This window comes from Stenella coeruleoalba (genome assembly GCF_951394435.1).
Source record: "Stenella coeruleoalba genome assembly, chromosome: 4".
Classification (NCBI taxonomy): domain Eukaryota; kingdom Metazoa; phylum Chordata; class Mammalia; order Artiodactyla; family Delphinidae; genus Stenella; species Stenella coeruleoalba.
The window spans coordinates 109,527,932-109,816,289 of NC_137149.1; the positions used below are offsets into that span (position 1 = coordinate 109,527,932).

Genomic DNA, 288,358 nt, shown 5'->3' on the forward strand with positions numbered 1-288,358 from the left:
GGTATCTTATTAACTCGATTCTGATAGGTAGATATACCTGGAGATAGTGTTAGATCTCGCACGTTAAGGGTTTAGTCCCACAAAAAAGTCCCCTCCCCACTTCAGATGCCCACTTCAAGTCCAGGTTATTACCTGTGCTTCTGACCAATAAATTATAGATTGGAGATTCCAAAGACTCCCTCTTCAGGTTCAGTTACTTTGCTAGAGCTGCTCATAGAACTCAGGAAAAGAGATTACTTACTAGATTATTGGTTATCATAAATGGATATAATTCAAGAACAGCCATATGGAAGAGATGCATAGAGCAAGGTGTGTGGGAAGGGGAATGGAGCTTCTGAACCCTGTTCTTTAGGCTTCATTATATAGGCACGATTGATTAAATAATTGGCCATTGGTGACTGAATCAATTTTCTTCTTCCAATTTTCTTCTAATACCTTTATTGTTTTGTTTTTTATTTTTGGTTTTCCGATACATTTGGAATTTCTTATTTATGTTGCAAGGACCAGGGATCTAACTTGATCTCCTTCCAGTTTGATTGATAATTATGCCAATAGTTTTCATTAACTAAACCACCATAAAAATGCCACATTTGTAACGGACTAATTTTAAAATCAACTTGGATTTATTTTGGGGTTCTTTGTGTCAAAATCATTCTATTTTTCATCATTTTAATAAAGTAAAGCAAATTCTCCCTTGCCATTCTTCTTTTTCATAAATTCCTTCCTTATTCTTAGGCATTTATTCTGTCATATTGTAGTGAACATTGTTGGTTGCCTTCTCAGCTTTCCAAACATCACTCTCCTACTGGGAAGTAGTCATGCATTTTGGATGGATTGATCTACTCTTGGCCATGGGGGTGGCCTCAGTTGGCCTAAGCCATCAGTTTAATCCTATTTATCTGGCTCTGGCTCATGAATTTGTTCATGCGGGAACGAGACCTAAACTGGTCTAATCAGAGTGAAAGTTTGGACTTTTCAAACTTCAAACTTCAAACAATAGCAACTAGCCCTGTTGGCAGCAGTCTTGCAACCATGAGAGAAACAAGTCTGAGGATGATGCCAACACATGGAGGAGGACAAAGCTAAGATAATCATAGAGAAATGAAACCGGGGTCTTGATGAAATTGTGTCTGTAGTCTACCCTACATCTGGAATTTTCAGTTGTACAAACCACTGAATTCCTTTTTTTAACTTTGTTAGAGTCAGGTTTTCTGTTACTCTCAATGGAAAGCCCCCTAACTGATACACATATGGGCTTTACAAGAATTTTCTTTTTAAAAACTAATATGAAGATGATCTTTCATTGTCCCCTAACCCTTCAATCTCCCCATTGGATACAAAACTAGATTCCAGCTCTTTAGCATGGGCCTTAAGCCTCGCTATGAGCTGATTCTATCCTACTTCCCAGCCTTCTTTCCCATTACAGTTGTCCCTCTCCTCAACCCCACCACCTAAATCTCCCTCAGATTCATCACCTAATCCCCATCACTCTATTGGCACTCATGTAGGTTCAGCCCCATATTAAAGGTATACCCACATTTTGACATACACGTATTGAATGCCAAAATGCCCAAACACGTATTGAATGCCAAGTCCTATGGGAATGGCCTGTGCGAGGTGCTGGGGACACAGGCATGAGTGAGACATGAATACTGTTTTGTAGTGGGGGAGTCCAACTCATAAGCAGATGGCTTTGATATGACGTGATAAAGGCTTTCATAGACACCTGTATGACACCCCGTGTATAGTGGTGATGAATAAGTATTTGTTAAACAAAATGGGATTTGAGGCCATGTTAACTAATACAAACATGGATTCTAGATCCTTAAAGTTAGATGTATGACAAGATAAACCACTGCGTAGAAAAGCGAAATAAACATTGGAAATGAATATGACCTTTTAACAAAGTATGGTCATTTACAGCTCTTTTCTTGTGATGTTTTTGTCTGGTTTTGGTATCAGGGTAATCTGGTCTCAAAAAAGGAGAATTGAGCTAAGTTGTTTTTTAACAGCTTTATAATATTCTACAATTTGCCAGCACACCTCCATCTCTCCCTTTTGGGACTGCTGCTGAAGTCCCCAGGCTGCTGAAGATTGAAGTGGGATGAGTAGAACCAATTGGTACTAAGAAGAAAGTGAGCCCCAGACACATACACTCGAGTAGAGTGTGGGCCAGTGAAAGGGGGGGCCTCTGCTTTGTTCACCTTAGTAACGTCAGTCACCTTAGATACCCCAGTATCTAAGGCACTCAGTTATTGCTTACCAAATTGCAAAAGCACTCATATCTTCCCCCTCAAAAAGCTGCTAACAAAGTCCTATTTTATCTCCAGGCTATTTGTTTCCTTTTCCAAAATCTTTTCTTACCCTCTTCTCCTTAAAGGCTGTGTCTATCTTCATTTGAACCACAGTGACCTGTGAAAGAAGATGGACGGGGCCAGTCAGCACAGGGTCTGATCCATCCTGGATTCCAAACTCACCTGGGCCCCATCTCCTAGGACAAAGTTACTAACAAACCTGAGCTGTTCGTTTCTGAAGAACAGGTCCCTGAGAACCAGGCCGTGCTGTCTCAGGCCACAGCTGCCACTGTGTGAGTCTGTCAAGTTTTTATATGCAGCTCAACCCTGCAAATACACACTTAATTACCTCCCTCACCTTTTGCTCCTTCAAATGCACTAATTGAAAGGTAGGTATCCAATGTGACCATCTGGCAATCTTGGCCCCTGGCCTCTGCAAATCCTTTCTCCACAGTGCCAGCCCTCCAATATCCCCTCATGCACCCCTTTCGAGCCCAAAGAGCTCAGAGCCTTAGAGAGGCAGGCTGGCCCAATCCTTGCCCTGGGAGTGCTGGCTGGACCTGTCCTTGGCTGCCCTTTGTTAACGTTTCTGTCACTATAGATACAGTATTTGAAAGTAACAGAACTATCCTTGTTTTAAAGTCTTCTACAAATGCTTCCACTCGGCTCTCCCCCTAATTGTGAGTCAGTGAGACTAAGTTTAAGTTCAGGACTCCACGAGCACAATGTAGCAAGAGGCCATTTTGCATTATAAGCAAGCATGATAGGCTTTCCCTTACTGAGTGAGAAGGAGGTCCCTGCTGGGGTCAAGCCAATTCAATTAAACTCCACCCAACAAACTCCTGTCAGAGAACTGAGTTAGTCCAAGATGATTCTCAGGCCATCACCTGTTTGTGTCACCTTGGGCCAGCCAAATTCTCTGGGTCTCAGCTGTAAAATTAAACTCTTGTAGATTATGATTTTATTTTATTTATTTATTTATTTTTCATTTAAAAAAATTTTATTGAAGTATAGTTCATTTACTATGTTGTGTTAATTTTTGCTGTACAGCAAAGTGACTCAGTTATAGATGTATATATTCTTTTCCACTATGGTTTATCACAGGATATTGAATATAGTTCCCTGTGCTATACAGTAGGACCTTGTTGTTTATCCATCCTATATATACTAATTTGCATCTGCTAATCCCAAACTCCCAATCCTTCCCTCCCCAGCCCTCCTTCCCCTTCAGCAACCACAAGTCTGTTCTCTATTAGACTATGATTTTATAGATGTAGTGTCACCCATTCGGTATGGAGCAGAGGCAAGTCACTGTGGGATACCCTGTCCTTTCCCATTAACAGGTTTACACAGATGAAACTTGATTGGAAATAACATCAAGAGCAGCTTTGGGTGGTTAATTAAATCTTCTAATACTAAAAGGGGAGGGAGCATCATGGTTGCCAGATAACCATCGATTGTCCTTTTTGGCAGAGGGGTGGGGCCGGCTTGGGTCTTTTTTTAGTTGCAATTGGTGGGGCCATCCTGTGGCCTTCTTTCTGACCATTGCATCCTGTGGAGCTCCACCCATCCATCCTCATGGGAGTGTAGAGACACTCCTGCCTCCTTCCCAGTCCCAACACTTTCAGACTAGAGCAATGGAACCAATTTCTTGTTCTGTAAGAGCAGGTCTACCCATATTCCTATTGTACATATATGTATGTGTCTCCTTACTATTTGAAAATATTAATTAATGCAACCTTCCCCATCTTATGGAATTCTTCCCCATTTGCCCCTGAGAGCCTGACCCTGCCCTAGATAGATAGAGTCACCCACTTCACAAACAGAAAACCAAGATTGCAAATACTCAATTATTAAATCTACCTGTGAAACAGAGAGATTCAGGTGATTCAGGTACAGCAAGTTTCCCACCACTACTGTGGTCCTGGAGGAGAGGAGGAGGGGGTAAGGACAATGAGGAAGATTTTAAGTCTGAGAAATGTCATGCTTCTTCCAGAAGAAGCCTCACTTCTCACCTGCCCCAGTGACCTCCAAGTCAGTGTCCAGTTGTCTTCCCTGAGGTCCACTAGTTGCCAGTGATCGGCACACGCCTGTCCATCCTTCAGCCAGTGATGCTTGCCTCTCCTCTGACCCCTTCATGTGGGCAACTACCTGTTCAACAGCCCTGGACCCTTGTTGGCCACCCAGAAGCACTACCGAGAGGTGAAGGTGTGGTCTCTAGATACATCAAGGAGTGGTGGTGGAATGAGAGGGCAGCCAGTGCCCCCGACAAAGGTGAGAAGACATGGAACAGTTTGAAATCCTCCACTGAGCCAGCATGATGGCGGAACACATGGTCCTTATTACACACACACACACACACACACACACACACACACACACACACACAAATGGTTCCCTGGATTCCTCTCCATTTTCTTTGCCACCATCCTCATTCAATCTATCGTTGTTTACAACTGGTCTCCCAGCGTCTACTCCTGTCACCCTTCAATCCACAAAGCAGCCAGAGTGATTAAAAACAAACACATTATCACAGACATAGAAAACAAACTTGTGGTTACCAAAGGGGAAAGGGTGGGGGAAGGGATAAATTAGGAATTTGGGATACACACTACCATATATAAAATAGATAACCAACAAGGACCTACTGTATAGCACAGGGAACTATATTCAATATCTTTTTATAGCCTATAATAGAAAAGAATCTGAAAAAGAATATATATAACAGCTATATATATATGTATATATAAAAGTGAATCACTTTGCTGTACACCTGAAACATTGTAAATCAACTATACTTCAGTAAAAAGAAGTCTACAAAAGACATACACATTATACAGGCCATTTCTGTCTTTGGTGGCTTCTCACTTCACTAAGACTAAAGCCCAAGCACCTTCCCACTGCCTACAAGGCACTATGTGGTGTGGGGCCTGACTTTCTCTTCAGCCTCACCCAGGTCCCATCCCCCTCACTCACTCTGTTCCAGTGATATTGGCTTTGTGGACAGTCTAGAACAGGCCAAACTCTTTCCTTCCCCAGGACCTTTGCACTAACTGTTCTCACTAGCTGGAAAGTTCTTGCCTTGGTTGCTCCTATGACTACTCCACTGGGCAGATCTCAGCTTAATTGTTCCTTCCTGCATTAAGACAATTGCTCCTTCTATTCTCTATCTCCTTACCCTGTTTATTTCCTTCATAGTACTTATCACAATCTAAATTTTTATGTACTTGTTGACTTATTTATTATAGGTTTCTTCCCTCAGAATACAGGCTCAGCAAGGTCAAGAGGCACTCTGTCATGTTCATAGTTTTATCCAAGTGTCTAGCTCACTGCCTGGCACATATCAAATAGTCAATAAATATTTGTTGAATAAAAGATGTACCAAAATAACACATTTCACGCATTCTCACACATACATAATACCACTTATGCAGTGCTTACTATGTGTCAGGCATTGTTCTAAGCACTTTCCATGTGTTAACTCATTTAGTTCTCTCATAACTCCGAATAGGTGTTGTTATTATCTCCAGTTTACAATGAAGGCAACAAAGTCAACAGAGTGGTTGACTAACTCCCCTAAGTTCACCCAGTGAGCTAGGTGAGGCTGGGATTGAACCTTAGCAGTCTTTCTCCAGAGTCTGTGTTCTTAACTCTTATGCTCTAAAAGCTCTGAACAAAGAATAACGTATTTAACACATTTTGAGTTTCCTGGTGTGGGAGACACTCTGAGCTGCCCACTCAATAGCCATCTCAACACTCTGCACCCTCGATTCTTGCCAATAGAACCTCCCTTTAGTTCAGCGAGGCAATGTGGCCAGCCCAGCACTAAGCCAGTCTTGGTAACGCCGCTCCCGTTTGCTATTTACTCATAGTCTCAGCCTTTTTATGCATATGGAGGTGGCACGTGACCTGGTTCTGCCCAATGAGAGACCAGAAGAAGTCGATGGGGGGACGTCCTCTTATAAAGGAGACAGGCGGGAGCTGAGAACTCAAGGACACCATTTTTCTTCTTGCTATGTATGTGGACCTGATCCTGGAGCTGCAACAGCCGTCACAGGACCATGACAGGACTAGCGTGAGGATCAGAGACCAACATGTTCTGATAGTATGTTAGTACTAGACTAACATAGGATAGTAGACTTAACTAACTAGAATAGTAGACTTAAAACACAGTAAGAACATGAGTCTGATGGCATTGTGAAACTGCTGAACCAAGCTGGGAATCACCTACTTCAGACATCTTGCTATAAGAGATAATTTAATATCAATATGCAACTGTTTTTTTAAACAGTTCTATTGAGGTATAGTTTAATTTAGGCACCATAAAATTCACCCATGTTAAGCATACAATTTTAGTAAATTTACAGAGTTGTGCAATCACCACCACAATCCAGTTTTAGAACATTTCCTTCACCCCCTAGAGATTCCTTGTGCCAATTTGCAGTCAATCCCCATTCTTACCCACAGCTCCAGGCAACCACTGATTTTCTTTTTTTGGTCTCTATAGATTTGCCTTTTCTGGGCATTTCATAAAACATCTTTTTGGGGTTTTTTTTTGGTAACAAAGTATTCCTAACTGCTTTTCATGGCATATGGATATGCAAATTGTAATGAAACCCACACTCAGGTGACAGCAAAATGAAGGAAAAAGGATGACCACCAATATGGTGTGGCGGAAAGAGCCCTCAAGACCAGGACACCCAGTTCTGGTCTCAGCTCTTCTCCTAATCAGCGGTGTACCTCTGGTAAGTTTTAAAACTTCTCTGCGCTGATTTTTCTCATCCATGAAATGAGGGGATCCAAGTGAATGGCTTCTAAACTCCTTTCCAGATCTAAGATTCTAAACTATTTTCTTAAGAAACAAAGGCACTACTTGAGTTATTTCAGGTAAAACTATATCATTCAACTAAAACTGATTGACTTCTATAAATCTAAAGGGTTAATCATGTTAAGGTGGATAATTCTGCTAATGGGGAGAACTGAGGATGTTATAAAATATCTATCAGAGAAAGAGATCTGTGTTGGGCAGGAAGATAATTGTATGCAGAAGAATGAGTGAATTGTTACAAAAGGGTCATGTTTGGACCGCTTGTCAGAAAGAAGGGTGAAGGATGCTTAGAACACATTCTGTTTATGGTGTATCTGAATGCCTAGACATGAACATTTCTTTTGTAAAAGGGACTCTGTGAATTAGAGAGTTGTCTCATGATTGTAGATAAATAGGATCATATTTATCTTTAAAAGTCTGTTTGTTACGTCAGTTTTTAAGAGATGTAATAGTAGGATTGTGGTTATAGATAAAAAAAAGTCCTCTGGGGGATGGGACTACTCTGTATCATGATTGTAATAATGGTTACATGAATCTACACTTGTTAAAATTCATGGAATTATACATACTGCAAAAAGGCAGTTTTACTGCATGTTAATTTAAAAATTAAAAGTCCTTACCTTTTAGAGATACATATTGAAATTATACAATATCTAGTATTTGCTTCAAAAGAATGTGGGAGAGAGGGGAATGTTGGGGTACGGATGAAAGAAGATTGGCCATGAGTTGATAATTTTTGAAACTAGGTTCATTATACTCTCCAGGGGTTCTGTATGCTCTCTTCTCCCTTTCTGTGTCTGTTCAAAGATTTTCATTTTAAAAAGTTAAAAGTAAAAGCATTGGTGAGCAAGAATAAAGTTTCTTCCTGCTTGCATGTTGAAAAGAAGCTTATTTTTGACTTCCTGACTGATGGCTCTCTCTAAGAGAAGGAATACTTTACACGGGTAAAGTGACGGGAAAAATATATCATTTCTCTATATAATTTATGCACATTTCATGATGTGAAAAGGGATATTTTAATGTATTTGATCCAGCTGGGCTGAGTACATTTTAAAAATTATCTTTATATTAAATCAGAATTAATGGTTTACTGAGTTCCTGTTTATTATAGTCATCAAAATAATCCTTCAAATAAAATATCTTGAATTTTTACACCTCCCCCAGAAGATACTATTACCATTTCACAAAGGAGAGAACCAAGGCTTAGCCATACATGCTACATATCTAGCATAGTGGAGTCGGAATGCAAATCCAGATCTACTTCTAGAGACTGTGCTCTTACTTTCTGTGCAGTCAGATTTCTGGACTGGACTATATTCCAAGCAGGATGCTTTTTACAGGTTCTGTGTGTCCATCCTCCACTTCTGCCTGCTTCTGATCTAGCATCTCGTACCTGGGACCTTCTTCAGAGGACTCCCAAGGGCTACTGGTTTGCTTTGCCATAGCCCAGAGAGCCAAAAGTGTGCAGAGTTTACATCCCCATAAACTGGCCCAAAGCCAGTGATTCACTGCACAGGAGTACCGAAGTTCAACTCCCTTGCTTTGACTGAGACAAACTCCGAGGAATAATTAACACACCAGAGCTCCCCTGGGGATCAGGTGGAAGCAGAAACATCGTCTGAAATCGTCCCTTTGCTCAGCATCTCCCACGTCCCTGTCCTGCTTCCCCCACTCCCTCACTGGCTTCTCCTGGTAGTGTTTCCCCAATAAATCACTCGCTCATGAACTGCTGTCTCAGGGGCTGTTTCTTGGGAACCCAACCAAAGACAACTTCTTTATTCTATTTAGATGCAGGTTCCTTGCTAATAATTTCTCTCCTAGGAAACATTTATGAGAATATGTATGTGTTTTCAAAGAGGCAGTTTCATATATACATATATATTTCTGTATGCAATTCCCACAGTGATGGAAATAGACATGTCAAAGATGGAGAGACAGATATTACCTGCGATGAAGATCATACTGACTCATAATAAGAAGATGTGCTCTTCGTTGCCACGGCATCCATGAAAGTGATCTAGTAGCACAGCTAAATCAGAATGGGCTTCTAGATGGTGATCCAAATACCATCTGCTGAATCAACACTGCTTTAGTCCATAAAGTTGGGGTGAGGGTTGGGAAGAGGACCTGTTAGTGTGGGTTGAAGAGGAAAGAACCTGTTAGTGTGGGTTGAAGAGGAAAGAGAACACTTTGAGTAGACTCAAAACCCCATCTTCAAGGCCTCAAGCACGACAAACACAGTGCTTTCCAGTAAGCCCCTTGCTGGAAAGGAGGCATTATATTTATGGAAAACAGAGCCCAACTGAGCCGCATCCCCACTGAGAAGGGGATTTCGTTTGTAAAGGAATCTCATGTTGTGTTATCCACGGCAGAGTGTGGCGATTAAAAGTGTGATTCCGTATCTCACCTGTGTGAATCCACACACTGGCTCCATGACTTTCTAGCTATGTGACGCTGGCAAGTTACTTCACACTTTTGATCCTCTATTTCTTATTCTGTAAAATAGGACAATAATAATAAAGACCTCATATTGTTGTTGAGGGAATTGTATGAGGTCCATAAACCACTGGAACATGATAAGAGCTCAGTAAATGATTTTTACTATTAACTGAACTACAGATTTCCTTCTTTGAATATCTCTAGTAATGACATTGGGGCTGGAGAGATTGCACCCATGTGTGCTGGGGTAGAGAACATCTGCATCCTTTAGGAAGCAATGTGGTAAATCAAGCACCCCCCCAGACAAACTCCGTTTGGGCTTCCACAGCAATGGGTTCTTATCTATATCACAGTGCTCGACTGTGGTATATTCTGGCTTTTCTGTTAATGTGTTTCTCCATTGCCAGGAGGAGAGCTCTTTGAGGGCTAGGCATCATTTCCATCCTTGGGTCCCCAGCATTTAGCAACTAAAGCAGTAGGTGCTCAGTAAATATTTGTCGTCAAATGAAAGCAGAGCCTTATTCCAGTAACTGGGCTGTGGGAAGAATTATTCTGACTTAAGCTAAAGAAGAAAAGAATTTACACAAAGATGTCCAATGCGATTAGAGTTGTCATAGCAGAAAGAAAAAAGAAGGAAAGGAAGGAAGGGAGGGAAGGAGGAAGGAAGGAGGGAAGGAGGAAAAGGAGGAAGGAAGGGAAGAAATAAAGAAAAGAAAGAGGGTTTCCCTGGTGGCGCAGTGGTTGAGAGTCCGCTGCCGATGCAGGGGACACGGGTTCGTGCCCCGGTCTGGGAAGATCCCACATGCCGCGGAGCGGCTGGGCCCGTGAGCCATGGCCGCTGAGCCTGCGCGTCCGGAGCCTGTGCTCCGCAATGCGAGAGGCCACAGCACCGAGAGGCCCGCGTACCGAAAAAAAAAAGAAAAAAGAAAAAGGAAAAAAAAAAAAAGAAAGAAAGAAAAGAAAGAGAAAAAGAAACAATGTGATTGTCCATAGTAGGAGAATCTAAGTAATTTAAAGCATATCTAATCAATTAAGATATTATGTAGCTATTAAAACTTAGAAAGTCTTTGTAGCAACATGGAAAAATAATTATGATGAACTGTTAAGTGAAAAAGAGAACACATTTTTATCTTAATGATGACATCAACTCTGTAAAAGTTATATAAATGCATACAAACAAGGACTGGCAGGCATTGTGGGCTTAACCAAAACAGGTTATTTTATTGTAGTGATGACATCATGGGTGAAATTTTTTTAATTTTTAGTTTTTCATTAGTATTGCTACAATATTTGTGTGTGTGAAGTTAAACAGTGTTCTTAAATAAAAGAGAGTGGCTAATCTTTCACAGCAGAACTATCTCAGTTTTCATAGAACAACGGTCTCTCAAGGTCCCTTTCAGCCTGGGAGTCTGGTATTTCCCAGCTCCTAGCACCACACTCTGAGACTCCTAGGACAGCTCAGAAGCAATTGCTTGTATGCAATGTCTATGCTGTCAAAACCCAGTGGAAACCAGAGTTAGAATAAGGCAGAATCAATACAAGTTGTGAAAAGGATGACCCCTAACTCTAAAAGTACTTTCTAAACATTTGCTGAATATCTGCTAATATGCCAATCACTTCCCTAAGTGCTGGAGATACAAAGGATGAACAAGAACAGGACAAAGTTCTTGCCTCAAGGGAGTTCAAAGCCCAACAGGGAAGAGAGACAGCAAATAAACAGCGACAGTATAGTATGGTAGTTGCTAAGAGAATGGACTAAGAGCTGTGGGATGGTTAATTAGGGGCCAAGAATAGGAATTACTTCAAAATGGCTGAAACGAAGGAGGGCTCATTATAAGGATGTAGGGAAATGTCATGGAACCCAAGGAGGAAATGTGTCCTGGGTCCTCAAGATTCAGAAACCCCAGTTCCTAGATCTGAAATACCTTGAGGACCAGAGCAAGTAGTCCTCTGACCATTTCTCTCTTTCTCCATCTCTATCTCTTTCATTCCTTTTGAGGTAATGGGATCTTTTGTCTCCTCTTCCTTTGGCACATATATTCCTCTCTCCAGACTCATCCCATTGCTCTGTTTTCACATGGTTCACCTTGGCTTCCCTTAAATGGTGCCAAGCTCTAGACTCTACATGATCTTCAGATCCAACAACACTTAGAGCTAATTAGAGTTATCGGGTCCCAATTCCAAAGTCCTAAGGAAGGGAATGTGGTGGGTGAATCTTGAGTCAGGGCCAGATGCAGTTGAGGGCAGGGTCAGGTAGCCTACTGTCTGTCTACTCAGGAAGGGCCATGGGACTGCCTTGCTAGAAAGGGGTCATCTTGAAAGCAGACAAATTGACGAATGCATCCCCTTTGTTGGAAAGCAAGGGACCTAGGGATCTGACTAGAGATGTGGTGGTCAAGAAGGTGTTTTCGAGTTGAGTTTTGGGGTGACAGTGAGGGATTAGACGAGAATAAGGTATAGATTTCAAATATAATTAGGAAAAAGAATCATCTATCAATCATCTATCAATCTATCATCCATGACTGGATGATAGAAGGAGGGTTGTAAATTGAATCTCAGTTTATCACATAATTGCCTTAGCTCATCCTATTTATTAAGGGACCTTTTAAACTTCACTGTCCTTGGAACTATCAGAGTTTTTTCCATAGACAAAACCAGGGAACACCCGTCTACTTCAGCAATAGTACATTGTATTAATCACCAACTCCAACTACACTAAGAGCATAGTTATAGGAAACAGCCTGATTCCTCAGAGGAATTTGAGAACTCCATCTATAGTCCAAGCTTTTTGCAGCATTCCAAGTCCACATACATGCACCCCCACTAACACACACTCCGAGCACTTTCATGAAATGATGCAGAACATTTTTGCCTGGTTGTATTTGTTTTGCATAATGTATGGAATAAATTCACCATGCTATTAGTTGGAGAGAATTACAGCCAGCATATGAGGTGTATTATACTCTGTATATATGTAAATACAGCCCATTTATAAACACAGTGTGTGCATATGTGTGTTTAAAGTTAGTTTTTTTAAAATAAATTTTATGTATTTATTTATTTATTTTTGGCTGTGTTGGGTCTTCGTTGCTGCCCGCGGGCTTTCTCTAGTTGTGGCGAGCAGGGGCTACTCTTCATTGTGGTGTGTGGGCTTCTCATTGCGGTGACTTCTCTTGTTGTGGAGCACGGGCTCTAGTCACGCCAGCTTCAACAGTTGTGGCTCGCGGGCTCTAGAGTGCAGGGTCAGTAGTTGTGGCGCTCGGGCTTAGTTGCTCTGCGGCATGTGGGATCTTCCCGGACCAGGGCTTGAACCCGTGTCTCCTGCATTGGCAGGCAGATTCTTAACCACTGAGCCACCAGAGAGGCCCTAAAATTAGTTATTTTAAAACAGAGGAGCTGTCAGGTTACAAATTCTTATTTATATTTTGCACATTGGTCCTTTCCATTCCCACTGCCATCACCTAATTCAGGACATTACCGACTCATCCTAAGTTATTGCAGTAGCCTTAACTGACCATTCTGGCCATGGCCACCAGATTTAGCATCTTAAAGCAACACTTGCATGATGACACTCCCTGTTCACAAACCTTCCGTGTTTTCCTATTACGTACCAAATAAAATCCGAAGTCTATGTCCTAGCACGAAACGCCGGTAGAATTTTGAACCTACCAACCACCCAAGCTCCTTTGCTAGTCCTCCATGCTTCCGCTAAATTGAACTATTTACTTTACTACTAGATTCCTAAATATACATGGATCTTTTCAATCAGTATATACTTTTCCTTCTGCTTGGAATAACTACCCCTTTCTTTCCTTTTCTCCAATGATCAAGCTAATTCCATTTCTTCCACCGCATCTTTGCTAATAAACCCAGTAAAAAGTGATTGCGCCTTCCTCTGCACCTCCAGAATAGTTAGCAAGGATATTTTTCCCTACCATGGATATATTTGAGTACATCTTATCTCTCCTTCTAGATAGAACCACATGCACTCTTTCTTAGTCTTTGCACGTGCTGCGATTCTTTCACCTACCCCCTCCCTCCCCTACCCCCCAGCACCCCACTTGCCTAGCCCTCTCTTGCATCAGTCAGTTGCTTCAAACAACCGAACCCAAGCTTGACTCTCCTTAAGGAATTTGTTGGAAGGGTTTTGGGGACTCACAGAATAACAGGAAGCTGGAGGACCAAGATTAGAATACAGACACGAACAAGGAACCAAGGAGGGACAAGGGCCAATAATACAGCTGTTTTTTAACAGGGTTGTGCCATCGCTGCTGCAGGGCACTGTTGCCATTAGCCAGTACTCTCACCACCATCACACCCCTCCACACTGGCTACAGATGAGTTTTATCCATCCTGCCTTTGTTCCTCTAACACCAGATTCAATATCATGGGCAGGAAGTCTGACAGGCTGAACCCAGGGCTTGTGCTCATGCCCTGACTTCCGGGAAGGAAAGAAATATAAATGGGGCCTCTTACCTCACTGACTTCCCTTCAGGAGACAAAGTTCTAGAGACCCAGCAGTGCACACACAATAAAGAATTTCTCTCAGATAAGAGGTTTAGGCAAGGTTACACCCCCCAAATGACAAATGTCAATCACAACTTCTATTCCCCCTTCAAGCCATACTTTGATGTCACCTCCTCTAAGAAGTTGATAGAAACTTCTCTCTCCTCCTTCCAGGAGGAGCTAGGGACTCCCTCTCAGCTCCCTGAACATCCTGAAATGTCTCTATTACGACACCATCTTGCGCTTAATATATATAATTTTTTCTATCTTAAAAAATTCATTTTTGAAAACATTAAAGTATAAAGAAAAAACAAAAGTTCACCCATAATCTCATTATTAACATTTTGGATTGAGTATTTTCATTTTTTCTTCTATTATACACATACCTTACTTATCATTTACAGAGGTTGAGTCATACTTGTCACATGACATATTTATGCTCATCTCTCTCCTCTGCCTGTGAAGGTGGTGTTTCCTATCTTTGCATCCACTAGCTGGTAGCACCTAGATAGTGCTTGACACATGCTTGGCAAATGCTTGTTAAATCAAGTGAAAAGCTCCTCTAGGACAGAAACAATGTTCTGTAAAACTTTATACTTGTTATAAGACCTATTATACTATCTTGCACATACGAAATATTTTAACTTAATATTTTTGAATTAAATAATTTGTTATATGTCAGTCTTAAATTTTGCAGTTTTCAGCTATAGATATGTATGTTTTGTTCCCCTGGCTGCACAAATATAGGCGTAAACTAGGAGTGTAAATTATAGTAGCAAGGAAATGAAAATGGCCTTTGTCTCTTCTTCCTCCCCAGCAAATCATCAGGAATGTTGAACTGCCCAAATTTCTCTTCCCTTCCTCCTTGTAGGACCAGACAACTTTGAAATTCTACTTCAATGGCCATTCGTTCTGACATTTTATGGCTGATCTTTCCCATGGTCCATATAGCGTATTAAGGATGGCAGTAAATTTTTTGTCACTTTTGACACACAGAGGTAGGATCTATTTCTCTGCCGCTCTGCACTGGAGCTGGGACCGTGACGGCTTTGAATACAGCGAAAGTGATGCTGTCCCAGTTCTGAGCCTGTCAGCTTCCTCTTTGTCCCTCTTGGAACCCAGCCTCCATGTTGTAAGGGAGCCTAAGCAGCTGTTTGCCAGGGTCCGTGTGGAAGAGAATAGAGGCCCCTGGCTGCCTGCCCAGGCTGAGCTCTCAGCAGACAGCTAGCTATGAGACGAGGGTGACTTGAGAGTAATCCTCATCCCAGTCAAGCTGTCCCAGCAGATGCTACATAGAGCAAAGATGAATTGTCCCAGCTTTAATCGTGACCTGACATCAAAATTGTGAGCAAACAAATGGTTCTTGTTTTAAGTCACTAACTTTTGGAATACGTAGTGTGTTACACAGCAATGTATAACTGAAACAATCCCCAAAGTTGACCCTGCTTCTCTCCCAGAGATAGAGGAAAGATATCTTGCCTCTGGGGCAACAGCAAGAAATTTGCTCTTCCTGTTTCACATTCCTTCTTGAGTTGTATCAGAGAACTCAGGAGTTTAAGTGGCACTTTTAAATGTCTCATTGTAAAGTACTCCCTTTCTTCAACAACTGACCAGTGCTTCAAGAGAGACCTGAGGGCCCTCAGCTTTGCCCTCCCACAGAGTAGTTTCTCTAAACATCTAAGGCATTGCCCGAGAGCATGAGGGCAGCCTTGATAACCCCTTCTTGTTTAGAAGTCGTCATTATAGCTTCATGGAGCCCAACTAGCAGTCCTCCAAATCTTCTTTGATTTTTCCCCAAAAGATTCATCAGATTTCTGTGAAGTTAGGACTCCACTTAGCTGCTCTAGTAGACATGGCTGGCTCCCTCTGATACCCATACCTTAGTTTTAGTTGCATGATATCCAAAGTGCCTGACTAATCTCACTCAAGCTTCTGAAACTCTCATTAGCTCATAGTAAACAGACTCAATATCTTTCCTTTGGTTTTATGATCCCCCCTTTCAATTTCTTCTGCCTGATGCTTCAGCTGTCTGAGTTGGATATCACCCCAGCATCTTAAATCCAGAGCTCTCTTCTGCTTCAGCAGCTCCCACGGTGTAATTTCCTCTTTCAATTCTGAAAGGCTGCAGCAGAATATGCATTATGAGGGCATCCTAGGGTTGGGGAGAACCCAGGGGGATCATTTAGATCACTCCCCTGACTTCAGATGACACTACATGCACACCAGAGTGGTAACAAATAATTTAGCACATAAAAATAACAGGGAATACTTAACTCTCTACAAGACATCTGAGATTCTTTTGCGACCCACAATCTTCCACCCTAAAGCTAAAGCCTCCAGGGTTGGGACTGAAGCACTTATTAAAAACTCCAGCAAGTGGATTGGGTCCTCTGCAAACCTGGGCCTCCTACAAACACTTGGGTAGGCACACACTCATCTGAAATAGGGGAGAGATGGCATTCAGGGACTTGATTAAACTAGATCCACTGAGAGTCCTTTTAGGTAAGGCACCCAGTCATCCAAATGGGAACATTTTTAGGTGTAAAAGGATTTGCTATTGATAATTATGTCATGGCAACGGTTACAAACTGGGACTGTCCCAGGCAAACTCAGATGAATGGTCACCCTGTGTTTGGGAGGTGCTAAGAACCTGGGGGGTGGGAGGAGAGGTGAGGCAGGACAGAGGTAAGAAGGGAAAAGTGTCCCAAAATGTATCTTCCATGTCCTTTGGAGTTTTTAAACCAATGGCTCTCACATTCAAATTGCCCACGGAGCTTTAAAAAAATCAAGTCTCAGGCCCCAGCCTGAGGCCAACCTCTGTGTGTGAAGACCAGGCATGAACACATCTTGGACATCCCCAGGTGATTTTAATGCACAGGCAAGGTTGAGAACCGTGCTTGGGACATTTGGTGAGTATCTCAACTCATATGGGTGTAAGCTGAGTGGTCCCTTCGGAGCCAAAAGACTCAAACATTCCTGTAAAGTTTGACACAATAGGTTGTGTTCAGCTCCAAAGAACAGAAGACCTTAATAATCAATAAGGAGATTTATTACTTCATTTAGATGAAGGCCTAAGGTAGGGTGAAGTTAAGCTTTGTTAATTCGGTGGCTCAGTGACGTCCTCAAAGTCTTACATTTTTGAAACATTGTACATATTGTCACTTAGTGATGTCTGGGAAACAAGGGCAGGCTGACGTCACAGAGTTTTATGTTGACTAGTCACATGTTCTCTGTGTCCCGACCACCAGCAGTGTCTGGCCCTGGCAGGCACCCAGTGATTGTTGATTGAATAAATGTTAGCTCTTCCCATAAAAAAAAGTCTTACATTCTTCTGCCTTTTCCCTCTGTCATCCCAACTTGTTGGCTTTCTTCTTCTGGGCTAGTTCCCTGCATAGTCATGAGATGGCTTCCACAGTTCTAGGCATCAAATTCAGGCATGAGGGCTTCCCTGGTGGCGCAGTGGTTGAGAGTCCGCCTGCCGATGCAGGGGACACGGGTTCGTGCCCCGGTCCAGGAAGATCCCACATGCCGCAGAGCGGCTGGGCACATGAGCCATGGCCGCTGAGCCTGTGCGTCCGGAGCCTGTGCTCCGCAACGGGAGAGGCCACAGCAGTGAGAGGCCTAAGTGCCGCAAAAAAATAAAAAATAAAAATAAATAAAAATAAAAAAATTCAGGCATGAAGTCCCGAAGGACTGTCTCATCCCTGTGTCTTTCTAAGATCTAGAAGACTTTCCTAGAACCTCCCCAGCAGACGTTGTCTCCTGTTGCATTAGCCAGATCTGGGTCATTTGCCTGAAAACAATCACTGGCAAAGAGAATAAAGTCACCATGATTGGCCTGGGTAGTTCAGGGCTTTTACTGCTGAGCTGGCTGAGGGTCTTCTTCCCTGAGGGAGGGACACTTGGCAAATCAGAGTTCTGCTGGCAAGAAACGAAGAGAGTATAGGAACCAATAGAGTTTGCAGCACCTAACTGTGCCCCAAATCAGGAACATCTGCAGGAAACCCAGTCAGGTTGGTTTGTGGATAGAAATGCCCACCCTAATGGGGTTTTCTGTGGATCAGATGAGATGGTGTAAGCAAAAGGGCTATGCATTAAGTACTATTTTAAAATCATGTATTTTTAATTTTTATTATTATTTTTTAAATGGAAACATAGTTGATTTGCAGTGTTGTGTTAGTTTCAGATGTACAGCACAGTGATTCAGTTATTTATATATATGTATATATATATATTCTTTTTCAGATGCTTTTCCCTTATAAGTCATTACAAAGTATTGAGTATAGTTCCCTGAGCTACACCATAGGTCCCCGTTTGTTACCTATTTTATATATAGCAATGTGTAGCTGTTGATCCTGAACTCCTAATTTACGCCCCCCCCCCCACCTTCCCCTTTGGTAACCATAAGTTTGTTTTCTATGTCTGTGGGTCTAAATCTGTTTTGTAAATAAGTTCCTTTGTATCATTCTTTTAGATTCCACATGTAAGTGATATCATATGATTTTTTTTTTTTAGAATTTTATTTTACAAAGGGAAAACAAAGGCACAGGAAAATGGAACGCTGTTACCAAGTTTACCCACGCAGTCCTGGTCAGAGGCCATCTGAAGTGCTGGCCTGTGTACGTCACAGGTGACCCTTCTGCAAATACTTTCCACATCTAGTTTCCCAGCTCAGCCATGGGGTCTTACATGTGGGGCTTAAGAATGAGGTATAGTATAAATATGAAACAGAAATTGAATGGGATATTGCTGGAGGAATACTATTTATGATGTGTGGGGAGAGAATGGAGGAAGTATTTTCAGTGGTCAAGGAGAGGAAGAAACACTTAAATGAGGGTGAAATAAAAACCAAATGGAGACCCAGAAAAGATATACAGATGTCGAAAGAACCCCTGGCAGGAGACATTTGGGAAGTAGGACACTATTGCTTAATATCTGTCATGCTTGCAAAGGGTTCATTGCTTGTGATGTTACAAGATTTTTTTTTTTCCTGATTTCTAGAAGTTGATCTGTCAAAACACAGATGTTACATTAGGCTGCTTTGCTGTTTGTAGGACAGCTTGGCACCTTATGTTAAAGACTTCAACCACTTGGGGAGTCTTTGCAGAGGAGAGGATGGGGACTGAGATGTGCATGAAGCTGAGATTCTTTTTCTCAAATCATTTTGGAAATAATTAACTTAGTTCTTTGAAAATGTGTGTATTGCTTCTCTTTCCCCCACTCCATCCTTTCTTAAAAATCTTTGCTCCAGCCTATGTAGTTTCCTCATGTTCTTGGTGTGGGTATAATAATATGTTTGAGAATTTTGAAATCCAGACCATGAAACAAAATATTCTGTGGTTAACACACAGTGCCGGTGGGGTAGTGTCATTGAGAACACCACTGACCAAACAACCATATATACCAGTATTTACTTTCTGGTGGTACCTTATTCTGCCATCTCTAGATTCTAATTTACATTTGGAATAGTAAACCAGGCCCAACAATACACAGGAAAGAGCCAGAGTTACACAACTGATACATTCTTGGTTAATAGGTCCAAGTTAGCAAGGCTACTCTTGAGTGAAATTACAAAAATGATAATGTCTCTTTGGGAGGCCCATCTTACTTCTCTTCTGCATGTCTCTGTCCCCTACTGCCTTTCTCTCCTACTGATGAAATAATAAGAGTTCTCCAACTCCAGCATCCCAGAATCCTGCCCACTGCTGCACCCTTCCCACTGGTTTCTTCTCCCTGGTTATCACAAGCACCACCCCACTTCCCTGCAACCCTCAGTATAGTCCAGTTCAGCATGGCTGATCCACACTGAGTGTTAGGATAGGGTGACTGAGTAAATCAATTTACTTGAAGGCATGAATGACTGAAGATATTTACCTTTTAAATGAAGCACTTTTAACACAGATGGATCTGTAATTGGTGGAACTCTAGGCAGTGACAAAGAACAGTAAAAGTGAAGACTTTCAGGCAGTGACAAAGAAAAGAGTGGTAAAGGAAATCTGGGGCCATCTTTGATATCACCCACTTAGGCCACAGCAAACTTAAGCTACTTAGCATCAGCTTGAGAGCCACACCTCCTCATCTGGAAGAGAAGTAGAGAGGAAAACAAGGAGATGTTATTCTTCTAAAATCATGAGTTGCCTCCCTCTTTGCCTTGGATTTGCCTCCTCTTTTAATGTCAGCGGTCATGGTTGTCTCTGGGTTATGTGTTATGTCCTCAGTCAATCCAGCGTGGGCTTATAAGTGCACAAACTGTGATAAAAGAAACACATATCCCAGAGTACCTTTTCTGAGAAGAAGTTCTTCTAAGACATCAGACTTTGGACGAGTATGTTCACAAGGATCTCGTTTATAGGCAGAGTTTTAAAAGAAGCAAATCCAGAAAAGATTGGTAAAAGGTGACAATGATAATGATATATCCATGGGCTCTACCCTGGGGATTCCCTCATGAAAAGACTCCAAAAGAATGTATAGGTTCTTTAGTTAAGCTTGATGAACTTCTTGTGTTAAACGTCAAAAGCAGTTAAAGAATCATAACCCTGAACAAAACAGTGAACTACCAGGTTCTGCTACTGACTCCCTCTCATTATATATGCACGTAGGCACTCCGTACCTTGGTTTTCCCACAAAAATAAAACTCAGTGCTTGATTGTCTGTAATAGCAAAAGGTTGGAGATAAAAATCTAATGTTTATCAACAGGGAACTTGTTAAATAAACGATAGTATGTCTACATGATGAGGTAATTAGGCAGCGATCAAAAAGGACAAGGAAGCTCTTTTCTGGCATAGGACTAACTCCCACAGAGATTGAATGTATAAAGGTGTTTCCTGCTGTGTGAGAAGGGGCCACACAGTGACACCCTTATTCACATTTGCATAAATAAATAATAATTAGATGGTTACTTGTACAGAGAAAATGAGTAGGGGAGTGAAATAATGGAACAGGAGTGGCAGCCAGACTCTTCAGCATTTTCTATTGTTTGGATTTTTGAGCCATGAAAACGGATTACCTACTCAAAAGCTTTTGTGATTACAATTTGGAATATTTTCAAAGTGGTTTGTCGAGAGCATTTGTTATATTATTCTCCAGTAAAGTAGGTTGAAGTTGGATGATGTTCTCCATGGGATGGAGGAGGAAACAGCCTCCAAGTGATCTGGCTAAGATCCCACCTCTGCCACTCTTTGATCTTGGGCAAGCCGCTTACCTTTTCTAGCCCAATCTGTGAAATTGGAATAATAATAGAATTGAAAAGATGAATGTGGTGGCAGGTGAGGGCTCAGTGAAAGCTGCTATCACATGGCTGGTCAGTGGCTGAGATTCTAAAACCCAGTTCTCTTGATTCCAAGTCCAGTGTGTGCTTCACCAGAAGCTACATAGGAAAGTGGCTGTTCTTTGGTGTTCAAATAATTAGAGATTTCTTGGAAGGAAGGTATCTTCTAAGAGGTAAGAACAACTGGGTATTAATAAAAGAAAAGCCTCTGAAATGAATAGATTTTCCCTCTAAAAGTTGTTCTGTCTTCCGGGTACCATAACACTTTAAAAATTAGCATTGATGGATGAATTAATATGATGTCTGAAGTTTGATTTAAAACAATATAGGAGTCTAGGAAGTAGGTGGGAGGTATAGATGAAACAAATTTGCTGTGAGATGCAAACTGTTGAAGCTGGATGATGGAGACATGGAGTTTTATATAAATTTTGTCTACTTTTAAATATGTTTAACATTTTCCATAATAAAAGGTAAATGTATATATTGTAGCAGATTAAAGATGGCTACAAAATTCTCTGATACTCCCCTTATATGAGTGGTGGGGTCTATGTCACCTCCCCTTAATTGGGTGGGCTCTGTAGCTGTTTTGATCAATAGAATACAGTGGAAGTGACCCTGTGCTAGTTTGCTGACTTTGGCCTTAAGAGACTGGCAGCTTCTCTTGGGACACATGCCTGGAGCCCTGAGCTGCCATGTATGAAGTCTGTCTGATTGTCCTGCTGCAGAGACCATGAGGAAGGGCCTTGCGAGCATGTGGAGAGGGAAAGGGGTCCAGCTTTCCGGTCACCGCCACAAAGGAGCCCAGCATGTGAATGAAGCTACCTTCGTCCCCACCAGCTCAGCTCATTGACCAGCGGGATACCATTGAGTGACTTAGTTGTTGCTCCATAAAACATAAGAATTGCCCAGTCAAACTTTGCTCAAATTCCTGCCCCACAGGGAGTGAGCATTGTAAGATGATTGCTGTTTTAAGCACCAAGTTTTGGGGTTGTTTGTTACACAGTACTAGACTGATAATGAACACACACACACACTTACTTTAAAAATTAAGTGCAAGGCATTTAAACATCTGGCTACCTAAAATGTTGCAGCATGATTAAACTAAGGTATAAAATTATGAAGAGCTTGTTTCTCAGTGTAACAAAATTAAGTATTTGAAGTTCAGGACAGTATTGTAAAGGCAGACTGGGTCTTTTTAGTAAGTAAATGGTAATGATAGGTTGTGAAAGACTTTCAGAGTCTGAGAAGTTCTGCTAGTCTTCATTTGGTACCAATTTTGTTTGACAAAACTATCGATGGGCAAAAAACTGTCAAAGCTCTTAGGAAAAAAGAACACAAACACTTTACAGATAAATGCAGCCATGACTCAACTGAATGTGATTTGGTGGCCACTTTTCACAGTTTTCAATTTATCCCTTCATTTCGTAACATGCATGTTTCATGGAGTAGATATAATACTAATCATAGTTTTTTGAGCACCCATCGATTTTTTTTTTTTTTTTTTTTTTTTTTTTTTTTTGCGGTATACGGTCCTCTCACTGTTGTGGCCTCTCCCGTTGCAGAGCACAGGCTTTGGACGCACAGGCTCCGCGACCATGGCTCACGGGCCCAGCCACTCCGCGGCATGTGGGATCTTCCCGGACCAGGGCACGAACCCGTGTCCCCTGCATCAGCAGGCGGACTCTCAACCACTGCGCCACCAGGGAAGCGTGCACCCATCGATTTTTAAATCCAGTTTATTCATCATTTGCTTGTGCAAATTGCACTTAGGTTGATTTAAGTGGCAATTTCACTTAATGGAGAGAGCTCCATTTTATTCACATTCATATGTGACATAGTTAGCAAACAAAGAAACAGCAGAAACAAAAAAGACAAAACTTCCTGTGAGCGTCCTTGTGCTTTATATAGAACCTTCTCCAGTTCTCAGATTGGGCAGGTTATATCAAACGCCAGCTTTTTAGTAAGGCCCCTCCCACTTACCCTATTGCAGAACAGCAGCGCTTGTTACTCTGGCACCTGGTTCTGCTTTGTTTTCCTTTGTGGTAACTATGAAAGCATTATGTTTTACATTGGCTTGTTTGCTGTCCTCTGCTGTCACTAACATGAAAGACCCTTTGGACCTAAAACATTGACTAGCACATAGTAGATAAGTAATAAATATTCATTAAGTGAATATTTTTATCTCAGTTGATTTATGATGGGAAACCATCTAAATGTATCAAAATATGGGAACAGTTAAATAAGTTTTAGTGTAGCCATGTGATAGAATAGTATATGAATTATGATGCGGTACTAACTTCCGAAGAAGTACACGGTGGGAGGGACTTTAAAATTATTGCCAGACACATATATACAATGGAATATTACTCAGCCATAAAAGAAACGAAGCTAAGTCATTTGTAGTGAGGTGGATGGACATACAGAGTGAAGTATGTCAGAAAAAGAAAAACAAATACCATATGCTAACACATATGCATGGAATCTAAGAAAAAAATGGTTCTGACGAGCCTAGGGGCAGGACAGGAATAAAGACACAGACCTACCAGAGAATGGATTTGAGGATATGGGGAGGGGGAAGGGTAAGCTGGGACAAAGTGAGAGAGTGGCATGGACATATATACACTACCAAATGTAAAATAGATAGCCAGTGGGAAGCAGCTGCATAGCACAGGGAGATCAGCTCGGTGCTTTGTGACCACCTAGAGGGGTGGGATAGGGAGGGTGGGAGGGAGACGCAAGAGGGAGGAGATATGGGGACATATGTATATGTAGAGCTGATTCACTTTGTTATACAGCAGAAACTAACACACCACTGTAAAGCAATTATACTCCAATAAAGATGTTAAAAAAGAAAAGCTGAAAATGTGGATCCTGCAGCGATGCTGGGGGACTGATATAGATTTCATGTAAAAAGCTCCTCAAATGTTTGGTTCAGTGAGTTCTTTCGGAGCTCCTTTGTCCCAAGACAGAATTCTTAAGTGGAACCATGTAACCGTGTGTCAGAGAATAAAGCTGTTGTCACTCCCACACACCCCCAAAAAAGAAATATTGCCAGAGACCTCTAGGTCTGCAGGAGGAGACCACCAGCCTCCTGACACACACTTTCATTTCTGTGAGAAGAATTATTAATAGCCATTAACTTATTCTGAAATGTAAGAAGGCAGTTAGGTACCCGATGCCTGAGGGAAGGACAGTATACTTTCTGTGGTTGAGCCAATCTATCTGTACCGGTGCTTCTTCGTGCAAATCCTTCTTGGGAGAAGTGCTCTCATTTGCGTAAGGAGCCCAGGGGCCTTCTGAAGGGAAGTGACTGAGACTCTAATAACTTATCCCTGAAACTCAAAGTTAGACAACTCTGTTGGGGCAGATTGAGAGGGCCCTGCGTAAGGCAGAGGGTCTTTTGACATAAAATTACCTTGAGCATGGAAAAAGATAGGACTGCTGGTCTGCTGTATCCTGAGCTGACATGTGTCAGTGACCATTCTAGGCCCGTGAACATGAAAGCAGGAGTCTGTGCTAGGGCAGCACCTTGGGGTGCCGGCCTGTGCTGACCTTTTACCAAATGGTCCATCTGGTGGGTGGCTAATGCCTAGGCCACACTTAACACTGAGAAGTGGTCAAATCCAGGCCATAGTCTCTGTGACTCTAGGGAGATTGGACATTCTTATCTTCCCCGGGCCCCAGATGACATCAGAATCCCCCCACCCCCGACCCAAGCAAGTAAGCAGACATTCCTAGGGTGGTGCGCAGGGAGGTATGCAAGGGCGCTAGACTGGACTTCCTATGAGTTCTGGTAAGAGGAGATTCAGACACTTCTCTTTGGGATACCAGGGGATGGAGGGATAGTATTCTATCTTACATCATAAAATCAGATATCTTCACTACATGCTCTACTGGATTAAATGGTGTCCCCCAAATATTCATGTCCACTTGGAACCTCAGAATGTGACTTTATTTGGAAATAAGGTATTTGCAGAAGTAATTAGTTAGGATGAGGTCGTACTGGACTAGGTTGGGCCCTAAATCCAGCGACTGGTGCTCTTATTAGAAGGCCACATGAACATACAAGAGACATAGACACACAGGGAAAAAGGCTATGTGAGGACAGAGGCAGGGTTTGGAGTGATGCTGCCATAAGCCAAGGAGGCCAAGGATTGCTGGCGCCCACCAGAAGCTAGAAGAGGCAAGGAAGGACCCTCTCCTAGAGGGCTGAAAAGGAGCAGGGCCCCGCCAATATCTTGATTTTGAGGTTTTAGCCTCCGGAACTGTGAGAGAATATCTTTCTCTTTCTTGAAGACATCCAGTTTGTGGTATTTTGTTCTGTCCTAGGGCTGTCAGCCCTAGGAAACTAATGCACATGCATTTATAAGATGATCATAATTTTGAAAAAAATGATAGGTAGATCAATCATGCACATATATGTGAATGCACAGGGGAAAGCATACAGAAAAGTGGCGTATTACACAAAGAGCTTGTAGCAAAAATTAGTGGTGCGTATTTTTAGCGGTATGAAAATGAATGACTTTTATTTCCTTCTTTTTCCTTCTTCAATTTTTCTATCATCAACTGTTATTACTTTAATTAATTGGAGCTAACTTAACTACTCCTCTAATGGATGCTTCTGGCCCATTAACACCCATATCTGTAAATCAGATTGTTTTAAATCCCACTTTAAAAAGTACTTATATTGGTATTTAACCAGTATTGCCCACCAAATGTATTTGTCTTTCTAAGCACAGCCATGGTTTGCTTTTATATAGTTTTTTTATTTCTTTGTTTGTTTTCTGTCAAAAGATAATCCTCAAGTTACAAAACTCCACTTTCCCCTGGAGTTTTAAATATTTCTCAATTCTTCCTTCTAACCATGTTGATGTTTAAAATCAGTTGGTGATTCTAGTCTTCTTAGAAAGAAGTGAGGGCTCCAATGCAACCTCTGTCTTCCCCATTCCTCTGGATGGCCCTTATCCAACTTGCTCAATGCTGCATCCCCAGCATCAACACACAGGGAGTCATCTGGAAATATTTGTAAACTAAATTCCTGACTGCCACACAGACTAAAGGAAATAGAAGACTCCTCTCCACACACACATAAGCTTTGGACTTGAAAAGTTTACAGTTAATGAAAGCAATAAACAAGAATACATCAATCATAAGACTGCAAAATTAACAGAATGGAGTTAAGGCCACGGCTGAGGCTGTACTATTTAGTTACCCCTAAAGATGATGGTTAAATTCATCAGATAGGATTTTGAGAAGATATCTTGTCTGTATTAAATTAATTAACTGTAGAATGTTCGGATTTGCACATAAGAATTTACACTTCTGGGCTTCCCTGGTGGCACAGTGGTTGAGAGTCTGCCTGCCGATGCATGGGACACGGGTTCGTGCCCCGGTCCGGGAAGATCCCACATGCCGCGGCGCGGCTGGGCCCGTGACCCATGGCCGCTGAGCCTGCGCGTCCGGAGCCTGTGCTCCGCAACGGGAGACGCCACGACAGTGAGAGGCCCGCGTACCGCAACAACAACAACAACAAAAAAAAAGAATTTACACTTCTCACATCCCACTTGTACAGAAAGATCCAGCGTCCATCTGACACTAAGATATGCTCCACATCAGCAAGATATATAAGCAGATCTGGAGCTAACAAATGATTATCTTTCATAGGGGCTAATTGTTTTTCCCTTCTGGAGATATTAGTCATGACATATATAAATATCAATTATAGCTATTTATAAAGGGAGAGGTAATTAAAAAGCAAGAAAACTGATCTTTTAATGACAGTTACGAGTTATTTTATTAGTTTGTATAACTCAGAGATCAGCTGCCTGGGGACTTCCCAGATATTCTAGAGTTATGGGGGGCACTCTTTTAGATGATATTTAAATAAAAATCGTCAACTACATAGGGTATCAGATGGTGACGGGTTGCGTATGGTGATGGGTTGGTAAATGCTATGGAGAAAGTTAAACAGGACAGGGCTTCCCTGGTGGTGCAGTGGTTAAGAATCCGCCTGCCAATGCAGGAGACAAGCGTTCGAGCCCTGGTCCGGGAAGATCCCACATATCGTGGAGCAACTAAGTCCGTGTGCCACGACTACTGAGCCTGCGCTCTAGAGCCTGTGAGACACAATTATTGAAGCCCACGTGCCTAGAGCCCGTGCTCCGCAAAAAAGAGTAGCCCCCGCTCGCCACAACCAGAGAAAGCTTGCATGTAGCAGCGAAGACCCAACGTAGCTAAAAAGAAATAAATAAATTTATTTAAAAAAAAAGAAAGTTAAATAGGACAGAGGACTAGGAAGGGAGGGGACATTGTAATGTTAAATAGACTGGACAAAGAAAGCCTGACTGAGACTATGGCTTTTGAGAAATGACTTGAAGTTGGTGAAGGGCGGGTGGAGGTAGGACAGAGAGGGTGCAAGCTTTCCAGCAAATACAAAGGACCTGAGGCAGAAGCATGCCTGCTGGGTTCAGGAAGAGCACAGAGGCTAATCTGGCTGGAGTGGAGCCAGAAAAGTGGAGAGAAGCAGAAGATGAAGACTGAGGAACTTGGAGTAGGAAATAAAAGGCTCCTGTAAGGTCTTGGCTTTTATCCTGAAGAGATAGGAAGTCGTTGGAGGATGTGACACGAGGTGTAATATGATCTGACTGCTTGTTGAGTATAGACTGAAGGGTCAAAGGTGAAAGCACAGGGAACAATCTGGAGGCTTCTGTAGAAACGCTGACAAGAGATGATGGTGGCCTGGACCAGGGAGGTGGCAGTGGGAGACGAGAAAAGATCAGATTACAGATGTATTTTGAAGATGGAGCCACTTGTCTGATTACTTCCTTTTAAATGTTGATAACATAGCCACCTTTTCTTCCAGAAAGCTTGTGTCGATTAATACTTCCCGTAGACAATTTAGGCAGCAGCCATTTCTCCATACCTTCACCAACAGTGAATTAATGTATTGCCTAAAATTTTAGAAGTGAAAGTTAATTCACATTATTTCTCTTTGGAGGGAATCAGTCATTTCCTGAAATGACCAAACTACGAGGAACATCTTGGAGTTGAGAATCCCTCCCTTAGAAGGCAAGAATTGTGAGCTCTAATCTGTTACTATATAACATCCTCATATTGGGAAGGGGAGCTAGCACTCTCACTGAGATGGCTTAATAGCCAGCCTGACCTCGTGTTGCATGCAGACCCATCTCTGGTCTCTCAAACCACATTAAATGAGTGACAAGGTCAAATCACACAACTGAAGTGACTCACCACCTGGACATTCCACTTTGGCCTCCCACAATGAAAGGACTCTAACTTCTTGTGGATTTGCTGTCATTGTTGACATTGAGGAACAGTTGTTTGTTTTACTTAAGATCAAATAATTCAAAGTGCTTTTCTAAGGCTCAGTATTTCAAGGACTTGAATTTTCTGCATTATGGTCCACACAGGTGACTGGCAAAGCTTGCGCTTAGCAACTGTCCTTCAGCCCTCAATTTCTGTATCTGCCCTCATCCACTCTGGCGCATGGACACTGCAATTTCATTTCTTACTTCCTTCTGCTGAGATAATTGCACCTTTGGGGAAAGGCATCTAAAATATCACCGAGAAAACAAGAAAAGAAAAAGGTGACTTCTTAGGGTGCTTCTGTTAATTTAAGTCTTCATTCTGGCTTGCTTTCTCTCTGGCTTCTTATTTTATGTATTTACTCCTCCGGGTTGGAGTAATTGCATTTCTGGTCTTTCTTCTTTGGGTGGCCAGAGTTGGCTTAATAAGACTCTTACAACACCTTAAAGGTTTCTTTTGTTCCAACATATTGGGTTCCTTTGGATTGTTTATCCTAAGGTTGTTCATTACTTCTCTGTCCCCACCCCTTTTCAAATTTTCTATTGTGTGCACACAGGTTTCTTCTTGAACCTGAAATTGTTTGCTGACACATTTGATCTCCATTTGCAAGCAAATTGGAAAGAGGCTGGTTCAGTAGAACTGTCGCCTTCTTTTTTCTCAGCGTGTGCTTGCGTTTCTGTGACAGTTTGGGCTGTGAACTAATTTCCCAATGTTTGGCGGTACACCGTGATTGTTGAGGCATACATCACACCCACACACACAAGGAGATCTTTTAATTTATTTATTTAATTTATTTATTTTGGGCTATGTTGGATCCTCGTTGCTGCGCGCGGGCTTTCTCTAGTTGCGGTGTGTGGACTTTTCATTGCAGTGGCTTCTCTTTGTTGCAGAGCACACACGGGCTCTAGGAGCACGGGCTTCAGTAGTTGTGGCTCACGGGCTGTAGAGTGCAGGCTCAGTAGCTGTGGCTCATGGGCTTAGTTGCTCCGCGGCATGTGGGATCTTCCCGGACCAGGGCTCGAACCCTTGTCCCCTGCATTGGCAAGCGGATTCTTAACCATTACACCACCAGGGAGGTCCCAAGGAGATCTTTTAAATAGTGTGATTAAACCTCCCAGAACTCCCTCCCATTTGCCACTCACTTTTGCCTGGCTCTCCTGCTGCCCCTTTGGTGGGAGTTTTGGTTTTACATGAGAAAGAATTATTTTCTAGGTTAGATTTTCCAAGGTAGCAATTTAACTGTGATTGTTATCCTTTTTAAGAAGGGATGTCTTATTTTGGAACTGAGAAAGAAGCTGGGAGAATTCCACGAAAAAAATAACAGTGAAAGAAAAGAAGTGAGTTTTAAAATACACAGCCACCTACATTTCCATTTAAATTTAGAAATAGTTCTCAAGATACCATCAAATCGCGAGGCCCTCTTAGACGTGGGAGCCTGATCATCAGTTAGTCTTCCTCGTTGCTTGGTTGGAGTTTATCTTTGAACGCTGCTGGTTCTATGGGAGCGGTTGTCAAGGAAACCTGGGCTGTGAGGCACTTCCTGAGTTCCTTCCCCAGGAGCATGGGTGTGCAGTGGGGACTTCTGTCTGCAGCTTATTATAGTTTTATCTCAATTAATATGAACAATCACTTTGTGACAGGGAAATTTTTTTACATTTTGTGATGAGGCGTTGAAAAAAGATACCGTCATTTTGTTCACCAGCTGGATTTTAATTAATGTGCCACCTAACAGGTATTCACTAATATTGTTTACAATTCACCATCCCCAAAGACTTTCATATGTGGATTTAGAATGATGTCCTAATAAAAATATAAGTCATGAAAATTACCCAGTTTTTCAATTCTACAAAGATGAAAATTGTGATCTAAGTGTTATTCATAGTCTCCATTTTCCTACTGAGATGAATTTGCCTCACGGATTAAGAGAATCCTCACCCACTCAATATGAATCTTTAAATGTTTCTTTCAGCACAGCTTTTAGATTTTCCTTTGCTTAAGCCACTCTGTTCTAATGTGAGGGTTTTTAAACAGATAATCTTTCATTTGTTTAGTTGAGGGAAAATCCATAATATTCTATTATTTGGCTCTATGAAATGAGGAACTTGGAAAGATAATATTGTTTCCAATACAGTAAGAAATGAGCAGGTCATCTTTCTTAGCTGAGTCCCTTTGGGCTGCTATCACAAAAGAGCTTGTAAACAACAGAAATTTATTTCTCACAGTTCTGGAGGCTAGAGGTCCAAGGATCAGGGTGCGAGCAGGGTTGGGTGATAGGTCTCCTTGTATGGTGGAAGGGACGAGGGATCCCATTCAAGAGGGCTCCATCCTCATGACTTAAGCACCTTCTACCCACCTCCTAATACTAATACTCTCGTCTTTGGGGGGGGTCAAGATTTCAAAATATGAATTTCGTGGGTAGGACAGAAATATTCAGACCACAGCACTAGCTCAGCAACTTTGTACTAATACCTGTGAGCTATTAAGTTCAAGTCAAAATTAGATCGCTAATGTTCATTCATTCACTCATTCATTCATTCATTCGCCTATCCATCCACCATTTACTCTGAGGAAGCCTCTGTAACAAACAGTGTCACTTCAATGAAAGACCATGTGGTATTGCAGATTGATGACTTATCTGAGCTAAGGCTGAGTGTAAGTGTACACAGCCACATGGTGGAAGGTCTTATATACAATAATAAAGGGCTTGGGTTTTTTTCTTGTAGCAAATGAAAGCCATTGTAAGATTGCCATCAGAGGAAAAGCAAGTCACTGACAGCAACATCGAGGGTAAATTGGGGTGGAAGAGTGGCGGCAGGGGAGCGTCAAGGAGTATGCTGCAGTGGTCCAGGCAAGCCTGACCTGAGGAAGGGACACCCAGCGAGCAGGTGGGAGAAACACACTTTAGAGATGTTTGCTAGGTTGAATTGTAAAGACCTGCTTGATTACCCTGGAAGCACTAGGAGGGTGAATTTGACTTTGACTCCCAAGCAGGGGAGGACAGATGGAAGAGACTGGAAGATAAAATTGTGAGTCTGGGAGACATTGAGTGGGGGCTGCCTGAGGGGAAGTGCAAGAGAGCTCTGCAAAAGCCGAGCCCGGAGGTCAGGACACCTGAAACATATCCTACTGCCAACCAAACATCCTCAATTTTATTTCTGGGTCTCTTCGTTATAATCTTTATTCTCACTTTCCCAGGCAGACTGTGATATTCTGTTAACAGGTCTTCTCCCAGCCTCAGCTCGGGTCTCTGGTCCTTGAAATTCTCTCTTCTTGCTGCCCCCAGAGAGACCCAAATGAAATGCTAATCTGCCATTTCCTGATTAATTCCTTAAATGACATTTCCATGTCGTTTAGCTCTTTTCAGTGGCTCACTCCTCCCCATCGTGTGATAAAGTTCAGGCTCTTTGGCATAAGCCCATGAGCCCTCTCTAAGTGACCCTTGCTGACTGCATGAAGGATTCCCTATCTCACACATTTTGCTCCAGCCCTACCAGCCCCTTGCAGTCCCCTGGCCTCCCCCTGTGCTGTTTTACGATCCTGCTGTTACCTCTTGTTGGTAGGATTGAAGAAGCAGGAGCAAATGGACTAATTAATGAGGCAAAGACCTGGAGGATGTAGAAAGCAGGCGATCAAAGACACAGGAAGGCAGGCAGAGAGAGCCTCTGCTGGGATTTTAGGAGAGGCATAGGAATTTTAGGGGATATGATATAGATAAATGCGTGGGTGACCGAAAGGGCAGGAAGTTGAGTGCAGGGGAAACACTGGATCTGGGCTGTTTCTGCCAAACACAGGATCTCTCTAATGGACAATTTTGGCTCAGGGACTTTCCAATGACCTGATGGAGATTTTCTCAGAGCTCTGCTGCAGCCAGAGGCCCTTCCTACTCAATCCTGCCTTCCCTCTCTCCTTTCACAGGCGTCACACCAGCATCATGGCTCAAAGCCTCTCCCTGATGACTTCTGCTCCCTCCCCCTTTATCTTCATAGGCATTCCCCTCAATAAATCTCTTGACCATCTAATTACATCTTTGTGTCTGGCTCTTCAAGGACCCAAAATGATGTAACATTTTGTAAGTTACACAAATACGGGGGGCAGGGGCGGGGGATAAAAGGACCAAGGAACTTGATTTGATGCCTCCATGTGGTGGAAGAACAGAAGTGAGAGCACAGGAATTGCAAGGGTAGTCGGTGAGGGTCAGAGAGTAGGATATTAGAACTTAATTGATCAGGAGGTGAGGGGTTTAGGGGTAACAAAGGACCAAGAATGGTCATGGGGAATAAGTGGGTGAAGCAGAGTAGAAGTGAAGGTCAATGATATTGGACAAGAACTACAAGGCAAGAATGTTAGTTTTTACTGATTTTACTCAGAACAGCCTTGAGACCAGTTTAAAGACAGCAATTCTCAACTTTCTCTGCAGTTGGGGCGGCCAAAGAATAAATATAAGTAGAAGTCATTGGGTTGGGGAGGGAGATCTGGGAAAAATTTTGAAGTGAGCAATCACCTGGAAGGTGTACCCATTTGCCATTTCTTTTTCCCTTTTCTTCTTTAAGGCTTTCAGCCAGTTTGACCCCTGAGGCCACTTTAAAGACAGAAACCAAGGCTAGGATGGTGGAGCAGAACGACAGAGTCCTCAGTACCATGGGTTCACCATTCTCACCCCGATCCACCTAGTTTCTAGACCTGTTTTATGTGAGTGAACTCTGGATTATTTAAGCCACTTATTTGGGTATTTTATGTACAGCCAAACGGATCCTAACTAATACAGATACACTGTTCACACAGACACAACAATAGGAACTTCTCCTCGTAGTTGGTGTAGAGGGAAAGAAAGTACGTACACGAGATGGCAAAGCGCTTTGTGTATAAGGGGGGATGACTTGGAGGCTATCGTTGAAACAAGCAAGAGGGCGGTGGCAGTTATGTGAATGTGTTGGAAGATCAAAAGAGCAGATGTTTTTACACGAGAGTGGAGGAGTAATGGGTTGGAAACATCAGTGGAAGGCAGCCGGTAGGAGAATATTTACCTCTCCTGCCTGGCCCCAGTGATTGTGAGGTGACGGAGAGGAGCGGCTTCTCTGTTGGAATGCTGAAATGGAAGCGTTTGTTTCCAAGGAGAGTTTTGGAAAATAATTGAAATGGACAAGAGAGCTCTATCAAGTGAAGGGAAGAGTCAGAGGAAATAAAATCACAGAAGATTGAGGTAAGAGGAGAGGAGAGGACTGGGGGAAGCGTGGAGGCCTGCCTTTGGCGGTGGGGGCAGTGTCCAAAGATTACAGAGAATAGAAGCACAGAGAGAAGGGCTTGCACCAGTGTTTCTTCCACTGATCTATCTCCTGTCAGATCCAGGACTGATGGAAAGGGAGTGTGGTGGGAGGGCATCAGGGCCCTGTGGGCTAGGGCTGGAGCCTGAAGAAGTCCTGCACTTTTGCTGCTGTTCAGGGACAAATTTGTGCACGGCAGCAAGAATGATCCTAGTCACAAATGTTGATCCTGACTCCAGTATAGTACGTGTCTCAGCTCAATCCGAAGGTGGAAGCAAAATCCCAGGTGAAGAACCTCGGGATCGGAAAGCCGAGGTGCCTGAGAATTAGGGTTTGCACCGTGCTGCAGGGGACAGGCAAATTTTCTCCCTCGCTTGGTATTTCCCTAGGCACCCCCCGGCCAAAAGAAAATCAAGGAAAAAAATCACAAATCTATGGATTTGGGGGTGGGGGTCACTAGTGGAGGACTACTCCATTTATTACATAGAAGAACCAATGTGTGACGTGATAGGAATGAATCTTAGCATTTCTGAAGTTCAGGAGTATCGCAGCCATATTTCCTCTTTCTCCATCTCTTTTCCTCTCTTAAAAATGCTGCATGAACAACAGGAGCAAATTTTCTGAACCCCAAAGAAAATATAAGGGCTGATCATAAATGTATTTTTGTTAATAAGCCAGAATCCTTGAAATTAGACCTGCTCCTAAAATGTAGGCTCTTAATGACATAATCACTTTTTATAACTAAGTTGATTTTGTTCTTAAGGTTTTGCGACACTCACCACATCTTGAGAGAAATAGGAAATATGTGGAGTGTTGCAAAAATAGGACTAGGAATTACTAAACTAGGTATTTCCCCAAAGTGCATTAGACATCGCAGGTCCTAACCTAAGTGATGCAGAATCATCCTGCCTGAAGAGAACCCTGACTTCTTAATGTCCTCTCTTAACAGCACCCATCAGGCCCAGAAAGTCCAAATAGCCCAGCTCCCAGGAGGTAACAAGTTTGGACTCCAGGATTAATGAGTAGACTTTGGATCTTTCTGGTGCTATTTTTTTGCTTACGGCTTCAATGACTTTGGACATTTTCTTCCAATTGATTAGGATTAAATGTGCTTTTCTAAGGTTCTGTTGAGAAAAGCCAGAGACCTGCACTTCTTATTGCTGTCACTGCTGGCCTCCCACAGTACCAGCAGGTCCTCGCCGTCCCTCCAGCTCCCCCCTGTTATCTCGGGATCCTATTCCCAGGCCTGGATGAGCCAGGGTGGAAGCGCAGCTGTGGATGATGAGGAAACAAGATTGGGGAAGCCAGGAGATGACGGGAACTGGGGTCTCAGAGTGTCATTTCTCTCCGTCCACAGTCATGGGCAGGGCAGCCCGGGAGGGGCTCAAGGGCTTCTCCTCTCCCAAGTCAGTTTGTGATCCCATGTGAAACGCATTCAGTGAATACCAAGGGGTGTCCGTTAGGGGCCTAGGAGGGAAGGGGGGGTACAGTCAAATAGGGTTATCTGAAGAGAGTGTTAAAAAGGCATGGGTTAGCTGGATTCTCCAGGAAGCAGGTGCTGGGGCGGAGTTAGGATGTAACTGACTTGTTAGGGGTAAAGCCTGTGGAACATAAAAGGGGAAGGAAGCAGGAATGAACAGGGAAAGGCTTTGCTCTTTGGTGCTGGTCTGATTCCTGTGGAAGAATACAGAGGACAAAGCAGGATTGGGCAGGGGAGCCTCAGAACATGATTCAGATCTGACAAAGTCTTAGCCCACCTGACTGAGGCTGTGAGCAAAGACTGCCAGTTAGTGGAGTCCCTCTTGTTGGGCAGAAATGGCCAGCCTCTTGTACCCCCTATGCATAGTCACAGCAAGGGTCCTGTTCAGGAAGAGTGAAACAACAACAACAATAGATTGCGAAGTCTGAAGGCAGTCAGTTAGCCGCCACCTTGCAGTTCGATGGCAAGTTCTTTCTTGAAAGCAGATTTGAGAGGCGCACCTCCGTGGCTGTCATCCCCAGCATGGGGTGGGGAATTGTCAAACAACCAGAAGCAATGGAGCAGAGCTAGAGAGACAGGGGCACCACTAGCCCCCTTAACTCCAAGGACAGAGAGAGGATCGTGACTGTGGGCTGAAGGGTGCAGCCAGCATGGAGGGAATCGGGGACTAATACCCGGCCCTCACTCACCTCCCTCCATCCTGCTGGCGCTCCCATTCTCCATCCCCAGGCAGCTTGCTAATATCATGGGTGTCTGTCAGCCTCCCCAAGCGGAGAGTGGGGTGGAGGTGAGAACAAGTGCCTCCAGCATATGAGGGCAACCACAGAGGAGCAACAAAATCTGTAAGGGAGAGATAATCCAGCCTTGGAGAAGGCATGAGTCAGGCAAGGCTGTTGCCTTGCTGTGTTCTCCCCAGATGCCCTCATCCCATGGTCACTGGCCAGCTTCTAGACCATTGGTCTCCAAACCCTCAGCAGCTTCACTTACCAAAGCAAAGTCCTTAGGGACAAATGACATAGAGTGATTTCTTGGAAGTGGATGAACGAGGGGAAGAGTAATTACTTGGAAGTGGATGAACGAGGGGGAGAGAGAGAGATAGAGACAGAGATGATAGAGATAGATAGATAGAGACAGAGATGGGGAGAGAGAGAAGAACAAGGAGAAAGAGGATGGCGAAGGTGATGGTGATGGAGAGGAAGAGGAGGAGAAAAAGAGAGAGAGAGATTGAGAGCACTCCCTCACACCCCCAACACACACCTTATTCTACTTTCCTAGATCTTACATCTGAGTATGAGGCATTGAGGGAACCAGAATCTGAAATCAGTCACACTCTGTAGACCACTTGTAAACCTGTGTGTGTGATCCAAACTTCCCAGATGGGCCCATCTTTCAGAGGATTTGCTGCTTTGCAGAGTGGCCTGTGGCCATCTGCACACTTGGCCCCTTAGGTCTTTCTTATCACTTCCTACAGAGGGCTCCTTTCCATTATGGGCCCAGTCTCTCCAGCTGCCTGTAGGCATTTCTCTTGTGATGTTATTTCACAGACATTCACAACCACTGGAAACATTAGTTCTGCTTCTGACGAGTGGACAAGGCTAGGCAAATTACTTTTGGCAGTGAGCAGTTAAGATAATTTTTTAATGATTCAAACAGGCCTTAGCCAATGGTGTTCAAAACAGGCTTGCTGGAGCTGAACCCGGAGCCGACAGATGGTTTCTCTCCTAACTTAATTTGATTGAGTGAGACATTTGATTTGAGCTTCTATGAAAGGGAAATAATGTATTTAATTGTCTGATGATGCTTGGCCTATTTTCAGTGAAAGCATGTAACTCTTTTTGTCTATAATGCCGACCACCTCCCATTACCACCCCCCACTTAATTGTCCAGGGTCAAATCCATGAGTGAAGGCTCAGGACTTACTAAGTCACTTCTTTTTCTACACATTTAGAAAAGTAATTGTGAAAAATGTCCAAATGATGTGATCGTATTTGCATGATGGGATGGGAGATGGGGAAGGTTTGATTCCTTCCTTTCCACATGAATTTGTTTCCTTCTTAAGACTCAGAAATAATACCCACCTATCTCCCGGATGTGCTCAGTCCTATTTCTTTCCCCATAGTGGGAACTAAGTAAACTCCTGTTGAGTGTTGAAAAGAAAGGCAAAACATTTTTGGTGCAGTTTTCTGTTGGGAAGTTAATGGGATGTTGGTTCAAGAAGGCAGCCCTCTGGGTGGAATCACTGCCTCATACCTGGGGAGAATGCATATAGTGTGAAATGCAGAGAAAGACTTAATCACCTCTCTAAGGCCCTATCTCCATTTTTTAAATTTATTTATTATTTATTGGCTGTGCCTCCTGTTTTACAGGTTCTTAGTTCACCAACCAGGGATCGAACCTGGGCCCTCTGCAGTGGAAGCACAGAGTCATAACCACTGGACCGCCAGGAAATTCCCAGGTCCTATCTCCAGATATGGTCACATTCTGAGGGACTGGGGGTTAGGACTTCAACGTATGCTTTTGAGGGGACAAAACTCAGCCCATAAAACAGTCTTGACTTGTTTCACTTAGCATAATCTTATTCTCGTGGCTTAGTGTGAGACATCTCAGAGGGGAAGTACAGCTTTCTAATACTGACCCTCTCAAAGTGGCTCTGTGATTGGACAGTCTTCATAGATTTGGGTGTATCTTGTGTCCCCCAGCCTATGTGCTTCTTAAAAGTTGGTGAAGACTTTTATAAGTTGACACATATCCTAAGGCCTGCTTATGAAAGGAAACACTTCTGTAAAATTAAGAATTGTCTTCTAAGTTATTTTTTTTTAATAGGTTTGGATTGCTGGGTCCTACCTGTATTCACAAACAATGACAGCTCAACCAAAAATGTTGAGGTCCTGCTACATGGTAAGCTGTCTCCTGGGAGCTTAGGATACAACTGTGCACAAGACAGACTTGCGCCTGCCTGACTGGGGTTTCACCTTTAACAGGGCAAACAAAGGAATGAGTTACAAACCTAAGACACAGCAATACTAGTTTCTCTCTGCATTGCATTGCCTTGCATCCATTCATTCATGCATGCATCCATTCATTCATCCAATCATTCATCCAATCATTCAGTAACATTTATGCAGCACCTCCCACCTCAGGCTCAGTTCTGCCCATTGGGAAAGTACTGGTGATTAAGACTGGCATGGTCTGCATGTCTCTTAAACGGGAGTTGTGAATTCTTTGCCTATCATTTTATAGCTGCAGCTGTAATAGTTTCAGAAAATTGAGCCAAATGTGGTCAAAACTATGTGGAGTTTGGGAAAATACCTTTCTCATGAAGATTTTTTCTTCTTTTTCTTTTCTTCCTTCTTTGCCCATTATTTTTCTAAAGGTGGTGTGCTGAGCCAAATTTCGGTGATCTGAGGTGTCATTTGCAGACTGGTTTGCTAAGTTCCTATGGTACCACCAGTGGTCTTTCAAGCTTGATGTGCTTTCATTTGATTTCCTTCTTGATGCACAAGAAATTTTAAAAATGCACGATAATCATTGGCCTAGAAAATGTAATAAGGGATGTTCTTCTCAGAAGTAACACTTAAGTGCTGTATATCCACGAGACAGGAGCATTTGCCTATTTAGAGCTGAAAAGACAAATGAAAAGACAGTAGCAAAAAAAAAAAGGTAAATATGCATACTTTCAAAGAGTAGTTATATTTTTACACCTCTTCAAGCTGTTCTGTTTTCTCTTTCTCTCATATGTGGCAGTGCTGAAGTTAAAGGAAATGGAAAAACAACACACTGTTACAACAAAAGACAGTATATCAATCAGATTAACCAAGACAAGTTGGTTGGAAGGTTTAAATGATCTCTGAGCTTTATGCACACAGCCCGGTTCTGACATGGAGTGAGGAGCTTTGGCAGCCAAATCACTGCGGCATGTGATGGTTGGTGACCTTATTCTGAAGCATGTTACCGTTTCCAAGTATTATAAAGCTGCAATTTCCTGTACACAGCTATGATCATTTTAAGGACATCTCTTAGATGAAAACTTAAAAAACAAAACAATACAAAGCAAAAAAAAAACAAACAACCCCCCCCAAGATTGTTTAGAAATATCTAGCCATCGAAATGACGTCCCATGAATATCAACAAAACGATCTCCACCGACAGCTGTTTATATGGACTTCAACAGAGGGTCAGTTTTCTGAGTGATGCTCTGTCTTTGAGACTCTTCTCTTCTTTTCTAGGGATACATAGCTAGGATGGTTTCTGGCCACACCTTTTGCTTGGGTAAAGCAGAATCTAGCATTTCCTAAGCCTGCTTGCTATTGATTCCTGTAGTTTGTGATCTTAGAAGGGATGTAAGCAATCATTTGTTCTACCTCCTACATATCATGGATGAAGAAGCAGAACTTTTGCATATTTTCCTTAGGCTGTTTCTCTCCCAGCTAACAGTCTAACCACCTCTGGGTTGTATAAATGTGGGCCAAGGAGTCAAGCGATGTTTAAACAACCACATTGAAATGGCCTGTCCATTTCGGTGTCTTTAAACGGATCCGGGTCCCTGGCTTCAAACCGAACAAACAGGTGGTGGAAAAGCCTCCAATGTATCATTGCTTAAAAATTTCCCACCTCGGGGCAAAATCAAGGTTTTCACTTTTAAAATAATGTTTTGAAACCATCCAGCCCAAAGTATCCACTTGCAGATCATTTTTCCTGTTTTGCCTCCATTGGCTATGGTGCGACTGTGTATGGATTCTAACAAGCTGACTCTAAGAATTTGGATCCTGTGTGTTACAAACAGCTCAGCCTAGCAGGAGGTGTAGAGAACAGTGCGAATAGATGTGCTCGTTGCCTGGCACATCTGGAATGAGCACCTTACGATGCCAGGAGCTCTTAAGTGCTTTTGAGTCCCCAGAAGGGAGTCCTGCTGGCTCTCAAGGAGCTGTTTATGTGTTCACGGGCAGCACCTGCAGGGCCAGGAAGGAGCTGATGTGGGTCTTCCCATCCCCTCCCCATCAGGTGTGAGAAGCCTGTGTGCTGGAGCTGGAACGCCATCGCCCCCACTGCTCATTCGCTCTTGCTTTGAGACCTTGGATATCCCAGTTAGCAGTCCAGGTCATCACGAACCAATGATCACAATGATCACAACGCGTACCTGGTAGGGGCCTCACCCTCACATGCAGTGTCCTCATACAGCCCAGGAAAGGAGCACCTGTCTACACACAGCTCCTGTGTTTCCGCAATCCACATGCTGTCAGCACAGGCTTAAGTGAAATCTGGTAATAAAAACACAACCACACCCCATCCAGTGGGACCCAGTGGCTTTGTCTGTTCGTTCACTGCAGGGTGGGGAGGGATTGATGACTCTGCCCAGAAGTTGGCGCTTCTATTAGAAAAGCAACTTCGGAGATTTCTGTCAGTGACAGGAAGGGAGGAAAGGGGAAGTGGGGAGGGGAGGCTGATGTGGTGAACCCTGAGTTGTAGGGATCTGGAGAGATGGTGGAAGGCACAGTCACTTTTCCCCTAGTAACTGTAGGTCAGGAAGGGTACCTTCTCAGCGAGTGCTGTGAGGAAGGGCACCTTCTCAGGGCAAAGCCTTCACAACCCAGCCGGCTCGGGTGCTGTCAGCTGGTCTTTTCTTTCTGAATCCTGTGAGGAAGCTGACGGAAGCATAAAGGACATTGCAAGCCAGACCTGTCTTCTGATGGGGTTTTGAAGGTGCAGGAAGGAAGCCAGAGATGCAGAGGGACCCACACCAGGCTGGACGGAGGCTCTGCGGTCCTGTCCTCTGCTGTCTCTGCTGTCCACAGAGACAACAGACTTACTAAAACGGCAGAGCTGGACGGGATAACCCAGCCCAGTCGGTTCCTTTACAGAAGGGGACACTGAAGCTCTGAGAGGTTAGAGCCATTGTAGGGGAGGCAAAACTTTTCCTCTATCCTCTTAGCATCAGGCTGGGCCTGAGAATTAAGTTGACATAAGATGGATTTAGAGGAGATAAGCGTACAGGTTTTATTATTACATGGACATGGGAGCCTTCACAGAAAAATGAAGACCACCCCCCAAAGTGGTTGGGTCTAAATGCTCATATACTAGGTTGAACGAAGAGTAGTAATTGTGAACAAGTAACTAAAGTATATGGGGAAGCTCAAGCAAGATAAGGGCTGTTTAAACAAGGTTTGTTTGTACTGATTTCTCTTGGTACCTGTTCCCTGTCTATGGAGATAAGAACGTTTCTTTCCTCCTGGTACAGAGAGGGTATCTTTCACACGGGAGTTTCCTCTCCTGCTTTTAGGAAGGAAAAAGGAAGTCAGAGCACACTGCTTGCATCTGCTGTTTTTCAAGTGGCTTTAACTCAAAATAATCTTATGTCAAACTGGCAGATTTGGGCATATTCTGCTACATTTCACCATCCAGCTAGTTAGGAGCAAAACCAGAACTGGAAGTTGGTCCTCCTCATTTCTAGTCTGCAGTTATTTGGTTCCATCTCGGTTTTCATCTCGTGACTGGGACAGCCACGCACCCCCAGTGGATGTCACCTGGGGGTCTACGAGGCACCAGGTCCTGTGCTCAGGGCATCCAGGTTTCTCCGATGCATAAGTGTTACTGTTCCTATTTTGTGGATTAGGACACTGAGGTTCAGAGAGGCACAGTGGGTTAGTAAATGGCACTTCCATGTGGGTCAGCCTAAAAACACAGCAAGTTAGACCAAGAGTTAGAATTCAAAATTGCCATTTGTGACAACATAAATGGACCTTAAGGGCATTATGCTAAGTGAAATATGTCAGACAGAGAAAGACAATTACTGTATGATCTCATTTATATGTATAATAGAATCTAAAAAATTTTTTTTTAGAAAAAATTTTTCTAAAAAAATTTTTATCTTTTATCTATGAGTCTGTAGCCCCTACAGACTCATAGATAAAGAGAACAGATTGCTGAGGGGTGTGGTGGAAATGGGTGACGGTGGTCAAAAGGTATAAACTTCCGGTTATAAGCTAAATAAGTCCTGGAGATGTCATGTACAGCATGGTGACTAGAGTTAATAACACTGTATTGTATATTTGAAAGTTGGTAAGAGGGTAGATCTTAAAAGTTCTCATCACAAGAAAAAAGATTTGTAAATATGTGTGGTGATGGGTGTTAACTAGACTTACTGTGGTGATCATTCTGTAGTATATACAAATATCAAATCACAAAGTTCTACACCTGAACCTAATATAATGTTATATGTCAAGTTCATCTCAGTGGGAAAAAAAAGAGAATTCTAACTCAGGTCTCTGAGTCCAGTACTATTTCTACTACTTCACTAAGCTGGAGTACTTTCTTTCATTAAGTTATTTTTCATGGATTATATTTATTTTTATTGCTTCATCATAATTTGGGAATAAATGAGACACATGCACTATTTTTACCGAGAACATATCCTTTTGGCCTCACACAGTGGTCTCCCACTCAGACTCAATTATTTCCCCTCAATTTTGACCTCCCAGGTCCTAGAAAGGCAGTAACTTGAGAGGTGTTTGAAATCTGAATGCAGGTATATTCCCATCTCTGCTGTTGCCAGTGCATGTTAGGGCTGGGTGGCACCTGAGACAGTCTGGTTTCATCCCTTCCCTTTGCAGATGAGAAAACTGCACTCTTAGATGCTGCTGAGACATGAGGGGGATATGAATATGGAAGACTCTAGCATGCTCTAAACTTCATCCACTCCATCAACATCATCGCTGTCCTTATTCATGGGTACTGCCGATAAAGACGTGGCACTCAGGTTCAGAGGAGTGAGGTTCTGGATTTATTTGGATTAGCTGTGGAACAGCCTCCTTTTGTGAGAAGATTCCAAATAGCTGTTCCAAATGTAACCTTTTCTATTAATGGACAAGCAAATAAGTTTAGTACTTTTAGGGGTCAAATGTTCACAGAAACTTTCCCAGTCAGGGTCATTTTAGTTCAGGCTGACACAAACTCATCTTGGAATACATCTACACTCTACCAACACTTCATACAAGGTCTTAGCAATCTGTGACCGGAATACAAAAGCAGCTGAAAAATGCCTTGTAGGTGTCCTTACAAGTGAAGTCCGGTCCGGCACCCCCCGATGGCTGGACTCCCGCTCAACTGCAGACAGGCTAAGACGTCTATAGCTGATGGCAGGGGCACAGCTGCTTTGGGACAAAAGATGGGCAAAGAGTGAGGCAGCACATGGAGGGGCAAAGCTGAGAGAGGTGGGGTTGGAGTGGAAGTTGAGTCCATCTCCCCCTCCTCTGGTCACTGCTGGGGGGCCTGGCAGGGCTCTGGGGAGGAAAGTATTCTTCATGCTCTTTTGAGTGACATGTAGGTGTTGGGTTCTCATTGGTCAGCTGGAAGCAGTACAAGCGACAGTGTTGGTGAGTGAGAAATGATACCACTGGGGGTTCTGCATTCCACATAAAACTTGCTGACTTTCCTTCTGGTTATGCTGATGGGATAGGAAAGGTCTGGTCTTAGGGGCTGCCGTTAGCCCAGAGCCCAACTCAAATGTGAAGTATGTGATCATCATAAAGCATCAGGCACCCTTGAGGGACATTCCAACAAGATATAAGTATCTGGTCGGGGACTTCCCTGACAGTCCAGTGGTTAAGACTTCACACTTCCACTGCAGGGGGCGCGGGTTTGATCCCTGGTAGGGGAACTAAGATCCTACATGCCGTGCGGCACGGCCGAATTAAAAAAAGAAAAAAGATTTAAGTGTCTGGTCAAGAACACCAATGAATTCATAATCATTTATTGTAAATCACTCATAGTTTACACATTATAAATGGCAAAAACACCTGCTGGATGAAGTAGTTTATTATGACAATTTCTTATTGGCATCACTTCTTTTTCAAAAATTTAAAATTTAAATTTAAACCCTACATCTTCCCTATCTTTGAAGCACTATGTTCGAAGTGCTCTGATGCCAACACTATAAGGCTTTCTTTTGCTCTAACATCTAACACAAAGCGGAACGCTGTCCCATTAATTTGGCATGCTCTTTACAAGGCAACTTAACACACAAATTTTTCTTAAATCCAGAAGCTACATAATGGTCACTTTATGTCTTGCTGCAAGTTCAGTGAAGGCTGCATGCAGGTGAAACATTTGTAGACACTGAGTTCTAGATAACTATTGGTTATTAAGATCTGATTGCCTGGTGTAGAAAATTAATATGCTTATTTAGCAGAAGTAGGTAAAGTACATGCATCAGTGGCTGGGATCAATTAGAATATAAATTAGGTGTCTAAACATTTAAATGAGAGTTTCATTTGAGCTTAATTTGATGTCTGGCACTTCTGAGTTATACACCTTAAAATGACAATAGCAAAGAGAACAAAATCAAACACTTAAAACAGGCACTGACTTATAGGGTCAGCTGGGTGTACAGCGCAGGACACAAAACTAGCAGAGCAGTGAACAGATAGATCTCTTGAAGCAAAGACAGTGGAGCATTGACAAGCTGGAAACAGGGCAAAAAAATAAGAGAGCCATTTCCTGTGCTCTCATTTTTTTACGTTTTCAATTCTCTTCCTTAAAAATAACAACACACAAACACACAGTAATTACAAAACACAAACATTCTTTACGATTTAGACCCTCTCTTTTGTCTTCTACCCTGCCTCTCTGCTCCTTCAGATAGCCTGTTTAAAAATAACGTTGGGTTAACTGGTAGAAAAAGAAAACAAGGCTCTCCTGAATCGCACTGAAAGAATATTAAATTCCTTCATCCTGTCAGGGTTAACATCTTGTACAAGCACATGACGATGTATGTTTGACATATTGTAGCTACAGCGATTAAATCACATGTCTACGTTCTAGTGTTAAATCATAGTTACACTGACTTTTAAAAAATTATTTTCATTGAGAGTTGTATCTTGACATTAGTTTGAGACAAACAAAAAATTCCCAAACCGCGTAGACTCCGTTCCCTCCCCACCCTGTACCCCCTCCCACGATCCAATGAAGAAGAGAAGTGTAGTAACAAAGGCCATGAACCGAGGCGTTGACAGCGGATGTGGATAGCGCTTCCAGGGTCAGGCGCTGCCCTCTCCAGTTCTGGCTTTCCGGGCTTCGATCATCGGCTTGGTTGCCCGTTTGCGGTCAGTGGCCAGTCCCAGCCAACACATGAAGTCAATGAACCAGGTGGTTGGGTTGAAATTTAAGCCAAATTCACTCGCAGAGTAGTCAAAGGGAAAGGTGTGATGGTAGTTATGGAAGCCTTCACCTGGAAGACAAAGTGGGCTTGAAATAACCCAATCAGCATCTCTCTGTAGAGCTTTCTAAAAATCACTCATTTATTACAAGACACTGTGTCAGGCTCCAGTGGGGAGCAGAAGACTTGCTGTCTGCCCTAAGGAAGCATTCACTCAGTTGGCTAGACAAACTCAATAGGAACAGAAAAATAACAATAATCAGCACAAAGTATCAAGAGTAATTTTCCCTGTGGATTGGTGACATGCTCCCACGACTTCAGAGCTGTACTTCTTAAGCTAAATGCCAAATGGCTGATAACAGATCATCATTTTGCTGTATGTTCATAAAAGGAAAATAGCCTCTGTGGATTGAAGTAATTAAAGGAAGACTTCCTGGAAGAGCTTGGAAGAGATAAATGATAATCATTCTGATAGGTGAGTGAATTAAGGAGTTGGATCTTTAAATATCCAAAATCTGCCTATATATTATTCTACCCCTCACAGTGAATAGCTTTTCCTCCCTTACTTTTTCCCCCCACTAAGCTGTTTTCAGGAAAAGTCTCACAGCTTCTTTCTTTGTTTTCTTTTTAAAAAAGAGCTTTATTGAGATATAATTTACCATACAATTCACCCATGTAAAGAATACAATTTAATGGCTTTTGGTGTATTCACTGAGCTGTGCATGCAACACCACAATGAATTTTATAGCATTTTCATTACCTAAAAAGACACCCCACTCCCCTTAGCTGTTGGCCCTTAACCATCTCCCCTCCCTCCAGCCCCTCTTTCTTTCTCTGTGTTGGTTAATTTTACATTTTTTTTGTGTGTGTGTGTGGGATCTTCCCGGACCAGGGCACGAACCCATGTCCCCTGCACCGGCAGGCGGACTCTCAACCACTGCACCACCAGGGAAGCCCCTAATTTTACATGTTAACTTGACTGGCCAAGGAGTGCCCAGATTAAACTTTATTTCTGGGTGTGTCTGTGAGGGCGTTTCTGGATGAGATTAGCATTTGAAGCAGTGGACTCAGTAATGTAGATGGTCCTCCTCAATGTGAGTGGGCATCAGCCAGTCCCTTAAGGGCCTGAATAGAATCGGTGGAGGAAGGAGGAATTTGCTCCCATTTTCCTGACTCACTGATTGAACGTCTATCTCATCTTCTCCTGCCCACTGACTGGGATTTGCATCATCAGCTCCCCTGGTTCTCAGGCCTTCAGACTCAGACTTAATTATACCACTGGCTTTCCTGGGTCTCCCGCTTGCAGACAGCAGATGGTGGGACTTAGCCTCCATAATCACATGAACCAATTCCTCAAAATAAATCTCTCTCTCTCTCTCTTGCTCGCTCCCCGCCGCCCCCACCGCCGTACACACACACACACACACACACACACACACGCATGCACAAACAGAATACATCTACATTTATATAGATACAGATATCCTACTGTTTCTGTATATATGTATATATAGAGAGAGATTATGAGCAATATTATGTATATATTTATTTGCATATATTTATACATACACTGTTTCTGTTTCTCACTTTTACTAATACTAAGCCAATAAGATTGGCTTATTCTGAATATTTCATATAAATGAAAACATACAATATGTAATCCTTTGTGACTGGCTTCTTTCACATAGCATAATGTTTTCAAAGTTGTAGCAGATATCAGTACTTCATTTCTTTTTATTGCTGAAGAGTACTCCACTGTATGGATATACCACATTGTATTTATCCATTCATCAGTTGAGGGACACATTTTAGCTGTTATAAATAAATAATGTTGCTATGAACACTCATAAGCAAGTTTTTATGTGGACATACATTTTCATTTCTCTTGGGTATAAATCTAGGAGTGGAGTTGCTGCATCATGTAGTAACTATTTTTAACCATTCAAGGAACTGCCAGATTCCTCCTTTAATTCTTAAGTGGCTACTGGTCATCATACAGTTCTTCTATTGACCACATTTGAAAGATTCTGCTCTACAATGAGTATATCAGATGGATCAGTCTGTTGTCTGCAATTTTCTGTTTAATTTAGGTCTTTTCTAACCTGGCCCTCCACCCCATCATTCCTAGACTAGAGTGCTAGAGTTTTCCCCTATTTTCAGATACAGGCACTGTTCTAAGAACTCTGGATATATTCCCCCATCTATCATACAGTGGGTGTAATAAGAGTCTTCCAAGGACCTTTATCAAGAAAGCTGATTTGAGAGTCCAGTATTGACCTGGACAAGCTTCAAACCAACACCCAGTTCTTCAGGGCCTGTGTCATGGCCTCATTCTTTGGGTTCCCTGGCCCACCATCCCCTATGTAAGATGGTAACATTCCCAGAGTGCCCACTCTTCGTCTGCTCTCAGAGTTACCACTGGATATGGCTCCCCTCGTTACAGTTCTTATAGAAGATGAAGAGTGAGAGGAGGAGAAAACAATAGGAGGGATCAGGAAACTCACACTTTTCTCTCTGCTTATCCAGTTATTCCCATAGCTAAATTTGGTGTTTATTCCACCTTATATTGCTCTTGTCAACACAAGATCCCTGGGGTCTTAATAAATGGGTGACCCTAACACCATGATGGCAGAGACCCATGGCAGAGGGATGCAGAGACTGTTTCAACTTAACAGCAGGAACCTCCCTTCCTGGGTTTGATCTCTGTACTCAAGGCTCAGGTTACCCAGGAGACTGAGTTGCTTCTATCAAGATACAGCTATCATTTATTAATCACTTACTGTGTGCCAGCCACCATGCTAAATTCTTCAAAGGGTATTAATGCCTATAATCCTCACATAGCTAAGCTATCTGCTATGATTATCCCCATTTTTAAAATTTATTTATTTATTTATTTTTGCGGTACGCGGGCCTCTCACTGTTGTGGCCTCTCCTGTTGCGGGGTACAGGCTCCGGACGCGCAGGCTCAGCGGCCATGGCTCACGGGCCCAGCCGCTCCGCGCCATGTGGGATCTTCCTGGACCGGGGCACGAACCCGTGTCCCCTGCATCGGCAGGCAGACTCTCAACCACTGCGCCACCAGGGAAGCCCGATTATCCCCATTTTAAAATGAGGATGGAAATGCACAGAAGGGACAAGTAACCTGCCTAAGACCATACGGCTAGTAAGAAAAACAACATCCCCGAAGGCTTGTTTCCTGCTAAGCACTGCTGCAAACAGTATGTATTAACTCACCTAACCCTCCGGCGACCCCAGGCGGAGGTCAATGCTACTATATATTATCCCCACTTTACAGATGAGAACACACGGTATGGAGGAGCTAGATAACTTGCCCACGGTGGAGGAACCAAGACTCAACCAAACCTGTCAGACTCCAGAAGCCTTGCTCTTAACCATTCTGTGGTACCGCGAGATGACAAGGTCCTGATTCTCCCCATCCCTCTGTTTGCAGGCCTTTTAATTAATTAATTTATTTTTAAGGTCAGCCAAATGATGGACAGCTGAGGCTATAGCGGTCAGGGCAGTTTGAGAGAGACATCAACTGCTACTCCTCCTTTAGGAAAATTTATTTAGGTAAAAATAAATAGCTACTAATTATTGATCACCTACTATGTACCAGGCACTGTACTAAACAGTTTATGTATAGTATCTTAGTTAATTCTCATAACACCCCTATGAAGCAGACATTCCTGTTCCCATTTCACAGGTAAGAAAACTGTAAATCAGAGAGAGTAAGTGGCTCGGATTCTAACGCCAAAGCCCAAGTTCATCCCAGTTTACTCCACCCCATTGCCTCTCTTTACAGATTCCACAAAACCACTGAGAAGCCTAGAAGATCTGAACTGCCACTCCCCCCACTGGCTCCCACCCCATACTCACCGATGGCACCCAGGGTGACGAGCGGGTTCTGCCGAGGGCTGATGTTCTTGTCATAGGGCCGGTTTCCGTACATGTGGGCGACACTGTTGACCAGCCAGGTGACATTGAGTGAGATGGTGTAGCGGAGGATGGAGGCCAGGAAGTAGGAATTCCACAGACTCTCTCCCCAGATGCACCAGGGCACCAGTGTGGGGACCATGAAGCACATGAGCACCACGCTGATCTTGTAGTACCTGGAAGGCAGGATGTCATGCTATCATTGGGCACCTGTTGATGGTGGCAGGGATAGGTGAGCAAGCTGCAGGGAAAGTCAGCAGTGGCACTGCTCAACTCCTTCAGCTCTTGTGCCCTGTTGTGTCTCACTCTGTATGGGGGTCACAAACCCAGATACCTACAAGGGCTAGGCAGGTAACACAAATTTGAGAATTAGGACAGGCAGAAGCGATAGGAAGTGGAAGGCCCCGCAGCATACTTCAGAATTTCAATATAAAATCATGAAACCCATGCATCTTAAAGCTGCATTTGTCCTCCAAGCCGCAGAAGGACAGCTTTTTAACAGCTTTTCTTTCTTCCATCAGTCAGTCAACCTGACAATCAGGTTGTTTTCAATAATTTCAAGAAATATCCTGTATTCCTTGAATAATTTTCAGGCACATGATTCTGTACTAACTTAGCTTAGTAAAAGGTAAACAACCCCTTCCCTAAAATGTTCTCTGTCCCTTTGAGATTACATTCCAAACCAGCTAAAAATAAACTAAGTATAGGAACAGGCACAGCCACATAAAAAGTAAAAATTATAAAGAAACCATCAATAGTTGGATTCCTGGGTCTGTTCATACAGCAAACGTTCCCTGAGCACCTCCTGTAGGCCAGGCCCTGAGTACTAGAGGTACAGAGACAAATTTGACACAGTCTCTGCCCCAGGCCCCAGTCAGGTGAAACCTCCAGCTATGTAGGACCAGCTCTAAGCAGGGACAGGAAAGAAGCTCTGAAATGAAAATGTCCAAAGCTGCCCATTCATAGCTGATTCCTCCCTGACCTGCCTTCAACTGACCAAGCTTCTGGGAGGCCTCTGTTAAGATGCACATGTATGAACTTGGAGGGAGCACAGCGTGAGGAAATGAGACTAGGGAGGTGGAAGGCTTTGGCCTTGAGCCCAGATCTGATTCTGGATGCAAAACAAGCCTCTTTTTATTCTTTCACTCTCCTCTTGTTCACAGCTAGATGGTTCCCCAAAGCAGAGCATGAGGCAAGGGCTTGTATGTGGGTCGTTTATTGGGGAAAGTGAGCTCAAGTAACAGGAATAGGCAGCTGGGAAGTGGGAAACGAAAGGAGGGAAAGTCAAGATGGGTGTGCCCACTGCTACAGGCAACTGAACTTGGACCTTGATGGGACATATTATACCTCAGAAGTATTCTCTCAAGGATGAGAGAAGGCACTGTTTTCCCATTGGCTCCAACTCTTCCTTGGTCCAAGGGCCCCCATGGGATGTCAGCTCTCTCACACTTCCAAGTTTGCTTGGGTCAGAATGGCTGAGTGTGGTCCACGGGCATCTCAAGGGATGGTGGCAGAGAAGTCAGGGCAGGAAGTAAGAAATAAGCAGTACAGCTGAGCAAGGTGCCATTGGGTTACACCTGTGCCACCAGGTGGCTGCAGGAACAGCTGGAGTGAAAAGGTGGGCTGAGAGTACGAGGTGTGCGTGAGAGGTGACCAACACAGGCAGTAATTATAATACCTCCTGGGGTTCTTGTGAGGATCAAATACTAATAACTAATGCATACTATGTGCTTACTGTGTGTCACGGCTATTCCGAAACCTGTCCATGTACTGGCTCATTTAATTCTAACAAAAACTTTAGGAGCAGGGGACCATTAATATCCTCATTTTACAGACGGGGAAATTGAGCACTGCAAAGGTTATGTAGATGGGCCAAGGTTACAAGACGATTCAAGTCCAGGCAGAAGCACTTCGGAGACTATCATGCTATTCTGCTTTGCAAATAAAATCGTGTATGTAGGGGCTTCCCTGGTGGCGCAGTGGTTGAGAGTCCGCCTGCCAATGCAGGGGACACGGGTTCGTGCCCCGGTCCGGGAAGATCCCACATGCCGCGGAGCGGCTGGGCCCGTGAGCCATGGCTGCTGAACCTGAGCATCCGGAGCCTGTGCTCCGCAACGGGAGAGGCCACAACAGTGAGAGGCCCGCGTACCGCAAAAAAACAAAAAAACAAAAAACAAAAAATCATGTGTGTAAGTGTGCTTCGCAGATTGCTAGCTGCATGTGAAGGTTGGTTCCCATATAATTATCACTGTTTTTATTGGGCAACATATTAACCCCTCAACACCCATTTTCCAGTCGTTGGCATACAATATGACTGCATTTTAGTGGAAGGAGGGTGCCCAGGAGGTCAGAGGAGAGGGTGTGGTTGGAGGGGCAAAGACAACAGACAGTGGAGGGACTGGTGGTCTGAGGTTGGGCTCCTGGGAGCCCCGCGCAGAAGGCTTTTGGAGCGTGTTTTTGGGAGATGCTTACAAGGAAGGGAGGAAGGCAGGATGGGCCCAGGCAGAAGCTCACCCACAGTGAGCTCCAGCAGATCCAGTAGAGCCGGATGGCTCTTTTAGAGCTGTCCCAAATTGCAAGGTATCACCTCATCATCCGCCACTGGCCTCAGGGTGCCTCCTGGGCTGGGTGAACATGTGGGCAAGGGCAAGCCCTAGAAAGGACAGCAGCCAGGGTTGGGGGCATCAGCTGAAGAGGGCATCTGGGTGAAGCACACGGGCCCTGACCAAGGGCCCTGGGAACTGGTGTGAGTGCCTGTGAAGAGGCAGAGGCTCTGAAAGGAAGCCCAGAGGCGACGGCCTGCTGCGGCTGCTCCTCGAGGGCACCTCTAAGGAGCACAGGAAGCAGCTGAACGTTGCCCACAGAGGCATTCTGCAACTTAAGTGCTTCCTTCTCTCCCTCCACTCTCTGGGCTGCAACCCAGTACCTTTGCAAAGAGCCTCTGTTAGTCCTCATTTTGCCCCTGGAAAGGAGACAGAAATCACATGCTGACAGCTAGCTCGGTGCTGGATGCCAGGCTAAGCATGCCACAGGCTTTCTCTCACTTACTCTTCACCACAGACTCAGGATGGACGCACTCTGGCAATGAGGATGCTGTAGCTCAGAGGGGCCATGGTTCCCCCGGCCCTTGCTCTGACTCTGCTCTGCCCCGACCCTATGGAATCCGCCGCCTCTGGTTTGACTGCAGTCTGCAGGCTTCGGCTTCCACTCATGCCCTGCCGCTTCTTCCGCCTTCTGAACTGTTAGGGAAGCCTTCTGCCTGCCTGGGCTCTGGTTCTAGAAGCTCCACTTCCCAGAGGGGGCTGGGTCCCCGTGGAGGGAGAGGGCCAGCAATGGGGCTTCCCAAGTGGGAGGAGAAAAAGGCCTTGCCTGCTAACACAACCACTGTCCCACCAAATCCTCTCTTCCTCAAAACAAGATGTTCTTTAAAAATCACTGCCCTCATTCCAACAAAGCTTTAGCAGATCTAACTATAGGGTTGCTCTCTGACTGCTCGGCCTGTGTTCTGCTAGGGTTTCTCTTTGTGTGTTCAATGCAATGGATGGAAGAGGAAGGAATTTTTAGGCGGCACAGTGAGTCTGGGTGGCATTGCCAGTGAGACAGGGCTTGATGCTGATAACTGTGTAAAAAAATCTCCCCAACCATTTCAAATGGACTCAGCGTATCTTCCTGTGCAGCCGAGTGCCCCTTCCCCCTGGTCTTCGTTTAATTACAGTCACTGGCCTTCTTGCCTCAGAACAAGTGCTGAGATGGCTCCCCTGCTTCCTTGCTTAAGAACACTTAAATCTGGGCGCCCTAGCCAAGGGTCCACAGGGCAACACCACGAAGTCTCCACCCCTAATCCTTCCTCATTGAAATATTTTCTTTCTTTAGCTGGTGGTAGGGAGGAAGACTGGAGAGGGGCCACTGATACTGCTCTTTTTGCTAAATGGGCTTCTTATGTTGTAAAGCATCATAGAACCGTTAACTACCCAACTCTGCCACTGTCTTTCTGTGTGATCTTGAGTAAATTATTTAATCACAGTGAACCTCAGGTTTCTCTTTTGTAAAATGCGGTACTGACAAATTTATTGAGTGCCTACTATGTGCCAGGTACTGTCCTAACATTGGAGATATAAAGTGTATAAAACAAACAAAAATCCCTGCCCTTGGGGAGCAGGGGTATTTTGGTAGGGAGATAATATATATATATATATATATATATATCTCCTCATATGCATATATATATTCTGGTAGGAAAGAAAGCTAATAAACAATATAAATAAATAAAATATAGAGCATGCTATTGGTAAATACTACAGAAAATAATAAAGCAAAGAAGGAGAATATGACATCAAGGGCAGGTGTTGAAATTTTAAATAGGGTGTCTAGGGAAGGACTTCCTCACACTGTAGCTTTTAAGTAAAGACTTGATGGAAGTGAGAAGTTAGACATGTGGCTAAATAGGACAGAGGATTCCAGGCAGAGGAAACCACAAGTGCAAAGGCCCTGAGGCAGGAATGTTCCTGGCACATTCTGGGAAGAGCAGGAGCGTTGGGGCTGGAGCAGATGAACAAAGGGAAGAAGTGTAGGAGATAAGAGAATAATGATGGACCACATCATGGAAGGGCTTGTAGGTCATCATAGGGTTTCACCCTTCACTTTGACTGAGATGGAGCTCTGGTCAGGTTTTGATTAAAGGAGTGCTGTGATTGGACTTATCATTCTGAGTGTTGTGTTGAGAAGGGACTGCAGGGGAGGGCAGAAGCAAGGAGGCAATTAGGAGGCTGCTACAAAGCCTAGCCAAGAGAGGGCATTGGCTTGAACCAGGATAGTGGTGGCAGGTGTGAGAAACAGTCAAATTCTGGATATATTTTGAAAGTAGAGTGACAGGACTTGTTAACAGACTGGATGTTGGAGAGAAAGGAGTCAAGGGTGACACCAAGGATGGAGATGCCATTAGCTGATATGGGGAAGGATGGAGGAGCTCAGTCTTAGACATGTCAAGTGGCAGATGCCCATTAGACATTCAAGGGGCAATGTCAAATGGGCAGCTCAACAGACAGGTCTGGAGTTCAGAAGTTATCTAGAGATAGGTTTTGATGGGAAGAGATATTTGGAATGCATCAGTATATGAATGCATGCCACTCACATATATACATATATGTATTTTCTCGTTTGAGTTCCACAAGAGTCCTATGAGATACTTTTCATAACCTCACCTTTTTTTTTGTGTGTGTGTGTGGTACATGGGCCTCTCACTGTTGTGGCCTCTCCCATTGCTGAGCACAGGCTCCGGACGCACAGGCTCAGCGGCCATGGCTCACGGGCCCAGCTGCTCCGCGGCATGTGGGATCTTCCCGGACCAGGGCATGAACCCGTGTCCCCTGCATCGGCAGGTGGACTCTCAACCACTGCGCCACAAGGGAAGCCCAACACCTCACCTTTGTAGGACATTTACGGAGATCCAAAGAGGTCATGAGACTTCTCCAAGGCCACACTGGTTGTGCAGAACATAGGCAGGCTTCAAATTCAGTTCTTAAACCTAATTGTCTGTTCCCTCTAAGTATAACCTGCTACTTAGCTTACCAGGAGAAGGTCATAGGGGAGAGGTAAACTGGGTTGGAGTGTGTAATCTAGCTGTTGCCTCATGAATTGCACATCTTTAAGTAAAAATACTGTCTCCTCAAGGTCAGAAATAGACACGTTGTCCACTCCAGCGAGACTGAGCTTCTTCCCATTCCTTGGGCACCACCTTCTTTCTGTCTCTGTATCTATGACACTCTTCCCCCAGCCTGGCTGAGTTGACTTTTTCAGTTATCAGTCTAAATGTTCTTCCCTCTTGGGGGATTTCCATGGTCCCCTTGGACCAGGCAGGGTGCCTCAGCATGTTGTACTTCTCAACTCTCAGTATTCATAAATACTTGCTGGCTTAGCAGGCAGTCTCACCTGCTAGACCAGTGGCCTCAACCCTAACTGCACATTAAAATCAACTGGGTGAACATTTAAAAAAGACTGATGTTGGGAACTCACTGTAGACCAACAGAATCCAAATGAATCCAAATTTGTGGCCTGGGCACTGATAGTTTTAAAGCCTCTCCATTGCAAACATTGATCATGGCCTCCCTATAATCCACCCCACCCTCTCTTTCTTGCTGAAATGCCCTGATATTGTTCAGATACCCAACTGTCCTCCCTGCAGCCATGTCCTCTGGGGACATGGGTCCTGATTGGTTTCAGGCAGTCAACGTTGATCTCATTCACTTTGCCAATAATAAATTTGGGAATTGGGCAGTAGTGGCCAATAAGATATGAGGGAAAGGATGGCTGCAAGTTTTTGAAAGGGAGATAAGTGTTAGTGAAGATGTAGGGAAATCGGAAGCCTTAGCATCATTGGTGGGAATGTAAAGTGGCGCAGCTGCTGCATAAAGCAGTTTCGCAGAAGGTGAAACATCCAGCAATTCCACTCCTATGTATCTGTTCAGACGGTTGGAAGGCAGGGACTTGAACAGGTATCAGCACACCAATGTTCACAGAAACATTATTCACAATAGCTGAAATGTGGAAACAACCCAAGTGTCCCTTAATAGATGAATGGATAAACAAAATATTGTCTATCCATACTATGGAACATTATTCAGCCATAAAAAGGAACAATTTTTTGATATATGTTATAACATGGATGAAACTTGAAAAAATGCTTAATGAAATAAACCAGGCACAGAAGGGCAGATATTGTTATGATTCCACTCATATGAGGAACGTAGAATAGGCAAATTCATAGAAAGGGAAAGTAGACTAGAAGTCACAGGAACTGGAGGGAAGGGGAAAGGAGGAAGGAAGTTATTGCTTAATGGGTATAGAGTTTTTTGGGGAATGATGAAAAAGTTTGGGTATAGATAGTGGTGATAGTTATACAACATTGTGAATATACTTAATGCCACAGAAATGTACACTTATGAGTGGTTAAAACGATAAATACTATGTTGTGTATATTTTACGGCAATAAAAAAAGAGAGAGAGATGAAGGAATATTTTCCTTGATAACAGAAAGAGCTCAGAGGCAAAGATGGCATCTCTTTTTTCACAGTGACTCCTGGCCCTGCTCCAGCCATGCGTGACTATGACAGGAAGAAGGCTCAGAAAAAAGTAGACCCCTTAGGTTGACGGAGCAGAAAGATGGAAAGGCTCTTGAGCCACAAAACTAACCAACCCTAGAGTGGCTTTATCCCTGAGGTCTTAGTCTGAGACAAGCCAGTCGGGTCAAGAGGTCAAGATCTCCTGTGGGGTAGCTGAAAGCCTTCTGGTATAACGTAGTAGACACTGTGATGTCCCATCCAGATCTCCTCTCAGGATCAGAGGGCTTCATCTCCCAGTGGATGGCAGTGCTGCCTCTGCCTTGCCCTAGGTCACGTCCTCTCCCAACAACCCCATCCAGTGACTGACCTATAAGGGCAGTAGTCCATTACCCAGGCCAGGTCCCATGGCCCCAACTCACCATGACTCTGAAAGTCATCTCCACTTCAGAGCCCCTACAGGGTTGGCTGAAGCCTCCACTGAGATCAGTTGAGGCTCAGCTTCTTCCCTTGCTCAATCCTGTTTCGGTCCCTTCTTCCACAGGTGTTGATCCCAATGACCCTTCCAGTAATCTCCAATAAAGTTTCTACAATGTAACATCCATCTTGGAGGCAGCTTCTGGGTAACCTGTCTTGCCACATGGATCTACTGCAGGGCCTGCAGAGTCCAGCAGAAAGCCAGACTCTTCAGAGTCTAGCACAGAGACTCGCACATAGCAGGCACTCCTAAATATTTGTGGAATGATTACATGAATGATCCTTTTTTCTTTTTTCTGAATGGTTAGTCAATGATGAGTTCTCAGCTTCTCAGGAAAATAAAAACACTACAGTGACTTCAGTAGGGCTCAAAGTATAAGAGATAAGATGCCAAGGTTTCCCAAAACAAACAAACAAACAAACAAAACCCCCACAAACTGCACAATAAACGTTCCACCTGCTTTTAATTGTGTATATAAAAGTCAACACCTCGAAGAAAGACATTCGTGCTCATTGGGACCCAACCCCCAGCTTCCAACAGGTTTCACTGTGAGGCTACCTACCTCCAGTTTAAATGAATGATTTCTGAGCATGCGCTGCTAGGTTATTCTCTGGGCTGCCAAATATGGTAAATTTTTGGCAGTATTTAAGGTTAACAGCCAGTCTAACAGGTTTGGTCCTGGTTTGGAATGTGAGTGGCTTCTTCCTTTCTGTGAACACTCAGATGGGAGTTATCTGATAGGAAAGATAGGAGATAGAAGAAGCCTCCTAAAATTATCAAGCGAGAAAGAAAAAGAAAGGGGTAAAGAAAGAGAGAAGGGGCGGTATGAACCTGAGAACGACCCAGGGAAGTGTAGCTCTCCTTTACAGATTTGAAACCAGAGATCCACATGTTTAAGCCAAAATCACAAAAGCCAAAGCACTCAAGCTCACCTTACAGGTAACTCTGGAGCAGTTTCCTAGAGCTTTAAGGTGATAGCTTATAAGAATAGGGTGTTGGAAACCTTTCAATTCCCACCTCACAATTCCTCATGATACCAATACCACAGCGGGAAGATCGTTTTCAGCATTTAGATGAAGATAAGAAGTCCATTTTCACACAATCAAATACCATCACGCCATGCCCCCATCTAAGTAAGCTTTGATTAGAGGACACAGATATTGACATGGGCCCTAACCTTTCAGTGCTTTGAAGAATATGCTTATTCCAATAAACTGGATCACGTGAAACATTAAAGTCAGGCTTGAGACCAAAAGTTTGTTCTATGGAGAAGAAAGAATTTGGGATTTCATATATATATATATATTTCAAACCTGGGTGTGATAAGCATATTAAGACTCTCATTTTTCTTTAGATGAAAAAGAAATTGCTGTTCTCTGTCTGCAAGCATTTCCTGTTGCTTGACTAACTAACCCTAAGCACAGCAGTCCGGAGCTGCTGGTGTGTGAGATCTTGAGAGTGAAATCGATTAGAGTATGAAGGAAGGGGAAATGACCTGCTGACTTCCAAGCAGGGCTAGCCTCAGGAAGTGTGAAAAGAAGCAAATACAGTGGGTGAGAGGGAAATTATAGCCCACAAATGTGTCGTAATGATGAGCGATGAGCTGTCACTAGCATCTTGATTAAATATGTTTGGTTTTGTGATTTCACTTACAGCCGAGCCAGAAATTCATCTTCCCTACAGTTTTTGCATCTTGTAGGGGACCAGCCAAAATTATCTGGGTGCTTACCATAAACATTAATTTAGAGGACAGATGATCCGCCCTGGCAGCTTGTAAATGCATGGACCATTCTCTCCTTCTTTTGTCTCTTCTGTTATCACCCACAGGAGGTGGAATATGTGATTCGTTTGGATGCAGATCTGAAGATGGAAGCCCGCTGATAGGGAAGCTCTTTGGAGTTTTTCAGAAAATCTTCCAGATTCTTTGAATTGTTGCAGTTGAAAACAGGCTTTGCGGCTGTGTCCTTGAGTCTGCCTCTCCAGTGCTTCAGTGTCTTTAAGTGAAAGTGTTCATGATGGCCGCGTTTGAAGTACTCTCAGAAAATCTTAATCACTCCAGATTTGTCTTTGACCCTCAATTGGTCTTGACATCACTTCCCCTGTGCTACTTCATGATAAGCATTCCTGTAGAAGAAAATCTTTAATTAGACTATCTAGATGCATAATCCTCATCTTCTGGATAATTCCTTCCACGGAGGAACCAGAGATGGCAAACGGCTGCTCCATGAAAGCATCTCCTTTGGAAACTTGCAATGCATGGGAAAAAAAGACATATTTTTATTTTCTCTCCGACTTCAGCTTTATTTGCTTTTGAGGTCTGAATGTGGAGGTTAGCTGCATCCATCTACTTGAGTTTAATTTGTCTTTGTACAAACAGCTTGCATGAATTCACTAGGCAGCGGTTCAAAAGATAAACATAATCGTTTCAGAATTTTAGCATAAAAGAGCATTATTCCTACCTCATTAACAATGAAGTGCTTGAAGAAAAATGCCCAGGCATATATTGATTGCTAAGACCGTGTAAGGAAGGTTAAAAGGACTTTTCCTTTTTCAAAGCTTTGATTCCATCATAATATGCACAGGACAAGTTCTTTGAGGACAGGATTTGTCTTGATCTAATTCACATCATTCGTAGTTCCTTGGACACAAAATGTTGGTTAACTCAGCAGGTGCCCAGTAAGTAGCTGAATTGTTGACTTGCACGATGAGCATCCATCTGTCTTTGGCCAAAGCAATTGCATCAGTTCACCTTTGTAATTTTTTGATATTTAGAGCTTCTCTAGTCCTCTCCAGAAATTTAAGTTGATTTGACTGGATGTCATTCTGGGTCTCTCTTGAGAATTCTTTGTCTGCCCTTCCTCCCTCCCATTCTTCTCCCTCCCTTCCTGATTAGTTATCAATCGTTCTCAGTAAGTTATAGGAACGACAGACTAACTCCTGATGATATGCAGGATAGGATGACTAAAATGAATAACTACAATCATTTACAAAATAATTGTTAAACAAAGTCACTGCATGTCCACTTTCTCTCTTAAAACTTCACACTTAAAACTGCATTCCACTTTGACACTATCTGAGATAAATTGAGCATCACAGGAGAAAACATAACCATTTTCCCTAATCTGGGATCCATGAAGTTGTATGCAAACTCTTCTGTGTATTCCCATTTTTCTGGGGTTCAAAGTCCATAGCTTTCATCAGATTCTCAAAGAGATAGTCAATTCCCAAAGAATGAAAGCCCAATATATTAGTAAGGTAACTACTTTTTTGTTTGATGATGCTGTTGTTTAACTTTGATTTTCTGTTTCCTTTAGGATCTGGCCTAAGATTTAAGTAAGAAAAATTTAATTCAATTTAAAGGGTGGTCCTTCTATTTTTTTAGAGAGTGGTCCTTTTTATTTTTTTAAATTAATTAATTAATTTATTTTTGGCTGCGTTGGGTCTTTGTTGCTGTGCGCAGGCTTTCTCTGGTTGCGGCGAGCGGGGGCTACCCTTTGTTGCGGTGCGTGGGCTTCTCATTACAGTGGCTTCTCTTGTTGCGGAGCATGGGCTCTAGGTGCACAGACTTCAGTAGTTGTAGCATGTGGGCTCAGTAGTTGTGGCTCGCGGGTTCTAGAGCTCAGGTTCAGTAGTTGTGGCTCACAGGCTTAGTTGCTTCGCGGCACGTGGGATCTTCCCGGACAAGGGCTCAAACCTGTGTCTCCTGCATTGGCAGGCGGATTCTTAACCACTCTGCCACCAGGGAAGTCCCTGGAGTGGTCCTTTTTAAAATGAGATTGTCCTCCCTTTTTTTAGCAGTAAAAATTTTAAAAGAATTAGTGACAGTAGATAGCAGTGTGTGCATATGTAGATAGCAGTGTGTGTGTGCGCTCACATATGGATCCTGTGCTGAAAGGACAATCACCAAGTGACAGACTACAACCCTCCTCCCCTACCCAAGGGGGGACAAAATTAATTGGGTTGTTTTTTTTTTGTTAATTCCAAAACTCTATCAATGATAAGCTGCTCACCAGCAGCCAGTCTCTGTGCAGGAAAGGAGCCAGTGGAGTCATTTTGGTCACTTTCATGATAATTATGAACTGCTGCAGCTGAATTGATCGGGTACGCTGACCATTTTCCTTGTTGAGGGCAAAAATGAACAGGCTGATCTAACACAGTTTCTTCATTTCGCATGTAAGAGGAATGGCCCTTGTGCACAATGCATGTTTTGTAGCCCATGGGTTCCATTCCTAAATTCAAGCTGCACTGTCTTTTCAAAGCTCCCCAGACCTTCAAAACTCAGCTCAAGACTGATGTCCTTCAGAAAGCCTACCCTGATAAATCTCCTCTCACCTGTGCTTATTGCATTATTCAACATCCCTTCACTACAACTGTGCTGTCAAGACTCAAGAAGACAACCATTTTAGACAGCTGAGTTTTCCTGCTAGCTGGGAGGACAAATGTTCAATTACCCCAACTTTCTTTTAAATTGTATGTGGCAAAGGAAAAGATGGACACATTTCATGGAATCAAAATGGAAATTTCTGCATGAAAGGGGTCAAAAGGTACACATTTCCAGTTACAAAATGAATAAGTCCTGGGGAGGTAATATACCGAATGGTGATGATAGTTAATAATACTGTGTTGTGTACCTGTGTTGCATACTGGAGAGCACCTAGGAGAATGGATCTTGAAAGTTCTCATCACGAGAAAAAGATTCGTAACTATGTATGGTGATGCATGCTAACTGGACTTTTTGCAGTGATCATTTTGTAATATTTACAAATATTGAACCATTATGTTGTACACCTGAAACTAATATAATGTGTCAATTATACCCCATTAAAAACAATGGAAATTTCTGTGGGCCAAATAAAGAAATATTATGTGGAAATCATTATCCATTTTTGGTCCTTCTTAATGAGAGTTTATGGAAATAACTTGACTTTCCATGATGGTGATGAGTGTCTTAGCCTGGGTTTCTTGAAAGGAAGGCTTAAGGCAGAAGGTTCTACGATATTATTTTATAAAGATGGCTGAGTCCCCGGGAAACAGAATGTGGAAAGCAGGGAAGGTTGGGGGGCCGATAGGAGAGTGTGTTACTCAGCTGGCCCCGGCTTGATCCCTCACACTGGTGGGGCCATCTTCCAAGAGGCCATTTGGGTGATGGAGCCTCAGAACATTGCCTCTGGGAGGAGGAAAGGAAGAGTGCATCTACCAGCTCCCCTCTGCATTGCCCGCATCCCCACCACTACCACACACAAACTTCGGGATTGGGAGCGTGGGTGCTGAGAGGTGTCACAGGCTCCAGCACCAACAGAGACGCCCCAAGGCAGGAGGCACAGGCGTGAGAAGGGCGCTGTCGGGATGAACCTACCTGAAACCAGTTGGAGTGCAGAGAACTGCAGAGAATGAGTGGCCACAGCCCCAGGACAAAGAAGGTCCAGACAGTCTGCAATGTTGCCTAACGGGTGTCTGATACAAATAAGTGTGAGCTTTAGACTCTGTTCGGCCCACAGGGTCTGTTGAGGTATAAATAGCTCTTGGCCTTGACTAAGTGATTCACTGTATGACTCAGTCACTATAAGAACTGACTTCTTATGTTTACATATTAAATTTTGCTGATTCCACCTTTATTTTCAGACACACGGATAAGCTGCCACCTCTGTTAGTTTGCCCACCTTCAGTGGCTTCTCTGTCTCCTTCTAACTCGTTCCTCTTAATCTGCCAAGGGTTTGAAAACCAAAGAGCTGAACTTTTTTTTTCTTTGTTTTATAATGATTTGTTATTTTTAGTGTTTTTATTTATTGGAGTAAAATTGCTTTACAATGTTGTGTTAGTTTCTGCTGTACAATGAAATGAGTAAGCTATGTGTATACCTATATCCTCTCCCTCTTGGGCCTCCTTCCCATCCCCCACCCCATCCTGCCCATCTAGGTCATCACAGAGCACCAAGCTGAGCTCCCTTTGCTATATAGCAGGTTCCCACTAGCTATCTATTTTTACACATGGTAGTGTATTTATGTCAAATTTAATCTCCCAATTCATTCCACCCTCCCCTTCCCCCGCTGTGTCCACATTTCCGTTCTCAATGTCTATGTCTCTATTCCTGCCCTACAAATAGGTTTATCTGTACCATTTTTCTAGATTCCACATATATGCGTTAATAGGATATTTGTTTTTCTCTTTCTGGCTTACTTCACTCTGTATAACAGACTCTGGGTCCATCCACATCTCTATGTGAAATGACCCAATTTCATTCCTTTTTATGGCTGAGTAATATTCCATTGTATATATATGCCACATCTTCTTTATTCATTCATCTATCGATGGACATTTAGGTTATTTCCATGGCCTGGCTATTGTAAATAGTGCTGCAATGAACACTGGGGTACATGTATCCTTTTGAATTATGGTTTTCTCAGGGTATACACCCAGTAGTGGGATTGCTGGGTCATATGGTAGTTCTATTTTTAGTTTTTTAAGGAAAATCCATACTGGCTCCATAGTTGCTGTATCAATTTACATTCCCACGAACAGTGCAGAAGGGTTCCCTTTTCTCCACACGCTCTCCAGCATTTATTGTTTGTAGATTTTTTGGTGATGGCCATTCTGACCGGTGTGAGGTGATACCTCACTGTAGTTTTGATTTGCATTTCTCTATTAATTAGTGATGTTGAACATCTTTTCATGTGCCTCTTGGCCATCTGTTTGTCTTCTTTGGTGAAATGTCTATTTAGGTCTGCCGCCCACTTTTTAATTGGGTTTTTTGTTTTTTTGATATTGAGCTCCATGAGCTATTTGTATATTTTGGAGATTAATCCTTTGTCAGTTGCTTCATTTGCAAATATTTTCTCCCATTTTGAGGGTTGTCTTTTCATCTTGTTTATGGTTTCCTTTGTTGTGCAAAAGCTTTTAAGTTTAAGTCCCATTTGTTTACTTTTGTTTTTATTTCTGTTACTCTAGGAGGTGGGTCAAAAGAGATCTTGCTGTGGTTTATGTCAAAGAGTGTTTTTCCTATGTTTTCCTCTAAAAGTTTTACAATGTCAGGTCTTACATTTAAGTCTTTAATCCATTTTGAGTTTATTTTTGTGTATGGTGTTAGGGAGTGTTCTAATTTCATTCTTTTACATGTAGCTGTCCAGTTTTCCCAGCACCACTTATTGAAGAGACTGTATTTTCTCCATTGTATGTTCTTGCCTCCTTTGTCGTAAATTAGGTGTCCGTATGCGCGTGGGTTTATCTCTGGGCATTCTATCCTGTACCATTGATCTATATTTCTGTTTTTGTGCCAGTACCATACCGTCTTGATTACTGTAGCTTTGTGGTATAGTTTGAAGTTGGGGCGCCTAATTTCTCCAACTTTATTTTTCTTTCTCAAGATTGCTTTGGCTATTCGGGGTCTTTTGTGTTTCCATACGAAATGTAAGATTTTTTGTTCTAATTCTGTGAAGAATGTCATTGGTAGTTTGATAGGGATTGCATTGAATCTATAATAAAGGCCATATATGACAAACCCACAGCAAACATCATACTCAATGGTGAAAAACTGAAACCATTTCCACTAAGATCAGGAACAAGACAAGGTTGCCCACCCTCACCACTCTTATTCAACATAGTTTTGGAAGTCCTAGCCATGGCAATCAGAGAAGGAAAAGAAATAAAATGAATACAAATTGGAAGAGAAGAAGTAAAACTGTCACTGTTTGCAGATGACATGATACTATACATAGAATATCCTAAAGGTGCCACCAGATAACTACTAGATCTAATCAGTGAATTTGGTAAGGTTGCAGGATACAAAATTAATGCACAGAATTCTCTGGCATTCTTATACACCAACAACGAAAAATCAGAAAGAGAAATTAAGGAAACAATCCCATTTACCATCACAACAAAAAGAATAAAATACCTAGGAATAAACCTACCTAAGAAGGCAAAGGACTTGTACTTAGAAAACTATAAAACACTGATGAAGGAAATCAAAGATGACATGAACGGATGGAGAAATATACCATGTTCTTGGATTGGAAGAATCAATATTGTGAAAATGACTATACTACCTAGACAGCTGAACTTGAATTTGTGTGCAGATGAAGCACACACAGGCTCTGAGTGAAAGCTGAAGGGGGGCCTCTGGGCTGAGACTAAAAATGCAGAATTATTAGGAGTATGACATTTATTCAAAGATCTCTCTCTATGGAGGTAGAGGGGGAAACATGCACTTTGGAGGTTAGAGGATTCCATGCAGTAAGGTGAATCTGGAACTGAGCATCTACCATGATGATTCTCTTTGTTTATTCACAGGTTCTTGACTTTATTCCAGTTATATGAAATGATGGGATCTCTGAGTTTCAGGTAAGTGAGACTCTACCATATTTAATTTTCACTACACTCTGTGTATTTGAACTTAATGATATTGTTATGCTGCCTGTGATTTACTTGAAGATACTTCAGCATAAACAGTGTGAGATGGGGTGCATGTGTGTGTGTGTGTGTGTGTGTGTGTGTGTGTGTGTGTGTTTTCTTCTCCACCCAAGGGGAAGTCCATTAACATCTGAAGTACCCTCATCAGGAATCCACTCTTCAGGCATGCTTAGTTAGCGTTTGACAAACTCTAGTAGTTCATAAATCAGAGGTCTATTACAGGCTTCAGTTATTTTTATCTCCAAGCAGCCCTAAAGAGTTTGTAATTAGGATAAGGGAAATAAATTTTCACTGGTAAAATAAGTGGTCGAAATATGTGAATTGGCTAGAAATACTATACAGGTACCTCCCAGCAGGATAAATTCTTCTGAGTGGCATCGCCTGAGGCTTTGCTCCATCCTGTGTGCAGCCACTGACAGAATTCTGTTGCTGGATTCTGACAGGAAGGTGATACTACTGCTTCATGCCTTCCACGCAAGGGGCTTTTTGGGGTATCCAAAAGGGCAGGAGTCAGGGCTTCATCAAGCTTACATATGTGGTGCACGGCTATTTTTGTCCCTAATTGTGGTAGAATTTGGTCTGATGTGGGATTCTGTTGGAGGGAAGACCCATCGTTCTCCTCCTCCTCTCATGCTGGAGTTGGCCAAAGTCAGTTCCCAGCAGACACGGCAAAATGGGTCTCCTGTTGCACCATCTATGTTTTTGTAGTCCTCTCACTGTACCTTTGAGGGTCAGAGGCACCATGGGCACTGGAGAAGATTACTGTTGGTGTGATAAGGCTGTGCGTGAATGGGCAGTGCTGCTCATGGCACTTCCCTACCTCCCCCTGGGAGGTGGGACTCCAGGCTGCTGAATCATACTTTGAAGGAGTGTAGTGCCACCAGGGCTAGTGGTGGTGTCCATGTATCACTTACTTCAGCAACTGAGCGTTAGAGCATCATACAGAAATCATCACCCCTGAAGCTGGTTCTCAGCTGTAGGTTGTCCAGGACTCTCTATAAACCAGAGAGCAAACACAATCCTCAGTTCCAAAAGTATTTAGGGAGGATGTTAGATGTTTCTTTAGTCTCAATAAATAGAGAGATGAATAGGACATAGTTACAGTCCTCAAGGAGCTTATGGTCAAATGAGAGAGCTATACAAGTGGGTCATTTTAATATAACATGATAAGCAAAAAAGGGAAATAAACCCATGATTCTAAAGACTTGCTGAGGAGGGGCACTTAGCTCACCCTAGGACAACACTTTGGCCTCAGGACCCTATTACATTTTAAAAATATTATTGAGAACTCCGAAGAGCTTTTGTTTATGTGGTTTATATCTATTAACATTTACTATAAGGGAAATGAAAACTGAGAAATGTCTTCTTATTTCAGTAAATATTAAATATTAATATATGTCAATAATGTAAAATTACATATAAAATATATTAATGTATTTGTTAATGTCATAAAATAAATATTCAATTGATCAGTTCATTAAAATAACAATAATAAGCCTATTACATGCTAACATAAATAACATATTTTGATGAAAAGTAACTATTTTCCAAAACAGAAAAAAAGTTTTGGTGTGAAGAATGTCCTCATTATACATAATCGCAAATCTCTTTAATGTCTGGCTTAACAGAGGCAGCTGGATTGACACATCTGCTTCTGCAATCGGTCTGCTGCAATATATTGCTTTGGTTGACATCTCTGAAGAAAATCTGCCTCATACACCTGTGCACTTGGAAAGGGGGGAACCTCACAGACCCCCTAAAAAGTAAGAGCTTAGATGCTACGTATAAAACTTACATGCTTGGGGACCTCCCACCCAGAGGAACCTTGAACTGCTGACCTCAGCTCCCTGGAGGTAAGTTTTGAAGAATGAGTAAGAGTTGTTAAGGTGAAAAACATGACAAGACAAGGACATTCTAGGTCTGTGCTCCTCAAACAAACACTGTGCATCCAAATCACTTGGGATCTGGGGATGGGGCATTTCTAATCCTTCATTTCTAACAAGCTCCCAGGTTATATTGATGCTGCTTGTCCCAGAAACCACAGTTTGAGTAGCAAAGATCTAAGCCAGAGAAAAAGCAGGAGCAAAGGCAGAGTGTTAAGACTGGTTCAAGAGGGCGGAGTAGAAGGACGTGCGCTCACTCCCTCTTGAGAGAGCACAGGAATCACAACTAACTGCTGAACAATCATTGACAGGAAGACACTGGAACTCACAAAAAAAGATACCCCACATCCAAAGACAAAGGAGAAGCCACAATGTGACAGTAGGAGGGGCAGAATCACAATAAAATCAAATCCCATAACTGCTGGGTGGGTGACTCACAAACTGGAGAACACTTATACCACAGAAGTCCACCCACTGGAGTGAAGGTTCTGAGCCCCACAGCAGGCTTTCCAACCTGGGGGTCTGGCAACGGGAGGAGGAATTCCTAGAGAATCAGACTTTGAAGGCTAGTGGGACTTGATTGCAGAACTTCAACAGGACTGGGGAAACAAAGACTCCACTCTTGGAGGGCACACACAAAGCAGTGTGCTAATCGGGACCCAGGGGAAGGAGCAGTGACCCCATAGGAGACTGAACCAGACCTACCTGCTAGTGTTGGAGGGTCTCCTGCAGAGGCAGGGGTGGCTGTGGCTCGTGAGGACAAGGACACTGGCAGCAGAAGTTCTGGGAAGTACTTGGCGTGAGTCCTCCCAGAGTCCCTCATTAGCCCCACCAAAGAGCCGGGTAGGCTCCAGTGTTCAGTCGCCTCAGGCCAAACAACCAACAGGGAGGGAACCCAGCCCCACCCATCAGCAGACAAGAGGATTAAAGTTTTACTGAGATCTGCCCACCAGAGGAACAGCCAGCTCTACCCACCACCAGTCCCTCCCTTCAGGACACTTGCACAAACCTCTTAGATAGCCTCATCCACCAGAGGACAGACAGCAGAAGCAAGAAGAACTACAATCCTGCAGCTTGTGAAACAAAAACCACACTCACAGAAAGATAGACAAGATGAAAAGGCAGAGGGCTATGTACCAGATGAAGGAACAAGATAAAACCCCAGAAAAACAACTAAATGAAGTGGAGATAGACAACCTTCCAGAAAAAGAATTCAGAATAATGATAGTGAAGATGATCCAGGACCTTGGAAAAAGAATGGAGGCAAAGATCAAGAAGATGCAAGAAATGTTAACAAAGACCTAGAAGAATTAAAGAATAAACACCTAGAAGAATTAAAGAACAAGCAGAGATGAACAATACAGTAATTGAAATGAAAAATACACTAGAAGGAATCCATAGTAGAATAACTGAGGCAGAAGAACTGATAAGTGACTTGGAAGACACAATGGTGGAATTCACTGCCGTGGAATAGAATAAAGAGAAAAGAATGAAAAGAGGTGAAGACAGCCTAAGAGACCTCTGGGACAACACTGAACACAACAGCACTCACATTATAGGGGTCCCAGAGGAGAAGAGAGAGAGAGGACCCGAGAATATATTTGAAGAGATTATAGTCAAAAACTTCCCTAACATGGGAAAGAAAATAGCTACCCAAGTCCAGGAAGTGCAGAGACTCCCATACAGGATAAACCAAAGGAGAAACATGCCGAGACACATAGTAATCAAACTGACAAAAATTAAAGGCAAAGAAAAATCATTGAAAGCAGCAAGGGAAAAATGACAACATACAAGGGAACTCCAATAAGGTTAACAGCTGATTTCTCAGCAGAAACTCTACAGGCCAGAAGGGAGTGGCATGATATATTTAAAGTGATGAAAAGGAAGAGCCTACAACCAAGATTACTCTACCCAGCAAGGATCTCATTCAGATTCGAGGGAGAAATCAAAAGCTTTACAGACAAGCAAAAGCTAAGAGAATTCAGCACCACCAAACCAGCTCTACAACAAATGCTAAAGGAACTTCTCTAAGTGGGAAACACAGGAGAAGAAAAGGACCTACAAAAACAAACCCAAAACAATTAAGAAAATGGTCATAGGAACACACATATCGATAATTACCTTAAACGTGAATGGATTAGATGCTCCGACCAAAAGACACAGGCTTGCTGAATACATACAAAAACAAGACCCATATACGTGCTGTCTACAAGCGACCCACTTCAGACCTAGGAACACTTACAGACTGAAAGTGAGGGGATGGAAAAAGATATTCCATGCAAATGGAAATCAAAAGAAAGCTGGAACAGCAATACTCATATCAGATAAAATTGACTTTAAAATAAAGAATGTTACAAGAGACAAGGAAGGACACTATCTAATGATCAAGGGATCAATCCAAGAAGAAGATATAACAATTATAAATATATATGCACCTAACAAAGGAGAACCTCAATACATAAGGCAACTGCTAACAGCTATAAAAGGGGAAATCAACAGTAACACAATAATAGTGGGGGACTTTAACACCTCACTTACACCAATGGACAGATCATCGAAAATGAAAATAAATAAGGAAACAGAAGCTTTAAATGACACAAGAGACCAGATAGATTTAATTGATATTTATAGGACACTCCATTCAAAAACAGCAGATTACACTTTCTTCTCAAGTGCGCACGGAACATTCTCCAGGATAGATCACATCTTGAGTCACAAATCAAGCCTCAGTAAACTTACAAAAACTGAAATCATATAAAGCATCTTTTCTGACCACAACCCTATGACATTAGTAATAAATTACAGGGAAAAAAAACGTAAAAAACACAAACACATGGAGGTTAAACAATGCGTTACTAAATAACCAAGAGATCACTGAAGAAATCAAAGAGGAAAACAAAAAATACCTAGAGAGAAATTACAATGAAAACACAACAATCCAAAACTTATGGGAGGCAGCAAAAGCAGTTCTAAGAGGGAAGTTTATAGCAATATGCCTACCTCAAGAAGCAAGAAAAATCTCAAATAAACAATCTAACCTTACACCTAAAGGAACAAAACCCAAAGTTAGTAGAAGGAAAGAAATCAAAAAGATCAGAGCCGGAATAAATGAAATAGAAACATAGAAAACAATAGCAAAGATCAATAAAACTAAAAGCTGGTTCTTTGAGAAGATAAACAAAATTGATAAACCATTAGCCAGACTCATCAGGAAAAAGAGGGAGAGGACTCAAATCAATTAAATTAGAAATGAAAAAGGAAAAGTTACAACAGACGCTGCAGAAATATAAAGCATCCTAAGAGACTACTACAAGCAGCTCTATGACAATAAAATGGACAACCTGGAAGAAATGGACAAATTCTTAGAAAGGTATAACCTTCCAAGAGTGAACCAGGAAGAAATAGAAAATATGAACAGAAGAATCACAAGTAATGAAATTGAAACTGTGTTTAAAAATCTTCCAACAAACAAAAGTCCAGGACCAGATGGCTTCACAGGGGAATTCTATCAAACATTTAGAGAAGAGCTAACACTCATCCTTCTCTTCCAAAAAATTTCAGAGGAAGGAACACTCCCAAACTCATTTTATGAGGCCACCATCACCCTGATACCAAAACCAGACAAAGGTACTACAAAAAAAGAAAATTACAGACCGATATCACTGATGAATATAGATGCAAAATCCTCAGCAAAATACTAGCAAACAGAATCCAGCAAAACATTAAAAGGATCATACACCATGATCAAGTGGGATTTATCCCAGGGATCCAAGGATTCTTCAATATATGCAAATCAATGTGATACACCATATTAACAAATTGAAGAATAAAGACCATATCATCATCTGAATAGATGCAGAAAAACCTTTTGACAAAATTCAACACTCATTTATAATAAAAACTCTCCAGAAAGTGGAAATAGAGGGAACCTACCTCAACATAATAAAAGCCATATACAACAAACGCACAGCAAGCATCATTCTCAATGGTGAAAAACTGAAAGCATTTATTCTAAGATCAGGAACAAGACCAGGATGTCGACTCTTGACACTATTATTCAACATAGTTTTTTGGAAGTCCTAGCCATGGCAATCAGAGAAGAAAAAGAAATAAAAGAATACAAATTGGAAAAGAAGAAGTAAAACTGTCACTGTTTGCAGACGTCATGAGACTATACATAGAGATTCCTAAAGATGCCACCAGAAAACTACTAGAGCTAATCAATGAATTTGATAAGGTTGCAGGATACAAAATTAATGCACAGAAATCTCTTGCATTCCTATACACTAATGATGAAAAATCTGAAAGAGAAATTAAAGAAACACTCCCATCTACCATTGCAACAAAAGGAATAAAATACCTAGGAATAAACCTACCTAGGGAGACCTGTATGCAGAAAACTATAAGATACTGATGAAAGAAATTAAAGATGATACCAACAGATGGAGAGATATACCATGTTCTTGGATTGGAAGAATCAATATTGTGAAAATGACTATACTACCCAAAGCAATCTACAGATTCAATGCAATCCCTATCAAATTATCAATGGCATTTTTTTTATGGAACTAGAACAAAAAATCTTAAAATTTGTATGGAGATACAAAACACCCCGAATAGCCAAAGCAGTCTTGAGGGAAGAAAACGGAGCTGGAGGAATCAAGCTCCTGGACTTCAGACTATATTACAAAGCTGCAGTAATCAAGACAATATGGTACTGGCACAAAAACAGAAATACAGATCAATGGAACAGGATAGAAAGACCAGAGATAAACCAACGCACCTATGGTCCACTAATCTATGACAAAGGAGGCAAGGATTTACAATGGAGAAAAGACAGTCTCTTCAATAAGTGGTGCTGGGAAAAGTGGACAGAGACATGTAAAAGAATGAAATTAAAATACTTCCTAACACCATACACAAAAATAAAATGGATTAGAGACCTAAATGTAAGACCGGACACTATAAAAGTCTTAGAGGAAAACATAGGAAGAACACCCTATGACATAAATCACAGCAAGATCTTTTTTGATCCACCTCCTACAGTACTGGAAATAAAACCAAAAATAAACAAATGGGACCTAATGAAACTTAAAAACTTTTTCAAAGCAAAGGAAACTACAAACAAGATGAAAAGACAACCCTCAGAATGGGAGAAAATATTTGCAAATGAATCAACGGACAAAGGATCAATCTCCAAAATATATAAACAGCTCATGCAGTTCAATATTAAAAAAACAAACAACCGAATCCAAAAATGGGCAGAAGACCTAAATAGACATTTCTCCAAAGAAGATATACAGATCGCCAAGAAGCATCTGAAAAGCTGCTCAACATCACTAATTATTAGAGAAATGCAAATCAAAACTACAATGAGGTATCACCTCACACCAGTTAGAATGGGTATCATCAGAGAATCTACAAACAACAAATGCTGAAGAGAGTGTGGAGAAAAGGGAACCCTCTTGCATTGTTGGGGGGAATGTAAATTGGTACAGCCTCTATGGAGAACAGTATGGAGGTTCCTTAAAAAACTAAAAATAGAATTACCATATGAGCCAGCAATCCCACTACTGGGCATATACCTGGAGAAAACCATAATTCAAAAAGACACATGCACCCCAATGTTCATTGCAGCACTATTTACAATAGCCAGGTCATGGAAGCAACCTAAATGCCCATCAATAGACGAATGGATAAAGAAGATGTAGTACATATATACAATGGAATATTAGCCACAAAAAGGAACAAAATTGGTTCATTTGTAGAGACGCGGATAGATCTAGATACTGTCATACAGAGTGAAGTAAGTCAGAAAGAGAGAAACAAATATCGTATATTAACGCATATATGTGGAACCTAGAAAAATTGTACAGATGAACCAGTTTGCAGGGCAGAAACTGAGACACAGATGTAGAGAACAAATGTATGGACACCAAGTGGGAAAGTGGCGGGGGGTGGGAGGGGGGTGATGTGATGAATTGGGAGATTGGGATTGACATGTATATATTGATGTGTATAAAATGGATAACTAATAAGAACCTGCTGTATAAAAAAATAAATACAATTCAAAAATTCTAAAAATATATATATATAGTGACACCAAAAAAAAAAAAAAAAGGCACAGTGTCAGGGAACAGCCTGAAATGTGAGGGAACAGCATGATTGGAGAGCCTGGTACAAGGCAGGAAGTTCCAAGAGATACGGGAAGCAGTCTCGGTCACGGAGATGACAGTTGTAACTCTTCCCATGGGGAAGCCATGAAAAGGTTTTAAACAGGAGACAAGTCTGGCTCACATGGACACAATTTCTTTTTGTGAATAACTCAGAACTGCAATAAATAGAAAACATATGAGCAGAGTAAGCAGGCAATAGGATGAAGTGGAGGAGGAAGAAAGATAATATTCTCTGTGAATATCATTACAACAGAGTTTAGAGGAAAGAGCATGTGCTTTGGATTAGGACAGAGTTTGTCTAAATTCTAGCTTTGCCATTTTCAAAATGTTACTGAGTCAACTTCTCAGAGCTTCAGATCCCACCACATGTAAAGAGATATGAATTACATGCACAGATACCGAGTCTGGAGCATAGTAGGTACTCAATACACTGAAATCAATATGTTAAAGAATGTTATAGAGGGACTTCCCTGGTGGTCCAGTGGTTAAGACTCCACGCTCCCAATGCAGGGGGCCCAGGTTCAATCCCTGGTAGGGAACTAGATCCCACATGCTACAACTAAAGATCCCATGTGCTGCAACTAAGACCCGGTGCAGCCAAATATATTAAAAAAAAAAAAAAGAATGTTATAGAGATGATTTAAAAAATAACAACTGGAAGCTATTGTTGTTATTCTCAGATTAGATGTAAGCTTGAAAGAAGACGATTGAGCCTAAGAATTTTGTTTTTTCAAGAGCAAAATGATTCAGAATGAAGACCAGAGGGGAATCACCTAAAAGTTTTTTCTACTTACATGCCAAGCAGTGTCAGCCCACGTTTATCCTCAATAATGGAGGAGGAGGGACACGTTAGATGCTGATGAAAGTTGGAAGAAAAGGACCTCAGGCCCCATGTTAATTATTCAATACAACTTGGCACCCAAGCTTACAATACGAAATTTAAAGGTTTAAATCTTAGATTTTTCCCCCTTGTCGTTTCCTGGTGGTTATGCAGATAATAATGAGCAAAACACAAAGGGCACAGAGGAAAAAAATTATGCATATTAAATACAGCCATCACAGTTCTAAAAATCTCTCTGCCTGAGCACCCCGACTAGAAGGTCTTTCTAGTCCTTTTTCTCTGTAGACACTTGGCCTGCAGGATCCAGAAATTCCCTCCCCACCGCCTGGGATTCTGAGACTCTTAACGTCTCCTTCCGGTCTTGAAGTGTTAGCTACTGCAGTCACATATGATGTGATGCTTTCTCACCCCATTAGAGCAAGTATTGGCTCTCTGATTGTAAATGACAGTTTTCATCATCCTAAAAACACAGATTCTTAGTTGGGCAGAATTTGAAAGCCTATTTACTTACCTTGAAAAAAATACATATGCGGGGTTTGTCTAAATCTCCCGATAGTTGGGACATCTGAGTAATTGTTTTTCTCTACTTTGAAATGAAAGGCAAGATAAGAGTAGGTTTATGAGAGAAGACCAAATGTCAGAAGAGATAGCACACTTCAGCGGAGTCAATGAGCATGTTTGGACAAATCACATTATCTCAGGTAAGAGTCTTTGTAACTGTGTGACAGATTGGTTATTGTTTTATATGAAAATAAGCAGTGTGAGGAGAAATAAGTGACTTGGACAGGGAGACAGTTCAAAGCTGATCCCCGACAAGGGTTTCCTCGGCCAGTGGATGGGCTGACAGTGATTTCTTTGGTCTTTCTTTCCCCGGGAATTCATGCTTTTTGATCTTTGTGATTTCATATTTTACACGAAGAGTTTAGCTCTTAGGGACTTGCCTGGCTGTCCAGTGGTTAGGACTCTGTGCTTCCACTGCTGGGGGCCTGGGTTCCATCCCTGGTGGTCAGATCCCACAAGACACCCTTTACCATGAGGTATACTTCCCAGGCAGGGAGGATTAGCCTGTGTTCTCATTCGTTCATTCAACTCATTCATTCATTTAAAAATGTTCTGAATCCACAAAAGCCTTTCTTTAAGGAAAGCAAGGAGGGAAGGAGGGTGAATTTTTGATTTCTAAGGCTGAGGAAGCCAGCCATCCTGATGGTGGCTCTGGGCAGGAGCCCTCTGTCTCTGGCCAGCACGCCTTTGGGCAACAACCTTGACATCCTCTCCAGGTGTGGGCCCCAGAGGCGTTTTGCAAAAAAGGCCAGGCAACTTGACGGTTCCGTTGACCTGGGAGGTCTATAGGGAGGTAAGTTAAGGTCTGGGCATCCACTCCCTGTCCCTGGGATACAAATTCAGTGACGCTGTTAACAATAACAACAAAAATTATAGAATGTCTAGGAATGAACTGAACAAGAAACACACAAGATCTATATGTAGAAAACTATAAACACTCACTGAAGTAGGTGGTGACAAAGGGATAGACTCTGTTCCTGGAGAATGGGAGCATCAGCAGAAGGCCCTCACCCTGCCAGTTATAAAGAACCAACACTTCCATGCAGACTTCAAGCATCTCGTTCTTTCTGCCCTCCTTTATCGTGAATTCCCTCATCTCTTAATATAATCATCTACCACAGCGTTACTTTCATATATGGACTTGGAGGTCTCTGGCTATTTTATGAGTATGTATCTTCCCAGTTAAATGATAACATAAATAAAAGCAAGGACTATCTCTACAACTTTTCCATTTAATGAAGTTTGCGGGTATGAACAAAGCAGGGCAGGAAGGGCATCGAGTGCCCACCACCAGCAGCTGTATCAGCGGCCAGAGCAATCACTCTGCCACACATTGTTCATTAGTTGGGGGTATGTTGTTAGCTGGGCTCGTGCTCCGTTCTGTGATATTCTGTGAACATCAGTAACACCCTCAGTCTGAAAAGTGTAAAAGGAGTGAGTATCTTTAAAATGCTTCAAAAAAGAGACACACAATTATGATGGAAACAAAAGTAGAAATGATCTTTCAAAACTGAAAGTGGTGAGAGGAGGCCAAATGTTGCAGAGGGCTTGTGGCAGAGCAGGAAGAATTCTTGAAGCCAAAGACTGAACAGTGATCAAAAAGGAAAGAACAAGGATTGGTGAAATGGAAAAAGGCAACTATCAGAAGTTGGGCTAAATGTTAGCAGCAATAAACAGTGTTCTTTGGCCTAAGCTTTGTTAATTCTGGTGAAGGCCAGGAGTTTATGAGTGAACTTGAGCTTAAGCATGCTGAAAGCTGTGGATGAGTTTGCTGGAAGGCAAGGGGGGCTCCACAGGTCAGGGCCCATCCAAATCAGCAAAACATCAAATGGCTGGACAGGTGTGGCAAACGAAGGTACTATAGACATAGGAGCTCCACATTTGGGGGAAAATGTTGAATAGAATGTAAGGAAGAGAAGTATTCTGGTTTTAAAGCTTTGAGGGGCCCACATATGTTTTTATTTCTGGAGATGTAGCTAGAGACTGGCAGCTCAAACCTCACTTAGTCACTTTGGACTTATGAGAAAATGGGACATACGAATAGGCTTCTAGAACTTAAGGTCTTCATAAATGGAATGGCTTCACAGAGTGCTGTATGTGTAGTTAATTACACAAATATTTATTGCACATCTCCTCTGTGATGAACACTTTCACATAAATTAACTAATTTATTCACCCAATAACTTTGTCAGGTAGATATCACCACTATCACCAGTTTATGGGTGTGGAAACGGAATCTCAGAGAATGGCAAAGGTGGGATCTTTTGATTCCAAGACTGTATTTTACCTCTCTATTCCTGCCTCCTTGTGTTGACTGAATGAATGAATGAATAACCCAGTGCTAACATAGATCATAATTCTGCCTATGTTTCACACAGTTAAAAATGGCTTGGTTTCTCAATGCATGTCTGTTGTTTTATATAATGTCATCAATACATATAATACATATAATATCACCATTGTTACTTTATGTAATATCACAAGTCCCACTGCTGTGTGTCTCTCTTCTGACCTTCAAAATACCTCCAGGGACATAGGAGGGGCATGGGGCATCGAGAAGCACTGTTTGGAGTGGTTTCAATGAGTACATAACAAAGCCAAACAGCACACCACGCGAGGGTTACTTTTCAATACGCATCCTTGATGCAACTCACCCTGTAGTGCAGCGTTGTGGTTGAGAGCCCTTCCTTGTCTCTGGACATCCTTTGTACCGATAAAGAATAGAGAAAATGGCTGAGAGTTCAACTCAGGTTTGTTCAGCAGGGGTTTAATTTCTCCAGTGCTCCTGTGTAAATTGTGTCAATAGCATAACCTCATATCTCTCTACCTAATCATTCTATGACACATTTAATAGGATATAACATGGTGAGATGGGGACTTAGGAATTAGAATAAATTATGTCAAAGGAAAAGCTCCCTGGTAGCTCTGACATGACAGGCTCTATAATGACTAATCTAAATATTCATTTTGGGTAATGGAACAGCTACCAACAAATTCATTACTTAAGGCAATATTTTCACTTCAACTGTCAACAGATAAGGGGTCTCCATAATCCATTACCATCAGCAGTTTGTATCAGTAAGAGAGAAAATGTACTTGAATTTCACAAATATGTATGCATCACACTCTTTCGATCTTAAAAAGGGAGTCAGCCTCATTCAAAATTTTTACAAAATAGCTGTCACAAGAACATAAACTCTAAATCATTTCATGGCAAGGACTACCAGTTGGACAGTAAATAATGGATCTGTTTCCAGTTAACTAGTCTATTTCTTACCTCATAAATGTATTTATTTAATTTATTTATGTTTGGCTGCATTGGGTCTTCGTTGCTGCGAGCAGGCTTTCTCTAGTTGCAGCGAGCGGGGGCTACTCTTCGTTGCTGTGCACGGGCTTTCTCTAGTTGCGGCGAGCTGGGGCTACTATTCGTTGCGGTGCGCGGGCTTCTCATTGCGGTGGCTTTTCTTGTTGCGGAGCACTTTCAATATATGCACTGGTGGCTTCAGATGCCTCTTGTTTAAGGAACTTCTCCTTTGTTACTCTCTTTCTAGCTTAATATTATTCTCCAAATAAATATGGAAAGTAGCTGGAGTAATAACTAGAGAATCGTGCATGAAGCAAAACAGCACTAAAATGACTATTATTATCTATGTCATAATATATCCCAGCTCAGGCCACTGAGGAGAGTAAGAACAAGACGTATGTAACATGCCTCATGTATTAATTTGCCTGTCTAGACATCAGATTCATTTGTGACTGTACTACCTTCTTGTTCCATGAGAGGCAAGAGGGTTCTGGAAAGAAAAGTAGGCTTTGTCACCTCACTTTGTCAGATATCTCTCTTCAGCAACAAAAAAAGGAAGAGAGATGAAGAGATGGTATCTTTGTTATTTGGCCAATGGTAGATTTAGAGTTACGGGGAAAATAATTGTATGTCTCTCTTAAAGGGCAACTGGCCAAAAACAAATGAACACATGTATAGCCTCACTAGTAATCAAAGATTTGCAAATTCATTATGACAATGAGTATCAAAAGCTGAGAGTTTTACATATTTTTTGACTCAGCAATTCTGACTTTAGTCAAAGGAAAGTATCATAGTTATGGTCAAAGATTTATGCACTAAGTTGTTTATTCACAGCTTTGTTATAATAATTTTTATAGAGGTGGAAATCCTTCATTGTTCATCAGAAATAATTATGATACATCTTCACAATGAGATACTAAGCAGGCATTAAAACTGGAAAGACTTCACAGTATTCTCTTCAGTGAAAACTGCAGATTATAAAATAAGAGGCAGAGTTCTGCTTCTATTTAGGATGTAGAAAGTCCTAAGAGAATACTGTTTCCATCCGCATGATGAGAAAAAGCTGAGTATTTACAAAATAATTTTTCTTGAGCCCATCAGAGAGTGAGGTCACAAGGCAACCAGGTAAACTGAATTCCAAGGAGTGATAAGTCCATCCATGAGCTGCCTCACTTTTGGCAGAACACAAGCCAGAGAAGTGATCACCATATAAGTAGCTAAACATTTAACACATCCTTAAAGGCCAAGTGTGGGTTAGTGTGTCAATGTGGAATAGCTTAGAGCCTCAGACACAGAGAGTTTGCACCCACTCTCAAGCTCTTTTCTACAGACGTCCACTGGGTGTTCACAAAAAAGGTTAGAGGTAAAGTAACAGACTGGTGAGAGGCCCCATCCACTGCACAGACATGCAGGAGGTGACACAGACATGCAGCTGCTGCTGGGAGACAAGCCAGCCTCGCCTTCTTCCCCAGAGCCTCCTTTTGAAAAGCAAAAATCTTAAGCAGCTGGGGAAGGGCAGAAAACCCTCTGGCCTCCAGGACCAGACAAAAGTCCATTGCTTCTGGGAGAAGAATAGAAGCAAAACCTGCTTGTCTCTGAGGGAGGAGTAGGAAACTCTCTGAGCCCAGACATAAGCAAAGACTCATTGCTGATGAGGGAAAGGTGGAAGCAAAAAACTTCTGCCCACTGGCTTATGCCCAGGATCCTGCACTGCTCCAAAGCAAGTCTCCTACTGTTTGGAGAGGCAGGAATGCTCAGAAAGCCTTAACCCCAAGGTTCAGGCACTCAGGGCTTGCCTAAGACTGATACAAGGCCAGAACAACAAAGAAACCCCATACCCCTACAACAAGCCATGCCCAGAGAAACAAACAACAGAAGTGCTCTCCCCCCTTCCTCACGCCTTGGGGACATAGTGCAGAGAGAGATCTACTATGTGTGCAGGTATGCAGAGACAGCTGAAAGCTGAGGGTAAAGCATAAATGCTTAGAAAATTCCTCTGGCACCCCAGGCACTCCACACATGCAGTAACAGGTGCCATCCGCTGAAGTCTGTGGTGCACTGAAGGTAATCATAGCAACAACAAAACCCAAACCCAGCTCACCATCTTATTCACTGACTCTACCTCCAACCTCTGCCATCCCATCACAAACACTGATAGCCTGAAGAAGAGAGTGAGAAAAAAAGGTCAAAAATAATTTGAAGAGATAACAACTAAGAATTTTCAAAAATTAATGAAAGATAACTGACAGTTCCAAGAAACCCAAAGAATCTCAAGAAGGATAGCACTGTCCCTGCTCTACTCCAAATGAAAAGAACCAAACCTCGAGGAGACTGGTTCAAGATGGTGGAGTAGAAGGACATGGTCTAACTCCCTCTTGAGAGAGCACAGGAATCACAACTAACTGCTGAACAATCATTGACAGGAAGAAAATGGAACTCACCAAAGAAGATACCCCACATACAAAGACAAAGGAGACGCCACAATGAGACAGTAGGAGGGGCACAATCACAACAAAATCAAATCCCATAACTGCTGGGGGGGGTGACTCACAAACTGGAGAACAATTATACCACAGAAGTCCACCCACTGCAGTGACGGTTCTGAGCCCCATATCAGGCTTCCCAACCTGGGGGTAGGGCAATGGGAGGAGGAAATCGTAGAGAATCAGACGTTGAAAGCTAGTGGGATTGAACTGCAGGACTTCAACAGGACTGGGGGAAACAGAGACTCCACTTATGGAGGGCAAACACAAAGTAGTGTACACATCAGGACCCGGGGGGAGGAGCAGTGACCCTAGGGGAGACTGAACCAGACCTACCCGCTAGTGTTGGAGGGTCTCCTGCACAGGCAGGAGGTGGCTGTGGCTCACCGTGAGGACAAGGACACTGGCAGCAGAAGTTCTGGGAAGTACTTGGCGTGAGTCCTCCCAGAGTCCCTCATTAGCCCCACCAAAGAGCCGGGTAGGCTCCAGTGTTCAGTCGCCTCAGGCCAAACAACCAGCAGGGAGGGAACCCAGCCCCACCCATCAGCAGACAAGAGGATTAAAGTTTTACTGAGATCTGCCCACCAGAGGAACAGCCAGCTCTACCCCCCACCAGTCCCTCTCTTCAGGAAACTTGCACAAACCTCTTAGATAGCCTCATCCACCAGAGGACAGACAGCAGAAGCAAGAAGAACTACAATCCTGCAGCCTGTGGAACAAAAACCACACTCACAGAAAGACAGACAAGATGAAAAGGCAGAGGAATATGTACCAGATGAAGGAACAAGATAAAACCCCAGAAAAACAACTAAATGAAGTGGAGATAGACAACCTTCCAGAAAAAGAATTCAGAATAATGATAGTGAAGATGATCCAGGACCTCAGAAAAAGAATGGAGGCAAAGATCAAGAAGATGCAAAGAAATGTTTAACAAAGACCTAGAAGAATTAAAGAATAAACACCTAGAAGAATTAAAGAACAAACAGAGATGAACAATACAATAACTGAAATGAAAAATACACTAGAAGGAATCCATAGTAGAATAACTGAGGCAGAAGAACAGATAAGTTACCTGGAGGACAGAATGGTAGAATTCACTGCTGTGGAACGGAATAAAGAAAAAAGAATGAAAAGAAATGAAGACAGCGGAAGAGACCTCTGGGACAATATTAAATGCAGCAACATTCACATTATAGGGGTCCCAGAAGAAGAGAGAGAGAAAGGACCTGAGAAAATATCTAAAGAGATTATAGTCAAAAACTTCCCTAACATGGGAAAGGAAATAGCTACCCAAGTCTAGGAAGTGCAGAGAGTCCCAGGCAGGATAAACCAAAGGAGAAACATGCTGAGAAACACAGTAATCAAATTGGCAAAAATTAAAGGCAAAGAAAAATTATTGAAAGCAGCAAGGGAAAAAATGACAAATAACATACAGGGGAACTCCCATAAGGTTAACAGCTGATTTCTCAGAAGAAACTCTACAGGCCAGAAGGGAGAGGCATGACATATTTAAAGTAATGAAAGGGAAGAACCTACAACCAAGATTACTCTACCCAGCAGGGATCTCATTCAGATTTGATGGAGAAATCAAAAGCTTTATAGACAAGCAAAAGCTAAGAGAATTCAGCACCGCAAAACCAGCGCTACAGCAAATGCTAAAGGAACTTCTCTAAGTGGGAAACACAAGAGAAGAAAAAGACCTACAAAAACAAACGCAAAACAATTGAGGAAATGGTAATAGGAACATACATATCGATAATTACCTTAAATGTGAATGGATTAAATGTTCCAACCAAAAGACACAGGCTTGATAATTGGATACAAAAACAAGACCCATATATATGCTGTCTACAAGAGACCCACTACAGATCTAGGGACACATACAGACTGAAAGTGAGGGGGTGGAAAAAGATATTCTATGCAAATGGAAATCAAAAGAAAGCTGGAATAGCAATACTTAGATAAAATTTTATCAGATAAAATAGACTTTAAAATAAAGAATATTACAAGAGACAAAGAAGGACCCTACATAATGATCAAAGGATCCATCCAAGAAGAAGATATAACAATTATAAATATATATGCACCCAACATAGGAGTACCTCAATACATAAGGCAACTGCTAACATCTATAGAAGAGGAAATCAACAGTAACACAGTAATAGTGGGGGACTTTAACACCTCACTTACACCAATGGAAGGATCATCCAAACAGAAAATTTATAAGGAAACACAAGCTTTAAATGACACAATGCACCAGAAAGATTTAATTGGTATTTATAGGACATTCCATTCAAAGACAGCAGATTACACTTCGTTCTCCAGTGCACATGGAACATTCTCCAGGATAGATCACATCCTGGGTCACAAATCAAGCCTCAGTAAATTTAAGAAAGTTGAAATCATATCAAGCATCTTTTCTGACCACAACACTCTGAGATTAGAAATCAATTACAGGGAAAAAAACGTAAAAAACACAAACACATGGAGGCTAAACAATACGTTACTAAATAACCAAGAGATCACTGAAGAAATCAAAAAGGAAATCAAAAAATACATAGAGACAAATGACAATGAAAACACGACGATCCAAAACCTATGGGATGCAGCAAAAGCAGTTCTAAGAGGGAAGTTTATAGCAATACAATCCTACTTCAAGAAACAACAAACATCTCAAATAAACAATCTAAACTTACACCTAAAGGAACTAGGGAAAGAAGAACAAACAAAACCCAAAGTTAGCAGAAGGAAAGAAATCATAATGATCAGAGCAGAAATAAATGAAATAGAAACAAAAAAAACAATAGCAAAGGTCAATAAAACTAAAAGCTGGTTCTTTGAGAAGACAAACAAAATTGATAAACCATTAGCCAGACTCATCAGGAAAAAGAGGGAGAAGACTCAAATCAATAAAATTAGAAATGAAAAAGGAGAAGTTACAACAGACACCGCAGAAATACAAAGCATCCCAAGAGACTACTACAAGCAACTCTATGCCAGTAAAATGGAAAACCTGGAAGAAATGGACACATTCTTAGAAAGGTATAACCTTCCAAGAGTGAACCAGGAAGAAACAGAAAATATGAACAGAAGAATCACAAGTAATGAAATTGAAAATTTGTTTAATAATCTTCCAACAAACAAAAGTCCAGGACCAGATGGCTTCACAGGGGAATTCTATCAAACATTTAGAGAAGAGCTAACATTCATCCTTCTCCAACTCTTCCAAAAAATTTCAGAGGAAGGAACACTCCCAAACTCATTTTATGAGGCCACCATCACCCTGATACCAAAACCAGACAAAGGTACTACAAAAAAAGAAAATTACAGACCGATATCACTGATGAATATAGATGCAAAATCCTCAGCAAAATACTAGCAAACAGAATCCAGCAACACATAAAAAGGATCATACACCATGATCAAGTGGGATTTATCCCAGGGATCCAAGGATTCTTCAATATACGCAAATCAATCAATGTGATACACCATATTAACAAATTGAAGAATAAAGACCATATGATCATCTCAATAGATGCAGAAAAACGTTTTGACAAAATTCAACACCCATTTATGATAAAAACTCTACAGGAAGTGGGCATAGAGGGAACCTATGTCAACATAATAAAGGCCATATACGACAAACCCACAGCAAATATCATTCTCAATGGTGAAAAACTGAAAGCATTTACTCTAAGATCAGGAACAAGACAAGGATGTCAACTCTTGCCACTATTATCCAACATAGTTTTGGAAGTCTTAGCCATGGCAATCAGAGAAGAAAAAGAAATAAAAGAATACAAATTGGAAAAGAAGAAGTAAAACTGTCACTGTTTGCAGATGACATGATACTATACATACAGAATCCTAAAGATGCCACCAGAAAACTACTAGAGCTAATCAATGAATTTGGTAAAGTTGCAGGATACAAAATTAATGCACAGAAATCTCTTGCATTCCTATATACTAATGATGAAAAATCTGAAAGAGAAATTAAGGAAACACTCCCATTTACCATTGCAACAAAAAGAATAAAATACCTAGGAATAAACCTACCTAGGGAGACAAAAGACCTGTATGCAGAAAACTATAAGATACTGATGAAAGAAATTAAAGATGATACCAACAGATGGAGAGATATACCATGTTCTTGGATTGGAAGAATCAATATTGTGAAAATGAGTATACTACCCAAAGCAATCTACAGATTCAATGCAATCCCTATCAAATTACCAATGGCATTTTTGCAGAACTAGGACAAAAATCTTAAAATTTGTATGGAGACACAAAAGACCCCGAATAGCCAAAGCAGTCTTAAGGGGAAAATACGGAGCTGGAGGAATCAGACTCCCTGACTTCAGACTATACTACAAAGCTACAGTAATCAAGACAATATGGTACTGGCACAAAAATAGAAATATAGATCAATGGAACAGGATAGAAAGACCAGAGATAAACCCACGCACCTGTGGTCAACTAATATATGACAAAGGAGGCAAAGATATACAATGGAGAAAAGACAGTCTCTTCAATAAGTGGTGCTGAGAAAACTGGACAGCTACATGTAAAAGGATGAAATTAGAACACTCCCTAACACCATACACAAAAATAAATTCAAAATGGATTAGAGACCTAAATGTAAAACCAGACACTATAAAACTCTTAGAGGAAAACATAGGAAGAACACTCTTTGACATAAATCACAGCAAGATCTTTTTTGATCCACCTCCTACAGTAATGGAAATAAAAACAAAAATAAACAAATGGGACCTAATGAAACTTCAAAGCTTTTGCCCAGCAAAGGAAACCATAAACAAGACAAAAAGACAACCCTCAGAATGGGAGAAAATATTTGCAAATGAATCAACGGACAAAGGATTAATCTCCATAATATATAAACAGCTCATGCAGCGCAATATTAAAAAAGTAAACAACCCAATGCAAAAATGGGCGGAAGACATAAATAGACATTTTTCCAAAGAAGACATACAGATGGACAAGAAGCACATGAAAATCTGCTTAACATCACTAATTATTAGAGAAATGCAAATCAAAACTACAGTGAGGTATCACCTCGCACTAGTTAGAATGGGCATCATCAGAAAATCTACAAACAACAAATGCTGGAGAGGGTGTGGAGAAAAGCGAACTTTCTTGCACTGTTGGTGGGAATATAAATTGATACAGCCACTATGGAAACCAGTATGGAGGTTCCTTAAAAAGCTAAAAGTAGAATTACCATATGATCCAGCAATCCCACTACTGGGCATATACCTGGAGAAAACCATAACTCAAAAAGACACATGCACCCCAATGTTCATTGCAGCACTATTTACAATTGCCAGGACATGGAAGCAACCTAAATGCCCATCGACAGATGAATGGATAAAGAAGATGTGGTACATATATACAATGGAATATTACTCAGTTAGAAAAAAGGACAAAATTGGGTCATTTGTAGAGACCTGGGTGGGTCTAGATACTTTCATACAGAGTGAAGTAAGTCAGAAAGAGAAAAACAAATATCGTATATTAACACTTTTATATGGAACCTAGAAAAATGGTACCGATGAACCAGTTTTCAGGGCAGAAATAGAGACACAGATGTAGAGAGCAAACGTATGGACACCAGTGAGGGAAAGTGGCGGGGGTGGGTGGTGGTAGTGTGATGAGTGGGGGATTGGGATTGACATATATATGCTAATATGTATAAAATGGATAAGTAATAAGAACCTGCTGCATAAAAAAATAAATTAAATAAAATTCTAAAATTAAAAAACAACAACAACAACAACAAACAAACCTCAGAGTCAAAGTGCTGAAAATCAAAGATAAAGAAAAAATCTTGAACATAGTGAGAAAAAACAATACATGCAGAGGAATAATGCTAAGAATCCCAGCAGACTCCTCAGATCCTATGCAAGGCAAGATTGACATCTTATCATTCTGAAAGAAAAACACTGCTAATCCAGAATTTTATGTCCAGTAAAAATACCTTTCAAAGATGAAGATAAAATAAAGACCTTTAGACAAACAAAAGTTGAGAATTTATTGCCAAGAAACCTGTGCTACAAGAAATGGTAAAGGAAGTTCTTCAGGCAGGATGATATCAAATGGAAATTAGGATACGCGCACACACACACACACACACACACACACACACACATAATAAAGAGGCTGGAAAGGAAATAATTAAGGTAAATATTAAATATGTTTTTTCTTATTTTAATAGTATATAGAGTATGAATATATTTTTGTAGAAAGAAAACATAGCATGATTCATTTTAAAAAGTTTAGAAGGTTATACATCAAAAATTTAACTAATTTTCAAGAGCTCAGAGATTAGAGAAATTTTGTAAGGTAATTGTTAGAAAAAATAATAACTAGAAAATGAATTTTCTGTTATGAAAAACTTTTCCCACATTTTTTGCTCTATTATATGGTAAAGAAGAGACAAAGAAAAGGCAAAAGGAGTCTTTTTCTCTGATGCATAAGCCAATTGTAATAGATCTAACTTTTTTTTTTTTTTTTTTTTTTTTTTTTTTGCGGTACACGGGCCTCTCACTGCTGTGGCCTCTCCCGTTGCGGAGCACAGGCTCCGGACGCGCAGGCTCAGCAGCCATGGCTCATGGGCCCAGCTGCTCCGCGGCATGTGGGATCTTCCCGGACCGGGGCACGAACCCGTGTCCCCTGCATCGGCAGGCGGACTCTCAACCACTGCGCCACCAGGGAAGCCCCAATAGATCTAACTTTTTAGAGAATAGATAAGGATTAAACAGAAGTTTCTTATAAGGGTTGTTGTCTACTGGCTGAAGCTTTGGGGCTGGAACCTTATACATGACTTGAAGAACTGTTTATTCCGAGAAAATATTAAAACACTATTCTCTACGTGGTCTAGAAAGAGAGCCAGGAATTGATAATGTCTAAATATTAGTGAGACTGATATCTACTTGCACCAAAATGTCTTTCATTTTGTCAAACTAATCTTTCAAATGTCATTCGAATCTTGCTTTGACTTCTATGTAATTATTTAAAATTTACATGAAAACTAGCTAAGATTTCTTCTCAGTTTTGGTAGTAAAATAATATTTTACTAGGGAAAGAATAATTTAGTGCAAACACATACTATTTTTTTTTGACTTGGTTAATCAAGGCCATGCGGAGCCAGAATCTTTAGAATTCAAGTCCAGAATCCAGGTACCATCATCTACATGACAGAGTTATTGAAAGGATCAGAGAGAACGTGTGTAAAGACATAATATAAGTACATAGTGGGCAGTTAATAAATGGCAGCTATTATTGGCTACTGAAGTGACTCGAAGATACATGAAGATGCCTTTATTGCCATCAACAATGAAGCCAAGATAACACTTTACAAACAGCAGTTCAAGAATTCATTGACACCTATTGATTAATATGTCTAACATGCTCGTGTTTGAAGTATTCAGATTCCAGATATTTGAGAAACTGTCTCCTCATCTTGCCAGGGGAATTTCTCACATAGAAATGGATGGTCAATGTGGGGAAAGAAAAATGATACTAATGAAGTTGATGTATTTTCTGTCTCTCTCTCTCTCTCTCTCTCTCTCTCTCTCACACACACACACACACACACACACACACACACACAGGCAACTTCTCCCGAAGTCCTATTAGGAAAAGTACCTCCTACAGAAGCAAACAAATGACATTTTGACTTGGAAATTTTTAAAAAGTCAAGATGAGTTCTTGAATTATGTGCCATACTGGTTTCTCCCTTGCCCAAGTTTTTAGCCACTAAAATAGGGAAATTCTGGTGTTGGTGCTGCCACCTCAATATTGAATCATCTCTGTCCTATATCCCAGAGTATCATTCAGCTGTTTGGTTACAGCAGTCTCCTTGAAAAGGCCAAATTTTAGCTTGGAATATTTTTCCTCTTCCGTTGACTTTTAACAAAAGGGATCTAATTGAACACAGCTCACATCTATTCCGTTGATTTTTATCAAGTCCTTGGACCTCAGAAATTTAGAGCTTTAACTCCTGTCAACTACAGCTGGATGCAGAGAAAATTATTCAAAGAAAAAATTATTTCATTCTCAAAATTTTTAGAGCCAGGATAAGATGTGACAGTTTTAAGGTGAGGACAGAAGATTCCAGGGCTCAAGCTGTTAACCAAGCATAGGCTATCCCTCACAAATAAAAGAGAAGATTCAAGGAGAAGGAATGTTTACATATACAATGAATGTATGAAAAGAATAAACCAGAGCAAGATGATGGAGTGAGGGAGACTACAAGAGGAAAAAGAACACTCATCTCCCCATCAAGAAAACGCCTAAGCAATAGGCTGAATGGTTTTTGTTCTCTCAAGAAGCTGAGGGAGAGGAAGACATGGAGAACATCAAGGCTTGGAGAATACTGTATGACAGATGAGGGAAAATGTCCTCGTGCAGAGAAGGGTACAGGGAGGAACAAAGCACTCTGGCAGGTAAACAGACAAAGACAGCAGAGACAAGAGGCAAATCAACAAGAGGACGTGAACCAAAAACAGCTTCATGGGACAGGGACTGAATAACAGGACAGATGGAACAGGGAGCAGGAAAGCCATCCAGGAGAGACAGAACCAGTCAGGCTGGGGCAGATGCCTGGCGAGGCTTCCTCTCTCACATTCCCAAACCCAAATGGGGGCTCTAGAGAGAAAGAGAAAGCACCATCCAGAATCTGGTTCTCTTGTTCATTGTTCCATCCCCAGCACCTAGAGCCTGGTATGTAGTGGATGCTCAAAACACAGTTGTTGAATTAAAAGTGATACATGCAGGGCTTCCCTGGTGGCGCAGAGGTTGAGACTCCACCTGTGAATGCAGGGGAAACAGGTTCGTGCCCCGGTCCGGGAAGATCCCACATGCCGCGAAGCGGCTGGGCCCGTGAGCCATGGCCGCTGAGCCTGCACGTCTGGAGGCTGTGCTGCACAGCGGGAGAGGCCACAACAGTGAGAGGCCCGTGTACTGCCAAAAAAAAAAAAAGTGATACATGCAGAAAAGGAAAGAAAGCTGGATGCCCTGAGAAACGCCATGCACCTCATGGCTTCCATTATTGAGGTGTGAGTGGGCAGAGAGGATGCCAAAGAGCTGGGCTCTACGTACAGCATGGCTGAGTGATGCTCACCCTGAGGACAGTTTGGTTCAGCTGTTGCAGGACCATCAAGGACCCAAGCGAAACAGGAAGTGGTCAAACCAAGAGTAACTGATGAGCAAGGCAGTTGGCAGAGGGTGTTTGTGCTTGAAAGGCCCCACCTCCATGTCTGTCCCCAAATCTCCTCCATATGTTTAGATGTTTGAACGTCTCATTATCCAGAACCTCTCCTTTGGAGGTTATTTCTATAGAGTTTTCCACGAGATACAATTAGCCAACCAATGTGTTCAGCCATTCAAAGTCACTAAATTCTAGACAAGAATTGTTGTATTAACCTAGCAACAGTTAGGGTAGGGCCCCAAGGCAAATGAACTCAGAGTAGGGAGAGACTCCCCAAGACCCAACATGGAACCTGGATCAAAGAGCAATGGATTTGGTCAACAGAGATGGAGTCAGGTTGGTTGTAAGTCCCCAGATGACTCATCCCATCCCCCTAAGAGATCCCCCAAGTGGGAGATGAAGCTGCGAGGGTAGGGAAGTGAAGATGAGTCAGTTGTAGATTTGTCTGGATGCTCTATCCTGGCTATGTGATCGTCCCCAACAGAGAAATACGCTTAGGGTTTACACAGACAGGACTGACACAAAGTCATAAGGAGGAAGGTATCACTGAGAGATTTGGTGCTTGTCCTTGAAAATGGAGAAAAAAAAAGACAAATGATAACAGATCAGGTGACAAATTGAAGTGAAATCGGCCTCAAAAAGATTCTAGCCATTCAAGTGCCTTTCTTCCTGAAATGACAATATTTACACATTTTCATCTCTTCCAAGGGCACCAAAACAAGTGCTTCACTCTTCTGTATCATTCCATCCATTTTCTCTTAGCTTATCCCATCACCATGGTGATGAGGCAAGGACTTTATTTTCCTCTGTCTGGACTACACCGGCATCCTTGTCAGTTACTTCAAAAATGCACGTGTCTGCATGTTACTTCTAGAGGAATTTCTCATCTAAGATGGGAATCAATGGGATAAGCAAAGCATTAGGAGAAACAGCCTCTGGACTCTATCCACATTCTGCCATCTCAGAAAAATTATTTGAGATTCCAGTTTCTGCTCACTAAATGGAGACAGAAAGGCTACTCACTTGCTTAATAACAAAATGTTATAAGACTGAGTAACTTGTGACGGCCAATCATTTTGCTTAAGGCAGAACAATTAAATAACTATGGCAGAGACTAACTGCTTACTCCATATCAACTCACCCTTTTTTCCATAGAAACAAAACCAGGATTTTATTCAGGGGTGCAATACATCATCCAAGAGACTGCATCCTAATTTCCCTTGAGTGCAAATACAGTTAGGTGGATCAGCTGTGAGTGTCTTCTGGGAAAGCTCCTGATAGGAAACTGACTCAATTGAGCAGTGTTAACCCCACCCCACCTCCCACCTTCCTTTTGCATGGAGCTCTAGGGGTAACCTTGGACCTCAGAATGAAAGACTGAAAGTCACATGCTAAGGATGGTGGAGCAGAAAGATAAAAGAGGATAGCCTCATCCACCAGAGGGCAGACAGCAGAAGCAAGAAGAACTACAGTCCTGCAGCCTGTGGAACAAAAACCACATTCACAGAAAGACAGACAAGATGAAAAGGCAGAGGGCTATGTACCAGATAAAGGAACAAGATAAAACCCTAGAAAAACAACTAAATGAAGTGGAGATAAGCAACGTTCCAGAAAAAGAATTCAGAATAATGATAGTGAAGATGATCCAGGACCTCGGAAAAAGAATGGAGGCAAAGATTGAGAAGATGCAAGAAATGTTTAACAAAGACCTAGAGGAAATACAGAAAAAATACATAGAAGAATTAAAGAACAAACAAACAGAGATGAACAATACAATAACTGAAATGAAAACTACACTAGAAGGAATCAATATCAGAATAAATGAGGCAGAAGAATGGATAAGTGACCTGGAAAACAGAATGGTGGAATTGACTGCTGTGGAACAGAATAAAGAAAAAAGAAATGAAGACAGCCTAAGAGGCCTCTGGGACAACATTAAATGCAACAACATTTGCATTATAGGGGTCCCAGAAGGAGAAGAGAGAGAGAAAGGACCTGAGAAAATATTTGAAGAGATTATAGTTGAAAACCTCCCTAACATGGGAAAGAAAATAGCCACCCAAGTCCAGGAAGTGCAGAGAGTCCCATACAGGATAAACCCAAGGAGAAACACACCAAGACACATAGTAATCAAACTGACAAAAATTAAAGACAAAGAAAAATTATTGAAAGCAGCAAGGGAAAAATGACAAATAACATACAAGGGAACTCCCATGAGGTTAACAGCTGATTTCTCAGCAGAAGCTCTACAGGCCAGAAGGGAGCGGCATGATATAATTAAAGTGATGAAAGGGAAGAACCTACAACCAAGATTCCTCTACCCAGCAAGGATCTCATTCAGATTTGAGGGAGAAATCAAAAGCTTTACAGACAAGCAAAAGCTAAGAGAATTCAGCACCACCAAACCAGCACTACAACAAATGCTAAAGGAACTTCTCTAAGTGGGAAACACAAGAGAAGAAAAGCACCTACAAAAACAAACCCAAAACAATTAAGAAAATGGTCATAGGAACATACATATCGATAATTACCTTAAACATGAATGGATTAAATGCTCCAACCAAAAGACACAGGCTTGCTGAATGGATACAAAAACAAGACCCATATATATGCTGTCTACAAGAGACCCACTTCAGACCTAGGGACACATACAGACTGAAAATGAGGAGATGGAAAAAGATATTCCATGCAAATGGAAATCAAAAGAAAGCTGGAATAGCAATACTCATATCAGATAAAACAGACTTTAAAATAATGTTACAAGAAACAAGGAAGGACCCTACATAATGATCAAGGGATCAATCCAAGAAGAAGATATAACAATTACAAATATATATGCACCCAACATATGAGCACCTCAATACATAAGGCAACTGCTAACAGCTATAAAAGGGGAAATCAACAGTAACACAATAATAGTGGGGGACTTTAACACCTCACTTACACCAATGGACAGATCATCCAGAATGAAAATAAATAAGGAAACAGAAGCTTTAAATGACACAAGAGACCAGATAGATTTAATTGATATTTATAGGACATTCCATCCAAAAACAGCAGATTGCACTTTCTTCTCAAGTGCGCGCGGAACATTCTCCAGGATAGATCACACCTTGGGTCACAAGTCAAGCCTCAGTAAATTTAAGAAAATTGAAATCATATCAGGCATCTTTTCTGACCACAATGCTATGAGATTAGAAATGAATTACAGGGAAAAAAACGTAAAAAACACAAACATATGGAAGCTAAACAATACGTTACTAAATAACCAAGAGATCACTGAAAAAATCAAAGAGGAAATCAAAAAATACCTAGAGACAAATGACAATGAAAACATGATGATCCAAAACCTATGGGATGCAGCAAAAGCAATTCTAAGAGGGAAGTTTATAGCTATACAAGCCTACCTCAAGAAGCAAGAAAGTAAAAGAATCCGGTTCTCTACTGGCCCTGTGCTGCCATAACCTGGACCTCCATGATTCTTTTACATGTGAGAGAAACTAACTTCTATCTTGTTTAAGCCAAACACAATTCCCAACTGACAGACCCACTGTCAGCCTTATAAGTAGGCCCTTCTAGGCTCACCCCCAACGTTTGCAGGGCCTAGCCCAAGAGCAGAGGTGGGAGCCCCTAGCTTGTTGCCCAATCCCTTCTCTTCCCAACCCAGCTCTGTCTGCTTTGTGTGGACATCCAAGCCCATGCTTCTAAGCTCATCCCCAGGCCAACACTGCCCCTCGGCCACTCTTCGGGTCTATGGGGCACACACTTCCCTCTAGGAGGACAGAGCCTGGGAAAAGGCTGCTGTAGGCTCTGAAAGTGAGCTCAGAGCCACTTGGGCAGGGAATTTTAGGATCCTAGGACCCTAAGGCACAGTCTAGAAGTGGGAGGAGGTTCCAGGTGGCATGCACCTTTGCCCTGTGATCTCTTTGCCCTGCAGGGAGAAGCATGGCCCTTGAAGGCACAGGGGCCAGGGCAGGGACCCGAAATGCCACAGTCTAAATGTGATACCACTGGCTCCTCTCCCTCTCACCTCCTAATGCCTGCCTTTTCATCATTCACAACTTGACAATAGAGAGAAACCTGAAGTAGTCCAGTTAACTACTTGTAACAGCCTTGGTAAAGTTATCTTTTAGAGGAAAAGCCTGGAACTATAGCTTGAACTGTGCTGTTTCCCTGTTACCCTTAATGCTGCTATCTTCTCTCTTTTATGAGACTGTATAATGGAAAGCTGATCAAGCTTGGCTCTCAGGCAAGCTTGTCTTTGGTGAGCTGTCATTAGGATGGCCACGCACTGTGGATCAAGCAACTGCAATACTGGTGCTGGTGTTCTGACTGAAGGAGGAGTCTCCAGATCCTGGGTCCTTCTCATTTACACATCTGCCTGTTTGAGGAAACTCTCCAAGTGTTTACCTGGGTCTCTTTGTACAGACATTGCTCCCTAGGAGGGAGTGGAATCAGCAACAAACCCCGGCCACCAAAACTGGAACAGGGACTTTTGCCCTAGGAGGACTACAGAGAAACGGATGGGAATTGTGACCAGGAGAGGGACTCTCTAAGAGGTGCCACTGAAATGGCCCAGGACTGGGTCCCAAATGAGCTGGGCACCTTTCTCTGTTTCTCAGGAAGCCCCCCACTCAGCCTAGGGTAGCAGGGACTGAGACCTGATATGACAGTGCCACTGCTGATAGGATCGACCACTTCAGCTCCCACCCCTATGTGCAAGGACTTATTCCTTAAGGAATTTATCTCCTCCACATGGTCTGACTGTCAGGACTGGTAACCTGGCTTTATGAACATGAAAAACGCCCAAATGGCCACAGTATCGTTGTGTATCTTGGAAGCTCTCTTCCTTTAGTTCAGTAATTCTAAGCCTCATTTTGGATTATGGATCTCCATGTTCTCTAGGCTGGATAATTACCAAAGGACACGAGTGTCCACCCACACTGCAGAGAACTGTTGTAGCTCCTTTCAGACAACGAGGCATAATCCAAAGGACATTGAGCAAATAATCTGAGATGTAGGTACTTGCTATAGACTGATGTTTGTGTCCCCTCCAGATTTGCATGTTGAAACTTAATCCTCAATGCAGTGAGGGCCTTTGAGAGGTGATTAGGTCATGAGGGTGGAGCCCTCATGAATAAGATTAGGGCCCTTATGAAAGAGAACCCAGAGAGTTCCCTTGCCCCTTCTGCCGTGTGAGGACAGAGCCAGAAGACAGCTATCTATGAACTAGGTAGAGAGCTCTCACCAGACACTGAATCTGCTGGTGCCTTGATCTTGGGCTTCCCAGCCTCCAAAACTGTGAGAAATAAATGTTTGTTGTGTAAGCCACCTAGGCTATAGTATTTTTGTTAAAGCAGCCCAAACAGACTGACAGAACTTCTATCCCCAACTTTCTATTTAAATTTCGTTTATTAGTTTTTTCATAGGAAAAATGGAAGGCATGGGTTAACTGATTTGTAAGGTCCCTCCTAGCTCCAAAGTTCAATGGCTCTATATAGTTCTATGAAATGAGAGACATGATAAATATCCTCCTCCCCATCTATTCTACCCGATTATAGCACTCTTCTCTCTAAAGCATAATTGTCTGTAAGTTAATTTATGGGTTCCCTGCTAGACTGCAAATTCTGGGGGAACTGAGACGAATCTTTAAGGTCATATCCTCAGCACTGATTTCTAGCAGGACCTCAATGATATATAAGAGATGATAATATGAGTGAGTGGTTTCTGATAGCTACAATCTCCTTTGGTTACTGGACTGGAAATGAAAGATGTTCTCAGATAACTATTCAAGGAACATGCCGAAATAGCCTTTGTTCTTCTGCCTGCATTTAGTAATAGTCTTTGGATGTAGGTACCATGAGTATACACCTAATGAATCAGATTACCATATTTTTTAAAGGGAAAAGATGAAAAAAAAACTTCCATTTTTTTGGTCAGAGAAACCATTTTTTTTGGTCAGAGACTATTATTCTCAGCTTGGTTCTCAGGAATAAAACAGAAGATCCTCTGCCTCTTCATCTGAGATCTTCAAATTAATCTAAGGTCTGATTGTCCCAAAGCATTACTAATTGTATAGCAACATCATTTATATCACAAAATTGGAAAAGACATACGTATCCCATCACAGAGTGATGGTTAAATAAACTATGACACTCAAACGGTGAACCCATGCAGCCTTTGATAATGGTGCTTACAAGATAATCTGAAGTTAAAAGTCAAGACATAAAATTACATAAGCAGTATGACTGCCATCATGTAAAATATGTCAAATATACACATAAAATATAGAAGGAGATACTACAGAATCTGAACCGTGGCTGTGTTTGTGTGTTTGGACTGCGCATGAGTTTCTTTCTACTTTTCTGAATTTTGCAGATTTTCCTCTTTTACTCTCATGGTGAAAAATCAAAATCAACAAATCATTTAATTGTAAATTGAAAACATCTACTATAAAATTTTGGCTATTGACACTGGTTGTGTCCACCTGAAAGAGCTGTATGGAGGAGCACAGAGAAGACCCTATGGTGAAGCCAACAGAAGCAGGGGGTGGAAAGACAGGGAATCCTCTGGAGTTGCCACTGCCTGTGGAATAAGAGACATTATGGATCTAAGCTCTTACTATATAAATGCCAGACATTTCTCATACATTTTTTTTCATTATGTCCTCATAAAAGCTGTAAGAGATAGGTACTACTCTTATTCCCATTTTACAGCTGGAACTGAGCCTTAGAGCGAGTGTGAGCCTTTGCAACCACCATCCACTGAGGGGAAAATGAGCACATTTCTCAGCCATACTTCCTCTCGTGCAAGGATCTCTTGTGTCAAAGGCACAGCCTCCATTTCCATTATTGGGAGATTCTGTTTGGAATGAGTCCTCAAATGACTCCTGCCTGTCAGTGGAGATGGGTGTCCAGTGACCACTTGTTCACCATATTATCTCAAGGCTCTCACCAGAGTGTGATCCCCAAATTGTCCCTCTTTGCACATAAATCCATTGCTTTGGGGCAACGAGCCCATTTATAAATGCTCTCATTGTGGCCAACTTTACAGATCCAGACCAACATGGATAGAGTCTAGGCCAGCTCCCTAGTTAAAACGTGAACCATGGTTGCCCTCCACTTGCCAGCACGATAACAGGCAAGCTTTCACCATGTGCTTGTTGAACATAGATCCACCCTGCAAATGCTGACGGACTGAATATGCTCAGCTGACACCATTAGTGCACACAAGCATTTTGAGGCTCTTTGTTACATGGTCACGTTTTCCCTGCACAGAAACCTACTGGTGTTACCATTTCCAAGGGTTGGGGGAGAGGAGGCCTCACTACAAGAGAATTCAGGGAGAACAGAGCAGGGGACCTGGCGGGAGTCCAGTCCTGTTGAAGTCAAGTGTGTCACTAAAATAAGCAAGTCCTCTCTTTCCTCCTCGCTACCCCAGGGAAACATGAATGAGCAAGCGAGGACAACTACAGAAACATTCCATGAAATCAGTAGTTCAGGTGGGTCTGAAGGACATGACAAGTGGGCTTAAAGGAAATCCATTTCAAAATCAAGCTCAAATTCAAAACAAATGTGTGAACAGGGGAAAACGTAATGATCAAAAAGGAATGAATTTAAAAATATACATATATATAATAAAAAAATATTTAAAAAATTAAAATAAATAAAAAGGAATGAATAAACAGACGGCAATCCTAACAAGAAGACCCAATCGTCAGGGTAAGTGCTATGCAGAGAACTGCTTGGGGATATTACTGCACCCCATTGTGCCCTGCCTCCAGGTCCTGTCGCTCAGGGACAATCGATGGTGTCCGTTCACTTACTTTCTCTGGAACCGGACCACAGGATCAGCCAGCAGGTCGGTGACGTCAAGCTTCCTCCCCTTCTCGATAACATCCCGATGCTTGCGGACAAACAGCCACCCGATATGGGAGAAGAAGAAGCCCCGGCGGGCGTTGTGGGGATCAGCGTCCGTCTCCGAGTACTTGTGGTGGACTCGGTGGTCCCTGGACCACTCGAAGATGTCGTTCTGCAGAGAGAATGCAGACCTGAGTGAAGGGCTAAAACACCCTGGCACCTTCCCCAAAGTTCCTCAGCCTCCCCTCCTCCCGCCCCACCCCCTCACCTCCTCACTGATTTATACTTGCTCCCACCCTCAACCGCAATCTCTCAACCTCAAGTTCAATCGCTGGGGGTTGGTCTGGGGTGGTTTTCATCCAAACAAGAGTACATCCTCACTTAGTGAGGATCTTAGCTTGTCTTTGGAATGTGCCCACTGCAGGAGGTTCAGCCTTGTTGAGTGAACTAGTGGGGAAACCTGAAGAAAGTTCTGGTTACCGAAGTCTCCTGGGAGATCGTTCATGTCAAGAAGACAGACATCTGCCCTCAAGTTTTGGTGGTCAGAGGAGAGGTGTAACCTTGAGTATGGAAGGGGGTTAGTTCTTGGTCTGGCTCTCTCTGCCCTACCTCCCCCTCTTTGATGGAGTTCATGTCCAACACACAGCAAAGAGGAAGTCAGTAAGTAAAAATGCAAAGAGGTACTTCACCAAATCTCTGCAAAATACCGAGGCACAAATAATATTGTTTGAGGACTGCTCTAACAGTGTGTCACAGAAAGGAGAGGAGGGGACTTAGGCTCCTTGTGGAATCTGGTGTACTTGGCCGAATCTACAACATGGAGAAGCAGCAATGCCTGAGGGGCAGGGGGCACTCACTGGAATCCCAAGAGAGACTCTGGTGCCCAAGGAAGGAGAAGCATCAGAGTCCAGCAGACTCTGCCAAACCCACAGACAGGGTGGGGCTCAGGCACACATGGGGGACCAGCCTGTTGACCCTCTGGTGACGGGAGAGAGTGACAGGAGCTGGAGGTCCTGGGTGAGCTATCAGGGCAGCATTTCAGCTGACACTGTTAATGAAATCTTAGCTATAGCCATGGGCCAATGAGACCTATAAACTTTCGATGTATACTCAGATTTGTTTTTATCTGATAATGCTTTCAAAGCTTTGAGATGACAAATTAGGTTGGGAAGTAGTGCTTTTGGTAGGAAAATTACAGTTGACCCTTGGACAGCACAGGTTTGAACTGTGCAGGTCCACTTACACACGGATATTTTTCAATAGTACTTCATGGTCTGAGGTTGGTTGAATCTGAGAATGTAAAGGAACTGCAGATAGGAAAGGCCAATGATAAATTATAGATGGATTAACCCCCAAGTTGTTCAAGGGCCAACTATAATCTGAAAATAAAAATAAATATATATAGTGTATAAGCTCTTTTTTTTAAAAAAAAAAGGTAATAATGTTTTATACCATACTATTCAGTACTTAGTCATGCTTTCATTAGGAATCTGCCATTTCACAGATATTGGCTTCTTCATGCTGATGAGAAGAGAGAGAACTGTTTCATCCTCAAAGTTTTAACAGTTCTTTTAACCAAAAAATATTTCATGGAGTTTTTTGTCTTTCTGGCTCAACCAGTGCTGCTGGAAGGCAACTCAACCTTGTTCATTTTATAGCACCATTGAAAACTTTTAAAATTTGCTTAACCCTTGGGTAATGGGACAGAAAGAGGGAAGGTAGAAAGACCTTAAGAAGTATAGGCTCAGCTTTGAATATAAAGAGGGAAAAATGTGCTTAGCAATCTGTGTAAGGTAAACATTGTAGCCTGGCTTACTGCGATAAGAAAGAGGTCTTTAAATTTTACCAGTGTGTTGAAACACAGTGGTTGGAAAGAGTGAAAGCATTTATTATTTATAATCACAGAATCTGGAGTCTGGAAGGAATTTCAAATGTCAAGACCACTGCAGCCCAAGGAATAATTTATTACTTTTGCATCCAGTTTATTGCTTTTATTGCAAACCCAACTAAACATAGGAAGGAGGGGGAACACTCTGTCCCTAGTCCACAGATGGCAAAATTAAGGTTTAGAAGACATGTATTCAAGTTCATCTAGTAAGTCAAACCAATAACGGAACAAAGATGGTGCTCCTTCGGTTCTTAGTTCACACTCGTTTCCACAAGATATTTCCCTTACTCTTCAAGTTTAGAGGAGGGAGAGTCTTTTAAAGAGAAAACTCTAAGTGGAGAGTTCCAAAGGGCTAGAAACATTATTCTCATAAAATTAAGCATGATAGAACAACAAAAGAATGATGATGAAGACAAGATGGAACAGAGATATTTCTTTATTTTAATCCCCCTTACCTGAATGCCTTCCAGACAGAAGCTACTTTGACTGAAGCAGTGGAATGAAGCAAGGATTTGGGCCACATTCCAAATAATCGAGCATACAATCGAGCCAAAAATACTTTAAGATGTACTTTAAAAAATCTTTTTTTTTTAAACTCTAAAGCTGAGTCCAGCGAAAAAGTGACTCAGAGAACAAGATGTAAGACAACAATAGGGCAGAAAGGAAGTAAGATTCACATGGTCATCTCTGGGCCCTCTTCTTCCTACTTATCTGCATTTTGCTTCTACCCTGAAGTGATTGGGTGTGGAAGCCAGCCTGGGAAGAGCATTTGTGTTTGATGAAAAGGTGTGTGTTCCGAGGGCGTGTTTAGTACAGTCAATGTGTGAGGAAGAGAAAGCTGAGGGCCGACAAGAGATGGTGACCTTCCATCAACAAACTGACTTGTCAAGTGTGCGTATTCCGTCTGTCCATGCTCTGCGTGCACATTTTAATAGGGGCATGATGCTCGACCCAGCAGCAATTCCTGAAGCCTAAGTACGTACACTTTCTAACAAATCAATTAACAAATGATTCAACTTGCAACTTCGAGTTTGTACTTAATGGTCGGTTCTGGTAGATCACGGTCTTAATACCCCATTGCCTTCAATAGTGGACACTCACCCTGTGTTTATTGATCACTCCTGACAAAGAATTGTTGTGGTGAAGGGAGCTACATTAGTTCTAAGAGCGCTAGCTGTAACTGAGGCACAGGCAGGGGTGGGGTCAGGGGAACAGGAGAGGAAGAGGAAGACAGCCAATCAGGAGTATACCCCTCCGTGGCAGGTTTCATTACCCAAGAAGCCATACCACGTCCTACTTTGTGCTGTCCAAGAGAGATACAATTGTGAGCCACATATGTGATTTAAATTTTCCTAGTAGCTACACTAAAAAAGTGAAAATAAACAAGTAAAAAATCAATTTTAATCATATATTTTTCCTTAACATACTACATCCAAAATATCACTCAATATATTATTAGCATAAAATCATTAATGATATATTTTATATGATACTTTTCCTGTACCCATATTTCAAAACTGGGCTTGCATTTTACAATTCCAGCACATCTCAACTTGGACCAACCACATGTCAAGTACTCAGTAGCCACATGTGGCTGGTGGCTACCATATTGAACAGGGCTAACCCATGGTTTGGACACTTTTCTATATGTGTTATACTTTTAAAGATTTTTTAAAATTCAATGTTGAGTATGGGTGGGAGGGAGAAATTGACACAAACCATGTGAAGGGCAAATGTGCTGCATGTATTAAAAGCGCTAAAATTGTGCAATTCGTTTTCTGGAGTTTATCTTAAGGAAATAATCATAGCTGTGTGCAAATATTTAATCACAAGGATGCTCACTGAAGTGAAAACTTGGAAAAACCCTGAATTTCCACATAACAGGATTTGACTTTGTACCTTGTGATACATTAGTTAATTGAATACTCTGTGTGTGTGTGTGTGTGTGTGTGTGTGTGTGTGTGTGTGTGAAATATTAAAGTCTTAGGGTTACCTTAGGGGAGGTAAGACTGGGAGGTAGGAGAAATACTTTTACATTTTATCCTATACTCAGAAATTTTTAACAAGAGCATCTGTTGGTTTTGTATTTAAAAACTCACAAAAAGGGATATTGTAGTACTGACATGGAGAGATGAGGTAGAAGGTAGTTAAGTGAAAGACAGTTTTCAAAATAAAAGATGCAGTAATGAATGCATTCTTAATAAAAATATGTATTTAAGCACAGAAAAATTTTAAAGTATAAGTCAACATGTTTACAGTTGTTCTCCGTAGGGAGTGGGGCAGTGGGTGATTTTTAATTTTTTCTTTCAGTTTGTCTGTATTTTCTACGTTGTTATAATGATCAAGTTTTTCTTTTGTAATATGAGGGAAACATTATTTTAAAATTTCTATACTCCAGAATCAAAATAACCCAGCTTCTGCCATCAGCCCCAGGTTAGGAAAAACTATGAAGCCGTAATATTCATCTAGTAATCCAGTCAGTGATATATCTTTTTTTTTCTCTTACCTTTTCTGCCTTTTTTTTTTAAATTGGAGTATAATTGCTTTACAATGTTGTGTTGGTTTCTGCTGTACAATGAAGTGAATCAGCTATATGTATACATATATCCCCGCCCTCTTGGGCCTCCCTCTCATCCCCCACCCCATCCCGCCCATCTAGGTCATCACAGAGCACCAAGCTGAGCTCCCTGGGCTATACCACAGGTTCCCACTAGCTATCTGTTTTACACATGATAGTGTATTTATGTCACCCTTCTCCTATCTTCGTTCTTATTAGCACTAACCAACCAATCACACCGCAACCAGGGTGACAGTGCCCTCACTTAAACCCATCCTTTGTGTTGTACCTCTATTACTTCCCTCTCCATCATAGATAATATCCCTAAATGGGATCCCTGCTGAGACTGTAGAAATTGAAATTGATCATGTGGTGATTTTTCTCCATAAGCACAGCCTTTGTGTATTCTCTGGGACTTGAGCAAAGGTAATCAATCTCAACAGCTCCACTGAAGCAGATTTTAAAGCAACCCACTCTGTCAAAACTACTCTTCCCCAACTTCCTTTTATGTTCAGAATAAATTCTTGAATCAAGTCCTTTAAATGGCAGTAGGGGAAACTGTCTTTTAAGGCCCACGTAATTTGCTCTGGGTAGCAAGATGAAGGCCAAGTTAAACAGCATTTAGCTTGTCCCAGTCAACAGATCTGAAAGCAGAACCAGTGACCGGCTTTCCCCTAGCACAGCTGCAAACAGTTGCTTGCTTCTGACCAGACACCAGTGTGGTTGTTCTGCCCCCTAATTCAATTGTGTGGCTGCTTATAATTCCAAAAGGGAAAGTTTACCAGGTGGCTTCAAAACATAGCCAAAGGGAATTCCACTTGTATTCATAATACATCTTTGTTTTCAGTCAGTAGTGAAAAAGAAACTAGGACCAACATGTTAGCTTCAATAGGCAAGTTTTAGAGTAGAACGTGTGTATATGCGTGTGTGTGTGCATGTTTGTGTGTGTGTGTCTTATGAGTAATGATGTCCTGTCTGAGAAAAAGGGTCGTTTTATCAAGGGGGTCAAAGAGGGAAAGATGCTGTGGCCTCCACTCTTTAGGGACCCTAAGGCTCATTTGAAATAGACTTTATCTCAGTCTCTGGGGTCTGAATTTAATCTCCCCCAGTTCAGATGCCAACACTGTCCTATTCAAACAGTGAAGAACATTCGGTGCTTTCCCCACTGTTGATACTGGGTCAGTATTGATTTCCCTCCAGATAATACTGGCAATCTGTAAGAAGAGCCCAGAAAGTCCCCAAGAAAAGCCTGGCAGCAGTCTTCACCACCTGGCAAATTGCAGTTTCGAGAGAACAAGTCTCCACTTGCTGCCTAGTCCTCCTGTGCCACTCAGCCTGGGGAGGTTTTAGGAGCCAGGCAAATCAGGCAAATGTTGAAAAGCCAACTTTAACAGTTTAAAAAAGTGTTTGTTGACAAAACTTAAAGATTGCAAAGTAAAAAAAAAAAAAAAAAAGATTGCAAAGTAAGAAAGGGGGTCTCATATTTTCTTTTGTTACTCCAGTATTTATCTCTTACAACAAGAATGTATTTGAGTAAGACATATTTTTTATTTTTATTTAATTAATTAATTTTATTTTTGGCTGCGTTGGCTCTTCGTTGCTGCACGTGGGCTTTCTCTAGTTGTGGCGAGCGGGGGCGACTCTTCGTTGAGGTGTGAGGGCTTCTCACTGCAGTGGCTTCTCTTGCTGCGGAGCATGGGCTCTAACAGCGCAGGCTCCAGTAGTTGTGGCACACGGGCTCAGTAGTTATGGCGCACGGGCTTTTGTTGCCTTTGTTGCTCCAACGGAATAGTCTTCTAAAGCCTCCTGCCTCTAGTCCTTTCCCCTCCACAATACATTTGGTACACTGCAATCATACTCCCCATATTCATATGCCCCCCAAACCTATCATTCTCTTGCTTCTGATTTGACAACCTCTCTGTATTACTTTTCTCATCAAGCCTAAACATTTCTTCTTCTTAACAATCAAATAGCTTCAAATGGCATTAATATTCTTATCTTTCCCACTTTATTTATTCTTTAATTTGACAAATATGTACTGAATGTTGGTATGTGCTAGAAGATAAAGAAGGAACAAGACGACAAGGCTATGTCCTCAAACAGTTTATATTCTATGGAGGGGACAAACATAGATAAAATCAGGTGCTATGCAGCAAATAAGTATGGGGAGATACAAGGGCGACATTGAGATAGGCAAGGACTTTCTGATCAGGTAATCTTAGGCTGTGGGAGTTGGGTGGGAGTGAGAGAGGGAGAAGGGAATTGTCTCAGGGACAGGGAAGGACGTGGCACAGTCCAGGGGCTACGAGAAGACCAGCATGTCTGTGCATGGAGGGCAAGAGTGGTGCAAGATGAGGTCTGGGAGGTTTTGTGGTGAAATAAAGATATACCTGGTCTTTGTCCCCAGTGGTTCCTGGTAAAGAGATTCAAAAACTGTTGGAATTTCCTGAGTGATAGGATTGACATCATTATGCTAATGAGATGACTCAGTAGGGAGTCCTGGATAGCTTCAGGATTGGGGCTGGTCACCAGAAAGACCAAGTGTGTGATTAGAGGGTTGGCCCTTTGGTAGGGGAAGGGGACTGGAGATTGAGCTCAGTCACATGGCCAGTGATTTAATCAATCATGTCTTTCTAGTAAAACTCTAGTAAAAGCTCTGGACACAGGCTCAGAGGAGCTCCCTGGCTGATGAACCTACTGATGTGCAGGGAAGGTGAGGTGAGCTGACTCCACAGGGAGAGGTGAGAAAACTCTGGATGTGGGATCCTCCCAGACCTCCCACTGTGTGTCTCTTCCATTTGGTTGGTCCTGATTTGTATCCTTTAAAATAAAACTGTAATAGTAAGTATAGCACTTTCTTCAGTTCTGTGAGTAGTTCTAGCGAATTACTGAACATGAGGGAATTGTGGGAAGCCCTGAGTCTGTAGATACGGGGGGCCTGGAGACCCCTGCTCATGGCTGGATCTGAAGCACGGGCATCCATGTGGAGGACTGGCGCTTTTCTTTGTGGATCTGAAGCCAACTCAAATGGTTAGTATTACAATTGTATTGAAGTACACCCATGTGGAGTGGAAACAGAGCACTGGTGTGTACAGCCTGATCACACCAGGGCTTCTATGCCATGATAACAAGGTTGGACTTCATTCCAAAGGCAATGCCCTGCCACTGAAAGATTTTCTTTTCTTGCTAGAGACTGGTTTAATTTTCAGTAAGTTCTCTCTGGCTGCAGTATGGAGAGGGGCAAGTGCTCGGTTTTTGTAGTAGTCCAGGCAAGAAACAGTCATGGCTTGGACTAGAGAGTGGCAGAAATGAGAATTATTCAGTTTCAAGATATAATTGAGCAGTAGAACTTAAAGAGATTGGATAAAAGATTGGATGAGGGGTGATTAGGGGACTAGAGAAATCATGGATGACACCCATATTTCTGGTGGGGAAAACTAGGAGAGAAGTAGTTTGGAGAGAGGGTAGAGTCACAACGTTAATTTTGGGCACACTGATTTTGAGATGCCTAAGAGTCGTCCAGTGAGAGATGCCATACAGTCAACTGGATTTGCAAACTGACGTTACACCAGTCAGATTCTTTCTTCAATCAGACTGATTTTCTACTGCTCCGAGACCCCACACAGGATGTCACGATCATTCCTCTCTCTCTACCTTAGCTCAGATATTTCCCTATGTTCCCCCACTTCTTCCTTGCCTATGCAAATCCTTTTTACCTTTTGAGTTTTCAGCTCAAAACTTCCCTTCTGCATTAGGCTTTATCTTAACATCCTAATTCATATTCCTATTTTTGCAGCCCTAAGAATCAGTATGAAGCTTTCAAGCAATTCAACTCCTCATTGTCTGGTTAGAGTCCCTCCTCATTATACTTAGGTCTAGCCTGCTCTATCTGATCATAAGCTCCTCATGACAAGGGCCATTTCATATATATCACTTGTGTTCCTCACAAGCACATAATGGTTTATGCACCTTTAAATTCAAAGAGAATTAACCAGCAGATTTACACAAAAAGCTATAGAAGAATAAATAGGAGACATAAAGACAATCAAATGTGTCTGCCTTCTAGAAGAGTTTTTAAAAGCAAGGCTAAAAATTTCCTCTGGCATATGAAATTATAAATTTTACCGTTAATTAAAATTGTTGATTCAATGACTTCTATATATCGTACCTTTAGAGTTTAATAAAGCATGTAAAAAAACATCCTTGAAACATTTGTGACAAGAGCTCTGGTTGGTGCTAGTAGGAACTAGGACAGGATGACTGAAAAGCTTGAACCTTAATAAACAAGAACCAAAGATGAAAAACAGCTCAATATCTATGGGGATGGGGTGGGGGGAGGCAGCTAATGGAAGGCCCCAATGGATCTGTTAGATCTAGCTTTATTTAGCACCTTCATTAATGACTGGGAACAAGGCGTACACATTTAATAACATTTTTGGTTGGTGCCAAGTTAGGAGGTGCTGCAGACATCATTGAGGACAGAGAAATAACACAAATGGATCTAAAGAGGTTAGAAATATGAATAGAAATTATCACAATGAGATCTGATTTAGGAAAAATGCAAATGAAGGCAGCTGGGAGAGAAATCATCCAAAATGCAAAATAATCAGTGGGTTGGGAAACCTAGAAAGCAGCAACATAAGAGTGTCTGGCAGGATAGCAGTGGAATGAAGAATAAGCAGTGACAACGTGCTAGCTCAGCCCAAATACCTGGTGGCAGGTACAGGAAGAAGTAGCTTGTCAAGGAATTGCATTGTGACACAGTCTCCTTCAACTTCCATAAGCATTTCTGGAGACAGTGTGGAAAAATAAACAAACAAAAATATTCACAGATATTTGGCCCTTAGTTTTTTTAGTTGTTAGAAAAGGGATTAGACTTAGTTTCTAAGGTCCCTCAGCTCCAACCTTCTGTGGTTCCAGGAGAAACTGGTGGGGGAGTAGGGATTTAGGGGGCTGGGGGGAGTAGGGGAAGAACACGGATAAGGGGAAGGGGATGCCCTGCCTGTGCGCTACTAAACATCTTCTGTGTGAAAAGAAGGCAGGATGAAACATTTAGCTTGATAATATGTTTCAGAATAGATTCCAAATTGACAGGACTGCAGGTGGAATTCATCTTAAATAAAAGTAACTTTCATCCAATATAGGTGTGGAACCAAATTAACAGATAAAAATCTGGTAGCTATTTGTTTGCAAAAATACCCTCGACTTTATTTACCAAGTATTTCTTTCAATAAAAACTCTCTGTATGCCTTTAAAGTATATCATTTTTTGTTTACAAAATTTAATCACCTTGATTAAATTCAATCAAGGAATTCATCCATTGTACTACAAAGAGGGTAAGATTTGTATAAAGAGTCTCTGTTATATTTGGGGAGGGCAACATGAGGGAGGGACTAGCCCTACTGGTTGGCATGTCCATCTACAGAATTACTCTCTTCTCAGGACACCCCAGGCTATCACCTTTTCGTTCCCTTGAGGTGGTTTCACTCATGTCACCTGCTTCCACTGACCTAGACCCACAACAAAGGAGGTGAAGCATCTTAGGGGGGTGGAGCCATCTTAATCTCTACTTTAAAAGGGACATTTTTATTGGTAGGAAGTGTGGTTAATCCTACCAGGCAGGCACAGAGGGAAAATGCTGGGCCTCATGCAGCAGCCCCGGGAGAGTTTCTTCTCTCTCCTGCTTCCCACCTCCACCCCGTCATCTGTCAGAGTATCCCGCAATACTGATGGAGTCACAAAGCAGCATGTATACAACAACGCTTTGATGAATCCATGTATCACCAGAGCTCAGAGACAGCCAAGCTATTTGTCCTTTCTACTTGACTCCAAAGGTGCCCAGGAGGGCAAGATGCTGTGGAAGGAGATGATGTGAGGCAGGTGTGCAAGTCATCTTCCAAAACCACACCAGGAAGACTTCTCGGGGCATCAGGGTCAGGACCACTTCTGCCGCCGCCTGTTGACACAGCAGGAGGAAACCAACCACATCCACCCGTCTTGCCAGAGGAAGGTGAACCTGTTTCTGCCATGCGGAAGAAGGGCTGTACATCTGAAGCTTAGGGTGGTTGTTAGGGAAGACGGCACACCCCGAAACAGGATCTCTGCCCTGAGAGTCAGACCTGCAAGGGATGCCACGCAAGGATTCTTGAGTCTGCGGCATGTCTTTTTCTCCTTCTAACCAACTGCCACTCCACGCTGCTGCTAACACCCTGAGCTGTCCTTGAGGGCACTGCCTCAACATGCAATCTCCCTCCTCAACAGGCTCTCCCCATGGAGACCCAGCCTTGGGGGTGGGTCCACCATCCTGAATCTGGTACAACATCTCCCAGGTCTCATGACGGTGGTCTGAGGCTCACTTTTGCCATTGAAATGCATGAGGCATGTCGCTCCCCTGCCTAAAATCTTGCAGTTCCTTTCCAGGACTTTTAAAATAATATGCAAACTGCTTGCTATGCCTGACAGAGCCCTGCACTAGTGTGGCCCTGCCCCGCTCTTGGGCCTCTCCTGTGACCATCTTCTCCCTCACTCCCTTGGACCAGCCACATGGGCCACCTTGCTCCTCCTTGAACGCAACATACTTGTTCCCACTTCCGGCTCCTCCTTCTGTCTGGAATGCTCTTCCCATACCTGTTCCCTCCCTTAGATCTCAGCTCTAATGTCACCTCCTCAGCGACAACATCTTCCCTGATCATCCTCTCTAAAGAAGCCGCCCTCTCTGGCGTTCTTTATCACTGTGTTTAAATTCTTCATCTTTGGGCTTCCCTGGTGGCGCAGTGGTTGAGAGTCCACCTGCCAATGCAGGGGACACGGGTTCGTGCCCCAGTCCTGGAGGATCCCACATGCCGCGGAGCGGCTGGGCCCGTGAGCCATGGCCGCTGAGCCTGCGCGTTCAGAGCCTGTGCTCCGCAACGGGAGAAGCCACAACAGTGAGAGGCCCGCGTACCGCAAAAAAAAAAAAAAAAAAAAAAAAAAAATTCTTCACCTTCTTCTCTCTCTCTGAATAAACTTGTTTATTCGTTTGCTTATTTATTTGCTCTCTCTCCCACTGGAATATACACATTAATGAGGGTAAGGACCTTGTCCATCTTTTTCTCCAGTGCTGGGAATGATGCTTAATGCACGTATTTACCAAATGAAAAGACAAACAGACACTTTGATCCTGGGACAGGCATTATGGCATTGCAGTGAGAGTGTGTCCTCTGGAGTCAAGCTGCCTGCACGTGCATCCCCCTTCTATATGTCTTAGTCTTAAATCTGTATGTCCCTGGACAGGTTACGTAGTCTCTTTCTTTCATCTATCAAATGAGGAAAATGACAGTATCTACTTTGTACGGGTATTGTCAGATCACTGAAATACATAATGAAGTGCTGGTATGTAGTTAGGGCTCAATAATTGTTGCTGTTTTGTTGTTATATACCTGCCAAAGTTCATGGCCCATAACCCTGTGTTTAACTTGACGTATTTATGAATCACACGGTAACTTCCATTTTCCAGTCTGACATGTAAAGCACTTGGAAGTACTTACTTCCATCCTTGCAACAAGAAAAAAAAGCCAAATAAACTGAAAATCAACAAGTCTTCTTAGATCTATCAGAGAATTGAGGTCATGGGGCAAACTGCTGCACCAAAAACTAGAGAGATGGGCAGGCAGTTACGGAGAATCACAGTCTAGCAGGAGCAGAGGTCCAAGAGGAAAAGTCTGCAGCTGGTGCCAGGATGGGTAGGAATACTTTAAGGTGTAATTGATGAATTGCTGGAGGTTTAGCATGGACGAGCTTGAGAGTTAAAAGCTCCTAGGGGGCAGTCCAGGCGCCCCGACACTTTCATGAATTTTACCTCCAGGATCCCTACCAGGTTCTCACTATGATCAACTGACAAAAATCCCCTTGCTCTTCCAGCAGGAGCGGGAGAAAAGTAACCATTTTGAAATTCAAGGCAGATTTCTCTGCTCCCCTTAGCAAGATCTGTCCTCAAGAGAAATGATTTTACCAGAGCTTAACCAACTGGGGTTTTACCAAAGCCTGATTAACCTGGGGGGAGGTAAATACTCAGCTCCAGCTCAACAAAAGACTGAGACCTAGTCACAGGACTGAGGATGTTCCCCCTCACCTCCATGTCAATAGGGCTCCTGTACAATAACAGGGGATTTGACTGAAAGAACTAAAAGCCTTAACTCCTGTTTAAGAAGAAGCCTCTAGGAAAGCCCAGAGACAGCGAAGGAAGGACAAAAACAAGGCCACTAGAGGAAACCACTACAGCTATAGCACAAGGTAACACAGCCTAATTTCTAGCCAGATAAGCATAAAACCTCACACTAAAGCTTATTTCCTCAGTTCCTGTTACCCAGTACATCATGTCCAGCTTTGAACAAAAAATTACAAAGTATGCCAAAAGGCAAAAAAATTACCATCTTAAAAGAAAAAGCAAGCATCAGAACCAGACTCAGATATGAGAGAGATGTTGGAGTTATCAGACTGGTAATTTAAAACAATTATGGTGGACTTCCCTGGTGGCACAGTGGTTAAGAATCTGCCTGCCAATGCAGGGGACATGGGTTTAAGCCCTGGTCTGGAAGATCCCACATGCCATGGAGTAACTAAGCCCATGCACCACACTACTGAGCCTGTGCTCTAGAGCCTGCAAGCCATAACTACAGAGTCCACGTGCCAAAACTACTGAAGCCCACACACCTAGAGCCCATGCTCCGCAACAAGAGAAGCCACCTCAGTGAGAAGCCCGTGCACCACAACGAAGAGTAGCTCCCACTTGCTGCAACTAGAGAAAGCCTGCGCACAGCAACGAAGACCCAACGCAGTCAAAAATAAATAAATTTTAAAAATAAATAAATAAAACAATTATGATTGATATGCTAAGGGCTCTAATAGAAAAAGTGGACAACATGCCAGAACAGATGGGTAATATAAGCAGAGTGATGGAAACTCTAAGACAGAATGAGAAGAAACTGCTAGAAGTCAGAAAAACTGTAACAAATGAAAAATGTTTTTGATGGGCTCATCACTAGACTGGACATGGCTAAGGAAAGAATAACTGAATTGAAGACTAAGTTGCTATCAATAGCAACTTCCCAAACTGAAACGTGAAGAGAAAAGATGGAACAGAATATCTAGGAACTGTAGGACAATTATAAAAGGTATAAGTTGTGTGTAATGGGAATACCCAAAGTAGAAAGAAAGAAGTATGGAAGGAAGGAAAGAAAGAAGGAGGGAGGGAAAGAGAGAGAGAAAAGGAGAGTGGGCAAGAGGGAAGGAGGAACAAACAAACAGTAGAAATATCTGAAGTAATAATGGCTGAAAGAAATGTTTCTAAAATTAATGACAGACACCAAACCACAGATCCAGGAAGGTCAGAGAGTACCAAGCAGGATAAATAGCAAAAAATCTATATTTAGGCATATCATATTCAACCTGAAGACAAAAAGAAAATCTTGAAAGAAACCAAAGGGAGAAAAAAACACCTTACCTATACAGGAGTGAGGATAAGAATTACACCAGATTTCTCTTAAGAAACATATAAGCAAGAAGAAAGTGGAGTAAATTATTTTAAATGTTGAAAGAAAAACACACATCCTTGAATTCTGTACTCAGCAAAGTTATTCTTCAAAAGTGAAGAAGAAATAAAGACTTTCTTAGACAAACAAAAATTGAGGAAATTTGTCACCAGTAGACCTGCCTGGCAAGAAATGATAGAAATTCTTTAGAGAGAAGGAAAATAGCATAGGTTGGAAACTTAGAGTTACATAAAGAAAGAAGAGTGTTAGAGAATGAATAAATGAAGGTAAAATAAAATCTTCAAGTTTCTTATTCTTAATTGATCTAATAGATAACAGTTGGCTTGAGATAATAATAGCAAATATGAATTTGGTGATTATAGCTTATGGATATGTGAAATGAATGACAGCAGTGTCATAAGGGACAGGAAAGAGGAAGTGGGAATACTAGTGCAGTACCTGAAGTGGTACAGCGTTATTTGAGAGTGGACTTGGACTAGTTCTAAACGTATTTTGCAAACTCTAGAGCAACCACTAAAAAGAATTTGAAAAGATGTATAATTGACATGTCAAGAGAGGAAAGAAAATAGAATCATATAAAATGCTCAAATAAAACCAGCGAAGACAGAAAAAGAGTGAAAGACAAAAAAAAAAGAAACAAAGAACAAGGGCAATGAATAGCAAACAGAAACATGGTAGATAGGTAGATATATTCACCTATATCAATAATCACTTTAAATGTGAATGGTCTAAATATACCAGTTAAAGACAGGGATGTCAGGGTGGATAAAGAACAAGACCAAATTAAAAGTTGTCTACAAATCACACGGTTGGGCATCACATAAGAACATCCATGGGTAAGCCAAAAGATGCGTGGGGTGGGGGTGGGGGGCTGTGGTCAGGAGACTTAGGTTTCAGTCTGGTCTATCCACTAACTAGCTGTGTGACTTTTGACAAGTCACTGACATTCTTTGGGCCTCTCTTTATCCTTCTGTAAAACAAAGGGGACATAGACTAAATTTCTTTAGCTCCCTTACAGCTTGAAATCCAATGCCTCTTTACTAGGATCTGATGAGCAAATGTGGACAGTAAGGGAGGAGGCTGAAACATCTACTGGTGCTTTTGGTTGGACCACAAGAGACCCAGCTGCAGCCAGCAGGGGTGTGTGCATGAGCATGACAACACAAATCCAAAGTTCTGGCTACTTTGTGAAAACTGAACTCTTGGAGACCACTGGATGGCAGGAATCCCTTACCTGGGTCCATATTTGACTAGGAGAAAATTACAAGAAGTCTGCAAGCAGCTTTCGGGTTGACTTGCAACCTACTGGTAAGGAAGGAGAACAGGTGAGAGAGGAATTCAGGAGGTCTTTGCTGAATGCAAGGGTGTGGAGGGGACAGAGGATTATTACAGCTCCTTGTCTGGCATTCCTGCCCCATCATCATCTTTTCAGACTAAAAGTACCTCACCTTGCCCACTATTGCCCTCTGAGCCATACATACGTCCTCTACAGAACAAAGAGAAAAGGGAAGTTCAAATGTTTCAGTCACAATTTTAAAACTGCTCTTAATCAGGGGACCCCATCCACTGCTACCAGTCCCCAGCCTGTTAGGAATGAGGCCACACAGCAGGAGGTGAGCAGGGGGCCAGCGAGCGAAGCTTCGTTTGCCACTCCCCATGGCTCCCCATTGCTGGCATTACCACCTGAACCATGCACGCTCCCCCTCACCTGTGGAAAAACTGTTTTCCACAAACCAGTCCCTGGTGCCAAAAAGACCACTGCTCTTAATGATCAAGATCTTGTTTGCAGCAGCTAGCAAAAGCCCTGCTGATCCTAAGAGATAACCATGGCATGACTTGGTCCATTTTGGCCAAAGGCATGACCATTCTGATGGAAGAAAGTGGAATAGAACCTTTTAAACTATCTTTAAAAACCCAAGGGGATATCAAAGGTAACCTGAATCAATGACTCTGCATTAAGTCAGGGTTGTAGGTCAGTACCCTAGACTGGCAGATCACAGCACATTTTGTACTTTCCCAGGCGGTTCTCTTCCTAGGGTTAAATGATCTGAATTGACTGAATTATTTCCCTCTGATACAGGCATTGTATGGAAGCTGGCCCTTTGCTGATCTTACAGATACCTCTCATCTAGGTCTAAGTGACATTGTTATAAAACTGCAGACCCATAAAGCACTATTTCCACTGGAAAACTGTGGAAAATCTATTATCCCATTAGATGGAAGCCTCCATGAAGGTAAGGATGTGACTGTGTTTGCAAATCATTGTGCCCACTATGCCTAATTCAGTGCCTGCCACATAGTAGGTGCTCAATAAATATTTGCTGAATTAATGAAAAAAAATCCACTACGAATGTGGGCCTGGAGGAAGCATGCTTAGTTCAAATTTTATGATTTATGAAAATACTTTATAAAACTATTCATTCACTTAACAATCACTGAGTATTTTCTATATGATAGGCACAAAAATACAGAAAGGAATGAGGTGGTATGCCAAATCTCATAAAGAAGAGGGGAACGATATTCACTGAGTGCCACTATAAGCTAGGCATGTATTATTCATTATTTCATCCTCCCAGTAACCATGTGAGGTAAATTTTTTTTTTTTTTTTTTGTGGTATGTGGGCCTCTCACCGTTGCGGCCTCTCCCGTTGCGGAGCACAGGCTCCGGACGCGCAGGCTCAGCAGCCATGCCTCACGGGCCCAGCCGCTCCGCGGCATGTGGGATCCTCCCAGACCGGGGCACGAACCCGCGTCCCCTGCATCAGCAGGCGGACTCCCAGCCACTGCACCACCAGGGAAGCCCTGAGGTAAATATTATTAGCTCCTCCCAATTTTTGCAGATGAAGGAACAAAGATGTGCACAAAAGCCTATATCCAGCAAATGGCCTGAATTTATTCAATGACCTGGATACTTTCCTCCACAATATACTTTCCCCCCAAAATAAATTTCAAATCACAGTGTGATGTTCTGTTATGTGATGTTTTGTAAAGGAAACTTAGGTTCTCAAAAATTGAGTTATAAACAAACAGTTTCATTTGGAAAAGAGGTTTAGGTTCTCAAGTTCAAGTTATATATGTCGGAAAAAATTCTGGTAATAGAGGTGCTTTATAACTACATGAGCGTGTACTTGAAGGCTAAAAATAATAAACTGCTTGAACAAAATAAGTGAAAATTACTGAGTTAAGTCCTAAATAGCATCTAAGACCTAAATTAATGAATTTCTAACTTATCATAATCCATTGTTATGATAAATAAAGCACAACACTGAACTAAGATTGTTGAAGTCAAAATAAAGTGCAGCATAGTTCCCATTGCCAACAAAAGAACATGAAAACGAGAATCTGCCAGCTGCTCCTTTGTGCAAACAGCTTCCTCCTAGGACCCTGGTGCCTATTCCCAACTGTGCTTGAATTATCCGGTAGATATTCATAATATGAACTGTGATCCCCGAGTGATGTATTGTGCTGGATCCTTTTTGCTTTATGAATGCTCAGACAGGAGGGAAGCCTAAAATTGGGAAATGAATTCTTAGACACAGGGCAACTTAGACAAATGCTCAGGGTCAGGCTGTCTTGTAAGGATGGGAGGCCTGTTGCAGAGGTGACCACCTGACCTGCACATCTGAGGGTCACAGAGAGGCTCTTGAGTCACCTGTTTCCCTGGACCCTAAAGCAGTTTTGGGAATTTCCATTTCTTCCTAATGGGTGAAAATACATAGGACTTGAATCATCTGCCCTCATAACACTGGCAGAAATTTTGAAAACAAATTGTTCTCACCCACCCTGCCTGGATCAGATGAGGAATTGGGAAAACAGAGATTCATGATGAAACCAAAATTCCAGCAGCTCAGAAAGTGCCCAAGGTGGTGGGAAATGGCCTAGGACTGGCACACTCCTCAAGGATATGGCCCAATCCTAGTACAGTTGTGACCACATTTACATTTTTATCATGATTTTATAACAACTCTGAAAATAAAGTCATATTCTTATTTTTACAGATGAAGAAACTGGAGATGAGTGAGTCACAGCTAGCAACCATCAGAGTAAGACTTAAATCTTGAGTCTTCCAAATCCACATTGAATAATAGACTTTTCACCACAATCTTAAAGGGTAACTTCAGGAATACGTGTTGTAGAAGCAGTGGTTTTGGAGTCAGAACTGCGTTTGCCTATCTGGATGTACCATTTTTAGCCAGATAATTAGGTAAGTTCTTTAACTTCATTAAGCCTTAGTTTCCTCATCTGTAAAATGGGGGCATGCATAACACCTAGCTTGTGGGGTTACTGTGAGGATCAAAGGTGATATGCATAGAGCATGCTCAGCACAGAACTTGGCCCTCATCAGAGCTAGACAGATGTTGAGGGTTTCGGGTCATGTTTAGGGCATGGACTCTGGAGGGAGGAATTTCCTTACCTCCTCTGTAGTTTAGCATGCCTTGGTGCTCTAAGGCCCCCAGGAACATTTTATAGTATCTAAAGCTACAAGGATAAAAAGTTGACACAGGCAGGGAGTGCTTGGGCCTAGAGTGGGCATGGAGGATGTCCACCCCACTGGGTGCCTCCTCCCACACTGCCACCTGCTCTAGGTCCCTACGGCAGCAAGGACCCTCCATCCCCACCTGGAAAGCCATGGAGTTGGCAGCGGCCAGAAATATCCTCAGGGGCAGCTTGGCCTTGTAGGACCTGTGGCTCCACAAGCGATGGGCACCAGCTGTCACACCCAGAGCAGTCAGGAGGAAGCAGAAGTAGGCTGCAAGACACAAGCAGGGAGAATGTCAGCAGATGTCAGTGCTTTTAAATTTCCCCCAACTTTTTTCTCTCCTGAATAGGAACCTGTGTGAAATGGTATCAGGGGAAGAATCTGCAATGTGAAGAATCAGTAACTTGGGGAAATGCAGACTTTTTATTGATTTGTAGCTTTCCAGTACAGGTGGAAGTGGAGAGAACTTTCCTCAAGAAACTTTGACCTTGGAACATTTTTTCTATATCAAAGGAATCTTCTATTTGCAAATGTTTCTTGCCAGTCTGGATACAAAATCACAACCATATTAGTGTGCCTTTGTAATTCTTACACATCCACTCTCGGTGGAGCTGAGATAGCTCTCTATCTTACTTCTTAATTGGCACCCATGGCAGGATGAGTTCTATGAAGAGTGTACTTCTAAACAACAGTGCCCATTTTCAGTGCCCATTTTCAGGGCTTCCTTGGTTTGAAGGAACTCAAGCCAGACTTAAAGCAATGAAGTCCGGCTCAGGGCCAGTAAGAATGAGGCTAAAACTGACACCAAGGACAGCTGAGATTTGTCTTCTAGAGCTCCTCACTTATACCATCACTATGACTGAGCTGGTAAAGATGGCCGGGGGGGGAATTTTTTTAGAGCCAAACTACAGTGGAGCTTATTATCTGTCACACGTTTAAATATATTATCTCTAATCCTTATAAAATGTATTAGCATCTCATGTTACAGTTGAGGAACTGGCTCTCTGAGAGTTAAATCCTGCATATAAACCCAGGTCAGCCTAGTTCTAAAGCCTCTGCCCATGTTGTCCCTAGGTGGTGGTGTTGATTTGCTCTTTATACGACACTCGGGAAAGGTTGAGTGCGCGGTAGGAAGGAGACCCCAAGGGACCAAAAAAATCACAACTCCTAAGATTATTACAACTACTCTAGTGGTTTTAAAGCAATGTTCCCACACAACGCTAAATGTCTTACTTGGATTATCTTATTAAAACACATCAAACGACCCTTATAGGGTTTGTATTATTATTAGGACCATTTTACAGTTGAGAAAACAAAGGTTTAAAGAACTTAACTAATTTCCCAGTGTCACAGGTTAGGGAGTGTCTTTGCTAAGAGCCAAACCCAAGTCTGTCTGAACCAAGAGCAGAGTACCTGCCCTCTGTACTCTCCTTTGTCTCAGGGAGACATCAACCAGGTAAATGGTTAGTTTTATCTTCACTTCTCTACACCCTACACCTTTAATATTGGATCTCAATTTAAATTTAAATGTGAGCTGCTTCCTTACTTGAGGCGAGAGCCCTAAACCAGGCTATACGTAGGCAGGATCAGGCTTACACACAATCCTACACAATTTCTTCTGGCACTTAGCACATACAAGGCCCTCCATAAAGAAGTGCCAAAGACCAAGTGACCAGCCCTGAGCAGTTGTGAATGGTACCCAGGCCAAGTTCTTAGGGAACCCTCCGTAGGACTTCTTTGGGAGAATTACTAGGGTAACATCAGTGTCGATACACATATTTACAGGGAGCACACTGTTACATCTTCCAAAAGTCAAGTCTGACTAATCTTGATCTCAATCCATATGTATATGGTCTAAGAACTAGACTCACCCTCGGCACTAAGATTAATGAGTATGAGTACATGTGGTTTTCATGAACTTGAAAAATCATTCCTTCTTTGAAAGGTTAAAAACAAATAACAACAATCTGCCCATAAATCACAGAAAGTAGCAGTAAATAAAAAGTCTGACCTTTTTTGTTATTGTAATTTAACCTTGGTCATGAGTCCATGAAATGGACAGCTATTTTCCATGTCATCCCTGGCCTTCATGGCTCTGCTAATAACTTTTTTCCAACTGTCAAGCAGTTAGGGAACAAGTGAAATCTATAATGGAAAAATTCAATGTGAGCCTTTCTTTGCCAGTGGACTAAGACACTGGACCTTGGCTATAATAAGATGAATTCCCAGACTCCATGAAATATATTGGCCAAATGGAATCTCTCCAATCCATGGTTCCCAGACAGGGCCTTACCACGGACTATGGCATTGTCTTGTCCTTTTTAGGATCTCCAATATTTCAGGGGTCATTTACATGGTTGGTCTGTGTATGTCTGGGCCACTGACAATGGGCTCGAGTCAGAGCCTGTACTGGGCAGTAGTGGCTATTGGTTTTTCATGGTCTTTCTTTTGGCAACATGAATGTGGCTGTGTGACCCAGGGCTGGCCTAGCATTATATCCCATCTTCCTTGTCCTGGGAATAAACACCTGACCCAACTTTTCTCTCTTCTGGCTTAAAGACTAAAGGTCACAAACCAATGCATGATTGTAATAGTAAAGAATGAGGCCCAGAAAGCAAGTCGTGAAGATGATGGACAGAGCTAGCTCCACAAGAGCTAGAAGGATAACTGCCTGCATTGAGTCACTGGTTGCAGGCCCTGGAGTTCTATAGCTCTTCTTTTGATCCTGTGGGCCTCCCCAGTATTTCTCCTAGTGATGTGAGCCAACAAATTCCCTTTTCTTGCTTAAGCCAGTATGCACTGGATTTCTGATACTAAAATTCTGCAGAATCTCTAGGAAAGAAAGCAACCTTCTGTTCACAGTCCAAATGAGGATAAACTGCAAAAACCCTGGGCTGGATGTGAGGCTTTATGGCCTGTTCCATTAAAAGGACTCAGTTTTCCTATTTTGACAGGGCTAATACGAGACGTTCTTAACCTGTCTTCTATGATGTTTGTGGAAATTAATATCCAAACAAGTTCTGATGAATTCTGGCTAGCTGGCTCTAAGGTATTAAAGTGCTCAGACACAGAAGTGATGATTTCAGAAAAAACAAAAAGGAGTAATAAGCAGTGCCAATAACTTCACCAAGTGACTTTCACCTCATAGAGAAAGGTGCTAAAGCAATAGAAACCAGAATCACAAAATTACAGAACAGTAAGCGACAAACATGTTGGTCTGTATGCAAATAAGTGTCACCAATTCTAGTTATCTGAAGCCAAAAAGAAATGTATTAAAAAGATACTGAGTAGGGACTTCCCTTGTGGTCCAGTGGCTAAGACTGCACACTTCCAATGCAGGGGGCCCAGGTTTGATCCCTGGTCAGGGAATTAGATCCCACATGCTGCAACTAAGAGTTTGCTTGCCACAATGAAGATCCCACGTGCTGCAACTAAAACCCAGTGCAGCCAAATAAATAAATAAATATTAAAAAAAAAGAAAAAGATATTGAGTAGCCTACAGAACTCATGGGAAAGTTGCAGGATAGGGCTTTTGTTCACAGCCTCCAAGATGGTCCCAACACTCCCCACCTCCTGGCATTCACAGCCTTGTGTAGTCTCCTACCCTTGAGTAACTTGCTTCTAACCAAAAGAACATAGTAACATTGAGGGAATATCCGTTCCATGATTAGGTTACAAAAGATATGATTTCTGTTTTGCTAGCAGATGCTCTCTTCCCTTGGGCCTGGTGAAGTAAGCTGCCATGTCAGGAAGGCCCAGATGGCAAGGAACTCACGGTTTCCTACAGCCACCAGCCAGTGAGGAAATGAGGCTCTCAGTTCAACAGTCCTCAAGGAACCGAGTCCTGCCAGCAATGGTGTAGGTGAGCTTGGGAGTAGTTCCTTCCCCAGCTGAGCCTTCAGTTAAGACCACAGCCCTGGCCAACACTTTGCTGCCTTATGAGAGATCCTGAAGCAGAAGACCCCGCCTAGTTGTACCTGGACCCCTGCTCCACAAAAACTATGAGAAAGTGAATGCATGTTGTTTTAAACTGCTAAATATTGGGGTAATTTGTTCTGCAGCTGTAAGTAACTAATGCAAGACTTAAGTAGGAAACTTCCCTCGAGGGAAGGAAGGCACAGTTTAAATCCCAGTTTAAGAAGAGTTTGCCACCTACAGGAACAGAAAGTAGATTCACATTGCATGGGGCTGGGGACAAGGAGGAGAAGTGGGGAATGACTGCTAGTACAGGGTTTGGGGGTAAAGAGTGTTAAAAATGGTTGGGAATTGGGCTTCCCTGGTGGCGCAGTGGTTGAGAGCCCCCCTGCCGATGCAGGCGACACGGGTTCGTGCCCCAGTCCGGGAAGATCGCACATGCCGCGGAGCGGCTGGGCCCGTGAGCCATGGCCGCTGAGCCTGCGCGTCAGGAGCCTGTGCTCCGCAACGGGAGAGGCCACAACAGTGAGAGGCCCGTGTACTGCAGGAAAAAAAAAAAAAGAAGTTTGGGAATTGATTTTGGTGATAGTTGCACAATCCTGCGAATATACTAAAAACCAATGAATTGCACACTTTAAATAGGTGAGTTGTTTCCAAATTCTCTCTTCCCTCTCTTCCCTTTCTCATATTTTTCTTCCTTTTTTTCCCCTCCACAAATTAGAGGCCTTTGAGATAATAAGGTAACACTTATTAAGCATGTGCTCTGCATCAGGCATGCTTACATATATTAACCTATTTAATCTTCACAACCACCCTATGAGGTAGATGGGGACAGTTATTATCACCATTTTATTTATTTATTAATATTTTAATTGACATATAGTTAATTTACAATGTTGTGTTACTTTCTGGTGTACAGCAAAGTGATTCATATATATATATATATATGAATATATATACATATTCTTTTTCAGACTCTTTTTCATTATAGATTATTACAAGCTACTGAATATAGTTCACTGTGCTATACAGTAGGTCTTTGCTGTTTCTCTATTTTATATATAGTAGTGTGTATAATATTTCTTAAAATAACCTCCTTTCATTCACCTTCAAATGCTTTGCACACATAAGATCATTGCAATCCCTATTACGGGAGTGATAAAATGAAAAGATCAGTATTTGGGAACAGAGTGCAAAAAGAAGTTGGTTCCCATGCTTTCTTAAACCAGTGCACAGTAAAAGTCCAATTAAAAAAAGAAAAATGCACCACACTGCATAACAGTGTCAGAAAGGAGGCTGGAGAAGGGAGCCTACTCTCACTGCATGCCTGCCACAGACCGTCACTTTACCAATATATCTAATTTTATTGTTTCATTCCTATGAGGTAGATATCCTAATCCCCATTTTACAGATGGGCAAAACTGAAGCCCAGAGCCATTAAGTAAATGCCTCTGGATCTCACAACGACAGAGCTGGGGCCCAAAGGCCAGCTCAGTGCAGCCCCAAGCCCTCTCCTCCGGTGCAGTGGTCCTCAGCCCTGGCAGCGCATTGCAGTCATCTGGCATCTTTAACAGCCGCGAGGCCCATGGGGCCCAGTGAGTCAGAAATGAGGGCCGGTAGAGCGGGCACCTCTCTCCACAGGTGATTCTGATGCACTACCGGGCCTGAGAAACCGCTGCCCTATAAGGTACATCCTCCCTTAGAGACCATCTGGTCCCATCCCCTGAATTTACAGATGGAGAAACCCAGATCCAGAGTGTATTGTGCTCCCTCCAACACCCCCCCGCCCCGAGCTGACTCCCACGGGGCTTCGTAAATGCTAAGCACCTCCAGATCAGGAGAGACCCGCTTGCCCTTTTGTGTGAACTCGGGCCGTTTGCACTCTTCTCCTGGCGGCTCCCTTTGATGGTGCGAGCTGCTCGCCAGGCCCTCCACAGAGGAGTCTTTGATATCCAAGCCCCGGGCTGGCGGGCAGGTGTGCAGGGGGGCTCCAACAGGAGGACACGAAGCACAAAACATGTGCGGACCTGTCTTCCACCGAGGAAAGGGAAGAGGCGAGGCGGAGGAAGGACGCAGAGGGCCAAGGCTCCTGGGGACAGGGCCACATGGGGGGTGGGGTGGAGCCTGTGTGGGAGAAGACAACGCACTTAGATATCTGCCTTTCCCGCCAGCTTCAGTGTTTTCAAAGCCACACTTGGGCTCTGGCCAACAAATGACTGTTTCTCTTCTCCAGTCCTTCTGAGATTTGGCAGATAAATGGAGAAAGACAGACAGAGCCATAGATGGATAGACAGATACACATAGAGATACAGAGATACATATAAGTAAATGATGGGCCTTATGTCATAATGGTTAAGATGAGCCTGGGATTGAATCCCTGGTGTATCACTTATCAGTGTGACTTAATCTCTAAACCTTGTTTTTTTCATCCATAAAGTGGGGAAAATAGTACCTGCCCTATGGGCTTGTTGTAAGGATAGAAAGAAGTAATGCACATAAAATGTTAGCCAGGCCTGACAAGCAGCATTAGCATATGTTCTTGCCCTGGTTATGCCTGGTTACGCCCAAGGGTAAACTATCCCTTTCCCAGCTAACCCCCTGTGAAGACTCCCACGCTTTTCATTACTCTAAGCCGGAGGTTCTCAAGCGCGTGGGCAATTTTGCCTGCTCCCCTTCCTGGGACATTTAGCAAAGTCTCCAAGACAATTATTAGTTGTCACAATGCAAAACATGAAGGGTGCTACTGGCACCCTTCTAGTGGGTGGAGGCCAGGGATGCTGCTGAGCACCCTGCAATGCCCAGATGCTGCCTACAACAAAAAGGTACCACTACCAAAAAGTCAACAGTGCCGAGGTAGAGAATCCTGCTCTGGTTTCTTGGGAACGTTCTTCTTGAAATCTGGTGTGACTTCACTGGCCTTGCTTCCTCACATCTCTCTGGTTTCATGGGGGAGCTGTAGGAGTAACTCACATCTCATATATCATATCATATATCATAGCTCAGCAAAGCATAGCATATCATATCATAAACAAGCTGAAAACAAAGAAGTCGGAAGAAAGAGCAATAATATTTTAAGTCATTGATTCCTGAACTTTAAAGTGCCAGGGGACCTTGTTAAAATGCAGATGCTGGGCCCTACTCCCAGAGATTCAGTAGGTCTGGGGAGAGACCCACGAGATTTGTTTCTAACAAGTTTGCAGGTTTGCTGATGTTGTTGGTCCAGGATCTGAGTGTTTAGCTGACCCACCAGATGTGAGAAAGAAGGACTGACAAGGGACTGCAGCCACAGGGCAAGGCCCTCTCATGAGATGGTGTTACAAAGGATTGCAATTAGACCTTATGTCCTCCCGTTAAAGGTTTGGGTTTACAAAGTTCGAGATTCCGAGGCCATTTCCTCCTAGGTGCTATTTCAACACTTCATTCAAAATCAGAACATTTTCAGGCTCTTGAAAACTGTGGGCTTAGAAGCAAAGGGTTTCTTTTTACTATTAAAACCTGCTAAATTCTATCTTTTTATTTTTTTTATTTATTTATTTTAACATCTTTATTGGAGTATAATTGCTTTACAATGGTATGTTAGTTTCAGCTTCACAACAAAATGAATCAGTTATATATATACATATATTCCCATATCTCTTCCCGCTTGCGTCTCCCTCCCTCCCACCCTCCCTATCCCACCCCTCCAGGCGGTCACAAAGCACCGAGCTGATCTCCCTGTGCTATGCGGCTGCTTCCCACTAGCTATCTACCTTACGTTTGGTAGTGTATATATGTCCATGCCTCTTTATCGCTTTGTCACCGTTTACACTTCCCCCTCCCCATAGCCTCAAGTCCATTCTCTAGTAAGTCTGAGTCTTTATTCCTGTTTCACTCCTAGGTTTTTCATGACATTTTTTTTTTTTAAATTCCATATATATGTGTTAGCATACGGTATTTGTCTCTCTCTTTCTGACTTACTTCACTCTGTATGACAGACTCTAGGTCTATCCACCTCATTACAAATAGCTCAATTTCGTCTCTTTTTATGGCTGAGTAATATTCCATTGTGTATATGTGCCACATCTTCTTTATCCATTCATCCGATGATGGACACTTAGGTTGTTTCCATCTCTGGGCTATTGTAAATAGAGCTGCAATGAACATTTTGGTACATGACTCTTTTTGAATTATGGTTTTCTCAGGGTATATGCCCAGTAGTGGGATTGCTGGGTCATATGGTAGTTCTATTTGTAGCTTTTTAAGGAACCTCCATACTGTTCTCCACAGTGGCTGTATCAATTTACATTCCCACCAACAGTGTAAGAGGGTTCCCTTTTCTCCACACCCTCTCCAGCATTTATTGTTTCTAGATTTTTTGATGATGGCCATTCTGACTGGTGTGAGATGATATCTCATTGTAGTTTTGATTTGCATTTCTCTCATGATTAGTGATGTTGAGCATTCTTTCATGTGTTTGTTGGCACTCTGTATATCTTCTTTGGAGAAATGTCTATTTAGGTCTTCTGCCCATTTTTGGATTGGGTTGTTTGTTTTTTTGTTATTAAGCTGCATGAGCTGCTTATAAATTTTGGAGATCAATCCTTTGTCAGTTGCTTCATTTGCAAATATTTTCTCCCATTCTGAGGGTTGTCTTTTGGTCTTCTTTATGGTTTCCTTTGCTGCGCAAAAGCTTTTAAGTTTCATTAGGTCCCATTTGTTTACTCTTGTTTTTATTTCCATTACTCTAGGAGGTGGGTCAGAAAGAATCTTGCTGTGATTTATGTCATAGAGTGTTCTGCCTATGTTTTCCTCTAAGAGTTTGATAGTTTCTGGCCTTACATTTAGGTCTTTAATCCATTTTGAGCTTATTTTTGTGTATGGTGTTAGGGAGTGATCTAACTTCATACTTTTACATGTAGCTGTCCAGTTTTCCCAGCACCACTTATTGAATAGGCTGTCCTTTCTCCACGGTACATTTCTGCCTCCTTTGTCAAAGATAAGGTGACCATATGTGCGTGGGTTTATCTCTGGGCTTTCTATCCTGTTCCATTGATCTATCTTTCTGTTTTTGTGCCAGTACCATACCGTTTTGATAACTGTAGCTTTGTAGTATAGTCTGAAGTCTGGGAGCCTGATTCCTCCAGTTCCTTCTTTCGTTCTCAAGATTGCTTTGGCTATTTGGGGTCTTTTGTGTTTCCATACAAATTGCAAAATTTTTTGTTCTAGTTCTGTGAAAAATGCCAGTGGTAGTTTGATAGGGATTGCATTGAATCTATAGATTGCTTTCGGTAGTAGAGTCATTTTCACAATGTTGATTCTTCCAATCCAAGAACATGGTATATCTCTCCATCTATTTGTATCATCTTTAATTTCTTTCATCAGTGTCTTATAATTTTCTGCATACAGATCTTTTGTCTCCTTAGGTAGGTTTATTCCTAGATATTTTATTCTTTTTGTTGCAATGGTAAATGGGAGTGTTTTCTTGATTTCACTTTCAGATTTTTCATCATTAGTATATAGGAATGCCAGAGATTTCTGTGCATTAATTTTGTATCCTGCCACTTTACCAAATTCATTGATTAGCTCTAGTAGTTTTCTGGTAGCATCTTTAGGGTTCTCTATGTATAGGATCATGTCATCTGCAAACAGTGACAGCTTTACTTCTTCTTTTCCGATTTGGATTCCTTTTATTTCCTTTTCTTCTCTGATTGCTGTGGCTAAAACTTCCAAAACTATGTTGAATAAGAGCGGTGAGAGTGGGCAACCTTGTCTTGTTCCTGATTTTAGTGGAAATGCTTTCAGTTTTTCACCATTGAGGATGATGTTTGCTGTGGGCTTGTCATATATGGCCTTTATTATGTTGAGGAAAGTTCCCTCTATGCCTACTTTCTGCAGGGTTTTTATCATAAATGGGTGTTGAATTTTGTCAAAAGCTTTCTCTGCATCTATTGAGATGATCATATGGTTTTTCTCCTTCAGTTTGTTAATATGGTTTATCACATTGATAGATTTGCGTATATTGAAGAATCCTTGCATTCCTGGAATAAACCCCACTTGATCATGGTGTATGATCCTTTTAATGTGCTGTTGGATTCTATTTGCTAGTATTTTGTTGAGGATTTTTGCATCTATGTTCATCAGTGATATTGGCCTGTAGTTTTCTTTCTTTGTGACATCCTTGTCTGGTTTTGGTATCAAGGTGATGGTGGCCTCGTAGAAGGAGTTTGGGAGTGTTCCTCCCTCTGCTATATTTTGGAAGAGTTTGAGAAGGATAGGTGTTAGCTCTTCTCTAAATGTTCGATAGAATTCGCCTGTGAAGCCATCTGGTCCTGGGCTTTTCTTTGTTGGAAGATTTTTAATCACAGTTTCAATTTCAGTGCTTGTGACTGGTCTGTTCATATTTTCTATTTCTTCCTGATTCAGTCTTGGCAGGTTGTGCATTTCTAAGAATTTGTCCATTTCTTCCAGATTGTCCATTTTATTGGCATAGAGTTGCTTGTAGTAATCTCTCATGATCTCTTTTATTTCTGCAGTGTCAGTTGTTACCTCTCCTTTTTCATTTCTAATTCTATTGATTTGAGTCTTCTCCCTTTTTTTCTTAATGAGTCTGGCTAGTGGTTTATCTATTTTGTTTATCTTCTCAAAGAACCAGCTTTTAGTTTTATTGATCTTTGCTATTGTTTCCTTCATTTCTTTTTCATTTATTTCTGATCTGATTTTTATGATTTCTTTCCTTCTGCTAGCTTTGGGGTTTTTTTGTTCTTCTTTCTCTAATTGCTTGAGGTGCAAGGTTAGGTTGTTTATTCGAGATGTTTCCTGCTTCTTAAGGTGGGCTTGTATTGCTATAAACTTCCCCCTTAGAACTGCTTTTGCTGCATCCCACAGGTTTTGGGTCGTTGTGTCTCCATTGTCATTTGTTTCTAGGTATTTTTTGATTTCCTCTTTGATTTCTTCAGTGATCACTTCATTATTAAGTAGTGTATTGTTTAGCCTCCATGTGTTTGTATTTTTTACAGATCTTTTCCTGTAATTGATATCTAGTCTCATGGCGTTGTGGTCTGAAAAGATACTTGATACAATTTCAATTTTCTTAAATTTACCAAGGCTTGATTTGTGACCCAAGATATGATCTATCCTGGAGAATGTTCCATGAGCACTTGAGAAAAATGTGTATTCTGTTGTTTTTGGATGGAATGTCCTATAAATATCAATTAACTCCATCTCGTTTAATGTATCATTTAAAGCTTGTGTTTCCTTATTTATTTTCATTTTGGATGATCTGTCCATTGGTGAAAGTGGGGTGTTAAAGTCCCCTACTATGAATGTGTTACTGTCGATTTCCCTTTTTATGGTTGTCAGTATTTGCCTTATGTATTGAGGTGCACCTATGTTGGGTGCATAAATATTTACAATTGTTATATCTTCCTCTTGGATCGATCCCTTGATCATTATGTAGTGTCCTTCTTTGTCTCTTCTAATAGTCTTTGTTTTAAAGTCTATTTTGTCTGATATGAGAATTGCTACTCCAGCTTTCTTTTGGTTTCCATTTGCATGAAATACCTTTTTCCATCCCCTTACTTTCAGTCTGTATGTGTCTCTAGGTCTGAAGTGGGTCTCTTGTAGACAGCAAATATATGGGTCTTGTTTTTGTATCCATTCAGCCAATCTGTGTCTTTTGGTGGGAGCATTTAGTCCATTTACATTTAAGGTAATTATCGATATGTATGTTCCTATTCCCATTTTCTTAATTGTTTTGGGTTCGTTATTGTAGGTCCTTTCCTTCTTTTGTGTTTCTTGCCTAGAGAAGTTCCTTTAGCAGTTGTTGTAGAGCTGGTTTGGTGGTGCTGAACTCTCTCAGCTTTTGCTTGTCTGTAAAGGTTTTAATTTCTCCATCAAATCTGAATGAGATCCTTGCTGGGTAGAGTAATCTTGGTTGCAGGTTTTTCTCCTTCAACACTTTCAATATGTCCTGCCACTCCCTTCTGGCTTGCAGAGTTTCTGCTGAAAGATCAGCTGTTAACCTTATGGGGATTCCCTTGTGTGTTATTTGTTGTTTTTCCCTTGCTGCTTTTAATATGTTTTCTTTGTATTTAATTTTTGACAGTTTGATTAATATGTGTCTTGGCGTATTTCTCCTTGGATTTATCCTGTATGGGACTCTCTGTGCTTCCTGGACTTGATTAACGATTTCTTTTCCCATATTAGGGAAGTTTTCAACTATAATCTCTTCAAATATTTTCTCAGTCCCTTTCTTTTTCTCTTCTTCTTCTGGAACCCCTATAATTCGAATGTTGGTGCGTTTAATGTTGTCCCAGAGGTCTCTGAGACTGTCCTCAGTTCTTTTCATTCTTTTTTCTTTATTCTGCTCTGCAGTAGTTATTTCCACTATTTTATCTTCCAGGTCACTTATCCGTTCTTCTGCCTCAGTTATTCTGCTATTGATCCCATCTAGAGTACTTTTAATTTCATTTATTGTGTTGTTCATCGTTGCTTGCTTCATCTTTAGTTCTTCTAGGTCCTTGTTAACTGATTCTTGCAATTTGTCCATTCTATTGTCCATTCTATCTCCAAGATTTCGGATCAACCTTACTATCATTATTCTGAATTCTTTTTCAGGTAGACTGCCTATTTCCTCTTCATTTGTTAGGTCTGGTGGGTTTTTATCTTGCTCCTTCATCTGCTGTGTGTTTTTCTGTCTTTTCATTTTGCTTATCTTACTGTGTTTGGGGTCTCCTTTTTTGCAGGCTGAAGGTTCGTGGTTCCTGTTGTTTTTTGTGTCTGTCCCCAGTGGCTAAGGTTGGTTCAGTGGGTTGTGTAGGCTTCCTGGTGGAGGGTACTAGTGCCTGTGTTCTGGTGTATGAGGCTGGATCTTGTCTTTCTGGTGGGCAGGTCCACGTCTGGTGGTGTGTTTTGGGGTGTCTGTAGACTTACTGTGATTTGGGGCAGCCTCTCTGCTAGTGGGTGGGGTTGTGTTCCTGTCTTGCTAGTTGTTTGGCATAGGATGTCCAGCACTGTAGCTTGCTGGTCGTTGAGTGAAGCTGGGTGCTGGCGTTGAGATGGAGATCTCTCGGAGATTTTTGCTGTTTGATATTATGTGCAGCTGGGAGGCCTCTTGTGGACCAGTGTCCTGAAGTTGGCTCTCCCACCTCAGAGGCACAGCACTGAGTCCTGGCTGCAGCACCAAGAGCCTTTCATCCACAGGGCTCCTTAATTTGGGATGATTCGTTGTCTATTCAGGTATTCCACAGATGCAGGGTATATCAAGTTGATTGTGGAGCTTTAATCCGCTGCTTCTGAGGCTGCTGGGAGAGATTTCCCTTTCTCTTCTTTGTTCTGACAGTTCCCAGGGGCTCAGCTTTGGATTTGGCCCCGCCTGTGCGTGTAGGTCGCCGGAGGGCGTCTGTTATTTGCTCAGACAGGACGAGGTTAAAGGAGCCGCTGATTCGGAGGCTCTGGCTCACCCAGGCCGGGGGGTAGGGAGGGTCACGGAGTGCGGGGCGGGGCCTGCAGCGACAGAGGCCGGCGTGACGCTGCAGCCTGAGGCGCGCCGTGCACTCTCCCGGGGAGCCGTCCCTGGATCCCGGGACCCTGGCAGTGGCGGGCTGCACAGGCTCCCCGGAAGGGCGTGTGGCTAGTGACCTGTGTTCGCACACAGGCCTCCTGGCGGCGGCAACAGCGGCCTTAGCGTCCCATGTCCGTCTCTGGGCTCCGCACTCTTAGCCGTGGCTCGCGCCCGTCCCTGGAGCTCTCTCAAGCAGCGTTCTTAATCCCCTCTCCTCGTGCACCAGGAAACAAAGAGGGACGTAAAAGTCTCTTGCCTCTTCGGCAGGTCCAGACCCCTCCCCGGACTCTCTCCCGGCCAGCCGCGGCGCACCAACGCCCTGCAGGCTGTGTTCACGCCGCCAACCTCAGTCCTCTCCCGGCGTTCCGACAAAAGCCGGAGCCTCAGCTCCCAGTCCCGCCCGCCCCGGCGGGCGAGCAGACAAGCCTCTCGGCTGGTGAGTGCCGGTCGGCCCGATCCTCTGCGCTGGAATCTGTCCGCTTTGCCCTCCGCACCCCTGTTGCTGTGCTCTCCTCCGCGGCTCCCAAGCTCCCTCACTCCGCCTCCCGAAGTCTCCACCCGCGAAGGGGCTTCCTAGTGTGTGGACACTTTTCCTCCTTCACAGCTCTCTCCCGCTGGTGCAGGACCCGTCCCTATCCTTTTGTCTCTGTTTAGTTTTTTCTTTTGCCCTAACCAGGTACGTGGGGGGTTCCTTGCCTTTTGGGAGGTCTGAGGTCTTCTGCCAGCGTTCAGTAGGTGTTTTGTAGGAGTTGTTCCACGCGTAGATGTATTTCTGGTGTATCTGTGGAGAGGAAGGTGATCTCCGCGTCTTACTCTTCTGCCATCTTCCCGGAAGTCTTATCTTTTTATTTTTAATTGAGGTAGAGTTGACTTACAATGTTGTCTTAGTAATTCTATCATACGTAGCAATAACCAACAGCCCCTCTTTGCAATCCCCACCCCCTTCCACTCTGCCCCCTTATGCTGTGCTGCACATGGGCTGCAGGAAGATAGGTGCTCCGTTCTGGAAGTGCCCGCATCTTCTAGGAAGATTCAACGGAAAGGGAATGGAACAGGAGGGCGAAGATATATTTCATGCATTTTACAGGTACTGCCTGTTTTCCTCAAGCATCCTTCCTGCCTTCAGTCAGGTCCACTTAGACTGTTCTGAAGTCCTGGGCAAATCCTACTTTTCCGGGTTGATTTACAGCATATATGACAATTAGAATGAAAGCCACAGCAGATCACTAACAACCATAAAATTATAGCATAGCATGTTACCACTCTGCTGTTGCACCGCAGTATCTATAATTCAAACAAAAAACCAAGGAAGAATTCGGGTCTTTTAAACGACCTCATTCTGTATCCACAGGTCTCACTTCAGGCACTCAGGGTAGACCAGGAATCCCTGTTACATGCTCTCTGGCCCTCTGTGTTTTCCAACATGGCAATCGTCACTTTGTAATGAAATAAGGAATTGTTCATCTAATGCCATCTTCCCATCTAAAACATAATGTCCAGGAGGGCAGGGATCATGTATGTCCTTCCACGTATTCTCAGCTGGTACCTGTGAAACTAACTTAGCTGGAGAAAAATATGCAACCATGCTGATTGGTTTCACTTTAAAATTCATGAACCTTTAACCTTAACTGGGCTTTAGTATTACCCAGAAATCATAGTACTTTCCCCTGGTCCATATGTTCTCCCTCTCTCCTAGATGTCTATTTCATACCTGCTCCAATCACCTCACCTCCCAAAATCTCCTTCCCCCTCCCCGTCTGATAACTTTGCTTCTGTTTGAGAATAGCAGAACTCCTCAGGCCCTACCACCTCTAGCCACCCTCCAGCATCCGAGCCTGTGCACCCTGCCATTCCTGCATTCCTACAGATGGCCAGTCCACGTGCCCTTTAAGGCTGGCCCTTCCTTGTGCATCGTATCCCCTCCATCCTACCCAATTGCTCTGCCATTTCCCTTCTCTCTGCATCATCAATATCCTCCCTCCATATTATTCCTGTGGCCTATAGCCAAGCTGTTATTTTTCTCATTTCAAAAAACAAAATTAAAAAACCTCTCTTGACGCCCTTTCCCTATCTAGATCCTATTCCATTTCTCTGCTTCCCTTTACACATAATTCATTGAATGGATTGTCTCTTAATTGTGGATAACAGGTCTTCACTTCCCATTTTCTCTTAAGCCCATTCAATTAGGATTTTGCCCTTCTTTCATCCCCACCCCAATCAAAACTGGTCTTATCCAGGTCCAAACAAGACAGTTGTGGGCAGTCTCTAGATGGATATTAAGCAAATCATTATGTGGGTGATGAACACAATGAAGGAGAGACAGAGGTGCTACAGGAGTCCCTGAAGGAGGGACTGGCATTCCAGGTAGAGGTGACGTGTGAGCAAAGGCATGGAGGTGTGAAGGTTCCTGGGAGGAGCACTGCCAAGTGTTTGGGTCTGACTCCTGGGAGGGGGTGTGGGGTGAAATGAAATGCAAAAACCAGGCAGAGGCCTGACCAGAAAGGCATATATGTGATACTAAAAAGAGATATTTGATCTTGAGGACAAGAGGGTACCACTAAAGAATGTTACATGATCAAATTTAGAATAACAGAAAGTGTTGTGTTAGATGGATTCTAGTGGGCTGAAATGATCACTTGCGCTAGATAGTCTCCATGAGCCCCTGCAGACACATACTCTCCCTTCTCATGCTGCTCTGTGCCCTAGGAGGCTGGCCACTATAGGCTGTACCAATGGGCTCCTTCTGGGGCTGGGCTAGCTGCATCAGAATTACTTGAGGAGCTTTAAAATATATACACATCTTCTAGAACCTTATACTGATGAGGCAGGGGTTTGTAACCCCAGGTGATTCAGTTATACAGCCAAGTATGGGAGTGATGGACAAGGACAGTGCTTCTTAAACTAATGTGCCTATAAATCACCTAGGGATTTTATTAAATTGCAGATACTAATCCAGTAGGTCTGGGTAGGGCCAGAGATTCTACATGTCCTTCAAGCTCCCAGGTAATGCCACTGCTGCTATCCCAGGGACCACACTTTGAGTTGCAAGACACTGGCCAATTCCTGCAGAGACTCATTTAGGACCAAGGAAACCTAGCTTCTCCTCTTGGCTTGTGATGCAAGCAAAAGGATTTTTAGTGACAGAAGCCCAGGATGGAAGTCTCATCTCCCTACCCGCAGCCTATGCTTGCTCTTCTTACATTCTCTTCCTGCTTTCTTTCTTTCCTCAGGCAGAGTGAAAAAGTTTATTTCATGTAGATTTTTAAATTTAGAAGATGAGAAAAGGGCTGCCTTCAAAACATCACAAAAACAATTCTATAATATAAAAACACAAGAACTGAGCTGCTAAAAGAACTATGGCAAATGTTCATTGCAGCTCTATTTACAATATCCAGGACTTGGAAGCAATCTAAATGTCCATCGACAGACTGAATGGATAAAGATGTGGCACATATATACAATGGAATATTACTCAGCCATAAAAAGAAACAAAATTGAGTTATTTGTAGTGAGGTGGATGGACCTAGAGACTGTCATATAGAGTGAAGTAAGTCAGTAAGAGAAAAACAAATACCGTACGCTAACACATATATATGGAATCTAAAGAAAAAAAAATGGTTCTGAAGAACCTAGGGGCAGGACAGGAATAAAGATGCAGATGTAGACTGAGGACACAGGGAGGGGATAGGGTAAGCCGGGAGTGGCATGGACATATATACGCTACCAAACGTAAAATAGATAGCTAGTGGGAAGCAGCCGCATAGCACAGGGAGATCAGCTCGGTGCTTTGTGACCACCTAGAGGGGTGGGATAGGGAGGGTGGGAGGGAGACACAAGAGGGAGGAGATATGGGGATATATGTATATGTACAGCTGATTCACTTTGTTATACAACAGAAACTAACACACCATTGTAAAGCAATTATACTCCAATAAAGGCATTAAAAAATAAAAATAAATAAAAGAACTATGGCTGAAGACCATCTGTGCACTGCGGCACCTTCACACCTTGGTGAGAGAAGAGGTCTGATTAAAGAAAAAAGGGTCCCTTGATAGGAATAAGAATTTGTTAAAGAGAACCTTAAGAGTCCGTAATCATTACATAATGGTGTTGACAACTGAATGGTTAGGGGAAGGGAGTGGAAGAGTTTATTCTTTTTGTTCTTAAGAAAATGTCAAAGACTAACACTGCTCTGCGTCCAGTCCACTTCTAAAAATATTTGGCATCTAATGAAAGTGGCCACACGTATGAAAAGAGCTATATTTGGAGCTGTCGATCATTTAACATTTTACTAAAAATGCAACAAACAAACAAAAATCAAAGTTATTTTATTATTTTATGATCTATCAATATTTCTTCAGTACTACACCAAAGCAAGCCCCTGAGAGATAACTATTCCAGAGCATAAACTAGTTCAGACTGGAATCTTTCCAGTGTGGCTTCCAGCTCCCTCGATGCCTTCTTACTTCCTTGTTCAAAACCTCTTTCTCTCCCTCAAATGACACAAAGCTTCTGGGGGGTGGGGGGGGGGTGATCATATATTAGGCGTGGGAATCAGAGCTCGCTGGAACAGCTCACAGAGAACACTGGCTTCTTACACAGAGGAGTGAGGAGGTGCACAGGTAAATCAGTGAATTCACAGGTCAGTCGCCTGTCTATCTTTTCCTAGCTGGTGGGGGGCAATACCATCTTACTCTTTCTTAGTCTTAGTTTTCTTATCTATGAAACACACAAACAAACAAAAGACTATCTCAAAAGGTTATCATGAGATAAATGAAAATATATATATAAGGTTTTAGCAAAGAGTAATATCTTAATAAACATTACTGAAAACACCATTATTCTTATCACTAGGCAAAGATTTTCAGACTGAGGCTGGGAGACCAGGAAGCAGGGTCTTCAGAGGAAAGGAGGCCCCAGGTCTCAAGAGCAACTCTTTTCCTTAGCCTGATCTTCAGTCCTCCCAGGTTCTTGGAGGTGAATTTGGGAAGAGCGAGCACGGTTCATGATACAGGATAACTCCCATCATCCTCTCTGTCTCCCTCTCTCACAATCAAGATCAAGACACAACTATCAAAATCAGAATTAGAGATAATTGAATACAAAGAGAATAATGCACTGCACTATGGGCACACTGACTTTCCTTTTCCATTAATTATTCAGTTGTGATTTTTCTCTTGGGCAGTAAATGTGTGTCTGTGTGTGTGTGTGTGTGTGTGAGAGAGAGAGAGAGAGAGAGAGAGACGAGAGAGAGAGGAATTCATATTCTTCATGTTGTTATAGATATGCTTCATATCGTGTATGCTCATTAACGTCTCTGACCATAAATGGGAAACTGTAATATCAAAAATGACAGTCTCGCTGAAGGAAGACTAAAATTTAGAAACAGCACCCAAACTGGTCATTTTGGGAGAAGTGGAAAAAAGAAGGATTTCTGCCCTTATCATCTGAATTATCTGGGTACTTATGAGTTACCATTCTCTCTCTCTTCTAACAAGCAATTTCCCTAATAGAATTAGGACAGCCAATGGTTGAAGCCCGGCCCAGAGGTTTAGGCAGGAGTCAGCAGGCCTGTTAGCAGCAGTGAAGCATGAAGATGTGTCACCCAGGCCCTCAGAGGGCTGAGCACTGAGCCCTGGAGGGGTGTGTTGGAGGAAAGTTTGACAGGAGAAGCCCAAAGCACCAATATTGCTTTGATGTCTGAGCCCTTTAAAGGGCTGGGAATTAAAATGAAGTGGAGGGGAAACGTCCCGGGAGGCATAGCTTTCTCTCTGTCTTCTTCCTCCTCAAGGATGTCCTCTCCCTCCTCCCCCCTCTTCTGACCAGAGAAGGGGCCTCCCCGGGGCTCCGTGTGAACACACTGGGCTTGGAACAAACATCCCCCATGGAGCAGAGCAGGCCAAGGACAGAGACAGAACACGTTTGGCAGTGAGGTGCCTTGGTGCCCCCAAAGGGAAAATTGACAAAACACAGTCCTTCCAACGTTGACCACACTAATGTTTCTGCCTTAAATAGAAGAAAAGAGTTACAATTTTAATAAGACAGCATTCTATCAAGATACCAAGAAATCCTCTTCGATTCTCTGATTGGGGACCACATCATCGGGGCAGCCTGACCTAGTTCACGAACTCCGGTTTCAAGGGCTTCCTTCACACGTTTTTATTCCTGCCAAGTCTCTGTAAATTGCTGTGAATAGCCCAAGGCAGATGTTTTTCTTTGCAGCAAAATCCAGGGCCTGATTTTCTGATCCTCACAGGTTTTGAAGCAAAAAATCCAACCTAATTTTATGAGTTGCCTTAGCAAAATATCACCATTGCTTCCTTCCTTCCTTCCTTCCTCGATAAGCATGTAGCAGCACCTTCGGTGTGCCCGGCTGTCTGTAAGGTACCCAGTATGGAAACGGTCAACATCCCTCCCCCAGGAGCCTCACAGACAAACTGGCAGCCCTCAGGCCACCATCAGCCCACAGATATTTTGAAAAACTGATCCAACAGTTAAAAATAGAGGATTCCAAGATTTAAAATCTCTATTTCTAGCTTCTCCTGAAAGATGGAAAGACCTGGCAACACCAGGCCACCTCATTTTCCTGAGTGGTAACGTTTTACCGGAGCTAAATGCTCTTCCCTTGAGACCTCGCCCCACTCACCCCGTACCCAGGTACACACTAGGATCAACCCTCTTTGTTTATCACCCGCCCAGCCCCTGAGCTGGGGCAGAACCAGGGCCTTGTCCATTAGGCACTGAAGACACAGCACTGATAAGCCCACAATACATTTTCTTTGGAAGGAAAACAAATATAATAGTAAATGTATAATAATGAATCCAGCCTAGGTTATATTTGTCTTTGCACCCACACAGGTGTAAGATATAATTTCTAATTTTTTTGATGGCGGAAGGGGCCCACAATGGCAAAAATCATAACTCGCTAAGTATAGCTGAGTTACATCAACTCCTGACTTGGAAAACTGGTGATTAAAAGGGAAAGGTTTAAGCATTTACCCTTTTTAGAAAGAACTAAAATTCATTCCCAGGGGCCTTCCCTGGTGGCGCAGTGGTTCAGAGTCCGCCTGCCGATGCAGGGGACACGGGTTCGTGCCCCGGTCCGGGAAGATCCCACATGCCGCAGAGCGGCTGGGCCCGTGAGCCATGACCGCTGAGCCTGTGCGTCCGGAGCCTGTGCTCCGCAACGGGAGAGGCCACAACAGTGAGAGGCCCGCTTACCGAAAAAAAAAAAAATTCATTCCCAGTTGATGAGGGAAAGCTCTTCTTTTCAAAAGAGTTCCAGCTAACAAATGTAGATTTGGGGAGGAAACCAGCCTTCTGCAACCCCCGGTTACCCCATGTGCTACGTGGTGGGCACAACACCCCTAACCCTCCCTCTAGGACCCAGGCACTCATTTCTCCAACTACTGGAACTGTTGGTACCTAACAGCTCACAGCTGAGTCTTCCTTCCCCCAAGGAACAAAGCTGCCCAGCCCACAGTTATAACACACCCCGCCCTGGGGGCAGCCTGCAACCAATGCTTAGCTGATAAAGAGGTACAAAGGCCTGGCCCTTTGCCACCATTTGCAACATCTCTGAAGGACCATCTAGTTCCAGAGCTGCCTGAAGCATAGGCTGAGGCCCCAGCATTGCAGCATAGCTTCTCCCCTTTTCTTCCAGATGTTACCAAGCACAGTTGCTGATAAACTAGTGCACGAATCTGCCTCTCAGAATCTGTTTCCCAAAGAACCCAACCTAAGACCCCAATAAATGAATAATGGATTCTGGCAAGACCATCAGTGGGTGCTGTTATGGGTTGAACTGTGCCCCCCCAAAATTCATGTATTGAAGTCCTAACCCCCAAGTGCCCCCAGAATGTGACCTTTTATGGAGATAGGTCTTTACAGATGGACTCTGTAAAGAGTGGGCCCTGAACCAATATGACTGGGTCCTTAGAAGACGAGGAAATTTGGACACACAGGCACACAAAGAGGGAAGGTGATGTAAAGGTACACCGGGAGACAACCACCTGCAAGCCAAGGAGAGAAGCCTGGAACAGATCCTTCCCTCAGAACCCTCAGGAGGAACCAACCCTGCCAACATCTTGATTCCAGCCTTCTAGCCTCCAGAACTGTGAGACAATAAATTTCTGTTGCTTAAGCCACCCAGTCTGTGGTACTTTGTTACGGCAGCCCTAGCAAACTAATACAGACACTAAACTCATTAGGTCAAAGGATTGTTGGGAAGCAGGATATCCCCAAGATGTCAAAGCATCATCCCCCAGACTGCTTACTAATTGTAAAGGGGAAAATAAAATTTTACAAAGGAGGAATCTGGCACTTAACCAAGACATGAAATTTAGCATCAGGAATAGTGGAAGAACTTGACATTGGGTGCCCTTTGATGTGATAAATATGAAGCACATCACATCATCCTTGAGAAATTATTGCCAAAAATGCTCAACTTTAATCTCAATATGCTTTTATACCAGCTCCCAGTATACAGAAAATAAGGGAGAAAAGGAAACAATCAGACAATTCAAAATGTGGGACCTTCTACAGAAAACTGGCCTGGTCTCTTCAAAATGTCAATGTCAAAGGTGAGAGTTTGTTCTAAAGACAGAGAACAAATAACAATCAAATGCAATGCAATAAGCTTGACAGAATATGCGTTCAAAAAAATCAATTATAAAAGATATTTTGAGAACAACTGGAGAAATTTGAATTTTAACTAGACAGATTGTTACTAAGTTATGATAATGTCTTTATTTTAAGAGGATACATGTGGAATTATTTAGGAATAAAGGGCCATAACATCTGCAACTTACTTTTTTTTTTTTTTTTTTTGTGGTACGCGGGCCACCGTTGTGGCCTCTCCCGTTGCGGAGCACAGGCTCCGGACGCGCAGGCTCAGTGGCCATGGCTCACGGGCCCAGCCGCTCCGCGGCATGTGGGATCTTCCTGGACCGGGGCACGAACCCATGTCCCCTGCATCGGCAGGTGGACTCTCAACCACTGCGCCACCAGGGAAGCCCTGCAACTTACTTTTAAACGACGGAGAAAAAATTGTAGATAAAGCAAATGTGGTAAAATGTTAATAATTGTTGAATCTGGTAGTAGATGTGCTGGTGTTTACTGTATTATTCTTTAGAATTATCTGTGTTTGAAAATGTTCAGATTAAAAGTCTGCAGGAAACAAATGTCACTGAGAGTCAATACACAGATACTAAATTTCACCTTTCTTCTTTTGCTTCACACATTAAAAACACCAACCAGTGGAACACAGAGGACCAGCACGTAAAAATATGGGTTAAACTTTGCTTTGTGCTGGCTTTATGATACTCAAGGGATTAAATATATGCATACTTCTTCCTGCCCACAATTAAGTAGGCCCTAAAATAAGCTGGAAAGACAAAGTCAGATTAAAAAAGAAATAATGTAAAAAGATATACATGTGGCTATGTTTCTGTCTTCTCTGGTCCTTTCTGAGTCTCAGTTTCCACATCTGTAAGTGGGGAGAATAAAACAAATCTGGAAGGCCTGTTTTTAGGATTAGAGATGAGGAAAGTCCAGTGCCTGACCCACAGTAGATAGGTGATAAATATCCTCAGAACTGCTGGTATTATTGTGACTGTGAGTGGTGGCAGCAGCCAGTGGCGGCAGGAAGGCAAGAACCCAGACATTCTGGCCCCAGAGCCTGTCCTCCGGCTCAGCGGTCCCCAACCCCTGGGCCACGGATCAGTACTGGTCCGTGGCCTGTTAGGAACCGGGCCGCACAGCAGGAGGTGAGCCACGGGCGAGTGAGCGAAGCTTCATGTGTATTTACAGCCGCTCCCCATTGCTCACATTGCCTCCTGAGCTCCGCCCCTGTCAGCCTTACGGAGAGTTGTATAATTATTTCAATATACATTACAATGTAATAATAACAGAAATAAAGTGCACAATAAATGTAATGCACTTGAATCATTGCGAAACCATTCTCCTCCACCCCCAGTCCATGGCAAAACCGTCTTCCATGAAACCGGTCCCTGGTACCAAAAATGTTGGGCACCGCTGCTCCAGGCGGTACTGGGCTGTACGGCCTCTGAGAGAAACTATACATGGCATTTTCTTCCAATGAGCACAATAAAGGTAACCTCTCCCATGCAGAGAAAACTGGGGACACATTTTGTTTACATATCAGATGGTGCACTTCCTATTTAGGATAATAATCAGGAAGAATTCAAGAGGGGTTTCTTGAAGGCCTATTTTAACAAAAAAAGAAAAACCAAGTCAGAATAGTTCCACAAGAAGGAGGCCAAAGTTCTCCTGTGATCTATGTCAAGACCCTGGAATGTTTTATTGCTTTAGAAAAATAACTTCCCTGAGCTTTAGAAAGGAATAAATCTTTCCACTTCACATGCAATGTAGATAATGTTAGTCTATTCTCAGTGTTGAAGGAACTGAAGGACAAAGGCTTTTTCGTGTTTCGAATAAAACCTTGAATGTGAATTCAATTCAAACCCCAAGAGAGCTGTCACTCCCCATCAGCCAACACTAACTTTCCGAGGGTAAAACCCAAACCTGAGTTTTCTTTTCATTTCACCATCAACTACGCACAGTACCTCAGTGGCACCTTTTAGTCTCGTCAAGCAAACAAAAATGACAGCTTTGGGTGGCACTGGTATTTGTGTTTTTTCCCATTTGTTATTGTGACAGCTTTAGCTCATCCATGAAAATTCTAAGACATGATGCCTTGTGAAGATAAAGCCCTAAAAAGAAGCAATGATTTTGGCCCAAACCTAAGGGGAGTAGCATGCAAGTGACAAGATGAGTCACAGAAAAGAAGCGAGGAAAAGCCACCTGGAGGGTTGACGAGCTTCTGAGGCCCTCAAGGGCCTGTAGTGGAGTGGGGACAGCATCCTTCCCAAAGGCTCTTAGAGGCACAGGCAACTACTTTCTGCTACCAGCACGTCTGTTACTAAAAAAATAACCCTGAGTTTTCACAGCAAGGCTAATAGAACTTTCCCAACCAAGCAGAGTTGAATTACCCACACGCTGAGATGGAAAAAACTGGTTATTTTTATTCTGCTTGTTACGGAGGCAGCTGTTTATTTATTTATTTAATGGAGACTTGCAGTGAAATATATTACACACTGCAATGTTGAACACACACTCAAGTGTAACTGAATAAAATTTTCATTAAACAATCCTTAATCCTTACTATATGCAGTGCACTGATATTGTCTGTTTATTTGATTATTTTTAAAATAATGGTCACAATGCAAACTAAAGTGTTTCACGCCCACTACTAGGTTACAATGTGCAGTTTGAAATATACTAGGCTGGATGAAGCCTATGCTTCGTGGCACATTCCTGTCACATCTATAACCCTGCTCATCTGGTCCCTTTCCCTAGGAGCTGCCACGAATCAATCTTGATGGGTCAAGAAAAACAAGACAGCTTTTCTTTTTCCTCCACACTTCCAAAGTTCTCAAGGGCACCCATCATTGCTGCCCAGGCTTGTCCTACGGGGTGGAGGCTGACCCATCTCTAATGGAGTGGGACCTATTTACCGTACAGTCATCACAAGATAAATGAGGGGTGTGTTATAGAAGGGGCCACCCTATCTCATGTCTGAGGCTCCTGGGTTCCCAGCCAAGGGCAGAGAGCCTTCCCCACCAGCAAGACCAATCAGATTCTCAACTCATGTCTCTTCATCCTTGGATTCAAGGGAAACCCCAAACTTGACTATAGGACGTGGGGATTTTGGTGCAACAACGACATGCAGTGGGCATGCCACAGTGCTGCCCACCTGCAAAGGGTACCACCTGCATTGTCTCTGGAAGGGATGCCAGTCTCCCAGAGCACAGTGAGAGCAGTGACCTTGCAGCGTGCACCCTGGCCCAGCAGCTGAGTGCTCAGACAGGCACTCATCCTCACCCTCTTTGAGCGTCCAGACCTCACCCCCAGCCTCCCCAAATCAGGAGTCATGGCTCACACGCACCCCCAGCCTCTGTGAATGTTCTTTCATCTCCCAGGGACAGGGGCTGCTCTAGACTTTGGTTCCCTTTTTGTGTTTTTGAGAACTAATGGTCTTTCCTGCCTGCCCCTCAGACACCTCCCAACAGCCAGTCAAAACTGTTCTGACTTCATAGGTAAATCCCTCACCAAGTGGCATTTCCCCGGGTCTGGGAAAGTTCAGCTGCTCTCAGCTTCTCCTCTTTGGACTTGAGCTTTTCCCTGAGCAACTCTCTTATCTCCTCTGCATCTTTTTCCCACCTTGTTCTAGTCCAGTAGGTTAAGCCATTTAAGAATCATCATTCTGAATTTACCTGTGTAGGTCCTGTTTTTGTCTACCTGTCCTTTTTTTTTTTCCTTTAACATATTTTAGTTCTCACAATTCTTCCCTGGCATTGCATGGCCCCCGAGTTACCAATTAAGGGTCTCCTCCTTCCTGAAGAGACTCATCAGGTGGCTGTCTGCACAGCTGTTCCCAAGCTGGGCAGCACACCAGGGTCACCCAGGGTGCTTTCAAAAGTCTCTGGAGCCACAGATGCACCCAGACAAATTAAATCAGATCTCTGGGGGTGGGGCCCGGCACTGCTTTTTAAAGCTCTGCAGGTGATTCCAAAGTGTAGGCCAGGTTGAGAACCACTGTTTATTATTCCCATTTACAGCAGGTTTCATGTTTAAGACACTTCTTCAACCAGTAGGAGAGCAGATGCTCCGACTTCCAGATTCAAGACCATTCCGTCCTCACTGTCCAGGAAGGTCACTTGCAAAGGTTACATCGTAACCCAAGAAATCATCTTTTAAATCAAAATCAAGCCTGTTATTCCCAGCACAACACGAATATGAGGATCTCAAAGGGGACCTAACTAGTGCACCAGCGCTGGAAGCTGCAGCCCCAGGAGGAAATACTGAGGGAGATTTCATCTCTGATGGTGACACCTCAGGGCCCAGGAGGAAGCTAGCAAACCAAGAGGGAGATGAAGAGCTACAGAAGTTGTGGCTGCATCTGTCCGGACAGCTGCAAAGAGGATGTGGTTTCTGACCTGGGTTTTTGAGAAGGAATGGGGATTTCCCAGGCAGAGGCGGGGAGAAAGGCATGGAAGTGCTTCGAGAAGCGCCAGAAATTCCGTGTGGCCAAGGCCACGGTTTTTTCATCTATACCTCACCCATCTACCTCATACGTGAGGGAACCATCTTTGCGTCTTCAAAAGCTAAAAAGGGTAACCCTGAAATTAAAGAATCCAAGTTACCAAGAGGTTTCCATCCCAAAGGCTTGGGGTAGATTGCCAAGTCTGTGGAGGCAAGTTGGTTCCTGTTCAGATGGCAGAGGGATGCGATTGGGCTGGAAGTGGAAAGCAGCATTTGCCAGTAGAGAAGAGAAGCTGTACCGCAGGTGGTGACAGAGCCAAGGGGGCCGTCGGGGGAGCACGGAGGCTGGGCCAGAGGTGGAGATCGGGCAGATGGCTGTTGAACACCAGGTTGGGATTACTGAGGGTCCTGCAGAAGGTCAGTTACCTTTTCTTGTATTTATGCCTCGCCTGATAGGCTCATCTGTAAGCTCTCTGAGAGCAGCCATCAGCTCTGGCTTTCACCTCACCACCAAGAGCACCAGCACACAGCTCTGAATCCCACAAGTCTGAATAAAGAAGAGTTTGTCAGTGGAATAGTAAACATTCTTGGAATTCATGGAAGTGGCGGGGAGGGGTGGAAGGGATATGTTTAGGAGAAAGTATTTTAAATATACCATCATCTTCTTGAACACAAAGAGCATATGCTCTTGAAAAATTGCTTCTTCCAGGGAAGGTTCCAGTCAAGAGCTGACAGCCTCCAAGCAAGTCAACGTTTCTGTCTATACAGAAGCCCCCCTCCCATCTCCTCACTCCCCCAAACCCCAACTCCCACCACAAGACCCATCAAAGACCAAACCGGCCTGCTCCACCCCACCAGGGTGTATTAGTGCTTTTCTTTTTTTAAAAAAACTTATTGAAGTATAGTTGATTTACAATATCATGTAAGTTTCAGGTGTATAGCACAGTGATTCAGATATAGATAGATAGATAGATAGGTTTCCCTTATAGGTTATTATAGAATATTGAATATAGTTCCCTGTGCTATACAGTAGGTCCTTGTTGGTTACCTATTTCATACATAGTAGTGTATATATGTGTGTATATTAATCCCAGCCTCCTAATATATCCCTCCCCTGACCCCCCCTTTCCCCTTTGGTAACTGTAAGTTGGTTTTCTGTGTCTGTGAGTCTCTTTCTGTTTTGGAAATAAGTTCATTTGTGTCATTTTTTTTCCTTTTAGATTCCACATATAAGTGATATCATATGATATTTGTCCTTCTCTGTCTGGCTTATTTCACTTAGTATGATAATCTCTAGGTCCATCCATGTTGCTGCAAATGGCATTATTTTATTCCTTTTTATGGCTGAGTAATATTCCATTGTGTGTATGTATGTATATATATATATATATACACAACACATCTCCTTTATCCATTCATCTGTTGATGGACATTTAGATGTTTTAGTGCTTTTCAACTCCTTTCATTTCATTTTCATTCTCAACTTGATGACTGATATGCAGAGGACCAGCCAAGTCCACCATTCTTTTTTTTTTATTTATTTATTTTAGGCTGTGTTGGGTCTTCATTTCTGTGCGAGGGCTTTCTCTAGTTGTGGCAAGTGGGGGCCACTCTTCATCGCAGTGCGCGGGCCTCTCACTACGAAGTCTGCCATTCTTGACAGCAGAAAGCTGGGGATGCGGGGTGTGGAGGGTACCAGCAGAGTTCTTCCCCGTGCTTAGTCTTGGTAGTCAGCTGGATGTAGCTGTAAGCAGCAATTATTTTGCCTTTGTCAGGAATCCAAGGTGCAGAATGCCACTGCTGGACCGAGGCCTGGCACGTGCCCAGCCTGGCTAGGACAGCTCTGAGGAGCTTGCAGGGTGGGTGAGGGCAGAGCGGGCCACCAGCTCCCTCCTTCTCCCTCCCCACAACGTAGAGTAGCTTCCTCACAGCCTTTGCTATGAGCCACTCCAGGACAGGGCTTGGGGCTGTGAGAGCCCTGGAAACAGCCACCATCACCACCGCAGCGACTACAGTATAGACATCTAGGGGCTCAGAGCTGGGGACTTAGAGTCACATCCCAGCTCTGCGCTTGCAGCCTGGAAGTGGAACCTTATTTTCAGAGCTTATCTGCATCCCTCACAGAGCCTCTCCAGGTGCTGGGATGTAGCGCAGTTCTGACGAGTGTGGAGCCCTGGGCAAGGAGCCCCATCACACTCCACCTGCTAAGACAGAGAGTGGGCTAGAGAGAATCCAGACCGCCGAAACTGGCAGCCACAAAACTGTCAGACCCCAAACAGGCTGACTTATTCCTCACTCCCCTTCCTCCCCAGAGGTAGGAAAATGACTGTAGTTCCCACTTTTTTCTCATTTACATAATCTCATCTTTTACCTTGGAAAAGGCAAGTCGTCATCTGCCTGGGCCAGACCCAGGTGCCTCAAGCTTTTACCTCTTACAAGCCCTACAATACCAACCATGAATGTTGTCATTAGGGTCCCTCCCCTCCTCTCCTCACTTTCCTTTATCACCTCCATCTTTGCTCAAAGGCCATTTTTTTTAGGGGAGGAAGATTCTTTTCTCTCCTCTCCCATTACTTCCAAAATCATCTGCTGTCTTTAAACATGGAGCCACCCATCCAGATGTGTTTCTCTGCCTATTTTGTGTTCAACATTTGCTACCCCCAGTCTTCTCACTGGCTTGTGTCTCCCTGTGGCTGAAATTTCACCACTTGTCAGATCCTGATGAAATTCAGGCCCTGGCTAGGTTCTGAGATGGCATTTTTCACGGGTTTTTGACAGCCCTGCAGGTTGGGGCACAGTCCCTGGGTCCCCTCACTCTAGAAAATGAAAATATTCCAACAGAGCTTATAGAAAGAAATAGAACTCGTGCGGATTGGATAGGAGAGCTCTGGATCCTCTTCCTCAGTAGTTCTCAAAGTGTGGTTCTAGAAGCAGCAGTGGCACCGGAATTTGTTAGAAACACTATTTGCATCACTATCAGCCTAGGAGAAAGAGGTGCAGCAGTGGCCCCCAAACACTGGCATGAATGATGACGGGGATGATAATGGCTAACATTGATTAATCACAGTCACTCTGCACTAGCCCCGATTCTAAGAACTTTATGACACATTCAGTCATCACAACGACCCTCTGACGGGTTAAGTACTATTAATAAATCCTGCAATTTTACAAATGAGGTAACTAAGAAATGGAGAGGTTAAGCAACTCGGTGTAATCACAGAGTAAATGAGAGAACAACACGTCTGTCTAACACACACACACACACACACACACACACACACACACACATACACACACCCCTTTACCTCACTCCTCTTTCTGACTTTGGTCTTCTCTTCCCAGAGCATGGGTAAGCTAGGCCTGGTTCACTGTCACGAGGCAGTGAAGTTCAGTGGTCCCAAGCCTGCACTTTGGGCCAACTGCTTGGGTTTGAAGCTTGTTTCTACCATGTCATGAACTCGGACAAGTTACTTAGGTTCTTGGTGACTGTTTCCTCAGCCATAAAATGGGGATAGGGGATTTAATGCAATCCCTATCAAATTACAACACTTTTCACAGAACTAAAACAAATAATCCTAAATGTATATGGAACCATAAAAGACCCAGAATTGTCAAAACAATCTGGAGGAAAAAGAACAAACCTGGAAGCATAACCCTCTCAGACTTCAGACAATACTACAAAGCTATAATAATCAAAACAACATCATATTGGTACAGACATATGGATCAATGGAACAGAAAAGAGAGCCCAGAAATAAACCCACACATCTATGGTCAATTAATCTTCGACAAAGGAAGCAAGAATATGCAATGGAGAAAAGACAGTCTCTTCAGCAAGTGGTGTTGGGAAAGCTGGACAGCTACATGTAAAGCAATTAAGTTAGATCACACCCTTACACCATACACAAAAATAAACTCAAAATGGCTTAAAGACTTAAATATAAGACATGACACCATAAAACTCCTAGAAGAGAGGATAGGCAAAACATTGTCTGACATAAATCGTAGCAATGTTTTCTTAGGTCAGTCTCCCAAGGCAATAGAAATAAATGCAAAGATAAACAAATGGGACCTTTGTCAAACTTATAAACTTTTGCACAGCAAAGGAAACCATAAACAAAATGAAAAGACAAGCTACAGACTGGGAGAAAATATTTGCAAACAATGCAACCTACAAGGGTTTAATTTCCAAAATATACAAACAGCTCATACAACAAACAACCCAATCAAAAAATGGGCAGAATGCCTAAGTAAACTGCCTAAGTGTCTTCCAAAGAAGACACACAGATGGCCAATAGGCACATGAAAAGATGCTCAACAGTGCTAATTATTAGAGAAAGGCAAATCAAACCTGCAACAAGGTATCACCTCACACCAGTCAGAACGGCCATCATTAAAAAGTCTACAAATAACAAACGCTGGAGGGGGTGTGGAGAAATGCTCTTGGTAGGAATGTAAATTGGTGCAGCCACTATGGAAAACAGTATGGAGGTTCCTTAAAAAACTAAAATTAGAGTTACCATATGATCCAGCAATCCCACTACTGGGCATATATCCAGAGAAAACTTTAATTGGAAAACATGTATGCATCCCAATATTCATAGCAGCACTGTTTACAACAGCCAAGACATGGAGCAACCTAAGTGTCCATAGACAGAGGAATGGAAAAAGAAGATGTGGTATAGATACACAACAGAATACTTCTCAGCCATAAAAAAGAATGAAATTTGCAGCAGCATGAATGGACCCGAAGATTATCATATTAAGTGAAGTCAGTCAGAGAAAGACAAATATCATATGATATCACTTACATGTGGAATCTAAAATATGATACAAATGAACTTATTTACAAAACAGAAGCAGGCTGGGCCTCCCTGGTGGCGCAGTGGTTGAGAGTCCACCTGCCGATGCAGGGGACATGGGTTCGTGCCCCGGTCTGGGAAAATCCCACATGCCGCGGAGCGGCTGGGCCCATGAGCCATGGCCGCTGAGCCTGCGCGTCCGGAGCCTGTGCTCCGCAACAGGAGAGGCCACAGCAGTGAGAGGCCCGCGTACCGCAAAAAAACAAAACAAAACAAAACAAAACAGAAGCAGGCTCACAGGCATAGAAAACAAACAGGGTTACCAAAGGGGAGCGGGGAGGGGGTGAGGATCTGGAGAAAGTAGTCTGGGGTTAGCAGATACACACTACTATATGTAAAATAAACAGCAAGGTCCTACCATATAGCACAGGGAACTGTATCCAATATCTTGTAAATCTATAATGGAAAACAATTTAAAAAGAATATGTATATATATATATATGAATCACTTCGCTGTACACCAGAAGTAACACAACATTGTAAATTAACTATATGTCAATTAAAATATAAATAAATAAAATGGTGATAATAACTGTCCCCAACTACCTCATAGGGTGGTTGTGAAGATTAAATAGGTTAATATATGTAAGTATGCCTGATGCAGAGCACATGCTTAATAAGTGTTACCTTATTATCTCAAAGTGCTCTCATTTGTGGAGGAAATAAAAAGGAAGAAAAATATGAGAAAGGGAAGAGAGGGAAGAAAGAATTTAGAAACAACAGCCTGAGAACTCTGTAACAACTTCTCAGGTAAAAAGTCATGAAGGTCTCTGTCCGTTCTCTCGTCTGCCTGGGAAGCACACGCTAATGAAGCATCTTGTGCACGTGCGGATGGAAACGTGAATTTCTCCATTCTGGGTCTCACGCACATATTTAATCTTCATGTGAAAGCAGATGGGGTTGAAGAGGCCCGCCACCCTCTCTGACTTTGAGAACTGCCTGATGTAAGCAGAATTCTGTGTCAAAGTACAGAGATTCAGGTATCTCTGCTGCTGCAAAGAAGCAAATATGGGAGAGACCGATGAACTTTAGTGCCTGCTTACACGTGTGTAAGGACGAAAAGAAAAGCGGCCACTATTAAATAAAATGACGTCTGTGTCTCAACCCTTAATTAAGAACATCTAGCTACTTCGAGGAAATGTGTGACTATATTTTATTAGGATTATTGTTTCTGTTAGAGGTGGATAGGAGGAAAAATAACCATCAGAGGATGCCGAGCTTGTGGGGCAAGAAGGATCCGACCAGAAGGAAAAGGAGGCCTATGATGGGGAAATGCGGTATTGGCTTAATGAAGGGGGAAATTCTTACAAGGGGAGAAAGGAGCCAACACTTTGCCTCCCTCACTTCAGAAAAACCCCAAGTAATGCAAGCACCAGATCCGAGGGAGGTAAAGCTCTGGCATCAGATGAGCCAACCAGATAGCTAATCCGATATGATTTTCTCCTACAGCCATTCAAGGCTCTTGGTAATCACACGTTCTCTCTCTGTATAATCAGCAGGGAATTTGTGCAGTCCCAGAATGCCGTTTCTGTGTGATTCCAGCTCATGTTTACGATCTGTGCAGCTGTCAGAAACCACAAGATGGAGATGGAAGGATTTACCTCTTTTCTGTCCTCGGTAAGTATCAACATACAGTGCAGCCTATAAAACTGCGTTTTTAACCAATTTTGTAATGAGGGATTAAACACAACACCAAAGCAACGGAAGACTCAAATTCACTTCTCACCCTGCCATGTAACAAAACTGAATCATCTCTTCTTAGCTTTATTGTTGCTTGGGCATTTTTTTAATATATGTTCAATGTTCATAAGATTTGAGCTCAAACTATTTTTCACTTAGCGTTATTTTATATCAACTTTTCTATTTGTTTTCAGAATATACAAATTTATCATTCTTAATAGTAATATTATATTTCATTTTTATACCATAGTTTTTTACTTTATGACTTTTAGGTATTTGGGGGTTCCTTTTCTGGTTTCTTTTCCCTTATTTTTCTTTTTTTGAGTTATTTCTCCAGGATATGGTCTCAAACACGTTTATCGGGCCAAAGGATGTGACAGTCCGCATGGCTCACTACACTTTGCCATGTCGCTTTCCAGAAATATTGTACTAATTTATGTCAGTAGACAATACAGCTTTCTCAAAAGCCTGCCAGATTTTGATTTTGTAATTATAATGTACTTTTACCAGTTTCGCTGGCATTGCATGATTTTGTGCTTTAAGTTTCCACGATTACTAGTGAGGCTGAATCCTTTTCCAAGGGTTTGTTTTCTTGTGTGAATGACATGTTCTGGTTTTTTGTTTTGTTTTGTTTTGTTTTGACCATGAATGTAGTAGAGGTAATATGGCTCTTAAGGATTTGGTTCCATTCCCTAGAGATTCTGGATGTTCCTTTTTTTCATCCGTTCTTTTTATCACAAACAATTTCTCCCCTAAGTCACTTGGACTCAAGAAAGTTTTGCTCAGTGGACACAGGTCCCACTCAGGCGGAAGATCATCAGTTCAGCTCAGATTCCTGGCGCCCTATTTACTGGTGGCTGCACACAGTAATCCCCTCATAAATTTTCCTGAAGGCATCCTGCTTTTTGAGTCCCCCAGCTCCCTAATGAACTGTATTCCTGATTTGTCAAATATACCCAGCAATTATTCAGTGTTGCATAACGTGCTACTGCAAAACAATCAGGGGAGGTATTTTCACGCTTGCCTTTCTGATTTATAGTATGCCTTTCTGCTAAGGCAGCATTTACATACTGCGGTCTCCATGCATTCTACACAGTCAGACTGGGTCTGACTGGGTCAGACTCTGAAAAGAGAAGGAACCAGTCAAGATGTTATCAAGGGCATAATGGAGTAGAGGGCTGGGGAGGAAAACAAGGTCATGGACAAGGTAAGATTAAATTAGACAAACTGAAACAAAACTTAAGTATTTGAGAGTAAGAGTAGTTACAGTTAGTAACATTGTATATTTGAAAGTTGCTGAGAAGCTCTCATCACAAGAAAACGAAATTGTAACTATGTGAGGTGATGGATGTTAACTAGACTTCCAGTGGTGATTATTAGCAATATGCATGTATACCAAATCATTATGTTGTACACCTAAAACGAATACAATGTTATATGTCAATTATATCTCAATTTAAAAATTTTTAATTTAAGTATTTGAAACATGTTATAGAATGGACATAAGGTCAATTTAATTAGCTCAAAGAACACCCACTATCTAGAAATACATCTCCCTTTTGCAGGCACCCCCTGAGATGGTAAAACAACAACAAAAACTAAGAAATGTACAAAAAATGCTAAACATTTATCAAATTACTTGATAAAAAAATGGCCAAAAGATTTCTCTTTTTTAAAAAAGTCACTGTTGACTTTTTAAAAATGTTTAAATGACTTTTTAAAAAAGTCATTTCTTGGCCTTTTTTTCCCTTGCCTAGATGAAGGATCCCCAGTTGGGGAAGCATGCACCCCAGCATGCTTCCTCCCTCACTCAGTTCTTTCTGACTTACAAACTTCGACTATAGAGCCACACATTCACCCCTTCTGCCCCACCACACCCACTCCCCACTCCCTTACCCTCGCTAACTCCCGGCCACAACTTTGGTCTCTGGAGAGGTTACAGGGAGATGGCAGAGAAGCTACTCTGAAGAGCTATACACCCAACTGGTGAGGAGAAGAGGCATTTCTCCATTGGACTAGACACAACTACATTGCAGGTCCAAGTTATAGATGCCAATTAGCTGCTATTGTTATTATTATTGCTGTTGTTGTTGGCACTTACTGAGTGCTTAGAATGGGCCATGAGCTCAGATGAGCACTTTATATGCCTATCTCATTGAATCTTCACCAACAATATTATCCCATTTTATGGATGAGACAAAGTGAATTTTAGAAACTTAGCCAAGATCGCCCACTTAGTAGTAACAGAATTGGGGATGGACACCATAACATATTGCCCCTCATGGTATTACCTCTTTTTGATGATTTGTAATCAATTGTAACTTTTTCCACAAGTGTGTTATTTTGGACTATCAAAAGAAAATACACTTTAATCTTATCCCTACTAGTTCCCAACTGACTGTTTCTGTGAGGTCAAATGCAAAAGTCCGAGACTGTGATTTCCCAGGCAAATCGCAGGAAGCACCTTACCATCTTCTGTTCTTTTCTAACAGTTCCACATGCCAGTCATCTTCCCCTCAACGCCGGCAAGATAACTGACGTCACGCAAGTGTGCGAAGGAGGAAGATGGGAGGGTGGGGATCCCAGGGCGGAAGTCAAGAGGCCTGTATTTCAGCCCTACTCCCACCACTAACCCCCCTGTCTGGACCACAGGTTCTGCATGGGCAAGAGAAAGCATCCCCTCCAGCTTCAAACGTCTTAACAATTTATGACGCCTGGGAGTGTCATTGCACTGGTGCCTGGAGGTGCAGACACAGCTCCCCCTACCGGCAGCCTCCGGGCAGTGAGACCGTGGTCACCCGCTCAGCCTGCTGGTCCCGCTGCGGAGGTGGCCCGGCTGTGGAGACCGTGCGAAAGGTTAGCAAAGGGGAAAGTGATTTGGGGGCGCTCCCAACTCACCGCCCCGCTCTAAAGTGTATACAGCCCTGTGTGTGCTGAAAGAAACGTGCTTAGGATTCAGATGGGCAAAGGTTTCAAAGGGGACAAACGGATTATAGAATAACTTAGGTGGGAGTCAGATGGTGGAGCTCAGGGGCCGCTGGAAAGGCTTGTGCTCAGCCTTGTTAACGAAAAGCCACAATTATTAAAAAATGCTTTTTATTTTTTTAAGCGTGAAATATTCTCTTCAAGGCAGGTGTACATCTATTCTCTGAAAGTGAAAAATAAATTATTCTATAGATTTTGTGTGTTCATTTAAAATGTAAGGCACGTAAAGGTTCTGAGCTTCCCCCTAAGGGTGCTTGTCAGCTTCAACAATCTGCCATCTGAGCCTGCTCACCTTTGCAGGCTGAAAACAAGCCCCGGGCACTTCACTGCTCAGCAACGCAGGTCTCCAGCCTTCCCTCCCTTCCTCCTGTGGACATCTGTTGGGGAACAAGGGCCCTTTCAACTTAGACTCCAGATAAACACACATAAAGCATTCACTATTTTTTAAAAGACCATTTTAAACCACTTCTAAAGGCTTTAGAAATTTTGTTTGTTTTTTAATGAAAGACCCTGAGTCTTGAATCTGCAGCCCACAGCAGAGCAGAGCAATGGAGCTAATCATCCCTCAGCTAATCACCCCTTGCTTCTCCCACTCACCTGGTCTTGAAACTCCACCTCAAGTTGGGGCTGTTTTGCCAGTACCCTGCACCCCTCTTTGTTGATGCTAACCTTCCCTGTGAGCACAAGGTCAGAGGAGAGAAAGGATTGAGTGGGAGGTGTGTGTCCAGGGGGGCAGGTGGAAGGAGAGGCCACCAGTGCTGGGTTTGGGCATTAAGGAGTCAGTATCAGGATAGCAACCCATGGTATCCACTTAAGCCAGGCCGCAAGAGGAAACCGATCAGTGATGAAGTCTATTTCACAATAGGCTCCAATTCACACAGAGATAGTGACCTGCTCATACCTTCATGAACAGAAAAACCAGTCTGGCCTGTTCTCTAAACGCAGGGCTCCCAGTTCCCAGCCTGTGGTCCATTCCCCACCCCCGCGCCACCCCACCCCCCATGCTTGCCCAAAGCCAGCCACAGTGCCTCTGCTTTTTCTCCCCACTTCTCCCACCTTCTGGATCTTTTCTCTTCCTTTCTACTCTTCGAAATGTAAGCTGAATAAAACCAATATAAACTCATTTTTCATTCTTCCCCTAATCCTTTACTCCAAATCTGCTCAGAAAAAGACTAGAACCAGAGCTGGCAGAGGCAGAATTCTCTGTAGTGAACTGAGGACAGCCAAAAGCTAGAAATGCTGAAGGCGGAGTCTTTTTCCCATCTCTTGAATCTAGGCTGGTCTTGTGATTTGGCTTTGGCCAACAGAACATAGGATAGTGATGCTGTGTGATTTCCAGAGCCTAAGCCTTATAGTTTCTGCTTTGGTCTCTTGAAACGCTGCCCGGATCACCAAGAAAGGAAGCCGGTTTAGCCTACCAGAGAGTGAGAAGCCCTGAGAAAGAACTGAGGCGCCCAGCCAACAGTCAGCGCCAAGTGCCAGCCATGTGAGTGTGAGTGATGGCTGCCCCTCCAGCTGAGCTAGGCAGGAGCCAGCCCAGGTGAGACCAGCAGAGAAGCAGCCCAGTCACCCCCAGAACCAGAAGAAAGGACGCATCACTCTTTTTTTAAGCCACTCAGTTGCAGGGCAGGGTGTTATTCAACAAGCGATAACTGAAATGTATACTTTTACCTTTTTCTCTATTGTTTATGTAATAAACAGAGGATTCTTTCTGCCTCTCTTTTTCCTGAGGCACCAATACGACAGATATCAGATACTCACATGAATTTGAAACAAACCCCCTTATACAGAATTCACAAAGGAAATTATCAAGACCTGGCTCCACCATTCTTGGATGCCTCATTCAAATCGAGAATATAAAAGGGAAGGGCAGGAGAGATAGGTGAAGAGCAGCTTTTTTAGAAAGAACTGTTAATGAGCTGTGAGCATCCCCCTGAATGCCCCCAGGGAAACAGGGGACAGAGCTGTATCTCCTTCATCTCAAGCCCAGTGAAGTGGGCTTATGTGGACCACATGGAGAATTTTGAAATACAGCTGGGAAACAGCACACATAATGGGTCCTAGATTCGCGCCTTCTACACCCAGAGAGGGCTGTGACAGTAGGAGAGAAGGGAACGGGGGGGCTGGTATGCTCTTGTGGGGTTTCTGGGGTAAAGTGTGTCTTGTGGACCAAATGTGGTCACTCTGAAGAGACAGCTGGGGTCGGGTCAGCTTGGATCCTGTCTTGTAGGACTACCTACAGGGGCAGAAAGACCGCAGCAGCAAGAAAGTGGAGGTGTGCACTGGATTGATAGAATCTTAGAAAGAAATCCCAACGGATCTCCCGGAATAAAGATGCACCTCCCTATACCCAGAGAACTGAAGGAGAGAGAGGGCCAATAATGGAGGTTTCTGAAGATCCTACCACAATGCCCAACAAGGGAAAGAGTCCATCAAACACTGGCCTGGCTCAGACAGTGGGAAACCAACCTTTATGAGTCCCTTGTCCCTAACCTGCCCACCCAATCCTGGGGGATTCAGAAACTAGCTAGCAAACTGAAAATTGTGGGGACAGAAAAAGCATAATGCAGAGACCACAGATGCTGTCATTTACCCGCTAACCCCTCCCACGGCCGACTCCCAGCCTGATGCAGGCTTGAGATTGGGAATTGAACAGGAGAGTTGACATTAAATCAAGTTTAAAGGTTTGATTCTCATATTCTAATTTCTGAATTGAGACAGAGTGCAACTTAGAATGATGTCAGGACTATTTCCTAAGAACGAGTTGAAAAGTCACAGGCCTGCTGACTGTTCACATCCATCTTCCTCTATTCAATAAAATTTAAAAGGGCAACAGGGAGACATCACTAATTGTGTTTGTTGGAAATGCTAATTACATTTATTCTATTCCCCATTCCTCCAGAATATACTTTTCAAGACAAAAAACATCCTCTTTGTGCAATTCTCTTTCCCCCAGTTACCCATAGTTCTTTTTGCTCACATTACCCTTCCACTCAGACCACCTAGGTGGGCTTATAACTTATTACATGATTACATTTGTCCAGATCCAGAAAGTCCCTAGCTGCTTGCCCTAGCTGCTTTAAGACCTGGGAGCTACTGAGGCTATAAACTTGGAAATAGGTTTCCCCAAACACTGAAGGCCTTGGCAAGCTTTATCCCCACAACCGACCGTGGGAAGAAGTCAGGACAGGTGTCTGTTGGCTTCAGGCCAGTCTCACTTGTCTGGAATGCAAGCTTCATCCTGGCGACCTGCCTAAGAGCTTTCAAAGATTGAAATCTGTAGGTGAGTTTTTGGATTTCATACCGGGAAGTTGCAATCTAATAGAGGAGATGGGTTGGCAAAACCTATGCCTGAATTTCCAGCAAGTAAATTTTTATAAATAAAAGATGCAATCAATTATTTAGCATATCCAAACATGCTTGAAGAATTTAGGTATCGCTTGCTAGTTCTCCAGAATTCAATGCATAATCACAGAGATGCATAATGCATGCAGACCTGACCCCACTGGAGACCATCTTCCGAGAGAGACCGGCTGGAGCGAGAGGGAAAGGGGGATTGCATTTCAATCAATTATCTGCAGGTTCTGTGTTGCATTTATTCATGTCGCATAATAAAGTGAGGTGGGAAAGGAGCATCCATTCTTTTCTGACTACGTGAGTCAGTGAGGACGTATATTAGACAAGGAACAAGGGCGCACAGCTCTATTTCTGACTGCAGAACAAATGAGGCTCAGAGCCGTGGAAATTTAAATCATGCTCCCGCAGTCCCTCCTCAAAGCTGGGAATCACCGCCCCAGGAAGAAATCTCGCAGGCTGTCCTGAAAAAGACATCACAGGGTGGACGGTGAAGATTTTGTCAAGGTCCAGGGCACAACCCTCAGCCTCCCTGGCACTGAAGTCTGATCTGATGACTCCATTTCTCAAAAATCCATTTCCTGGGGGCAGAATCACATCATTCAGCCTCACAGCCTAAACCAGAGAGACAATTCACTAATTCGCAGGGATACTCAAAGTCCACATAACCAATGAATTCTTTCCCTGCGGGTAGACGTTTATGGGAGGCTAAATCCTAAGCGGGTTGCTGGGTGAGCGTGATATCCGAAGAAGGAGAAACGTGAATGGAATGTTTTGGGCGCCAGTCTAAGGCAGCCTGATGTGTCCATTCCCAGTAGAGAGGGTCTAGCCAATGGTTTTCAAGCTGCATTTCAGTACCCAGTAGAGCTGTGAAATCATTTTGCAAGTCACATCCAGACACCATTAAAAAAAAAAATAGAATATAGAGTAGAAAATATCGAAGAGTACTGCATGTAACTGAGAGAGGTAAAAGGCAGTAAAGAGCGGTGGTTAAGAGGACAGACACACTCAATGCAGGCTACGTAGGATCAAACCTTGGCTTGGCCACATACCAGGCATACAACCCTGGGCAAGTTACTGAATCTATGCCTCAGTTTCTTTGTTTGCAAAAATGGAATGATAGTAGTACCTACCTCCTAAGGTTGCTGTGAAAATTAAATGCCTTAATACCTATAAAGGGCAGAGAGCCATGCCTGGCTCGCAGTAGGTGCTGTATGAGTTTTCATTATTAGGAAGAATTGCTCTGTGAAACTATTGCCCACACTGGAGATACCAGCATCGAGTTCCTATAGGACAAATGGAGCCAGATGTGCCAAGCGGGACACGAGAGAAATTGGCCGACTGAGTGGTCTCCATTGTATTGGAATTAGAGAATTATGGAAGCAAGACCAGGCTGAAGGAAAACGAGAACCAGAGGAAGTTATCCAAAAGGACATCCCAGGTGACCGGGCTAGAGCATTCGGAAGCTGAGGAGTGCTCTTCAGTGGAGGAAGATGAAAGTGGTTTTGTTGAGATGAGGTGCTGCAAATCTCTCTTTCTTGGAGAGAATTCTCATTCTCTGATGTACGCTTTGCCTTTTTTCTTTCTTTTTGGTTTTCCTCTGAGACCATGATGACACATTTTGATGAACTAGAATGGCTCATCAAGTTTAAAGTTGAATTTCCTCTGTTCAGATCAGTCAGGTTCTCATCTCAATTTTTAAGAGTATCAGCTGTATCGATTGATTATTCCACCTGATACCACAGGTCCATCTTTCATATATTTTTCCACATTCCACAAAAATCTGGACAAATAGAAGGTGACTGATAAGGGAGAGGCAAGAGACTAAAACAGAACAGCAAAGGATTTAGGGTTGGGAAGAATTTAATTAGTTTCTTGAGCCCCATTTTAACCTAAAAGAGAAGGATTTAACTTCCAAAGTCTTAAATAGGAACTAGAATTTAGAGCAAGTCAGACTAGGGGAAGGGAAAAGATAAGCAGGGTCCATCCACTGTCCAGAAACCAGAAGGAAGAAATTACCAGGCTCAGGTCTAAACGCTAATTTAACTCAGTAAGCACAGGGCACAGCAGAGGGAGTCAGGGTCGCAGGACACAAAAATGAACAGTTATTTCCACACACACCGTCTTTTGGGGGGATTAACTAGATGAGGACATCAAATTCAGCTGTGTGTACTTCTAATTGCCAGGCTAAAGATGCCAGGATTTTAAATTTACGTTTAAATAATCCATAGGCAGTGACATTTATTTTTAACACCTGCCTATCTGAGAATTAACACATCTGCTGCAATCCCTGAGGTACATAGCCAAGAAAGTTGCAAAGCATCTTTATTATTCCACCAAAGTGGAATTTTAAAATATGTTATTAAGTCTGCAGGTGGCTGGGTATAGCATATAGTCTGGACCCTATTCTGTAGCGGGTTCCAAAAAACTCTGAGATCCAAGAAACAATACAAGTGAATTTACAGAGGTTGGTGGAAGAAGAAAACAAAATGGGAAGAAACAAAGAGTATTCAGTGTGCTCAATTTATCATCAGATACTGCAGAACTGGGGTGAGTTAGTGGGCAGCCGGTCATGTACTCAGAGAACAACACTCTTCACTGGAAAAGGTCAGAGGGAGAAGAGAGCAGTAGCTTCTGTTGTTACCACCACCGTCGATAAGCATCATTCACTACAATGTGTGAGTCACTGAAGGACACTGTTCTCAAGAAGCTTATGGTCTTATTTAAGGAAACAAAGCATGTACATAAACAGAAAAATAAATAATGACACACACTGGGTCAAATGGGTAATGTTTCATTCTTGGAAACTGCTGAGCGTCTTCATATTACAAAAATACATCCATCTTGCAGAAGCCACACCATGATACTAGACTCAGAGAAAGAGCCCCAAGTGCCAACGTAATAGTTTCACTCTAAGTTATCCAACCATGCCACAGACTCACGTTTCAAGGAGAGCTGTGATATTAAGACAAGAAGAATCACTGCCCTTATGTGCTGTTTAAAATTGTCAGTTTTAGCCTCATGCTGACTTGGGAGTTATTCATCTGAAATGACTTTAGGCTTTATACCCCTAAGCATATTTTATATTTACTTAGGAAGGCAATATAAGTATAGCGGCTAGGAGTAAGGACTCCGGAACAGACTTCCTGGGTTCAAATCCCAGTTCTACACTTTTCAGCTGCGTAACTGTGGCAAGTTACCTAATGCCTCTAAGCCTTGGTCTCCTCGTCTGTAAGTGGGAATGATAATAATATTTGCCTCATATAATCACGGTGAGGATTACATAAAATAGTACCTAAAGTACTATAGCTCAATGGATGGCACATAGTCAGCCCACAAAAATGTTTGTTTTCATGACTATTATCACCAAGGTGGCTGACCGCCAGAGTTGGTGTGAGATTGCCATTGGAAGGGGCCGGGGCACTGCACAGCCAGGGTCTCCCCCACTGATAACTCTGAGACCCACCTCCCCATTCTCAGTGTTTAAAGGCAGATGAGTACACAGACTAGAGACAGGGAAGAGGCACCTAACAGTCCGAAGGAGCAACGCATGGGGAAATATCACATCCAATACGTCTGCTTAAGAATTACTGGTCAATACTGCATAGCACAGGGAATGTTACTCAATACTCTGTCACGGCCTATATGGGGAAAGAATCTAAAACAGAGTGGATATATGTATATGCATAACTGATTCACTTTTCTGTGCACCTGAAACTAGCACAACATTGTAAATCAACCACACTCCAATAAAAAAAATTTAAAAAAGAATTACTGGTCCAATGGAGAACAGATTGGTGGTTGCCAAGGGGGAGGGGGTTGGGGGAGGGATGGATTGGAGGATGGGGTTAGCAGATGTAAGCTTTTATAGATAGAATGGATAAACAACAGGGTCCTACTGTACAGCACAGAGAACTATATTCAATAAACCATAATGGAAAAGAATATTTAAAAAAGAATGTATATATAGATATATAGATATATATACGTATAACTGAATCACTTTGTTGTACAGCAGAAATTAACACAACATTGTAAATCAACTTTACTTCAATAAAAAAATATTGATTAATAAAAGAATTATTGGTCCACATATGCAAGAGGTGATAGAAAGAAATTTGAAGTTAGAAGCAAATAAGCCCACTTCGAAAAGATTGATGGGGACAATGGATGAGAGTGTTCTTCAAGGCTAATAAAATCAATTCTAGAAAAATGTTCTTAAAGATCCAGGGAAGTTGTGAAGAGCCTTTTGAATCTCAGAAAATACATCTTTGTTTCTGCCTGCCCCCAGAGATCTGCTGGTAGCAAAAAAAAAGTTGTGGGATTCAAAAGGTAATTATGTCTGCTTTAAGAAAAAGTATTGAGGGGAAGAAGAGGAAGCTCCGACCAAAAGGTCTGAGGGCTGACGAGGTAGGGAGGGTTCAGAAGCCCATTTCACATGCCATGATAAGTCCATGTTGAAGGCTCAAGTGAAACCTGTCTGCCAAGGGCTCTGTGGCACAAAGATCCTCTCAAGTTCTGCTGCAAATACCAAACCAGCGTCTTCCCTAGAGGGCCCCGGCTGGAGAGAAACAGTCTAGGTCGGTGAGCCTGCTCCAAGCTCGGCGATCTGGGTCCCTTCCTCCTGCATGCAGGCATTCACCTCTGTCTCTGCTTGTCTCCCTCACCACCTGCAAACTAACTTCACGAGAACTGGGGCCAAGTCTGTTTTCAGCTTCCGCTGTATCTCGAGTGCTTAGCAAAGAGCTCTGTGAGCGCAGCACAAAGCATACAGCAGACCCACCATACGTACTTGTGGACTAAATGAATGAGCCCATGAACAAGTGCAGGAGAGCAGGAGCTGGAGGACCAAATGCTTGGTTCTGCGTTTCATGGGCCATTGGTGGTACGGCTTTAAACGTTTCCTTATATTTCACTAAGCCTTTGGGTTTCATAGGACTGAGAAAAGCCAGACCCTATGAACACCAGTCAGGGAGGTAGCTTCCCTATATATTCAACTGCCAAGTTACAAACGTCTGCCTCAGGGCACATGGGTTAACCAAATCAAACTTTTGAATTTTTTACTTTCTAAGGGGAAATCAACTACATTAGCCCAAAAGTTATCTTTCCAAACCATTTAATAGGCTAAAATGTTTTAAGCTACGTCATTAGTAAATAATAACTATTTACACTATTTAGTATAATGAGATTTCTTGTTAAAGGAAACATAATAAAGTATATGCATATATCTGTGTATGCATACATGTATATGTACCTACATATATATGTATATGTGTATATATATATATACACACACACACACACACACACACATACATGCATAAACACACCCATATGTATATCTCCCATCTCTTGGAGGAGGTTTAGTCACACCCAGGAAAGCCATGCCTGCTGGCCATTTAGTTACAACCAGGCACTGTAATTCACCTACTGGCAGCTACTTTTAATGTCTATATAGAGCCTTCCACAGGGATGGCCAATGCACAGACGACATGGCCCGCGGCCCCTGCTGTAAGTCCACATTAAACACTGCTGATCCATAATGACACCTTCTCTCTGAGTCTAGCCACCTCTGAACTGTCTTCAATACAGTACCCCAGCCAGCCACTACAAATCAACTGAAGTTGGAATACAAGATGAAATATCTTTGCCTCCTTGGCCTATGAGTATACACTCTAAAGTATTTCAAATTTTCCTTTCCATGATCCACAGTAAAAAAAAAAAAAAAAAAAAAGGCCTTTTGCATCAAGTACATGCACGAGGTTTCACTAAACAATGCTAGCCCTTATTTGTGAGATGTATCCTCATATTCTATTCCCCTTCTATTTCATTGTTTAAAATGCTGTTTGCAACCTACTGATTTTCTAACCCACATAATATGAAATATGGGTTGTGACCTGCAATTTGAAAGATCTTGCTATAAAGGATTACCTTTTGCAAATACCAAATTCTAAGGTCATGGAAAACAACATGAGAAGCCTGCATGAGCTTTCTCAGTTGGACAGAGCACTGGGCTAATGGAACCACAGTCGGGGGCTCGCTCCCCACCGAGGTCCGTTAGCTCTGATATTCTGAGCCATGAGTGAATGGCTAACTCTTGGCAGCCCTCTCACAGAGGTACACCCATGGGAATGAGAAAATCCCTTATTCTTGCAAAAAGAATAATTCAAAATACTCATCCTGCCACAGTGGGTCAGAAAATCACTCATACCACATGAAAGACAAACTCAATCCTACCTGCAAGAAATCACATTATTGATTGTTTGGTTCCCACAAGAACCATCCAAACTATTTTCGGTTTGCTGAAGCCACATGTTCACTCTGGCTGGCTAACTCCTACTTATTGTTCTTCTTTATACACCTTCCCTGACTGCCCAGCCCTCCACACCCACCTCCTCCCATCCTCGGCCAGGCTTAGTTGGGCACCCCTCCTTTAAAATCCAACCTGCTATCCTGTACTTAATATCCTGGTCACCTTCCCACATGTCCTCCTGGGGGACAAAGATGGTCTTTCAGCTCCATTCTCGGTGCCTCGCACAAGGCCGCTCTCATAAGTGCTTGGAAGTTGTTTCTTGAATGACCTAATGACTGATCCAAGTGCCAAAGAGGCCAGGAGCTAATGTATTTGAGGCAGAGAAAGAAACAAGAATTAGAGGAAGGGAAGGAGGAGGAGAAGGCGTGAATAATACTTGACGCCTTAGCATCGGTTTCAGAACTTTTACCTCGCCTGATCCTCACAACAGGTGAGGAAGAATTATTACTCCCAGGGCTTCCCTGGTGGCGCAGTGGTTGAGAGTCCGCCTGCCGATGCAGGGGATGTGGGTTCGTGCCCTGGTCCGGGAAGATCCCACATGCCGCGGAGCGGCTGGGCCCATGAGCCATGGCCGCTGAGCCTGCGCGTCCGGAGCCTGTGCTCCGCAACGGGAGAGGCCACAGCGGTGAGAGGCCCGCGTACCGCAAAAAAAAAAAAAAAAAATCTGCCCCCTCTTCTAGTCTCCTCACCATAACTGGACCTGGAAAAGCTACACATGTGTTGCCCTTTGATCCTCCCTAAGATTCATTTATTCAGAATATTCACCCTATGAGCACTCATGCACTCACTCATTCCCCCTCATTCTCTGTCTCTCTGTCTCTGTCTCTGTCTCTCTGTCTCTCTGTCTCTCTGTCTCTCTGTCTGTCTGTCTGTCTCTCTCTCTCTCTCTCTCTCTCTCTCTCTCTCTCTCTCGTGCGCGCACACACACATACAGGTACATCTGTTTTCCTTTTTCTCCCTAATTAAGCCAACTTCAGTGTTGAAAACAGATACAAATTGAACCCTACCCACCAAATACTGTCACATTTTCCCAAAGACATCACTTTGCCCCAGTGAAGAAAGGGAACTTACCCCCGCTACACCATCAATATATGTCTCACTTACTGCCAGCCCTCTCTCTGCAAAAAGAAATAATTAAGGAAGTCTATAATATCAGAGAGGCAAAGACCTTGAAGACCATCCCTGCCTTTGCTGCTCAGAACATGGCCTGAGGACCAGACCTGCCAGGAGCCTGCTGGAAGGACAGGGCCTCCGGCCCCACCAGAACTTGCAGAAGTAGAGTCTGAATTTTAACAAGACCCATGTAATTCACATGCATGATCCAATCTGAGAGACACTGAGCTAGGCAGCGCTTCTCAGCCTGGCTACTCAGGAGCATCACCTGGGGAGCTTTAAAAGCTAGCCAAGCCAGACCTCCCTCACCTGAGAGCAAATTAATCAGGCATCTGTGGATGCTGTGGTGGTTAAAGGCTCCCCAGCGATTCTGTTCTGCAGCCAGAGTTGAGTAGCACTGCTCCCGGCCAAACCTCCTGTTTCACAGATGAAGAAATGGAATTGCAGAAAGGCCTAGTGACTTGCCAAGGTCACAAAGTAAATCAGTGGTTGGGCTGAACCCATAAAGTGATGTGCCCTGGGGTTCCTCCAGAGGGTGGACTCCAACAGTGGGCGTGTCTGTTCCCTGTGCCCTCAGGAGTCTGGCTCTTCTTGGGCTGGCAAGAAGGCTATGTTCGCAGAGCGTCCTCCAAATCACTCTTTTTGAAGCCCTCTTCTACTCCGTAAGGAATCATTCAATCTGGCCTGGAGTACAGCTTTAGAAATGTTACGTAACCATAACATTTCTGCTTGACCACCGTATGTGCGTTAAATGCATTCATAGTTGCCTGTCCCCCCTCCTAGTTGTTTTCCTCTCCCCCTCCCCTCACTCCCATTTCTAGGGAAAGCAGCCAACACACACAGCACCCCAACAGAAATCTCTGAGAAAATCCAACTCAGAAGGGTTAAAAGACAAGTCAGGATATGTGCCACTTCCTTGAAGCCCTGGAAAATGCTTAGATCCGAGGCTGATGCAGGCCTTCCGGCTTCCACCGGAAAAGCAACATTGCTACCAGCTGTGGCAGGAAGGCAAGAGTGAGTTTCAAGATTTGCTGGGACATTGCAGAGACGGTTTAGGAAAACCCCACAAGTCGAAGCATCCTTCTCTTTAGAGTCCCCTTGCAGATACTGTAGTCCCTCGTCAAGCACAGACTAGCCTGAGAAATGAGAGCGGAGAACAGCAGTGGTGGGGGGTGGTGAGGATCTATTCAAAGAGCTGGAGTCTCAGAGGCCCGTGGCTTTTTATGTGGATGAAAACTTATCTCCGAGTTTTGCAGGAGTTGAAGGGCAAAATGGAATGAAGATGAAAGGACATCAGGGGGCAAATCAGACTAGAAGGAGCGAAAGAAGAAGAAGAAAACAGTGCAGGAGGAGAGAAGTGTGCAGTCATTAACAATAAATTAAAAGGCTCTGCTTTCACCTCCTCAATTTTCAGATTATCACAGAAAAAGGGCTGAGGCTTCTGAGATGGTGCAAATGCAGGCACTAGGAATGAGCAAGGTGAGATGGGAGGTCCTGGCAGCAACATCATGAGGCATCCCACTGCCCAGTCACTTGGCTGCGGCAGGAGAGCTGTGTTGGGCGGCCCTGGAGGGAGAGGGACTCCTGCCAGGCTCCACCCCAAGACCTACTTTTACAGAAAATGGGACGGAAGCCTCTCTCCTCGATTACCAGCAGCCAGCACGCCTCACCCCACAACTGGGAGGAAGCCTGCTCAGTGCTTCTATTCACAACTTCCCATCAGGCAATCTTCACGTTGCGGAAAGGAGTCTGCGAGGGAGATCATTTAAGCTCCTCTTCTATTCTCAGGTTCCCTCTTATATGGAGGGCAGCATCAACCAAGCTCCAAGAAGCAACTGAGAAGTGGGGTTGCTGGGAAGGGGGGACCTGTGCCCATCTACAAACGCGCAGAGCCTGGGGAGAAAGCTTTTATTTTTAACAGTGGGAGCTGTGGGGCTGACCTATATTTCACTTCTAATACTGACAGAAATGACAAGCCTCGAAGGCCAGGACACAGACCCAGCAGATGCCCTTTGAAGACTTCTCACAGAGGAGCACCGGCAGTAAGACACCAGACCCCACCATGGACAGAGACCAGGGCTAAAACAGAAGGGGCTGTGGTGTCTAAGGGGTGTACTCAGGTCGATTGGAGGGAGAGATCCGCATCTTAGCTTTACCTTCGGAGCTTGGAAATTAGTCCACAGCCGGACTGAACCGTGCAGCTGGCAAGAAAAATACGGGGGCAGGGACCAAAAGCCCAGGAAAGGAGAGAATTAGCAGGAGATGTACAGAGAATTAGGAGAGGAGACGGAGATGAAAAAGGTGGTCAGGATGAGGTAAAGGGGTGTCTGAATTTCCAGACTTCAGTAGGAGAACCTGTGCAACATAGCAGAATCCCTTGGTCAAACAGGCAAAAGAGGAAGCGATATTAAACAATGTCATCAGACAGGAATGCTTACTACCATCGGATATGCTTTTTTTAAATGTGTTATCTCCACTACCCCTTTATTCCATATTTTATTTCTCCTATTCATTTCTCAAAACCTAACCCTCTAAATCATATTTCTCTGGCCAGCCGTATGATGACAAGTCTTCAAATGGGAATACAATGTTGAATTTAGTTTTATGCCTCAGACCCTGAAGGTTGGCACAGCTACGTTATGTTTTTGTCAAGCCTTCACATTATAATCTGCCATCCAGTCAGTGAACTGGAAACAGAGAAGAATCACTTCAGAGTCTGAGAGACTTTAGATCCTGCACCACCAATTTTTTTTTCTTATCTGTCATCTAAATGTAAAGCTGTGTAAGGATTTGGTGTAGGTGTAGAAGCCCCAGGGCTCAGTGACAAGAGGCTCCAGGAGGAAGGGACTAAGCTGGATGCTTCCACTCAGTGTTCCCCAAGCACCGCCCCCTAAAAACATGTAATACGGAGCCCCATATCTTTCTCTCTCCCTTCCAGAGCCCTTGGTCAATGGCACCTCTGTGCACGTGGTCGTCGGCAGGGGAGGCGATGGTGAGGGGAAGGGAGGGTCAGCTAGATGCCTCCTCTGCCCCCGAGCTCACTCAGGAGAGGTGCAGCATGGTCATGAAGAGAGGAGGTGACAGAGCCAGACCACCTGATGTGAATCTCACTTTGTCACTTACTGGTCATGAGAGTGCCCTTGGACCAAGTCACCCAGCCTCTCCGTGCCTCAGTGGCCTCATCCGTAAAACCTCGGAAGGTTGTGGTGGGCATAAATGAGTTAAAACAGCAGTCCCCAACCTTTTGGGCACCAGGGACCGGTTTCGTGGAAGACAATTTTTCCACGGACCAGGGTGTGGGTGGGGATGGTTTCGGGATGATTCAAGCGCATTACATTTATTGTGCATTTTATTTCTATTATTACATTGTAATATATAATGAAATAGTTATACAACTCACCATAATGCTGACAAGAGGCAGAGCTCAGGCGGTAATGAAAGCAACGGGGAGCGGCTGTAAATACACGTGAAGCTTCGCTTGCTGCCTGCAGCTCACCTCCTGCTGTGCGGCCTGGTTCCTAACAGGCCATGGACCAGAACCAGTCTGTGGCGGGGGAGTTGGGGACCCCTCAGTTAAAATATGTCAAACACTTAGAACCAGACCTGGCACATATTCAGCGCTCAGTGTTGGCTAAAATTCCTGGTCCTCAACCCCACGTGGACTCAATTGTCAGGACCTGTCAATTTCAAAATCCTCTCCATCCCCATCCCCTTTCCTATCCTACGTAGCCTTCCTTGGTCTCCTTGTCTGTACTCTTGTTCCCTCAAATCCAGCTTCCACAGAACCACAGCACTGACCTATCTGAAACACAAAACTAAACATTTCACCCATTCTCAAAACCCTTCAGCGGCACCTCGCCCTACACAGGGGGAATATCCAAACTTCTTGGTGTGCCAGATTGCGCCTCCCCCAGCCTGCCCCTCCCCCTTCTCTCCAGCTCCATTTCAGCCACTCCTCTCCCATCTCCTTTCCTTTCACCCCCGTTACACGGAGCTGCTGTTCATCCCCCATCTTGCTGACTCAAGCCTCCATGCCTTTGTCTGTGCGATTCATCTACGGAAAAGTTCTTTAGCTTCCAATTTAGTCATCATTTCCTTCAGACAGTCTTCCAGGACCCCGAGCCTGGGCGAACTCCTCCTTCTGGGTTCCCAAAGTCCTGTGCATTTCTCCTGCTCCACAGCCACCAAGTCGTACTGAAACTCTCCAGACCTCGAGAGTGGGACTCATCCCAAGCACCTTTATACCCCCAACACGGCCATTCAGACCCAAATAGATTACTGTGTGATGTGACGGTTAAGGGCAGGGACTCTAGAATCCGAGTGCCGGGCATGAATCCCAGCTCCAGCATTTGCTGGTTATATGACCTTGATCGTGTCACTTACCTTGTGAAGCCCCCTCTGTACAACGGGGATGACTGCAGTACCTCCTTCACAGAGGTATTGTGAAGAAAGAGCAAAATTAACAGACAGTCTTTAGCTTGGTGACTGGCACATCCTAAAGACATGTATAAACTTCAAGAGAGGAAAGTCCTGACAAATGAAAAACAGCAATAGAATGCAAGTTTAAAGAAAAAGTATGGCCACTAGCTTCAAACACTTTTCTAGGCAGAACTCACTAACGGCTATGCCAAGATAATCTTGGATATGATGTTCATGCGGCTGCTTCTGAGACTTCAAAAAAGTAAGTGAGAGAAAGAGTTGAATCAGCAGGTGGAGTGATTATGCCCCATTCCTGAGAGACTGGGTTAGTGAGAGCAGGGCTGTGAGGAATCAGTAGAGACACCTGGAGAATTCTGGAGGATGATGGTGAATCCTGAGCAAGCTGCTCACCCCCTGCAGGAGAAGCCAGGGAGTGGAAGGGAGGGGAGACCAACAGAACTTCGGACCCTCCTGCCAGTCTCTGCGGGAGCAGATAAACTCCCCGGAGCTGAGCTTTGCCAAAACTCTTTCTAACAACAGGTTATTGATCCACGCTGCCCAGAGGACCCTCTTAACCAATCTGTTTCCATGACTTCCTTGTGCCTCAGCTCCAGCAGAGTCACTGGCTGGTGAAGGTGATCGGAAACGATTCCCTGCCCTTCATGCCAGGAATTGGAGTGGAAACCCTCTCAGCTCAGTAAAATGCTATATAGCCTTGTAAATCCTGCCAAACGCCACCAAAAACACGTATTAATTTTTTTTCTTTGTTAACTGACCTCCTCACAAATCTAACACTTGTCCCACAGAGCACACCCAGAGGCTTAGCCGCTTTTAGTAATAAGAATCCTCAGAAAAATAAACGAGTCAGGAAAGATGGGCATGCACATATGTTGACTGCTTCTCTGAAGGAGCTGAGGGCCAGTCAGTCACAACAAAACTTCTGACAGAGACTCTCTGAGCACGTAAGGAATACACGGATTTCAAGAGCATCGGGTGGGGAAGGGACCTCAGGGACTGTGACAGCGTGGCCTCGGTCCCCAGGGGACCGGGTCCCACAGGCTCCTGATCTGACAGAGCTCAGAGTGACTGACCCTCTGTATGAGTCTGCGAGGGTGGCCATAGCAAGTCCCACAGCCTGGGTGGCTTCAACAATGTACATTTATTCTCACGGTTCTGGAGGCTAGAAGCCCGAAATCAAGGTGTGGGAGGGTAGGTCCCAGCTGAGAACTCTGAGGCAGAATCAGTTCCAGGGCTTTCCCCTTGCCGCTCGTTTGCTGGCCGCCTCTGGTGCTCTTCAGTTTATAGACGCATCACTCCCTACCCCTGCCTTCTTCTCCACCTGGCGTCTCCCTGTGCGCACGTCTACGCCCAAATGTCCTCTTTTTATAAGGACAGCAATTCTACTCGAATAGGGTCCACCCTAATGACTTCATTTTAACTTAAACTTGTAAAGACCTATCTCAAATACAGTCACCTCCTGAGGCCCTGGGGGTTAGGACTCCAACATGTGAATGGGGGGGAGAGCACAACTGAACCCATAACACCCACTCTCTCTCCAGAGACCACTCTGTAACTAGGAAGTGAGCCTCGGATCGTGTGACAGTTGTGGGTGTTGGTGGCAGGGCTCCGTGGACGTGGACCTGGAGCAGGTGAACACACTGCTCACTGGGTGGTGGTGGGTCGTCCCAGCTGGCACAGAACACACAGGGCGCGCATGCCTAGCTCAGCTGTCACAGCTACAAAGCTGCCTCCACGGGGGAAACAAGCCCATCCTCACAACCAGGAGGCTCACCCAACGTTGGGGTCCCTCCCGCCCCAACCTCAGCCCCAACTGACAGACTGACGGCTCCGGCTGCTGTGAATGAGAGCACCCATCAGTCGGCCCTCACGTCCTGATGCCCCAGCCTCCGCGCGATGGCGATGGTCCAGGCAGAACTCACTACTTCTTTTCTCTGCACCCCCAGCACTTCCCTTCAACCTGTCCTTTCCGACTTAGCCTAATTCTGCCTGTTTATGAGAAAGTTCTTAACTAGCACGTGGCCTCTGTGAGAGGTGGAAGCTAGTCCGTTCTGTTCACTCCTGCGTTCCCAGCAGCCCAGTAGCACCCGCTTGGTTCAGGGTCTTCACACATACCTTTGAATGATACAGTGAATGCTCCTTCCCCCCACTGGATGGGCAGGTCCTCGAAGGTGGGGAGCAAGGCTTACTCATCTCTTTATTCCTGCCCAAGGGCAGCCTCATACAGAGGTCCCTCTGTAACAATGAAGAGAATGAGCAAACGCTTCCCACTTAGATGTTCTGCTTCACCTCAAAATTAACTGTGAAGTCCAATATAACCCTTAACGCCTCATATTTCTTCCTCAAACTCCCCCTCAACCCTCAGCTCAAGGGCATCTCTTATAAACCTTTTCCTGACAACCTCCCTCCCCCTCCCCAGAATCGAGGGCCACTCCTTCCTGTGAGCCTCTCCCTGTACTCTGTACATGCTGCCGTCCTAGCGCCTCTAATCACACTTGTCTTCTTCTACTTGGTTGTGAGTTACTTAGGCAAGAATTTTCCTCTTATGTTTTTGATTAACACAGGGCTTCATAAGCATCGTTTCTTTTAAAGGTATAAACTGCTTTTCCACTGACCCAAACCTTACAGCCCAAACCTTACAGTCTCCCTCGCCTGCTCTGCTAGAACCAATCAGTTACAGTCTATTCCTTCTCAGTATCTCTGGGGTCCCTCTATTCCATCCATCCAGTCCACCCATGCATCCAAGCAGCCCTCTCTTTCCATTTCCTCAACCACCATCCTAACCCTTCAATCAGTTTTCCATTCAATCTTTCTAGCTCTTTCTTCCCTCCTTAATCCTATATACAGCTACCAGATTAAGCATCCTACTACATTATTACAGTTTCTTGTTTGTTTGTTTTGCTCCAAAACCTTTGAAAACCCTTCACTGCCTATAGAAGAATAAACACCCTGTCATGCCCTTCAGAATCTTGACAACTGGAGCCCTTCACTTTCCCTTACCAATCTTATTTTTCACCCTCTGTGCCATGAACCCTTCTTCTCAAATAAGTCTGCTCCCTTCCCCTGAACAACCACCCACACTGACTCCTGTCTCAGTATTTCTTTTCCTGCCATTCCCCTTGCTTATTTGTTTTCAAGATCTTTCCTGTTACCCAAGTACTGCCCTTTATTCAAACACTGTTCAAGTCCCACCCGCTCTGTAAACTTCTCCCTGATCACCTCAGCCCTGGAAGAAAGGCTCCTCTTTCGAATCCCTATGGAGCCTACTTTCTGCACCATTAACATGGAGCATATGCCACCCTGTCTTGTCATGAAAATATTTGTCATCCCACCTAGATTGTAAGCCTCCCATGGGCAGGGCCTGTGCCTGGTTTCATTCCTTTCTATAACTTGAACTCCTAACATGGTGCCCTAAGCATAACACACACACACACAAGTGTGGGTGTAAAGAAGCAGCTGACTGTTTGGAGGATTTAAAATATTAGCCTTTATTTGTTGCAGATCTGTCACAGGGGGATATAGGCAACCGACACTCATCATGATGGGCGTGCCTTTCACCAGTGTGATGGATGCTTTTGGCAGAATTCAATGAGAAACACTCTATAAATATCTTACCAAATGAACAAATTACAGGTCGATGAGTATCCTCTGGTTAACAAAGCCTAGAGGCAGGCAGGAAGGAGCCACAACCATTCCACCCAAGAACTGCTGCCACCATTCCCATAAAAACCATTAGGGCAGGAGACTTCTCTCATCTCCCCTGGTGACATGAGGCCGGACTCTCAGGAGAATTTTCCCAAGACCCTAATAGCTAACCCAAATTTCTAACCCTTCTAAGCTTACTCCAATTTATCCTGTTCTGGGGCCCCTCCCTCCAACTGACACCCAGATTCTATCCACACAGAGGGAGAACACTTCATAGTAACTGACAGAGTCAGCTGAGATGTTGCCATGGAAACACAGTGGTGATCTCAGGAAATCCATCTGTTTTCAAATTGTTCTACAGACCTGCTCTAACTTCTTTCACAGATCATGTAGCTCAGAGCCCCTAAAGCCTTCACTCCCACAGGACCTACCTGCAGCCTCCTTCCCTTTCCTCTCTTCCAAATTTCAAGCCTTATCTAGAAACCTTGCACCTTAGGGGCTAAATTGATGAACTAGCTCCAGTCTCCTAACATTAACAAAGCGAAGCCAGAACTAGCACCACCACATGAATGTTGCCATGGCAACCAAAGGGCTTGTTGTGGGTGAGGAGAGTTGGTGGGCTTAAGGTAGGGTCAGCATTTTCAGCTGGTTCTTCTCCTTGACGTCAGAAGCAACAACATTGTTTAATTGAAGTTTTCCTTTCATTCATTCAAAAGGAAAAAATATAGAGTAACATTTCAAATAACAAAAAAGATATATCTGAGAAGCATAATTTGTTGTCAGAAGGTCATAGAGAATAGAGGTCATGGGACTTCCCTGGTGGCACAGTGGTTAAGAATCCACCTGCCAATGCGGGGACACGGGTTCGATTCCCCAGTCCAGGAAGAGCCCACATGCCACGGAGCAACAAAGCCCATGCGCCATAACTACTGAGCCTGCGCTCTAGAGTCCTCGAGCCACAGCTACTGAGCCTGCGTGCCTAGAGCCCATGGTCCGCAACAAGAGGAGCCACCACAACAAAAAGCAGCCCCTGCTCGCCACAACTAGAGGAAGCCCGTGCGCATCAACGAAGACCCAATGCAGCCAAAAATAAATAAATAAATTTATTTTTAAAAAACCCACTCCCATCCCTTAAAAAAAAAAAAACAATAGAGGTCACACAAGAGTCTGGGTGGACAAGGGTTCTCTTCCTCCCCAGTCTATCTTCCTCCATGACTCTCTTAAGAGGTGAGCCACAGCCCCCCAACCTTGGGCCCTCCTCTCTCTTGGGTTTGTCCCTGACTCATGGTCATCACAAGGGGGAGGGCACTGTCTGTTCCCAGACAATTATACCACACCATGGAAGCCTGGAGACACGGTTCTTGGGAGGACAGCTGTGATAAATAATGTCCCTGCCTGTTATGGGCTGAATTGTGTTCCCTCCCACCCCAATATTCATATGTTGAGCCCTAATCCACATTACCTCAGAATATGGCTGTTTTTGGAGACAGGACCTTTAAGGGGTGATTAAGTTAAAATAAGGCCATTACAGTGGGCTCTAATCCAATATGACAGGTGTCCTTGTGAAAGACGCAACACCAGGGGTGCGTGTGCAGAGGGACGACCAGGTGAAGAAGCAGCAAGAGGGAGGCCAGCTGCAGGTCAAGGAGAGAGGCCTCAGGAGAAACCAACCCTGCTGGATTGTGGACTTCCACATCCCGAACTGTGAGAAAATAAATTTCTGTCATTTAAGCCAGGGGCCCCCAGCCCCGTTAGGAACTGGGCTGCACAGCAGGAAGTGAGCGGCAGGCGAGCAAGCAAAGCTTCCTCCATATTTACAGCCACTCCCCATCGCTTGCACTACCGCCTGAGCTCCGCCTCCTGTCAGATCAGTGGCAGCATTAGGTTCTCATAGGAGTGTGAATCCTACTGTGAACCCAGCATGCAAGGGATCTAGGCTGTGTGCTCCTTATGAGAATTAATGCCTGATGTGAGCTGGAACTGAGGCAGTGATGCTAGCGCTGGGGAGTGGCTGCAAATACAGATTATCATTAGCAGAGAGGTTTGACTGCACAGAGACCATAATAAATCAACTGCTTGCAGACTCATATCAAAACCCTATCAGTGAGTGGCAAGTGAAAACAAGCTCAGGGCTGCCACTAATTCTGCATTATGGTGAGTTGTATACTTATATTACATTATAAATATTATTATATTTCTATTATTAATAATAGAAATAAAGTGCACAATAAATGTAATGCACTTGAATCATCTCGAAAACGTCCTCTCTCCCCGGTCCGTGGAAAAATTGTCTTCCACGAAACGGGTCCCTGGTGCCAAAAAGGTTGAGGACCGCTGATTTAAGCCACCCAGTCTGTGGTATTTTGTTATAACAGTCCTAGCAAACTAATATACCATCCTTCTTTCCTCAGCTGCCCCCACCAGCAACAATGTAATAAAAAATAAATTTTTTGTCTTCAGAGGAGTTGTTATGTCCTCTTGATGACTACTTTGATATAAATATATCAGCCTTTATTAACTAATGTTTGCATGATATATTTTTTCCATCTTCTTACTTTTAATCTATTTGTTTCTTTATATGTAAAGAGTTTCTTTTGCCAACATATAGTTGGGACTTGCTCTTTTACCAAACTAGCAATCTTTGCCTTTTCATTGGGGTATTTAAAACTATGCTGTCCAATAGGCCACTAGAAATATGTGGCTATTTTAACTTAACTAAAATTTAATAAAAGTTAAAACTCACTTCACAAGCCACGTTTCAAGTGCTTCATAATCACACGTGACTGAGTATTAGCGAATACAGATAAAGAACACTTCCATCATCACAGATAGTTCTATGGGGCAGCCTGCTTTAGATCATTTACATTTGGTGCTATTATAGCTGGTTAAATCTACCATTTTGCCATTTATTTTCTATTTGTCCAACTGCCCTTTGTTCATTTTTTCATCTTTTTCTGTCTTCTTTGAATTACTTGAGCATTTTTTCGTGATTCCATTTTATCTCCATTGCTGGCTTACTAGTGATAATTGTTTTGTTTAGTGGTTGTTTTAGGGTTAATAGTATGTATACATCTTTAACTTATCATCTACCTTCAAGTACTATTATACCACTTCACATATCATATAAGAATCTTACAACAGTCTACTTCTTGGCCTTTGTGTGATTATTTTAATATATTTTACTTCTACATATGTTTTAAACCCCAAAATACATTGTTATTATATTTGCTTTAAATAGTCATTATCTTTTAAAGATTTTTTAGAATTAGAAAAATCTTTTAGATTTATAAACATATTTACACTTCTGATGCTATTTATTCCTTTATGTTGTCAATATTTCAGACTGGTAGATTTTCCATCTAACTGAAGGAGTTCTTTTAACATTTTTTTTTTTTTTTTTGCAGTACACGGGCCTCTCCCTGTTGTGGCCTCTCCTGTTGCGGAGCACAGGCTCCGGACACGCAGACTCAGCGGCCATGGCTCACGGGCCCAGCCGCTCCGCGGCATGTGGGATCCTCCCGGACCGGGGCACGAACTCGTGTCCCCTGCATCGGCAGGCGGACTCTCAACCACTACGCCACCAGGGAAGCCCTTAACATTTCTTAATGCAGGTCTGCTGGCAATGAATTCTCTCAGTTTTTGTATGTCTGAAAAAGCCTTCATTTTATTCTCATTTTTGAAAGATATTTTTGCTGGATACAGAATTCTCAATGGACAGTTTTGTTTTGTTTCTTTCAGTGCTTTAAAGATGCTCCACTGTATGCTGTCTTGCATTGTTCCCAACAAGACATATGCTCTCATCCTTGTTTTTGTTCCTCTGTATGTAATATGTGCTTTTTACCCTCTGGATGCTTTTAAGATTTTCTCATTATCACTGGTTTTAAGCAATTTCATTGTGATGTTTATGTAGTTTGGGTTTTTTTTCCCCATATTTCTTGTGCTTGTGCTTTGTTGAACTTCTTGAACCAGTGGATTTTTCATTCTGATCAAATTTGAAAAAATTTGGCCAGTATTTCTTCAAATATATTTCCTTTCCCATCCCCACTTTTTGGACTCTAATTACACTCTAATTATATAAGGTTGCTTGAAGTTGTCTCACAGCTCACTGATGCTGTTATTTACTTTTCTTTCAGTTTTTTTTTTTTCCCCTCTGTATGCTTCATTTTGGATAATTTCTATTGTGGTGTCTTCAAATTTGTTAATCTTTTCTTCTGCAGCATCTAGTCTGCCATAACTCCCACCTAGTGTATTTTTTTTTTATCTCAGATATTGTATTTTCCATCTCTAAAAGTTTGAGTTGGGTCTTTTAAAATGTCTTCCATGTCTTTACTTTTCATGTTCACTGTTTTCTCTAAATTCTTGAACATATGGGATATAGTTTTAGTGTTCCTGTCTACTAATTCCATCATAAGTGTCATTTGGGGATCTGTTTCTTTTGATTGATTTTTCTCCTCATTATAGGTTGTATTTATCCTTCTTACATGCCTTGTAATTTTTGATTGGATGTCAGACATTGTAAATATTTCCTTGTTCAGTGCTACATATTTTTGTGTTTCTTCATAGAAATTACTATTTTATAAATTATATCCTATAATTCTAAAATTACATGCTATAACTATACTCTTGAGCTTTGTTCTAGGATGCAGTTACATTACTTGGAAATAGTTTAGTCTTTTTGAGGTTTCCTTTTTTTGTGGGGGCTATTTTAATTGTGGTGAAATACACATAACATAAAATTTACCATCTTAGTAAAAGTTCAGTAGCATGACATACATTCACATTGCTGTGCTACCAATCTCCATGTGCCACAACTACTAAGTCTGAGCTCTACAGCCCACGAGCCACAACTACTGAAGCCCGAGTACCACAACTACTGAAGCCCACACGCTTAGAGCCTATGCTCCTCAACGAGAGAAACCACTGCAAGGAGAAGCCCGCACACCACAATGAAGAGTAGCCCCCGCTCACCGCAACTAGAGAAAGCCCATGCAGAGCAACGAAGAACCAATGCAGCCAAAAATAAATAAATAAATTTATATTAAAAAAAATCAGAGTAGTAGTTATGTGAGTGATCTGCAATGAAATGTATTATTATGGAAACACTGTGATAATCTGGGGGAGTAAGAAGCATGTCCTGGGACTCTTGATCAGTGTCAGAGTAAAGGTACATGTGGGAGAGGAATGAATGGTAGCGAGAGGGCTTTGGAGAAGTGAAGTCATCCTTTGATAAGATGAATCCTTTTCTAAAATGTTTTGCTCCTTGCTCCCCCAGGGCAATGATTGAAAAGAAGAAGCGAAGCATGATGGCTGAGAGGCGGCTCTGTGGTGTGAGGGTGGAACAGGACACCCACTGGATGGAGAGGGGAGGCTCAGGTCCTCACCCTGGCTCTGACATCCACTTGCCGGGTAATACTGAGCCCATCTTTAAACCTCACTAAGTCCTATTTTTTTAAGAAGTAAGGCCTTTCTTCACAGAAAATCTTATGCAGAAGCTCAATATATGAAACAAAGGAGAAAGCAGGGTTCTCAGACAGGGGCTGGAGGCTGGGGTCTGGCTCCCCTCACTCACCATACCACCTCTAGAGCCTCGTGGGTTCCCAAGAGCCCCATGGGCTCCCCCTCACACACACTAGACTGGTCCTCTCTGAAGGGCCTTCCAAGTTTAGAGTTAGATCTCTGGACTCCAGTCCCAAGCACTGCCCTGAGACAGTGGGCTGTGTCTTTCTGGTCCCCAGTTTGCTTAACTGTAAAGTAGGGCTGGAAGAATCTCTAATACCCCTTCCACCTCCAACACTGTCTCTTAATAGGATTCTGATGGCTAATAAATTAATAAAATACCATTGCATTGAAGCAGACTATTAAGGGAAAAGGATATTAGCCAAGTAGGCAGTGTTTTCCAAGGCCAATAAATGTTTCACCACTTTACTGAGGATTAGATTTTTTTTTCCAGATTGAAATAAAATCAGTAGACTTTGGAAGGTCTGTGAGTCTTAACCTGCGTTTCAGTATCCCACTGGGTAAAACAACGGCATCAATTCAACCCATTTTGGTGCATGTTTTTTAGTAACGGGTATCCTTAGTAGGAAGTCACTTGAAAATACTGCAAAAGTGATTTAAAATGCCCGGAAATAATTGACTATGGTTGTATGAGATAACATCCTTGTTCTTAGGAAATAAACATGGAAGTATTTAAAGGTAAAGGCACTCAACGTCTCCAGCTTACCCTTGAATGGTTTCTAAAAATACATATTTATACATATGTATTATGGGGGAGACAAGGGAGGGAGGTAAAATGTAAACACATGATTAATATGGGTAAAGGGTGCACAGGAGTTCCTCGTACTACTTTTGCAACTTTTCTATAAATTTGAAATTATATCAAAATAGTTACAAAAGCAAAAAACTGCTCAGAAAAATACCTAACTAAAGTGTATTTATTTACCTCCTATACTCTTCCTGTAAACTTTCTGTCATATCCAAATATAAAAGAGGATATTTGTGGCATTTTTCTCCACATCATTTTCTCTTGAGTATCCCCTTTCTCCTCCCTAATTGTGTTTGTCTTTAGTGCCTGAAACAATTAAAGGTTGAAGAGGTGTGGCTGAGAGTCTGCTTAACCAATGTTCAAAGCTCTTCAGCTGCTCTTACTATACTTCCAGAGTATAGTAAGAAAACTATTGAATTTCTAGAGATCTCCCCCATCCAAAGTGATCATAGGGTAGGCGGAACAGCCTCACATGGGACCGTGCCTGTGGAAGGGAAAGGAGGACAGTGGAATGGAGCAGAAATGAGCTCAGGGAGGTAATGGGGGCAGGGAGGGGCATCATGCAGGACCAGCACATACACTGAGTGAGATGGCAGCCATAGGAGAGCTTTGAACAGAGAAGAGGCATGATCAGAGCTACATGTTAACAGGACCACTCTGCATGCTGTGTTGAGAATGGACTAGGGGGCAAGGGCAGCAGCTGGGAGACTCTGTGGGAGGAGACTCATTCAGGGTAACTTGGACCAGGATGGTAGCAGTAAAGCTGTTTGCTATATTATCCCACTCACTTTTCTATATGATGGAAATATTCATAGTTTTAAAAGATGACGTAAAAGAAGCTAGATTTTTGAAGGCATATTTAGTCCAATTGCATTCCTTCATGGAGGACCACACTGAAATGGCCTTGGGGAGACCAGAACCCGCTGTATTTTCAAAGCCTTCCAGAGAAAAGTCTATATGCCTCTGCTTATGATGAACTCCATTTGGTCCTTCTGTTCTTGACTTAGACATCACTGCTTTTTAATTTATTTTTTACTGAGTAAACATTGGTTTATAACATTATATGTTTCATGTGTTACAACTACATTATAGCGTGCTTACCACCAAAAGTTTAGTTTCCATCCGCCACCATACAGTAAATCACCCTCACCCTCAACCCCTGCCCCTCTGGTAACCACTACTCTGTTCCCTGTATCTACCAAGACACCACTTCTTACGAGAAGTTTTCCTAACACCAGGCCCCCTTCATCCACCTCCATGTCCCCATTAGGTGGGGTGCTCCCACCCTGGGCTCCACCCTGGGCTCCACCCTGTATGTCCCGCTCATAACACTTACCCTGCCTGACACATTGTTAGAGGTTCTGTGCTCCATGAGGACAGAGACTGTGTCTATTTTATTCACTGGGTCTCATGGTGCCTGGCATCTAAAGGTGCTCAGGAAATATCTGTTATGAACGGATGACTGTAACACATTCCAAAGATGAATAAATGAAGTAGCCAGTTTCAATGAGTGTCATAGGTTTGCCTGAAAAGGATATGATAGGATAACATTTCGGGTCTCACAGCCTCATAATATATGGTATAGAGAGTGCTGGTATTTTCCATTCCTGATGGGTGGGCCCTGGGCACCGCCCCAGGACACAGGACTTCACACTGCCCCCATGCCAGCTTCAGAGAGACAGTAGAGGCTTTCTGATCTGCTCCCTCCTCCTGCACTCTGCAATGCCGTGTGTTCTCCCTGCTTGGGTCCTCAGTGCCAGGAACTGGCCTTCAGGCCCCTAAAGAATACATACAAATCCTCTTTTCATTGCAAAAAGGATGGCATTGTCTACACTGCACCTCCCCACTTCCCCATTTCTTCTCTCTGCCTCTCTCTCTTGTGCACGTCCTCCCAGGGCATCCTGCCCCTCTTTCTCTCCTGGATGCAAGGACAGGCTCCACGTGGCTCACATTAGTCATTTCCCTGCTCCAAAACGGAGCGGGCACTCAGGTCCTTCTGCAAGTGGGAGACAGGATGGGATTGGGTTGGTTTGCGTTGAGAGCCAATTAAGTTGAATACCTTGACCTTGGTTTCCTCGGAGGCTTGGAAGCTCGAGCATGACACATATTACCAAGAATAAAAGTATCCGTGTGTGTGTGAGGGAATATTATCCAGCCATGAGAAAGAAGGAAATCCTGCTATTTGTGACAACTTGGATGAACACTTAGGGCATTGTGCTAAGTGAAGTAGGACAGAGAAAAACAAACACTGGATGATCTCATGTACATGTGAAAGCTAAAAAGGTCAAACTCAGAGAAACATAGAGTAGAGTGTTGGTTACCAGGGATTGGAGTAGATGGGAAGATGTTGGTCAAAGTGTACAAACTTCCAGTTTTAAGATTAAAAAGTTCTGGGGAATCTAATGTAAACTTGAAAGTTGTAAAGAGAGTAGATCTTTTTTTTTTTCTAACATCTTTATTGGAGTATAATTGCTTTACAATGGTGTGTCAGTTTCTGCTTTATGACAAAGTGAATCAGTTATACATACACATATGTCCCCATATCTCTTCCCTCTTGCATCTCCCTCCCTCCCACTCTCCCTATCCCACCCCTCTAGGTTGTCACAAAGCACCGAGCTGACCTCCCTGTGCTATTCGGCTGCTTCCCACTAGCTATCTATTTTACATTGGTAGTGTATATATGTCCATGCCACTCTCTCACTTTGTCACAGCTTACCCTTCCCCCTCCCCATGTCCTCAAGTCCATTGTCTACATCTGAATCTTTATTCCTGTCTTGCCCCTAGGTTATTCAGAACTTTTTTTTCTTTTAGATTCCATATATATGTGTTAGCCTACGGTATTTCTTTTTTCTCTAACTTCCTGCACTCTGTATGACAGACTCTAGGTCCATACACCTCACTACAAATAACTCAATTTTGTTTCTTTTTATGGCTGAGTAATATTCCATTGTATATATGTGCCACATCTTCTTTATCTATTCATCTGTTGATGGACACTTAGGTTGCTTCCATGTCCTGGCTATTGTAAATAGTGCTGCAATGAACATTGTGGTACATGACTCTTTTTGAATTATGTTTTCTCAGGGTATATGCCCAGTAGTGGGATTCCTGGGTCATATGGTAGTTCTATTTTTAGTCTTTTAGGGAACCTCCATAGTAGTTGTATCAATTTACATTCCCACCAACAGTGCAAGAGGGTTCCCTCTTCTTCACACCCTCTCTAGCATTTATTGTTTGTAGATTTTTTGATGATGGCCATTCTGACTGGTGTGAGGTGATACCTCACTGTAGTTTTGATTTGCATTTCTCTAACTATTAGTGATGTTGAGCATCCTTTCATGTGTTTGTTGGCAATCTGTATATCTTCTCTGGAGAAAGCTCTATTTAGGCCTTCTGCCCATTTTTGTTTTTTTGGTTTTTTTAAATTTATTTATTTATTTTGGCTATGTTGCTTCTTCGTTGCAGTGTGTGGGTTTCTCACTGCTGTGGCTTCACTTGTTGTGGAGCATGGGCTCTAGGCCCACAGGCTTCAGTAGCTGTGGCTAGCAGGCTCTAGAGCACAGGCTCAGTAGTTGTGGTGCACAACTTTAGTTACTCCACGGCATGTGGGATCTTCCCGGACCAGGGCTCAAACCCGTGTTCCCTGCATTGGCAGGCAGATTCTTAACCACTGTGCCACCAGGGAAGTACCTTCTGCCCATTTTTGGATTAAGCTGTTTGTTTTTTTGATATTGAGCTGCATGACCGGCTTGTATATTTTGGAGCTTAAGCCTTTGTCAGTTGCTTTGTTTGCAAATATTTTCTCCAATTCTTAGGGTTGTCGTTTTGTCTTGTTTATGGTTTCCTTTGCTGTGGAAAAGCTTTTAAGTTTCACTAGGTCCCATTTCTTTATTTTTCTTTTTATTTCCACTTCTCTAGGAGGTGGGTCAAAAAGGATCTTGCTGTGATTTATGTCATAGGGTGTTCTATGTTTTCCTCTAAGAGTTTTATAGTGTCTGGCCTTACATTTACGTCTTTAATCCATTTTGAGTTTATTTTTGTGTATGGTGTGAGGGAGTGTTCTAATTTCATTCTTTTACATGTAGATGTCCAGTTTTCCCAGCACCATTTATTGAAGAGGTTGTCTTTGCTTCATTGTATATTCTTCCCTCCTTTATCAAAAGTAAGGTGACCATATGTGCGTGGGTTTATCTCTGGGCTTTCTATCCTGTTCCACTAATCTATATTTCTGTTTTTGTGCCAGTACCATACTGTCTTGATTACTGTAGCTTTGTAGTATAGTCTGAAGTCTGGGAGTCTGATTCCTCCAGCTCCATTTTTCTTTCTCAAGATTGCTTTGGCTATTCGAGGTCTTTTGTGTTTCCATACAAACTGTGAAATTTTTTGTTCTACTTCTGTGAAAAATGCCATCAGTAATTTGATAGGGATCGCATTGAATCTGTAGATTGCTTTGGGTAGTATACTCATTTTCACAATGTTGATTCTTCCAATCCAAGAACATGGTATATCTCTCCATCTGTTTGTATCATCTTTAATTTCTTTCATCAGTGTCTTATAGTTTTCTGCATACAGGTCTTTTGTCTCTTTAGGTAGGTGTATTCCTAGGTATTTCATTCTTTTTGTTGCAATGGTAAATGGGAGTGTTTCCTTAATTTCTCTTTCAAATTTTTCATCATTAGTGTATAGGAATGCAAGAGATTTCTGTGCATTAATTTTGTATCCTGCTACTCTACCAAATTAATTGATTAGCTCTAGTAGTTTTCTGGTAGTGTCTTTAGGATTCTCTACGTATAGTATCATGTCATCTGCAAACAATGACAGTTTTACTTCTTCTTTTCTGATTTGTATTCCTTTTATTTCTTTTTCATCTCTGATTGCTGTGGCTAAAACTTCCAAAACTATGTTGAATAATAGTGGTGAGAGTGGACAACCTTGTCTTGTTCCTGATCTTAGTGGAAATGGTTTCAGTTTTTCACCACTGAGAATGATGTTGGCTGTGGGTTTGTCATATATGGCCTTTATTATGTTGAGGTAAGTTCCCTCCATGCCTACTTTCTGGAGAGTTTTTTTTTATCATAAATGGGTGTTGAATTTTGTTGAAGGCTTTTTCTGCATCTATTGAGACTATCATATGGTTTTTATCCTTCAATTTATTAATATGGTGTATCACATTGATTGATTTGTGTATATTGAAGAATCCTTGCATTCCTGGGATAAACCCCACTTGATCATGGTATATAATCTTTTTAACATGCTGTTGGATTCTGTTTGCTAGTATTTTGTTGAGGATTTTTGCATCTATGTTCATCAGTGATATTGGCCTGTAGTTTTCTTTTTTTGTAACATCTTTGCCTGGTTTTGATATCAGGGTGATGGCGGCCTCATAGAATGAGTTTGGGAGTGTTCCTTCCTCTGCTATATTTTGGAAGAGTTTGAGAAGGATCAGTGTTAGCTCTTTAAATGTTTGATAGAATTCTCCTGTGAAGCCATCTGATCCTGGGCTTTTGTTTGTTGGAAGATTTTTAAGCACAGCGTCAATTTCAGTGCTTGTGATTGGTCTATTTATATCTTCTATTTCTTCCTGGTTCAGTCTCGGAAGGTTGTGCTTTTCTAAGAATTTGTCCATTTCTTCCAGGTTGCCAATTTTATTGGCATAGAGTTGCTTGTAGTAATCTCTCATGATCCTTTGTATTTCTGCAGTGTCAGTTATTACTTCTCCTTTTTCATTTCTAATTCTATTGATTTGAGTCTTTTCCCTTTTTTTCTTGATGAGTCTGGTTAATGGTTTATCAATTTTGTTTATCTTCTCAAAGAAACAGCTTTTAGTTTTATTGATCTTTGCTATTGTTTCCTTCATTTCTTTTTCATTTATTTCTGATCTGATCTTTATGATTTCTTTCCTTCTGCTAACGTTGGGGATTTTTTGTGCTTCTTTGCCTAATTGCTTTAGGTGTAAGGCTAGGTTGTTTATTTGAGATTTCTCTTGTTTCTTGAGGTAGGACTGTATTGCTAGAAACTTCCCTCTTAGAACTTCTTTTGCTGCATCCCATAGCTTTTGGGCTGTCGTGTTTTCATTGTCATTTGTTTCTAGGTTTTTTTAATTTCTTCTTTGATTTCTTCTGTGATATCCTGGTTATTTAGTAGCATATTGTTTAGCCTCCATGTGTTTGTATTTTTTTCAGTTTTTGTCCTGTAATTGATATCTAGTCTCATAGCGTTGTGGTCAGAAAAGATACTTGATACAATTTCAATTTTCTTAAATTTACCAAGGCTTGATTTGTGACCCAAGATATGATCTATCCTGGAGAATGTTCCATGAGCACTTGAGAAAAATGTGTATTCTGTTGTTTTGGGATGGAATGTCCTATAAATATCAATTAAGTCCATCTTGTTTAATGTATCATTTAAAGCTTGTGTTTATTTATTTTCATTTTGGATCAGCTGTACATTGGTGAAAGCGGGGTGTGAAAATCCACCACTATTATTTGTTACTATCAGTTTCCCCTTTTATGGCTGTTAGCATTTGTCTTATGTATTGAGGTGCTCCTATGTTGCGTGCATAAATATTTACAATTGTTATATCTTCTTCTTGGATTGATCCTTGATCATTATGTAGTGTCCTTCTTTGTCTCTTGTAATAGTCTTTATTTTAAAGTCTATTTTGTCTGATATGAGAATTGCTACTCCAGCTTTCTTTTGATTTCAGTTTGCATGGAATATCTTTTTCCATCCCTTCACTTTCAGTCTGTATGTGTCCCTAGGTCTTAAGTGGATCTCTTGTAGACAGCATATATACAGGTCTTGTTTTTCTATCCATTCAGCCAGTCTCTGTCTTTTGGTTGGAGCATTTAATCCAATTATATTTAAGGTAATTATTGATATGTATGTTCCTATTACCATTTTCCTAGTTATTGTAGATCTTTTCCTTCCTTTGTGTTTCCTGCCTAGAGAAGTTCCTTTAGCATTTGTTGTAAAGCTGGTTTGGTGGTGCTGAATTCTCTTAGCTTTTGCTTGTCTGTAAAGGTTTTGATTTCTCCGTCAAATCTGAATGAGATCCTTGCTGGGTAGAGTAATCTTGGTTGTAGGTTTTTCCCTTTCATCACTTTAAATGTGCCCTGCCACTCCCTTCTGGCTTGCAGAGTTTCTGCTGAAAGATCAGCTGTTAACCTTATGGGGATTCCCTTGTATGTTATTTGTTGCTTTTCCTTTGCTGCTTTTAATATTTTTTCTTTGTATTTAAATTTTGATAGTTTGATTAATATGTGTCTTGGCGTGTTTCTCCTTGGATTTATCCTGTATAGGACTCTCTGCACTTCCTGGATGTGATGGACTATTTCCTTTCCCATATGAGGGAAGTTTTCAACTATAATCTCTTCAAATATTTTCTCAGTCCCTTTCTTTTTCTCTTCTTCTTCTGGGACTCCTATTATTTGAATGTTGGTGCATTTAATGTTGTCCCAGAGGTCTCTGAGACTGTCCTCAATTCTTTTCATTCTTTTTTCTTTATTTTGCTCTGTGGCAGTTATTTCCACTATTTTATCTTCCAGGTCACTTATCCATTTTTCTGCCTCAGTTATTCTGCTATTGATTCCTTCTAGAGAATTTTTAATTTCATTTATTGTGTTGTTCATCATTGTTTGTTTGCTCTTTAGTTCTTCTAGGTCCTTGTTAAACATTTCTTTGATTTTCTCCATTCTATTTCCAAGATGTTGGATCAACTTTACTAACATTACTCTGAATTCTTTTTCAGGTAGACTGCCTATTTCCTCTTCATTTGTTTGGTCTGGTGGGTTTTTACCTTGTTCCTTCTCTGCTGCATATTTCTCTGTTTTCCTATTTGTTTAACCTACTGTGTTTGGGGTCTCCTTTTCACAGGATGCAGGTTCGTAGTTCCCGTTGTTTTTGGTGTCTGCCCCCAGTGGGTAAGGTTGGTTCCATGTGTTGTGAAGGATTCCTGGTGGAGGGAACTAGTGCCTTTGTTCTGGTGGTTGAGGCTGGATCTTGTCTTTCTGGTGAGCAGGACCTCGTCCGGTGGTGTGTTTTGGGGTGTCTGTGAACTTAGTATGATTTTAGGCAGCCTCTCTGCTAATGTCTGGGGTTGTGTTCCTGTCTTGCTAGTTGTTTGGCATAGGGTGTCACACTGGAGCTTGCTGGTCATTGAGTGGAGCTGGGTCTTAGCATTGAGACAGAGATCTCTGGGAGAGCTCTCGCCGATTGATATTACGTGAGGCCAGGAGGTCTCCGGTGGTCCAATGTCCTGAACTCGGCTCTCCCACCTGAAACGCTCAGGCCTGCCACCCGGCCAGAGCACCAAGACCCTGTGAGCCACACAGCTTCAAGCATAAGCAAGGCAAGGGAGATCCTGGGCGAGGAGTCCCACCAGGTCATGTAGAGTCCTGGACTCTCTGATGTTCTGAATAGATTTTTTTATTCTTATGAAGTTTCCCTCTCCCTGGGATGTGTTGATAGACAAGAACTCAGTGTTTGGGCTTGCTTCAGAGGAAGTGATACAGCACAGTCTTCTCCACAATGAAGCATTTGTTGTAGACTTTGAAGTACATCTTTTATCTTGGTAAAAGAGTCAGGTTCAGCTATTTTGCTTTACAGTTGGCCTTTCCATTAATTGCTGGTTTCTCGTTAAATTCTGGGTGGCAATCTCAGGCTTCTAAAAATGCATCAAGGAACTACTGCATAGAAGTCTGATTTTCTCCTGTTGTAATTCACTCAGGAGAGTTTCTAGAGGTCCAGTGGTATGGGCATGTCAAGCTCTCCTTTTATAGCCATGAATAAGTTGCTGTATCTGGCCCTTCCTTTCCAGTCCTTGCAGATTGGCTCTATTAGGTCACTCTTCTGATGCTCAGCAAGGCTGCTCATCGCTCCAGTCAGCAACTCATTGTCCCAAGAAAGTAGATCTTAAATGTCATCACCACAAAAAAGAAATGGTAAATATGTGACAGGATGGAAGTCTCAGCTAATGCTATGGCAGTGATCATTTTGCAAGATATAGATGGATCAAATCAACACATTATATACCTTAAACTTACACAATTTATGTGTCAACTGTATCTCAGTAAAGTTGGTGGGGTGGGGTGGGGGGGTGGCGGCAGACGGAAAGCCATGTGTCCAAAGCAGAGTTTCTAGACCTTGGTTAAGAAATGCTAATTCACATTTTGGACTTGATAATTATTTGATGTGGGAGTTGTTCTCTAATTGTAGGATGTTTAGTAGTACTCTGGCTTCTAGCCAACAAATACTAGTAGCAACCTCCGCTCCAGCTGTGACATCCAAAAATGTCTCCAGACATTGCCAAATGCCCCTTGCCAGGGAGAGGTCAACCCTCACTGAGAACCACTGGTCTAAAGCCTTAAAAATGCATACAGAAATGTGTTCTATGGAGGGGGGAGGGATAAATTAGGAGTATAGGATGAACAGATACACACTACTCTACATAAAATAAACAACAAGGATTTACTGTACAGCACAGGGAACTATAGTCAATAACTTGTAATAACCTATAATAGAAAGAATCTGAAAATATATATATATATATATAAAATGGAATCACTTTGCTGTACACCTGAAACTAACACAATACTGTAAATCAACTATGCTTCAATTTTAAAAATAAATAAATAATTTAAAAAAGAAACATATCCTATGGAAATCATCCAGAAATGTCTCTTGAGAAAACAAGGATGTGCATGAAGATGAAGGTACTAGGATGGAGTGCTGTTAATAAGAGCAACAATAGCAAGAAAAGAACCACCTAAATTTCCAACAATCGGGGGTTAAGTCCATCCAAACTTTGCAAAACTCCACTGCCATTAAAAAAGACAACAAAAAATAAAACCCAAGATCCACATCTGTAGGCATGAAATATGTTTCTGATGTGTCAACGAGTGACAAAAGCTAATAACAAAACAGGATTGTAGTATAACTGCAGAGAGTAAGACTACAGTCAAGCACAGAGAAAAAAGTCTAGAAGGACACAGCCCAAAATGTTAACAACAGGCATCTCTAAAATGGGGAGTTACAAGTGTTTTTTTCTTTTGCACGCTTGTATTTTCTAGCCTGTGTACGATGAATAAGTATTTACGAGATGTAAAATAAAAGTCTTCAGAAAGAAAGAGAGCAGCCTCAGGTCTCACCCCACGCCCCAACTCTTTGTTTCCTCTATTCGGTGAAAGGACCATGCTGCCTGAGGAAAGCTGTTAACCAGACGCAAAGTCTTCCTATGCTGCGTCTCTCCCACCCTGTTCACTTCTCCACCCACCCTGTCCTCCCAGGGTGCCAATTAAAAGTGGGGCTACCAGCTTGGAGAAAAGAGGAACTGCCCGTTCAACCACCAGCAAAGCTTCAGAGGTGCCCCAACTACCCCTGGCCGGGCCCTGGCTGCCCTGGGCTCTCCATGGTCGGCTCTCTGCAGCAGCGGATACTTCCTCTGGCACGTTCCAAATTCTCTAGGCCAAGGAGTTCAGACTCTGGGCTCCCCACTTCCTCCCATATCCTCACCGCTAATTAGCGCCTGGGCTCGGCCGGGGCTGGGTGGGCTGCAGAGACGACACGCCCAGCCATTGCTGCTGCTTCTCGCCAGCAGGGCCAGTGAACCAACTGCTGGGAAAGAGGGAGCAAGCACTGGTCGGGATGCGTCTGCGCCATCCCCCAGTTCACTGGACCACAACTGTCTCTTTCTTCCCACGCAGCTTCCCTCCCCTGTCCACTCCAAGTCTCCCTCGGGCATCTTGTTCAGGCTGGGACGGATGGACCCTGGGCAGGCTGGGGCTGCGGAAGCTCAAGCCAGCGGCTCAGCAGCTCCCTGGTCCTGCAGAGGAAAGCACCTCCACAGGTGTAGGTGTGGGTGTGCATGTGTTGAGGGCAGATAAAGGGAAGCAGGGGGGCAAGTACATCAGGTCAGCCACACTGAATGCGGTCGGTCCTCAGCGGCCGTATCCACGCTCTTCTGCAGACTTTGTGGCCATTAGTTCTGGCCAGAGACCTGTTAGATGGGTGGGGGGCTGGAGGCCCCTCTCAGAGCACCTTAACCAATGGGCCTCATGAAGTCACTTTGGAGTCAGTAACATTACAGATGAAGAAACAGGATGGGGACGATCTAAGTTGCTTGTCTGAGGTCACACCACCGGAAGGGAAGGCTCTGAGAGTCCCAAGTTTCTCTTCCTCGCCCCTCTACTTCCGGCCCCTGGAATGTGGGCTCCCCCCAGATGGAGCAAAGTACCTGTCAAGCAGCATCAAATATCCAGTGCGATCAAGACAAGTTCTATGATACGAAAGCAAGTCCTTGGGGCCAAGGCCCACGGTCCTGCTAACTCCCTGGGAAAGAGGCCTCGAACATCACTCGTGATATCAGAGAGAGCCAAGGACACACACAGGGAACGCTGCCCTGGGCAGTGGCCACTTCACGCTTCATGGTGTGTGACCACTGTGAGAACGCAAGGCCGTAGGAGGGCCCCATGCTTGGCTAAATACTCTGCCACCACCATCTTGAAATTCTTGATAATCATTGAACAAGGGCCCTGTATTTTTATTTTACACTCAGCCCTGTAAATTATGTAGCTGGTCCTGCTTCCGGGAAAGTTTCTTGGTCACCTTCTCCCTACCTTCCCTGCCCCCAATCTCAGGAGTTTGCGCAGGGCCAGGTCTGCACACAGTCACTGTAAGAGACGCTTTTCCGACCACCGTTTAGAACCAAAACAAAACCAACAAAAGCCCCAGATCCATGCAATTGGCCAATATCTCCTCACCAAGACAAAGCCCCTCTGCCCAGAAAGCTGCTGCTTCCGGCTTGAGACTCCTTTTCCCCCATGAACATCCTACCCTCCAAGGTCTTGCTGCCATTTTTGTGTGACACAAGTCAAATGACCAGGGGCTTTTTTCCGCTCTGCATTTTCCTGCATAGACTTGCACCTGTTTCTGTGGCTAATGTTACTGTTGGGTCTCTGTTTTCCCATCTCTGTCCTCTCATCCCTGCTCACACACTGCACACACAACCATAAATTACATTCCAGGCAGGCCAGGAATCTCTCCTCACACACATCCCTAATAAAATGTTTATCTGATGGTTTCAAGACCCTAAGCTGCCTCCAGACAATTTTTGCTAACATACGTCACCCCTGGGACTAGCCAGAGGTGGGCAGTCAAACATTAGCATCAACACATCCTTTAGAAGGTCTCTAAGAGGGCTACATGCTCCAGGGCTGTTCCTGGAAAGTAGGTCACAACCTGTGGGATGGCCAGACATTCCCCCCAGTCCCAGGAAGGGGAGGATGAGGTCAGAGAACCTGCAACATCGTGACCCTCTGATATGCCTCTCAAAAGGACAAGCTCTCCTCGAAGGAAGGTTATACATAACTGAGCGTTTCTGTCCAGGTGGTACCTATAATAACCAAAGGAATTAATGCAGATTAGTTTTCTTTGGTGTCTGGGTGTGGTAGGCATAATGATGTCCCAAAGATGTCCACGTCCTGGTACCTGTGAATATGTTACATTACATGTCAAAGGGGAAGTAACGTTACAGATGGAATTAAGGTTGCTAATCAGCTGACTTCAAAGATGAGATTATCTCGAATTGTCCAAGTGGGACCAATGTAACCACAAGGGTCCTTAAAAGTGGAAGAGAATCAGAAGAAGAGGTCAGAGTGATGCTATGTGAGAGGGACTTGACCCTCTAGGTCGAAGATAGAGCCTGGCTTTGAAGACAGAACAAGGGGCCATGAGGCAAGAAATGCAGGCAGCCTCCAGAAACTGGAAAAGGCAAGGGAACAGAATTCTCCCCCAGAGCCTCCAGAAAAGAACGTCGCCCTGTTGCCACCTTGATTTTAACCCAGCGAGAACTGTGTCGGACTTCTAACCTATGGAACTGTAAGTTTATAAATTTGTTTTGCTGTAAGTCACTAACTTTGTGATAATTTGTTACAGCAGCAAGAGGAAAATCATGCACTACCTCCTTAGATTCTTATCACCAGGGTGTGTTTAACAAGCAGAGCTAAGCTGAGGCAGGGAAAGGCCCTTGGAGGAACTGTCACTGCTTCCCTCGTGATGAGAAGGCCTGGCAAAATTATGAAGTAAGCAAAGTGATGAAAAACACCCTTTGTTTTTTGTCCTTGGGTTGTGCCACAATCCAAGGGGATCCCTCATTTGGGGGACTCCGTGTGGACCTACCCCATAAAGGCCTATTGAATCCAGAAGCTCCCAAGTTTTCCCTTCAGCCTATCAAGGCTTAACTATCCTAGCTATTAACTAAAGCATGAAAGTGATCACACTGACTATAGATACACGAAAGGATAATGGAAGAGAGTATATAAATGAACACTCATTTACTGTTTATCCTTTTGGGAAATGCTGACATGTTTAATGAGCCTCACTCCAACCCAGCAGCACTTAACCTTTTTAAAGTCACAGGCTCTGCTGAGAATCCAATGAAAGAAAAACGTCAACACACACAAAACCTATTTCGGGGGCTCATGAAACCGCTGAAGCATCCAGCCTCAGCCCAGAACCCCTGCTCCAATTGCTAGGACAGCTAAGGAAGGTAATTTGAAGGCTGTTAAAGGCCTGTGTCCCTAAAATCACTTATCCCTGTTGGCTACTTCCTGCCTGTACACAAAGCTGATCCCGGGGCCAACCTACAAAACACCAGAATTATTAACAAGTACCTCTTTCCCACTGGTTGAAGAGACCTTAGGGGTAACAGACCAGAAGCCAGTGATGGGAACAAAATGTTCAAGGAATGGAGACAAGAAGCAGTGAGAGATAACCTGGGCGGGGGGTGGCGGTGGACAGATTCTGACACGGCAACAGCATATCTTGTGGGCAGAGAGGCACAAAATCCCCATTCCCTGTTAAATAGGGACTACCACCAGCGTGAGGTGGATGAGCCTGGGGCAAGGGGGAGACTGACACCCACATCCCCGTCACGGCCACCTGGGTACATCCCTGGGCAATGCTATCCAATCCATCCCCACTCCAGAGCCACCCATGAGTCCGGTGCCCAAACCACTGCTGTGTAAGTCAGTGCCTTTCAAGGCAGTGTCACCTGAGGGTGCCCAGCAGGGCTCAGGCATCAGAAGGACATTCCCGCAAGCCCTGACTGCCCCTTACCAGCTCTGGATCTTGGGCAAATGAGTCCGCCCTGCATTCTGCCTCCGCAGATGCAAAATGCAGACGATACCAGGACAAGTCCACAGTCCCTCATCAAAACCCAAGGGTCAGATGTGCTTCAAGGTTCAGAATTTTTCAGACTTGCTAAAGGTAATAGAGTGCCTATGCATTATGGTAATACCCATGGTGGGTCTGTCATCAAACACATCGATACGAACATTCAGACTTAAAAGGATAAACAGTTTAGGTCAGATTTTGCCACCAAATGCATTCATTGTGTTAAGCTTCCCCTCTACATTAGTTATGAAATAATTTTGCTTGCAAAGTTTTGCTGTTGTTCAGAACAGCCGTGAAGACATTTAGACCCTGGAGGTTTATTGTTGTGTGGATTAAAACAGTTACAACACCCACCTCCTCTAGCCATCCCTGCACCTCAGGCCCACTTCGGTCCTGGCATCCATCACACTGAGTTACAATTCTCCTAGGTCTGTCTCCTCTTCTAGATCGTGAGCATCTTGTGGGCAGGAATGATAGCTTGCTCACCTGTGTATTCCCAGCATCTGGCCCACGATGGGCACATGTCCATAAATGTGTGCAAAATACAAGTTAATTAGTCATCTAAATCTCTCCACCTGCCTGTCTCCAAGCAGGTGGAAAAGCGCACCCCAGAAGTGCTCCCTCACTTGCTCCTGAGCCCGGGTAGACATCAGATCATCAATCTGCCTCGTCAGCATCATCACGATGGTGCAGGAACCTCTTTGGCACTTTCAAATACTTTTTTCATAAACCCAATTCATGTCCACTAGGAATGGCCCTGACCAGGGAGAGACTTGGGAGATTAGAACGTTTGCTAATCAGCAAAGCTGTATCTGACTCCAGACTCTTGTCTCCAGCCTTTAGACTGAAGAAGCACCTGGCAGCCCCAGGGGGCCAAGGAGGCCCACTTGTCTGTTTGCTTCTCTGGGAGCTGCTCCCACACGTCGCGCAGTCTGGGCACAGCGCCAGCGCGAGCTCTGCTTTCAGGACTTTGCGTCTCTCTTTCTCTGTGAAGACTCCAAGCCTGCCTGGGTTTGGAAGGCTCTCTTCACACTTATCTCTGAATGAGAGAAACCCAGCCCGGCTGCCCTGAGCAAGGCTGAATGAGCCCCGAGATCTAAACTGGCACGAGCTACAGCTTGAGAAACACTCGTGCTAAAATGGAAAAGGACTTGGAGAGCACAGCGCCTTTTCAGGAGAACGGAGAGGAAGACTCAACAGCGGGAGGAACTGAAACAGCCACTTGGATTACTGTCCTAGGTGAGCGGGGGGGTCACCTGTGTCACGTGGTCACCTTTGTCACGTGGCCACATTGACAGGATGCAGGTTAGAATTAAGCCCACTGCCGCCCATCGGATGCACAGTGAACATCTAGAGCGTCTCCCCAGTGGTCGTCATCTCTTGGTGGGTCAGAATCGTTTACAAGGGTCCTTGTATCTCAGGTAGCAGAGAAGCCTGGGTCCAGGATGCCCCTAAAGTGTGCCTTGTCCCGGACAGAGCTGCACTGCGTCCCCGGCTGCATGGTCTAAGAAGTATCTGCTCCTCAGCAAATGAAGATGACTGGAAAGCCCCGACCCTCAGAGATGAAAGGGGCCCGAGAGAAGGGCTCCACCGACCTCCATTTTTTGAATGGACACGTTTCCTGAATGCGGTCACATCTATATAGCGGATTTCCAGCACCAACTCGCTGTCTGGTCCTGGGAACGATAATAATGGTGCCACCGCTACTCGTACTGGTGCTGCCTTCCTGGAGGGGAAGATCGGGCAGGGAGGCGCTGAGGCTGCGCAGTTGGCTGCCACACCTGAGTCCCCTCCGCAGTCCTAAGAAAGGTTTCAGCCCTGTGTAAGAAGCTGTGTGCTGAGAAAGGAGCCCCTGCAGGTATTCCCATTCCCCAAATGCTGCCTCTTATCAACCCTAAGGAGTCTCGGGCTAGTGGAATTGGAGGCAATGTAAAAGCCTTGCACCTGTTCTGAGACGGGGCAGGTGTGTGGGAATGTGACATTAAACTGCTAGGGACACAGCATCACTCCCAGGTCACCTGCCTCCAGGTCAGAGCACCTCCAGCCCACAGGGTATAAGAGGTACCCGTGGCACGTGTTAAAATGCAGAGTTCTGGTCGCTCCCCGAGGTTCTCATCCTGTAGGGCCTGGGTAGAGCTCCTGTCTGGGTAGAGCCCCCTGTTCTGCACGTTGCACGAGCAACTCAGATGACCCCCAATACACAGTCTGCAGATCAGCCTGAGAACTACTGTCTCGCTCATTACCTATGTCTGCTTCTCAGTTTCTACCCCTTCCCGCTTCTGAAAACTGCCCCTCACAAATGTTTTACCGCAAAGAGCTGGGGGCAGTTGATAGGGGAAAGGTGGCCCCCGAGGTTTTCCATGTGGACGATGTAGCCAGAATTACCCGAACTAATACTGGATACTTAAGTATTTACAGATGCAATTGTCTTGAATTTGCTTCAACCTAATCCGAAAGGGGAAAAAAAAAAAAGCTATAAATGATATTGCTAGGGTACCTGATGACATTTGGCTATCCACTGTGGATTAGATAATATCAAGATTGGGACTTCCCTGGTGGTCCAGTGGTTAAGACTCTGTGCTTCCAAAGCAGCAGGGGCCTGTTCCATTCCTGGTGGGTGAATTAAGATCCCATATGCTGCTGGGCGTGGCCAAAAAAAAAAAAGATAATATCAAGGTTAAATTCCTGGTTTTGAACATTGTACTGTGGTTGTATTCTTACTGTTAGGAAATACATACTGAAGTATTTAGAGATAAAAGGACACAATATCTCTGACTTATTCTCAAATGGCTCAGAAAAAATAGTAGTCACACATATGTATACATATACACATAGAGAATATGATGGAAATTGTTCAGTCTGCATAGAGTATATGGGAGTTCCCTGTACTGTTCTTACAACTGTTCTATGTATCTGAAATTATATATCAAAATAAAAAGTTACCCAAAAAAATCCCCAGGTGAGGGGTGGGTGTGGGGATAGAGACTCCGTTCTCTTTACTTTTATGTATGTTTGAAATTTTCTATCATTAAAACAATTCCCTGTACCAAGCCTCAGGTATGGTTTGAGTGGCACCGACCCTGGGCTGCTGGGAGCCTAGACACCATCCACAACATCACGGGCAACGACCTGTGAGCTAGGAGTACCACCTGGATTAGTGGTAAGGTCCTCCACGTTCTGTCCTCCCAACTCCCAACACTTAACAATACACCTTCACAATCTGACTTTTCCAATGTTATTTTTTTCTGATGATTAATATCAAATCTTTTGGGGGGAATCTTACATAAAGACAATTATAAACTAGAAAATAAAAATCACCTTTCAGACACACATTGCCTCTATCACAAAAGAAGTTTTTATTAGGACAGGTGATTTACTTTCAACCCCAGAACTTAGGTTGGGCCCTAGTACCTTTCCTTGCATGATTTAGGATATAAATTTAAGCCAGAATGACTGACTGATTTTTTCAAAGTTCTCATTCAGTTAAAACAGAAAAGGATAGAAGCTGAAGATTATAGGAATCATATGATAACAAGAAAACGCATATGCAGAGATGATATTAAAAATATTTGAGGGCTTCCCTGGTGGCACAGTGGTTGAGAGTCTGCCTGCCGATGCAGGGGACAGGGGTCCATGCCCCAGTGCAGCAAGATCCCACATGCCGCGGAGCGGCTAGGCCTGTGAGCCATGGCCGCCAAGCCTGCGCGTCCGGAGCCTGTGCTCCGCAATGGGAGAGGCCACAACGGTGAGAGGCCCGCATACCGCAAAAAAAAAAAAAAAAAAAATTGAGTACACCATAGGGAACTATATTCAATATCTTATAATAACCTATAATGGAGAAGAATCAAAAAAAGAATATATATATATATATATATATATATATATATATACACACATCCAAATTACTTTGCTATACATGTGAAAGTAACACAATATTGTAAATCAACTATACTTCAATTAAAAAACAACTGACAACCCACAAGGGCACCAACCAACCAAAACCAATGAGAACAGGTTTATTTTTATTTATTTATTTTATTTTTTTTAAGTTATATCTTGCTGTTATTATTTATTTATTTTTTGTGGTACGTGGGCCTCTCACTGTTGTGGCCTCTCCCGTTGCGGAGCACAGGTTCCGGACATGCAGGCTCAGCGGCCATGGCTCACGGGCCCAACAGCTCCACGGCATGTGGGATCTTCCCGGACCGGGGCACGAACCCGTGTCCCCTAGCATTGGCAGGAGGACTCTCAACCACTGCGCCACCAGGGAAGCCCGAGAACAGATTTATTTTTAGATTTAAGCCCTGCAGCTGAGCCAGGTATTGACCCTTTAGCTCTTGGATTGTTGGGAATTCCAGGAGTACCACAGTTATCCAATGATTTTAACCACTGGGCGAACACTGACTGACTACCAGCTCTGTGCATGAAGGAATATTAGCACTAATAACTGTGGTTTATTCCAACCTTCCTGGGAGCTCTGCCAAGTTTAGGTTCGTACCCAGTCTATGCTCAGAGGGTAGCGACAACTCTCCCCAGAGCTCCAGGTAGAGTCAAGACCCTGGAGAAATTCAAGCAGAGCTCAAAAATGTTAATGACTCACCCACTTGTCAGGAGCTAGGGAGCCAAACACAATGGATTTGGGGGTGGGAGATGGGAGGGGGAGATATGTGGGCATTATTCACACTTGCTAATAAATACCTTCTTTTGCTTAGAGAGACTCTAGGGCAAAACAAATGCTTTCAGGGACACTCCAGTGACTCACAGGCTGAGAATAGAGACGATCTTCATTGTAACCATCTGCAAAAGCTTCTTATGAATGTATTTATTAGAGGAGGGAATCGACAAACTACTTCAGGAAACAGTTACATTTTAGAAATTCATTTCTAATTTCATGCACAGAACTTTTAAAGAAGTAAGAGTATTTTCCACTTCTACTCATGCCAAGAGAACATTAAGTTGGATACACTACTTGGGGAAAATTACAGCTGTTCTCTGAGTTATAAAAGGTAGGAGGGGGCTTCCCTGGTGGCGCAGTGGTTGAGAGTCTGCCTGCCGATGCAAGGGACATGGGTTTGTGCCCCAGTCCGAAAAGTTCCCCATGCCGCAGAGCGGCTGGGCCCGTGAGCCATGGCCGCTGAGCCTGCCCGTCCAGAGTCTGTGCTCCGCAACGGGAGAGGCCACAACAGTGAGAGGCCCGCGTACCGCAAAAAAAAAAAAAAAAAAAAAAAAAAATAGGAGGGTAGAGACCAGGTCTCTGTTTTTTTACACAGTGCCTGGCTCAAGACCATAGGAAATTAATTGCTTGCTTGATAAATGTTTTTTGATGATGAAGTGGAGGATGCTTTGGGAGATGGCCTTGCTCATTTAGGTCACAGGTTGCATTTACAATCATTGTCTCTTTAGGGAACCAAGCTAAAACCAATACAGTCAAATTGCAAGTGCATGATGGTATTCATACAACAGACAGTGATACAGGAAGAAAACAAATTTAAACCTGAGTTCTAAACTCTATTCTTGTACCTCTTCATTTCCAAGTCCACTGGTATTTGATTTTTTTTTTTCCATTTCAAGGGCAGGGCTTCCCAGGTAGTGCAATGGTTGGGAATCCGCCTGCCAATGCAGGGGACACGGGTTCGAGCCCTGGTCCAGGAAGATCCCACATGCCGCAGAGCAACCAAGCCCGTGTGCCACAACTACTGAGGCTCGCGCGCCTAGAGCCCGTGCTCCGCAACAAGAGAAGCCACTGCAATGAGAAGCCCGCGCACCGCAACGAAGAGTAGCCCCGGCTCGCCGCAACTAGAGAAAGCCTGCACGCAGCAGCGAAAACCCAACGCAGCCAAAAATGAATAAATACATTTATTTAAAAAAAAAAAGTACCTGTTGGGCAAGGTTAAGTGGACTTTTTTTTTTTAAAGTGGACTTTTAAATGCCCTTTTAAGTAAAATTTGAGGCAAGAGAACAGAAATCTGACCGTGAGGTCATCACTGACGTTCTGTGTCGCCTGAACAATGAAGACAATGACCAGCCAAGAAACCCATTCATCAGTCTGAGGAAAGTGTGTCCATGGAAAACCTTGGTAAAGAACACATTCTGGGCTTCCCTGGTGGCGCAGTGGTTTAGAGTCCGCCTGCCGATGCGGGGGACACGGGTTCGTGCCCCGGTCCAGCAAGATCCCACATGCCGCGGAGCGGCTGGACCCGTGAACCATGGCCGCTGAGCCTGTGCGTCCGGAGCCTGTGCTCTGCAACGGGAGAGGCCACGACAGTGAGAGGCCCGCGTACCGCAAAAAAAAAAAAAAAAAAAAAAAAGAACACATTCTAAGTCACTCATTGTCCATCTTTTTCTTTTTAATTCCATTCTCCCACAAGGCATTTAACACTTCCCTGTACCCAGAGCAACCTTCTCCAGCCCCATCTCACCCCATAAAATCCCAGAAGAGCAATAAAGAATTCTGCAAGCTCCCCACTGAGGTCAGGGTGTCTCCCAGGTGGACATGGGTGCAGAGGGGCATGCAGATTCTTGAGGCACTGAGAAAGGCTTCTCTCTCCCCAGTCCTTTCCCCAAAATCACACGGAAAGTTCTTTTACAGGGGCAGAAACATCTTTAAAGTTATGAAACAACATGAAAACTTTCCTTAGAAAGAAAGGCCACACAAAGATTAAACTCATTCATTCGTCTCTTCCTTCATCCATTCCCCCAGCACAGTGTATGTTGAGCAGAGGCCATTGCCAGGTTCTGGGGAGGCAGATGTGCCATGGGAGAGCTCACAGCCTCATGGAAAAGGCAGACATTTACAACTCACTGAAATGACAGCAGGACTGGAGACAAGCTGAACGGGTAGGGAGTAGAGGGGAAGAGCGTGCTAAAGTATGAAATCAGAGCCTTTCCATGGAATGGAGGTGACACCAAAGAGGGAAAGTCATGGGAGGGAGTAAAGGCAGGCCCTGGAGCAGAGGTGTTGGCTGTCCCAGCAGCCATGCCCTCTTCTCCCTTCCCCCAGAGCCTGGGTTTTGTTTGGCTCTTAACCCCTGCCTCATGTGGCATGTGGCTCAGTGGCTAACCCTGATTAGCCTGAATCCCTTGCCAACGATGGTTTAACAAGGGACTTGGGACACAATCCTGCAAGTGAGACTTGAGGAGACATCAGCTGTGAGATGACCAGGAGAGAGTTTCTCTCTGATGAGACTTCAGGAAGGGGCAGCCTCTCTCCTCTTCTGTAGGACATTGTTGTAACTCCTGGAACTCTGGCAGCCATCTTGTAACCACAAGGAAAACTAAACTCCACAAGGCCACCATGGCAGAAATGAAACCTGCTCTTTGATGTTATTACTGAGTCATCCCACAAGTGCCCTACCTTGGGATTACTTACCAGTGAAATTAGAAATTTTCTTTATCTTTTATGCCATCCTAAGTTGAGTTTTGTGCTACTTGCAGCCAAAAGCATCCTTTGTGGAAGGTGGCCCTTTCCTGAGGCATCCTCACCTTTACCAGTTCATCTATTAAATAGACAAGCTGAATTCCCAAAGGCCATGCACAGAGACTTCCTGTTATTTTTCTCCAGCTCTACTCATGAAAATAAAATTAATTTTCTAGCCCATGAATTAAACATCACTGCTGCCAGCTGAAAAATTTTAGCAACAGCATTTTGTTGGCAAGGGAAGCAGGATCCCGACATGTTCTAAAATAAGCTACAAGGAGGCAGGAGGGGAGGAGGGAAGGCAAAGGGGAGGAGGCCATTAAACGGAAAAAGAAAGAGTTGCCAAATCCCAGCCGTGAGCAGCTTCTCTGACCCGTCGGCCTGTGGCCTGACTTGAGGGAGTGCTTCTCTAAGTTCAGTGCAGATGGGTCACCTGGAGACCTTATCAGTACAGGTAGTGATTCAATAGGTCCAGGGTGGGGTCTGAGAGTCTTTCTTTATAACAAGCTCCCAGGTGATGTTGCTGGACCACAGCCTGCAGGGACCCACAGAGCCCTCTGAAATAAGCTGCAGAAATGGGAAGCAGGACATTAAGAAGGAGGGTAGTGGGGCTTCCCTGGTGGCGCAGTGGTTGAGAGTCTGCCTGCCGATGCAGGGGACACGGGTTCGTGCCCCGGTCTGGGAAGATCCCACATGCCGCGGAGCGGCTGGGCCCGTGAACCATGGTCACTGAGCCTGAGCGTCCGGAGACTGTGGTCCGCAACGGGAGAGGCCGCAGCAGTGAGAGGCCCACGTACCGCAAAGAAAAAAAAAAAAAAAAAGAAGGAGCGTATTGAGAACCAGCTGTTTAAGCTCAGGTTCAAGGGAGGAAGTGAGGTGAGAAGAACTCCTGTACCTCTGAGAAACAGAGGAAAGAGGAACACAGGAGGAGGAGAGAGCCCTGGGTCTGGTGTGCCTGTGCTATTATACCCTTGGGGCTTTTTAGTAATTTAGTCCTGGGACAATACCCCTGAATCTGTGAGATCAAAGGCCCAGCTGAGACATTATTTCTAGCTCTCCCTCAGCTCTGGCCAGCCTGAGGGAGGTGCACACCTGCTCCAAGGTCTCAGGGTCTTTCCTGAAAATCTTCAGACTCACTCATCCCACTGCCATGTGTCTGGTCTTGAAGTTATACACCAAGAGCCACTGGTGTGTGAGGTGGGTGAGAGGAGGTGCGAGGCAGGGACAGGCTGAAGGGCAGCCTCCCCGAAAGCCTGATCTCCTCCCAGTCTTTGTGTTCCTGTTGAATCTTCCTGCCCTGGATCTGGGCCCTGATCACCTTCAGCCTTGCTGAACCATCAGGTCCTTGACTGGCTCTCCTCTCTCCCCTCGGGAGATCTGTAGTCTGTGGCTACAATGCCATCTCATCCAAACCCCTCGGCCAGCCAGCCTCGGGCCTCCTGGAGGCTCAGTCCAGCCACCTCCTCCTCTGGGAAGCCGCCCCAACTCCCCCAGGCTGGCACCTGCAGCTAATGCTGCCTTGGCGGTTCTCACCTGTGCACCCGTCTGTCTCTCCAACTGGCCTTAAGTGCCACGAAGTCAGGGATGGTGTCGGTGCCTGGCATGTAATGGGTGAGTAATAAGCATAACTGAATGTGGATAAGGGAATTAAATAATGGTTCTCAGCCCTGCTGTGCATCAGAAACACCTTAATGCCTTTTTCAAAAAAATAAAAAAGCCAGGACCTCACTCCTACAGATTCCAGTGCAGTAGGTCTGGCGGTGGGGTGGGGTGGGGGGGCGCCAGGCTTCTGAATATTTCAAAGGATCCCCAAGTGATCCTGATATGTTTTGACAATAGTTGAAAAGGAAAAAAATGAATGAATTAGTGGACAAATGTATATGTGACTGCATGTGCAACTGTGAGGCTCTCTCTCGTGGCCGTTCACCCTCAGAGCGAACAAACGGCAGACATTTATGAGGGAGGATAGCGGGTCCCTGTTGGGGTGGCCACCATCCCATTGCCAGGGAAAACAAAGTCAGAAAACCAACTGCTTTACCCCTGACCAGGGCTTTCTGACAACCAGGGGGCAGTCGGAACAAGTCCCAGCCACCACAGGGGGAGCTAAAGGAAGGGAAGGAGTGAAGGGAAGCACCAAGGGCCAAGGTCCTTACTCTCCTTCCTTTCACTCCAGCTGCGACATGCCGCTGGTTGTACTGCTGTTCTCACTGTGCAGCTGGGGACACTGAGGCTAGGGAGGGTGAGCGATCTGCCCAAGGCTATAGCTAGGCCTTGAACCCACATCCTCTGACTCTAACATCCATACTCTTAACCCCAGGGTGGCACTTCCACAGAAGCAGGACACATCACAGCAGAGGGATGGCGAGACTGCACACCAGAGACTACAGAATGTCATAATAAATGCTCAACAGGAATAATGCCAACCAAATACGATGTTGCCTTTCATAAAAATTTAGAGAAACCACCATGACTGTGTCACCCTTTTGTAAATCTCTCAGTGACTTTTCCAAGCAATTATTATGATTTTATACAATACACAAATCAGGGTAAGATGAGAACTAAATGTTACACGAGGTCAGGATCATTTCTTTGGATGTAAAGGCTATGCCTTATATTCGAGCCACAAGAAGTCCCAGACAAACAGACACGGAAGCCCTGCAGGTTCCCTGACGCCTGGCCCACGGTGGGGTTGGTAGTAACAGAGAGCATTGCGTGTCTATCCTCTGGCACCAGTTTGACATTTTCCCTGATTCTTAAAACAACTTTCAGCTCAGTATTATCATCCCTATTTCAGAGACCAGGAAACGGAGGCGCACACACTGGAAAGGGACCCGCCTGAAGTTGAACTAAGTGGCAATGCTGGGATTCCAGCTCTGGTTTCTACTCTGCAGAGCGACTTCACATTTCAGGATGACAGTGCAGTTGGCAGTGACCTTGACCAGTGTTAGAAAAAAAACGAGTTAATAATGTTAACCTCAACCTATATTTATAGTTGTTTAGACTATTAAGCCAGCAAAAGCACACTCCATTCTCTCAGGTTTCGCTGCACTCCACCCAGCCTTGGGTAGGGCTCTTAGTGCTTGCCTGGTTATTAAAAATGCAAGAGTTGCAACAATGGGCTGGGAATTACAAGGTTTAAAAGGAAGATTCATTTATGTTTTTCAGTTTTTTAGTAGTTTGAGCATTAAAGATTAAAAAAAAAAAAGATGATTCAAGGAGACAGAAACGGGGAAAAAAGTCAAAACTGAGACCCTAAGACATTTAGGAGAAATGATTTGGCCCTGTTTTTACAGCAATTGCAACGGTCAAAAAGCCCCAAAGAAAACACTGAAGACCAGGTGAGTTATCAGCTGAACAAAAAGATTCTTATTTATAAAATAGTGGCCTTCTGGAGGAAAATAGGAGGAAGAGAGGATGAAAGAGAAGGGAATGGGGGAGGGAGGAGGGACAGGGGGATCTGTGTTCATTTCTCTTTGGAGACTTTGAGAAAGAACCCTTGTTTCCCAAGCCAAAGCAACCTTTTCCATGCAAGAGAGGCAACGAAGCCATGTTGTGTGCCAGCTTTGTAGAATTGATTGTGCTGCAAGAGGGCCTTTTTTCCTTCTACTAAAGAAAAAAAGCCAGTATCAGGACCAAGAATAATAAGAGCAGCTAACAATTACTGGACATCAGCCAAGGTGCAGGCACTGTGCTAAGTAGTTTACACCTATTATTGAATTTAATTCTCACAACCTCATGAGCAAGAAGTATTGATATACCCATTTTACAGGTGAGAAAGCTGAGGTCTGGAGATGTTCATTTGCCCAAGGCCATGCAGCTGGTAAGTAAGTAGGAGAGCAAGGATTCACATTCTCAGTTGTTTCTCTTCTGAGCTGTGCTCACCCTAGAAAACCCGGAGGTAAAACAGAAGTCCATGGCCACGCATTCTTGGAGCGCCTCAACAATGTTAGGGATTTGATGGAAAAAGCAGCACAACAAAGACATCAGGACCATCGAAGGTGTGGATTCAGGTTACCCAAGGCCTGACCGAAGACAACTCATCTTTGGGCAACTCTCAGAATTGGACAGAATTTTTTTTTTTTTTTTTTTGCGGTACGCGGGCCTCTCTCACTGTTGTGGCCTCTCCCGTTGCGGAGCACAGCCTCCGGACGCGCAGGCTCAGCGGCCATGGCTCACGGGCCCAGCCGCTCCGCAGCACGTGGGATCCTCCCGGACCGGGGCACGTACCCGTGTCCCCTGCATCGGCAGGCGGACCCACAACCACTGCGCCACCAGGGAAGCCCAGAATTGGACAGAATTTGACTGATGGACCAGTACCTTCCAAACCCCAGCCTCTCCTGATCCTCCCTCCTGCTAGACTGCCTTGTCAATTCCTGCCACCACTCAGATTCCTCGCCATAGGCTGTGTTCCAGCAACCTGAAGGGTACCAGAGAATCCTGTATCTACCTTAGCAATTGTCACATTTGCCCTGGGGCAAGATGGAAGGGAGCAGGGCATATTACTGTTTTGCATGCCTGATACTATCACTGAAATTGTCATGATGTCACCAAGGCATATTTAGGGGATTCGGATGACATTTCAAGGGAAACCAGAAAAGTCCCTTATGTTTTTGGAAACCAATGGCCAGAATGCCTGGAGACAGGGCAAAGCTGCTGGGAAGGAGCACAGGACTTTGACCTCGACACCACAACTGCTGCCTCTCACTCCCCTATTCTGCTCATCCTGGGATTCAGGGCATGAACAACTGCCCCTTTGGCCAAAAACCCTCAAAGCAGGCGTTTTTTGAGCTCAAGGCTTCAGGTGAAGATTTTTCCTCCAGCTGGAGGTCGTGTTCTGTCCTCAAAAGTCATAAACTCATCCCTCAGGACCTGTGGGCACCAAGAGCATTCCGTTCTGACAGCCTGCCCACTCAGAAAACTGCAAGGATAAGACGAGAAAACAACTTGCTCTGGGCCCAAGGAGAGTCATAAAAAGGTGGGGAGCGAGGCAGTGGAGGAGGTCTGGACTGAACAACTTGATGGGATCTTTCATGGATGACATTTTACTGCCACGCAAATTACTCTTCGCACAACTGAACACCTAAAACATCCTCTGCTGGGTGCTCTGCATGGATGCCTCCTGTTTCCAGGGCAACCATACCTGGGGTGGAGGGTGGCAAGCAATAATAGATGGGCTAGTTAAGCCTACTGCCTTGACAACTCAGGTCCCTGAAGTGGATGAACAGCCCACTGGTGCATGAACTCGGTCCTAACACTAGACAGAGCCAGTGGGAGAGATGATGAAAAGGGCATCCAGTGGGGAGAAACTTGTAGCTCAAGGCACCAGGGCTTTCAATGAAAATAACCCTGATCAACAGTCTCCCTAAAGATTCTAGCCATCAGCACACCAATCTTAGCTGTCTCTCTCCCTCACTTCTTCTCTCACAAGATATCCATCAGATAACATTCACTTACTTGGAATGTTTCTAAGTCATAAGTTTGAATCTTGAAACTACAATATCCACCACTGTCGGCTCTTTTTCTGTTTGTTTGTTTGGGTTTTTTTGGAGCGGGGAAGCAATGAAACCCAGGTAGGGAGTGAATCAAGATTCAGGGAATGGAACTGATGAAAAGTAGCTAAGGCAAAGGACTATGCAGGAAGGCACAAGGATGGGCTTGGCAACATCACCCACAAAGGGGAATCCAGAGTCCTGCAGTGTGTTGACTTCTCCGGGGAAGCTGGAGGAGTTTGAGGCCGAGGACGGTGTCTTCTGGCCAAGGTCTTTCAGAAGAAAGATTCTGTCTCCACCACAGTGAGTGGCCTGGAAAGGGCAGAGGTGAGTGGCAAACCTGGAGAGGAGGCCTTGTCCTTGTAGCTCCTGGTGGGATGCCAGAACCAGCGGGTGGGTGGCTGTAAGGGATGGAGCCTGTGGGTCTGTGGAGCTCCAGGCATGTAAGACAATTTTTTTTTTTTTTTTTTTTTGTGGTACGCGGGCCTCTCACTGTTGTGGCCTCTCCCGTTGCGGAGCACAGGCTCCAGACGCGCAGGCTCAGCAGCCATGGCTCACGGGCCCAGCCACTCCGCGGCATGTGGGATCTTCCCAGACCGGGGCACGAACCCGTGTCCCCTGCATCGGCAGGCAGACTCTCAACCACTGCGCCACCAGGGAAGCCCCTAAGACAATATTTTAAGTGCTCACTTCTCCCTGCAGCTATTAAAGCTAAGCCCCAATCCCCTGGAGGCAGGTGAGCTCTGAAGTCCAAAGGCACAGTCCTGCCCCTGCAGGGAGGAGTGGGGTGGAGAGGGAGAAGCTCCCTGGAGGATCCAGGGCAATAAGGGTGTTGGTTGGCAGGTGGGGGGAGTGTGTCCATGAAGCAATGACTGAGCATCTCACAATCTAGTCATCTGGAGGTAAAGGAAGAAGACAGGGAGAATGAAACCAACACATAACAGCAAAGAAGATGGTGAAAAGGACACTGAATTGAGGAGGTGTACTGAGCAGGGGAGGGCTGAGCAGGGAGGTTACCCAAAGCTTAGGGGGCTCTGGGAGGTTTCACAAATTCCCAAAGACGCCCCGCCCCTCTCATCATTCCTCAGCTCTGCTCAGCCACACTCCCCTAAGAGGCACCCATCTTCTGGAAGAGTTTGCTTCCGAGAGCAGGGACTGCAGAGTTTCAGGGGAAGGCTTGGAACCGAGTGGCCCCATTATGAACCCAGGCATTTGGAGCTGGCACTATGCTAAATAAGACACCTTGCAGAAAAAGGTTTTCTTATTTTCTTCCTTCCTCTTCCACTCTGGGAATAAAAGTAGGTTGTGTTTCTCCTGCCCCCGTTCCTTGGCGATCTCGGAAAGGAGAGCTGAAAGGGCTTCTTGGATCACCTCGTCCAATTCTCAGCCCAGGATATCAAGGCCAGCGCCTTTTGTCTCGGCTAACGTGGCCACTGCAGGGACTGAGGCCAAAACCAGTTGCTGGGGCAGGGGGTGTTGGAAGTGGTTCTGAGGTCAGCCACCGGAGTCACGTAGGGCAGGCACTCGGCCCCCGGGCCCCGGGAGGTGGGGGGGATTGGAGGGGGGTGGTCCTGGGCTCCCTCCCATGCCGGCAGGGTTGGGGGTGCTAGGAAAGAGGGTGGCGAGAGGGAGAGCTACAGGTGCGGTGACAGACAGGCACTGGTCAGAAGGGATAGGTCCCGTAGGGGATCTGCTCGGCCACGGTCTGAGCTTTGTGCCGGGGGCAGAGCGCTCTCACCGCGGGGTTGGTGTGCTCGCCGAGAAACTTCTGGGACCGTAGAAGTGCAACTGGGCACAAAAGATCACGGAGGGGGCAGGGATGGGGGCCTTGCAGGGGCAGGAAGGGAACTGGTGTCTTCCATCTCCTGCGCGAACATCAAGACTGATGCGGTGCCGGGTCTCTCCACCCCCGCTCCAACTCCCTTTCTTGTCCTCAACTCGGCCCCAAGGTCCGTGGCCCACAGAGGAGACTGAGAAGCCGAAGGGCGCAGAAAGGAGTGCCCCTGGGACCCGCCTGGGCGACACAATCATCCCATCGGTCTCCCCGCCCTGGTACCCGGGTTCAGCCGCTGTGCCTCTGCGCACAGAGGTGGCGCCGAAGGACCCCGAGTCCATCCAGGCGCCGCCAAAGGCGCCTACTCAAGCTGACAGCGGGGGAGGCAGAAGTTGAAAATACCAGCACAGAAATACCTGCCTGTCCCAAAGGCCGGACGACTACAGGCCGGGGGACCGGGGCGCGTGGTGGGGAGGCGAGCGGAGAGCGGAGGGGGGCTCCGCACCGCCCGAAGCCAGCGGCGACCCGCGACCCCGCGCGACCCGGCGCCGCCTCGCCTCGGTGCCCGGGGCGCAGGGGGCGCCGGCGGAACTTACCCCAGAGCAGAGTGAGCGGCTGGGCTTTGGGGATGAGCACCAGGGAGTACACGGCCCCCAAGTGGAGCAGGCTCATCAGGAAGACGTTCCTCCAGACGATGTCCTGCCGCTGCCCGCGCGCGCCGGGCTTCTCCCGGCCGCCGCCGCCGCCCTCCGAGCCCTGGACCCCGAAGCCCACACGGATTTCCTCCTTGGCGTTGCGGAAGGGGACCTTCCCCTCGCCGGCGGCCGGGCCTGGCATGGCTGGGGAGAGGCGGGCGCTCGTGGCAGCGGCAGCAAGCTGGCGATAAGACGGCGCGGCGCTCTCCGGGGCGGGCGACGGCTTCTGCCTTTTAGGAGGGGATTTCCGCACCTCCCGTCCCCGCCTTCCCGACGCTTCTCTGCTTCCTTCTCTTTTCTTCTGGCGTTCAGCGTGGCTTAAGGATGCAAATCTTGGCGCCCGGCATCTGTTGCTGGCGAGTCACCCTTACCGCTGCCGGGGCTGAACTCTGCGGCGAGGAACAGGAGGTGAGCGCCAGGGGCTGGAGGGGACGCAGGGGGGTGGGGGGAGGGGGTGTGGAAAGAGCCGAGAAAGCGGCGGAGGAGGGAGCGCTCCGAGGGAGCTGGGAAGAAAGACCTGCATAGCTACAGCCAATCAGGATCGCCTGTGGGGCTCTTAAAGAGAAAGGCGCCTCCTGGGCCTCCGCTGCCCGGGCTCCCCGGGGCCGGACGGGGCATCCTGGTCGGCAGGCAGTGGGCAGCCTCCGCCCGCGGGTGGGTGAGCTGTGGCTCCCAGGTCAGGGAGCCTGCAGAGGGGCTCACAGCACTTCTGCAGCTGTTGTGTGTTTCTACGGTTCCCAAAAATACCCTTCCCTGTTGAAAAGACTTCTTTTTGCTTTGAAGCTACGGGCTGGAGGATTTACAATACTTGCCCCAGGTCGCAACACAAGTTAAGGCCAAATCTGAGTTGAGAATCACAAGTCCCTGTGTCTCCCGGTTTCTATGGCTCCTTGGGCCTGTGGGGGGTTGCAGGCAGCCGCTCAACTTTTTTTTTTTTTTTAATAAAACACCTTTATTGGAGTATAATAGCTTTATAATGTGGTGTTTCAGTTTCTGTTGTATAACAAAGTGAATCAGCTATACGTATACATATATCCCCATATCCCCTCCCTCTTGCCTCTCCCTCCCACCCTCCCTAACCCACCCATCTAGGTGGTCACAAAGCCCCGAGCTGCTCAACTCCTTATTGGACAGGTTGCAGCCAGACACAAAGTAGGTGCTCAAATAATGCCTATTAGATGATGAATAAATGATTTGGGGGCTGTTAGTATACAGTAGTGCGCTGCCACTGCGCGGCTCATCAGCCACGCAACTGTTTGTGGCAAATTCTCTGCTAACCAGTGCGTTTCTGCACTGTCTCCTAAGCCTCCAAGTCAGCACCGTTGAGATGGAGCTTTGGAAAAACATCACCTGGAACGTTCCAAGGAAACTTAACCTCAGAAGAATCGTGTCTGCTCATTCCTCCCCTCCCAACGCGGATAATTTAGAACTATCCAGAGGGAGCCCTGATCATACAGAAGCCCAGAGGAGGGCGAGCTGGCCGTGTCCCAAGCAGCTGTGGCTGCACCTGCGGCGGATAGCAGAAGCAAAGGAATGGAAGCTAGGGGCTCTGCATTCTACTTCTAATTCACTGTGACCCAACTCAGTCCTCTGGGGACAAATTTCCTTACCAGGAACTAAGCTTTATTCTTCTTTCCAGCTTGCAAAGTCTATAACTGTGACTTTGAAAGGATACCATTATGTTGACAAAGAAAGCTGATTTTTGGATCAACTGTTGTTAGGAATCCTTTCCAGCATTACAGGAGAGGGGAAAAAATTACCAAGAATTGACTACATGAAAGGGCCATACATGAGCATCTCATTGTTAGCAGACCAGAATCAGCCCAATCAGCCAGAAAAAACAATACCTAATTTAAAACTGAAGCAACGTATGTGGCTTGTGGAATGGTGGCCACTGAGCCAGTGTTATGGTGTTGCTTCAGTTGGAGCTGAACTTATAGAATGAAGGGACACTTGCCCGGCCACCAGATAAATGTCGGCCCTGTCGTTAGACCAGTGAGACAACAGAACATGAGACTTGAGGGCATAAACCTCATCAGCCTGCTCAACCTTGGCTTTAGAACGAACCACTTTTTCTTCTCATGTTCCCTCTGCTCCCCACAGCCACCAGACCCACATATTCCCTGTAGTTCTCTATTCAGACTGTCCTTTCTCTAGGGGTGGAGTAGTTGTTCTGTCAAAAGCCTCTCTCTGGGTTATTGTAATGACCCACCGCACCCTCACGCTAACCATTCAGTCATTTGTTGGGCAGGCAGTGTGCACCAGTCCTGCTATGTGCCAGCACTGGTGCACACTGGGGATACGAGGACGAATAAGGTGTGGTCCATGCCCTGAAGGAGCTCCTCATCTAGGAGGGATGAAAGATCAAACAAATGTTACCTCTTGGCTATGAACTGGGAAGGACAGGAAGGTCCAGTCCGTTATCAGAAAAAAAAAAAATTCTTGTTAGGCATCAAGTGTACATGCAAAGCGTTCAGGGGAGGCAGCAAAATAGTCCTTTATGTGGCCCCAGAGTACCTTATCTGTTACATAAGCTACTTTATCTTGGCTCTATTTTAAATGAATATCTTCCTCTCTTCCTGCCAACAGGTCAGACTGGGGGTGGCCAATCATTTCAGTTGGTTGGACTCATGATAGAGAAGGGGATGTTTTCATCTGTTGGAGGTGGGAGGACATGCTCCTCAGGCCTTTCCGATGCTGCTTCCAGAGGGATGGCTGAAGGACATTAGCCCCTCCAGATCTAGCCTCAGGGTGACACCTCTACACATACAAGGTATACTCTTGAATATCCCCTGTAGCATATTATGCAGTCAGGGCTACTGTCTTTTCTCCATCTTACTAAAGACCCTAGTATATTTTCTTAGCTTCTGGTCAAGACCCTAGAAGTGGATGGGTATTCATCTCACTCATGGGACAGTAACCCTTATCCTGTCAAACAAAGAATTACCGAAAATGTGATAAGACCCTATTAGAGGTATGTGCAGGAAGTGGAGGCATGAAGGAGTAGTTAATTCACACTAGAGGGGAGGAGGCCGGTGATATCTGGGTAAGGGTTTTTTTTTTTCTTTTTTTGGGGACTTGATTTTTAAAAATTTTAAATTTTGGTAAAATACACATAACAATTACCATCTTAATCATTTTTAAGTGTTCACTTCAATAGTGTTAAATATATTCACATGGATATGTAACCAATCTCCAGAACTTTTTTACCCTGCAAAGCTGAAAATCTATACACATCAAACAACTCTCCATTTCTCTGTCTCCCTACTCCCTGGCATCCGCCATGTTGTACTTACTGTTTCTATGCATTTGACTACTCTGGATATCTCATAATATAGTATTTGCCTTTTTCTGACTGGCTTACATCACTTAGCGTAATGTCTTCAAGTTTCATCTATATTGTAGCATGTGTCAGAATTTTCTTCCTGTTTAAGGCCAAATAATATACCTCTCTCTCTCTACACACACACACACACACACACACACACACACACACACACACACTACATTTTGCTTATCCACTCATCCATCAATGGACACTCGGGTTACTTCCACCTTTTGGCTATTGTGAATAATGCTGCTATGAACATGGATGTACTGTTATACCTGCTTTCAATTGTTTTGGATATATACCTAGAAGTAGGACTGCTGGATTTTATGGTAATTCTATATTTAATTTTTTTGTGGAACTTCTATACTGTTTCCCATAGCAGCTGCACCATTTTACATTCCCACCAACGGTGCACAAGAGTTCCAATTTCTCCACATCTTCACTAACACTTGTTATATTCTGTTTTTTTATGTTTTTCGATTACAGCCATCCTAATGGGTGTGAGGTGATATCTCGTTGTGGTTTTTGATTAGCGATGTTGAGCAGCTTTTCATGTCACCTTTGGAGAAATGTCTATTCTAGTCTTTGCCCATTTTTAAATTAGATATTGCTTGGTTTTCTGTTGTTGAGTTGCAGGAGTTCTTTATATATTCTGGATCTTAACCCCTTGTTAGATAAATGGCTTGCAAATACTTTCTCCCATTCCATAGTTTGCCTTTTTACTGTTGTGTTTTTGATGCTTAGAAGTTTTAAATATTGATGTAGTCCAATTTATCTAATTTTACTTTTGTTCCCTGTACTTTTGGTGTCATATTCAAGAAATCATTGCCAAATCCAATGAAGCTCTCTCCCTGTGTTTTCTTCTAAGAGTTTTATAGTTTTTATTTTTTATGTTTAGGTCTTTGATCCATTTTAAGTTAACTTTTGTATATGGTGTATGGTAAGGGTCCATGTCATTCTTTTGCACGTGGATACCAGTTTTTTAAACACTATTTGTTGAAAAGACTCTCCTTTCCCCATTGAAAGGTTTTGGCATCCTCGCTGAAGATCATTTGACCATATACTTGAGGGTTTATTTCTGGACTTTCTATTTTATTCCATTGGTCTATATGTCTGTCTTTTTGCCAGTACCACATTGTTTTGATTACTGTTGCCTTGTAATAAGTTTTGAAACCAAGAAGTATGAGACCTCCAACTTTGTTCTTCTTTGTCAAGATTATTATAGTTATTTAGGGTCCAGTGAAATTCCGTGTGAATTTTAGGATGGTTTTTTTTCTGTTTCTGCAAAAAATGTCACTGAGATTTTTATAAGGATTGCATTAAATCTGGAGATCACTTTGGTTAGTATTGACATCTTAACAGTATTAATTCTCCAGTCCATGAACATGGAAAGTTTTTCCATTTATTTGTGCCTTCTTTAATTTCTCTTAGCATCATTTTGTAGTTTTCAGTGTACAAGTCTTTTGCCTCTTCAGTTAAGTTTACAGGGTAAGGATTTTGAAGAAGTACTGTCTAATAGAAATATAATGCATGCCACGAATTCAAGCCACTTGTATAAATTTAAATTTTCTAATAGCCACATAGAAAGAAACAATAAATTTTAATAATATTTTACTTAACCCAATATATCCAAAATATTATCTTTTCAATAGGTAATCAATGTAAAATTACTGGGACATTTATACTTTTTTTCACACACTGTCTTCAAAATCCAATGTTTATACTTACAGCACAGCACATCTTAATTCAGGTTAGCCTCATGTGGCTACTGGCTACATATTAGAGAGCACAGTTTTGAAGGATGAGTAGTTTACTAGACAAAGAAATGGAGGAGGGCAACCTAGGCAGAGAAAATAGTGTGAGCAAAAGCTTTTTCATTTGTCGCTTAGAGAGATGTCTGGAATATCCGAAGTGAAAGTAGAGAAATGGTGGGAGATGAAGATGAAATGTCATGCAGTGGGCAGCCCATGAAGGTAGGTGGGTGCCTTTCATGCCCAGCAGAAGTAGCCATGTGAGGGGAGTCACTGACTGGCTTTATGCAGCGTAATAAGATGATCAAGTAAGACAAAGGTACAGATTCTGGAAAAGATGTGTTAGAGAGGAGAAGATAAAGCCAGAGGAACTCAAATAGAAGAACCAACAGGATTTGATGCTTGACTGAAAATGAAGGAGGAGAAATTAAAAGTACAGGATTCTTTTTGGGTCTCTGGGTTGGATATTCAGGTGAAAAACAATGTCACTTACTGAGATACTAAATCGTACTGTGTTTATTACCATTTTTGTGAAATGGGGATAATAATACCTCCCGTACGGTATTTCTATGGTGACTAAAGTTTAGAACAGTGTCTGGCATGTAGTAAGGAATCCATAAATATTAGTCATCATGATCATCATCACAGGGATCATCATTTTTGAGAAGGGACTGAAGAAATATTCAGTATATTCAACATTTGTTAAATATACATATAGGCCTGGAGCCCAGCAAAGGTCTAGGCTGGAGAGAGTAACCTAGTGGTAGTTCAATTTAGTAAAATCCATGGCAGTGGAAGCAGTTGCCCAGGGAAGGTAAGAAAAGGACTCAGGACAGCCATCTAGTGAACTGCTATTTGTGAGAATATCAAAGAAAGAGAAGCCAGTGGTGTGGACAAAGAAGGACTGATGAGAGATGGGGAAGAAGCAGCAGAGTGTGGGGGAGCAACCTTGAATACTACAGAAAGGCTGGGGAGGATGGGAATGAAGAGACCACCTCGTACAGAGGTCATCGCTGACCTTTGCCAAGGCCTTTTCATTGAGTGGTGGGAACAGACCTTACACAGAGTTGTGTTTAAGAATAAGAAGGAGGGCTTCCCTGGTGGCGCAGTGGTTGAGAGTCCGCCTACCGATGCAGGGGATGCGGGTTCGTGCCCCGGTCCAGGAAGATCCCACATGCCGCGGAGCGGCTGGGCCCATGAGCCATGGCCGCTGAGCCTGCGCGTCCGGAGCCTATGCTCCGAAACGGGAGAGACCACAACAGTGAGAGGCCCGCGTACCGCAAAAAAAAAAAAAAAAAAGAATAAGGAGGAGGAAGGGGACTTCCTTGGTGGTCCAGTGGTTAACCCTGCACTTCCAATGCAGGGGGGTCAGGTTCGAACCATGGTTGGGAAACTAAGATCCAACATGCTGCGGGGCTCGGCAAAAAAAAAAAAAAAAAAGAATAAGCAGGAGGAGACAAGCATGGCATACCTATGTAAATTAATTTTCAAGAAGCTTGGCAATGAAGAGGCGAAGGACAGAGAGGTGAAGTTGAGTGTGTTTCTGAGGAATCTGAATATATCTATTGGGTTAGGGAATGATAATGAAAGGTCAAATGTCAAAAATATAAGAAAGAGGATGCTTGATGGAACTATTTTCCTAGGGTTCAGGGTTAGACAGGATGGGATCAGGTGATCAGATGGTTGGCTTAACTTTGAAGAGAGGGACAGCTTTTTCTTGACACTGGAAGGAAATGAGGATGAGGGCGGATTTAGCTTGCAGAGTGAGCCAGTAAAGTGAGGCAGGGTGCTGTGATGGCTGGTTTGCTCTGAAGGGAAGGTCAGATCACCTGCTAGGTAAGCAGAGTGGGAATTTGGTAGAAAGCTGGGGAAAAGTGATGAAAGATGCCAGGAGCTGTTGAGCAGAATGAGAGAGGAAGCTGACCAGGACCCCTAAAAGGTTGTAGAGCCAAATTAAGGGCCCAAGTAAGAATGGAAGCCACAGGCTCGTAAGGCGCCAGTCTGCACAGTCATGTTGACACAGCCTCACTCGGCAGTTGGCTGGGATCTCCAGATTGAAGTGGGGATGGGGGCTTGGTGGGAGAGAGAGCCAGGTAACTGAGGTGCTGGTGAGACAGAAGTTTGTGAGGAGTCCAGGCTGGGGAAAGGGGGAGGAAATGTGATCAGAAGGAAGCTAAGGACTCACAAGTAGTGGAGGAAGCAAAGGCATCGAGGTTTTGAGGAAGTTGAAGGGTAGATTTCTATCTGTCAGGGAATGAGAATAAAGGAAGCAATGGCCACTGTGCACCAAGAGTGGGATTCGGAATTTAGGACCTATAGTGGTTGAAGAGTTTCCAATGATAAACTCCAAGGTGAGGCCACAGGGTTATATAGGAGGTGGCGGTCGCTGGAGCTGAGGACGCTGAGGTATCTGGACAGCATCTCCACAGAAGACTGAAATCCCACAGCCGAGGCCTATGGGTTTAGCTGGAGAAGATTGTGAGCCAGGTGTCCAAGGGCTGTGGGGAGGCTTCCTAAACAAGGACAGGTAACAGTTCTCGAATGTCAATGAACAGTTACAAGTTTAGAGACACAAACTACAAAAGGGCAGCTCTGAGATGTACTGGGAGAAAACCATCATAGCCAAAATGCCTAGGTTCTGGACAATAGTATGTGCCTCGGAGTAGAAGTTGCTTCAGGTAGGGAGAGAAAGAGACAGAAGATGAAAATGTTGGATGGCAACACTACCTATAAAAGCTGTGTGTGAGGGCTTCCCTGGTGGCGCAGTGGTTGGGAGTCCACCTGCCGATGCAGGGGACGCGGGTTCATGCCCTGGTCCGGGAGGATCCCGCGTGCCGCGGAGCGGCTGGGCCCGTGAGCCATGGCCGCTGAGCCTGCGCGTCTGGAGCCTGTGCTCCGCAATGGGAGAGGCCACAGCAGTGAGAGGCCCGCATACCGCAAAAAAAAAAAAAAAAAAAAAAAAAAAAAGCTGTGTGTGAGACTTGCTTCTGAGGTGTGTGGGCTGGCGTGGTCAGGAGGGCTTCATGGAGATGGTGGCAGCAAACAAGGCCCTGAAAGATAGAATGACCTGGTAGCAACTCCCAGTTGGAACACTGTGCCAGAGAAGTCTCAGAGATGGGAGTGAGCCTGGCAAAGTATCTAGCTAAAGCGTTAATATAAGATTTTTAAAAATTGTATAAGAAATGTTTGTGGAGGGACTTCCCTGGTGGTCCAGTGGTGTTAAGACTCCGCACTCCCAATGCAGGGGGCCCTGATTCAATCCCTGGTCAGGGAACTAGGTCCTGCATGCTGCAACTAAGACCCGGCACAGCCAAATAAATAAGTAAATAAATTAATTAAATTAAAAAAAAAGGAGTTTGTGGAGAAAATGCAAGCTCTGGGGAGGAAGGAAAGAGAAAGAAAAGATCCATTCTTTTATTTATTTATTTATTTTTTGCGAAGATCCATTCTTGAAGTAAGAGATTTACAGTGATTTTCATGCTTACGGTTTTCTTAAGGAAATTTAGATTTTGGCTACAGGAACTACAGTGTTGTGAAAATGATCCAGGTTTGGCATCTGAAAACCTGGGTTTGAGTTTGGCTGCACCACTCTGAATTAGCAAGTCTGAGTACTCTGTGATTTGGGGACCATGACAGTCTCTTAGATCTTCAATTTCATCCTACATAACGTAAGAATTAAGACAGCTCCACGCTGGGAGTACTCTCTGTGCAATTTACCTAATAATCTAACTTCGTTTTTTTCTTGTGCTAAATGGAGATACCCCTTACCTCACAGGAAGAGAGCTCAGGACGATGTCTAATACCTACTTAAGTGCTGAATAATGTTGGTATTTCATCGGTTTTTAATCATACCAGAGAGATAGACTCCATGCAGTTATGAAACCTGCCTGGCCAGGACACCAGGATGCTTCTGGGGGCCCCAGACTTGGGAAGAGACTCATCCCTGGTTGGGCTGGAGGGATTCAGACCTTGAAGGAAGGAATTCTGGCTGCACCAGGATTCGTTTGCTCTGAAGGGAACTATGAAATAAAATAAAATCTCCTGCTCTACTTTATCAGAGGTAATCATTTAAGGCAACTCCTTTGGCTCAGGAAGGAATGAGCTCTGCAGCTCTTGTGGATTAAAGGTCAGGGGGTTGCCTCTTGGATGAGATGCATGGAATGACAGCAATTGGATGACAGCAATTTCAAATGTAAACCTCTTTCTGCTCCCAGAGTAAGAAAACCACTCATAGGCTTTAGATTAGAGTGATTTCAGGGGAGCATAAAGTTGGGAAGTTAGCCTCCAAGACTATGGGAGGATCGGTTTTGAGATACAGCAACGCCACGGCATACTAGAAAATTAGTCTTCTCAGCTTCCTTCGATCACAGGAGAGTTGTCATCCCTGCTTCTGTACTAAATGGATTGGAACATTTTCCCCATTAAGATTTTATAGCAGTGGATGAGGGGAAGCTGTTCCTCTGAAAGTAATGCTTCTATTGCTTTGGATGTGAAGAGAGGAAGGGGTTTTCTTTTAACAAAACCCCAGGCTTACTGCTTAAGATTCTCCCCCCCCCCCCATTTCCTGACCACTCTTCATAGAGTGCTCCAATTTGGCAGCAGGAAAATGGGCACTGGAAATAGCCAGATCTGAAGACCCTACTTCCTAATTCATAGACAAGAGAGGGTCTACTTACTGAAAAACCCAAGCCAAACCTGACTCTGATACCACCTGTCAGTGACATGCTGCCCCCTGCATCTTTCCAAGTTATCTTCAGTTTGAATCAATTAAGAGTCCTTCCTTAAGCATCTATTGATTTAGCCTCCTCTAGAAGCACCGAGCTCAGCTCCACGGACAGAGGAGTGCACGGCTGTGCTCCTGGAACTCACAGCCCGGTAGGGAGGCAGAGAGGGATCAAATAATCGCTACAGGGTGTGCATGCACAGACACTAACCAGTGCTACGGAGGAGCCACTCCTTTTTATGACCCAGCCATGAAACGTGAACATTTGTCAGTACCTACACCACATCCCCCTTTGACCAACAGCTGCCTAGAAACGAGGTCCACAAACCAAAACAAGGTCCACACTCCTCCCCATTCTCTCTCCCTTCTCCCAAATCCAAGCTCTCTGAATCAACAATCCTTATTGTTGTGGCAGAAGAAAGACAGTGCTGATGAGGTTTTCACCCACATCTCTTCCTGCTCTCCAGTCCCTGTCCTCCGACAACACCCACCCCGTTTTCTTTTAGGATAGTTATTTTGGTTTCCTAGGGCAGATGAACATAGAGAAGCTCTTATTTACTTCTCAGCATTAGCTGCTGTCACTGTTTCAATGACCTCTTTCTCTTCTTGCTGTGTCCGTTACCACGGGCTACTCTTAAAGCAAAGGCCCTGTGGTTCTGTAGCTGGGAGAGGGTATTTGTCAATAGCGTTCAGGAACATCAAAAGGGTGACCCAGATTTGCAGCACCAGAGGGAAAACTCATTCATTGTTGAGTGTCCTATGTAATCAAATATAGCGTATTCTTTTTTTAAAATTAATTAATTTTTGGCTGCGTTGGGTCTTCATTGCTGTGCATGGGCTTTCTCTAGTTGCGGTGAGCAGGGGCTTCTCTTAATTGTGGTGCACGGGCTTCTCACTGCAGTGGCTTCTCTTGTTGCAGAGCACGGACTCTAGGTGCACGGGCTCAGTAGTTGTGGCGCGCGGGCTTAGTTGCTCCACGGCATGTGGGATCTTCCCGGACCAGGGCTCGATCCCACGTCCCCTGCATTGGCAGGCAGATTCTTAACCACCGTGCCGCCAGGGAAGGCCTAGCATATTCTTGATGTGGGAAACGGGTGTGTAGAAAGGTTAATTTCATGGAAATATTTATCATTGCTGAGGGGGACTTACTACTTAAGGACCTCAAGGCCAAGCAAATACATCTGTCCCAAGTCCTCAAATTAGAAACTTATTTCTTAAATGCCCGCCTATTCATTTCCAACCAAGGAAAGCACTGCATTGATTGTTCTTCAGAAAAATCAATCAACTCTATGAGAGGAAAAAAGGTATCCAAATATAAATAGGCTTGAGTTGTTGCTGTTATCTTTCTTCAAAGCTTTGGTACTATCCCAAAATTGTTTTTGGTTCCTTCTGAAGACTTGTAGGTAACATACAAAGACACCGTGGGACAGGTAGATGGGCCATAGACTTCCAGAGCTGTAAGTGAAATTAGAGATCATCTAGTCCTACCCCCTCATTTTACAGGTGAGAAATGGAGGCAAAAGGAAATGGGGTGGTTTGACCAACAGTAAGTGGCAGAGAAGACACTAGAACCCAGCTCTTTGACTCTCAGATAGGTGGTCTGCTTCACTGTCCCTCGTGAAGATGTAATTATAGCAACTGGGATAGAGCAGGCTCTCTAGTAGCTTTCTTTTTTACACGTAGAAATTCTTTATTTTTTTTAATTTTTATTTTTCATTGGAGTATAGTTGACTTAATTAAACTTAAAAACTTGCACAGCAAAGGAAACCATAAACACGACAAAAAGACAACCCTCAGAATGGGAGAAAATATTTGCAGATGAAACAACAGGATTAATCTCCAACATATACAAACAACTCATGGAGCTCAATATCAAAAAAACCAAACAATCCAGTTAAAAAATGGGTGGAAGACCTAAATAGACATTTCTCCAAGGAAGACATACAGATGGCCAAGAGGCACATGAAAAGATGCTCAACATCACTAATTATTAGAGAAATGCAAATCAAAACTACAGTGAGGTATCACCTCACACTGGTCAGAATGGCCATTATCAAAAAATCTAGAAACAATAAATGCTGGAGGGGTGTGGAGAAAAGGGAAGACTCTTGCACTGTTGGTGGGAATGTAAATTGATACAGCTTCTATGGAGAACAGTATGGAGGTTCCTTAAAAAACTAAAAATAGAACTACCATACGACCCAGCAATCCCACTACTGGGCATATACCCTGAGAAAACCATAATTCAAAAAGAGTCACGTACTACCTGGAGGGGTGGGATAGGGAGGGTGGGAGGGAGGGAGACGCAAGAAAGAAGAGATATGGGAACATATGTATAACTGATTCACTTTGTTATAAAGCAGAAACTAACACACCATTGTAAAGCAATTATACCCCAATAAAGATGTTAAAAAAAAAAAAAAAAAGAGTCATGTACCACAATGTTCATTGCAGCTCTATTTACAATAGCCAGGACATGGAAGCAACCTAAGTGTCCATCGACAGATGAATGGATAAAGAAGATGTGGCACATATATACAATGGAATATTACTCAGCCATAAAAAGATATGAAATTGAGTTATTTGTAGTGAGGTGTATGGACCTAGAGTCTGTCATACAGAGTGAAGTAAGTCAGAAAGAAAAAAAGAAATACCATATGCTAACACATATACATGGAATCCAAAAAAAAAAAAAAGGTACTGATGAACCTACTTGCAGGGCAGGAATAAAAAGGCAGACATATAAAATGGACTAGACATGGGGTGGGAGGGCGAAGCTGGGGTGAAGTGAGAGTAGCATGGACATATATTACACTACCAAATGTAAAATAGATAGCTGGTGGGAAGCAGCAGCATAGCACAGGGAGATCGGCTCAGTGCTTTGTGATGACCTAGATGGGTGGGATAGGGAGGGTGGGAGGGAGGCTCAAGAGGGAGGGCATATGGGGACGTGTGTATGCATATGGCTGATTCTCCTTGTTGTGCAACAGAAACTAACACAGTATTGTGTAGCAATTATACTCCAATAAAGAGCTACTCAAAAAAAAAAAAAAAAAAGAATCCACATGCCAATGCAGGGGACACGGGTTTGAGCCCTGGTCCGCGAAGATCCCACATGCCGCAGAGCAACTAAGCCCATGCACCGCAGCTACTGAGCCACAACTACTGAAGCCCGCGTGCCTAGAGCCCGTGCTCTGCAACGAGAAGTCCACGCACCACAACAAAGAGTAGCCCCTGCTTGCCGCAACTAGAGAAAGCCCGTGCGCAGCAACGAAGACCCAACGCAGCCAAAAATAAATAAACCTATTAAAAAAAAAAAAGAAATGGACTAAAAAAAATCAACAGGGTGTGCAGCTCCACTAAAAAAATGATCTCAGACATTACTGAGTAATGATGTTTATACAAAGTTATTCTAGGTGACTAACATTGTTTGCCAAATAAATACTTTAGCAGGTCTCTGGAAACATTAATCCAGAGTGTAAAAAACATGCACCACAGTTAAACCAAAGTCTATTTCCTTTTGTTTGATTTTGTTAGGTTTTTCAAGGTCTGTCCTAACACCCTAAAACCCACACATTCCGTATCTCCCAGAGGGGAGAGAAAGCAAACAGCTGGAAATTTAGGAATGGCACAGTCTGACCCCAGTCAGCTCGTAGGTGCACTACTCAACCTGAGCCTGAGTGAATGGTATGGTCACCAAAGCCCTGAGCAGAGCAGATGCTACAGAAATGTATATAAAACCGGTGTGCCAGGAAAAGTGGAACTATAAAGCTAATTTGAGCACTTTTTCTTTATAATTTAGTTTGGTTAAAAGATTTGGAGCATTTATCTATTAGAGGAAACAGTTAAGAGCGTCTATGCATAGGCAGTCCTTCACTGAATAATTGGAGATGCTACCTGCCTGTGACATCTTCAGCATCTGTTGAACACCCTGATAGATTTGTCAGGGGTGACATTTGGGGATGCTGCCACCGCAGCAGTTGAATGACAGAGGGGTGCATACGTATATATGTATGTGTGCATATGTAGATGTCCATTCCAAATGAAGTCTCCACCATGGCTGAGCAGTCAACAGATGGCCTTGCAGTCATTCTTAGGTGAACACAAATCTGGTTCAGCAGACATGTGGTTATCAGAAAAGTGTTAACCAATCACCATCCCTCCCTTTATCTTTCAGGCAGGTGTTAAATAGAGTACATCTGGTTGCCAGGAATCCTACTGCATCTCTCTGTCCTCCAGCATACACGGGAATTTTCTGAATCCAAAGGAATATACAGGCTTGTTGGACTCTCGTCAGATGTAGAGCAGTTGTTTCCAACTTTCTCCTGCTGCCACACTATTAGAATGAACCACCATCTCCATCAGCCATGCATCCCACACACATAAGAGATTCTCAGACGGGGCCTAAGGTACATCCATCCCATCCAGCCCAAAAGGTCATACGCGGGGTGCAGGAGAGGAGCAGGTTAAGTATAAGAAAGCACGTCCCGGAGATCCGATATGTCTCCCAGCCAACACCCAGCCCCACCTACCAGTTTCCCTCACACCCCTTTCCTTGTTCGCTTTTCTTCAGGAAAACAAACTGCTCTCTTCCCATAATCTCCTGTTATCTTCATACTTCAAGACTAAACTCTATTTTGGGTTCAAGTCTTCTTACCTCCATCCACTTGTAACAGCTGCTCAGATGTCAGTGGCAAATTGTTCTTTCATACTCATACGTGTAAAATCTTTGGGGTTGGTCAGGGCTCCACTGCCACCTATTCCTGTTTCTCATCTTTTGGAATGTTTTTTTTTGTAAAATGCTGCCAGTTTTGCCATTGTCATGTCAAGGTAATCATGCAGCCATAACACAAATCCTAACTATAAGGGCAATACATCAAAACAATTACTAGAGGCCAGCCTGCTGTTCAGATGGGGTCCTGGGCTGACACCACAGTCGAGGGTCAGGTCCAGAAGGTCAAGTTGCCACTTCAGTGTGTCCTAGGACTGACTCAGACCACCAAACTCCCGGGGAGCTGATATATCACCCCACTTGTGAGGCTCCAGTGTTCATACATGTTATCAAGGTCCTCCTTTTTTAGTTATAAAACTATTTCTATTTTTTAATGTCTTTTTTTGTTTTGTCTGCATTGGGTCTTCGTTGCTGTGCGTGGGCTTTCTCTAGTTGAGTCTAGTGGGGGTTACTCTTTGTTGCAGTGCCCGGGCTTCTCACTGCGGTGGCTTCTCTTGTTGTGGAGCACGGGCTCTAGGCACTCGGGCTTCAGTAGTTGTGGCACGTGGGCTCAGTAGCTGCAGCTCGCGGGCTGTAGAGCACAGGCTCAGTAGTTGTGGTGCACGGGCTTAGGTGCTCTGCAGCATGTGGGATCTTCGTGGACCATGGCGCAAACCTGTGTCCCCTGCATCGGCAGGAGGATTCTTAACCCCTATGCCACCGGGGAAGTCCCTATTTTTATTTTTAAAAGAGGTGTTTTATTTGGTGAGCAGGGAATCCCAGCAAAGGAAATTAAGAGGGTCTTGTAAACTATGTCACTTAGGCTGCAAAATGCCTGATGAACTACACTTAGTCCTTGAAACAGCACCTGTCTTCACAGCAGTCATACTTTTTATCTTCTAGTTTTTCAACTCACTTAGGTAAAGTTGCTTAAACAATGAAAATTATTAGTATCTAATTCTCCTCAAGATTCTATGGGGACCATTATCTTTTGTTTACTACACTGTTCTTAAGACAGATTACAATAAAATCATTTGACGAAAATACCGTCTGAAAATATGTCGATTCAGGAGGTTGACAGAAGTTAAAGCTTTCTTTCTGAACTTAAACCTCAGAGAAATAGGTAACTTTAAAAAAATGGATGAATAAATTTCTAAATATAAAATGGAGACAATTCAATCTTAAAACTCAAACAGAATACTGAAAACATTTATTAATAGAAAAAAGTTCAATGCATCCTACAGAATGAAAATGCTCAATCTTTTCCTATAGATACTTAAAACTAGTGATCCCACTTTTCATTAATATTTGCTAAAATCTATGTAGCAGCCTGTAGATTTAGTTATTTGTTCAGGACCAAAGTGAAGCCAAAGCCACAAAAAATAGAGATTAAACTAAACTGTGAGTAGCTGTTTAAAAAAAAGACTACGTACACATAAATAGGATTACACACTTTAATCTGATTGACAGGGAGGAAGTAGGGAGGACGTGAAAGAAATTTAGTTTCAGCTCTGCTTTACACATAACCAAAGGCTCCTTTTCCAAAAAGTAAACCTGAGGTTTCAAAAACCATATTTTATCAGAATACTTCAGGAAAGCATACTATGTGTAATCCAGGAAATACATTATTTGCAGAATAGGAAAATCATCACAGGCAATAAAAGATTAAAACAAAAGAAAGCACCAGGGCTTTGAGCAGGTCTAAGGTGAGTATATCTGCAGAAACAATGTAAATGTTCTTGACTGGCTGCTATGGAAACATGCTAATGAGGACTGGTCCACATCTTATCATTTTTTAAAACATGTTTCTTTGGAAAAATGGCAATAGTGGCTGAGAGTGAAGCCATCCTTTAGACACCCAGCTTATTGGCCTGGGTGAGAACAACTTTGAGAACTGGCATAAAAGCAGAGGTCTCACTGAAGTTGCTGGTGCTAACTATGTGGGTATGGATGGTCAATCCTTCTGAGTAGTTTCGAGTCTCAATGCTCCTTGCGATGTTGTGTAAACCATTGATGATTGTTGGTGAAAGCTGAAATAAAGGTGGAATTGAGAGAGAGAATTAAATTAAGGAAGAATTTTCCATGAGACCCTCTATAAACATTAAACCCTGATATTTAAGAGGAGCTTGAAATAAACATTATTAAAAAAATGTATAAACTGGTGAGCATTTCCAGAAAGCTTCTCGGACCAACCAACACTTAAGTTATAAAATGGAACCATGACAAAATGATTTATGTAAGGAATTATTTACGAATTATACATGTATGATAAGCCAGGTATTTCCTTACAGAAAAGCCAGATTTCCTTCCCCAAGTTGAAATGTTAATGTCTCTCTCCACTTATGAGTTTTAATTCTTATTATTTTAGATAACTTAACTACTTTAAATAACTAAATTATTTTAGATACTGTCTCACACCTTTTAAAATTTTTCCTATGTACATGAAGGAGTTTAAAGATTCTTAATCATGACATCTCGAAGTAGGGGCCCAATTTACTCTAAAACCTTGTGGACAATAGAAACCTTGCACTTCTGGTCCACTGCCATTAGGAGGGCAACAGTCCTCACCATGTACTCAATTTGCCAGTTCTTAACTGCTTTTCATAATCCTGTCATCTCTTAAAATCATAAGACCTCTAGTTTTTTTTTCCCCCCATGTCATTACTTGGCATACATGTCCATACTTTTCAGAGAAGACTTTATTTTGGATCAGTCCATGGGCCACGCCACTTCCACTGTTATATCAACTTTCTCTGGTTTGGCTCTCATGAGATAAATGGTTATTTTTAGCTGATGGCATTGATATGGGGAATGGGGAAGAGAAATGCTAAAATGCATAAATGTGAAAGGTCTCAATTCTTTTTTTCTCTCCTAGTGCTTTCATTAATAAAACAAAACAATTCTAGAAAGGAATGCAGAGGTTGGGAGGGACAAGAGAACAGAACACACAGGGCATTTACTCCTTACTGCCAACCATCTTCATAGTTATACACATTGATCTGCTCAATTTGTGGTTATCTTTGGCTTTGCCTTTGTGTAATAGCTATTCTAAAAGAAAAGGTTCAGAGTCTTAGACTATGAGAGAGATTACAGATTTGGTCTCTGGAAAACAGAGTAGCTGCCCACTCTCTGATTTCTTAATTCAAGGGACATATAAAAATGAATAGAAGACCAGTTACCGTAGGACCAGTACAGGCCAGTTTGTATATCTGCCCTTTGTTATAAAAAAAGGCTAAAAATTCTCTCTCCCTCTTAAACTCTCTCTCTCTCTCTCTCTCTCTCTCTCTCTCTCTCTCTCTCTCTCTCACTCACACACACACACACACACACACACACACACACACACACACACACACACACACACACACACACACACACTGCCCTATCCCCTTATCCCCGGTGACTGAAATGTAAGATTTAGACAGAGAAAAGCCCATTCTATGAACTGTCATGATCATTTTGTCCCCACGCGTACTATATTACATGCAAGTGCTGATGAGACACTTATTTTACTAGCAACCAGGAATAAATGATTATCGTAAATCCTTCTTTTCCCCACAAACTTACTGTCTGTTCCCTAAGTTTATCATATAGAAACTCCAAACGTTTGCTGGCATCATCTAGCTTCCTCTTGGTTTGCTGCAGGAGAGAAAAAACAGGTATGTTATGTATGAACAATAACTTTTATCCCAAGAACTTGCCTTATCTCATTTCACTAAACCTTACAGTCATGATGTTGGAGAGCTTCATTTTATAAAGAAATGGAGATAGCTAAGACCGATGAACTTGGACAGATTATTAGAACAGAGATCAGTAATCTATTAAGGCAGGGAGGGCAAGAAACTGAGACCCTTCCTCCTAGTGTGCAAAATGGAGCACTGGCTGGATTCCACAGGGACTGCAACTCACTTGAGGTGTGTGTGTCCATCTACACTATATCCACAAGCAACAGGAAGGGCCATCTGGAGGCAGCAATGGGTCAGTGTACTACAGAAAAGAAGGTCTAACAGTTACTGTAAATTAAATAAAATGAACATTATGGGAGCCAGAAGGCAAACATACAGGTGAACTGTGGAATCTCAAAAGTACTACTTATACACTCAGTCACATTTGGTACATTTAATCCTGTCTTATTCTGGGCCTTTAAAATACCAAAAAAAGGAGAAAATTATCTTTTGGTGACTTAAGATTATTAAGAGGGAAGTGTTAAAATGAGTTCTTAAATTAAGGAGTCCTCCTACCCTCATCCTAGTACTTTAAGTGTAGTGAGAGAAAACTATCCTAAACGTAAAGGTTTAAAATTATACTGTGATTAACTTAATATCTACATTATGCAACAGCCTTAAAAGTGACACTGCTTTTCAATATTTATTGAGGGACTACTACGTGCCATGCTGGGACAGTGTTGTGTCTCATGGATCTCATATTCTATTGGGTGGGAAAAAGATACTAAATAAACAATATATTGTATGTCAGATGGTGATGTGTGCCATGAAGAAAAGTTAACAGGGTAAGGGGGTCAGCAGTGTTGGCAGTATGACGTGGTAAGAAAGTCCTGATGGCTAATGGGACATCTGAGCAGACACCAGGAACAAGTGAGCAAGAGCTCTGCAGTTCTGTGAGGAAGAATTCCAGGCAGAAGGAGCAACAGGTACAAAGTCTCTGACACTGACACATTCTTGGTATGTTTGAGGAGGGCATGTCAGTGTGTCTGAAGAGGAGTGCAGAAGAGGTGAAGCCATCGAGGATAACCTTACAAACTAAGTTGTGCTGCAAAATTACTTTGTGCTGTTTGGACATAACTGAAGTGGAAATAAGAATAAAGTCATACTATAAAAATGATTTCAAGTATTGATTAAAATGGACTTCTGTGGAGGGTTCAAAGTTAATCCCACCTAGCTACCAGCAGGAGTCCTGGGCAGTATTTGAACTGCCTCCCCAACTAGTGACAGGAACAGTTTGTCTTTCTCTTCTGCCCAGGGGTCCTGGGTAACCAGAAGGGAGGTGATATGGTGACCCAGAGGAGGTGAAGCTCAACAAAAATTTATTAAGCTAGGCCATGTACGAGGTGTCCTCCCAACCTCTGTTTACGTTAACTCATGCCTGAAGGAAGACTGGAGTTTTCCCACATTTTTATTATGATTCCTCCATTTTGTATGATGAGGACCTCTCTGCCTAGGAGACACTGTACACTTACCTGTTTAACAGTTTTACCTGTTCTCTGTTCCTAGCTTCGTCCTTCCATCACTCCCAGAATGCCAGGCGCTAAGGTTTATGTTAACTTTCCCCTGCCTCTGCTTTCCTGACATTTTCAGTACAGGGAATTGCTTTCCAAAAGACTAGCAGAAGGCTGTACATATTACTACTCAATGTTTGATGAAACAACAAATTCTAGAAGCTGTTTTTCAAGCAGACAACTGGCCAGTGACTAAATAAACATATTCAATGTTTGTTGGCAGAAAGTGACATTTCACCTAAAACAAAACTGGCTTTGTGGAATTTTTGTTGTTGCCAATACAGTCATCCTCTAATAAACTGAGTAAAATCAGTTACTTTGACTATGAATATGACTCCAATATCTAAAGCACTTAACTATTTTTAAGGTCTTTGCAAAGTTAAAGACTGTCTATCTACTTTTAAAAGCTTTCATGTAAGCTCAGAAAGAACCCCCAAATCTGAGTTTCACCATTCTGTTGTATTTTTGTGCTACGCATAAGGTTTGCCGATGAGACTCAGGGCAGCATAGTGGTTGAAAGCATGAATTCTGGAGCCAGACTAGGTTCGAATGCTGGCTCTGCCTTAATTATTATGTAAATGCTTTTTGCCTTAATTTCCTCCTCTGTTAATAAATATGACAAACCTACCTACCATGAGGTTGTTTTAAGGATTAAAGTTATATGTAAAAAGCAGTTGAATGTGTTTTTATATGTACAGCAAACTATATATAAGTGCTAGCTTTACAATTTTTGCATAAACTTTCAAAATACATCTTGTAAGACTTTAAGCAATCATTATAGAAGCGCTCCATAAGGGATTCTTTTAATTAAGCAAAATAAAAAATACATACAGGATCTGTGGCTGAAGAGAGGCAGCGCTGAATAAGATCCTCAAATGTGGTCTTTAGAATGAGGTGTTCATCTGGAATAGGTTTCTTGGTAATTTTTTCTGTTGGCAAAGACTGCACATGCTGGAATAAATAATACCATAAAGTGACTAAAAATGACCAGAAGCTACCTATACACAAAGCCCTGAATATGTGATAAAGAGAAACCAACAACCTTGTAGATAGGCTATTCAAAATCAAATGAAAAATTAACATGTGAAATCACTTGGGATAAGCAAACATAAAAATCAGATATTCAGTAGAAGATACAGGTACTCCTTCTACAGCTTCTATTTTCAAAAATAGGATTGGATATAAAGTATTTGATTAATTATGGAACATATGTTGATCACTATTTTATATAATTGATAGGAAGGAGACCTGTGCCAGTAGAAAATAAAAAGAACAAGGCAATTACAAAGTTGGCTGGTTGGAGTGGCTGCTTGCTTTGCTTGTTGGCTCATTTTTTTTTTTTTGCTGTACGCGGGCCTCTCACTGTTGTGGCCTCTCCCGTTGCAGAGCACAGGCTCCGGACACGCAGGCTCAGCGGCCATGGCTCACGGGCCCAGCCGCTCCGTGGCATGTGGGATCTTCCCGGACCGGGACATGAACCAGTGTCCCCTGCATCGGCAGGCGGACTCTCAACCACTGCGCCACCAGGGAAGCCCTTTTTTTTTTTAAAAGCATTTTATGGTAACATTTTTTTGTTGTTGTTAGTTTCTGCTTTATAACAAAGTGAATCAGTTATACATATACATATGTTCCCATATCTCTTCCCTCTTGCGTCTCCCTCCCTCGCACCCTATCTCACCCCTCCAGGCAGTCACAAAGCACCGAGCTGATCTCTCTGTGCTATGCGGCTGCTTCCCACTAGCTATCTACCTTAGGTTTGGTAGTGTATATATGTCCATGCCTCTCTCTTGCTTTGTCACAGCTTACCCTTCCCCCTCCCCATATCCTCAAGTCCATGCTCTAGTAGGTCTGTGTCTTTATTCCTGTCTTACCCCTAGGTTCCTCATGACATGTTTATCCTGACATTCTTCTATTCTTTGGTTTACTCTTGGAGGGTGTTAACTGGGCTATTATCAAACTGCAAGATTAAATCAAAGGTTAGGATAGAAGAGTCCATGATCTTACTGAATGTACAGATGGGAAAACAAAGAAGGAATGTATAAGTGTTTAAAGTTTTGACTGATTAGTTCATTCATAGAAAACATTAAGCAATTATGTATTAGGTATTGGCTAAGTATTGGTGAGCCAATACGGAAATGATCTCATCCCTCAGGGAGTTTACAGGCTGATGGAAGAGAAAGTTTTAAAATGTCATAAATGTATGTAAAATAGCAACTGCGGTTAAGTTAACATCACTATAACCAAGAGACAATATAATTGGGATTTAACTGAGGGGAAGGTTCTTTAAGGAAGTTATATCAGAAGGATAAGTAGGAGTTAACCAGTTAAATGGTGAAGGAAATGCATTCCAGACAGAAGAACGTGTACACAGGAAGGATCATGATACAAGGGACTGAAAGGAGGTCACTGTAACTGGAGCAGAGAGAGACAGCAAGGAGGAGTATGAGCTGAGAGAATCCAGACAATGTGAAATATTTTGGTCTTTATCCTGCAAACAATGGGAAGCTGTAACGTTTTAAACAATGAGGAGATGAGACCAGATAAGAGATGGGTGAAAGTAGATGCTGGCCGACCAACTAGAGGCTCCTGCACTGCTTGAGACTGGAGATGAAGGTAGCATGGACTAGACTGGAAATGTAGAGAAGGGATTTGAGAGGGATTTTGAAGTAATATAGCAAGATTTCGGGATAGCTCTGAAAAACAGGTTAAAGGAAGAAGAATATAAAGATGATGCCCAGGTTTTTGGCTGGATTAAATAGGAAGGATTATGGTGCCATTAATTCAAACAGGACACACCAAAAGACGACTAGGTTTGGAAGGAAGACTATGAATTAGATTCTGGATATGTTAAGTGTGAGGTGTCTCAGAGACATCTAAGTGGACAGGAAGGTGGATATTATGGCCTGGCTGAACACACACATCCATGAAGCTCTCCCTTTCAGTGGCAACTGAGGTTCTGGTCAGATGAGTATAGCATGAGCACCCAGGTCTAAACAAAAGTGAATGGCTTCACAAACACCACAGACTTGTAATTATAAAAATTAACAGTGCATCTTTATAATTTTATATATTCTTGTGGAAAGAAGAAGGTCCTCCCACCTCCATCAAAACACTTGTTTTTATAATGCAACTGTTAATGTTTAGAAGTTCCTTAGGCAGAAATCTCTTAACAGCAAAACATACTCTTGTGGTAGAGATATAATCTTTACAAATTTGACTTTAGAGAGTCAAAGACAATAACAGACAGAAGAGCTAGTTTTATAATTGGGCAGGAATTTATTTCATCTTATGTTGAACTGTGACCCAACCTCTTTACTTTTCATGAATAGATCAAAATGTTTATCTTTGTATGTCTAAGTCAGTTATATGGAAATATGGTAGACTTTTCATCATCTAGAGCCTTGCCAACTAGCTGTTTGTATGTGAAAAGCAACCACAAATTTATATCTCCAACTAAAGATATGGCTCTCTTATTAGCTCTTACACATACACAAGAAAATATATAACTCATTACATTTTTATTTTATATTTTAAAGGAAAAAACCTTTGGAAACAGCTTCTGCTTAGCAACCTTGGATGCAAATATGGATTCAACTGATCTTAAATTGTGGCTACTGATTAGATCAAATGAAATACTGTAATTGCCAAGTTACTGTTAACATATACTAGTAAATACATAAGCTCCTTCTGGGAAGTTTGTATGTGGCCTTGTCATTGAAAAATAATATACATACATGAACAATCTTAAAAAAAAGTTATTATTTTTAAGTTGCCTAAATTGAAATCAAATTGAGATAATAATAAAGGTATAACCATAAAAGTTAAAACATTAAGAAAACATACCGAAATAAAGCCATCTCCCACTTCCACAGATTTACTGTTACCTGCATGGTATTTCCAATAGGAGCTCCAGGGGCACCTTCAATATTGGGCTTTGAAAAAGACGGAGGCATGCCTGGTTGACTGAGGGGTTGCTGTATGCCATGGAAGGGCTGGCCACCTGGAAGGTGTGGCTGTGGGAATGAAGCTTGGCTTGATAGTGGTACTGGAGCTGAAGGTTGTTGCTGCAGCATCTGTGACTGGTGGTCACCCAAGGGGTTCATGATTGGTGATGTGATGGGAACAGGAGGCGTAAAGTTCTCAGGCATCTTTTAAAAGAAATAAAAGGTACCAAGAGTAAGGAAAAAAATGGTATGATGACAACATTTCCTCAGCTTTAAATAAGGGAGTTAGCCATTTGGAGCAACATGGATGGACCTAGAGATTATCACACTAAGTGAAGTAAGTCAGAAAGAGAAAGACAAATACCATATGGTATCACTTATATGTGGAATCTAAAATATGACACAGATGAACCTATCTATGAAACAGAAACAGAATCAGGGATATAGAGAACAGACTGGTGGTTGCCAAGGGGGTTGGGGGAGAGTTGGAATGGGAGGGTGGGGTTAGCAAATGTAAGCTTTTATATATAGAATGGATAAATAACAAGGTCCTACTGTACAGCACAGAGAACTATATTCTATATTCTATGATAAACCATATGGAAAAGAACATATTTAAAAAAGAATGTATATACACATACATGTATAACTGAATCACTCTGCTGTACAGCAGTAATTAACAACACTGTAAATCAACTATACTTCAATAAAAAAATTTAAAAAAATAAATAAGGGAGTTAGACTATTCCATGGTTAAAAAATTTTTTTTTAAATAACAGGAGAACACTTTTTAAAATGAAATTTTATGCAGAATTTTAGAGAAAAACATAAAAAGTAAAGCTAATCTGGCTAAGAGGGCTGAGAGCTCAAACCTGGACCTTTGTTTCCCCTTTACCTTCCACACTTATCCCATAATGGGCCAAAACCATGGTGTTTTTGAAAGAGGATGTCAAAGTCTGGAGAATTATATCTAGCCATACTGGGATCAGATATGCCAAATATGTTTGTTTAATGTGATCAGATGTAATACCTTTTTCCTAGATCATTAAGTGATACCTACTTAGTGATCAATCACACTCAAAGTAGTAGATTAAATTTCTGATTATCATTGACCTAATTTTGGGGGGGGGTTTGCTCATTTAGTATCTCCCAATTTTATATTCTGGCCTCTCATTACTATACTTGGGGGATAGAAATCACTAGGAGTAAAAAAAAAAAAAAAAAAGGCTTGGGGTAAAAGAAGAATCTTAAGTTATGCTCTAACAAGCTCTCAACAGTTACTAACATCTAAATGATGCTCAACTACAAGGCTATTTCGTTTCATATTATATGTGATAGACAAAAATAGTCTAAAATATAATTACAAATTCATGATTACTGTTAGAACCCAAAACCAAAGTAACTCCTAAAAAAAAACCACTTGAGAAGTATGAAATTTTGTTTCCTACTCTTTGAAAAAGATGTGCTGGGAATTTACATCTTGTTTTTTAAAAAGGGTTTAATTCTTATCACCATACTATTTTGTACTTTCTTTCCTTCCCTTCATGGACTAGAAGATGTAAGTTGAAATACACATATTAAGTATATCAGTCAGTCAGCTTTGCCTTTAAAGGAACAGTGAAGTGTGGTGTGCTTCAGGTGGCTACATGATTGACAGGACACCTGTAGGCAACTGAATAGACATCTTTTTCTAGTACCTTCTTCTTCTTGGGTACTCTGTTCAAAGCTGGAGGATCATTCCAACCATTCTGAGAACCTATAACAGATAATAGAAGGCATTTTCCTTTAGAATCCTGAAAAAAAGAAAACTAAACTGTATCCATCATATAATACCTTCAAACTTTACTTTCACCCTGAGATAACTGTCACAAAAGTTTTACCAGCTGAGCTGCTGGGATCACTATGTAGCCCTGGATTCTCAAACTCATTACCTCTAATAATCACAGGGCCTTGGCTTAGAAAGCAGCATATCTTGACATTATTTCCTTTTAAAGTGAAAGAGTTGTACTAAATTTAAGGATAGTGAAGTTTTTATGTCTATATTGGTATATAAGCTTCAAACAATTCTCTCCTAATAAAGAAAAAATAAATCACCTGAGTCTGCTAAAAAAAAAAAAAAGCCTTCTGATATATTGCACACACAAAAAAAGAAAAAAAGTAGCAATCTCCTATTTTCCCAGAGAGCAATTCAGCATACCCAAATCATCCACATGGTAGAAACACTGTTAAAAAAACAAACAGAGCCCAACTACGCAACACCAGTATGTTTTATCACCTTTGCATTAAGAACAACCTATAAAGTAGAAAAAGGCATCAAATATCTCTGGTAAGATTTTTCTTTTTTTAATACCACACACACACAAAAAATTTCCAGGCTGGCAGTAAATATAAAATTAAACTACTGTCACCTTTAGGAAATTTCCTCCCCCCCAAAATCTCCCAAAACCTGTCATCTCAAAGTGAGAAATGAACATAGGTAGCAGAACTCATTAAGGTACTTAATGCCTATATCTTAAAAAAAATTTTTTTAAACATCTTTATTAAATGCCTGTATCTTTAAGGAAAAAAGGAATAAAACATGCCAGAGATAGGATAATTACTAAATCAAAATATAATCATTTTACATCTTACTAGGTTTTGTGTATGTGTATATGTAAAAGCAAAAACTTCTTCTTCTTTCAATAAATTAAACATTCTTTCAGTATTATACTTTTGCTTGTTTTATTGATACCCACGATATTAAATCACAACAAAATTGCTTAGCAAACCAAAGAACGTAATGTCATAGAAATTTTTTAAAAACAAGATCTTCTCCTAACCAGCATGCACTCATTTGCCTTGATTTTAAAAGTAGAATTAATTTTCTACGTGACTAGGAGACAGAGCACCAAATGAGCCTCAAAACACTCAAGAACTAATCACAAAATATTAAACCACATGATGCTATTTGCTTAACAAATTCTTAAAGTTCTCATTAAACACAGACTAATCATTCAAGTCTCTCCCATCACCTTCTAATCTTTCTTATATCTAAGACAATCTTGGTATAGCCTTGTCTTTCAGTCTGTATAACAGACAACTTTTATGATTCAAGATCATTTGTGTCACTATGTTAATTCAATCAGTTCTAAGATTTGATCAGATTTAGGAATATTATCGGCTTTAAAGTTCACATGCATAATTGTGAATATCCACTCATTAATTAGAGTCAGTGATTCAAAGATTTCCAAAGATATATTTTGTAACTAATTCACCTTCCAACATAGATGCCTGGTCTTGCATAGACTGATTTTCTGTAGACAAAATGTAAAAGTGACTTAAACAGTATTATCATCAAAGACATTCTAAACTCTACTCACTTTTTTTTGAATTTCTGAATTTTATTTTATTTTTTATATAGCAGTTTCTTATTAGCTATCCATTTTATACATATTAGTGTATATATGTCAATCCCAATCTCCCAATTCATCCCACCACCACCACCCCCTACCCCACCACTTTCCCCCACTTGGTGTCCATACGTTCGTTCTCTACATCTGTGTCTCTATTTCTGCCCTGCAAACTGTAAACTCTACTCATTTTATAATTGTTTCTCCTCCCTCCATCAACCCCAAGAAAGAACTAATTTTATAAGGGAATAAAACTTACTTTTTAATTAAGTCACGTGAAATGGTTCCTATCTAATTAAGAGAGTAATCAGTTTGTGGGCAAAGCTAATTCATTTAAATGTGTCAGATCCAATTAACTCTTAAACACTATTTTTTTCTCTCACTGTGCCAGCTGTCTCTTTTAAGAGAAAATTTTGTTCCTTCCTATTTAAAACAACATTATTTCCCTAATTGTTTGCACAGATGATTTTTCTACTATTTGATCAATGAAGCTCAGTAATACCATGGTGCGGGGAGGGCTGAGAGCACTTCCTAACATATTATAACTGTGTCCATTTTAGTATTTTTTAAAGCTGTGAATCCCAATCAGGTGAAGATCTTGTAAAAATGCAGATTCTAATTCACTAGGTATAGCGTAGGGCCTGAGATTCTATTGCTTCAGCCAGCTCCCAGGTAATGCCAATGCTGCTGGTCCAAATCCTCTTTAAGTAGTAGGGTTTTAAAGAGAAATGGGAGGATTTCTACATTGTCGTGCGGACTTCAACACTACATTGTTAAAGATAATAAGCATGTTAGACAATCTTAACAAGGAGGTGCTACTTTATTGCTGGATTTGGGAGGCCCCAAGGATCTGCATTCTGGAGGAACTAATTTCTGGGGTCACACCATGAGTATGAGCATAAATGGGAACAGGCCCAGTAAATATGTAACCATCCCATATGGTCTTTTCTATAAGAATATACAGATTTGCAGACTGTTTAGCACAAATCTTCCAGAAATCACTACTTCTCTTAAAAGAACTGAAGTCTCTGGCAGTGGACAAGAGGAAAGAAGGCTGAGAACTAATACAGCAATTCCAAAATTGTCGGATTGGTCCAGGTCCAGCCTCCAATCAAAAGCATGCAGTGTAGATACATCATATGAACACGCAACTTAGGGGAATTCAACTATCTTCACTTGGGGAGAGAGGAATCAAGAGAATGTAGCATTAACTAGTGAGTTCAATTCAGTTTGAGCTCTACTCAAGAAGCACATGCCCCAGAGGAACTGTGAGGTGGGAGAACTAATCCCACAGTTTGAAATTTCACTGTATGGAGCTAAGGATAGATGTTGTTCATACAATATGGCTTCTAACCACAAGCAACTTCTTCATGAGGGCTTAACTGAAGAAAGGGGTGATCACAGATAACTGACTCTAAGTGATTTATTTTTGTCTTAAATGACGACTTTACAATTTAACTCCCCATGCAAGATATGACCTCATAGCACTACAGTTAATAAATCCCTGGGAGTCACTGTGTGTGCATTATGACAGACGACAGACCTGATTTGCAACTACTGATGTACTCTCTAGCACCAGACTTCAGCTTCTGGGCTGAGGGGGACAATATACAGTGCATCCCCAAGATCTACATCTGCAGATGCAACCAACTGAGGATCAAAAACAATCAGGGGGCTTCCCTGGTGGTGCAGTGGTTGCGAGTCCGCCTGCCGATTCAGGGGACGCGGGTTCGTGCCCTGGTCCGGGAAGATCCCACATGCCACGGAGCGGCTGGGCCCGTGAGCCATGGCCGCTGAGCCTGCGCGTCTGGAGCCTGTGCTCCGCAACGGGAGAGGCCACAACAGTGAGAAGCCCACGTACCGGGGGCGGGGGGGGGGGGGGGGAACCATTCAGGAAGGAAAAAAATCCAAAAAGTTCCCAAAAGCAAAGCTTGAATTTGCTGCAAGCATTTACACTGTATTGGGTATTATTAGCAATCTAGACATAAAAGTATATGTGCGTAGGTTATATGCAAATACTACGCCACATTATATAAAGGACTTGAGCATCCTTGGATTTTGGTATTGGGGCGGGGCAGGGGGGAGTCGACGGTGTGAAAAATCTAAAAGTACTGGAGGTACCCTGGCCTTGATCAGTTTTTTCAGGGAGCAGTCTCAACAACATGCCTCCTCTCTAGCCCTATGAAACGTGGGAGCAGAAGGTGAGACCAGTTTTTCCTCTAACCTCTCATGGCAGTGATCTTAGCCTTGGATATTAAAGCCTGAGGGGGTATCCTGATTTCACCAACTATTAGCAGCACAAAAAAGTATGTGGAACAATTTCATATAACCCTTTGGTAGAATGACACCAAAGTTATAATGAAATCAAATTAAATTGAAAGTTACGAGTAAAACTGAATGAAATAAGAAACAAAAAGATTTTCAACAGGAACATATAGCCAGTTGGCTATCCCTCATAACTTGAGGGTAGGCTGCCTGTTGAATTGAAAATAACGATTGTACAATAATCAAAGTTCCCACCAAAATATATGCCTAACTGGCCCCTCCTAACCTCAAACCATGCAATATATTTAGCAATATGTTTTATTTCAGCCCAGAAAAATCCTTGTTCAAATCTCTGATCAATTTAACAGTTTTATCTTAGCTATGATTCTAACCCCTCAATAGTTTTGCTTTTATATCTTTAAATTGTTTAAATATGACTTTTTAAAAACACAATTAAATTGACCTCTACTTTATTGAGACACACTTTAATAGCAACACTAGGTAAAGCAAACTAAATGAAGAACATGAATATCTACAGGAGACAGTATTGTGGGGGTTCATTACGGATGTGCAAAATGATACTCTTGGTCAATATTTTTAAAAAAACATAGCAGAGACTAATCTTGGACATAATTCTCTCATAAAACTAGTAAGGGAAGATAATCTTTTTTACCTTTTCAAAAAACCTTAAAAATGGGCATAAATCTCTTTCTTACTCTTTTTAAACATGACAATAACTTTAAAGAACATTGAAAAATGGTTCATGGTGTAACATTAAGGAAAGTAGTAAGATGTAAATTATGAGTGTATGTGCGAGTTATGATCTCAATTCTTTAAAAATGCATGCACACAATAAGATACTACTATCTTCACCCATTAGAATGGCGAGAATTAAAAACAAAAACAAAAAAACAGAAAACAACAAGTGTTGGTGTGGATGTGGAGAAATTGGACCCTTACGCATTGCTGGTGAAAATGTAAAATAGTGCCACCACTTCAAAAAATTAAACACTGAATTACTATTTGATCCAGTAATTCCATTTCTGGGTATATACCCAAAAGAACTGAAACCAGGGACTTGAATAGATATTTGTATACTCATGTTCACAGCAGCATTATTCACGACAGCCAAAATGCCCATGTGCAGGTTAATGGATAAACAAAATGTGGTACATACTTAGAGTGGAATATTACTCAGCTTTAAAAATGAAATTCTGATACATGCTATAATATGGATGAATCTTAAAGACAGTGAAACAGCCAGTTACAAGAAGAAAAAACTGTATGACTACTTATATGAGGTACCTAGAATACATACATAGAAACAAAGTAAAACGGTGGTTACCAGGGGCTGGGGAAAACAGGAGGTTTTTAATGGCTACATAATTTCAGTATGGGATGACAAAAAAGTTCCGTAGTTAGCGGTGATGATTGTACAATAATGTAAATGCACTTGATGTCACTTAAAAATGATTAAAATGGTAAATTTTATGTTATATATATTCAACATTAAAAGAACTTTAATACATGCATACATACATATATGTGTGCATATATGTGTATGAAGGGAATAAATACACCTAAATTATTAGTGGTTATATATGGGTGGCAGAATTACAGATAATTTTAATTTTATTCTCTATACTATTTGAGGTCTTTCAAAATCCTACAATAAAAAATTAATAAAAATCAAGGGAACATTAACTTAAAAACTGAATATGGCATGTCACTGGATTCTGGAGACCCTTATCCACCTTAGTGTAGGGATTAGTCCTCCACATGGTCTTTAGGGAAGGAAGAGAGAAGCGCTTGGTCTCACACACAGAAGTGGAGTTGCTACCATCTTTACTTCAATCTCACTTCTCACTGGGAACCTTCTCAAGGTGTCCTTGCATAACGGTAGGATCTAGGCACTGGCTAAGATACTTTCAGTGGATTCACAGAAAAATATTAGTGCCAATGGTATGGAGACTTTTGGCTAAAAGATAATTTGAGACGGAGAGAATACAGCATCCTTGTTAATCATATACCTCCTCCTTCCCCGTTAGCCTCACACGTCACATTTTAAAAAAGGCATCACAAAATTAAAAATTTAAATTTAGAAAGAATGAATCCTTAAGGTCATTTTCCAATGACATGAGATAAAACAGATTTATCCAAAGAAAAATAAGGAAGGCTATCATGCTCCTTTCCTTTGTTTAAAGGGTTAAAAACCAGGTACTTATAGTTTGACTACGGAGTGTTTATGAAAATTAAAAAAAAAATTTTCTTTTCAGCACACTGTTTCACGAAAATATGCAATATTATGCCCCTTCAAGACTCTTCTATGTGAAGGAGCACAAGACTATATATATATATATATATATAGACCCAAATTAAATTTTCCATTGTTTAACGAAATCAATACTGTTTACTCAAAAACAGCTTCATGAGAGCTTGTCATTTTATCAGAAAATTTTTCTAAGTAAACTTCTTGGGCCTTCACATTTGAAAGTGCTCTTCCTTAGTAACTAGTATACATTAAACCAGGGACCAAAAAAAAAAGGTGGGGGGATACCAGCAGTATCTTACTTATCCTGGACAGTAGAGCTAGGAAAACTTCCTGCTTTTTGTGCTGCCACCACTGAAACATGTTGCACTATACTAACTTAGGCTGTTAGCACTTTATACATGGAACTTGGAGACAGCCTCTTTTCCTTGCCTCTGATTCTGCCATGCTGCTCACAATCTGTTTTGCAGAACCAGCTCCGGATTAACCTCCCTAAAGTACCACTTTGACCATGCCTCTCAGTAGTTCAAACTCCTCCACTAGAATTTTTCTTCTTACTGTATGAAGTGTAAATTTCTTGCCCTGACATTTAATGTTTTCCAAAATTTGGCCCCAATACAAATTTTATGTTCCAACTTACAACAAAGCTATGTGCTGTTCACTAGAAATGTACTGTACTTTTCTGCCTTCCTACCTGTGCCTAGAATAATTCTGATTATAGACTGAACAGATTCTCATTAAGAATTTACTGAATGAATGTTTTGATGATTGCAACATGAGTTTCTCTGAGCAGTGGGCACATAATTTTTTGTTTCACTAATAGTTACAGGGCTTGAAAATCCTACTGTCTATCAAGAAGAATCCACCGGATAAGAGGAATTTCCAAGTCCCGTAGAAAACCATGATATAATAATCTAAGACATATTAGGACAAAGATAAAACTTTTAGTCACAGTTATCTGTATAACCTAAGCAAACTTTTTAGGAAATCAAAAAATAAAAATAAGGTAAAGCTCTAACTGTTAATTAAAATACAGGGACTACTAACATGCAAGAGGTAACAAAGCAGCTAGCTTAGTGCATGCTGAGTATTGAAAAATGTATGGCTTCATCTTCCTATTAGTTACTCTGCTTCTCAGCCAGGTTAGAACACTGTTACTTTGTACATAAGCAAAGACTTTATTATATGGCCAAATGCCCTTTAGCTTAAGGAGGAAAAAAATACCCATGCAAATATCTAACTTAGATGATGAAGTAACAAATGCTTAAAATAGTGATGCTAAATGTTTCTGTAATTCCAACACTGATAGCTATTTCTACCCCTTTCATCAGGACTAGACTATCTGGTAAAGAATAATGAACATGGGCTCTGAAGACTGAGAGACTGGGGTATCTCAGTTGTATCTCAACTTGGAGACTATCACTGTGCAATCATGAAAACATTATACATAACCCTAGGAAACTCAAGCTTCCTCATGGCAATTTTTAAAAAAATAATTATTCCTATTTCTCATGGTTATGAGAAAAAAGAAAATATATGGCAGTGCTGGTACATGTCCAATGTATGTTCAATAAATGATAATTCACTTTCCTACTTCACTGTACCACTTTCTTATGTGGGGATTTACTTGAATCCATCTTTCACTCAAGCTATTACCCAACTATTCAGAATATATACTGCTTTCACTCATCCAGGTTTTAAAAGGTAATTTTTTGAACTCTACAATTGAATTAACACTCCTCTCTAAATATCAACCTATTGAAATATCTGTATTGAAAATTATACAAATTTTATTTGTGCAGTAAAGGCTGATACATGTTGTGTGTATGATTTTTGGTACTTTGGACTTTAATATTATATATCAAAGAAAAGAGAAGGAGATATGTGTATAATTCTGGATCCATAAGACTTCCAAGAAAAAAAATACTTCCTCAATAAATCCTATTATATGTTCAGTGTTTTCAGTTATTAAAGCTACTACTTAGCAGATAAAAAGAGAACAACATATACTGGACTTCCAGGAATAACTTCAGTATTAGAAAGCAAGACTCACTCCTGTTTTGCCCCTCTAGTTTAAAACCATCAATTATAATCTGAAAAGAAAACTATTTTCAAATACCCTTAGTAACAAGTATACATTAAAGCAGGGACAAAAAAAAAAAGGAACAGAGCTCTAATTTTGAGCGATGTGTTATCACAGCTAACTTTGCAGTCACTGTCCCCAAATGCTCTCAATGTACTAATGCATTCAATCTCTTCATAAGCTTATCAGTACATACTATTATTATTATGAGGAAACTGAGGCTTAAAGTTAAGTAACTTACTCAAGGTCACATAACTAGAAAGGAGTGAAGCTGTCATACAAACACAGGAAGTCTGATTCCAAAGTCTGAATTCTTTACTATGTTAGTGGTTCTTGCCCTGATTCACTGATCTCTTTTTGTAATACTTCTGAGGTCCCTTTTACAATCCTAACATGAAAATCAGATAATATTACCTACTTATAAAAAATTAATAGAATGCTTTAATTGTAACATGAAAGATAAAAAGAATTTATAAAATATGTGTTTACTATAAAAATAATTTTAAATTATGATTTTAATTAGAAAATTTCAGGCAGAACTATACTGCCAACAACAACAAAAATGCCTAGAAATTTCCAAAATGTTTGTGAGGGTAGAATTGTCCTAATGGAGAGAATCCCTGCACTACTGTATACTTTCTGCTGTCTTAGAGATTCTGTCACAGTTGCATTCTTTCACTTTTTTCCTTTCAATACACATGTCGAGATCCTTGCTCACCTTTACAAACAAACATAATTACAAAATTTGTACAGCCTCATTTCTTAAAATCTGAAAATTCAGGAAGAACACAGAGCATCGTTTTACTCTGGCAAAGAAATTAGTGTCAATTAAATCTAGTTCCAACCCCCACTTATCTGGCCAACTAATTTCTTACCGCTTATTTTAAATTCAATGGCAGATTATATGCTCTTACCCTTTTAAAGCTCTAAAGCTTTCCTCATTTAGCAACTAAAGTTCATTATGGGAAAATCACACTATTAGAAATAGTTTTAGAATTTGTTATACAATTAAATCAATACCTCACATTGCCCAGTTTACAGTTAGAAATAATTCCCCTCCATCCACCCACGTGATCACGAAAAAATGAAAGACGGAGCCAAACCAAGTCCCTTTCAAGCGCAGACCTGTTCTCTGGGATGCAGGCAGCTCGCCGGCAGCAGGCAGTGTACCTGTTGCTCCAGGAGCCAGCGCATAAGCTGAAGATGACGGTGGAGCTCCTGGTCCGCCATGCTGGAAGGATGCTCCAGAGGAAGGAGGAGGAGGGAAAGAGGCAGTGGAGCTGGAGGTAGGTGAAGAGGCCTGGTGCTGTGCTGTGTATAGTTGAGACTGCCCAGAATAGGAAGAAGCAGAAGATATGTACGGGGTGTTAGGGTAAGCGTTTGAAGCAGAAGGAGCAACAGGTTGCTGAGGTCGATACACTGCTGACCCCCCTGTTCCGAAGGAATACTGCTGGGCTGGTTGATAAGCTACACCAAGGAGAAGAAACAGAAATTTTAATTAGTTACTAATTTATTCAGACAGCAACAGAAACCCAAAGTTATCTCATTCTATGGAAATTATTTTCAATTCTTCTAATAATAAGCTACAACCAAACATTACCCACTTAAAACAGGTTATGCTTTTGATAGTCTGGATGCCCTAACTATACCAAAAGTCACTGGACCCAGTCTTTGAACCCTGACATCTCCAGACTGCTGCTGGCTATGAAAATCTTTGAGTCATCAGACCCAAGAACCAGAAGACTGACCCTTTTCTGAGACATCCTGTTCCTGTGAAGACTGCAGTGACACCTACTAGCCATCAGATGGAGCCATGCAGGAATTACACATCCAAAGCAGTCCCCTCTACAGTAAAAGTTAAGGGAGCTTGGTGGCAGCTCAAGACCTCTTCCACCATAACAACTGTAGGGTGAGCACTATTGTTATGAATCAGATACCTTCTCCAACATCTAGTAAAATCATCAGCTACTCAAATTCTGGGTTTGAGCACAGTTCCAGATTAATAAGCAACTCTGTATGATCCCTGACAACACAATTATTATATTTCTTACACTGTACAAAGTTGGTTAATAAGCAATCAGACAGCCAACTAATGTTTTAATGCAAAGACCTGAACCCAGATACCATTACCTTTTGTGTGATCATGGGTAGAATATGAACCTCTGCAGAGGGAATCTAACAGAACTGTGCTCATCCTACTCTGAAGACAGCACTTTCACGCTGAGTACTGAGTGAAAAGCTGTATCAAATTTGTACTCATGTTTAGTAAGAACACACATCTTAGGAGCACAGAACACGCTCGTTAAGATTAGATCTTGCTAGGTAACATCCTCGTGTTTTATAGTAGTTGTTCAGTCATATAACTGTCCACTCTGAGGTTTGCATTTTTGCTTATTTTAAATTTTAAAATAGAGGTGATGTTTTACTTTGCAAGTGTAGTTTCTTAAAAAAAATGAAAGCCAATAGGGGAAAGGTCATTATTATACATTTGTCAAAATTCACAGAGTGTCTGACACCAAGAGGGAACCCTAAGATAAACTACTCCGAGCGAAAATGCTGAGTCAGTGTAGGCTCACTGACTGTAACAAACAGACCACCGTGCTGCACGATGTCTGTGGTGGGGAGGCTGTGCACGGAGGCAGGAGGTATACCGAGACTTCCTGTACTTTCCACTCAACTTTGCTGTGAGCCTAAAACTGCTCTAAAAAATAGTCTGTTTCCTAAAAAAATTAAATAAATGGAAGACGACAACAAATGCCCCTTGGAACCAATTTTCCAAAAATGGTTTGCATCATCTTGCCTAAAGGAAAAGAATATGTACTAAATAATTTCTAAAATTCTATTTTTTTATACCAAAATCATGGGACAATTGACTCGCTTTAACAGGCTCAGGAATAAGAGCCAACTGTTCTGAATGGACTGACAAAGGAGCTGTTTCCTAGCATGTTGATTCAGGATGCCTCCCAGGGAAACCATGCTTTGCTATAGCAAGGACTCAAGTCCTACACAGAATGGTTCTTTCTTTACTTGTTAAAACTGATTTGATCATGGCTTTGGAGCTTCAAAGTAAACAGTTACTACACTAGATAAGACAAGACATGCTGCTGTGACAGGACTTCAGGGTCACACTACTTACGCTGTGGCTGTGGATAAGGTGGTACCTGGCTGTGCATATGACCGGGAGATGTGGGAAGCTGAGCTGTGGCAACATTTGGATTAACATTCCCATGCATTATGAAGCCTGGAGGTGGAGGATTTTCTCCCTAGGAAATGAGAATATGGTAAAAAGGAGGATTACATTTGGAACCAAGAATCTTACCAGATGGATTTATAATCTTTGAAATGTAATTAAAAAAAAAAAAACTTTGTGTAAAAAAATTACATTTTGTGCATACTATCTTCTTCAAGACACATTTTCTGAGCAACACATTTTGTGTGATTTAAAGATTAGACAGGTCCAAAGTAATAATAACAATGAATGGCAAGAGATGCTAACAGCCTCATAAAATAGGATCTATGATATTTATAGTAAGTCACTAGGATTTTCCATCTCTACTGAAGTCCATCCACGACTAATGCTTTGAAAATATTAAGTATAAATGCTACAAGGAGATATTATCTTCTCTACGATGCTAAAAAAAAAAAGAAGAGGAGGAGGAGGAGGAAGAAGAAGAAGAAAGGAAAAAATATTCAGTGAAATCAGATTTAAACCATTGATAGAACCTTGGTTGATGTTTTTCTAGTTCAAGTCAATTTAGAACTGCAAAAGAAGAGGAGAGTGATAAGAAAATAAATTAATTGTGCTAAAAACTGCTTCTTGCATCCTAAAGGCACTAAAATGCAATAAGCAGATAGACAGATGGGGGGAGGGGAACTTAAGGGAGGTGGGTAGAGAATATATAACTATATATTTAGGTGAGCAGAATTCTGCTCAAAGAGGAATAATGAAGGATATACCTGTGTATCAGAGGGAGAGGCTGCAGGTGGATGGCTGGGAAGGGCGGTAGGAGTTTTGTTACTCCAGGTAGTGACAGTGGGGGCAATTCTAACCTGAATTGAACAAAGAAATACCAATCACAGAACATAAAACATGAAAATGTTAAAAGAAGAAAAAAAAAAACCCAACAGGCATTAATAGCCAGATGCAAAGCAAAAAATAAGAACAGCAAGATAGCACACATTAGCCAGGCAATTGCTTTCAAGGTAGCTGGGATTCCAAAAGAAAAGAACACCTTTCATAACAGAACAGGGGAAGGGAGGTAGTAGAAAAATCAGTATGAAAACTAAATCAAAGCAGAAAGAACAATGCCGTTCAAGTGTCAAGAGTAAGTGGGAAAAGGTAAGTTCTGTAAGTAGGGAAGGAAAGAAGACATTCTGGAAAAAAAAAAAAAAGGTAATTGAGTAAAAAAGTGATTTTTGAAGCACTAATTGTATTCATGCTACTATTAGATCCGTAAACATATTGCTATAAGCTCCCTTTTCCGGATTTCATTAGAGCCACAAAAATTATGTTAGTTCCATATGAGGCTTAGAATCATACAATCAGAGCATATTAAAGATCATCCAATCTAATCCCCACCCTTTACCATTGAGAAAACCAAGGCCCAGAGAAATGAAGGGGCTGGCTGAAGTCCATACAACTTGTTGATGATGGAGCTAGGACGGATTCTAGGTCTCCTGATTCCCAGGCCAGTGTTTGCTACACTACACCATGTTGCTTACCCTGGAGTCCAGAGGTTTTCAAAAAAAATGTTTTTAAGCCATCAGAATATTTTTTGTCAAGTAAATCTTTGTAGAAGAAACTCTATCATATAAACAATTAATAGCAAAGATGTGCTGTTGTAGTAGGAGGAGAACTCCTACTCAGTTGGCTTCCCTTTCAGAAATCCCTTTACTCCTGCCTATAAGCATGTCTTTAAAACCACAAGCCACTGTCCTCATTCAACATATCATAAGCTTTAATCAAGAAAAATCACTGTGTAATTTATGACTGAATTTGTTTTCCTTTTCTTAAAGTATGAGACTGCTAAGTCACAGTATAATAAAAGTCTTTCAAGGTTTTTACATTTTCCCAGAAAGATAGATTAAACCCAAGGACATAAGGAGTAAATATTCTCTTCTCCCAATGTAGAGAATGCCTTACTTCAGTGCTCTGACACAGTGAGGTCAAGCTCAAGGTGCTTAGTTTAGGAGTTCCAATCCTGTTAACCATTAACTAGCCATGCTGACAAATTCAAGCTCTATGTCTTAAAACTCTGGTTAGTCGCTAGACTTCTCCACCTCTCAGTTTCCCAGCCATCACCTGATTTGCCCTATCCATGTCATACACTTCCTAAGTCTAGCAACAAGAGTGGGGAATTTAGTTTTGTTTACCAATATACCCTCAACAGGGAGAATAAAGACAGGCCCTTAAATTCATATTTGTCAAATGAACCAAAAAATAAAACAGAGTAGTACAGTTATAATTATATTCAAATGTAATCTATACTGATTAAGTAGCAATCAAAAGCATAATAGACAAAAGAGCATGAATTTTTTTTAATTTAGTTTTTCATGGTTTTATGATTACTTTTGCTACAAAATGTAAAAATGACCCCATCAATTCTATCAGCAATTTGTTCTATTTTAAAATGGGCAGAGGGACTTCCCTGGTGGTGCAGTGGTTGGGAACCCGCCTGCCAGTGCAGGGGACACGGGTTCAAGCCCTGGTCCAGAAGGATCCCGTGTGCCGCGGAGCGGCTGAGCCTGGGTGCCACGGCTGCTGAGCCCGCGTGCCTGGAGCCCCTGCTCCGCGTTGGGAGAGGCCACCACAGTGAGAAGCCCAGGCACCACAGCGAGGAATGGCCCCCGCTCACCACAGCTGGAGAGAGCCTGCACGCAGCAGCAAAGACCCAACGCAGCCAAAAATAAATGAATGAATAAATAAATAAATAAATAAGAGAGACTGCCATCGAGGTGGTTTCATCTCAAAAATAAATAAATAAATAAAATGGGCAGAGTACCTACTAACTTTGTTATCGATCAAGACCATTTATTACTTACGAAAATATACTTTTTATTTAAGAACATGAAGGTTATCTGCTGGTCTGGAAATATAAGTTTCTACATGAAATAGTAAAAGACAATAAGAGGTCACATTTTATGCCACTAACCATTTGGCAATTTTAATTTAATAAATAAATTAGTTAATTAATAAAAATTATTTAATCATCTTTACATTCCCCATGACCTACAACTTCATATACCTTTGGTCACTCACTTTTCTCTAATATAAAGTTGTCCAAAAAAATGTTTGTATTCTGGATACTCTTTACTGTGCTGATACAGAAGACATAGTAAAACCACACTAATGACTCAGAAAATAATACTTAAAAAGAGACTATTTTCTAAAAACGTTTAAAAAAATTGACCAAATTACCCACAAAATTGTTCCCACTACTTTACTCACAGTTTGTTAGATGAATCAAATTGTAAAAATTTCAAGAACAGATGTACATGTGTAATTTAAGTTTGAGTGATGGAGAAATAAGAAGAAATCTCCCCAGAGAGCTTAAATTAATTTTACCTAGTTTGTAAATTATTTGACTAGATCAAAGGGATAATTTTTAAAAACATCATAAGTGCTATTTTCAAGATCAGAAAAACTATAACCATTAAAATAATACATTGTCTAGTTTTATCACTGGTCTCTTACTCAAGAAACTAAAACCACCAATTTGAAATATATAAATGTTCCTACTTAATCTGGACCATATCACTCACATGGGGATAATATTGTTGAGCTGGAACTCTTGGCATCTGTGTGTGGCCAGCAACTGGTCCAGGCCTGCCCTTGGGCAGCTGCTGCCTCTCATAAGGAATTTTAGGTGACTCCTGTTGTCCTGCTGGATTTCCTTGTGCTCTACAAAGTCTGTCACGAAGCTGCACAATATTTGGCTATAAGAAGCAATGGAAGAAAGCAAAGCAAATTGTTAAGAGTTCACCCAACTATATATGACAGCATGTTGATCTTCTTAAAGTAAGCTTGATCATTCATATGATTTTTGTTCATATGCTGGATATTATGCAATAAACCCTGGCACATTAGGGTCTGACATCATGGTTTCTAATACTCAAGACTGACACCAAAGGTCCATTATATACAGTGTAACTTGTAATTTAACTGAGGCAGGGATTTGAATTATGCCTACCACATGGTAGTATGCAAGATCAATGTCACTTATCATCACTGCTCTTTTGCTGTTTCTCTTGTAGTTGAGTAATGCTCACAAATCACAAAAGCAGCTGAAAAAATACAACTTTGTTTCTCTGCAGGGAAAAAAGGCTCCAAAAGAGAATCAACTGCTAAAGATGGTGATGGAAGAAAATGGTGATCTATGAAAGACATGAAAATTAATAAAAAAAAGAGATGCTTGAAATAAAAGAGTTAAGATGTCAAACTCAGGGTAGCTCACACAGATCTATAATTATATAGATCTATAGTAAGTATGAGTTTACCACATACATGTTCTAGTTATTACCAAACAACAACAAAAAAGCAATGTGTTAAAATGTTTCAGCAAGAGTTCATTTAATATCTAGAAAAATTATACATTTCTATAAATTCATTAAAGGTTTAAACACACCATTTAAATTTTGTAGGTATACTTAGGTAAACCTGCCTTTTATGGAGGGGAACTATATACTATAATGATATTACAAAGTCTCAGGAAATATTCCCCAGAAAACACTAAGGGTATACTGAGATATATAGGTGGAAGTAACGTCAAAATTACAAGTTTTGCATAAAGACTGTTCTTTAAAAGTCCAAAGAAAAGCATGAAGAATAATGTATAGAAAATGTATGTGATTATAAACAGTATTAAAAATAAAGAGTTTAATTCTCAGGCCAGAAGGTCTAAAGGTCTTAGAGTAAGTTAGTCTTAAGATAAAGGGTCTTATACTTCAATATAATAATAAGACCTTATTAAGTAAAAAATCCTATAAAACTATTATACCAAAGTCATTATAAAGATAAAGACTTTGTCTCTATTCTACTTAATATTCTCATTAACAATTCGGAAAGACATGAGCTGGATCCTACATATAAGTGTATACAAAACCAACTAGAGAGTCATACCTCCACAGTCCTGGAACACAGATAAAAGTATTTTTACTCAATGAAATTACTCAATGAAATTTACTGACAATTCCCTAGAACAGACAAAATACTGAAAACAATTAACTAAAAAATTTCGTCAAAAACAGAATAAAGTTTAGAACAAAAAGTACAGAAATAAGAAAAGCCTCCGAATTAAGCTCTAGCAGATACACAATGCAGAAATATCCTACTTGTGGAAAATCTTCCTCACTCCCCACCCCAGCTTCCACCCATGCTGCACTATTGGGTTTAGATTTCCCTCTTCTGTGCTCCCACTACCTCTATCATTGTCCTTATCACTTTGGAATCCCATGTATACTTGTTATCATTTTGAGTTTGGAAACTCCCTCAGGGAAAGGATCTTGGCAATCCTATTCATCACTACATATTCAGTCACTTATTGAATTGAAACAAGTATCATGAAAAAGCCCAAGTTTTACTGCACACCAAATAAGGACACTAAATTAGGAATATGATGTAGTTTTCTCTGCCTTGAATACTTGAATACACCTGAAATTACCCTTGAAGACGTGTCAATAATATTCACCTATTAGGTGACAGAAATTCAACTGCTCCAAATCATTCCACCTACTAGTACATTTATGTTTCATACTGAGTGCTATCTACTGAACTCATCTTACTCACATATTCAAAGAAGAAAAATGGCCAGTTCTAATTACCTGGTTGGTGTTATCAGGAAGAAAAGCCAGGGCTGCAGCAATACTGCCCTGGGCTGCCAACAAATTGGCATACTGACTCATCTTCTCAGCCAAAAGAACTCCTACAGTATTAGTGTCCATGGCTTGGGTGAGTTGTACAGCTTTTCGCAGGATGACAACTTTCTCAATCAGATCCTAAATGAGAAAAAGAAAGGAGAGTGAAGGAGAAACAGACAATGATACCAAGATGTATACTGAGAGGAAGCAGGAAAAGAGAAGGAGTTACTAAGATTTCCAAAGCCTACCAAAAGTACGGTACCTATTATCACCAATATTAAGAAGGTCTGCAAGAGCTGACCACCATCTAGGTAACTGAAAAAGCGAGGAGGAAGGTCTCCTACTCATGGTTAAGGAATAGGTTACCATCTTCTCCCAAACATCCTTAAATTGCCAGAGACTTGTCTCCTGAGCTAAAACAGGCAAATATCCAAAGTGAAAGTGACAGGCTGATGTCTGAAGGCAGAAACAGGGTTACCAGAATATATAAGAGGAAATATTATACTATTATACTATGTATACTATAAAAATAGTACTACTAAGCCTCCAAACAGGCTTAGCATTTCAACCCGAAGTTTCTCATAATGCTCTTCAATACCTATTCTTTCAACACTAGAGAGCTATGCTTCAGGTATAAAGTACAAGAGTATCCCATCTGCCCTTCATAAGTACACCAATCCAGAAGTGTGAAAACAAGTGTGTTTTCTCTCAGAAGCACTTAGAAGGAAAAACCTTGATTCCTACAAGACTTTTGGTTTCAATAGTGATCTTTAAAGCAACAACCATACTGAGAAAATCTCTCTGCAGAGGCAAAAAGAAACATTAGACTGAAATTTCTTGAGACTGCTGACTAACTGCTTAGGAATAAAAAAATCTAAATATATAGTTACTCAGCGCCAGAGAATAGTCCCCACATTTTTCACTTCCTCTCTTGCCCATGTATTTAGTGCTGCACGGGATCCCATTTACCTCTTACTTTCATTTTCCCCGAACCATGAAGACTGCCCATTGGTACTGGGGACCCCTCCCATTCCTTACCTCACACCGTTTCTTTGCCCAAGGCACACAGGATCACTGGAGGCAGAGAAAGGAGCAGGAGGAAAAGAGGTAAACTCTATGGCTGTTTTCATGCTCTTGCCACCTACTTCCCTCAGTAACTACCATATCACAACTTGGTTCTCACAAACAGTTGCATTCCCATTTTACCATCCCATCATCTCAAACTCTGCCTCTCCAAACATAGCAATAAATACACATAATTATCCAGCAAAAGAGATTCTAAAACATAATTAAGTAGGGTGAAAGCAATGAACTTCTGGAACAAATCAATCTCTAGAATATAAATAGGGTGAAAGACAGTACTAGAAAGGAAGCACCTTTTGTTTCAAAGATACTAACCTGAAGGGACAAAGGATTGCTTCCATCTTGAGCTTTAGTCCAACATGCAACTAGTTTCTCTACATTCCCTGCACAAATATAGCAGAGACATGCCTGAGTCTGCAGGAGGCTATCACCTTCACTTTCAAGCCTGGTTCCCAAAAGATCTATAGATCAAGAGGAAAACAAATAAGATTATATACAAGGCAATCTGTATATGAGGTCATGAGCAGCCCAATAATATTTTCAGAGGTATGGATCAAACTTCATAACCAATGAGTAGCAGGCAGAAATAAAATCACTGTCATGTAAATGTTCAGTAAATATTTATTTGTTAAATGAGTGGAAAATGAGTGACAAATTTTATATAATAAACAATTTCACAAGATTCTATACCTAGCTGCAGAATGGGTTTATATTTATTATATTAGAAAAAAATTAAAAGTGGGAAAAATATTTGAACAGAAAAATCCTAATGAACATTTAACTGCATTTCATCATGTCTGGTGCTTTTGTAAGCAGTGGACTAAAATATGGCACATTTGGAATAAACATCAATGATAGCTAGACTACTCTAAATTATTTATGATAGAAAGTTAATATCTTGTAAGTTTTACATTCTCATAAAACTTTCAAGGTTGTTCATTTTTATACTAGCCGCCTAAAGCTTCTGTTCTTGTACATAATGAATACTATTCCTTAGTCATCAGTTCAGTCATGGCCTTTAATGGTAATTTCTACTCAAATGTTATAATTATTAATTTTATCAAGCTAACATTTATTAAGTGAGAGCTGATTATGTGCCATTTTACATATGATAAGACTTAGAAATTAATTTTTCCTACGTCATATAGCTAGTTAGTGGCAGAAGCAAGAGTCTCAGTTTGGTCTGTCTGAAACCAATATCATTAAATAATATTATTTTAAAAAATGACTAGTAGGTATGGAGAAGCAACGCAGTTAATAATAACTGAGAAAAGCATTCAAATGAGAGCTTCGTTTTCTTATCTGTTATTAGTAGGTTTACAAAAATTTCTAAATAAAATCTGCCATTAATTTTATTTACAATATACCACGCCATATACATAATATAAATATAAAGCTCATTTTCTTACCACAAAGGGCAGAAAATTCATCTGGCTTAGCATAAGTCAATACTGCAGCTAAAGCCTCTCTCCAATTTTTAAGATCACAAGACTCGACAATCTCTTTCCAGTTCTTCATCACTACTGCAGTAATTAGCTTAGGAAAGGAAAACAAAAGGAGAATTAAAAGCTTTTGGTATATTGATAAAAATTAACTCTGGCTAATCAATCAATCTTTCAAAACTACTACTCACAGTATTTCATGAAAAATAAAGTAGCAGCAAAGCGAAGTATATCCTTAAACCAACTGACATAAAAGATATTTTCCTCAACAACAACAAAATCACACTAACATGTTTTATAAAATGCTGAGAAGGAGAACTATAGGGTGTTACCAAAACATTTAACAGGAGGACATGCCTTTTAGTCTGATGGATCAGGAAAAGCTTTCTGAGCATATAGACATTTAAGATATGAAGTCAGAATTAATTTCATCGAGAAGGAAAAAACACTGCTGACCAATGGAACACTAAGGGCAAAGTCCTGGGAGAGAAAGGCACATGGAGTGTGTAAGGAACTGAAAGGCAGCCAGTGTGGCTAAAAGATAACAGGGGAGGGAGTGACACAAGACAAGGCTGGGGACACCGACAGCAACCAAAGCTGCTGGGACTGAACACTGGGACAACTTTCATGGAAAGAAATTTAATATCATCAAGCAGGGGCTTAAAAATGTACAGACCCTCTGCACCAGAAATTCCATTCCTAGGACTACAGTCTCATTAAACAATTAGAAATTCACACAAATCTTTAGGCACAACAAAGATGTTTACTGCTATCTCAACTACATTAGGAAAATATTAGAAACTACCTAAACATCCCCAAATAAGAGAAATAATAACTCCCTACTATAGAATATTATAGAGCAATTTAAAAATTTTTGTAAGAATCTTTAAATGTTACAGGAAAATGATTACAATGTAAGTGACAATATTTATACATAAAACCACACACATATATACCTGTATAATTGATTGTTTTTAAAAATTCTACAAATACATAGAAAGAGATACAAAAGGATATGTACCAATCTGATGGAAGAATTAGGGGGTATTAAAATTATTATCTTTAACATTTTCTATGTTCTAACTTTTCTACAATAAAAATATTTCATTTAAAATATTATATATGTAAACAACAAAAACTGGGATAATCATGCCAAGCTATCAACAATGACTATTTCTGGGTCAAGGAATTATGGATGGGTTTTTTGTTCTTTACTGTTATCTGAATCTCAATTATCTATAATAAGAGTGCTTTGCTTTTATAAACAAATGCTGCTGTTTGTTTATTTTTAAAATAACATACCCTGGTAATTTTGCTTTGGGATTTTGCAAAGTACTTTTTCTGGGTTCGAGCCAAGAGTTCTTGTCCACCTGCTATGGCCAATATAATGGCATCAGCCATGCGGTTATCATGTAAACAAAGGTCAACAGCACTCTCAAAGTTACCCGTCAGCAAAGCCTGAGTAATTAAACCATCAATATCTGCAATAAAGAAATAACACACCCAAGTTAAAGTTTTTTGTTACAAGAAAAAAACACTACACCTATGAATTTTTACATACACACACAATGGAGAACACAATGCTGATTTCTGAATATTACTGGTGGATTAATTTCTAACACAAACTGTTGATACCTATGGAAATATACTGAGATACATATAAGTAAAATCAGGTAAAATAACATATTTTCCAGATTGCCTAAAATGTAATAATAAAGATCATTTACAGTTTCTATCACATAGGTTTCAGATCATACCATCATTTTTAAGGTAGTGATTACATGTACTAAATGATAACTGAGTTCTTTTCAACCCTCTACCACCTGTGACAAAATGTTTCTAACTTAAACTCAGGGACTATTTGCTTTCAAATGGTTAAAAGAAATTAGAAATCAAAACCAACAGATTCTTACCCCCACTGATGGAGATGTTAAATGTTCCTCCAGCTGATGGTAGAAATTCAGATTCTTGTTTTTCCTCTTTAATGCGCTAAGGAGATGAAAAGGGCAGCAATTTAGCCAGATGAAACTGGAATAAATTACCAGCAAAACAAAATTTAAATATGATTATTCACTTACTGACTAGATGACATGCCAAGTTATCCCAGAAAATTTCTCAGATCCAAGTTTAAACTAAGAACTATGATTTCCTTAAGTATTAACTCTCATTATACAATCATAAATAAAATCCAAAGTCCTCAGAAATAACGTTAAACAAACTTAAATGTACATATCCATATTGGGAGCTCAGAAGATACTGAAGCTGAAGAATTTTTGTTTTCTTAGATACCTCAACTAACAGTAGCTTGAAACACACAAAATGTTTTATTTATTTATTTTTAAATATTTATTTATTTATTTGGCTGCACCAGGTCTTAGTTGCGGCTCACAGGATCTTCATTACTGCGTTAGGGATCTTTAGTTGAGGCATGCGAACTCTTAGTTGCAGCATGTGGGATCTAGTTCCCTGACCAGAGATTGAACCCAGGCCCCCTGCATTGGGAGCACAAAGTCTTAGCCACTTCCCACTTGTGGGAAGTCCTACAAGATGTTTTAAATTATACTATATTTAGATCTTTTTTTACATTTTTCTAATTTAGATCTTAAAACAACCTTGTTTTAAGGTTTCAACACATCTTGTTTCAACACATCTAAAAATTCTGTCTAATAGGTATAGTTATAAGAGTCTTTCGGTTTTAACTGACTCAGTCGTGAAAAAAAGAAAACCACCTGGCGTCCTTATATAAATGCAATATAAACAGATTATTTATAAATATACTAAAATTCAATTAGAGATTTTGCGTTCTTTTAAATTAGTCACACCTGGAACAGCAGGTTGGTCTGGTAAAAATATATACAGTTCTGTTACAGATTTCTGAAACTACTTGTAAGACTGAGTAAAAATAAATTCAATATTTTCTTTCTTTAGAAGAAAAGAAATATAATGGAAGCATACTGCTGGCAAATACTTTAAATGCTTTCTCTTCTATGCATAAAAATTCAAAAGACGACAAAAAATAAAATGTGTCAGAGATTATAGAGAAATTAAAAGAAAAAACACATCTGTCTTACATGAGATAAAATATCTATCTTCTGTGCTCGTGTTACCTATACATCTCAATGTTAGTGCCTAGAATTCAAAGTCAGGAGCATTTTTGAATTGGATAATTTTAGTGTAGAGCACAGTAGAGCATCATCTGTTAATAATGCTTAATTAGTTAATACTATTACAGGAGAATAACTATAACCTTAATTCTCTCCCCAACAAAAGAGAAGCATTTTAGAATTTAAAAACTGAAATTAAAAAATTGTAAAACTGGGCTTCCTTGGTGGCGCAGTGGTTGAGAGTCTGCCTGCCGATGCAGGGGACACGGGTTCGTGCCCCGGTCCGGGAAGGTCCCACATGCTGCGGAGCGGCTGGACCCGTGAGCCATGGTCACTGAGCCTACACGTCCGGAGCCTGTGCTCCGCAACAGGAGAGGCCACAAAAGTGAGAGGCCCACGTACCGCAAAAAAAAAAAAAAAAAATTGTAAAACTTGTTATTCATACTGAGGAATAAATCAGATACTGATCTGATTATATTCACTAACTTATCAAAAAAATCTTTTAACAATTTTTCAAATTTGCTTTCAAAAAGCAACTAATAAACTTTTATATATGGACTTCTGAAATATACATAAAGTGAAAAAATGCACAACTTATTATGTGCTGGTTATCTTTAGTGTGTAAGCTACTATGTTTTATTTTACATAATAATAGCATCATCAAGATAAAGGGGAAGATATTACCACCTTAAACAACATTTTTTCAAATATTCTGAAAGCACACATTGATGACTACTGTTTTGTTAAATATATATTTACCTATTAATTCACGAGTGTATTTACAAATGGCCCTCTCTTTGATAATACATAGTTAGTCCAGTTGTATATAAATGAAAGTACGTTTCTTTAATGTATCCTACAATTCTATGTATTCCCAAAATTAGTTCAAATTTTCAGCAAGATTTTACCCATATCCTGTATTCCTGAGTTAAATAAATGTTAGAAGGTCCACTTCTAAGGAAAGTATTTTTTAATAATCATCTTGTAATAGTCTGTTTACTGAGGAATTATAACTTAGTAAAAGGTTGTAAGAAACTTTATATAATCAGAATATCCCCATATCACAAAGAACAATGAAAAAGTCAAATATGAGATGAGAAACAAGAACTTGTTGATTAATTTTCTAAGACGAAATATAATTAGAAAGCAAGAAAAGTAAATTATAGAATTATATATTAGTGGCTTAAAAAAACTCAGAAAATTAAAAAGAAAAAAATTAATGATACAACTCTGTTTTCAAGGACTCTTTTTACCTAGTTATAAAAATTGTCACTACAACTCAGGATGCATTTATAGTGAATCAGGATGATCAGATTATTTAGTGAAATATTCTTTACTTGGACTCAAAGTTCAAGATTAATTCAGAAGCTTATGCCACTGATAGTGAGTTGTAAATATTAATGTGTCAAGAAAAAACATTACCTTTACATGCAATGCAATGTGGATTTCTGAATAAAGTATCTTTTCAATTTGACATCTTGATATGCATCTGACCAAACTAAGTCAATCTCACATCAGCTGTTAATTTTAAACCATATAATCCAGAAGCTAGGTCAGAGAACTAAAAATTTTAGAGATGATACTTCTATCAAATTAGTAAACAGACTTCTACCTTAAGCATCTCTAAGAAAACTCCAGCTTTATTTTGGAACAAGTAGTCAAGAAAATTTTCCATATTTCAATGTGAGATGAACAAATATCACATATTTTCCCAATGTACTTAAAAATGAGAAAAATAAGTACCTCTCCCAAGAGCTGCTCTTCAGCAGCAGGGCTCTCCTCCCCATCACTCTGTGCTACTTGGTCAGAGTCTTTAAGAGCCTTTGGTACACAAAACAATGACAGAGGAAAGTGAAGAATGTAGCATTAAAAGGTTATTAGTGAACAAGGAAGACAAAAGACCCAACCAACAACATTCAGAGCTAGTTTAATCATAAGAAGCAACACTAAGTAAATTTATTTGAGGAACAACATTAGAGGAAAAGCAGGGAGCCATTACTGCTAAGACCTAACACTTCTTTCCTGCCAAACGTCCCTCAGCAACAAAGAGCTTAACGTTAAGTATCTGAGCAGTCACTGATTTCATTTTACCTCTGTTGTGAAATTCAAACATAGGAATTTCTACTAGCTATAGCTAGCTCTACTAGCTATAACTTATGCTATTTTAAAGAGAATTATTCATGTATTAAAATGCCTACAATAAGCATTTGTTTTTAAACTGTAAAGCAATAAAACAAATTTCCTAAATTATATTTTCTTCTTTATGACCTAAACCAAAATTTTAGAAGGTAGCTATTTTTAAAGGCCTTCTCTTACCACATCAGGTCCATCCACTTTGTTCAAGGCCGAAGCAATCTGAAATAAAAGACAACAACTCAGCTACCAAATGGAATTCTATTTCAAGGCATATAGCAAATGTTCACCTCTTACTCCATTGTCATTGGTAAAAATCCAAAATTCAGATCAGGGGTAGCATGTTTAAGAAAAGAATAAAATTTTTGCAGAACTGATTCTCAATGGTGCTAGTTTCAGTTACATGGATCTATTTTATTGCTCACACGTCATCTTACTCTGCTATTCAAATTGTAAAACTAACCTCAAAACAAGCATGTTTTCGTCTACTTTGTTTTAAATAAAATAACTATAATTTAAAAAAATATTTCTTCAGAGACTTACTATGGAAAGAACTGTTACTAGATGTATTTTGACAATCAAATTTTATTTCCTCATTTTTTGCTAACAGGTTTGCAGTAAAACTTTCATATTAATCTCTTGCAAACCAAGTTATAGCATCAAGAAGTTTAGACTAATAATAAAGTTAAATATAAAAAATCTAAAGGAGTGAGGAAAGACACATGACCAGTAAGCAGCGGAGCTGTGATGTGAGCTCAGGTCTATCTGACATTAAAGGGGACTAATCTTCAATGTGCTCAGCACTGACTGCCCAGAGTGCACAGTATTCAACCTGTTCCGCATATGCGATAATTTTGCAATGCTATAGAAGAATTCAGTCATTTTCAAAGAATGACAAAGGGTTAATACAAATTATACAAAGAATTCTAAATATATCCTTCAAGGTTTCCAAAGTCAGAGTGTTTTAACTGCTGTTTATGTCAACATTGTGGAATAATTATTAAGCCGCTCTGAGAAGAAAACTATAAAACTGGAATATAACCTCCTTTTTTAAAAAGTAATCTTTTTTTTTTTACATTAAAATGTTAAGCAAATCACTTGGACTTTTTGTTTATTCAGGTTTAGTAGAATAAAACACCCTTGTTCCAAAATATTTACTAGTTACTTGTGAGCTGGACCAACTTAATAAACAGTTTGGGAATTGTGGGCTGAAGGCATAAACAGCGGGGGTGCAAAACAGTACCCTCTTTTTCATCACTTAAGCTGTAGTGAATGCAGGGTGATCTCTTAAGTTTCCCCCCTCTCTTTCCTCCAGGGCCGCTGGCTACACCTCCTCTTAAAAAACTAAATGTCATTGCAGTGTTTGAGGTTCATAGCCTCTTTTCTTTCAAGGCCCAATTCTCCCTGACACAGCTCTTTAAATCCAGTTTGAATTAAAGGTGGTTCTAGCAGCTTCTAAATTCAGGTACAATGAGGAGTTTCACCTTTAACAACGTGTATGAAAAACTTTGGCAACCAAGCATAAATTCTTATTAAATGTTTACTGAATGATTTGAAACAATCTGTGTTGAACTTTTTAAAAAATAAAAACACCTCTGCTACATAAATATTTTATTTGTGTAAGCACAGCCTTTAAACTTTTCCAAAAGTTTACCTTCTTTCCTAGGTCTTCTTTTCTATATCCTAGAAGTTCAAGGTATTTTCCACGAGAATCATCCTCAAAGTTTACCTTTAAAAGAAGACATATTCTTGAAACAAAGAATTGCATTTAAAGGCCTAATTTTTAATTAACTGCTCAAATTCCAAGCAGAATTATTAAAATTACCTAAAGTTTACTATATCAACCAAAAGGTTGTTTATAAGAGAATCCAAAGAAGTTTTTCTAAAGAAGTTATTTTTTAAAATAGTAAGCCTACTAGTAATTAATTACCCAGGTTGAATAAAACTTACATTTAAACTAATTTTTGTAAAAACAAAGTCATGTCCAAAGGTTACATGAGTGCAAAACTCACATTATGTGAAACATGTGATGTCCTAAAACTCTTTCTTAAAACTAATACTTACTCACAAAATATAAAAATAAATTTAACCTGATTGCATTCAAGATTTCTTTTCTTTGGAAAACAGAATTGAGAAATAGATATTCCCATGGAGACAAAAATGACAAACCGGAAAATTCTATTATTCTACTGTCGTAAATGCAACTCAGTAAAAGGAATGAGAAATGCCTCCAACCTCTCTCCCCTATACCTTTTCCCTCTTTCCCCATTTTCCTTAATTAGACCTACTACAAAAATTAAATACTCTGTGTTTTTATTATACTAAGCTCTATGTTCTAATTTTAAAATAGGTCTGTTGAATGTTATGTCTCTCTCACTTAAAAATAGCTATTATATTATTTTTTACTTATTAAAAAAGTATTTCATATTAGGCTTTTCACAGCAGAGAAGGAAGAACTCTTGACATAAAGTGTTAGGTCATGTACTCTCCATATGGTTTAATTTCATCAGGAGATCCCCAAATCACATTCTCTCGATTGTTTCTTCAACAGGAAGACAGATTTAGAATATGATGGAAATAGCTGAATTTGCAGATAATGAAATAAAATTGCTTAACACCAACTTTACCTTCAAAAAGGACCACACATTTTTCTCAAACTCAGTCTGAGAAGCATCAATCTTCTTCTGACAATAACTGACAAATCCTTGTGACTGCACGACCTGCTGAAGTTGGGCTGACCGGCTAAGGAATTCCTCTTCTGTTACGACCTGACTGATGCGCACGTGGTGCTGCTGCAGCTGCTGCTCAGCTCCCTGCTGAGGCTGTGTTCTGACACTCGCAAAGGTAACCAGTTTGCCTCCAAACTAGAATAGAACAAGTAAACAAAATCAGTTCCAACGACAAGGATGTGGCCCTCAAACGTACTGACTGTAAACCGGCTAAAGGAAAAGAACTCTGGCTCTGGATGCAATTGGTGATACATTCCCCTACTCCACAATCTGACCCCAGCCTTCAATTATTTTTCCTCTTCACACCACCCACCTACTACATAAAAGGTCCCAGTTGCTGTGCCCCACAATTTCTCACCTACTTGCTTTTACTAACTTCCACATACTAAATGCTACTCCTCTTCAAAGCCTGGGCAAATGTCACCTCTGCCATCCCAGACACCCTCAGTATATTTTATATATATATATATATATATATATATATATGTATATATATATGTGTATATATATACATATATATATATATATATTTTTTTGTGGTACGCGGGCCTCTCGCTGTTGTGGCCTCTCCCATCGCGGGGCACAGGCTCCGGACGCGCAGGCTCAGCGGCCATGGCTCACGGGCCCAGCCGCTCCGCGGCATGTGGGATCTTCCCGGACCGGGGCACGAACGCGTGTCCCCTGCATCGGCAGGCAGACTCTCAACCACTGCGCCACCAGGGAAGCCCTATCTCTCTCTTTTGATTCAACTATTAGCTGTACGTATTTGCCTTTCTACTCTAGGCTCCACGTTTTAAAAGGTGGTGGATTATGCTGCTACAAAATATGCCATTTGACCTAAGGATTATTTTGAGCTGAAGAATACTGAAAAACAACAGGAGCAACAAAGGCACCCTGACCTCCTCTTTTCTTTCTGAAAGCAGGAGATGAAACTCACATGTGAGAGCTGCTCTCCCTACACCAGGAGGAAAGATACATCCTTATCACCAGATATGGGAGTCCAGGATGGGAGAACTCTATACAAACAGACCTTGTTAAATAAAAATTATCTCCATCAGTCTCTACATATTTTAGTTACTGTTCCACAACTGCCATTCTTTGTTCAACCTAGCATATAAGCACTTAGGTTTTGCCACTCATTGGGGTCTTCATTTCTCTATGGGGGGGCTCCCAGGTACATGTTTGCTGTCATTCTCCTATTAAGCAGGCTCAGAACTCTTCCTTTGGCCTCTCAAATTCATTCCTCAGGTCTAGGTATTGATCTCTTCTGAAATCTCTTGATTTCTTTCTTTTACATTGCTATTTTTCTGCCTAATTCTTTTTGCACTGAACTGCTGTACGACTGCACATCTACTCTTGTCTTTCCCCCTTCCAAACCATACTACATACTCTCATCTTCCTAAATAATAGACCTTTGATTACATCACTTTGGGATTTAATTAATCTCTCATCCCTCTTGTCTGGTCTTCTCCACTATCTGCTCTCCTGCCTTTGAATCTTTGCTTTTATCACTTTCCACTTTACTTACTGAATCCTAACCATCCATCTAGTTAGTTATAATAAAATACTTATTATAAAATTATGTATGGACAAGGTTTAAAAGAAAAATCAAACTGTACAGAAAAGCCTCCCCGCCCCCCAATATAAGCTACTTGAGGACAGAGACTCTATCTAGTTCACAGGTATGTTTCCAGTGCCTAAAGTGGTACCTGACAAACAAAGGATGTTCACTATATATTTATCTTTGGAATGAAAAGCGCATGTCCACTCACTAATACTGAAGTATTATAAAGACAACAAATAACACTCCTTTCTTCCCCACGTGAGTCTGGAACCCAGTACGAGAGATGGAGAATCAAAATATCAGCTTTAGTGCTGTCGTAAGTGCTGCTAGGTTAGAGGCTATAGTTTAGATGTCCAACCATAGTGGACCTTGTAACAATTAGAATGTAGACCCTCTCAAAAAGAAAAGAAGGAATGAAGGAAGGAGAGATAGAGAAGGAAAACAAGTTTAATAAAGTGGGGTAGGGAGAATGGTGCAAAGGTTGCACAACAAGGTGAATGTACTCAATACTGCTGAACTGTAAGTTTTAAAATGGTTAAAATTGTAAATTTTGTTATGTATATTTTATTACAATTTAAAAGAAAAAAGAAAAAGGGAGTAGGTTTCACTTTTCCCGAGAAACCTTTCTGAGTGATGAAAACTCACAAACATATCTCAAACTCAGCCCTCTTCCATCTGAGTGATCCTATAATAACACTTTACTGTAAGTCCTTTGTGTTTATGGACCATAAAAGCAAATCCACCTACTGAAAAGGAAGCCCCAACAGGTCTTCGGACCCACTTGGGTGGCTTCTTCAGAGGCAACACTATACGATGCTGAGCAGTCTGGTGAGGAATTTGTAACGGAGGAAGGGGCTGTCCTGTGCCAAACGGATCAAGATTCCCAAAAGACGATGAAAGCTAAAAAATAAAATAAAGTGAGATTTTTGAAACTTATGCAAGACTATATTACATGTTTTCAAGTCATATCCAAAAAATTTTTTATCACAATTATCCAATTAATTGGTATCATTGATCAGTAAAGTTATTTTCAAAATAATTACACAGTAAGATGATTTTTTTCAGGTGTTATAATAAAAAACCTTAACACTTCTTATTACCTTGTCAACTTGTTTCTGCCTTAAACCATCTGCACTCCCTCCCATGATAGAATAAACACTGATACGCCCATCGAAGGAAGCAGCTGATAAGACAGCAGGATTTCTGGGACACCACTGAATATCAAAGCACCACTGTGTGTTGGCGGGAAGTTCATATAACACCTAGACCGCAAAAAAAAAAAAAAGTCAGAAAAAAGTATAGCCACTTTATAGCCAAAATAGCTGAATAAATATGATCAACAAATACAACTTTATTAAACATTTACTTTTACAAAGTATCCAGCCAGGAAAAACAATTGTAAAAATTTCTTTAAAGTACAAGAAAAGTTCATTATGATAAAAAAAAAAAGAAATGCTGCTCAAAATTTTGACCAGATTTGGAATAAGTACATCTTAAAAAATGAGGTTTTCCTGTTTTTACTGAAATGGTACTAGAGGATGCACCCGAAAGACCAGAATACTCTATTAGGGTCAACTTGCTGAACTCTAAAAGATCGATGGGGTCCTAGCCAACCGACTTTGCCTGCCAAGATCCAAAGAACCACGTTTAGATTATTTGAAGATCAAATTTCAAAAAAAATTCTTGAGAAGGAAAAATTCACCGAGAAGTTTGGCTTCTTGTCAAGTGAGAAAACATGTACACATCATTCTTATTATTGCAGAATCAAAGGAGAATTTGGCATTACCAGTTTTCTTTAGAAGGAAAATAATATAGAAAAACTATTAAAAATGGCTGATATAAATAAATAATGTAATAATTGTTTACTAACTTTACAATGTAATAATGTAATAATTGTTGCTAACTCAGTGTGATGGTAACTGATGCTCTTAGGAGCACAGGTTTTATGGCTTTAAGAAATGAATCAAATTTACTTAACTTTGGCTTCCTTGACATTTAAAATAATGTTTTATTTTATAAGACAACAAAATAAAGTGAAAAGGCATTTAGCCTGCTCCTCTTTGATGCTTAAACTGATTTATAAGACTATTAGCTTCTTGATATCTGAATCACTTGTCTATTCCTAATTTGCATTTGAATAAAAATCTATTACAATTTTTAGTTGCAGCATGCACTAAAAGTTTATTCCTTCAAAGTCCAAGCACACACAACTAAGCATATGCAAAAAATCATTTTATCAAATTACATAGTTGAAAAAGAACAGTAATTTCCATGAATTTTGAACTCACTTGGGAAAGCAGTGTAAAATGAAACACTTTCATTATTTGGTCTACAAATCTTATGAAGCAAAAATTATTATTTTTTCTCTTGTCTCCTCTAACATTAATGTTTCTATATTCTTACAGACATCACTGCAACTGAAAACTTTAAACCACAAATCAAATAACAAAAGTGCTTGCTTTAATTTTAATGTTACAGATTAAAACCTATCGAACAGGGCTTCCCTGGTGGCGCAGTGATTAAGAATCTGCCTGCCAATGCAGAAGACAAGGGTTCCAGCCCTGGTCCAGGAAGATCTCACATAGCGCGGAGCAACTAAGCCCGTGCACCACAACTACTGAGCCTGCGGTCTAGAGCCCGCGAGCCACAACTACTGAGCCCACGCGCCTAGAGCCTGTGCTCTGCAACAAGAGAAGTCACAGCAATGAGAAGCCCGCACACCGCATCGAAGAGTAGCCCCGCTCGCCACAACTAGAGAAAAGCCTGCGTACAGCAACAAAGACCCAATGCAGCCAAAAATAAATAAATACATAAATTAATTAATTAAAAACAAAAAAAATACCCATCAAAGATACTTATTTTTACTAGCATACCATCAGGGCAACTAGGAAGGCACTTGCAATAAAAGTTTAAAAGCTGTAATTAGAATCCATGGTGCCTTGCCCACCTAGTGAAAGAGAGGGAAACCATTCAACCATTAAGAAGAAGAAAAATATTAGGTAAAAGAGATTTTTAGCCCACAACCCAAAGCAAATGAAATTATATTTATATAATATTTATATTTAATAAGGTAAAATTCCCCATCTAAGTTTCCATGGGTAGAACATATGACAAATATTTTATTATAAAGTATTATATTCTTGCTGTAGAGTTCAGAAGAGAGATTAAAAACCTGCATCCACTGATTTCCAAAAATCAAAGAGGATCTTCAGGAAAGGTAAAGCAAGAAAAAGACCCAAACCTTGAACACTCCTACTTTGAGGACACTTATTTCCAGAAAACACATTAAATAAATCAAACCAAGTATTTCTGAGTCTAGTTAAACACCTTTGATTGGAAATGGCAGGTGGGGGGTGATTACTAGGTTCAAAGACACTATTTCAATGATTGATATCCCCAGATGAAACAGCTGAGCTTAGATAATGCTCATAATAAAATCTCTGCTAGAGTTACATTTCACATACACCTCCGTCTACATTCACGTTCTTAATTTTAATCATGTACTAAAGAATTCATATGGAAATTTTCTTATTCAACCAGAGATAAAATATTATAATAGCTGTAAGTTTGAGAAACATTTCCTCCCCATACCTCTCCTGTGTTTGGGTTGGAACAGAGAATCTTAGCATCTTTTCCACAGCTCAGCAACAATTCAGGATCCGCCATGCTCCAAGCAATTGCCAAAATCCCCCTATAAGAAACACAGATGAAGAAATTTTTAATCTTGAGAAAACCAAATTATTTTTCTCTAGGTTTTGGAGACACACACTGCTAAGAGAAGTATAATTTCATATAATCTTTCTGGAAAGCAACTTAGCAATGTGTATGCTCTTTGATCATTACAAAGATACTCAATACAGTATGCAGTGTATGACAGCAAAAAATGAAAACAAATGCCCAATAACACGGACAGCGTAATAATAAATTGCAGATCATCTTTTAAGGAGAAAATATGTAGTTAAAAATTATGCTGTAACCTACTAGAGAATGGATTTGAGGATATGGGGAGGGGGAAGGGTAAGCTGTGACAAAGTGAGAGAGTGGCATGGACATATATACACTACCAAACGTAAAATAGATAGCTAGTGGGAAGCAGCTGCATAGCACAGGGACATCAGCTCCGTGGTTTGTGACCACCTAGAGGGGTGGGATAGGGAGGGTGGGAGGGAGGGAGATGCAAGAGGGAAGAGATATGGGAACATATGTATATGTATAACTGATTCACTTTGTTATAAAGCAGAACCTAACACACCATTGTAAAGCAATTATACTCCAATAAAGATGTTAAAAAAATTATGCTGTAGAAATCTGTTTCTTATTATTATACACTGTTCACCAATGAAAAAAGGTTAACTCTGTACATAAATTTGTATAAAACATATAATTACATTAAATACTTGCATAAATGGGGTTATGTATATATAAGGATATGTACAATAAAAGTTTTACCTATGGATGGGTAGGAAATCTATTTCATGTTTTCTACTCTTTGTTTACTAACTTTCTACTTTTCGTTACTGGAGTAGTTCTCCTATTACATGAGTTATTTTTAACTGAAAGGAAGCATTTTAAATTTGCCTCACAAAGAAATATTACAGATCTAAATACTAAAGATTTGATTTTATAATTCTTTTTGTGTTTTAATATCCTTTGGATTTTTTATACTAAGTATAAACAGAGTAGTATTTTTGGTAGATATTTTGAAAATTCAGATTAGCATCCCCTGTAAAAATAAAAAAACCCCTCTATCCCACCATCCAGAAAAAAGTGCTATATAATAGTTTGTTTTTTCTACATTCATGCCTCTGCTGTTTAGAGATGAAAGAAGGAAAGTTAACATTACCAGACCATGAAGAAAAATACTAGAAACTACAATTTAAATACTGGATACTAGAAAATAGTAGAAATACAGCTAGTAGATAACAGGGACTAGAAAAACACTAGAAACTAGAATTACGTTTGTGTATTTCTTAAAACAAAAACATACAAATTAATAATCTTAAATTTTCCTGAAAACATTACAGTAATTCTAAGATACAGTTTTTCAATTTCCAAAATACAGATAAACTTTATCATCAAAGTATATATTGTTTTTATTTTCCCCAAAAGTTGTTTTTAATTTGATGATATTTCTTACAATCTAAGTCCTCTCAGAATCAGGAAAATACGCTATAGGAAAAGGACCCAAATTATTTAAGAATGCCTTTTGTTTCCAACGTTTTATTTTATTTTATTATTTTTTTTCAACATTTTTTAAGCATTAAAATCTTTGTAAAAATTATAAGGATAGTGTGATATACACCCTTATACTCCTCACCTAGATTCACTGATTTGGCCACATTTACTTTATGTCTTTCTCTTTCTCTCTATATATTGACCATTTGAGAGTTAAATGCAGCTATTATGACATGTCACTTCTACACTTATCTCTGGGGATAAGAACATTCTCCTATATAATCAAAATACAATTACATACTGAAAATATTTATCACTTATATGCAATACTTTAGAGTCCATATTCAACTTTCCCCAATTGTAGCAATAATGAACTTTTATTGTCTCCGCTCTTTAGAATCTAATCATGCATGTCAAAAATTTCAAGGTATGTCAAGAAAGCCTTTTAAAGAAATCAATATCATATTTAATATCACATGTTAAGGAACATTTAGGTTCTTACTAAGTATTAAAATCACTGAATTGTAGAACTGGAAGGGACCTTAAAGATCATATTATAATCATAATATACTCCAACTCTTGCATTTACTAGAGGGAGAAAATTGAGAACTAGTGAGGTTGATTTGCTCCTGGCACCCAGTATGGTATTCTATCTTGCTAAATTATGACCACTCCTAAAATTGGCAGCAGAATGTAATGTTAAGACCATAGATACTAGGATCAGTATGTATGGGTTGGAAGTCAGCACTTGACTAGTTTTGAGACCTAAGCCAAGCTTATTAGCCTTGCCAAGCTTCAATTTCCAATGTGTAAAATGGGATAATAGTATTTACACCATAGGTTTGTTATGAGCCTAAATCAAGCTAACATTTGCAAGTTTGGGATTAACATATACACACTGCTATATTTAAAACAGATTCCCAACAAGGACCTACTGTATAGCACAGGGAACTCTGCTCAATACTCTGTAATAAAAGGGCAGGAATTTTTGTCTGTTATATTACTGAATCCTAGCACAGTGCTTGGTACAGAGTACGTGTTCAATAAGCAAGTGTTGAATGAATAAATAAAACCTTACCCAGTGTGAGAAAAATATTAAAACACCTCAGAATCATCTTTTCTTTACAAAGAGCTTATTGAAGCATAATATCTAAACAGGATTACATTCTGACCAGACTCTTTTCTCCTTTATAAGAAGCTCAAGGAGAGGTCACAAACCTTAAGACTTCTCAAAGTGTGTAATTCCACTATGGGGCGGGGGCGGGGGTGGGGGGGTGGGGCGTGAAGGGATTTAAAATTTTAGTTTACATATCCCCAAACAGGAAAGAAGAAAAAAGCCCAAAGTACTTAGAAAGTACTATAACATTAAAAGGGATTTGTTTCTCGTTTAAAAACATTGAACAAATGTGCATGAACTCCCTGGGTACCTGAATATTAATGATAGGAAATGTGCGTAATTACAAACTAAATTTTTTTTTTTTTTTTGGCCACGCCGCGAGGATTGCAGGATCTTAGTTCTCCAACCAGGGATGGAACCCGTGTCCCCTGCAGTGAAAGCACAGACCCCTAACCACTGGACCAGCAGCGAGTTCCCACAAACTAAATTTAACGTTACTAAAACTAACACAAGACAATTCTCATACCTTTTTTAGAGCATCCACACATTTATTAAAATTAAAGACAGAATGAACCACCTAATTTCTCAAAAATGTTTGCTTTTTAAATTAAGATAAACACTCAGGGAAGAGATATGGGAACATATGTATATGTATAACTGATTCACTTTGTTGTAAAGCAGAAACTAACACACCATTGTAAAGCAATTATACTCCAATAAAGATGTTAAAAAAAAAAGATAAACACTCAGAAATAAAACAAACTTTTCAATTGTTGCTTGACATTTAATGTTATGGAAGACTCTTGATAAGTATGATGAACCAAATAAAGATCAAACTGTATAAGGTCATGAGTTGTCCCAAAATGTTGTGATATACTAGAATTTTGATCTATTAACTGTTATTTGAAATAAGTAGTGGAAAATCCATTAACACATTTTCATGTTTTTGTGATATGATTTGATTACCATTTTTTGGTATAGAATATCAGATGACTATTGCTTAAAATAAAAATAAACCATTTACATTGACTTTTACAAGACAGAGACAAAGTAGATTCCCTAATTTAAAAAAATTATCTGGGACTTCCCTGGTGGTGCAGTGGTTAAGAATCCACCTGCCAATGCAGGGGACACAGGTTCAAGCCCTGGTCCGGGAAGATCCCACATGCCACGGAACAAGTAAGCCCGTGCATCACAACTACTGAGTCTGCGCTCTAGAGCCCGCGAGCCACAACTACTGAGCCTGTGTGCCACAACTACTGAAGCCCGCGCACCTAGAGCCTGTGCTCCACAACAAGAGAAGTCACCGCAATGAGAAGCCCGTGCACTGCAATGAAGAGTAGCCCCTGCTCACCACAACTAGAGAGAAAGCCCGTGCACAGCAAAGAAGACCCAACCAAAAATAACTAACTATATAAGTAAATAAAAAAAATTATCTGATAATTCAAAGTAGTAAGTAAATACATTTTTTAAAATACACAAATTAAGTGTTTTTGGAAGAGCAGCAAGATACCTGGCATGGTTTTCCAGGACACGGAGTGGAGAGGAGGCAAAGCGAAGATCCCACATCTGGATCACTGGTAACCTGTCATCCTCAGAGGCAAGGACCATCTGAGTAGCAACATCAGGATGCCACGCCAACCCAGAGCAATGCATCTGTACATAGTTAAGGCTCACATTTTTATCAGTCATACTATTTTATTTATTTATTTATTTTTAGTCATACTATTTTATGAAAAGCCAAAATGAACAGGAGGAATATGCCTTTGTTAAAGCAAACAGTACCAAACATCAGCTCAGGCATATTAAAAAAAAGAATTCTTATTTATTTAATCATTATTTTAATCTATTTCTATTTATTTAAAATTTCAGTTTATTAAAAAGCTCCATACAGCTATTAAATTCTATTAAACACTCTTAAACAGTAGTATTAAACATAAAAAGTTTAAAGGTTTTCAATTCAGCCAACCCTTTGATACATAAAATCATTCTGGGCCAGAATAATTCTATACCAAAAATGAGATCTCCTGTCAAAATTGTAACTAGGGGAAAAGTTTTATATAAATTTAAAATTTAATACTTTCAGAAAAATTAAAAGAGATAAGATTTAAATGACAAAAAAATTCATATCTTTCCTCTATTTCACCATAAAAATCAAGATAAAGTGTCTAAAGCAACAACTACTATTTCAATTTTCACATGGGATAAATTAACATTATTATTGAGAACTACCTGGAAGTTCAGATCCTATTAAGTATTCCAAAAGATGACTGAAATGTTTATTGTATACTTTATTCCACTGAAACTTGTTTTAAAATTTTTGACTCACTGAAAAATAATACCCTGAAGAAACATTCTTGTAAAATTTTTTTTTTGTTGTTATTATTGTTGTTTTTAAGTTATATATGTATTCTCTGATTTAGGCAAACTCGTTTTTTTTTAAATGTCCAACTAAACAATGTAATTAAAAACAAATTAACAAGACAAGGCCTAAACTGTGTCTAAATTACTTTATAGCACATGATGACATAATATTAATGAATCTATAAAGCTGAAAATGTAATGTGTTATACAACAGCATATACTGTGTTAAGTGGGAGAACATAAGCTCACTTTAGCAGTGCCTAATCAGAAAAGATGAAGCCAGGAGTCTGGAAACTACAGCTTCATAGTCATAAAATTACTAGCAGGGAAAATTTTTACATTCTTGAGAAAGCTAAAGATGAATTAAAAAGTTGCTATAATGCTTTGTAACAGCTAGCAAAGCAAAACAACCAGTATATCACGGAATAACCCCCTTGATTAACCAATCTTTTTCTTCATCATTAATATATCCAGTGCGGTTTAGTAGGAATTTTATTATTTTCCCCAAAGGAAGAAACCTCTCATTCCAACATGATTGGTCCATAAAAAGACAGGATTTGACTTTATAGAAATTTGATTTGTTGCCTACTCTGACAAACTATATAGGAATGGCTACAGCAGGAATAAAACATGTTTGTCACAAATCAATCACAAACTTACCCTGTTACTATGATCACTGACTTTGATGATGGGTTCATTTTTTCTAAGATCCCACACAGTGGCCCGGCCACTGGGATTGGCTGATGCCAAAATATGCTGAACTTGTCTGTTCCATGCAATGCAGCTGATATCTTCTGGAGGCTATAAGGAATAAACTACTAAAAGCCATTTCTCAATAATAATCAAATTTAACTACAAAATCTAATTCTTTTTAAAAACTGGATTACTTAAAAATCGGATCTATTCATTCCAAAAATTTATTTTTATATTTTTAAGTTCTCAACATCATGCAATAGAGTTTAAGGCTCAGGTATATGCCAATTCAAGTATTTTACCTTGTTTATCACCAGGCATTTATTAAGCTCCTGTTACAAACCAAGCACTGTTTCTTTACTTTGCAACTGCTCCAAGGTAGATGACAGACCACAAAGTAGATGCTGGTCAATATGACAGACATCTAAGCAGAGCAAAAGTTACAACCTAGACCTAGAAAACTATCTTTAATAAATGGTAGGCCACACACTATTATTATGCTACCTTTCAGATCGCCAAAATGTTAGGGCCCGTTATAATGGCCACTCATATTGAGTAGTCCATACCAGGGGTCCCCAACCCCCGGACCGGTACCAGTCTACGGCCTGCTAGGAACCAGGCCACACAGCAGGAGGTGAGCGGCGGGTGAATGAGCGAAGCTTCCTCTGATCTGTATCTACAGCTGCTCCCCATTGCTCACATTACTGCCTGAGCTCCACCTCCTGTCAGTATTATGGTGAGTTGTGTAATTATTTCATTATATATTACAATGTAATAATAATAGAAATAAAATGCACAATAAATATAAGGCACTTGAATCATCCCCAAACCACCCCCCCACCCCAGTCCGTGGAAAAACTGTCTTCTGTGAAACCAGTCCCTGGTGCCAAAAAGGTTGGGGACCACTGGTCTATACAACATAAAGAAACTCAAGGAGGCAGGGGGAGGACTGTTCTTTCTCAACTTATTAGAATTACATAAGAAACAGGTTGAGTGTTTTTTTTAAAAATAAGTTTCCTCTCTAGTCTATGATTTTTATTGTAAGGTTGGATATTGTTAAGATACCATATTATATAAAATACTCAACTATATAAAATATTATACCTAAGAAAATTATTAAAGACTTGTCTATTTTATTTACTACCGTAAGTCTAGTATATCAAACAGTGTCTGGCACATGGTAAGTGCTAAATAAATATTTACTATTGAAGGATTCACTGATACTCTAAAGAAACATATTTATTAATACTTTACTATGTTGAAGGAAAATCAGTGACATTTAAAAACTGATTTTAAACAAATATATTCTGTGTGAAAAAAACAAAGTGTAGAAAAACTGATTTTGGTTCTTTTGATTACGTTGAAATCAATGTAATACCTGCGTTTTGGCTCCTGGTGTCATTGGAGTTGCAAAATTGTTTAAATCCCAAATGTAGATTTCAGATTCATTAGCACCAGAGGCCACCAGATTAGTCTGTAATAAGAAACAATTAACAACTAAATAGCACTTACAAATAATTAAGAGAACTCAGAATAATCCAATTCAGGGCTGGAAAGACCTGTCTGTTTTAAGGCATATAATTTTTCTAATTAAAAAAGCAAAATGCATGAATTCCTAAAAACTATGCATAACAATCTGAAATGTATATAGTTTTTTAAAGAAACATTATAAAATTCTATTAAACTAAAAAGACAATACATCTACTGACATTTTAATATAAGACATTAAAAAGTAATTGCATGGATAAATTCTTAATTATGCAACTATATGGGCATCACTGCTTGTGGTTTGCATCTCTGGAAGGGGACCTGTTGTGGGAGACAAAAATAAGTCACCAATTATTGCTTCAGACAAATAGCCAAATCCTAAAATAATGGCATCTATCTCAGGATACCTCAAAGCCAGCCTCCGGAGCTGGACCAAGATAGGGCTAGTAAAATCTCTTGTCTTAAATCCTCACATATTTATTTATTAAAAAATTTCTTTTATTGAAGTATAGTTGATTTACTTCAATTAAAAAAAATAGTTGTTTTAGTTTCTGGTGTACAGCAAAGTGATTCAGTTATATATATATATTATCATATTCTTTTCCATTATGGTTTATTACAGGATATTGAATATAGTTCCCTGTGCTATACAGTAGGACCTTATTGTTTATCTATTCTATATAAAGTAGTTTGTATCTGCTAATCCCAAACTCCTAATTTAGCCCTCCCCTAGCCCTTTCTCCTTCGGTAACCATAAATTTGTTTTCTATGTTTGTCCTCACGTATTTATATTTCATTTATACTCAATCTTGTTACATTTCATTTATGTTCAATCTAGTTCCTGGTGGCACAATTTTAGGGTCAAAAAGACCCTAAAATTGTGATATGAAGTACAGGAAGATAATGAGGTTCATATACTGCCTTTCATCCTTTACTGTTCACTCTCATTAATACTTCTATAAACAACTGACATATAACTATGAAAACAGAGGAATTCTGGTAGTAGCCACCTATGATACAAGACACTAACCAAAAATCAGCAGCTGTTTAATCCAATTAACAAAGGAATTAACTATCTAATCTAAAGAGTAGATGCAGAAATGAAGAAGTTAGGGTTTCTATATTTCTATACCCAAAGTATCTATTTATAATACAAGAAAAATAACTATTTTAAACTTTCTTAAGATAATATTCAGGCTTCCCTGGTGGCGCAGTGGTTGACAGTCCGCCTGCTGATGCAGGGGACACGGGTTCGTGCCCCGGTCCGGGAAGATCCCACATGCCGCGGAGCGGCTGGGCCCGTGAGCCATGGCCGCTGAGCCTGCGCGTCCGGAGCCTGTGCTCCACAACGGGAGAGGCCACAACAGTGAGAGGCCCACGTACCGCAAAAAAATAAAAAAAATAAAAATAAAAAAAAGATAATATTCATTTTCTGGTTATACTCAAGTATCCTAATAATTCAAGATCTTTATTTATTTATTTTTAAAATTTATTTATTTTTGGCCGTGTTGGGTCTTCATTGCTGCATGCTGGCTTTCTCTAGTTGCAGCGAGTGGGGGCTACTCTTCGTTGTGGTGCGCAGGCTGCTCACTGCAGTTGCTTCTCTTTGTTGCAGAGCACGGGATCTAGGCACATGGGCTCAGTAGTTGTGGCGCACGGGCTGAGCTGCTCCGCGGCACGTGGGATCTTCCCGGACCAGGGATCGAACCCGTGACCCCTGCATTGGCAAGCAGATGTTCAACTGCTGCACTACCAGGGAAGCCCTTGAACCCTCCATTCTTCAAACAAATACACTCACTCATCAATCTGCACAGGCACAGTTTTAGCTTTCAATTTCAAGACTGAGGCACAGCAGATTCATATACTTATATAAAATAAGCAGCACATTATCTCAAGAATTAAGAATAAATGTCAAAAGTCTAACCTGGAAAATGTTCACATCCAAGGCTCTCACTGGGCCAGTATGTTTGTCATTCTGGGCAATCACAACTTCCTTATCACCAGCTATAATTTTAGAAGGATCATAAAGAATAATATTTCCATTTTCACCACCTGCAATCAGAACTCCAGAGACATCTCCTTTGGAATCCATCTTATGAGGCCCCCAAATCAACTTGTGGTACCTTTAAGAGAAAATGAGCAAAATAACTCTTTTTTGAAGTCAAATAAATGTAGAAAAGAATCTGAAATTATACATTTAATTGTTTTCATAAATACTTCAAAAACACTGCTTCTCCTCTATGTCTGGTAACTGCATAACTTGGTGAAATGGCATTTTAGTTTTTATTTATACTCATACATACATGTTTCATTTTGTAATCTTAAAGAGTATAAAAACTCTTTTGTAGAGCTAATATGACAAAGTACACTTGATTTGTGTGTCAAAAGATATGAGCTTAAGAATGGTTTTACCACTTAGAATCTGTGAGACCCTAAGCCAGTTACTTTGGTTCATTTATAAAATAGAGCTAATCAACCACCTCCCTGATTTTACTTGACTACAGAAGTAGTCACTAACAAATTACTTGTTAAATAGTAAAGGAGTTAAGGGAGTCATCTGAAATTTTCTAAGAAAAATAATGTATTCTGAGAATAGAAAAGTGACATCAAAATTATGTCTATTATGACAAGTACCCCATTGGTGGAGAATAAAAGATTATGGTTTGGCAAGGTGGCAGCGTGGAGATATACAAGACAAATGGTGGTGAGGAGAAAAACTGCTAGACAAAAGGTATCTGGGGTTCCCATCACAGTGGGAGGGCTTGGAAGACTATGGGAGGTCCCATGAGACTCCATCATGTGAACTGTATTGTTAGCTAAGGTAAAACTCTTCCCCAAAACTTGCCAAGCTATTAAGGCAATAAAGCGTATTTTACTACTCAAAGAAAAGTGTCCTTCTCTGCATTATAATACAGCTTAAGTACTTGGAAAGGTGATCTAAACACCTATTGTATCAGAAATCATGTCAATAAAATTCTCTGTGAAATGTATTTTTAAATATAGATAAGTACAAGGGGAAAAAAAAACCAACCTCCATTCAGGGAAAATCACTATTAACATCTTAATATTCATCCAACTACTCCTTTTTCTAGTCGTACCTACCTTTTTTTTGTAAACAGGTAAAAGGGGATAAAAGAAAGTAACTCTACTGTATCATAAGAAAAAAATACTAGAAACTAGAGCCTCTCCTTCCTATCCTACACATAACAGTCAGTAGTAAAAAATTCAATAAAACAGATAGACACTTCTTTTACTTCCGTAGAAATGCACTCATATTTTTTCACAAAGTATTTCACGTCATTGATAGTATTCCTTACAGTTTCTAATAATGGAACATTTGTAGACACACTAGGCATCAACCACAACATATAACTGAATAATCATGTGAATTTAAGGTTGAATCTCATACCTGTGAGAAGAAGAGAAAGTGGCACAAGATTTCATATCCAAGGATGGATCAGAAAGGTCTAATTCAAATATCTCAAGAGAAGCACTGGTACTAAATGTTGCATCCAATTGTTGAGCAGATGTTCCTACAGAAAATACATTCATGGTAACTACACATGCAAAAATAGAAGACTCAGAGAAAACCATACAAAATAATGCACGCTTTTCAATTATCTCACTCATGAATGCTGCACTAGTGGTTGAAATCTCAGCACATATACCACTGAGCAGATGCTTAAATTACTATAGCAATAAGATTCTGATGCAAGGCTCAGAGATGATGTTTGTACGAGTGGGTAGTGAAGATAATTTTTTAAGCCTATAGATATTTTAAAACCTCTCTGTATAAACAGCCCCATGCTTATAGTTACATATGATATAACTCCAACTCTTTTTATTTTATTTTTTTTTTTTTGCGATACACGGCCTCTCACTGTTGTGGCCTCTCCCGTTGCGGAGCACAGGCTCCGGACGCGCAGGATCAGCGGCCATGGCTCACGGGCCCAGCCGCTCCGCAGCATGTGGGATCTTCCCGGACCAGGGCACGAACCCATGTCCCCTGCATCGGCAGGCGGACTCTCAACCACTGCGCCACCAGGGAAGCCCCTCCAACTCTTTTTATATAAAAATGCTAGCATCAAAACTGTTCTTCATTCATTCAAACTGATATTTTATTAACTTTTTTACATGTTATCTATTGTGCTTAATACTGGAGGAATAAAGATAAAGCACAATTCTATGAAGTGGGGAAGACACTCTAAATGTAACAGACCATGATTAACGCTATGATGTACAAGCACAGAACTCAGCTGATCCAAAGGTTGGACATTATCTCGCCAGGGAAGGAGAGACTTTCTAGAGGAGATGAAGCTTGAACTGAATTTTAAAGGACAAGTGTAAATAAGTCAGATGCGGAAGAGAAGGAATTAGGTGACTCATACTATCTTCTCTCTGTTGAACTTACCTGTAGCTAGGTAAATGGGATGATTCTGGGCAGGGCTCCATGCCTGCATGGCTGTACGATCTATTTCCTTTAACTTCATCCTGCTAAAGAGAATATTTCACACAGAAATATAATAAACATGTAATATGGAACAAAGAAACATTTTTTTACATAGAAATATACTAGACAAACCAATACATCATTAGTAGTGCTGGAATGCCAGTAAGTCAAATTGGTCTACGTATCATTTGTTGGGAAATGTTCAATATTAGAAAGAAGAGAAACTTGTTAAATTATTTTGAGACAAATATAGGGCTATTCTAACTGTTTACAGATTATAGCTCTTCAGTTGAAAAATCAGTCTGGAAAGAAACCTACAAAAACAGGGACAGTATTTGGTTAATTAATCTTGGTACACAATATGTTTCTCAGACAAGACAATATGGGTGGCAGTATATCAGAGGTAAGAGACGGCACATAATAAACAAAGTGCATCTTCCTGGAGCACAATTACTCAACAATAAGAGCAGTTTGAAAAATTAATTTAAATTAAAACAGACTAACACAGAGGAGAATAAAACAAACCCACAGATTTGATAAAGATAAAGCAGAAAATTTTTTTTGAATGGTCACTCCAAGTTACAAACCCACACGCCATTATTTTATATATTCTCTGTTAAAGTTACTCTGGTAGAAAAATTCAGGAGGTACTGTGCTATAGCATAAAAAAAAAAAATTTGTTATTTTACATAAATGCATTCACATGGCATACTATTCCACTGTAAAATGTACCATAATTTAATTACTTAGCCTGCTACTGATGAACACCTGAGCTGTTTCTAATCTTTTGCTATTTTTACAGACAATGCTGAAATGAATGGCCATATATACATGTTATTTCACTCATGGGCAAGGAAAGCTGTAGATTTCCAGAGGTAAAACTGATGCGTTAAAGGATAAAAGTAATTTTAATTTTGATGGATACTCCCAAGTTGCCCTCCATGGCAACTGTACCTTTTCATACTCCCAAGAGTAATCCATAAGTAGCTGCTGCCCTACAGACCTTCCAGGGTAACCAGCATGATAGATGAAAAATGTTAGCTCTGGATAGTTGTAATTTGCATTTCTCATACTATAAATAACGTTGAACATCTTTTTTTATATGGTTATGGGTCATCCATATTTCCTTCTCTGTCACCTTTTCTGTCTATTCTTGTCTATATCATTTGCCCATTTTTCTATTAAGCTATCAGACTTTATCTTTGATTTTGCTTATTTTTTTTTACCTTTCACAAAATTTCCATTTTTTTAAAATAGATTTTATTTATTAGAGCAGTTTCAGGTTCACAGAAAATTTGAGTGAGAAGTATAGAGAGTTCCCACATACCTCCCTCGCTTGCCTTCTTGCCTCCCAAACGCAGCCTCCCCACTCATCAACATCTTGTACAGCGCAGTGGTATATTTGTTACAATCAATGAATCAACACTGACACATCATTATCAACCAATGTCCATCGCTTCCACTAGGATTCACTCTGTGTTGTACATTCTATGGGTTTTGACAAATGTATAATCCACCGTTTTAGTATCATTCAGAAGCTTCCCTGCCCTAAAAACTCTCTTGTGCTCCACCTATTCATCCCTCTCTTCCTCTGTCCCTCCTCTTCCCTCCCTCCCTGGTAACCGCTGATCTTTTTTACTGTCTCCATAGTTTTGCCTTTTCCCCGAATATCATTTAGTTATAATCATACAACATGTAGCCTTTTCAGATTGGTTTATTTCACTTAGCAATAGGCATTTAAGGTTCCTCAACGTCTTTCTGTGACTTGATAGCTCATTTCTTTTTAGCACTGAAAAAATATTCCAATGTATCAGTGTACCATTTTTATTTTTTTACAGTCAAATTTCTCACTTTAAAAAAACTGGTTTCTGAATTTTGATTAGTTAGAAAAGGCTTTCTGCATGCTACAGTTACGAAGACATTCATCAACAGTTTTCTTCTAGCAAATTCATTTATGGCTGCTTCTTCTTTTTTTTTTTTTTGCGGTACGCAGGCCTCTCACTGTTGTGGCCTCTCCCCTTGCGGAGCACAGGCTCCGGACACGCAGGCTCCGCGGCATGTGGGATCTTCCCGGACCGGGGCATGAACCCGTGTCCCCTGCATCGGCAGGCAGACTCTCAACCACTGCGCCACCAGGGAAACCCTACTTTTTTTTTTAAAACTAAACTTCAGAATAGTTTTTGAAGAAAAACTATTTTTTTTAGTTTAGTTTTTAGAAGAAAAAAAGAACGTTAGTGTTTTTTATTGAACCTGTACCCAAATTAGTAAATTAATTTATGGAGAACTGACACAATGCTGAATCTTCCTATCAAGAACTTGGTGTCTTTTGATTTAAGCCTTCTTTTTTATCTTTCAGTATCGTTTGAAATTTTTTTGATATACTGGGTTTGCTTACTCCTAAGTATTTTCTTTTGGTTTGTTTGTAAATGTGGCTTTTTTCCCTTCCATTACAATGTCTATGTTCTTATTGTTATACGAAGGCTAATGATTTCTTTACATTCATTTTTAATTCTGCTATCTTATTGAATTCTCTTCTTGAAGTAGTGCTTCAGTAGATTCTGTTGGGTTTTCCACATATACACTCATACCATGTGCCAACAGTGACAGTTATTTCCTCATTTCAAATTGTCATTCCTCTGATATCTTTCTCTTGTGTGAGCTAGCCAGTACTAATAGTACCATATTCAAGAGTAGTGATAACAGCGGTATTTTTTTCTTGTTTTGTTCTTCAGTGAGAAAGCCTATTGTATCACCACTGAGCATGGTTTTGGAATTTGAGATATACATACATATATTTTTGTGTGTATATATACATATATATACACGTTTATATCTGTACTATATATATATATATATATATACACAAATATATATATGGAAATGGCCAATGATTACTGTTTTACTGAATGTTATTCATAAAGACTGGGTGTTGAATTTTGTCAAATGCTTTTTCATTAGGTAATTGGAGATGATCATATGATTTTTCTCCCTAGGTCTACCAATAAAACAAATTACACTAACAGATTTCCTAATATTGAACCATCTTTTCATATGCTGAATAAACTTCTCTTGACCATGATGTATTGTTCTACTACTGTGCTGCTAGATTTTGTTTGTTTAAAAGTTTCACTCCTAGAGCCTTAAGTGAGATTCAATCGATAGTTTTCTCCTTTTGTACAGTCTTTGTCAGGTTTTGGTATCAATGTTATACTTGCTTCATAACAAATGTGGGAGTTTTTCTATGTTCTGGAACACTTTCAAAAACAGCATTGGAATTACTGGGTCTTTAAAGATTTAACAGAATTCTCCTGTGAAACATCTGGGTCTGGTGCTTTTTGGGGGAAAGTACTCCTTTGGTAATTTTCTCTATTTCTTCTATGGATAATTGATCTATTTGAAATTTTAAAAAATTAATTAATTAATTAATTAGGCTGCATTGGGTCTTCAGTGCTGTGCGCAGGCTTTCTCTAGTTGTGGCGAGTGGGGGGTACTCTTCGTTGTGGTGCGCAAGCTTCTCACTGCGGTGGCTTCTCTTGTTGCAGAGAACGGGCTCTAGGCATGCAGGCTTCAGTAGCTGTGGCATGCAGGCTCAGTAGTTGTGGCACACAGGCTTAGCTGCTCTGTGGCATGTGGGATCTTCCCGGACCAGGGCTCAAACCCGTGTCCCCTGCATTGGCAGGCGGATTCTTAAACTCTACGCCACCAGGGAAGTCCTGAATTCTCTTTATTCAAGGTCATTTTTTGTAAATTACATTTTCCTATGATATTCCTTTATTTTTTTTACAATTTTCTAATTTATTTGTTTAGACTCAAACATAGACTCATGATTCTTTTATCCAATGTTATTATTTTTTAATATTTATTTATTTGGCTGGGTCTTAGTTGCAGCATGTGGGATCTTTGTTGCAGCATGGGGGATCTGTAGTTGCGGCACGCAGAATCTTTTTTTAGTTGTGGCATGTGGGATCTAGTTCCCTGACCAGGGATGAAACCCGGGCCCCCTGCATTGGGAGCTCAGAGTCTTAACCACTGGACCACCAGAGAAGTTCCCCATAATTCTTTTAATTTGTGCTGTGTATGGTGATTAGTCCTTATTTATTAAGAATATGTGTTTTGTTTTCCCCTACCCTCCTTTTAAAAATTAACTTAGCTACTGACTTGCTTACTGAGTATTTACAAACAGCCAAATTTTGGATTTACTTATTCTACTTTTCTTGTTTTTGAATTCATTAATTTCTGCATTTATTTTTATTAATTCCTTCCTTGTACCTTCTTTTGGTTTACTTTGTTCTTTTTCTAACTTTTTAGTTAAATGCTTCACTTACCCATTTTTATTATTTCTTTAGGCTTTGAATTTTCTCTGCACACTGCTTTAACTGGATCCTATACATTACTAGTGTTTTCATCATTATGATCACCCATTTTACAATTTCCATTTGTATTCTCCATTGATACAACAGTTTGAATTTAATATCCAAGTGGAGGGGCCTTTATTTTTACTGCATTGTGATTTTTCTGTACTATTTCTTCTTTATGAAATTTATGGAAGTTTTCTTTGGGGCCTATGCAAGTTTTTGTGAATGTTCCAGAAGACCTAAAAGGAAGGGGTGCTCTGTTTTCAGAGTTCAATATATGTTAATCAAGTCTATCCTACTGACTTAATTGTTTAAGTCTTCTATATCCTTATTATTATTTTTTTACCCACTTGATCTGTCCTGGATCAAGAACAGCAAATTAAAAGTATCCTGCTACTAGTGCATTTGTGCCTATTTCTCCTGGTATCTCCTAAAACTTGCTTTATGAAAGTTACTTTGTTATTCAGTACATAGTTACATATTTACATATTGAATACATAGGTAGACAGATATTCACAATGCTAAATGTTCACTGTCAAATACATATTTTAGCTTTACAGGATATTTTTCATCTTAAATAATGCCTTTGGGCCTGAATTTCACTTTGTCTCATATTGAGATCAATAGCCTAGCTTTCTTTTTATTTGCCTTTATGTGTGCTCTTTGGCCTTTTCAACTTCTGAACCATTTTGTTTTCCCTGGCTATCTTGAATACAGTGAAAAAAAATCAGGTTTTGCTTAGTGATCCAATTTGAAAAAATTTTAATAGATTAGCTAATAAATGTATTTAAAACTTACTGATATGACAGAAATGGTTATTCTCATTTCTATCATAGTCTGCTATGTTTGGTTTTATAATGTTAAAAAATGTCTTTCACTGTTATCTATTTTTGTGTGTGTATTTTTAATTTTTTTGATAATTAGAGTGATTTGTATTTTTGTTCTAGTATATGTTTCTGGTTCCATCTTTGTTACTATAATTTTAAATAATTTCACTTAGTACTATTAATCCTCTATTTCTTTACACAGTTAACTACTATGAGCACTAACAAAATTAGCTTATATAATCTTACTGCCTCTCTTGCATCACACAGTTATAATCACAGTATTATCTTTCTCAGTGTTTACCTTTGTACTGTTAAATATGCTTATACTTCTACTAACTGATTTGTCAGCTTTAAATGATGTTCTTTGACTCCTAGCCATTATAGATTAGGCAATCCACAAACTTATTCTACACCCAATTTTCTTCTTACTTCCCAGTTCTCTTAATTTTTTACTTTTACGACCAATTCCTACATCATCAGATATTTAACATGTACATTTTATTCTTTCTTCCTTATTCCTACTTTTGTTTTAGCCTCAGGTCTATTGTAGTTAAATATACTCAATGTTCTCCAACAGTACTCTTGGCAGTTTTCTTACTCATCTCTGGAGGATGAAGTTCATCCTCTAACAGTTTCCTTAAGAGGGCCTTAGACTAAAAACATGCCCTGAGTCTTACATGTCCAAATTGTTTATATTTGATGAACATTTTACAGATAATAAAATGAAGGCACAGAAAGATTAAATAATTTGAACACACTAGCAAGGGGCAGAGCCAAGATTTGAACTCAGAAGTTTAGCTCCAGAGTCCAAGCTCTTACTTGTTATTACAACAAGCTCAAGTATTCAATTTTAATTATAGAAGAAATATTAACATTTAAGAGAAATAATGAATGGCAAAGAAACTACAATGCATGATGAAATTAAGGGAAGAAGACATGTATTTTAGAAACAGCCTAGTTTAGGCAAAAGTGGATAGAAGGTTGAACTACATAGCTTAGAGGCAGGACCTCTGGAGTTAATCCTCAACTTGAATACTGGGTCTGTTACTTTTGACACCGTCGACACATCATTTGACCTCTCTGAGCCCCAATTCCTACTTACCTTTGTAAGATGGGGTTAAGAATGATTACCTTAGGGGATATTGTGAGGTTGAAATGAGATAATGTATTTTACAGAGGTCCAAACACAAATTAAAATGTGTTTTTTTTTGTTTTGTTTTGTTTTTTGCAGTACGCGGGCCTCTCACTGTTGTGGCCTCTGCCATTGCAGAGCACAGGCTCCGGACGCGCAGGCTCAGCAGCCATGGCTCACAGGTCCAGCCGCTCCGCGGCATGTGGGATCTTCCCGGACTGGGGCACGAACCCGTGTGCCCTGCATCGGCAGGCGGACTCTCAACCACTGCGCCACCAGGGAAGCCCTAAAATGTGTTTTAATATGCTAACTACTTTAAAGATTATTACTATCATGAGATTAATCAAGAAAACTGCACATCTAGTTTCCTAAGATTATTGTGAAGAAAAAAAAAATCCCAATTTTCTAAGAAGTGAAAAAGAGGCCTATTTTCTTTATATGAAATGCCCTCTTTTTCTTCTCAGCCAATTGTCTTTAATAATAAGTTCAAATCCCAGGTCCTTCATGAAATCTGCCCTACTGGTCCAATCCACACTGATCTAAATAGTCTCTTAACTCTTTACATTAGTCTGTACCACACTTCAAGCATCTTACAATAAAGTGTCTTATTTATCTTAATAAAACTTTTTAACATTCTATTAGTACATATTTTCCCATCGCCTGTTTTACCAACTGTTTTATATGTCATCTTGTCTCACCAAATCGACAAATACTGTCATTTTTTCAATCAAGTGTTACAGCTTTTACCCTTTTTGGACTCAAAATTGCTTAGCACAGACTGAGATACACAGTTTTGCTTGATTGATTTTGAATGTCTGTATTTATGGGAATACAAAAAGACTGATGAGCTAGAAAGACCAATTTCAAGTAAAATATTTAATTTTTAAATTCTTCACTGTTTAAAACTTAACTTATTTAAAAAATAGGGGAAAGTACTAAAGTGCCTTTAGAATAATTTCTAAAAGTGAAAACAAAATAGCTACATATATATAAAGTTTTTTAAAGATACAACAAGGGCTACTGAATTCATGAACACTTAGTTAATGTGTAACACTTACTGAGAGAGAGAGAGACAAATTCACAAGAACATAAAATGGTTAAGTAGGAATTCAAAGCATTTATAAAGTCTATTTCTTGGCCTTAGTACTCAATGTTCCACCAGAAGCAGTTCCACTTATGAACCTGTACTGAACATAAGGCTTAAATACCATTGTTTAAAAAAACATCAAATCACTCTACTACAAATAGCCTAGAACTACATTAAGCAGTCTGAATCTAATTAGACAAGAATACCATAGACTACATATCATTCTCAAAACTATTAAGAATACTATGGAAATACAGCTTCATCTAGATACATGTGTATTTCCTCTTAAAAATGACCACTTAGTTGTAACTAGTTTTCTTGAAAATATGAAGAAAGAAGTCTTAGATTAAAACGCGTATTTCCCAAGTGAGACTTGCTTTAAAAACTTTGTGTAATTTTTTTCAATATTGTATGTGATTAGAATTCATGCTATGTAGATTTGTTTCATTCAAGACTATTTTACACAGAACATAGTTGTGAAAATATTAAAAGAAAATTGTGAGGACAATGGTTTGTTTACATATACCCCCTATAAGACAACATCTATAGCACAGCAGTTAAAAGTATGGAGACTGGAGCCGACATCCTCGGTTTAAATCCCAGCTTCACCATGTCCTAGCTCTGACCTTAAGCATGTAACTTTATCTATGTGTGTCATGGCTAACCATTTGGTAAAATAACTGTAATAAAAGTACACCATAGGTTTGTTGTGAGAATTCACAGAGAACAGTCCCTGGCACCTGGTCAATCAATGCTTGTAAACGGCAGCTAATACAAAAGTCACAATTTAAAATGTTTACCCCAGTGAATCTTCAAAAGAATACATCTACTGAAGAAAATATATGATCCAGAAAACTTTTATTTATTCATCCAAGTTTGTCTCCACAGCAATTGTGTGCAGTTAAGTGAAAACTTTTTTTCTTTCTGCATTTTCTAAACGCTAATTTTGTGAAGCAACACTAAAACCCAACAGTACTATTCTCTAAAAAAACACCAACCTTACAAGGCTACATATAGAGCTGACCTAAACCAGAAAGTAAAAAGTGCAAGAGGTAACAGAACTGGAAACTCTGACTCCCAAACCAGGAATACAATCCCTAGCTGCCACTGTCTTTAGTAAAAATCCATCTTGTGTGGGCAAAATACCTCATTATGGATGGGCACATTTGTTCTAGAGAATTTGTTTAATGTTATTGATGTTCTAGGCTCATCTCACTCAACAAAAACCAAATCAAAGAAGCAACTGTGCATTGGTGAACTAAATGGAGTCACACTTATCTGCAGTCTTAATAAACAAAACTGAACTAAATGGTGTCACGCTTATCTGCAGTCTTAATAAACAAAACTTTCTGAGCTGAAATTAACTTATTTAAGAATGACAACACTTCTAAAGACAATTGAAAAATCAATTTAATAATATCAACTTACAAGAATCTTTAATTTGGGATTTGTAAACCTCATGAAAATATACAGAAAATCCTATCCGTGTGTATATGTGCATTTGTTTAGGAAGATGATCCAGTGGTTTCATCAGATCCTTAAAAGAGTGGAATCCCAAAAGGTTGAGAATCATTGCTCTTTACAGTCTACAAAAATTTCTTTCCGTTCTTATGCTATCAGTTTCAGAAAAGAACTTGCTTATATACAATTAAGGAATATAATTGTAAATCCACTCAAAATCTCACATTTCCTAAGTAAACTTAGATGTGTGTAACAGAAATTCACAACAACAAAAACAGTTCAACTTATCCAAAAGTTCTTAGAGTCTACGAAACTTTCCCAGAGCTGTAATTAAGGGACAATGAGAAACCAGGAGCACAGAAGAACCACTAAGAAAAGGTAAGTAAACTTTAGCCAACTCTAGAACAATCGTTATGTTCAGAAAACTTAAGACAGCATGAAACAAGGACGAGGCTCATAATTATTGATTAAATAGAGTTACAGTTGCCCACAAAGACAATCAAATTTCAGTTTTCTGTGGTTAGAAAGACAGTTTAGGAGGAAGGATTTGTCACCATCAATGCAACTTCAGAATGACCTAGGTAAAATTAGTTCCTTGCGCTCACGGAAAAGTTTATAATGCTCGTAAGCCCAGGCAATATTTTGATTTATTTTACACCTGCCCCGTAATTTAACCTCGTATAATAGTAACTTATTAGCAAAAACATACAACACTCAATGATACTTCCTTCGAGGTATAGGCTGCGACCGGCGACTACTGCCCTTAAAATAATCCAATCCTGGTTAAATGACAACAGCCTATAGTTAAAACCTACGAACCTTTAAATCTGGCAACAGTTCAAAGAGCAACAAAAAATCCCAACCAAACTAAAGTCAACCAAAGTAATCCTGAGGTTTGTTTCCTTCCCTCGCCCTTGGGGACCGCACCTCTTTGTGCACAAGGATCTGAAGGTCTCCTAACCTCAGACGCCAGCTACGGGCGCCGGCAGGACACCCTGTCGCAAGTCTCAGGGGCGCCTCTGCTCAGCAGTGGAAACGTCGGCGGATGCGGACCGGGCGATCTCCAAAGCAGCCGTGACGCCAGGCGTTGACCCGCCGGGCCCGAAACGAAGACCCGGGCGCGCCTCCACCAGAGGCCGGGCCGCAGGCTGGCAGCGACCAGCGGAGACCGAGGCCGGGATACCAGCGTTGGCCCAGGCTCTCCCTGAAGGGCCTGGGCCCTCAAAGAGGAAAGAAGGGGACAGGCGGACACACCTGGCGGGGACCCCCGGCGACCAGTTCCTACAGTAGCGCCGCGCTCGTCGGACTCTCCCAGCATTCGCCGCCGCTCCTCCTCCTGCCCAGGGCCACCTCCACGTTCCGCTCCAACGTGGCAGTCGCAACCCCGCCCAGCCGGCTGTCCGACGCTTCCGGGAGCGACGCCTTGCCCCGCCCGCCCCGGCGCGCGGCCGGCCACGGCACTTCCGGGAGCGATGGTGGAGGAGGGGGCTCGCTCCCGCGCCGCGCGCGCCCCCGTGAGGTTAAGGATCGGTTCTCGGAGGTGGCGTGCGGTGGCGACCAGGACGACGCGAAAAAGAAAAATCCTGCTGGGCGTAGCTGCCTAGCGGAAGAACGGCCCCGGCCCGCAGGAACGCCACGTAGCACTGGTCCTGTGAAACGTCAGCAGCCCCCGCGACACTACCAACGCGACCAGCCACCGAAAATCGGGCTGCAAGGGCCTTATTGCAACAACTGTAACTGTGACTGGGCTCTTAAAATTGCTTACTTGGTTCTACGGCATTGCTTACTGAGACTTCTTTAAAACCAAACGGATCTGTTTATACCCAAAGGCTGTTGTGGACGTACTTGATTTGTTACTCTAAAGAGGCATACTGGGGTAAATAAGGTATTCCAGTTAGTATCCTGTGGTACTATTTGAGATCTGTTAGCATTTGCCTTCAGTCACTGTAACTATTGCTAGTTTCACCAGAGCCTGGCATCTAATTAGTGCGTTGCCTGGATGTTGTTTCTAGTTTACGGAGGAATTATTTCACAGCGAACAAATAAAGCCAGAGGAAAAGCACTTGCTAAAGTACAGAACCTGTATAGTTCTCTTCCCATTACACCAGTCAAGGGTCTTTTCTAAACACCTTCACTGGAAGTAGTATCTCTTTTTTGCACACACAAAGCAAAATATAGCAAACACTCTTATTTAAGACAGTAGGCACATTTGTACTCACTGTACTCCTTTCAACACCCTTTTAGCGTTTTATACTTCTGGTTCCGTTTAAAAAGCAAATTTATTTATGTAGGGCTGAAGTAGACCTGCTCAAGAGTCTTAGGCTAGAGTTGCTAATTTCTAGAATTCTAAAAAGCCTTCCATTTTTACTTACCGCTGCAAGGACTAGTTTACCTAAAAAGGTGTCAGTAAAAATCCCTGACTTAAAAGTGGGACCATCATTTGAGTCAAGTGAAAAGAAACATTGAATTTCCTACTGCCCCATTCCCCAAAGATCCCCCACCCTACTACCTGTAAGTGTGCAATGGTATGGAAAAGTATTCATAAGAACAACTTTCTCAAAACTCAATGATGCAAGCAGTGGTTACATTCTTTGGTATACAATTGTACAGTTCAATTACATGTCCCTATTGCATAAATCAAACTGCAAACCTCTCC

General features: G+C 41.9%; 2 protein-coding genes across 20 annotated transcripts in view; both read right to left on the bottom strand.

The window, feature by feature from the left end:
* Window positions 1–45,433: 45,433 nt before the first annotated feature.
* Window positions 45,434–207,347, bottom strand: SCD5 (stearoyl-CoA desaturase 5; the record flags this gene model as incomplete). The annotated part of the gene is made up of 5 exons (XM_079920272.1): window positions 206,842–207,347; window positions 116,358–116,488; window positions 97,730–97,935; window positions 49,432–49,664; window positions 45,434–45,624 (listed from the first exon to the last, which is right to left on the bottom strand). Exons 1-5 carry the CDS (start codon window positions 207,080–207,082, stop codon window positions 45,434–45,436), a joined length of 1,002 nt encoding a protein of 333 aa, XP_079776398.1. The 5' UTR covers window positions 207,083–207,347.
* A 15,114-nt stretch (window positions 207,348–222,461) lies between these two features.
* Window positions 222,462–288,358, bottom strand: part of SEC31A (SEC31 homolog A, COPII coat complex component) — a 74,569-nt gene continuing 8,672 nt past the window's right edge. For 4 of the 19 annotated variants that reach the window (XM_079919554.1, XM_079919551.1, XM_079919549.1 and 1 more), the window contains 27 exons: window positions 276,802–276,884; window positions 275,800–275,923; window positions 274,315–274,513; window positions 272,281–272,376; window positions 270,870–271,010; window positions 269,359–269,501; window positions 265,145–265,244; window positions 262,654–262,815; window positions 262,301–262,453; window positions 259,888–260,124; window positions 258,915–258,989; window positions 257,444–257,482; window positions 256,871–256,948; window positions 253,937–254,012; window positions 253,326–253,504; window positions 251,991–252,117; window positions 250,897–251,042; window positions 249,463–249,636; window positions 247,405–247,578; window positions 243,779–243,905; window positions 241,768–242,109; window positions 233,891–233,929; window positions 232,334–232,392; window positions 230,577–230,840; window positions 227,524–227,643; window positions 225,024–225,095; window positions 222,462–223,486 (listed from right to left, as the gene is read on the bottom strand). In XM_079919554.1, the coding sequence (XP_079775680.1) occupies window positions 223,307–223,486; window positions 225,024–225,095; window positions 227,524–227,643; window positions 230,577–230,840; window positions 232,334–232,392; window positions 233,891–233,929; window positions 241,768–242,109; window positions 243,779–243,905; window positions 247,405–247,578; window positions 249,463–249,636; window positions 250,897–251,042; window positions 251,991–252,117; window positions 253,326–253,504; window positions 253,937–254,012; window positions 256,871–256,948; window positions 257,444–257,482; window positions 258,915–258,989; window positions 259,888–260,124; window positions 262,301–262,453; window positions 262,654–262,815; window positions 265,145–265,244; window positions 269,359–269,501; window positions 270,870–271,010; window positions 272,281–272,376; window positions 274,315–274,513; window positions 275,800–275,923; window positions 276,802–276,880 (3,705 nt within the window). In that variant the 5' untranslated portion in view covers window positions 276,881–276,884 and the 3' untranslated portion in view covers window positions 222,462–223,306. Of the gene's footprint in view, window positions 223,487–225,023; window positions 225,096–227,523; window positions 227,644–230,576; window positions 230,841–232,333; window positions 232,393–233,890; window positions 233,930–241,767; window positions 242,110–243,778; window positions 243,906–247,404; window positions 247,579–249,462; window positions 249,637–250,896; window positions 251,043–251,990; window positions 252,118–253,325; window positions 253,505–253,936; window positions 254,013–256,870; window positions 256,949–257,443; window positions 257,483–258,914; window positions 258,990–259,887; window positions 260,125–262,300; window positions 262,454–262,653; window positions 262,816–265,144; window positions 265,245–269,358; window positions 269,502–270,869; window positions 271,011–272,280; window positions 272,377–274,314; window positions 274,514–275,799; window positions 275,924–276,801; window positions 276,885–278,167; window positions 278,189–286,629; window positions 286,915–286,956; window positions 287,125–288,358 lie in introns of those variants that run through there. The other 15 variants (XM_079919538.1, XM_079919555.1, XM_079919553.1 and 12 more) reach the window with 15 other exon arrangements.